The sequence below is a fragment of the Bos javanicus genome, chromosome 19 (assembly GCF_032452875.1).
Source record: "Bos javanicus breed banteng chromosome 19, ARS-OSU_banteng_1.0, whole genome shotgun sequence".
NCBI classification, from domain to species: Eukaryota; Metazoa; Chordata; class Mammalia; order Artiodactyla; family Bovidae; genus Bos; species Bos javanicus.
Genome location: NC_083886.1, coordinates 21,711,010 through 21,996,317, shown reverse-complemented (window position 1 = coordinate 21,996,317; position 285,308 = coordinate 21,711,010). Strand labels below are relative to the sequence as shown.

Here is a 285,308-nt window from a genome sequence, read left to right as displayed (position 1 = left end):
ATACACATATAAAAGGCAGGAGGAGAACGGGATGACAGAGGATGAGATGGTTGGATGGCATCACCGACTCGATGGACATGAGTTTGAGCAAGTTCTGGGAGTTTGTGATAAACAGGGAAGCTTGGCGTGCTGCAGTCTGTGGGGTTGCAAAGAGTCAGACATGACTGAGCGAATGAAGTGAACTGATATACATATTCCAATGCCATATCTGGAGCTCAGAGAGGTTAGGTAAATTGCTCAAAATGACCCAGCTAGTAAGTGACAGAGCAGATTTTTTTTAACATATTTATATATTTCCTGGGACAGGGCTTAGAACCCACTTCTTTCTGGCTCCAAAGCCCGTACTCTTTATAATGCATTATGCTGCTTCAGTAGAAGAGGAGAAACTAAAGAAACTGCCAAGAGATAAACCTGATACATGCACTTCTAGTGCATTTGATTTTCTTTTGTTTGTATGGATTACAATTGCCTGGTTAAATAGCAGACATTCAGCAAAATACTCCATCAAATTCAAAGATGCTACAGAGAATAGAGAACTGGGAGGGGAAAGAAGCGGAGGAGAAGAAACGAGGACCAGGAAGGGGAAATGTTTGGGAAATGTAATGAGGAGCAGGAGGTTGTTCTCAGAGGCCTTCCACCAAAACCCAAAGAACAGAGCAAAACTGACACTCCTTTTTTTTTTTTTCTTTCTTCATTCACCATTTATTTTCTCTTCTCCTATAAAAGGATTAGCAGGATGGGCTCAGTGGGAGAGGAGGCTCCTGTGGGATCCTGTTACCAGCCATCTGTGTTCCGTTCTTTACTTTTGAACAAGACGGCTCCAAAACTCTGAACCGGAGAGGGAGTTGGAGCTGCATACAGATCAGCAGAGCTTTTGCTAACAGCTCTGACGCCTGCGGGATGACTCAACCCTCTGTGCCTGGCAGAGTCAGCTGTGGTCCCCTGGAGCCTCCTACTCTCGGGAGGAAATCAGAGATGTGGGGAAGTGGCTTGGGGAAAAGATCCAGACCCTTCATCTTGGGTAGGAATTCAGGCTGGAAGGACAGGTAGGAGCACCCTCATTTAAGAGTACCAGCTGATGCTGGGGGAAGGGGTAAAGGTGACCATGAGGAAAGCACCATGGTATGTACACGTTAGCCACTCTGCAAAAGGAATATACTGTCTGGAGGATAGCAGTCAGCAAAAGCCATATGGCTGTGTCACCAGGAATTCAGCCCCAACACAAATTGCATTCACTTCCTGGGTAAATTTTACTCAGGTATAGGCATCTCCTGCTGTTCCCTCGCTTTTGTAAAAAATGTTAATTGTCTTTTATTTTTATTATTTAAAAATATTTTTATCAGAATATAGTTGCTTTACAATGTTGTGTTATTTTCTGCTGTACAACTAAGTGAATCAGCTATCTGTATACATACATCCCCTCTTTTTGGATTTCCTTCCCATTTAGGTCACCACAGAGCACTGAATAAAGCTCCCTGTGCACTCCCTCACTTTCTGAGGAACCCAAAGACTCTTCCTGTTCTTCCACAACACCATTAATATTTAAGAACATTCTCATGCTGAACAGTGGCTACTGTCAGACCTCTCCTCTGGTTACTCACTCAGATCTCTGAGATACAGGCAATCGGGAGGAGGTTACTGGTATACCTGGCCAGCAAGTATCTGGATTTACCCTGAACCACTTACCCTGTTCCACTACCACCCCCAAACAACCCCAGGCTTCCTCAAAGAGCTTCCCTTTCAGTTGGCTCCTTACCACTCACCAATAAATAGCCCCTGAAGTTTGGCTTGTTGTCATGGTAACTCAAACACAATGATTGAAGCTGCCAATACAGGCATCAGTCCCCAAACTCAGACTCCTTTAAAAACAATAGCATAATGTGGAATCACCCCTCCATCCACCTCCACCACACCGAACACATACTTTCAATTGCTGATTTTATGGAGAGACTCAGTTCTTGGAACAGCTGAGAAACTGGCTGTTTTGCCCCAGATGAAAGGTTTCTAAATTCCAGGGACTTCTGTGGTGGTCCAGTGGTTAAGAATGCGAGGGCTGGATCCCTGGTCAGGGAGCTAAGATCCATATGCCTCCTAGGCAAGAGAAACAGAACATAAACAACAGAAACAATACTGTAACAAATTTGATAAAGACTTTTAAAATGGTTCACATCCAAAAAAAAATACAATTCTTTCCTTAGACACTAGCCGAGAAATCTGACCAATCTACAAAGTATCAACATCTCTAGGACTCCATGGAATTTAAAAAATACATCTGTATGTATCCTTTACTTATACTTCATTTTTTTTTTCTGTGCTGGTAGAAAGAATCCAGGTAGTTGGCATTTCAGGGCTAGAAGTGCTAGTTGGTTTCCCACAGAGGGGGAGGGGACTCCTGAAGTCCTCATAAAATACATATGAAAGTGCTTCATACCCTGTAGAAGAGTGTTCAAATATTCAGTTTGTTTCTCTTTCTTTTTTATTTTTTAAATTATGAAAGTACGATAACACATTGACAGGAGCCTTGAAAAATACAGAACAAAGTCACATATAGCTCTACTATATATTACAATTATTTTTTAAGTAGATAAATTAAGATTTTTAGTTGGAGTTTTAATGTCTAACTCTCAAAAATTAATAGAACAGATATACAGAAAAGTAGAAGCAGACCTGAAAAGCACCATGAACCACATCAACATAATTAAGATTTAGACAATTTTTACACAACAGTAGGATACAAATTATATATAAGTGCCCAGAGACTATAAACTAGGAGACACTGGAACATATCGAGGGACATAAAACAAGGTAAAAAAAATTTCTTGATCTAAAGATACTAAAAACATACAGGGTCTGTCCTCTTGTCACTGTAGAATTGTGTTAGAAATCCATATCCAGTGATATTTGAAAATAACCCACAAATTTTCAAGTGCAATGGGACATTTATCAAGAGAGGTCTTTGACTTAGCCATTGAAAGCCTCAATAAAGTTAGAAGACTGAAAAAACACAGAGGGTGATTACAGAGAAGAAAATATTTAAATGAGAAAAATAATATCAAGGATACTTTAACACACCCCTGTATTTGTAACAGAGTACAAATGAAAAGAGAATTTACCAGAACTTTTTGCACAGGGCTGAAGTTGCTCAATGCAACTAAATACAATGTAGAATCTTGAATAAATTATGGAAACAAATAACAGACACTAGCATAACATTTTGTGAAATTCAAATATTCATTTGAACTACTCTTCTCTGCCCACTCTTCCCCTTTAGTTCAAGGTCATATTGCATAGGACTCTAGTGCCAAATGTCCTGGTTTGAATTCCTTCTCTACCCTTTACTTTGTACTTTTGGCAAGGTTTCTCTGTGCTTCATTTTCCCCATCTGTAAAATGGGAAAGATAATAGTACCCTGCTTAGAGGGCTTTCATGAGGCTTGTGTGCATGTGTGCTAAGTTGCTTCAGTTGTGTCCAATTCTTTGTGACCCCATGGACTGCAGCCCACCAGGCTCCTCCGTCCATGGGATTTTCCAGGCAAGAGTACTGGAGTGGGGTGCCATTGCCTTCTCCGTCATGAGGCTTACATAAATTGAAACATGTAAAGAACTTTGATTAGACCCCAGTTTTATATAAAGGCTGATATCCACATGGTAGAAATAGAAAACCCAGTAATTCCAGGTAATGTGACAAGTACTTCTGTGAATGGAGAGAGAGAACAGAGACAGAGCCAGAAATTCAGCCTTGAAGGATGCCTGGGTTTTCCTAAACAGAAACAGCTTATCAATTAGGCACTCTGGGTCACTTCATTTAGCTCAACAAGGTTATTTGAAAGATAGAAGTCTAGAAAACCAGGAAAAGTAACAGCCCAGAAGAGCGAGAGAGAGCATCTTGGGTATTTTAATCCTGATGCTCAGTCATTAGCATGACTTAGCTGTTTTTCCTGGCCTCCTTTCCAACTGGTTCCTTGGTCTCTGCTTTGTATTATGCTCTCTTCCCTGTCATTTCTGTATTTCCACAGCTAGAGCCTGCCTTGACCCCTCATGACCCTGAGGGGTCTTTCTTTCTCTCTCTTTTATTTTTGGCCATGCCACGGGGCATAAGGGAGCCTAGTTCCCCAACTAGGGACTGAACTCATGCTCTCTGTATTGGAAGCGTGGATTCTCAGCCGCTGGACCACCAGGCAAGTCCCCTCTCATGACTTTTCTTTATATATGATTTTAGGTCTTGTTCCTGCTATTAATAGCCACATTCTCTCCTTTTTCTAATTCATTCTTAGAGAGTAAGAGAGAATCTGATTGACCTCGTCCTTTTTTGGTGTCAGATATGTTGTAAGTTGCTGGCAGGTTCTGGGTTGTCCACTGTTGCATCAGATGCCAACTCTGGTCCCGTCAGCTAAGGCACAAGTGCCTCCATGAACGGTGGCCACCTCGGGCTACGTCTTCAACAGCGGCTGTAGGTAGTGAAGTTTCCCTTCAAAAGGAAATATGGATGTAGCAGTCATGATGCTCTGTTTAGAACAGAAAGAAGACATAACATATACAAACAGCATGGAAAAAGAGAAGTGCAGTGTGTCTAGAGTCGACTCAACACATTTATTTACTGAGACATCGCTAAATGTCAGTCACTGTGCTGGGAGTGGATACAAATGCTGTGATAAATGGTATATAGGATGTTAAGGGAAGCCATTGCAGCGTCACCTGAACCAGACAGGAGAGTGTCAACAAAGCCTTCTTAGAGGAAGTAAACTTTACATCTGGACCAGAAAGAGGAATAGGAATAAAAAAGAGCATAGCGTATTCCAAGATCTGAAAGTAGCTTAATGAGGCTGCCAGAAATGAGAGGGAATAATAAGGGATAGGCTGGGACTACCTCATTCAGGACCTAACAATTGTAATGACCATTTAATGAACACAGAACTGAACACTATGCTAAACCTTTTATGTGTATGTATGGCTTGTTTAATTCTCCCACCAACCCTATCAGGTGGGAATAATTATTCCTTACATTTTTTTTTAAGATGAGGAAATCAAGACTCAGTGAGGTTTAGTAACTTTCTTATGATCACTTAACTAGCAAGTGCCCAAACTGCTAAATTATACTTACTCTATGGATTATTGTCTTTATTGCAAGAGCTGCGGGAAGCCATCAAAGGGTTTTAGGCAAATTTGTGTTTCAGAAAGATCACTCTGGTTGCAGAGTATACAGTGGATTACAGAGAACAAAGGGGGACATGGGAGACACTTTGGGTTCTTATTGCAGACCAGGTAAATGGCAGTAGTAAAGTGGACCAGGATGATAAAAATGCCACGGATGTATTCATTCATTCATTCCTCTGTCCAATACATATTTAATAAGCTCCTACTCTTAGTATGAGGATATAAAATTAAACAAGGATATAAAGTTAAACAAGGCAAATGAGGGTCTTGCCCTCATGGAGTTCATCTAAGGGATAGAATAGACGGGAGTTAGTGGAGTTGGCGGAGAAGGCAGTGGCACCCCACTCCAGTACTCTTGCCTGGAAAATCCCATGGAGGGAGGAGCCTGGTAGGCTGCAGTCCATGGGATCGCTGAGGGTAGGACACGACTGAGCGACTTCACTTTCACTTTTCACTTTCATGCATTGGAGAAGGAAATGGCAACCCACTCCAGTGTTCTTGCCTGGAGACTCCCAGGGACGGGGCAGCCTGGTGGGCCGCCGTCTATGGGGTCACACAGAGTCGGACACGACTGAAGCGACTTAGCAGCAGCAGCAGTGGAGTTGAATGTGAGAGTGAAGGAGAAGAGGGAGTCTGCGGTGGTTTACTGGCTTGTGCTTGGCTCCAAACCCTCACCCTTTCTACCTCATTACTCCCCCTAAGGTTGTGTATGTTCAGTGGGGAGCAGGGGGCCAACTGATAAGTAAGGTAGTTAGGAGGACCAAGGACAATTAGGAAACGGTTTTGTATACTTAAATGGCAACCCACTCCAGTGTTCTTGCCTGGAGAATCCCAGGGACTGGGGAGCCTGGTGGGCTGCCGTCTATGGGGTCGCACAGAGTCGGACACGACTGAAGCGACTCAGCAGCAGCAGCTCATCAGCTCAGACTTTACTCTGGAGACTTTAGGGAGCCAGTGAAAATGTGTAATCCGGGAAATGACTTGACCAGATACATATGTTAGCAAGATCAAGATTTATCCTTTCTGAAACTAAAATTCCTCCAGGGGTGTGGAGCCAGTTTAAGTCTTCTTTTCGTATTCTGCCCTCTAGTGGCAAGACGAAAATCAGCATGTTCCAGCTCTACAGGTTTACGAGGAGCCGCCAGCTTTGATTAGCCCTGAATGTCACAGCTCCGGTACCTCTGAGCACGTTGTGTTGCTCAGTCTTCAGCAGAGACTACGCATTTATTCCAGAATTCCTCCAGTTCCATAGACACAGCCCTGTCTCCTATTACAGAAAACGCTCTTCTGAGAACTCTTCCCCAGCCTGGTTCGCAGTTGCTCCTCACCCTACACTCTTCCTCTCCTCAATGCCCTTGCAATGCAGACCTGGCAGTAGGCAGCCCTAAGGAGGTCATAAAAGCTGGCACTGCTGCCCTCAAGTGGGAACCTAGGGAAGTGCATGTTGCATTTTCCCTGGAACCTCTCCCTCTCTGAAAGTTAAATCTTTAACAACTTGGTATCTTATTGAGCCTTCTTTTCTTTTTGCATCCGAGTTATAAACAGACAGTACCCCTTTCCACTCTCGGGCTCAGATTTAAGGAAGCAATGTGGAGGAGGAAAAAGCAGGACCTCCTCCCCATGAATTCAGCATTTTCACCATCACCATTACCAGCAGGGAAAACAGCTTTTCAAAGGTTTGAAAATAGAGAGTAAGGCAGATAGAGTATAGCCTCCTCAAAGACATCCCTTATCTTCCTCGAGAAAAATTATTCTTTTCTCAAAACTTAATCCGTGTCCTTTTGCCCCAGAATCTCCATGCTTCTAAAACGGAGCTCTGATTATAACAAAAGAGTCACATCCAAGTGTATGGATCTTGAAAGTAAATACTGGAATCACTTCTCAAAAATTTGGATTGATTTAAACACCCTCTGGCAACGTTCCTTTGGCCTCCTTGCCAATGCTAATGAACCTGGGCCGCAATCTCCTCCACTCCTTGACTCAGCACTTAGTGGCAAAGTGACCCTTCAAATCTCATCTCAGCGAAGACAGCTCCTCTCCCTGCTAAGAGGGTGATTTTTGTGAATTAAACAGGGATGCTGTTTTTTCTAATTTAGCAAATACGTGCCACCCACAGGCAATTTATTCCAGAATTTCTTTTAAAGCCAGAGGCTTTAAGATTTCTGACCGACAGATCCCTCCCCCATTCAAACCCTCTATTCACCCAGGAATTTGTGATGGAAATAGTCCTGCTGGCTAGAGTGGTGAGGCATACCAGTGCTGCTCAGAGCTGAGTGGCCGTTGCCATGGGGGCGAGAGTGTTTGTATAGAACTGTCTATACAAGGTGGTAGGCTTGAGGGCTGCTTAGGTTTGGAGGATTCTAGAACTGAGCCAGCACCCTCAGTTTACAGATGAGGAAATTGAGGCCCATAGAGTCAGTTCGATGATTCATTCAGGGTCCTAGGGCAAGTTAGAAATAGAGTTGTGCTCTTTGCAATACTTTTTTTTTTAAGTTTTTTTTTTTTTATGTGGACTGTTTTTTAAAATTCTTTACTGCATTTGTGGACTTCCCTCATAGCTCAGCTGGTAAAGAATCCGCCTGCAATGCAGGAGACCCCGGTTCAATTCCTGGGTCAAGAAGATCGGCTGGAGAAGAGATGACTATCACTCCAATATTCTTGGGCTTCCCTGGTGGCTCAGCTGGTAAAGAATCTGCCTGCAATGCGGGAGACCTGGGTTTGATCCCTGGGTTGGGAAGATCCCCTGGAGAAGGGAAAGGCTACCCACTCCAGTATTCTGGCCTGGAGAATTCCATGGACCATAGGGTTGCGAAGAGTTGGCAGGACTTTCACTTTCACTGCATTTGTTACAATATTGCTTCTGTTTTGTTTTGTTTGTTTTTTTACTGCAAGGCATGTGAGATCCCAGTTCCCCAACCAGGGATCAAACCTTCCCCATCCTCTTTGGGAGGTGAAGTCTGAACCACTGGACCATCAGGGAAGTCCTGACTCTTTGCAATATTACAACACCCTTTTCATGAGGACACTCATGCTGGTTGAGTAGGTGCTCCTCCGCCCAGTTCCACTACTGTCACTGTGCTATTCCAGCACCACCAATTTCAGATATAAGTGCAAGGAAATAAAGGAATGGCAATGATGAACGTGTAAATACCCTTGCATATGTCTGCATTGAATTACATATGCACACCTGTGGGTGACTGAGCTAACTAGGTATCTGTAGAGCTCTCTGATTCTTGGAATTCCTCAAACCTCAGTTTCCTCATGAGTGAAATTCAGAAAAGAAATAGTACCTATCTCAAAGGATTAAAAGAGATTAGGTATTTAAAGTACTTAAGCACAGTAGCTGGCATAGATTAAGTATTGGATATTAGATTGCTTCTATTATGTCTTTCTATAATGGAACATGTCAGGGATTGTCTTTAAGGCACTGGGTTAAATGCTTTAATTTTTTTCATTTAATTTTCACAATAACCCTTTGAAGTAGGTTGTTCCATTTTCTATGTAGCACTGATGAAAAAACTAGGCCTAGAGAGGTTGAGTAACTTGCAAACAGTCACAGGGCTAGGAAATGGCCGAGTAAGAATCAAAACCAGGTCTGTCTGACATTAATGCCCTCAATCTTAGTAATTAGATTATTCTACTGTCTTCCCTAGTGGCTCAGTCGGTAAGGAATCTGCCTGCAACGCAGGAGACCCAGGTTTGATCCCCGGGTCGGGAAGATCCCCTGGAGAAGGAAATGGCAACCCATTCCTGTATTCTTGCCTGGAGAATCCCTTGGACAGAGGAGCCTGCGGACTTCAGCCTACAGGGTTACAAAAGAGTTGGACTCCGCTTAGCGACTATACCACCACCACATCTCCTACACAAAAGCAGAAAATCAACTGGTCTATTCTAGTGTCTTTGACTTTGTTTCCTAGAACTCTAAATCTAGATACAGTAGATACATAATTACATGTGGAATGGGCTGCCTCATCCATATAAATACATTTTAATTAAACCCACTGAAACTGTAAGCAAAGAATTTGTTTTCACTCCCCTTTAATTACAGCTCTTTAAGAGACCCTACTTAGCCATTTTGTGTGAGACAATTTCTCCATGACTGAATGCCATTTTATTCAATATTCTAATGTTTTAAAAACTCCTAGTTTGTCCTGGTAAGACCTATGTAAAAAATACCAATCTAATTGAAATCGTGTCCCCAAATGCTTGAGATCCTACTTATGTAGTAGGCTGTCTATTCTTAAAGATCTCTTTGGGCGTAAGAGATAGAAATTAAACATCTTTCTTTAATAGATATTCTCCTATTCTTATTAAAAATATCAGTTTTAGGATCTTCCAGAGTGTAACTCAAATTTCTCTTGTGGTCACATCATTCAGTTTCTATCAGATCAATTCCAATCAGAGCTTAGTTGTTCTCGGCTGTTCCCTTTTCTTTCTCTCTCTTTTATCCCTCAGTGGTTTCGTCCATTCCTCTACCTTCAACTATTCCTGCTAGATGGAGAACTACCACATCAACCTTATTCATTCAATAAATATTAATTAACTTCTTGCTATGTGCTACAACCTGAATCTCACTGGTCCAGTCCAGTTGTTTGTGGAACATCTTCAACAGGATAATGTGAGGTATTTGACAACCATGTAAAAGTAGCTCTGGGTAAGAAAATGCCTTGACTTCTCTGGATTCCAATATTGGCATCACTTCTCCCACCCTTCTTATCTTTACATTAGCTGTCCATGCTGACTCTACAAATCTTCTTATCTCAGTTCCACTTGGAGCTCTGCTAAAAATAACTAATATATATCAACCCGAAGTCAATAAGACCTACATCATCACCTTTTCCACCAAACCACTCTGTGCTCTTAATTTCCTTCAGGATTTCATCTGATAGAGGCATTAGTCCTCCAAAAGTTTCTCGAGGCCTCCTGATTGCTCTGACACAAACCACTCCCCTTTAGTATAGTAACTAATTTTTAAAAGATATTTATTTTATTTATTTATTTGGCTCCGCTGGGTCTTAGCTGCAGCATTCAGGATCTTTGTTCTTCATTACAGCATGCTGGATCTTTGGTTGTGGCATGTGGGATCTAGTTCCCTGACCAGGGATTGAACCTGGGCCCTTGCCTTGGGAGTGTTGAAGTCTTAGCCACTGGACCACCAGGGAAGTCCCTTTAGTAACTAATGTTAAAACACAAATCCAGTCATATTATTCCCCTGCTTAAAACTAGTCTACAAATTCCCATGCGCTAAGAGTATAATTCAGATTCCTTACTAGGGCCTAGAAGAAACTCTGATCTGGCCTCTACCCACCTATCTCCTCTCACTTCTTGCCACTCTCTCCTACTGTGCTCCAGCCACACTGGCCTTCTTTCAATTCCTGGAACAGGCAAAACTTTCTCTGGGCCTAGGCTTTAGCAAAAAGCTCTCTTCTGTCTGCTCTTGTCATGGTCTGTTTCTCAGCCTTTGAGTCTTGGTCCAAGGCTCTTACCACCCTGGTCCAAACTGGCCTTCATCCCTAACCATTCCTTTTCATGATATCATTTATTTCTTCATAACATTATTTCAAATGTTACATATTTTTAGAATACACCTATTTGTTGTCTGCCTCCCCTTCTAGATTGGAGGCTCCATGAGGGCAGGGGTCAAGTCCACTTACTTCTTCAATGCATATGCTGCACTTAGCATATTGCCTGGCACATAGTAAGTGCTCATAAATGATGGCTACTATCTTTATTTATAAAATTAAAAGACACTTGCTCCTTCGAATAAAAGCTATGATAAACCTAAACAGCATATTAAAAACCAGAGATATCACTTGGCCAACAAAGGTCTGTATAGTCAAGCTATGGTTTTTCTAGTAGTCATGTACAGATGTGAGAGTTGAACCATGAAGAAGGCTGAGTGACGAAGAATTGTTGTTTTTGAACTGTGGTGTTGGAGATGATTCTTGAGAATCCCTTGGACAGCAAGAGCAAACCACTCAATCCTAAAGGAAACCAACCCTGAATATTCGTTGGAAGGACTGAAGCTGAAGCTCCAATACTTTGGCCACCCAATGGAAGAGCCAACTCATTGGAAAAGACCTTGATGCTGGGAAAGATTGAGAGCAGGAAGAGAGGGGGTGACAGAGGATGAGATGGTTGGATGGCATCACTGACTCAATGGACATGAATTTGAGCAAACTCTGGGAGATTGTGAAGGGCAGGGAAGCCTGGTGCACTGCAGTCCATGGGGTTGCAAAGAATCAGACACAACTGAGCAACTGAACAACAGCAATCTTTATTCTTAGTGAACTCCCTTTCCCATTCTGTAAAATGACCATTTCAAAGCTTTCCCACTCTCTTTGAACTATGTCTTCTAACCTTTTGAAACAAAGTCCTTGAAAGTGAAGTCATTCAGTCGTGTCCGACTCTTTGTGACCCCATGGACTGTAGCCTACCAGGCTCCTCCCTCCATGGGATTCTCCAGGCAAGAATACTGGAGTGCGTTGCCATTTCCTTCTCCAGGGGATCTTCCCAACCCAGGGATCGAACCCGGGTCTCCCGAATTCCAGGCAGAAGCTTTAACCGCTGAGCCACTAAATAGAAATTGCTGTCCTATTCTCATTTTCTGTGATTTCTTTAAATGTCCTACGTTTGAGTGACACTGGACCACTCAACATTCTATCACATTCCAGCCCATTGCTCACATTGCCTCTCTGCCAGAAATACCCTCTCAACCCACTCACATCCCTTGTTATCATCTTGTCCTTAAAACCCAATGCAAATGGCATATTCCTTCTCCAGTTTTTCCTAATAACCTACAATTAACTGCTCCCTTTAAAGTATTCTCAAAATGTTTCACAATATGTTTACATGAAAGTTTCTGCTTTTTATCTGTGTTATCTCTGTGGGTCTCCTACCCTGGAAGGCGAATTCTTCAGGGAGGAAGTATTTGTTTTCTTCTTTTTTGAGCACAACTCTTGATGCATAGTATGCAGTCAATATATAGTAATCAAATTAATAAATCCAGGGACATCCCTGGCTGTCCAGTGGTTAAGAATCTGTACTTTCACTGCACACATCTAAGTTCGATCCCTAATCAGGGAACTAAGATTCCATACGCAGCGTGGCCAAAAAATAAATGAATAAATAAATCTATAACAGAACATCTTTACAAGAAATTCAAAGCTTGTCCCCAAAACTAGTAAGAGACCTGATAGGTATGTTAATCAAGCCTCAAATATGTCTTTTCTTCAGAAGCCACAGAAATCCTTAAAGAAATCTCTCTTTGGATTTTCTTCCTATATGGATAAACAAAAAATCCAGAAATAAAGTGAAAATTGGGTGAAATCAGAGTTCCTTGGGCTGACCACTAGGGCTTTATGAAATTCGGTACTCATTACTTGGGAAAAATGTGAATTCTGCCTCTTTCTAACTGTCCTTAATAAAGAATATGCCTCTCCCCTAATATTCTGACTTAATTTGTCTAGCATATAGACATTAAAATTTTTTGAAAGCTCCCTAGATGATCAAGGGCTTCCCAGTAGTTCAGAGGTAAAGTATCCACTTGCCAATGCGGGAGATGCAGGTTCAATCCCTGGTCAGGAAGATCTGCTGGAGAAGGGAATGGTTACCCACTGCAATATTCTTGTCTGGAGAATGCCATGGACAGAGGAGCCTGGTGGGCTACCATCCATGGGGTCACAGAGAGTCAAACACGACTTAGCAACTGAACACACGCACACATTAGGTGTGCAGCCAGGATGCAGAACCAATTCCTAGAATGGTGTTATGGCTTAATGTATGTCCCCCTCAAAATTCACGTGTTGAAGCCCTAACCTCGAAAGTGATAATATTTGAAAGTGTGATCTTTGGGAAATAATTACGTTAGATAAAGTTGTGAGGGTACAGCCCACATGGTGGGATTAGTGTCTTTGTAAGAAGAGAAAGGGACCTGAGTTTTCCCCTTAACATCTATGTAAGGATACAGTAAGAAGGGTGTTATCTGCAAGCCAGGAAGAGAGCCCTCACCAAGAACCTAACCATGCTGACCTTGGACTTCCCACCCCCCAGAACTATGAGAAATCAGTATCTGTTGTTTAAGCCACCCAGTATACATACTTATAACAGCCCAACCTGGCTAAGACAATTGATAATTCACTGGTCTTTCATATAGATATAGTCCTGAGCAGTGATTCAACAAATAATTATTATCATACAAAGCACTTTGGAACACTGGCACTTAGAAAATGCTCAATAAATGTTCGCTATTTGTATCAGAATCGTCATCACCATCATCAAGTAGGTAACCAGTAGGGTTTTTACAGAAATACTTCCTTTAACTTTCAATAATGAGTGAAAGGTAGAGTATTTTTCTGATAAAGAGATTACGACTTAGGAGATTTAAGTGGTTTGAACAAGGTTTCAGAGTCAGGACTGAAATTATGTCTTTAATTACACAAGATTAATGGCTGGAGAAACACCTTCTTGTTTAGATTTCCTCAGAATAACAATTCCCAAGACTGATATCACTATTTATACTTCCTCTGTTTTCTTGGCCATCATCCACTTTTGTTTTCCAGATTAAGTCCTCCAAGAAAGGTTTAAATAATACTCAGTATGAGCTAAAACCCAACACAAGTGGACACAATTTTTGAAACCTAACAGTTTCACTTTGGAACATTTAACTTTATTTACAATTCAGGGGCTCCAGCTCTTAGGCTATCCTCCAGGCTTGAAGAGATCAGATTGCTAAAGATGGCCTTTTTCTAGAGGTTCATTTCTTATTTAGTAGCCATGCCCTTGTCCCTTGTTGATTTCTACAATTGTTCATTTCCTAAAAGCTCAGAGGATAATGCCCGGAAACGAGCCCAGAGAGGTAAAAGGTGAAGAGAAGTGATGTTGTTACATTATCCCAATATCCCTAGGAACTCAGGTCAATCCAGGACAATTTTGTGCCCTGATTATTTCACTGAATCCAAAACTGGATATGGTTTTCAACAGTCTGACTTCCTTGAGGTGAGAGAAAAACCCAGAGACGGGCCAGATTCCTACCAGGAAGCCCCATATTTTACTTGGCTAATACTCTTTGCTAAAGAACCAAATCAAAGTCATCTGTTTTGTGACAGCATGATCACAGTTTCCTCTGTGGTCCCCGCTGGAACTACTGATACCTTTATAGCACTTATCATTGTATTAGGATTAATTACCTATCACTTCTCTTTATCTTGCTATGAACAAATAGAAGGATCTTATTTATTTCTTTTATCTAACAATAGCAATTACACAGTAGCGGATACATTGGAGATACTCAGTAAATGATATAGTCAAACAAACTGATGCACGAATAGATAATAGGCTTTGGGGGTCTCATTTATGCCTGAGGTGATGTCACAATTGCAGACGATGTACTTTTTGCATTATTTGGGCCTGTATCTGTGCCTCATGAGAGTTGATTAACTAGATGATAAATTTTATTTTGCTATATTCATCTTGGTATCTTCTACAGTATCAGTTCTCAGGAACTATATATTGATTGTTCTGCTCAGAAATTGAATAGAATTCATATGTTTTAATGGGACAAAGTCCATCTGTAAACTTAAACATTTATTGGATTCTTGCTATATGCAAAATATGATAGGAGATAGGATGTATAGAAGTTTGGGCCAGGATTAGTCTCATAGAGGATGCAAATTTGGAACTAGATTTTTTAAAATTGCAGGAAATTCCCTGGTGGTCAAATGGTTAGGGTTCCATGCTCCCACTGCAGGCAGCCTTGGTTTGATCCCCAGTTGGGGAACTAAAATCCTGAGAGCTGTGCTATACAGCCAAAGAATAAATAAATAAATAAAATAAACTGTAAATTTGAGATCATAAAATACCAGGGCCTTTTAGGTTATAGGAAGACTATCAAAAGCAGAGAGACAAAAATGAATATGGTCTATTTGAGAGGCATTAACTTTGTAGTCATGGGTTCTCACCAAAGAAGATATGTAAATGGCTGAAAAGTGCAAAGATATTCAATATTATTAGTCACTAAGGAAATGCCAATTAAAATCACAATGAGATACCACTTCACATCCACTGCTGCTGCTGCTGCTGCTAAGTCTCTTCAGTCATGTCCGACTCTGTGCGACCCCATAGACGGCAGCCCACCAGGCTCCCCCATCCCTGGGATTCTCCAGGCAAGAACACTGGAGTGGGTTGCCATTTCCTTCTCCAATTCATAAAAGTGAAAAGGGAAAGTGAAGTCGCTCAGTCGTGTCCAACTCTTAGCGACCCCATGGACTGCAGCCTTACCTGCATGAATGCACCCCATGGCTCCTGCGTCCATGGGATTTTCCAGGCAAGAGTACTGGAGTGGGGTGCCATTTCCTTCTCCAATGCATAAAAGTGAAAAGTGAAAGTGAAGTCGCTCAGTCGTGTCCGACTCTTAGTGACCCCATGGACTGCAGCCTTAGCTGCATGAATGCACCCCATGGCTCCTGCGTCCATGGGATTTTCCAGGCAAGAGTACTGGAGTAGGTGCCATTGCCTTCTCCGTCACATCCACTAGGATGGTGATAATCAAAAAGACTGACAATGTCAAGTGTTGATGAGGATGTGGAGAAATTGGAACCTTCGTATGTCATTGGTGGGAATATAAAATGAATATAAAGTGGTCACTTTGGAAAATAGTTTGAGTTTCCTAAAATGTTCAATGTAAACTTAGTCTATGAGTCAGAAATTTCATTCTGAAGAACCACCCATATATATGTCCACTCAGAAATTTGTACATGAATGTTCATAACAGCATTATTCATAGTAGGCCCAAAATGGAAATCACCTAAATGTACATCAGCTGGTGAATGGATACAAAACAAAACATGGTTTATCCATCTGACAGATACTGTTCAGCAATAAGAAGGAATGAAATGGGACTTCCCTGGTGATGCAGTGACTAAGATTCATGCTCCCAGTGCCAGGGGCTGGGGTTCGATCACTGGTCAGAGAACGAGATCCCATAGGCTGCAACTAAGACCCAGCGCAGCCAAATAGATAAGCAGAAGGAATGCATTACCGATAAACTATCCAGCATGGATGAACTTCAAAAACATCATGCTAAGTGAAAAAAACCAGACACAAAAGAGTCCACTTAAATGCAATGTAGGAGTCCACCTATATGAATTCCGTAAAACGTAACTTTATAGAGAGAAAGCTGATAAGTAATTTTCTGGAGCTAGGAGTGGGAGCAGGAATTGACTGCAAATGACCTCAAAGGAACTTTTGGGGGTGAGGGAAATATACCAAAACTAGATTGTGGTGATGGTCATAATTACAAATAAACTAAAAATCATTGAATTGCACATTTACAATAGGTTAGTTTTATAATATATAAATTATACCTCAATAGAGCTGTGAAAAGAAAAAGGTTTAAATCAAATCCTAGCTAGCTATGAGGCTTGGATAAGTTATTTTACTCCTTGCACCTGTATTTTTTAATCTGTAAAATAGGAATGATAAAAATAGTACTGTAGCTACCCAATGAAGACTAAGGTCATTCAGTAAAGCACATAGCACACAGTAATTATTCAGTGAATATCAGTGTTTGTTATTATTAGTGTTATCAGAAGATGGTGAGGAACTCCACTTGATAGGATGAGCACATGGCCCATAGAGGGCGCATGAGTACTGGGGTGCAGTAAGTCAGGCAGGACTAGTTGATGGAGAAGATGATCAGATCAGATCAGTTGCTCAGTCATGTCCGACTCTTTGAGACCCCATGAATCGCAGCACGCCAGGCCTCCCTGTCCATCACCAACTCCCGGAGTTCACTCAGACTCACGTCCATCGAGTCAGTGATGCCATCCAGCCATCTCATCCTCTGTTGTCCCCTTCTCCTCCTGCCCCCAATCCCTCCCAGCATCAGAGTCTTTTCCAATGAGTCAGCTCTTTGCATGAGGTGGCCAAAGTACTACAGTTTCAGCTTTAGCATCATTCCTTCCAAAGAAATCCCAGGGCTGATATCCTTCAGAATGGACTGGTTGAATCTCCTTGCAGTCCAAGGGACTCTCAAGAGTCTTCTCCAACACCACAGTTCAAAAGCATCAATTCTTCAGCGCTCAGCCCTCTTCGCAGTCCAACTCTCACATTCATACATGACCACAGGAAAAACCATAGCCTTGACTAGACAGACCTTTGTTGGCAAAGTAATGTCTCTGCTTTTGAATATGCTATCTAGGTTGGTCATAGCTTTCCTTCCAAGGAGTAAGTGCCTTTTAATTTCATGGCTGCAATCACCATCTGCAGTGATTTTGGAGTCCAGAAAAATAAAGTCTGACACTGTTTCCCCATCTATTTCCCATGAAGTGATGGGACCAGATGCCATGATCTTAGTTTTCTGAATGTTGAGCTTTAAGCCAACTTTTTCACTCTCCACTTTCACTTTCATCAAGAGGCTTTTGAGTTCCTCTTCACTTTCTGCCATAAGGGTGGTGTCATCTGCATATCTGAGGTTATTGATATTTCTCCTGGCAATCTTGATTCCAGCTTGTGCTTCTTCCAGTCCAGCGTTTCTCATGATGTACTCTGCATATAAGTAAAATAAACAGGGTGACAATATACAGCCTTGACGTACTCCTTTTCCTATTTGGAACCAGTCTGTTGTTCCACGTCCAGTTCTAACTGTTGCTTCCTGACCTGCATACAAATTTCTCAAGAGGCAGATCAGGTGGTCTGGTATGCCCATCTCTTTCAGAATTTTCCACAGTTGATTGTGATCCACACAGTCAAAGGCTTTGGCATAGTCAATAAAACAGAAATAGATGTTTTTCTGGAACTCTCTTGCTTTTTCCATGATCCAGCAGATGTTGGCAATTTGATCTCTGGTTCATCTGCCTTTTCTAAAACCAGCTTGAACATCTGGAAGTTCATGGTTCACATATTGCTGAAGCCTGGCTTGGAGAATTTTGAGCATTACTTTACTAGCGTGTGAGATGAGTGCAATTGTGCGGTAGTTTGAGCATTCTTTGGCATTGCCTTTCTTTGGGATTGGAATGAAAACTGCCCTTTTCCAGTCCTGTGGCCACTGCTGAGTTTTCCAAATTTGCTGGCATATTGAGTGCAGCACTTTCACAGCATCATCTTTCAGGATTTGAAATAGCTCAACTGGAATTCCATCACCTCCACTAGCTTTGTTCGTAGTGATGCTTTCTAAGGCCCACTTGAGTTCACATTCCAGGATGTCTGGCTCTAGGTGAGTGATCACACCATCGTGATTATCTGGGTCATGAAGCTCTTCTTTGTACCGTTCTTCTGTGTATTCTTGCCATCTCTTCTTAATATCTTCTGCTTCTGTTAGGTCCATACCATTTCTGTCCTTTATCGAGCCCATCTTTGCATGAAATGTTCCTTTGGTATCTCTGATTTTCTTGAAGAGATCTCTAGTCTTTCCCATTCTGTTGTTTTTCTCTATTTCTTTGCATTGAACGCTGAAGAAGGCTTTCTTATCTCTTCTTGCTATTCTTTGGAACTCTGCATTCAGATGCTTATATCTTTCCTTTTCTCCTTTGCTTTTCACTTCTCTTCTTTTCACAGCTATTTGTAAGGCCTCCCCAGACAGCCATTTTGTTTTTTGCATTTCTTTTCCATGGGGATGGTCTTGATCCCTGTCTCCTGTACAACGTCACGAACCTCATTCCATAGTTCATCAGGCACTCTATCAGATCTAGGCCCTTAAATCTATTTCTCACTTCCACTGTATAATCATAAGGGATTTGATTTAGGTCATGCCTGAATGGTCTAGTGGTTTTCCCTACTTTCTTCAATTTAAGTCTGAATTTGGCAGTAAGGAGTTCATGGTCTGAGCCACAGTCAGCTCCTGGTCTTGTTTTTGCTGACTTTATAGAGCTTCTCCATCTTTGGCTGCAAAGAATATAATCAATCTGATTTTGGTGTTGACCATCTGGTGATGTCCGTGTATAGAGTCTTCTCTTGTGTTGTTGGAAGAGGGTGTTGAGACGATGATATTGGTACTTATTTTCAAAAGGTGCTCTATGCCTGTGTCTCCACTGGGGCCTTGCAAATATGTTCATCAGTACCATCTTTCTAGATTCCATATATATGCATTAACGTATGATACTTATTTTTCTCTTTCTGGCTTACTTCAGCCTGTATAGTAAGCTCTAGGTTCATCCACCCAATTAGAACTGACTCAAATGTTTTCCTTTTTATGGCTTAGTAATATTCCATTGTATGTATATACCAGTTTCTTTATCCAACCGGGGCTCCATAACAACAAGGGGGAGGGGATGTATATATACCTATGATTGATTCATGTTGATGTATGGCAGAAACTAACACAATATTGTAAAGCAATTATTCTTCAACTAAGAATAAATATATATATGTATAAATGTATGTATTTTTAAAAGGTGCATGGAGATATTGAGACAAGAGATACCAAGCTGAGAAGGAGAGAGATTAACTGTGGAGATAAAACAAAGAGGCAAGTAGTAATGATAAATGACAAGATCCTACTTCATAGTACAGGGAACTATATTCCATATCCTGGGATAAACCATAATGGAAAAGGATATAAAAAATATACAAATATAAAAAAAGAATGTCTATATATGTATAACTGAGTCACTTTGCTGTATAGCAGAGACTGGCGCAACATTGTAAAACAACTATGCATCAATAAAAAATGAATACAACTTTAAAAAGAGACAAGTGGTAATCAAAACACAGAAGGAAACTTCAGATAGGCAAATGAAGAGAAAAAAAAAGATAGGAAGTGATCACTACTGATTGAATAGAGCTATATAGAGAACCTTTACTAAATTAGACTTGCATAGAGGTGAAAAATTTAGTTTTATTTACTTGTGTTGTCACTCACGCATTCATTCAACAAAATGTACAAATCAGAGATAACAAGTTTTTACCAAACAGAGTGGTCATGAATTAAACTGGTTATTTCTTGTAAAGCACAGTTCAAAAAGGTGCTTTGTATACCATACTAGGAAATGGAACTGGATTTGCGCTTCAAGAGCTGTTTTCAACCCTTTAATATTAAGACTGAGTGGATAACTGGCAGCTTAGAACTGTTGTACTCCAAGTGCTTATCAGAAATATATTCTAGAATTCACTGCAACTCCATACTTTTCGAAAGCTTAACTGAGAAAAATCATCTTTGTGGAGAATATGCAATCAGTTCATCTATCCCTTTTTCTTTTTTTAAAGATTTATTCAGTTACTTTTATTTTTGGCTGCGCTAGGTCTTCCTTGCTGCGTGTGTGGGCTTTCTCTAGATGTGGAGAGCCAGGGCTACTCTGCGGTGCGTGGGCTTCACCACGTACCAGCTTTAGCATGTGGGATCTTCCCAGACCAGGGATGGAACTCCATCCCCTGCACTGGCAGGCAGATTCTTAACCACTAGACCACCAGAGAAACCCATTCATTCCTTTTTAAATGTCTGAGCTTCTTAATCACTTTGAGGTCTTGGAGCTCTTCGTAGTTTAATAAAAGTAGAGCAGCAGTTCTCAAACCAAAAATTTTTTTTAATTAATGAGCTTTAATTTATGTGCATGTGTAGGCTATATCTACCAATAATTACTGTATTAGAAATTAAAATGAAGAAATAATTATTTAATTTTTAAAATAGTGGTAAACTTATTGGTACATGTTAAGATAAATAATGTATCTTTGTGACAAGTAATTATATTTTCCAAAAAATGTAATAAAAGTGTTAATGTTTTACATTTCTACAATTATCATTAATGTTTTCTTTAGCTAGATTTCCGTCTACATACACAGTGACTGTTACAATACATTGTTTTAGGTGTAGTATATGAAGAATATTGGATCATGGGACACAGAAACAAATAAAAAGAATATTGGACCTCACACTGCTGTGTAGATGGAAAAAGGAGATGTCCTTTAATAGCCTTCTCAGGTAATTGTGGTTATTCTTTGATATTACATGGAAACTAAACACGTAATAATTTTTTAAAGCTTAGCTGCAGTGTAGAATTCGAAACCATATCAATGAACCTTTTATTCTCTGTTTCATTAAAATCTATTGGTCTTGCTTGCTCTTTGAATGGATCTTTTTTGAGTTTTATTATTTTGAATTTTTTAATCAATATTTTTAATTGAAGTATAGTTGATTTACAATGTCATGTTAATTTCTGCTGTACAGCAAAGTGATTCAGTTATACACACACACACATATATAATATTCTCTTTTTTAAATATTCTTTTCCATTATGGTTTAGCATAGGATTTAAAAATTTTTTTGGCCTTGCCATGCAGCATGCAGGGTCTTAGTTCCCTAACCAGGGATCGAACCCATGCCCCATGCAGTTGAAGTATAGAGTCCTAACCACTGGACCTGGAGAAGGCAATGGCAACCCACTCCAGTTCTCTTGCCTGGAAAATTCCATGGATGGAGGAGCCTGGTGGGCTGCAATCCATGGGGTTGCTAAGAGTCAGACACGACTGAGCGACTTCACTTTTACTTTTCACTTTCATGCATTGGAGAAGGAAATGGCAACCCGCTCCAGTGTTCTTGCTTGGAGAATCCTAGGGACAGGGGAGCCTGGTGGGCTGCAGTCCATGGGGTCGAGAAGAGTTGGACACGACTGAGCGACTTCACTTTCACTTTTCACTTTTATGCACTGGAGAAGGAAATGGCAACCTACTCCAGTGTTCTTGCCTGGAGAATCCCAGGGACAGGGGAGCCCTGTCTATGGGGTCACACAGAGTCGGACACAACTGAAGCAACTTAGCAGCAGCAGCAGCAACCACTGGACCACCATGGAATTCTGCTACCATAGGATATTGAATATAGTTCTCTGTGTTATACAGTAGACCTTGTTTTTTTATTTGAATGGATCTTTTACCTATGCACGATTAAATATGCATTGGTCATTTGAAAATATTGGTTCATTAAGTTAAGAAGATCTTCCAAATGTTGACATCCTTTATTGTACCATCTTTTTAAAGACACATGTATCATCATCAGAAAAATCTTTCAAGTATTGGGAAGCTGTTGAGCTCATGGTGATAAAAACAAGTGGCCCAAAATTCTAATTTTTGTTTGAAAACTCAAATTTTATCAATGGCAGGAAACCCTATCAATTGGTTTTCTCTACACACAAGGTCATTTTGCTCATTTTTGAGAAAATTTGAGCCCAATACACAAGTCTAAATAGCCATAGTTTGTCTGTTACTCAGTCTTCCGAGTAAAAATGCTAGTCAATGAGAAAAGCAGCTAACTTGGATCACAACTCAAAGAATTACATAAATGTCTTTCCTCAAAACAGCCATCGACCCTTCTTACACATGCAACACAAAAGGCTTCATGCACACTTTCACACTTTCCATTTTGTCCTACAAAATAAAGAGACATGTACCGAGGGGTCAAGATTTCATAAAATTGATAATTTTCCCTGCTTCATCATTTATTCTTAAGTAAAACTGCAATTTGTTTTTCTTAGTTGGGCATGTGGGATCTAGTTCCCTGAGCAGGGACTGAACCTGGGTTTCCTGCACTGGGAGCTCAGAGTCTTAGCTACTGGACCACCAGAGAAGTCCCTAAAACTTCACTTTAAAAGAAAATTTAAGTGGATGGCAGTAAAGAGTACAGTGAGTACTAGTGTGGTTGGTCCTACCCACCTCAATTTGTTCTAAGGCACCTGCAGCTTTTCTTACCACTACTCTGGCACCCTTAGTGCAAAGGTCAACACAGTGAGAAAGGCAAATAATGTCTTCGTTTTGTTATGCATATAAGCCATTCCCTCCACCTTCAGGGTCCCCAGATGATACTTTGAATTTTGCTACACTAGAGCCTTACTACGGAGAAGGCAATGACACCCCACTCCAGTACTCTTGCCTGGAAAATCCCATGGACGGAGGGGCCTGGTGGGCTGCAGTCCATGGGGTCCCTAGGAGTGGGACACGACTGAGCGACTTCACTTTCACTTTTCACTTTCATGCATTGGAGAAGGCAATGACACCCCACTCCAGTGTTCTTGCCTGGAGAATCCCAGGGACGGAGGGGCCTGGTGGGCTGCAGTCCATGGGGTTGCTAGGAGTCGGACACGACTGAGCGACTTCACTTTCACTTTTCACTTTCATGCATTGGAGAAGGCAATGACACCCCACTCCAGTACTCTTGCCTGGAAAATCCCATGGATGGAGGGGCCTGGTGGGCTGCTGTCTATGGGGTTGCACAGAGTCGGACACAACTGAAGCGACTTAGCAGCAGCAGTAGCAGAGCCTTACTAACCAAAGTTATGTTCAGAAGATCAGCTGCAGTGGAAGCTTGTGAGAAATGCAGAATCTAACACCACATTGCAAACCAACTAAACATCAATAAAATAAATTAAAAAAAAAATGCAGACTCTTAGGCCTAATCTCAGATATACTGAATCAGTACCTGCATTTTAACAAAATCGTTAAGTGTTTTGTATTCATAGCAGCTTTTAGAATACAGCTATGCCTGGGCTCCTCAAGACCAATTAAAATTCAAGGTAGCTGAAGTTCCCAGCATTAGTTTTAAACCTGCTTAGGTGACTTTAATGTTCAGTTAAACTTAAGAACTCCTGCTCTAGACTTTTCCCCAGGAAAGTACATTTACTCATGGATATATTTTTTTCTTTTAAGACTTTAACTTTTTTTTAATCTTTATTGAATTTGTTATGATATTGTTTCTGTTATGTTTTTGGTTTTTTGGCCACAAGGCATGTGGGATCTTAGCTCCCCAAGCAGGGATCGAACCAGGCACTCCCTGCATTGGAAGGCAAAGTCTTAACCACTAGACCACGAGGGGAGTCCCAAACCTTTACCTTTTAAGATCAGTTTTAGGCTCTAGCAAAACAGAGAGTAAGTTATAAAGATTTCCCAGACATGTATAGCCTTCCCCATTATCAATATCCCCACTATAGTGGTGGGTTTGTTGCAATCAATGAATCTACATTGACATGTCATAATCCTTCAAAATGATACAATGTTTTTGCACGCAATTTCAAAGACTTTAAATACCCTAATGATGTCCCTGATGGCTTAGCAGGTAAAGATTTCACCTGCAATACAGGAGACGTGGGTTTCCATCCTTGGGTGGGGAAGATCCCTTGAGGGAGGTCATGGCCACCCACTCCAGTATTCTTGCCTGGAAAATCCCATGGACAGAGGAGCCTGGTGGGTTACAGTCCATGGAGCCGCAAAGAGTTGGACACGACTGAAGCGACACCCCACACAAATGCTGTCCATGAATCTTAGATTAAGAACTTTCACACTGCTACTGCTAAATCGCTTCAGTCATGTCCAACTCTGTGCGACCCCACAGATGGCAGCCCACCAGGCTCCCCCGTCCCTGGGATTCTCCAGGCAAGAACACTGGAGTGGGTTGCCATTTCCTTCTCCAGTGCATGAAAGTGAAATGTGAAAGTGAAGACGCTCAGTTGTGTCCAACTCTTAGCAACCCCATGGACTGCAGTGCACCAGGCTCTTCCGTCCATGGGATTTTCCAGGCAAGAGTACTTTCACACTAGATCCCTTAAATAAAAGAAGCATAAGTTGAATAAGACCAGGAGAGAGTTGCTTATCTTCTGCACATTGTCATCATCTTTTGCCTTTACTGAACTATGTGTGCATGCTAAGTTGCTTCAATTGTGTCCAACTCTTTGCAACCCCATGGACTACAGCTGGCCAAAACTCCCCTTTCCATGGAACTCTCCAGGCAAGAATACTGGAGTGGGTTGTTATGCCCTCCACTCAATTGAAGCTGCCTCTCTTAGGTCTCCTGCATTGGTAGGTAGGTTCTTTACCACTAGCGCCGCCTGGGAAGTCCTTACTGAACTGTATGGAATGGAAAAAGTCGCTGACTCATGTCCCCATGGACTATACAGTTCAAGGAATTCTTTTAGGCCAGAATACTGGAGTGGGTAGCCTTTCCCTTCTCCAGGGGATCCTTTCCAACCCAGGGATCAAACTCAGGTCTCCCACATTGCAGGCAGATTCTTTACCAGCTGAGCCACAAGGGAAGCCCAAGAATACTGGAGTGGGTAGCCTATCCCGTCTCTGACCCAAGAATGGAACAGGGGTCTCCTGCATTGCAAGTGGATTCTTTACCAACTGAGCTATCAGGGAAGCCCTACTGAACTGTACTTGGCTGTAATGTTCTCAGCTTTTATTATAGGCACTATAAGAAACAGCCCTTCAAAATTCATCTCCATGTTTACTATAAGGAGGATGCTGTTGGAGGTGACATTATTCACAAGATTAGCGATCAGAGAAAACACAGCGGAAATTTATGTCAGGTTTTATCTCCAGGAAGGACGATGATTTTCCTGAGTAGCTGGATTGTTTTTGCCTATGAACACTGCAAACATTGTTGCAATTGATCACATTCTCATCTCTTTTTCTGGGTTGCCAGGGAGTTAAAATCAAAATTTTTTGCTCTTATTAGCAAGTGTACACAAAACTTCATGGCATGTACTTATTGATATTTGGCTCCATTTTACTTTCCTACCCTTATATTCCCTGTGCTTTGTCTTTCTTATATGGAATATATTTTGTCTTGTTACTTCTTTTCACAAGTTTCTAAGCCACCTTAAGATTTGTTTTTTTGTTGTTGCTGTCTTACGTTCTTTTTGTTTTTTTGCCTCACTGTGAAGCTTGTGGGATCTTAGTTCCCCAACTAAGAGTTGAACCCAGGGTCACAGCAGTGAAACACTGAGTCCTAACCACTGGACCACCAGGGAAGTCCAGGGTCGTCTTGTTTACAAGATGGCAAACTGTAGATTAATGAATGAATGAGTTCAAAAAAATCAGGCAATTCTGTAAAAGCTCATCCTCAAATCTTCATAAAAGACAGAACTAGCCATTTTCCTTAGATGGGCTTTTAGGTAAGAAACTCTAAATATAGTATTTGGTAGTCATGAAGTCGATATTTATTAAGCATCTGTCATCTGTCAGGCTCTAAGGTAGGTCATCAGCAGTGAAGGAGTCCACTTTTTTAATAGAAATGTTACATATGAAGAAAGGGAGCAAATAGGTCCTCCAAGTGAGACTTGACAAAGGTTATTGATGTTATAATAATTAGTGGTATTAAATCTAATTTTTTTACCTATTATATTCTCTTAAAATTGAAGGTAAAAAACCCAGAAGCCATTTGAGGTAAATATTCCATAGATCTTCTTTGTGCTCAGTTGTGTCTGACTTTTTGTGACCCTATTGAGCATGGCCCGCCAGGCTCCTCTGTCCATGGATTCTCCTGGCAAGAATACTGGAGTTGCCATGTCCTCCTCCAAGGGATCTTCCTGACAGAGGAATTACATCTCCTGTATTGGCAGGTGGATTCTTTACCACTAATGCCACCTGTGAAGCCCTAGATCTTCTTTAACCAAGAGTTATTTTGGAAAAATGTTTAAAAATTAAGCTAAGTTACAGCATTTCTGCCCAGTTTCTTGGTTGTGCCCTCATTCCTTCTCTTGGGAATCTGTGTCTAGCATCTTTTAAAAACCCATTTCAAAATTAAAGTTAAGGGGAGGGCTTCCATGGTGGTCCAGTGGTTAACAATCTACCTGTCAATGCAGGAGACATGGGATCAGTCCCTGGTCTGGAAGATCCCATGTGCCACAGAACAACTAAGCCCCAGTACCACAACTATTGATCAAGATAGAGTCCAAGAGCAGCAGCTACTGAGCCAGTACACAGCAACTACTGAAGCCTGTGCCCCACAGCAAGAGAAGCCACGACCATGAGAAGCCTGCACACCACAGCAAAGAGTAGTCTCGCCACAACTCGAGAAAGCCCACACACAGCAATGAAGACCCAGCCAAAAATAAACAAACAAATCTTTAAAAATTTATTTTTAAAAAGTTAAGGGGAAAGGAAAAAAAGAACCAAAAAAAGAATTAAAAAAAATTATTGATGGCTTTAAAAGTTTTATATTCTTTGACCCAGTAGTTCCACTTCTGAAAACTATCCTAAGAAAATAAATTAACAGAGGAATAAAAAAGTATGTGTGTGAACATGCATTATCTTTTCTTTTTCATGCATTATCTTGATAACAGTAAAAGTAAGCTTTTAAACAAAGGTGTTAGATGAGCAATAGTAATCGCTACTCCTTAGAAAGGTGTGATGATTAAATGAGATAGTACATGAAACTTACTCAGCGTAGTGCAAGGCACAAAGTAAATGCTTAATAAAATGTGGCTGGCATAAGCAGTCGGCTAGCATTTGACAAGGAACCAAAAATGCTCCATGAAGAAAGGCTCGTGCTCAGTTGCTTCAGTTGTGTCCGACCCTGAGACCCTATGGACTGCAGCCCACCAGGCTCCTCTGTCCATGGGATTCTCCATGAAAATATACTGGAGTGGATGCCCATGCCCTCCTCCAGGGGATCTCGCAGACCCAGGAACTGAACTCATGTCTGTCTGCGTCTCCTGCATTGCAGGCAGCTTCTTTACCCACTGAGTCATCTGGGAAGCCCGAGGAAAGGCTTAGTCACTTCAAGAAACAGTGTTGAGGAAACTGAGCACGCACATGCAGAAGAATTAAATTGGACCCCTATCTCACATCAGTCACAAAAATTAATTTGAAATGGAATAAGGACTCAAATGTAAAACCTGAAACCCTAAAATTCCTAGAAGAAAGCAAAGGGGAAAAGCTCCTTGATGGTGGTTTGGCAATCATTTTTTTTTTTTGGATATTATATCAAAAGCACAAGCAACAAAAGGGAAAATAAACAAGTGACACTATATTTATAGAAACTACGTCAAACTTGCACACAGCAGATGAAACAATCAACAAAATGAAGAGGCAGCTTACAGAATGGGAGAAAATATTTGCAAACCATACGTCAGATAAAGGGTTAATCTTTAAAATACATTAGAGAAGGAAATGGCAACCCACTGCAGTATTCTTGCCTGGAAAATCCCATGAACAGAGGAGCCTGGTGAGCTATAGTCCATGGGATCCCAAAGAGTCTGACACAACAATTGAGCACACACACACATACACACACTTAAAATCCACAAGGAACACAAAACTCAAATAATTCAATTTAAAAATGGGCAGAACCAGCAATCCCGCTTCTGGGTGTTTATCCAGAGGAAACAAAATCTCTGTCTTGTATCTGCACCCCTGTGTTCACTGCAGCCTTGTTTACAACAACCAAGACATGGAAACAACCTAAATATCCTCCGATGGAAGAATGAATAAAGAAGGTGTGAAATGCTGCTTTAGGAAGGCAGGAGAACCATACCAAACCTCTACTTCCCCTTCTCTCAAGTGGGTCTCTATCACTTCAACCCCCAACTTTCATATATTCATTATCTTAGAAGCAGAGTCAACAATACTTGCAGATGGATTTCTTGGGAGATCGACGGTCAGAGAAAGAAAAGAATCAAGAATGACTCAGGCTTTTTGTAATTGAGTGAATGGTAGTGTCATTTATGGGGAAAGGAAAGTTAAGGGAAGACTAGGTTGGGAAGAAAATCAAGATTGATAGAGAAGAAAAGAGGATTCGGGATCACACCTCAAGAAGTAACATTTTGCCTGTTATCTGTTGTGGTTTTAAAATATACCCTCAGAATCTTTGCTACTCCTCTCTTCAAGTGATTGAGCTTAATCCCATTCTCCTTGAGTGTGGGCTGGACTTAGTGAGTTGCTTCTAAGGAATAGACTATTGTAGAAGTGATGGTGTTTGACTTCAGAGATAGGTCATAAAAGGCATCACAGCTTTCTCCTTGTTCTCGGCTCACTCACTCTGGAGGAAGTAGCTGCTTTGTTGTGAAGTGGTATCCCCAACAGCCCCATGGCAAAGTTCACTTGTCTGGGAACTGAGACCCTTTTCTATCAGCTATATGAATGAACCCCTCTTGGAAGCAAATCCTGCCGGCTTCAGAGGACCACAGGCCTCACTGACCTTTGATCTCAATTTCATGAGAGATTCTGAGCCAGCTAAGCAACTCACTTCCACATTCCTCACTCCTAGAAACTGTGAAATAATAAGTCACAGCTAAACTTTGGGATAAATTTGTTGTATAACAAAAGATAATTGGAAAAAAAAAACTTTTCCTACATTTTTCTTTATTTTTATAGCACTTTAAGGCATGGGTCCCCAACCTCCAGGATCTAATGCCTGATGATCTGAGGTGGAGCTGAGGAAATAATAATAGAAATAAAGTACACAATAAATGTAATGCATTTGGATCATCACGTAACCACCCCAGATCCCTGGAAAAATTGTCTTCCGTGAAACTGGTCTCTGGTGCCAAAAAGATTGGGGACCATTGCCTAGGGTATTATTTATAGTTTAGGATATTATTTATACCCATTTTACTTAAGAGAATACTGAGGTTCGGAAACATTAAATGATTTTCCTGGAAGACTCTCGGTAAATTTTGGAACAGATGGCAATTTATGGAACTAGAATTTGAACTCAGTCTAACAACAAACCCTCATGTTTTCTGTGTGTGTGCAGTATTTACGTGTGTTTCCTGTTGTTTTTCCTTCACCCTCAGTTCCTTCCTTCTACATTTTCTTCTTTGTGCATTTTCAACTCTCCCTCTGTGAATAATCCCAAATCTTCATATTTCATTTCTTTCCTGAACTCTAGTCTTATGTTTTAATTTTCCTGAGATCTTAACTTGTTCCAAACTAGAAACACTGGCTCCTCAACCAGCACCTCCAAGTCTGTCCCTGCAAAAAGTTCATCCTTCCGACTTTCCTTTTTCTGATCAATGACAACAGGATTCTAGTATTCTTACTCAAAACTCCAACATCATTGCTTCTTCTTTAGCCTAAAAAAAAATTTTATTGATGGTATATGCCTATTGCTGAAAATGTGGACAAGCAATACATTTTTAAAAATTTAAAATTATGTGTAAACAACAGTATGATAACCATAAAAAGCAAACTTTTGAAATGTCATGAAATTAAGCATTACATCCCAACAGTGGAAGGAAAGTGAAAGTCACTCAGTCATGTCCAGCTCTTTATATGTACAGTCCATGGAATTCTCCAGGCCAGAATACTGGAGAGGGTAGCCTTACTCTTCTCCAGGGCATCTTCCCAACTCAAGGATCGAACCCAGGTCTCCTGCCTTGTAGGCGGATTCTTTATCAGCTCAGCCACCAGGAAAGCCACCAGTGATACAGTGGAATATCATGCAACAATTAAAAAATTTTTTAAAGTAGGCAAAATTAAAATTCTATGTTACAGATAAAAGTAAGCTTTTTAAACTATCTGTGACATTTGTAGGGAAATCCTCTTTTCCAGAGATGTAAGCAGAAAAATAAAATAAATATGTATAGTCTCCTCATGTCCACAGACTTGCTTCTCTTTTGTTCTTTAGCTTGGACAATGGCAGTACCATCTACCTGGATGGTTGCTGAAATCAGAAATTTGAGTTATCTTCAAGTACTGACCATCTCTCACTGCTGCAGTCAATACGCAACTTCTTCCAAAGCTCTTTGTTTTCTTCCATAACTCAACAGATTCACTGTGCCTTTTACCTTGTGGTTTAATCACTAAGTTGTGTCCAACTCTTTGCAACTCCGTGGACTGTAGCCCACCAGGCTCCTCCGTCCATGGGATTTCCCAGGCAAGAATCCTGGAGTGGTTTGCCATTTCCTTCTCCAGGGGATCTTCCTGACCTATGGATCAAACCCAGACATCCTGCATTGGCAGGTAGATTCTTTATCACCAAGCTACCAGGAAAGCCCACCTCTTTACCTAGGCAACCACAATATCATTGCAGATCTCCAGGATTTAAGAATCTTCCTCTTCCAACCCATCTTCCATGTTGCCATCACAGTTATCAACCATGGACCTGAATAATAGCAGGTAATTTTCTGCTGTTTGCTTCTAAGATCTACAGAAGAAAGTTAAACTATGTAACAGATTCTGAAAATGTCATGCCTTTACTTACACATGGTATAACATTTTTTTTTTAATATTCTCTGCCTGGAAAATTCCATTTCATCTTTTAACACAGCTCAAATGTCACTTCCTCTCTGGCTCTGCCAGCATTACTCTATTCTATGCTTCCAAAAGCACTTTGCATATACCTCTTTAATGACACATCATGTCATACTACCCAGCTTAACAATGCTTATTTAAGGCTTTTCTACATCTCACTTTTTTAACCTCTTCTTTTTCATTTCTGTTTTGCTTCTTCATTTCCAGTTTTCGCATAAAGGAAGCACAGTACTATATGGGAAGCCAGCAATCCATTTCATATGAATTTTAATGAATATTTTAATGTACTACTTAAATGAAATTAAAATATGCTTGCTCCTTGGAAGAAAAGCTATGACAAACTCAGAGAGTGTATTGAAAAGCAGAAACATCACTTTGCCAGCAAAAATCCATAAGGTCAAAGATTATGGTTTTTCCAGTAGTTATGTACAGATATGAGAGTTGGACCATAAAGAAGGCTGAGCGCTGAAGAACTGATGCTCTCAAACTGTGGTGCTGGAGAAGACTCTTAAGAGTCACTTGGACAGCAAGAGATCAAACCAGTTAATCCTAAAGGAAATCAACCCTGAATACTCATTGGAAGGACTGATGCTGAAACTGAAGCTCCGATAGAGCTGATTTGAAGAGCTGACTCACTGAAAGAGACCCTGATGCTGGGAAAGATTGAGGGCAGGAGGAGAAGGGGGCAATAGAGGATGAGATGGTTGGATGGCATCATCGACTCAATGGATGTAAGTCTGAGTAAACTTCAGGAGATAGTGAAGGACAGAGAAGCCTGGAGTGCTACGGTTCATGGTGTCACAAGAGTCAGGCATGACTGAGCGATTGAACAACAATAACAATATTCCACTATATATGTATATACCACATCTTTATCCATTCCTCTGTTGATGGACATTTAGGTTGCTTCCATGCCCTGGCTATCGTAAATAGTGCTGCAATGAACATTGTGGTGCATCATTTTTTGAATGATATTTTTCTCTGTGAATTTGTCTAGTAGTGGAATTGCTAAGTCATGTGGTAGTTCTACTTTTACTTTTTAAAGGAATGTCCAAGCTGTTCTCCATAGTGGCTGTATCAATTTACATTCCCACGAACAGTGCAAGAGTGTTCCCTTTTCTCCACACCTTCTCTAGCATTTATCATTTGTAGATTTTTTGATGATGGCCATTCTGACTGGTGTGAAGTGATACCTCATTGTAGTTTTGGTTTGCATTTCTCTAATAATTAGTGACGTTGAGCACCTTTTAATGTTTTTGTTAGCCATTTGCACATCTTCTCTGGAGAAGTGTCTATTTAGGTCTTCTGTCTATTTTTTGATTGGATTGTTTGTTTTTTTGATATTGAGCTGTATGAGTTGTTTGTATATTTTGCAGGTGAATCCCTTGTCAGTTGCTTCATTTGCAAATATTTTCTCCCATTCTGAGGCTTGTCCTTTCGTCTTGTTCATGGTTTCCTTTGTTGTGCAAAAGTTTTTAAGTTTAACAGGTTCCATTTGTATATATTTGTTTTTATTTTCATTACTCTAGGAGGTGGATCAAAAAACAGCTTGCTGTGATTTATTTGTATCTCAGCTTTAGTGAACTTGTCCCACCCATGTCCCCTGGAAGAGAGGGTAACATGAAGCAAACTAGACCAATCAGATCGCCTCTCCCAAGAATTTGGAATTGTAAAGCTGAGAGACGGAGGCAACTAGTAGGTGGTGGGTACTTGAATGAAAAAGTACCGTTGAGGCTAGGCCACAGATCAAGACCAAGTGAGGACCAAAATACGGTGGATGCACTGAAACTCATCTGCAGAGAGAATGGAGACAGTAGGCCAAGCAGTACTATGAGAGGTGAAGTGAGGAGCCCAGTTTACCATGCCATAGGTCGTCCTGTTCTGAACTGGTAGTGTCTAATTTTAAGTGATAGAATTTGTCTTATACTTGTTTGATATCACGAATCTGTTCACTATCTTCTACTATCTTCATTACCACTGTTATTACCACAGACTAAAGCCTCCTCGTCTTTTTTTTTTTTCAACTAAATTTCTGGACAGCATCTCTATCTTTTGAACACTTCCTATTTTTATTTATTTTTAAAATTTATTTATGTTTGTCTGCACTTTCTTGCTTTGCTCATGAATTTCACTAGTTGCACAGAGCACAGGCTTCTCACTGTAGTGGTTTCTCTTATTGCAGAGCATGGGGTCTGTGCATACTGGCTTAGCAGCTGTGGGACACGGGCCTAATTACTCTGAATTATGTGGGATCTTCCCAGACCAGGGATTGAACCCATGTCCCCCGCATTGGCAGGTGGATTCTTAGCCACTGCTCCACTACAGAAATCCAAGCCTCATCTTTCACCTGGATTGTTCCAATAGTCTGCTCATTGGTCTCCTTGCCTCAACTCTTGCCCAACCCGTTCGCCATGTTACAGTCAGAGCAAGCTTTAGATACAAATTAGAATGTGCTGCCTCTCAGCTTAAAACCCTTAATGACCTCTAGTACTTTAAAATGAAAACTAAGCTTCCTTATATGACTTCAGGCAACTATGACTGGTCCCTTGCTTCTCTCTCTAATCACATCATATATCACTCCTCTCCAAACTCATTATTTTCATATCTATAGTCTATTTGTGTTTGTATGGGCTGTAGTCTACTTCCCTACCTGGAATATACTTCACTAGTTTTAAAGGTCTATTTATGTCTTGTCTTTCAGGTTTCAATTCATGTCACAAGCTCTAAGAGGTACTACTTTAATGCAGTGGTTCTTAACTGGGGGTGATTTTGTCCCCCAGACATTTGGCAACGTTGAGAGGCTTTTTTTTTGGTTTTTGCTATTTTATTTTAAAAAATTTTTAGACTGTGCCATGAGGCATACAGGATCTTAATTACCCAACCAGGAATAGCAACTCACTCTCCCAGCCCCTGCCCCTCAGTGGAAACGAGGAGTCTTACCAGTGGACCACCAGGAAAGTCCTGAGATATTTTTATCATAACCGGAAGGGTTGTTACTGGCATCTAGTGGACAGAGGCCAGAAATGCTATTAAACATCCTACTGTGCACAGGACAGCCCCTTGCAAACGAGAATTATCCATTCCAAAACGACAATAGTGCAGAAGTTGAGAAACCCTACAAATAACACTTTGTATAGCACCCTTTTTAAAGTGACTCTCTTTCATTGCCCTGTTTATTTCCTTCACAGTACTCATCCCAATCTGAATTTACATTTCTGTTTGCTTATTCTCTCCATGTCCCATTAAAACATAAGCTTCAAGTCGAGATCCTTATTTGCCTGTTAAATGCTGATTGAATGAATGAATGAATTTTATGCACCTGTAGCTACTCAGTGTATTTCCCCACTATTTAAAGTTTCAATTTACAGATCAGATCAGTCCCTCGGTCGTGTCCGACTCTTTGCGACCCCATGAATCCCAGCAAGCCAGGCCTCCCTGTCCATTACCAACTCCCGGAGTTCACTGAGACTCACGTCCATCGAGTAAGTGATGCCATCCAGCCATCTCATCCTCTGTCGTCCCCTTCTCCTCTTGACCCCAATCCCTCCCAGCATCAGAGTCTTTTCCAATGAGTCAACCCTTCACATGAGGTGGCCAAAGTACTAGAGTTTCAGCTTTAGCATCATTCCTTCCAAAGAACACCCAGGGTTGATCTCCTTCAGAATGGACTGGTTGGGTCTCCTTGCAGTCCAAGGGACTCTCAAGAGTCTTCTCCAACACCACAGTTCAAAAGCATCCATTCTTCGGCTCTCAGCCTTCTTCACAGTCCAACTCTCACATCCATACATGACCACAGGAAAAACTATAGCGTTGACTAGACGAACCTTTGTTGGCAAAGTAATGTCTCTGCTTTTGAATATGCTATCTAGGTTGGTCATAACTTTCCTTCCAAGGAGTAAGCGTCTTTTAATTTCATGGTTGCGGTCACCATCTGCAGTGATTTTGGAGCCCAGAAAAATAAAGTCTGACACTGTTTCCCCTGTTTCCCCATCTATTTCCCATGAAGTGATGGGACTGGATGCCATGATCTTTGTTTTCTGAATGTTGAGCTTTAAGCCAACTTTTTCACTCTCCTCTTTGACTTTCATCAAGAGGCTTTTGAGTTCCTCTTCACTTTCTGCCGTAAGGGTGGTGTCATCTGCATATCTGAGGTTATTGATATTTCTCCTGGCAATCTTGATTCCAGCTTGTGCTTTTTCCAGTCCAGGGTTTCTCATGATGTACTCTGCATAGAAGTTAAATAAGCAGGGTGACAATATACAGCCTTGACGTACTCCTTTTCCTATTTGGAACCAGTCTGTTGTTCCACGTCCAGTTCTAACTGTTGCTTCCTGACCTGCATACAGATTTCTCAAGAGGCAGGTCAGGTGGTCTGGTATGCCCATCTCTTTCAGAATTTTCCACAGTTTCTTGTGATCCACACAGTCAAAGGCTTTGGCATAGTCAATAAAGCAGAAATAGATGTTTTTCTGGAACTCTCTTGCTTTTTCTATGATCCAGCGGATGTTGGTAATTTGATCTCTGGTTCCTCTGCCTTTTCTAAAACCAGCTTGAACATCTGGAAGTTCACGGTTCACGTATTGCTGAAGCCTGGCTTGCAGAATTTTGAGCATTACTTTACTAGCGTGTGAGATGAGTGCAACTGTGCAGTAGTTTGAGCATTCTTTGGCATTGCTTTTCTTTGGGATTGGAATGAAAATTGACCTTTTCCAGTCCTGTGGCCACTGCTGAGTTTTCCAAATTTGCTGGCATATTGAGTGCAGCACTTTCACAGCATCATCTTTCAGGATTTGGGATAGCTCAACTGGAATTCCATCACCTCCACTAGCTTTGTTCGTAGTGATGCTTTCTAAGGCCCACTTGACTTCACATTCCAGGATGTCTGGCTCTAGGTGAGTGATCACACCATCGTGATTATCTGGGTCGTGAAGATCTTTTTTGTACAGTTCTTCTGTGTATTCTTGCCATCTCTTCTTAATATCTTCTGCTTCTGTTAGGTCCATACCATTTCTGTCCTCTATCGAGCCCATCTTTGCATGAAATGTTCCTTTGGTATCTCTGATTTTCTTGAAGAGATCTCTAGTCTTTCTCATTCTGTTGTTTTCCTCTATTTCTTTGCATTGATCGCTGAGGAAGGCTTTCTTATCTCTTCTTGCTATTCTTTGGAACTCTGCATTCAGATGTTTATATCTTTCCTTTTCTCCTTTGCTTTTCGCTTCTCTTCTTTTCACAGCTATTTATAAGGCCTCCCCAGACGGCCATTTTGCTTTTCTGCATTTCTTTTCCATGGGGATGGTCTTGATCCCTGTCTCCTGTACAATGTCACGAACCTCATTCCATAGTTCATCAGGCACTCTATCTATCAGATCTAGGCCCTTAAATCTATTTCTCACTTCCACTGTATAATCATAAGGGATTTGATTTAGGTCATACTTGAATGGTCTAGTGGTTTTCCCTACTTTCTTCAATTTAAGTCTGAATTTGGCAATAAGGAGTTCATGGTCTGAGCCACAGTCAGCTCCTGGTCTTGTTTTTGCTGACTGCAAAACAAGCCAAAACATCTTTGGCTGCAAAGAATATAATCAATCTGATTTTGGTGTTGACCATCTGGTGATGTCCATGTATAGAGTCTTCTCTTGTGTTGTTGGAAGAGGGTGTTTGTTATGACCAGTGCATTTTCTTGGCAAAACTCTATTAGTCTTTGCCCTGCTTCCAAGGCCAAATTTGCCTGTTACTCCAGGTGTTTCTTGACTTCCTACTTTTGCATTCCAGTCCCCTATAATGAAAAGGACGTCTTTTTTGGGTATTAGTTCTAAAAGGTCTTGTAGGTCTTCATAGAACCGTTCAACTTCAGCTTCTTCAGTGTTATTGGTTGGGGCATAGACTTGGATTACTGTAATATTGAATGGTTTGCCTTGGAAATGAACAGAGATCATTCTGTCATTTTTGAGATTGCATCCAAGTACTGCATTTCGGACTCTTTTGTTGACCATAATGGCTACTCCATTTCTTCTGAGGGATTCCTGCCCGCAGTAGTAGATATAATGGTCATCTGAGTTAAATTCACCCATTCCAGTCCATTTCAGTTCGCTGATTCCTAGAATGTCTACATTCACTCTTGCCATCTCTTGTTTGACCACTTCCAATTTGCCTTGATTCATGGACCTGATGTTCCAGGTTCCTATGCAATATTGCTCTTTACAGCATCGGACCTTGCTTCTATCACCAGTCACATCCACAGCTGGGTATTCTTTTTGCTTTGGCTCCATCCCTTCATTCTTTCTGGAGTTATTTCAATTTACAAATTAATCTAATTCATTTCCAAAAGCAGCTACTTTCATTCATTACTTCAACCATTATTTTTTGAATATCAGTTCAATGTGCCAAGCAATGAGCTAGGTGAAAGTGAAAGTCACTCAGTCATGTCCAACTCTTTACCATCCCATGGACTATACAGTCCATGGAATTCTCCAGGCCAGAATACTGGAGTGGGTAGCCATTCCCTTCTCCAGGGGATCTTCACAACCCAGGGATCGAACCCAGATGTTCTGTACTAGAGGCAGATTCTTTACCAGCTGAGCCACAAGGGAAGCCCAAGAATAGTGGAGTGGGTAACCTATCCCTTCTCCAGCAGATCTTCCGACCCAGGGTCTCCTGCTTTGCAGGCGGATTCTTTACCAACTGAGCTATTAGGGAAGCCCATGAGCTAGGTATTGGGTATATAATAGGGAACAAGACATGGCCCTTGGTCTTAAAAAGCTTATAAGTCAAGAGTCTGTAGGGGAAAGATACCTGTAAGTAAAAAGGCCATTTATAGTTTGGGATGCTATAGGGAATCAAGGAGAATATACGTTCTCTGCTCTCAAGGGGCTTAATCTCTTCTGGGGGAAGGGAAGGTGGATAAAAGATGCATACGAACAACCACATATACCAGGAAAGAACACAAATAAGAAAAGCAAGAAATGTACTTGCAGTGGAAATCAGGGAAAGCTTTGTGGAAGAGGTGTTATTTGATTTGAGACATATAGGAAGAGAGATGGGATAAAACAGGAGGAGGAAATGGAGAAAGGGGGAGAGGGCATTCCAGGCAGAGATGGCAAGAGCCAAGGCACAGAAGTGTGTGTGCCAGGAACAAGTAGACGTGTTTGGCTAAAGCACAGGAGACCAGTGAGAGCTCAGGCTGCAGGAAGACTGGGTCCAAAGTGGGTCAGTTGAATATGAATACAAATGACCCAAATCTTGCCCATGTTTCCCATAATTTAGGGCAGCATTCCCCCCATGCACGCTGGGAAAGGGAAGCTTACAGAAATCTGGTGACTCCCAAGTCACCAGTAGACCTTTACTGTTTTGATCATCAGTTTTCGGGGGAAGTTCCTGCCTTACCATACTTCCATGACGACACTCATGGAGGGACAGAGTTTCTGTATAATAGACACTTCCTGTCTCAATGTATGAGCAAACAAGGTGTTACTGGATTTTACTGGGGAGGGGGTGATAAAAAGTCTCAAAAAGAAATACTTTTCCTTTTCATTCCAAGGTATAATAGGAAGGAGTGTCCACTTACAAAGGGAGGATAAGGGAAGCAGGAGGGGAACCAAAGAATGGAAAGAATAGGTCAGTTTGTTTGAGAAACAAGCTATGCTGAAGTATTTATTTGCAAAATTCCAGTTGCCATAGCAATTGGATGCTGCTCTTTCCTCTGTTCCTCCCTCTCTCTATCGTTTGCATGGCCTTTAAAGAAGTCGTTTTCGAGGCACATGTAGTCCTCGCCGTTTATCTTAAAGAAGAGTTTGGAACATTTCTTTCCACCTGCTTTTCCTTTTCTCTTCTTTTGAAGTCCAAATCCAGCCACTCATCCCAGAAGAGCCAGATGGTGCTAGCCATTTCAGGAGCAGGATCTTAGGATCAGAGAAGCAAAACAAAGGCAGATCCAAGTGGAAATGCCCAGATGATTCTTTCTGTAGCATCTCAGCATATCCATAAGTGATAAGTACAAGCATTAGGTAAGATGAAGAATGGTTTTTTTTAAAAAAAACAAAAACCCGAAAGAACTTGCAGGTTACAGACACTGTAGTCCAAATTCTCTAAAACCCAAGGTCAGAACTACCCTCCTAGGGAGGGAACAATAATGATGATGAGTATCATACTGTCTTATCCTACTGGATCCTTACGACAACCTATGAGCCAACCCTACGCGTGCTTTCTTTGTGCCGGAAACTCTTCAGATCCTGCGTTGTCTAAGCTCTCACTGCAACTTTTGTTGCAGATAATTATCCTTATTTCCAAATTGAAAAAAGATTTAACAATTATTGAACACATAGTTGACCCTTGAACAACACATGTTTGAACTATGTAGGTTGACTTACACATGGATTTTTTTGAGTAAATACTACAGTACTACATGATATGATTTGCAGTTGACTGAATCCCCAGATGTGGAACTGTGGCTAGGGAGCAGCAACTGTAAGTTAAACATGGATTTTTCCACTACGTGAAGGGTCAGTGCTCCTAATGCCTGTGTTGTTCAGTGGTCATCTTACTATGTGCCAAGGCACTGTGCTAAATCTAGACAGCATATTAAAAAGCAGAGACATCACTTTGCCAACAAAGGTTTATATAGTCAAAGCTATGGTTTTTCCAGTAGTCATGTACAGATATGAGAGTGGACCATAAAGAAGGCTGAGCACCGAAGAATTGATGCTTTCTAATTATGGTGCTGGAGAAGACTCTTGAGATGGTGCTGGAGAAGACTCTTGAGAGTCTCCTGGACAGCGAGGAGATCAAACCAGTCACTCCTAAATAAAATCAACCCTGAATATTCATTGGAAGGACTGATGCTGAAGCTGAAGCTCCAATACTTTGGCCACCTTATATGAAGAGCTGACTCATGGGAAAAGACTCTGATACTGGGAAGACTGAGGGCGGGAGAAGGGGGAGGATGAGATGGTTGGATGGTATCACTGATTTAATGGACATGAGTTTGAGCAAGCTCCAGAAGTTGGTGAAGGACAGGGAGGCCTAGTGTGCTGCAGTCCATGGGGTCACAAAGAGTCGGACATGACTGAGTGGCTGAACAACTGTGCTAAGCACTCGACATTCATTTTCCCAAGACAAACTTCGGAAGTGGGTCTCTATTTTACTGAGGATAAAGAAGGTTAAATAGCTTGCCCAAGTCTACATATCAAAGAAGAAAAAGAAATTTTCAGAGCTTGGATTTCTTATTCCAAAAAGCTCATGAGTTTGAACACTCCAAAAATAGAAATCAAAGTTCAGAGGGTTTAAGAGACTTGCCCAGTTTTACACAGCCAGCAAATCACAGACTGGTATCTGAATCCAGGTTTGTCTGATTCCAGAATTAAAATGCTTACATTTTGCAGGAAGAAAAATAACGGAAAAATAATTTAGTTCTCTGATTTGAAGCTAATTCTGAAAGTATAGCAATCTAACTGGGTTTTATTTCATTGTACTCTTTGAATATAGTTCCTGTAGGAGTTAGTTTGTAAATCATTAGCCAGACTCTTTGGTATTTGACTACTAAACTGTAAACTTACAGGACAAATAGTTTCTATCCTAAAAATGTTTATTGCCTAATTAAGGGAACCAGACATTTAAAAAGAAGAGGAAAAAAGGGGAGGGAGGCAGGCAGATAGAAAATGAGGAAGGAAGTGAGGGGATAAAAATAATAAGAACATGAAATGAGACAGATGGAGTATTTACTTTTCAAAAATTTATTTATTTATCTTTGTTGTTGCACACTGGTTTTCTCTAGTTGCAATGAGTGGGGGCGACTCTCTAGTTGCAGTACTCAGACTTCTCTTTGCAGCATCTTCTCTTGTTGAGGAACATGGGCTCGAGGTGTCTGGGCTTCAGTAGCTGCAGCACATGGGCTTAGTTGTTCTGCCACGTGAGAAATCTTCCTGGACCCATGTCCTCTGCATTGGCAGGTGGATTATTAAACACTGGACCACCCGGGAAATCCTGGAGCATTTAACTTCATCTTTAACTTCTGTAGTTAGCAAAGAAGGATTTTTACCGCCTACATTTTGTAGGTGAGACCAGGATGGATTTTACTAATAATCGGTGAATGCTCAAACTCAATGCTTTTTAAACTTTAGTGTATGGATGAATCATTTGGAGGGTCCTGCTAAATGCAGATTCTGATTCAGTACATCTAGGGTGGGGACTGAGATTCTGTATTTCCTATGGGATCACAGAAGATGTTGATGCAGCTAGTTATGGGTCTTACTTTGAGTATAAAGGCTGTAGCTTAAGCGATGTGATTTATTTCAACTCAAAAATTTTGAACATAAATATTTTAGAAGGAAAAATGCTAATTCACATTAAATTCTAAGCACTGATATTTATCTTATTATTTAAATATTGTAATGAAGGTCTGCTTCCTCCAAAATATAATCTCCACTGGCCTGACCCAGCATCCAACATTTCTTACTCTGATAGAGTTCTCCTTTGGGCTAGAGTACTCACTCTTAAAAGGTAAACAGGACTAGCTTGCTTTCTTGATTGCCGTCCTGTCCTCCTGAATTACTCTTCTCCTGAATAATTCAATTAAAATGTCAGGACGTCCCTGGTGGTCCAGTGGTTAAGACTCTGTGCTTCTGATGCAGGGGGTATGGCTTCGATCCCTGGTTGGGGAACTAACATCCCACATGCCACACAGTCAAAAGAATAAATTTTTTTTTAAAGCCATTATGTGGGGGCCAAGCAAGGTAGATGTCCACAGGAAAGGAGGATGAAGGGCAGTGTTAACCAGGTGCAGGCTGTTGAAAGAAGAAGGGTGAAGAGAATGTTTGCCTGGAAAGTGGGCATCATGATTTGGACAGTTAGTCGCTTTGCGGAATATTGGGGGGATTGATTCAATGAGTAAATACCGAAGATATTTTGCAATGGGAATTACAAATATGGAAGTGGAGAAAACTAGAATGCCCTCTAATGTTATATTAGAGTTGAACTTATCAGTGCGAACACATGGTTTAATATTAATAGAGACATAAAAACAAATATAAATAAACATATGCATACATAAAAATATGTATAAGAGATATATATGTATATACATAAGGGATACTAATACTGCTAACTATGCTATTTGTAATTTCACCTGTTTTACAAAATTGCTGTTTCTTATATTACCAAATGTGTGACTGTAAAATAATATATAGTTCCATATGATAGAAGAAGCAACAAGAGGAAATATTTTCCTGGACTGTAAGAGGCTAGCAAGACAGGTGGTCCAGGGAATTCTGGATACTGTTTCATGGCCTAGTTCAATAACAGCACATTTTGTGGCATATCAGCAAAATTTTTGCCAGAACTGGGAATGAGCATTCTTAGCACCGTAGACTGAAATGGTCATGAAATGCCCCCCTCAAACCATGGTCAAATTTATAACCATGAAGGGGCCCTGCCAACTGGAAACTGGCACTTGCTATCTATCTCTATAAAGATTAAATCATGGTTACTGCAGCTGCTGACCTTCAACACCCCATGAGAGGAGTACAGCATCGAAATCAGGAACAGGCCTTCAGATATTTTCAGGAGAAGATTTGATGAGTCCCAGTTCTTGCATCTTCTCATACCTAGAGAAGCAGTTACATCGTTAACAGTGACATCAGCTTTGGCTATTAAGGAGGATATTACAATTAAAAGTCAAAATAGAGTAGATACGGTTCAGACATACAAGGAAATGACTACGTGACACTATGGGTATAATTTCAGACTAGTCCTTGTATTGCTAAGAACTTGAGTTTTCTGAACTGTGTCAGACTTAGATGTCACTGCTGCTGCTGCTAAATCGCTTCAGTCGTGTCCGACTCTGTGCGACCCCATAGACAGCAATCCACCAGGCTCCGCTGTCCCTGGGATTCTCCAGGCAAGAACACTGGAGTGGGTTGCCATTTCCTTCTCCCATGCATGGAAGTGAAAAGTGAAAGTGAAGTCACTCAGTTGTGTCTGACTCTTAGCGACCCCATGGACTGCAGCCCACCAGATTCCTCCGTCCATGGGATTTTCCAGTCAAGAGTACTGGAGTGGGGTGCCATTGCCTTCTCTGGATATTCTCAAAACAATGTCTGCTAGAAGCTAGTAACTGCAGCCTTACTTTTTATAAAACTAGGCAATTGGCTACCTGGCTACAAGTCTCCCCAAAATGCCAGGTCCAGACTGGATCTCAGGCCTATTCTTCTGAAAAGAAATGAAATTTATTTTGTCCATTAAAATTCTAGTTGTCACTTTTCTAATTACTTCTAACTGGGTCTGTTCCTTGGTGGCTCAGACAGTAAAGAATTCACCTGCAGTGCAGGAGACCCAGGTTTGATCCCTGAGTTGGGAAAATCCCCTGGAGAAGGGAATGGATATCCACTCCAGTGTCCTTGCCTGGAGACTCCCATGGACAGAGGAGCCTGGCAGGTTACAGTCCACGGGGTCGCAAAGAGTTGGACACAACTGAACGACTAAGCAAAAGCCCATGAGCACAATAAGGGATATGTGTGTGTGTATGTATATATAAAAGGGATATATATATGTATAACTAATAAATGTAGAAAGAATACTGGAATTAGATAATCACCATTTGGCAACCTGTAGTGATAGTTAATTCAGCCAAGAAATATGGTGGATACTAAAGTTAATGGGAGAAAATTTGATGAGGAACAAGAAATTTCAAATCAGATCAGTCGCTCAGTAGTGTCTGACTCTTTGCGACCCCGTGAATCACAGCACGCCAGGCCTCCCTGTCCATCACCAACTCCCGGAGTTCACTCAGACTCACGTCAATCGAGTCAGTGATGCCATCCAGCCATCTCATCCTCTGTCGTCCCCTTCTCCTCTTGCCCCCAATCCCTCCCAGCATCAGAGTCTTTTCCAATGAGTCAACCCTTCACATGAGGTGGCCAAAGTACTGGAGTTTCAGCTTCAGCATCATTCCTTCCAAAGAAGTCCCAGGGCTGATCTCCTTCAGAATGGACTGGTTGAATCTCCTTGCAGTCCAAGGGACTCTCAGGAGTCTTCTCCAACACCACAGTTCAAAAGCATCAGTTCTTCGGCGCTCAGCCTTCTTCACAGTCTAACTCTCACATCCATATATGACCACAGGAAAAACCATAGCCTTGACTAGATGAACCTTTGTTGGCAAAGTAATGTCTCTGCTTTTGAATACGCTATCTAGGTTGGTCATAACTTTCCTTCCAAGGAGTAAGCGTCTTTTAATTTCATGGTTGCGGTCACCATCTGCAGTGATTTTGGAGCCCAGAAAAATAAAGTCTGACACTGTTTCCACTGTTTCCCCATCTATTTCCCATGAAGTGATGGGACCGGATGCCATGATCTTCATTTTCTGAATGTTGAGCTTTAAGCCAACTTTTTCACTCTCCACTTTCACTTTCATCAAGAGGCTTTTTGAGTTCCTCTTCACTTTCCGCCATAAGGGTGGTGTCATATGCATATCTGAGGTTATTGATATTTCTCCTGGCAATCTTGATTCCAGCTTGTGCTTCTTCCAGTCCAGCGTTTCTCATGATGTACTCTGCATAGAAGTTAAATAAGCAGGGTGACAATATACAGCCTTGATGTACTCCTTTTCCTGTTTGGAACCAGTCTGTTGTTCCATGTCCAGTTCTAACTGTTGCTTCCTGACCTGCATACAAATTTCTCAAGAGGCAGATCAGGTGGTCTGGTATTCCCATCTCTTTCAGAATTTTCCACTGTTTCTTGTGATCCACACAGTCAAAGGCTTTGGCATAGTCAATAAAGCAGAAATAGATGTTTTTCTGGAACTCTCTTGCTTTATCCATGATCCAGCGGATGTTGGCAATTGTCTCAAAATATCCCCTTACAAAACACTTAATTACAAAGTGAAAGAGAGTAACTTTGGACTGGAGAGTCCTGGAAAATATCACATTAACCAAGTGATGAAAGTTACCATCAGCAACTCAACGGGACAAACTGAAATTGTGTACCACCTGACAGGATGCAATGAAAAAAACACCGTGCCACTTTTGTCATAATTCCGCCAAAAATGCGTTACCTGAATCTAATCATAGGAAACGTGAGACTAACCCAGATTGAGGGATATTCTATAAAATAATTGGTATGTAATCTTCAAAAGTGTAAAGTACTGAAAGTCAAGGAAAGATTGAGGAAATACTATTCTAGATTGAAGGTCACAACTGAACAACATATGATCTTGGATCCTGTATTTACAAAGAACATTATTGGGACAATGGCTGAAAATGGAATAGATTCTGAGTATTAGGTGGTGATCATGGGTCAGTTTTGATGGTTGTGTTGTGGTCATGTAGGAAAATGCTCATGTTTGTAGGAACTATACTCTGAAGTATTTCTGGATAATGGGGCATCATGTGGGCAACTTTTACCCAAATGGATTGGGATTGGAGGAGGACTTATCTGCATTATTCTTGCCCTCCCCAAAAGTAAACCTATAATGTTGAATAAGTTTCATTAAAAGCTCCATTATCAATGACATCCATCGTGTATGTGCTGTGCTAAGTCACTTAAGTCGTGTCCAGTTCTTTGAAACCCCATGGACTGTAGCTTGCCAGGCTCCTCTGTCCAGGATATTAATATTAGCCTGTGAGCAAGATGACATCAAATAACAGCTATTTAGAAGTGAGGTAGACCCCATTTGTTGCCTACCCAAATGTAGTTCCCTTTTTCCATTCTTTCTTGCTAAGAGAACCCCAGTTTTATTAAGATATGGATATATAGGTCCTTCATCTCTCTAGGATGTGAATATTTATTGACCTAAGGGAATCATAACTTTAGGCTTGGACAGGTAATGAAATTCTAGCTAGTGATACATGAAAACCGGTCTTCTGGGTGCTTTGGGGGAAAGGGGTATGTTTAAGGGAAGATTCTTCGTAGGAGTGTCATATTATTAACAAGGAAAAACCATTAAGTTTCTAGAAACATCATGTTAAGCTTCATGTGTGAACTAAATAATTGATCAGTCCACTATCTTCTTTCATGAGCTCAAATTCCACCCAAATTTGTGGAAATAGGGTACATGTTAGTCTGTTTAGGCAGAGGGATATTTCTCTTAGGGGAACTAGATCTGCCTTAGAAAATCAGTGGGCTAAAAATTTCTCTTGGCAGACTTTCTCAATTAGGCTGCTTTTGATTACAGGAAACAGAAAACTCCAGCTCAGATTATTTAAATAAGGAAAATGTATTATCTCACATAGTAGGCAAGAGATAGGGTAGTTACTAGGCTGGTTAATTTAGCAGCAAATAACATTATCAAGGATGGAGGATTTCTGTATTTTTTTTTCCCCTACTTTTCTGCTCTTCAGTGTATTGGTATTTGTCCTCAGGCTTATCTCCTCATGGTTGGTTGTAAGACGGCTGCCACGCTTCCAGGGTACCACATGTAGACACAATCACATCAAGTGGTCTATTCAGTGCCACATTTTGCACTTTCTGTTGGTGATTTCCCTACTTAATATGTCCCCCAAGCATATTGCTGAAGTGCCGTCTACTGTTCCTAGGTGCAAGAGGGCTGTCATGAAGGAGAGATGGACAAAATAAACATTAGATACAGGCATGAGTTATAAGGTTGTTGGCCACGAGTTCAATGTTAAGGAATCAAAAATATATAATAAATATGGTGTCTTTAAACAGAGACACACATAAACTAAGATTAAGTATTGATCCATTGATGAAAATATTATGACTAGAGGTTTGAATGAAACTAACGCTCTGTTTCCATTAGGAGCGATGGTTTGATAGCCATTAATTCAGTGTTTGTGGCCACTTCATAGAATATATCGATAACTACCAAAAAGAATGAGAATTGACACACATGACTCTCATAGGGTTGTTACAGTAGGGCATAACTGAAAACTATGGCATGAAACTGTTCAGCACTATGCCCAGCAGATTTGGGGTGGGGGTGAGACTCTGGATGCATTATTGTCAGTTTGATTGTGACACTTGTCTAAGTACCACACAGTTTAAAGCAGGAGTATAGAGTGAAATGCTCAAAATCCTCCAAGCCAGGCTTCAGCAATATGTGAACCGTGAACTTCCTGATGTTCAAGCTGGTTTTAGAAAAGGCAGAGAAACCAGAGATCAAATTGCCAACATCTGCTGGATCATGGAAAAAGCAAGAGAGTTCCAGAAAAACATCTATTTCTGCTTTATTGACTATGCCAAAGCCTTTGACTGTGTGGATCACAAGAAACTGTGGAAAATTCTGAAAGAGATGGGAATACCAGACCACCTGATCTGCCTCTTGAGAAATTTGTATGCAGGTCAGGAAGCAACAGTTAGAACTGGACATGGAACAACAGACTGGTTCCAAATAGGAAAAGGAGTACATCAAGGCTGTATATTGTCACCCTGCTTATTTAACTTCTATGCAGAGTACATCATGAGAAACGCTGGACTGGAAGAAGCACAAGCTGGAATCAAGATTGCCGGGAGAAATATCAATAACCTCAGATATGCATATGACACCACCCTTATGGCAGAAAGTGAAGAGGAACTCAAAAGCCTCTTGATGAAGGTGAAAGTGGAGAGTGAAAAAGTTGGCTTAAAGCTCAACATTCAGAAAACGAAGATCATGGCATCCGGTCCCATCACTTCATGGGAAATAGATGGGGAAACAGTGGAAACAGTATCAGACTTTATTTTTCTGGACTCCAAAATCACTGCAGATGGTGACTGTAGCCATGAAATTAAAAGACGCTTACTCCTTGGAAGGAAAGTTATGACCAACCTAGATAGCATATTCAAAAGCAGAGACATTACTTTGCCAACAAAGGTTCATCTAGTCAAGGCTATGGTTTTTCCTGTGGTCATGTATGGATGTGAGAGTTGGACTGTGAAGAAGGCTGAGCGCCGAAGAACTGATGCTTTTGAACTGTGGTGTTGGAGAAGACTCTTGAGAGTCCCTTGGACTGCAAGGAGATCCAACCAGTCCATTCTGAAGGAGATCAGCCCTGGGATTTCTTTGGAAGGAATGATGCTAAAGCTGAAACTGTAGTACTTTGGCCACCTCATGCGAAGAGTTGACTCATTGGAAAAGACTCTGATGCTGGGAGGGAGAAGGGGACGACAGAGGATGAGATGGCTGGATGGCATCACCGACTTGATGGACATGACTCTGAGTGAACTCCGGGAGTTGGTGATGGACAGGGAGGCCTGATGTACTGCGATTCATGGGGTCACAAAGAGTCGGACACGACTGAGTGACTGATCTGATCCGATCTGATAGAGTGAAAGACTTGAAGATGTAGAAACTTCACAATAAAACTCTAGGCTAAGTCACTGGATTCCCCTTGAGAAAGTTTCAAGTAGACCACCTTCTTGCAAATAACAGTTTACTTTCACAAAAATAGATGACCTATCTCATGATCGTAATTAGTCTTCTGGAATTGAATGACAATTGCAAACGAGTGAATATAGTTCTCTTTTCACTTTCGTAAACAGGTGGGTAGCTTCTACTCTTTTTCCTCAGGATGTGCACTTGTAACATCATAAAAATGGCAAGTATTTTATGGATTAAATACAATAAATTTCAAAGAGGTTCAAGCAGGAAATCCATTAATTCTCATTTCGAAGATGCTGAAACAAGGTCCAGACGTAAGGGGCTAAGTGATAGACCCGAGTGAGACCTGAGCTGCTGCCACCCGCGCATGGTCTCATTGCATTGTACTCTGTTCTCACTGGAATGGGGAAAAGTGCAGCCTAGACATGCTTTTCCATAAGAGACTGCACTGATCTCGCAATTACTCCTAAGGCTTCAAGCTTTTTTCTACCTTATGGCATTTGCATATGCCACTTTCCCTTCCTAGAATACTCTACTCTTTCCCTAACTCTTGCTCATCTTCTGACTGAAATGTCACTTATCTGAGAGGTCAGGTCTGACGACTCTCTTCACCTACCCTGAAACATCTCCTCCCTCAACTCCCTTTTTTTTTAAAAAAAAAAAAAGATTGATTTATTTATTTGCCTGTGGTGTCCGACTCTTTGCAACCCTATGAACTTCTCTGTCCATGGGATTCTCTAGGCAAGAATACAGAAGTGGGCTGCCATGCCTCCTCCAGGGGATCTTCCCGACCCAGGGATCAAACCTGCATCTATTATGTCTCCTGCATTAGCAGGGAGATTCTTTACTACTGACACCAACTGGGAAGCCCTAGTCTCTCTCAATTTGCAGACTGATGTTTGGAACAGATACATGCACCAGAACTGATTCAGTTTGTAGGGTTTCAGGCTTAGAAGTTCTTACTGAAATAAAGTTTGATTTCATATTATTTTGGAGTCACTCCAGGCATTCACCATTCAATGTGAATAATTCAATATTATTCTGGAGTAACTCCAAGGCATTCACCATTTAGAGGAAAAGACATTTGTTTTGTTTTGCTAAAACTGAACCCAAGCTATATGAAAGACACTTCTGTATTTATAGATAATTTTGTGCCTTTTAGGTGTTTAAGAATGGATATTGCTTTTGGACAGTTATATTTTTCTATTTACATTGATATCCAACAGACTTTTTACTATGTATTTTAATTTTAATTAATCTTTTTTATGATTGTAAAGCAAGCATATTCTTTGTAGACATTTTGGAAAATGCAAAAAAGCATGGAGGAGAAACAAATATAAAGACATTTTTTAAAAATTTCACTTTCACTACCTAGAGATAACCATAGTTTTTTTTCTAATTGAAGTATATTTGATTTACAAAGTTGTTGATTTTAGAGATAACCATTGTTAACAATTTGATATAGTTCTTTGTGGCCCTATTTCTATGTGTATGTGTGCATAGGCACACAGCTATATTGTATGTTATACATGACACACACATATATATATATATAACATGCATATTTGCAAACATAGATATAACATGCATATTTGCAAACATGTTATGTATGTTTCATATATGTGTACTTACATATATGTATAATTTATGTGTATATATATTATATATAAATAATACACACAAATATATAATAGTTATTAAGTGGTTATGTCAGATATCTTGATTTCCTTTTATACAGTTTTCCTCTTGTAACCCTTTCAATAGTTTTATGAGAAGATACTATTATTCTTACTTTATAGATGGGTAAATTGAGGCTGAGAGTATTAATTTGTTTGACTAAGGTCATTAGTCAATAAATGGTGAATTTGAGACACACATCTAGATCCAATTCTAAAGTCTATCACCTCAACCATTATGCTGTATGAATGCCTGTACTTTTCCATGTCTTAAATCAAATCGGAATTGCTATAGAAATAATTTTGATTTTATTTTTTGACCTTTTATTATATTTTGTATATAACATTTCATTATCTTCTACTAACCTAATTTTAATGGCTTTATGATACTCCATAAGATTATTGAAATAATAGCTGAATGAATGAAAATATCATTTATTACATGCTACTTTGGTAAAGAATGGATTGGGTAGATGCTCTGGTGTTTCAGATTCTTTCTGTCATCTTATTTTCTTAATTTGTTTCATATTCTGCAATGATTTTTTTGTTTCTCTTGTCTCTCACTATATGGACTATGTATGCTTTGCTTTCGAAATTCTGTGTCATGCTTTGGAAGTCACACATCCTGTTTTTATTCTCAAAATGCTTACCTCTAGATTAAAGAAAAACACCTTATTTTCAATATCACAATGAAATAATATCTCTTTATTTCTCTTGATAAAGATGGTGTGTTTAGCGCAATTTTTTACCACATTTTTATTTCCCTTCATTTTTTTACCTTCCACTCCCTTCCACTCCTCCAGGCTTGGTTTTTTTCATGTAATTTGGCATTTTTGACTAAGCATCTGAATGCAGAGTTCCAAAGAATAGCAAGGAGAGATAAGAAAGCCTTCCTCAGGGATCAATGCAAAGAAATAGAGGAAAACAACAGAATGGGAAAGACTAGAGATCTCTTCAAGAAAATCAGAGATACCAAAGGAACATTTCATGCAAAGATGGGCTCGATAGAGGACAGAAATGGTATGGACCTAACAGAAGCAGAAGATATTAAGAAAAGATGGCAAGAATATGCAGAAGAACTGTACAAAAAGATCTTCACCACCCAGATAATCACAATGGTGTGATCACTCACCCAGAGCCAGACATCCTGGAATGTGAAGTCAAGTGGGCCTTAGAAAGCATCACTACGAACAAAGCTAGTGGAGGTGATGGAATTCCAGTTGAGCTATCCCAAATCCTGAAAGATGATGCTGTGAAAGTGCTGCACTCAATATGCCAGCAAATTTGGAAAACTCAGCAGTGGCCACAGGACTGGAAAAGGTCAATTTTCATTCCAATCCCAAAGAAAAGCAATGCCAAAGAATGCTCAAACTACTGCACAGTTGCACTCATCTCACATGCTAGTAAAGTAATGCTCAAAATTCTGCAAGCCAGGCTTCAGCAGTACGTGAACCGTGAACTTCCAGATGTTCAAGCTGGTTTTAGAAAAGGCAGAGAAACCAGAGATCAAATTGCCAACATCCACTGGATCATGGAAAAAGCAAGAGAGTTCCAGAAAAACATCTATTTCTGCTTTATTGACTATGCCAAAGCCTTTGAACTGTGTGGATCACAATAAACTGTGGAAAATTCTGAAAGAGATGGGAATACCAGACCACCTGACCTGCCTCTTGAGAAACCTATATGCAGGTCAGGGAGCAATAGTTAGAACTGGACATGGAGCAACAGACTGGTTCCAAATAGGAAAAGGAGTATGTCAAGGCTGTATATTGTCACCCTGCTTATTTAACTTCTATGCAGAGTACATCATGAGAAACGGTGGGCTGGAAGAAGCACAAGCTGGAATCAAGATTGCCGGGAGAAATATCAATAACCTCAGATATGTATATGACACCACCCTTATGGCAGAAAGTGAAGAGGAACTCAAAAGCCTCTTGATGAAGGTGAAAGTGGAGAGTGAAAAAGTTGGCTTAAAGCTCAACATTCAGAAAATGAAGATCATGGCATCCGGTCCCATCACTTCATGGGAAACAGATGGGGAAACAGTGGAAACAGTGTCAGACTTTTTCTGGGCTCCAAAATCACTGCAGATGGTGACTGCAGCCATGAAATTAAAAGACGCTTACTCCTTGGAAGGAAAGTTATGACCAACCTAGATAGCATATTCAAAAGCAGAGACATTACTTTGTCAACAAAGGTCCGTCTAGTCAAGGCTATGGCTTTTTCAGTAGTCAGGTATGGATGAGAGAGTTGGACTGTGAAGAAAGCTGAGAGCCGAAGAATGGATGCTTTTGAACTGTGGTGTTGGAGAAGACTCTTGAGAGTCCCTTGGACTGCAAGGAGATCCAACCAGTCCATTCTGAAGGAGATCAGCCCTGGATGTTCTTTGGAAGGAATGATGCTAAAGCTGAAACTCCAGTACTTTGGCCACCTTATGTGAAGAGTTGACTCATTGGCAAAGGCTCTGATGCTGGGAGGGACTGGGGCCAGGAGGAGAAGGGGATGACAGAGGATGAGATGGCTGGATGGCATCACCAACTCGATGGACATGAGTTTGAGTGAACTCCCGGAGTTGGTGATGGACAGGGAGGCCTGGCATGTTGCAATTCATGGGGTTGCAAAGAGTCAGACATGACTGAGTGACTGAACTGAACTGAACTGAACTGATCCCTCTTGGAAAAAGAAATTTCTTTCCTACATTATGTACTTTCTCTTTTGAGAGTTATTTTAGATATTTAAATAAAGTTCTTTTATGCAGAAGTTTTTATGCTCTGACTCTCTCTTCCTCCTTATTCTTTTTTTTTTTTTTTTTTGGCTGCACCACATGGAATATGAGATCTTAGTTCCCTGACCCAGGATGGAAGCCACAACCCCTGCATTGGAAACACGGAGTCTTAACCACTGGACTGCCAGGAAAGTCCCTCTTCTTCCTTATTCTGACTTCTCATTCAGTAGTACATGTTTGAGAAGTTTTTTCTTTCAGAGCAGTTAACTGGGTAGTGTCATTTTTGAGCACTTTGTATCTTAGTACATATTCCCAGATGACTCAGTGGTAAAGAATCCTCCTGCAAGTGCAGGAGACATCAGAGACACAGGTTTGATCCCTGAGTCAGGAAGATCCCCTGGAGGAGGAAATGGCAACCCGCTCTGGTATTTTTGCTGGGAAAAATCCCAGGGACAGAGGAGCCTGGCGGGCTACAGTCCACGGGATAGGAAAGAGTTGGCATGACTGAGCGCGCGCGTGCACGCACACACACACACACACACACACACACATTTATTTAAGAGGCCTTCACAACTTTATAACAACTTTGCTGAGTGTAGAATTCTAAAATTATAAACATTTACCTTCAGAATTCTGTTGGATGTGCTTTATTGATTTGAGTCTTAGAGTGCACAATTCTGAGGCCAGTTTGAATTTAGTACCTTTGGAGATAATCTGCTCCCTCCCAAATTCCCTCCTCCTTCCCCAGCCTGAATTCTTGAAGGCTTTTTTCTTTACCCCAGAAATATTTTAAAATGTCACCTGGCTGGTCTAGGTGTTGATTTTATTACATTCATTTTCCCAGCAGGTTTAAGTCTTAGGAAAATTACTTAATTATTACTTCTGTTCCTATTCTGTTTCCTCCTTCTGAGACTTCTAATGTATTCAGTCAATTTACTCAAGAACTATTCTATGCTAGACACTAATTTGGGTACTGGGATATATCACCAGGGAACATAAATGCTTACATTTTTGTTGTTTTGAACTCCACCTTTGTTCTGATTTTTCAGGGAGACCTCATCCTTTGAGCTGAAGCATATTTTCGTAGTCCTATGGGTTTTTTCCATTTGCTCATCTTAACATGGAGAGGTCTATATGCGTCCAGCTTTGGTTAATATTTAAGTAGGAATTGCTGAGGGTTCTGTCAGAGACTGAAGCAGATCTGAGTATATGCACTGCCTTGCTCTCCATTTGCTTTCATCTAGCCTTCAACCTTGAGTAAGGGGTTGTTCATGGAATTCTATTGGGGTGATAATATATTTTACAGAAGTGGAATATTGAACTGACCATTCCTCCTAATTGAGCCCTTCTATATTCTAACTAGAAGACAGTCCTCCAAGTTTCTGGCATACGGAAGGTTTTCCCTCTATTTTTATTCCTTTGATCTTTTCTATGTGAATTTAGAATGAGGCAATTTAGAAGTCTGTCCTCACAAAGACATTTTTATTTAAAAACCACAAAGTAATATTTTTTCCTCTGTGTTAAGAGGGTTAGAAAAAAATGTTCAAGACTGATAATTATATGTAGTTTTGAATTTTTTCATAAAGGGTCTTAAACCCCTTGGGAAACTACATGGTCTAGAGAGGTCGGGGGAATGGAGTCTGACTGTGGTATGTAATTTCACTGTGGCTTTGAATAAACTATCTGAACTCCAGGTTCTCTAATCTCAGATCTTCTTACATCATAGCATGACAGGGAAAAGTACCAGAAAAAAATAAATGTGGAAGCTCTTTGAACTCTTCAAAGATAGAAACTAAGGAAATCTGAGGACTTTTTGTTGTTTGAATGCTATTATAGCTTTGAGCACTTTCAAGCTAGCCTGAAGAGTATCTGCTGGGGGCATAACAAATGAGGTCTGGTTGCTGGGAAGCCCAGGCATGCAAAGCAGTTCTGAAGTACAGCTGCACTGCTTTGCACGCTGTCATGTCATGTAAGATCCAAGAGGGTGTTAAATGTGGACCCATTTTTCCGTTAGGTCAAATAACTATGCCTGGTTAATGTGAAATTAGTTTGTTTCTCCTCTTCACGGAAATGAAGGCTTCTGGGTGGGTGAATCATGCCTTAATAAACAACTTTTGTACTTCTGGCCAGCACAGGCAGCAGATGTTGTCTATCTTTGTGAGATGACTTGGAAGAGCACAAAAAGAAACATCTGTATGGTGGTTTCTGAAGCTTAAAGAAAATATCTTACTGCCTCCGGGCTAAACTTTTCAGGTTCTACCCCTTCCTACTATGAATCCTTTCTGTATTTTATGACTCAATTTCTTTATGAAACTCCTGTAAGATTCAGTATTAAATTTCCCTAATCGTGGGAAAAAATATTGTCTATATTAAGGTCCATGACACTGCAGCTGTTTTGGCACTATGGAGATAAATGGCTATGTCATTAGTGTCAGACAAGTGACTTTTTTTTTTTATTTTAATAATGGACATGAAATGGAGGAATAAGAATTTTTCCCTCCTAAGCAACGTTGTGCGAATGCATCATACTTGTAACACATAGACCAAGACAGAATGAGGTACCTTAATTTAGTCAGCAACTGATTAATCACCTGCTGTGTGCCAGACACTACACTAGGGGCTAGATATACCTTAGTGAACAAGACACTGTTCCTGCCCGCACGTTGCCTCAAATCTAGTAGAGAAGACCAATCAAAATATATTAATTGGGATAAAGTGCTATGAAGAAACTACATAGGATACAATAAATGCAAATAAGAGTAGGAGAGGAGATGAGCAATTATAAACCAAAGAATTGGACAACTTATAAGAAATGGACACGTTTCTAGAAACATACAGGCCACCAAAACTGAATCATGAAGAAATAGATATTTGAACAGACCAATCACTAGAAGTGAAATAGAATCTGTAATTTTAAAACTCCTTGCAAAAACAAAAGGCTATGACCAGATGGTTTCACTAGGGAATTCTATCGAATAACTTTAACTGATCCTTCTCAAACTCTTCCAAAAGGCTGATGAGGAGGGAGCACCACTAAAGACTCCACACAAAAACTACTAGAATGTATAAACGAATTCAGCCAGGTAGCAGGACACAAGATTATACAGAAATTGGCTGCATTTCTTTTTTTTAATTTATTTATTTTTTAATGGAAGGATAATTGCTTTACAGAATTTGGTTGTTTTCTGTCAAACTTCAACATGAATCAGCCATAGGTATACATGTATCCCCTCCCTTTTGAACCTCCCTCCCATCTCCTTCCCCATCCCACCCGTCTAGGTTGATACAGAGCCCCTGTTTGAGTTTCCTGAGCCATACAGCAAATTCCTGTGGGCTATCTATTTTACATATAGTAAGTTTCCATGTCACTCTCTCCGTACATCTCACCCTCTCTTCCCTTCTCCCCAAGTCCATAAGTCTATTCTCTGTGTCTGTTCTCCACTGCTATCCTGTAAATAAATTCTTCAGTACCATTTTTCTAGATTCTGTATATATGTGTTAGAATATGATATTTATCTTCCTCTTTCTGACTTACTTCACTCTGTATAATAGGCTCTAGGTTCATCCACCTCATTAGAACCGACTCAAATGCATTCCTTCTTATAGCTGAGTAACATTCCATTGTGTATATGTACCACAGCCTCTTTATCCATTCATCTGTCGATGGACATCTAGGTTGCTTCCATGTTTTAGGTATTGTAAATAGTGCTGCAATGAACAGTGGGATACATGTATCTTTTTCAATTTTTGTTTCCTCAGGGTATATGTCTAGGAGTGGGATTTCTGGGTCATATGGTGGGTGGTTTTATTCCTAATGGCACCCCACTCCAGTACTCTTGCCTGGAAAATCCCATGGACAGAGGAGCCTGGTAGGCGGCAGTCCATGGGGTCGAACAGAGTCGGACACGACTGAGCGACTTCACTTTCACGCATTGGAGAAGGAAATGGCAACTCACTCCAGTGTTCTTGCCTGGAGAATCCCAGGGACGGGGAAGCCTGGTGGGCTGCTGTCTATGGGGTCGCACAGAGTTGGACTGAAGTGACTTAGCAGCAGCAGCATACTATCTTCCATAGTGGCTGTATTAATTTACATTCCCTTTTCTCCACACCCTCTCCAGCATTTATTGTTTGTAGACTTTTTGATGATGGCCATTCTGAAAGGTGTGAGGCAATATCTCATTGTAGTTTTGATTTTCATGTTTCTAATAATGAGTGATGTTAAGCATCTGTTGATGTGTTTGTTAGCCATCTGTATGTCTTTGGAGAAATGTCTGTTTAGGTCTTTTTCTCACTTTTTGATTGAGTTGTTTGTTTTCCTGGTATTGAGTTGTAAGAGCTGCTTGTATATTTTGGAAATTAGTCCTTTGTCAGTTGTTTCATTTGCTATTATTTTCTCCCATTCTGAGGATTGTCTTTTCACCTTGCTTATAGTTTCCTTTGCCGTGCAAAAGCTTTTAAGTTTATTCAGGTCCCACTTGTTTACTTTTGTTTTTATTTCCATTACTGTTGGAGGTGGGTCATAGAGGATCTTGCTTTGATTTATGTCATTGAGTGTTCTGCCTATGTTCCTCTAAGAGTTTTATAGTTTCTGGTCTTACATTTAGATCTTTAATCCATTTTGAGTTTATCTTTGTGTATGGTGTTAGGAAGGCTGCATTTCTTTATACTCACAATGAAATATCAGAAAGGAAAAGTACAAAAATAATCTCTTTTAAAATTGCATCCAAAAAAAAAAAAAACCTTACCAATAAACCTGACCAAGAAGATGAAATACTTATATGCTCAGAACCACAAAACATTGATAAAGAAAATTAAAGATGATTCAAACAAGTGGAAAGATATCCTATGCTCTTGGATTGGAAGAATTAATATGTTAAAATGGACATACTACCCAAAGCAATCTACAGATTTAATTCAATCCCTATCAAATTACCCATGACATTTTTCACAGAACTAGAACAAATAATCCTAGAATTTATATAAAAGCATCAGTTCAGTCGCTCAGTTGTGTCCAACTCTTTGCGACCCCGTGAACTGTAAAGATCCACAATTGCCAAAGTTATCCTGAGGAAAAAGAATGAAGCTGGAGGCATAACCCACCCAGACTTCAGACAATACTACAAAGCTACAGAAATCAAAACAGGGTGGTATTGTGCTTGCTTTGGCAGCACATATACTAAAATTGGAATAATACAGAGAAGATTAGCATGGTCCCTATGCAAGGATAACAAAAAACCAAAACAAAACAGTGTGGTATTGGCACAAAAACAGACATATGGATCAATGGAACAGAATAGAGAGCCCAGAAATAAACCCACATGCCTACAGTCAATTAATCTTCAACAAAGAAGGCAAGAATATACATAGAAAAATGACAGTCTCTTCAGCTAGTAATGTTGGGAAAGCTGGATAGTCACATGTAAAACAATGAAATTGAACACTCCCTCACACCATATGTAAAAATAAACTCAAAATTGCTTAAAGACTTAAATATAAGACATGGTATCATGAAACTCCTAGAAGAGAAGAACATAGACAAAATATTCAGACATATACCAATATTTTCTTAGGTCAGTCTCCTAAGGCAATAGAAATAAAAGCAAAAATAAACAAATGGTACCTAATTAAACTTACAAGCTTTTGCACAGAAAAGGAAACAATAAACAAAATGAAAAGACAACCTATGGACTGAGAGAAAATATTTGCAAATTATGTGACCAACAAGGTTTAATTTCCAAAATACACAAACAGTTCATACAACTAAAAAAAAAAAAAGATGGACATTTCTCTAAAGAAGACACACAGATTGTAAACATGAAAAGATGTTCAACATTGTTAATTATTAGAGAAATGTAAATCAAAACTTCAAAGAGGTACCACCTCACATCAGTCAAAACGGCCATCATTAAGACGTCCACCAAGAAATGCTGGAGATATGATCCTGCAGTCCTACTCTTGGGTATATATCTGGAGAAAACTCTAATTCGAAAAGGTACATGCAACCCAATGTTCATAGCTGCACTTAGTCGAGACACGGAAGCAACCTAAATGACTACAGACAGATGAATGGATAAAGATATGGGATGATCCCCTGGAGAAGGGCATGGCAACCCACTCCAGTATTCTTGCCTGGAGAATCCCATGGACAGAGGAGCCTGGCAGGCTACAGTCCATGGGGTCGCAAAGAGCTGGACACAACTGAAGTGACTTAGCATGCAGGCACATGTGATAAATTTGAAATGCCTGTGATGTTTCTAAGATAGAACAGTAGGCAGCTGAGAGTCTGGAGCACAGAGGAGAGGATTAGGGACATATTTTAGAAATAACACTGTAGGGATAAGATTTTAGGCTTGGAGATGGGTAAGCTCTCCTAGGAAGAAAGAGTAAAGGGAGAAGAAAGGAGAGCTAGAGATTGAGCCTGGAGAATTAGCCAGGTGTAGAGCTATGCCACTAAAAGAAATGTTGAGGGCAGTTAAGAGGAGCATGTGGTTTGGAGAGGCTTCCCCAGTGGCTCAGCAGTAAAGGATCAGCCTGCAATGCAGGAGCCATAGGAGATGCAGGTTTGATCGCTGGGTCGGGAAGATCCCCTGGAGGAGGACATGGCAACCCACTCCAATATTCTTGCCTGGAGAATCTCATGGACAGAGGAGCCTGGCAGACTACAGTCCATAGGGTCACAAAGAGTCGGACATGACTGAAGCGACTTAGCACTCACATATGCGTGGTTTGGAAAGGAAACTGATGATTTATATTTGGAACTTGCTAAGTTTGAGGTGCACACTACAGTCTTGTTATTTCTAGTGTCATGCCTGGGCAAAATGCTTAGGTCCCCTTCAGAATGTGAATGCCATATTTATATTTTACTTTGTGATTTGGTCTTATGATATCTCTGTGAATTTTCAAAATAAAACATTACTAATCATGTTCATGATGGAGTTTGGAGCAGTAGAAACAATTCTGCTAAGATCCATGACACTGCAGCTGTTTCTGAATTATAGAGATAAATAATTTTCTATGTCGCCAGTCCTAAACAATAAGTGGCTATTTCATTTTGAGTAATGGACAGGAGATGAAGAAAGAAGAGTTGTCCAACATTGAGCCAATGTGCTTTATGGGAAGTACACGAGCTGGGAATGCAATGAAAATACACATATATTGAACATTTACCATGTGCCAGGTTCTGTGCTGGGTTTTGGGGATAACTCAGAGAACAAGACATAAAAGTCTTAGATTTTACAAATAAGTAAGGAAGATGGGAAAAATTAACCTGCAAATAAAATAGCCACAATGGGTGGCAAGTGCTGTGAAAGAAACAAACAAATACAGGAAATACATGGGAAAGGTGGTATGGCACTTTGAGTCTAGAAAGTGTCTTTAGAGAAATTTTCCTTGGGTAAATTTACTTAAGTCAACATTTACTTTAGTCGATTTCTGACAGATGAGGAGTCATATCAAGATGTGGGGACATGGTTTGCTATTGATAAATCACCAAATTGTTTTTTTGCAGAATTTGCCCCTGAAAAGTTAAAGCAAGCTGAAGAGCTCATACTACAATATGGGCAGTATGGGTACACTGAGGTGGGGGAAGCTGTTGGAAATGGTCTGCCCCCACAGGTAGTATTTTATCACTGACATTGTTTAAAATTGTGTGCACAGGGTGATAACAAAAAGTAGACTGATATTTAGTCAATTTTACTATTATTTAAAAATTTTTTTACAGACAACAGCCCCACCATGGGCTGAATGATGGCCCTCAAAAAGCTGTGTCTATATTCCAATTACTAGAAACTGTGAATATTACCTTACATAGTAAAAGAGTAAAAATTACCTTATATAAAAAGATTTTGAGAACATGTATCAGATTATCCTTTCATAAGTTGAATGCAGATATTAGATCTAAAAATTAAGCTACCCAGTTCTTAAAATAAATAGATACATGCTTTAATAGAGTTATCACTGTAGAATTCAATGCCATGTTGGGAGAAATGCTTTTTTTTTATTTGGCTGCACTGGGTCTTAGCTGCAGCATGTGGGATCTAGTTCCCCAATCAGGGATTGAACCTGTGTTCCCTGCATTGGGAGCACAGAGTCTTAACCACTGGACCACCAGGAAGTCCCCAAGGAGAAATGTTTCTTACATACAAGTTTGCTTACAGCCAAGTTACTTAACCCAAGTTAACTTGCCTGGCCATGTAGGCATTTTTCTTCGTTTGTTTGTTTTTAATATTTATTTAGCTGTGCCATGTCTTCGTTGCGGCATGCGGGATCTTTAATTAGGGCATGTGAATTCATAGTTGTGGCATTGTGGGATCTAGTTCCCTGGTCAGGGACTGAACACTGACCCCCTGCATTAGGAGCATGGAGTCATAGCCGCTGGACCACCAGGGAAGCCCCCATGTAGGTGTTTTATATTGTCATTCCTATTGGAGAAGGAGGCCTCCTGATAGCTCAGGTGGGCCCTCTCAAGGCAGGACTACAGTCCTGGGCCTGGCCACAAATTTAGGTTTAGATATTAATACTTATCAGCATTAGGAAGACTGAATCACACTTACCAAACTCACAAGGCCAGCAGGTGACAAAATTCAAGTGTTTAAAAATATTTACTAATTTAATAAATGATGAGGAACTTCTGTGTGTTATTCAGTGTACTGTCTCTGCTTACAAATAAGTGACATATAAGGTGAGATTACATTTGGAATTACAGCTAGGTGATGACATCAGAGCAAGCAGAGGAAGTTTAATGAATGGTTTTATACCTGCGGTAGGCAGGCTCTGAGATGGCCTTCAATGATCTCTTTAATGAAAGTACAGTATTCACGCCCTCCTGTGATCTCCTCCCCTTGTGTGTAGGTGTGCACTCACTTCTACTAAATAGAATGCAGCAGAAGGGATGTCACATCTGAGATTAGGTTACAAAAAGACTACGGCTTCATCTTGAGAGCTCCCTCTTGTTCTATTGCTCACTCTGAGGAGAGACAATTGCTATGTTGTGGGCTGCCCTATAGAGAGGCCTCTGGCTAACGACCAGTGAGGAACTGAGGTCTTCGGCCAATATCTCACAAGGAACTGAATCCTACCATCAACCACATGAGTGACCTTGGAAGCAGATGCTCCCAGCAATCTCATGAGACCTTGAGCCAGAGGCACCCAACTAAGTAGCACCCAAATTCCTGACCCTCAGAAGCTGTGAGATAATAAATGTTTGCTGTTTTAAGGCACTAAGGTTTGGGGTAAGTTGTAACCCAGCAATAAATAACATAACACCAAACATATAACTTTTGAAGTACTAATTTAAAAATACTAAAAGACAATAAGAAGGGAAATAAAACTAACAACTACAATAGTAGTTTTCATGGATATACTATTTTAATAGTTTCTTCGGCAGTCTAATCACACTGACTAGATTCCCTATTAGTGGTTAATTTCATCCAGTTTATGTTGAGTCTTACTAGTTTTATTCTCAGGGAGTGACATTTTATCCAACTTCTGGATGCATCTAACTATGGACTCCAAAAAACTAAGTATACACACTGATAACTAAATATGTATTGATTCATTCATACTGAATTTATTTTGTCTACTGGAGACTAGAAAAGAATCCAAAATGGCATATGAAATAATTCCCTGGTCTTTTTTTAAAGTTAATGTTCACAGGGCAGACAGATGTTTAATTCATTTAAAAAAAAATACTCTTTTTTAACAAAAGGAATAAATGTTCAAAGTCCAACTTTTTGAAAAAAAAAAAACAGAAGCAAAGAAGAAGAAAGTGAAAGTTAACTTTGAACCTGCTACTCAGAAAGGACTGTTACTGATTGCACTATTGATTTTAGTTGACAACAGTTGCCTATTCTATTTTTTTAAACATCACAAATAAGACTTTTTGTCACCATTAAATATCTGAATTTTGAACAGATTCTTGAACTAATGGCTCCTATCTATCATCTCATTCAACTTTAGCATTCAACTCATCCACAAACTACCTTTATTATGAAGCTCCATCAGTTCACCCAATTCAAATGTTTGCTTCTTAGGATTTTTACTTTTCTAACAAGTAATCATAGAGAGGATAAAATGATTGGCAAGGCTTTTTCTATATCTTTCTCAATGCTATCTGGAATCAATTTATTGACAACTTTTTTCAAGTTATTTGTCTGCACTTCTCAGGTCATGATTCCAACCATCTTCTTCCGGATTTGGTGAACTTGTTGGTGCTTCCTTAACACAAGAGGGCTTCCAAATCTGACTATTGTGGTTTTTAGTAAAACCACAACAGAATAGATGAAGCAAATAACCATTGGTAGTCTTGATATCAACATGAGATTCAATCATGGCCTGCCACTTTTGGAACATTTTGGAACACAGTTTATCATGGCTACGATCCATACCATGGAAGCTGATTGGCAGTTTTTGCCCTAAACGGTCTCAGCACTTAGCTTGGATTTTCTACATGAAACTCCATTATTCTGCAGATTAGCAAAGCTCACTTTTAAAACATGACCCTGAGGCCGTCAGATGCAATTTTGATTCCTTGAGTTCTCCTGACTGTTTATTCAGTATTTCATATATTGAACATAGCTGCTACTTTCACATCATACCAATTTTTCCTAGAGAATGGATTAATCACTTTCGTCTTGGCAACCTTTTTGCCACTTTTCAGAAGGCACTTGTTTTTGCCCCCTGCCATGGTGCTCTCCAAGAGCCAAAAGACCTATTTGTTTATTCTTTTAAAGATTGGGAAAACATTCTATTCTTGGTTAACTTGCTAATTGATTTTTCTAAAACTGTTTCCTTAATGAAATATATCTGAAAGTTTAACTTTATATATCTAATATTTAATAACTTAGTATAAGTAATATTAATATTTAGTACCACAAGCAGAGACATTACTTTGCCAACAAAGGTCTGTCTAGTCAAGGCTATGGTTTTTCCTGTGGTCATGTATGGATGTGAGAGTTGGACTGTGAAGAAGGCTGAGCGCTGAAGAATGGATGCTTTTGAACTGTGGTGTTGGAGAAGACTCTTGAGAGTCCCTTGGACTGCAAGGAGATCCAACCAGTCCATTCTGAAGGAGATCAGCCCTGGGACTTCTTTGGAGGGAATGATGCTAAAGCTGAAACTCCAGTACTTTGGCCACCTCATGCGAAGAGCTGACTCATTGGAAAAGACTCTGATGCTGGGAGGGATTGGGGGCAGGAGGAGAAGGGGACGACAGAGGATGAGATGGCTGGATGGCATCACTGACTCGATGGATGTGAGTTTGAGTCAACTCCGGGAGTTTGTGATGGACAGGGAGGCCTGGTGTGCTGTGATTGATGGGGTCGCAAAGAGTCGGACACGACTGAGCTACTGAACTGAACTGAACTAACATTATAAACACTTTATTCAACAAATTTATTTACATTATCTAATTTGACTTTCATTATAACTTGTGAGGTAGGCATTAATATTACTTTCATTTTCAGAAAAGTAAACTAAGGCTTAGAGAGGAAAAATAATTTGCTCACACAGGATCACAAAGCTAAGCAGTTTCCATTCTAGATTCCATTCTAGTTCTGTCTGGCTACAAAATTTACACTCATACCTTTCTGCTATAGTTTCTCCCTCAAACTTTCCCCCTTATTTTTCATTAAAAAAAAAAGTCATTTTAAAAAACTTTCATATTTAGAAAAGTCGTCATATCCCAGTTATTAAAAGACTAACCTAATTTACCCATACCTCTGTTCAACTCCTTTGAAAATTTTTTGAAGTTAGTGTCTCAAGGCAAATATATTGAGATCTAAAGGAAATATACATGAATAAAATTCTTTCCCTGCTGAAATAAAACAGTGGATGTTACCAGTGATTTGCCTTGTTTGAAATTGGAACTATCATCAGAGAACCAATTTCCATTTATATAAAACTACATAATTCTGTTTCTGATTACAATTTCTGTAAAGTTATAATCAATTGTTACAGTTGGAAAAACTAGATTTTTATCAGCTACATTTCTTGCTGCTGAATAGTCCATTATAATGAAATAAAGGGGTAATCTGGAAATAAAGAGCAGTGATAATGATTATGAAATGTTAAGAGTGGGACGAACTTGGAGGTCACTTTGCCCATTCTCCAAATTTTGAGAATTCAGAGGTTCGAAGATTCAAATATCTCTGTATCTCTTAAGTGGTCATAGTAGACAAAGGTTAAGAATAAAGGTATGTGAAAAATGGCTTTCATCTGACAATTAAGACAGTGTCGTAAACATATTTACCCAAGTTCCAAACCTCTATCAATAAGAGAAATGAATTAAAAAAAAAAAAACCCAAATAACAAAAAGCATAAGACCAGGTACATAAAAAGTACCTAATATATATTTGCGAATGAACAAATGAATAAAAAGGTTTTATTGCTTTCAAGTTCCCTCAGTCCTTGAATTCACATTTTACATGCAATCATAATGTATACATATAGTTTATTATCTTGATTTTTGCCCTTGAGTTATAGCATTTTTCCACGTTGTTATAAAACATGACTATAACCTTTTAAAGTACCTATTGAAGTTATACCACCACTGAGTCAGATTCCCAAATGATTGTTAAAAATCACTATTAACAGGGGTGAATCCAGGTTTTGGGGAGGGCCCTTATTAAGGAAAAAATACAAAATGATATTACTTTAAAAAATTTTTACAAAGTAAAATACGTAGCTCTTTCAAGAGATCATTTCTAGGGCCCCTCCAGGGCCTTGGAGGCCCCTGCCTCTGTTGATAACCAGATACTACCTTCATGGGGGTTATGATATAGCTTGAATGTTTTTCAGAGGTTACTACAATTTTAGAAATGTATACCACACTTGATAGTGTTAAAAATTCTTTCTATCCATCTGACCTGGAATCTGCTTCAGGCTCCAACATAAACTTGGTAGCTTTTAAATTATAAGCAAGTCTCTTTTAACTTCTTCAGGTCTCGTATGCCCCATCTGTAGAAATGGGCTTAATATCTACCTCAAGGAATTGCACATGAAAACAAAGGTAAAATAGTTCAGTTCCTGACACATCATAAATGCTCCATAGGTGTTATGAACACGGTGATAGTTAAAACATTAGCCTACCTTATATAGGAACCGCCTGTTTCTCCATTACAACTTCCTACACTGACTGTGGGTAAAATACGGCGTAAAATGAATTTTAGATTGTGTAGATTCCATTTTTTATTATTTTAATTACTTTTTTGGCCTCAGCATGCAGCATGTGGGATCTCAGTTCCCTGACCAGGAATCAAATAAGGGAAGTCCCTTATTTTAATTTTTAAAAATAATGTTATTATGAAAAGTAGTGACTATATAACAGCACATTTGGAAAATAGAAGAAAAAAAAAATAGCACCCAAAATTTCTTCAGACTTATACTACATTTCCTTAATGTGTTTTTTTTTCCCTTGATGCAGATTTTATTTAAAATATAAAAATATACTTGAAGTAAGGAGATCAGTCCTGGGTGTTCATTGGAAGGACTGATGTTGAAGCTGAAACTCAAATACTTTGGCTGACTCAACTGAAAAGACCCTGATGCTGGGAAAGATTGAGGGCAGGAGGAGAAGGGGACGACAGAGGATGAGATGGTTGGATGGCATCACCGACTCAATGGACATACTGCTGCTAAGTCACTTCAGTCGTGTCCGAATGGACATGAGGTTGGGTGAACTCCGGGAGTTGGTGATGGACTGGGAGGCCTGGCGTGCTGTGGTTCATGGGGTCGCAAAGAGTTGGACACGACTGAGCAACTGAACTGAACTGAAGTAGACCCAACTATTCTCTTTTCAAGGAAGTTTGGTATTATGGGATTATATTTTTCAAATACATGGCAAATCTTAAAATATGTTTTACATAAAACTATTTTAGAAAAATCAGCAGGAAGAAAAGTTACATTCTACTGTTGTTGTTCCATACTTAATTCCTATGAGCTGTGCAGTGTGGCCAAAGTAAACAAATAAGTAAACAAAGATTCATGTTTTTATAAGGTTATGATCTTACTGTACATAGAATTTAGTACTCTGCATTTTTTTCTTACATTATATCACAAGTCTTTCTCCATACTATTGCATACTACTACAGCAACATTCATAGTAACTAGAGCATATGAGAGCAAGGCTTAGTTTCCTAAACTTCATATAAATGTGTGTGAAGACACCAAGGCAGGCCAAAGATGTGAAAAGCTAGAAGCTCAGAAAGAGTGCTCTTGGTTTGCCTGCAACTATAATGCAGAAAATGTATTAAGAGAAATTATGACTCAAGGATTCTTGATTTTCAACCAAATGTCCAAATCAGCAAAAGAATATAAAGCCCTGTCAACATAATCCTAAATTCCATAAACACTTTTATTTCTTTAATAGATGGGAAAGTGGTACAATACTATTCAACAGCAAGGACTTATTTGTCACGACGTTATTAGGATTTTAGCTCTCAAAATTGGGTAAATATATACCCCTTTTACCCAAAGGGGTCTTTCTTTAAAATTTAGCAAGGCAACACAATCCTCACTATAAAGATCAAGTCAAGATCTGGACATGGTTGTCTGAATTCAGTGACATTTGCTCTTGGAAAAAGAGTTTTATCTTTTAATTATTCTTTTGTGCTGATATTCATTAATTGCAAAGTACAACTTTTTTCTTTTAAGCTTCTTTGTTCCTTTAACATGATCCTGCTGTAGGAATTCAAGCCACATCTAAAAAATTGTTAAGATATACGGTGAGGAAGCGATCCACATGTTCATTGCTGAATGAATGGAAAAACAAAATGTGGCATATGCATACAATGGAATATTATTCAGTGTTAAAAAGGAAGGAAATTCTGATACACACCACAACATAGATGAACCTTGAAGACATTATGTTATGTGAAATAAGCCAAACAAAAGGACAAATACTGTATGATTCCACTTATACAAAGTATCATAGAAAAAGAAAATAAAATAATTGTTATCAGGGCACGGGGCAGGGGAGGAATGGGGAGTTATTGTTTAATGTGTATAGGGTTTCAGTTTCTGATGATGAAAAGTTCTGGAAATGGACAGTGGTGATGGATGCATAAAATGTGAGCGTCCTTAGCAACACTGGGCTGCATAGTGAAAAATGAGTAAAATGGTAAATCTTGTGTATTTTATGGTAAATTTTAAAAAATGCCCCCAATATAACACAGACTGAGAAAAAATGTATAATGTAACATTCATGGGCTTCCCTGGTGACTCAGACGGTAAAGAATTTGCCTGTAATGCAGGAGACCCTGGGTCAGGAAGATACCCTGGAGAAGGGAATTTAGCTACCAATTCTCATATTCTTGTCTGGAGAATTCCATGGACAGAGGAGCCTGGTGGGCTAGAGTCCATGGGGTATGGACTGCAAACAGTCCAACATGACTGAGGGACTCACACCGATGCATACATATTCAGTAAGAAATAATTATACAGCAAATATATCTGTAATCACTATCTAGGTCAAGAAATAAAGACTATCAGAGTGCACCCTCCTGCCCCCATCACAACCCTTTCCTCCTTCCTGAGTAACCACTCTCTTGACTAAACATTTACTTTTAAAAATCAGGCTGTAATGTGATAACACCGGATAAGTTAAACCAATGTTTCACAACGCAATAGAGTATTTCTTTACATTCCAATATTTTCCATATATGCAAAACATTTTTTAAAACTTAACTTCTAAAGTACTCTTTTCCTCTCTCTTGAAACTTCGCATCCTAAAACCTTTCTTGAATTCACCGTTGACCTCACCTGCAGAGTTAAAAAAAAACAACAACCAAACAACTGCTTCTGTGTAGATTTCTAGATTTTCATTCCTCCCGCTCTCCCTTGCCTCCAACTACAAAGAAACAATGATTTAAACCCTTTGTGCCCTTTTAGAAAATTACACAGATACCCCATTGTGGAATCCTATAATCCCTTCGTGGAAAGGAAGAGATTAGCATATGAATACAAAGCAAAATGAATCCAGAATACAAAATGATCTACTGGATTGTGAAGCTCTTGTATTCTTAAAAATGTATTTATTTCTTCTTTTTGATTTGCCCCTTTAGTGGTCTCAGGGTTAAGGGAATTGAGCTTCCCCTCTGGTTACCCGGAAAAGGATTTAGGAAAAAAAAAAAAAAAAAGAAAGCCAATAGATTCTAAGAGCTGCAAAACCAACAGATGCCTCCCAGAGCCAGCGGAATCGCCAGTGGAATCTGCTACCCTCGACATGAGCTAGCTTGCTGGCGAGGAGTGTAGAAAGTGCTGTTCGCAGACTGCGCGGTGAAGGAGAGAAAGCGACACAAGAGAGAGCCATAGTGCTGACGTTGAAGGCCCGGCCCTGTGAGGTTGCATAGGGTAAGTGGCGTTGGCCAGGAGGCTGTGGCGAAGGGGGAAGGAAAGAGGATTTGGGCTAGGGGCGGGGCCAGAGGCGCAGCGTGGCTCCTGATTGCTGGGATGCAGCTGCCAATCTCGCAGAATCGCTCTGTTAACCAGTGCGCTGGCGAGACGCGCTCAGATATACTGAGTGAGCCCTGAGAAGCAGTCTCAGATCCTGACGGTGCAGCAGCCCGCAGCCTCAGCCAGAGAGTCCCAGCCGCTTTCAATGGAGGAGAAGCCCGGCCAGCCACAGTCTCAGCACCATCACAGCCACCACCATCCGCACCATCACCCCCAGCAGCAGCAGCAGCAGCAGCAGCCGCACCACCATCACCATTATTATTTCTACAACCACAGCCACAACCACCATCACCACCACCATCACCAGCAGCCTCACCAATACCTGCAGCATGGAGCCGAGGGCAGCCCCAAGGCCCAGCCAAAGCCGCTGAAACATGAGCAGAAACACGCCCTCCAGCAGCACCAGGAAACGCCGAAGAAGAAAACAGGTCCGGGAGGGAGGACGAGTGGGGGAAGGGGGATGGGGTGGGGGGTGCGGGAGATGGGGGTGGGGCTGGATCGGAAAAGCGCGGAAGGGGTCGGGGTGTGTGCGCTTGTGTGCCGGTGTCCTGCGGGTGTGGGGAAGCCCCCTCTCATTCTCCGAAAGCTCGGGCTGGGCCTCAAGGTTTGCAGCGCCCTCTTCTCCTCAGCATGGGAGAGGCCCAACCAGGCCAGTGTGACCTTCCCGGCCCCCGCCCGGGCTGGAGGGAAACCCGGAGGGTCGGCCCTGGAAGTCTAGCCTTTATATTCCTCTCTCGTTTACCTTCCTGCGGCCCACGAGGGACCCTAATTTGGGGGCCCTGAGTTGGGGGCGAACCCAGCCCCCCGAAATGCTTCGGGGTGTAACTCAGGAAGGCCTAGCGAATTCCGACTCGGGTGGCGTCGCGAGACCCTTTTGCAGGCGGCGGGGAGCGGGTAGCGGGGCAGAGTTGAGGAAGTGTCCTCCCTCACCCGCCGCCCCAAGCCCACCTGTGGCCTTGGGGTTCCCCGTCTGGGGGGGCGGTTGGGACCCCTCATCTCTCGGGTCATTTCCACCCCTAGACGCTCGTTTCGGGCACCGGACCTCTCAGTTTGTCCCTGCGGCTCACTCCGAGGCCGGCGCCCCGGGCCCGCTCCCCCCAGAGCCGGCGCGGCTGGAATGTTCTCTCCTCCTCGCGGGGCCGCTTCCTGTCCGCCATGTTGGAAGCCGATTCCTGTCACCGACTCCGGCCCGCTGAAGAGCGGAGGGGGAAGGGTGTCGAGGGGCGCCCGGCGCGGCTGAGCCGGGTGCCTCGGGATCCCCCCGCGTCACCGCGCCCCCGACACTGCGGGGGCGCCGCGCCCCCGGCCCGCGGCCGCCCCTCCCCCCCCGTCGCCGGCCGGGTTGTGTAACCCGGCGGCGGCCGCGCGGCCCCGGGCGGGTCCCTGGGGTGAGGGGCGGGGGCGGTTGGGGTGGGGGAGGGAAGCGGCCACGAGGGGAGCGGCCTGCGCCGGGCCCCGCGCGCCGGCGGCCGCGTTTCCCGCTCCCGGGTGCGGCGGGAGGCGCGGGCGGTCGGGGCGGGGAGCCGGCCTCAAAGCTGACGCGAGGGAGGAGGAGGCCGCGGGCGGCGGCCGCGGGCGCTCCTCTGGGCAGGGGGGCCGGGGGGGGATACATTTTGGGTAGAGGCGGTGCCTGAAGGCCGGGTGGGGTACCCAGCGGGAACCAGGCTCCCCGGTCACGAGTTTCTCTGCCACAGGAACCTCGTCTCCTGCCAGGTTCGCTCACGACTCCGCCTCTCAGGCTTTCACTTGGGTCGTTTTCTTCTAGCAGCTCATTTTTACAAAAAAATGCTTGTTTTATCTTCTTCCAACAACACCCCCCCCCCCCAACATTTACTTTCTGGGCTTGGGCAGTGGTTTTGAGGAATGAGATTAGAAGAGTGAGTGATTGAATGGAAGAGAGGGCGAGGTTTTTTTGACCCCTTTTTCTTGCCCTTAGGGGTGAACCGAGGTGGCTCATCCACGAGGTTTGTGCACTACCATCTTGCCTGGGATGAGACTTTTTTCATGTTAATAAGGAAAGATGTTTTCCCATTTTAAAACCGATAGGAATCCCCAAACTCTTCTCTTTAACAAATATTAAATTGAAGGCAAAAGTCATTTTAGAAAACATTTAAGAAGAAATGAACTTTAAAAGTTTATAACCATGCAGATTTTTAACAATAGTTGTTCTCTTTATAAGTTGAAATTGTAAGAAAATATTAAACCCAGGGTGTCAGATTTGATATAAGCACTTACTGAGAGCTGGAGAAAAACTATTTCTCTTCTATTACAGACTTAATAGTACTTGAAGACTGAAATTGAGGGATCAGATTTTCCATTTTGGAGGGTGATAGGGACTGATGATGTGCAGTAGAAATGAACATTAAATTTGTTGAGTGTTTAACCTAAGGGTTTGGAACAGTTTAAGAGCTGTTAGAAACTACATCCTATATTTTTTTAAAAGGTTAAATCTTTTTCAGCTTCAGGTGGAAAAAAATTTTTATTATGCTTACTTGAACTATAAGGCAGTATTACAGTTCAGATTGGAAAATTCAGCTTTGTCTGTCAGGTATTAGTATACTCCCCGCAGGACTTCTCTCCACTTACGGAAGCATCCCCTGAGCTGTTCAAGGTGACATCTTTCAAATTAGTTTGTCTTATCCTGAAAGGGGATAAATAGGGGAAACTGGGTTTAGCAGTTGAGAGAATGTGAACAGTGTGGGGGGAGCAACTTTTCTTGTGTGTCCTGGCCACATTACTGTTGCTTCAACATGCATAGGTCTAATTAAGAAAGCTTGTGAGGATTTTTGAAATGTGTCTGTAGCGTGTTGAGGGGGGCTTTGATGACCCATTACTCACAAATCTATAAAGAGGAACAGTTTTTCTTTATCCAGAAGAGGGCGCAAGAGAGGGAGAAATGCAAATATATTCGGTAATTTCAGATACTAATCTGGATTTTTCAGGACTCGAGTTTTGCTGAGTCCTTTTGAAGTAGGGTTAGATGCTTTGGCATGGCAACCCTAAATAATAAAAGCGCTAGGAGGCCTTTCATTTTTCTCAGTAATTCTATGTTTACATTTTTTAATACCTAAATTAAAAAAAAAAGTCAGACATTTTGCATACCAACAAGGTTACCATGGGAATTTTTTTTTGTTTTGGTGGGAAATTTTTAATATAGTTAAATGAGAAATTTTTTTTTTTTATTAAAACTTAGAGGTAAAAGTATAGTGGCTTCTTGGTGATTTCTGATATCAGCAACTAAATAGTAAAAATTATTCTAGTTAATTTTAAAGTCTTGGCTTTGGTCCAACTTGATTTGCACTTTGGATTATTAATTTATTTACTTTTGTGTTTAAGACTGCTTATCTTGGAGATGTGAAAAGCTATGACTAATTGGCCCAAGAGTACAAGCCTTTGTTTTAGCCTGTTAGTACGTTAATGGTGTATGTAGTTCTGGTTAGTCTAGAGTGGTACACCAGTAAACTTATATCTGTTAAAGTGTTGAGAGTTTGTTGAAATTTCTGATTTTCTGGGGAAAAACAAACCTTTTAGAAAACATCCTAAGCAGCTCTCTCTCCTGTCTCATAGTTAGAATTTTTTCACCAAAAGTTTGATTTGATTGGTTATCATGGCTTCCCATGAGCTGAGAAGCCTGGTAGGCTGAAGTCCATAGGGTCACAAGAGTCAGACACGACTGACTGACTTCACTTTCACTTTTACTTTCATACATTGGAGAAGGAAATGGCAACCCACTCCAGTGTTCTTGCCTGGAGAATCCCAGGGACGGCGGAGCCTGGTCTATGGGGCTATGGGGTCACACAGAATCATGGCTTTTTCAGCCAGACGAAAAGTAAAATATAACTCTAGAGGAAGTTAAGAACTTTTTACAAATATATTGTCTCATGGAACAGGTTCTGTGCCACTCTTGCTCAAGAACGGTTATGCCTTAAGTATGTTTTCCTGAGTTAATTTCTGAAAGTTCATATAATTTGCTCATTTCACTGATGCAGAGTAAGTGACTTAAAATTATAGTAAACCCTGTTGTGAATCTTCTCAGTGTGTTCTGTTTCACATCAATTTTTTTTTAAAACAATGGTTCTCAAGCTTTTTTAAAAAAAAATCTTAATATTCTTTATCCTCTGAAAATATATGAAGAGCTAGTCGTATGGGCTATGTTTATTGCTGTTACCATATTGGATATTAAAACAAAATTTGAAAACAAAAATATACAAGCTCATGTGCGTTTTAGCCTTTTAGGGGCTACAGGCCCAAGAGAATGAATGAAAATGACAAATTATTTAGTATTTCTATTGGAATACTAATACCAAATACTATTGGATTCCCCCCATCCCCCTGTAAAGCTGATTTAAATGAATGAGTGTGTGTGTCTGTGAGTCTTATCCTTAGCTTTTATCTTGTATTTGTTTCTAATGACTTGACCTCACGGTGCTGTAGGGAATGTTTCATAGTAAGGTACTTAACTAGTGTCACTATTTTACTAGTAAGGAAATGAGAAAAGTTGTTGACCCAATTGAATTATCTGTAATAATAAACTGATTATGGTGATTGAAGTTCTTAAATTAAACTTGAATACCTTAACACTTTTTAAAATTAGATACCTTTTATTTGTTAGTATTTTCTTAATTATTTGGTTAGGCAGTATGGTATAATGAAATGAAAAATGTAGTAAGAGTTGGCACATAGGCATTCTGGTTTCATACAATAATAGTATGATAGAATGTATGGGATGTGTCAAGTTTAACATCATTTTCGAAAAAGTTCACAAGTGTTAGATTTTTTGTTTGACAGAAGGCAATTAGGAACTTCTTATGGTGACCACCCAGAGAAGCCAATGGCACCCCCACTCCAATACTCTTGACTGGAAAATCCCATGGACGGAGGAGCCTGGTAGGCTGCAGTTCATGGGGTCGCGAAGAGTCAGACATGACTGAGCGACTTCACTTTCACTTTTCACTTTCATGCATTGGAGAAGGAAATGGTAACGGACTCCAGTGTTGGCCTGGAGAATCCCAGGGACGGGGGAGCCTGGTGGGCTGCCGTCTGTGGGGTCACACAGAGTCGGACAGGACTTAAGCGACTTAGCAGCAGCAGCAGCATGGTGACCACCATCCATTTATGATTTCATAGAAGTGCAGTCTTTAGTTTTCCTTAATACTTAGATTTACTGTATCCATTTAACTTGATTTTGCCCGAAGGGTAGCTCTGTTCTTAATGGTAATGGAAATTTTATAACAGCCTTGTGAGAATGATGAGAAGGTTGATGCTGTTAGAGAAAAGATATTATGCTTAAGAAGTTATGTTCTTTCTGACCTTGGACTCTGGTTTGATCCTAGGTCAGTTCTGTCTCTTAGTAAACTTGCTAATCTGTAAATGGGGCTAACAAGTGTTTTCTCATAGAGTTATTAAATAGTAAGATAAAGCTGAAGCTCAGCATAGAGTCTAGCACATTGTGAATATTAAATAGTCCTTAAATGTTAGGTACTACTGTAGTTTACATATTCTAATTTTTTTTTTTTAACTTTTTTCCCCCTAGGCTACGGTGAACTAAATGGTAATGCTGGAGAAAGAGAAATATCTTTAAAGAGCCTGGGTTCTGAGGAAGCTACCAACCCTATTTCCAGGGTCCTCAATGGCAACCAACAAGTTGTAGACACTAATCTGAAGCAGACTGTAAAGTCCAGCACCTTTGGGAAAGCAGGAATTAAAACCAGGAATTTTATTCAGAAAAACAGTATGGACAAAAAGAATGGGAAGTCTTATGAAAATAAATCTGGAGAGAACCAATCTATAGACAAGACTGATACTGTAGCAATTCCAAATGGTGTTGTAACAAATAATTCTGGCTATATTACTAATGGTTATATGGGCAAAGGAGCAGATAATGATGGTAGTGGATCTGAGAGCGGATATACCACTCCTAAAAAAAGGAAAGCTAGGCGCAATAGTGCCAAGGGTTGTGAAAACCTTAATTTAGTGCAGGACAAAATAATGCAACAAGAGACCAATGTCCCAACCTTAAAACAGGGACTTGAAACTTTCAAGCCTGACTACAGTGAACAAAAGGGAAATCGAGTAGATGGTTCAAAGCCTATTTGGAAATATGAAACTGGGCCTGGAGGAACAAGTCGAGGAAAACCTGCTGTGGGTGATATGCTGCGGAAAAGCTCTGATATTAAGCCTGGTGTGAGCAGCAAAAAGTTTGATGATCGGCCCAAAGGAAAGCATACTTCTGCTGTTGCCTCCAAAGAGGACTCGTGGACCCTGTTTAAGCCACCCCCAGTTTTTCCAGTGGACAATAGCAGTGCTAAAATCGTTCCTAAAATAAGTTATGCAAGCAAAGTTAAGGAAAACCTCAACAAAACTGTACAGAACTCTTCTGTGTCACCATCTTCATCTTCATCTTCCTCATCATCTACTGGGGAAACTCAGACCCAAGCTTCAAGTCGATTATCCCAGGTCCCTATGTCAGCGCTGAAATCTGTTACTTCGGCCAGCTTTTCTAATGGGCCAGTTTTAGCAGGGACTGATGCAAGTGTGTATTCTCCAGGGGGTCAGCCACTGCTAACTACTGCTGCTAATACTCTAACACCCATCTCTTCTGGGACTGATTCAGTTCTCCAGGACATGAGTCTGACTTCAGCAGCTGTTGAACAAATTAAGTCCAGCCTTTTTATCTACCCTTCAAATATGCAAACTGTGCTGTTGAGCACAGCTCAAGTGGATCTACCCTCTCAGACAGATCAGCAAAACCTGGGGGATATCTTCCAGAATCAGTGGGGTTTATCATTTATCAATGAACCCAGTGCTGGCCCTGAAACTGTTACTGGGAAGTCATCAGATCATAAAGTGATGGAGGTGACATTTCAAGGGGAATATCCTGCCACTTTGGTTTCACAGGGTGCTGAAATAATCCCCTCAGGAACTGAGCATCCTGTGTTTCCCAAGGCATATGAGCTGGAAAAACGGACTAGTCCTCAAGTTCTGGGTAGCATTCTAAAATCTGGGACTACTAATGAGAGTGGAGCCTTATCCTTGGAACCCAGTCATATAGGTGACCTGCAAAAAGCAGACACCAGTAGTCAAGGTGCTTTAGTGTTTCTCTCAAAGGACTATGAGGTAGAAAATCAAAATCCTCTGGCGTCTCCTACGAACACTTTGTTAGGCTCCGCCAAAGAACAGAGATACCAGAGAGGCCTAGAAAGGAATGATAGCTGGGGTTCTTTTGACCTGAGGGCTGCTATTGTATATCACACTAAAGGTAACTTGTTTGTTTCCTATATGAAATTTCTTACTGGTCGTTTATTAATACATATTTATTGGCTGTTATACTAAGGGTGAATTTTGGAAGCTACTATGAGATTCTTTAAGGATTGCAGAGCTTAGTTGAGAATAACATTATGGATAAGCAGCTGGTATCAAACAATTCAGGGTCTTGGAAATAGTATGGCTGAAGTTTAGAAGGAATATTCACTTTTGCAACTTAAAAACATTTCTTTTTATATAAACAAGTTATAATCGAGCTCTTGCCTTTTGTTCAGGGAATAAAGGGGTGGGGGTGCTAAAGGGATGATGTTTTATTTTCTCTTAAACACTCATAAGAGTTCTATTTAATTTTTTTCTTTGAATAGCTGTGTCTCCTTTGCTTTTTATATCATGTGCTTATTAGTGAGCTCAATTAATAGTTCTAATTTGCCTAAAATGAATAGGAACAGTGTTTTGGAGAAGTCTAAAAAGTTAAGAGTATCAGCTAATTTGTTTTCTTATAAGAAGGAGTAATGGGTGCTAAAGGTAACTAGAAATAAACTACCGTTACAGGGACAGTTAGCATTATAGCGACCAGGTTTTTGGGAGTCTGTTTTTCATAGCCCCAAAGCCCATGTTAAAAATGAACCAGATGTCTTTCAAGCTCCATGTTAATAACTTCTTTAGAATATGGTTTATTTGTGCCTTAAAGGAAAATTTGTTTTATGGTGTAAGTAATTTAAATCCTTAAAACAATGTTTTCTTGTTTGTTTTTGCAGTATTCATGTAGCAGTTTTTAAAAAAATTATTTTTGAATTGAAGTGTAGTTGAATTAGTGTATTATTGCTCTACAGCAAAGTGACTCAGTTTTACATATCTTTTTCATATTTTCTTGTATGGTATATCACAGGATATTGAGTATAGTTCCCTGTGCTATATAGTAGGACCTTGTTTTATTATTCCATATATATGCCATATCCCATACTCCCAACAGTGGTTTTTGTTCTGTGAATGATGTTTACAAATGATGTTACAAGCACCTCTTTGCTTTGGAGAAGAGTGGTTTTCAGTTTTCCTTCTCTGTCTTCCACACCTCCCCTGAAAGAAATCCTTACCCCCTGCATGCATGTGTACACCCAATATATACTGCACAGCCCCATTTTGAACAGTAGCTCATTTAGGCAATGATTTGCAATTGTAAGGAAGAGGTAGCATACCTGATGGTGGTGATGAGGCAATTCATATTTTCCTTAGAAGAATCACTGCTTTGTAGATGAATAACAAAGCTATTTATGTGACTTCTAAGCAAATTATCTAGTCTCCATACCTTTCTATCTGCAGACTGTAAAACATTTAGTAAACAGATACCCATTTAAATTTTTCTTCCTTTAAAAAATGGGAATAAATAGAATTGCCTATGGGACTTTAGGAGTAGAAATCCTGGCAGATAAAATTATCTGTCTTCACTTTTCTCCAGCACTGCTCTTTGGAAGTAAATAAAAGTTAACTAAGAGCTGGATATTTTTAGGAAAGTTTAGGGGAAAAAGAAATACTTAGTTTCTTAAGACATTGGTTAATTATAAGTTAAATTCTGCCAGGGTATTTGTAATATTTTCTGTGCCATCTGCCCTCCAGAGACCACTATATTTGGAAAATCTTTGCCAAACTGTTTTACAGCTGTGGTGGTTGTGTGAACCTGAGAGGTTCTCCCACAACCTGGAAGAATTCTGGGGCAAGTTGTTCCATTAGGTGCTTGGTTGGTGATGTCTGATTTTTATTATGGAAAAAATGCAGACCTTTTTAAATGAGAGTATTAATTCTTGTTTATTCTTAGGTGTTACGTGTATGTATTTGTCCTACAGATGGGCTAAACAGATATGAAATCACTGATACTTAGATAAACTAGATAATCATACGTGGATGCAGTTATATTTAGTTTTGGTGATGTTACTGAAAGATTTGCTTTAGTAAAGTGCATCAGTTTGAGTTTTATAGTTGGACATTATTGAGAAGAAATTGGTATTGTTTTTTCCTACCTAAAACAAACAATATTCGGTTCAGTGAGGTCACAAAGTGGCAGATTCTTTGAATTTCTGGCAAATGTGGATTGATCCATCACGTCACTAATTTTTCTTTTATTTGAATTTTGTTTTGTGTCACAACCTTTGAAAGATATGAAGATCTTTTTAAATTAAAGCAAGTTTTCTGAAACTCTAAAAAGAGGTAATCAGTGGGACTTACTGGAATATCCTTTGCAAGAGCCCTTGACCTTTAAGAGAGTCCTTTAGTATGGTCTTTTCAAGTGTTCAAAAGTAATCTGTAAGTAAAGTTGATTGAAGTTCATCTTTGTTTAGTCACTAAGTGGTGTCTGACTCTTTTGCAACCCCATGGGCTATAGCCCAACAGGCTCCTGTGTGCATGGAATTTCCTAGGCATGAATACTGGAGTGGGTTGCCATTTCCTACTCCAGGGGATCTTCCATTGTGTGTCCTCAGTCACTTTAATCATGGCTGACTCTTTGTGACCCCATGGACTGTAGCCCACCAGGCTCCTCTGTCCATGGTATTCTCTAGGCAAGAACACTGGAGTGGGTTGCCATTCCCTTCTCTAGGGGATCTTGCCGCCCCAGGGATCGAACCCATGTCTCTTAACATCTCCTGCATTGGCAGGCAGGTTCTTTACCACTACCGCCAACTGGGAAGCCTCTTGATCATTGAGCCACCAGGGAAGCACTGGATGAAGTTAGGAGTCAACATTTTATTCATTGATACTTTTGAGTATGTTATAGAGTGATGGCTTTTAATGAACATACCCAAGACATATAACCATTGCCACCTTCAAAGTAGTTACTCAGAAATGCTGATTTGTTGTCAGAGGCTTAAAATTTTTAGATTTCTAACTTTCTGAGGTGATGTCATTGACTTTGAAATAGTCTAAACTTATTTGAAGCCGTGTCTTCAGAAGTAACATTGATTTGAGTTGTGTTTGGTTATAGTGTTAAACTAGTTAATTTACTTTGCCTGGCTAATATTGCACTAAATGATGTCAGGCATTCAAACTGCTGACATTTTGGAGTATTCATTAAATACTTTGATATGGTAAATTTTATCCAGCACATAGAGCTGTAAGGGAGATAAATTTTAATTTTTGATGGTTGGGATAAGTCAAAGTGAAAGTTATCTAGTATAAAATATTCCTGAGGCAATTATAGGCTACTGCAAGAAATTGAAAAAATTTCCCTATTACCTCCACAAGTGGCAGGTTATTGGAATAAGTGGTTTGATCCAGTAGATGTGAGTTGAACCCTGAATTTTTAAAAAAGATTTTAACTTACTGAGTGACACTAATTGCAGACTAGGATTGGAACTCTAAGTCTATAGGGAGGTTTCCTCAGCTTAATCCTTTGTGTGTGTGTGTGTGTGTGTGTGTGTGTGTGAGTTTTCCATACTACTGAAGAGTTGTACAATAAATTGTGTTTTCCTTTCCCTTGTATTGTACCTTCATAGGCAGAGTACTTTGCTTAGTTATGAAAGACTTGCATTTTCAGGGTGAATCTTTTCCTTAAAATAACTTCAGTACAGGAGAAAATAACACACACGTTTTAAGGCACAGATTTTAAATGTTTTAAGAAAAGTACAAATAGATTTTAGTGAAGGGAGAGAGAATTTCTAATGGAGTAAAGGTAGGAAGAGTAAGTGCAGGGTATGTTTTCCTGGAGGCAGTGGCATTTAAGCTGGATTTTGATGGATGAGGGAAGACATTTTACTTAATGAAAATGCAGAGAACAGAAACATAAAGAACAGAAAAGTTGGGAAATGAGAGTGATGTGAATCTTGGAAGGTATCCACTTTGGATGTGGTGAGAGGATATATATAAAAGAGAAGAAAGGTAAATTACTGTCAAATCATGGAGGTTTTTAATTCCCATTGGAGGGCAGGGGGAGCCTCTGAGTATTGAAGATAAGACTGGTAGTATGTAACTTAAACTGACAAAAGACAGGGGTATTAATGCTGCTATTCCTGACTCCTATGTGCTTGGGCAAATCATTTATCATTTTTAAGCCTGGGTTTCATAATATTATAAAGTAAGTATATCAGCCTTTGTCTACTCAACTGCTGTAAAAACTGAGTTGCTCTTAAGCAGTTGACTTGTAGGTCTGTGTTCAGGTATATTAATGTGGCACCAATTTGTAGGGTAGATTAGAAGGCATTTTTCTGGTGACTAGAAGTAAAAGATCAGTCAGATTACTGGGATAGTCCAGGCAGAGAAATAACAAAGATTTTCCTCTTGTATTTTCAGTCTTGTGACTGTATTACTTAACCAGAAATAAAACAGACATTTCAAAAAGCTTTTAGATTTGGTAAGGGCAAGAGAGAACTGATAAATATTCCTTCATCTATAGGATATGGGAGACAGGATATTGAGGAATCAAGTTACGGTTAATTGATCCATAAAACTGATGGGAACTGTTCATACAGTTTAGACATTTGTTCATGAATAGATCTGAATGTTAAATTTTCTCTTGTTAACGCAGTGCTTGATAAGCATTTTCAGTGTTTTTTATTGCATTTGCCCCATAATTGTGCCATCAAAGCTATCTTCCTAACAATCTTATAAACAGGTACCTGCAGATTTAATTTGGGTTTCAGTCCAAATTGAACATCCTAGGTTTGGGAAGACTCCTTTTTTTCTTTCTGTAATATGAGACATATAGGAATATATATGACAAGTAATTCTTAACATTATGTAAGATCCTTTTTATCAGTGACTTTCCATTTTAACAACCATACTGGGTACTTGATTTCTCATTAATTCTGCTTTATGAGTACACTAGTTACTTTGCTGCTAATCTGGAAGGTAACTTTGAAGGAATTTAATAGAAGATAAAATTTAACTCCTACATTTTGTTAGCCTAAATCCTGAGGGAAAGGGAAGTAATTACCCATGCTATAGTAGCAGAAATTGTCTGTTACTGTCATAGCAACAGTTTCATTCTAAGCAACTTAAATTTTATATTTTACCATTAAAAGTAATAGAATAAGTGCTCCAAGTTCCTACTGTATTTAGAGGTGGTCCTGACAGTCATGCTGTCTGTTGGTGTAGCTCCAAGTTGGGAATATAGGATTGAAATTGATCTACTGAAGAGTTAATTTACCATTTACTGAAAAGGTGATGATTTACAACTACCTTAATCAACTTGAAAATGTACTATATTTCTTTCTGGGTACAGTCAAAATGAAAAAAGGTTAGGGAGAAATTTCTGACAACCAAAAGAATAGGCAGGTAGGTGCAGTGAGTGGTTGAGGAGAAGTTAAAATAACAAAACACAGTGTTGGGATAGCCAGAAATCAATCAAAAGGATGAATAAATCTGAACTAGGAAGAGAAGCAGAATTTAAATTTATGTCACCACCCCTGCAGGATTTTATAGAATTTGATCTAAAATATCTTAAGGGGTGGAAGCCATGATTACTGATAAATTGATCTAGGGGTTCACAGTTGTGGGAGTCAGCTTGTTTTGCCTTATATATGATTTGATTCTTTTTGGAGGGTGCCATTATGTACTTAAAATGTTAGTGTTTTTAAATGTGTTCTATTAACTGGGGCAATAGTATCTTTCAGTTTTAAAGAGGAAAAAGTTAAGCTTCTATTTAGTTTTAACCCTCTTAGTTAACCTCAGTCTTTGAAGGATTTTAGAATTAAAATATGAATCGATATGAAATTGCTTTTTGTAGGTCAAAAGAGATTGAATAATAGTTTCAAATGGGTCTACCTGAAACATGTTCTATATTATTACTTCCTTGACTGATTTATGAGTAGTATTCTGTTCAAATCAATGTTTTATTTATTGTGTCAAGTACTGTGTGAAGCACTGGTGAGAAGTAGATGAAAACAGTGTTCATGTTATTAAAAAACTCAGTGTAATGGGAAAGAAATACATCACTAATGTGACTGCTCTGTAGAAAAATGCATTTGAAATACAGAGAAAGCACTAAGGTTCAGTAGGTGGGGTCAGGGGACACAGGTAGTTAGAATTCAAAGAAGTGAATGTTGGCTTATTGTAGAAGGAGAGTCAGAATATTTTAGGTGAAAACAGCATATGTTTGAAGTTTGCCAGTCACTCAGTTTCAGGAAAGGTGAATGGTACATGTTAAAAATCTTTAATTTATCAAGTTGTTAATGTACCTATTCTAGAAATAAATTTTATATCAGACACACGGAACTAATCTCCATGTTAGCAAATGGGAATCCAATGAAATGTTTTGAGCAATGCGATCAATTTCAGATTTATATTTTTAAAGAGAATTATAACCATGGCTTAGAAGATAGAAACTGAGACTCAATTAATGGTCTCTAGATAAAAGACAACTTCAGAACGCTGTATAAGATACCACTGCTTGAACCAGGGCAATGGCACTGGGCAAGAGAAAGGGGAATGGGTAACTTCTGCCTGCCAGTGCAGGAGGCATGGTTGGATCCCTGGGCTGGGAAGATCCCCTGGAGAAGGAAATGGCAACCCACTGCAGTATTCTTGCCTGGGAAATCCCATGGACCAAGGACCCTGGTGGGCTGCAGTTTTGGGGTCGCAGAGAGTCAACATGACTTAGTGACTAAGCACGCACACATATGCATATATTGTGGGATGTGGTGGTTGATAAATTTAGATAAGAGTTGCAGTTGTGAATACTCCCTCCCTACATTCTCTAACTCTGTCTATTCTTCTTACTTTTGTATGTTTGATACAACATTCCTGATCTTCTTGGTATTATCATTCTCTTTTTCTCAAATGTTGATGTTCCTTCAGTCCCTTTTCAGGCTTGCAAACTCTTCTGGGTAACTAATCCTGTTTCTGTGAATTAGTTAAGACTTCTTTAGCTGCTTTTATGCTGAGTTCAGACCACATGTATTCAATTCAATGTCACTCCAGTGCTGTGTTTATAAAACTGAATTCATTTTTTCCCCCACAACTGCCCTTTCTTGGCTTCCCCTTTAGTGAATTAACATACAACCCTTGTCATTTAGGTTCATATGGATCTTCTCTAACGTCTTCATTCTTTTCCATCTCTAATACCACTGCCCTAATTTCTTAACTTTTGCAGTAACATTTTGGGCTTTTTCTATTGTCATTTCATCCATTCCTAGCATGTACTATAATAACTTCATTTCTTCAGTGACTTTCCTTCACCTATGTGACTAAATAATAAGCTTTCTTTCATGAATGCTTTGTGCTCTTTCCCACAAATACCAAAATGGCATTTTTGTCTGAATCTTTCTTTGTGGCAACTTTTAGTTCTGTTCCGTGAATGGTGGTGTTCTTTGTCTAAATCTTTTCGCCTTATTGACTTACTAAATTACTTGTGACTGCTGAAGCCTGAGTCAGTGAACTTGTTTTATAAAAGATCAGATAGTAGATATCTTAGTCTTTGCGAGCCATAGAGTCTCTGTTGTCACTTGGTTCTGCTTTGTACAAAAGAGCACTGGGTGAGGCTCTATACCAGTAACATTTTATTTGCAAATACAGGTGGTATGTAGAACCCAGTGGGCTGACTGCTGTAAGTTGGCACACGTTGTTTAATACCATCAAGCTTTGTTTGCGTTGATGCTTCTCCCTAGAAAAGTTACCTACCTACTTTACTGAGCTCACAAGAGTATTTCTTTCTGTTTTTGCATCTGTATCCTTATCCTCTAAGTAACACTTTTTAATCAACTTGGAGTTAAGAACTTTTATTTAATTGGATGTTTACTCCAGGAAGCCTTGTGATACGGACTATGTAGAAGTTGTCTGCTTTAGGAAATTGAATGTTAAATTTGCTTCATTTGAGCGGCATTACTTGAGGAAATTTAATTTGATGTAAAAATTCAATTGTATTTGAATTTTTAAAATTTTGATACAGTAAAATCTCAAATTTTTATGGTAATGGTCTAAATGACAGAATTTTGGCAAAATTGACTACTAAGTTTGGCCCTGTGGCCATTTCTCAATAACTGTTTGGATAATTGGATGCTGTGATGCCTGTTGTAAAAGAACCAGGATTAAAGACTTGGGTATTTGTGTGTGTGTGTGTGTGTGTGTGTGTGTGTGTGTGTGTATGTAGAAGAGGGTAGTATTAGTAGTAAAAAGATTAATTACTATGTTGTGATTCTGTATAGTTCTATAGCCTTCTTTATACTGTTCAGCTTCTCTTGTGATAGTTAAAAAACAAGGTTATACAGAGAAACTCATTTTATATTTAACATCTGAATCCTAACTTGTAACCTGAAAGAGGGCAAAATGTCATTCACTTCTTTGTCATGTGCTCTGTATCACTAGCTTCCGGTTAGTCTTTTTAGAGTGGTTTAAACATGGCATAGAATCATACAAACAGTATTTGATTTATTTCCTCTTTTACATCTTAACTTGGAGTTTCATAGAAACATTAAAATTTTAATCAAGGAAATCAAGTTGCTACCAGTTAAGAAGTAATATTAAATAGCGGGAAAGGGAATTGCATTCATTTCTTAGTACAACACTTCAGATAATGCTGATTTCCTGACTGGAAGCTAGGCTGGCCCATGACTAATTTTTTAGCTAGATCAGACCATCTCTTTTCCCTCCTCATGGTCAGAGTCACTTATTCCAGAGCCCATATTTGAGGGCAATAAAATTTTCTTGCCAGAAATAATTAAAAATGTACAGCATTAGAGTAGAATGTAAAGCTGAATGTCCTAGTTGAAGTTAAGGAAATGTCTTCAGTCTGAAGTGTTTGCAAATAGTTATTGTTGTTTTTATTCAAAACATGTATATTTACTCTGCTTTTAAAGTAGCGTGGCTGCTACTGTGACCCTTGAATGTAGTACCCTCCCCATCCCCTGAATAAAGAATAGGGCAGGGGTAGGTTGAAGATTTCTTTGGTGGGGAAGAGAAAGGAAAATGTTATATAGTACAGCTGGGCTGTAACACTGGAAAGTTCTCTTGTTCCTTTCTTCTCTCAACATACAACTAAATATAGATTTATCTTTGCAGGAAGCAAATTTTGAATAATGAGCATCAAGGAACCTGTAAATACAGAACACCTCAGGAATTTTTGTTGCAAATGTGGTATTATTGTACTTTAGAAGGGAAAATGTGGTTGGGTTAATGTTCTTGTAATGATGTTAACCAGGAAAAGGCTTATCTTTGGACTTCTTAAAATTAGCTCTTCTGAGATCCAGAAATTTGTAGATAACAGCTTTAATGACTCTTGCAGCTCCTCCTAATTGTTTGAAACTAATAGCGTTAGAAATTGTATTCATGTGATAACTGAGTGCCATGACTAGAAATCCTTTCCTGATATATCTTTTCTTTCCCCCCAGATTAGATTGGTTGCAATTCTCTCTCCTTAGACCTCCTAGGAGATGGGAATTTTCCTGCCAATCTTTTTCCCCGCCCCCATCCATACACATCAAACAAAAAGTAATAATTTTAGATCTGTACACATTCTTTAGCCCCAGGGAGCCATTATGTTGTACATTAACTATAATTCATGTTTAAAAAAATCCATGTTCAGCTATATCTGATCTTTACGAGCTCCAATTTCATTTTTCTTTAACTATGGTTGATTGCTGATAAGTTACAGAATACAAAAAAATTATAGAATACAGACCATCCAGTTATACAGAATAAAAGCCACTTTTTTTGTCTTTTCAGAATGGTAGTTATCTGGCCATGGAAGAGCATTTATTCTTAGTGTTAGTTACAGGTCATTCCTATTACTCGGTACAGTCCTTTGGTTCTTTCGCTGTAATAGTCATCTACTCCTCAAGACTTAAATATCCCTTCTGTGAAGCTTTCTCTATGCTTTGAGGTAGTTTTCCTTGTCCTCTGTCTATACTGTCACTATAGTTTCTTCATATACATACTTATTCTAAGATACTAAAGTAGGCATGTTATAAATAATCACATTTGAGTTGAGCAGATAAGGGTTGAATGCTATTAATAAATAGGCATGCATTGGCATTTTGACCTTTGGGCTTAAATATGAATAGGTTGGGTTCGGAGGAGAGAACTACTTAAATATAGCAAAGAGTTAAGTAAAATTTTAATAAGGCATTTTAAGATCTAGTTTGATTAAATTTGATAATGCTTCCTTCAAAAGTGCCAGGCACCTTGTTGAAGGATGTTGGGTTGTTTTTAATAACAGTGAGTTTTGTTTTGTTTTTCATCATTTACCTATAGCATGCATCTGCAAATGTTTGCTGTTTGTGCAGATACAATTTAATCTTGGTGGTTTGATTTCAGGTAATAATTTACTTTCTGTAATCAACGTTTCAGACCATCTCAATGACACTCTAAACAATTAAAGGAAAATATGAGTGTTTTGTCTGGGTTTCTTAGAACTGTGTTATTTCAACCCTACCTCCAGCCCAGCAATAGTCAGTCTAGGTTTCTTAGCTTTAAAGTGAAAAGCTCAGCTTTAAACTTTCCTCTGCAAAATTTAGTATTTAAAAATAATTCTTTTTTTTTCTTCTTTGCAGAAATGGAATCTGTTTGGAATTTGCAGAAGCAAGGTAAGAATGGTTAGGTTACCTGAAATGTTAGTACTAATCACTAGTTACAATACATTATTTTTGGGTGGGAATAATATGAATAGTGGCCCACCAAATAACTAGACTTTGTATTTTAAAGTTGTTTAATAATAACTACAACCAAAGGATAATAGCTGCCATACCAGGACTGCTAAAGACAGGGTAATACTGTAAGTGAAAAGAATGTATGTGAGTGTAGTTTTTACCTGCTGTGTAAAGAATGTGAATATTTTTCCTCCCTGAATATAAAGATAAGAAGACCAAAAATATTTTTTAATCTAGAAAACCAACATAAATGTTTCCACTTACGGTCAATCTTTATCTGTGTTGGAGTTCTCAAAAAACTGAAATTGGTTGTCCTAATTACTGAGTGCCTTCTGTCCAAATATAATAAAATATATTTGCTGTGGGATACCTGAAATAGAAGTGAGTTTTAGTTTAGAGAGTTAGTCACTGAAACTGATAGGTTAATATTGATAGGTTTTGGCTTTCAGAGCTCTGTAACTAAATTGGATCCCACTTTCCATATACTTTGCTGGGTAAAATAAGTGAATTGCAGACAGATGTGAAAGTCCTAGATTTTCAGAACTTGAGAGACATGAGAAATTCGATTTTCTTATTACAAATTAGAAAACTGAGGCACAGAGAGGTTACTATGTAAGCTATGTAAACTAGAGTGTAAACTAAAGTGTCCAGACTACAAAGTAAGTTTCCCTGATTTTCCAACATTGCTCTTTCTTATTCTTAGTCCAGATATTTTTTGTCTAACACAGCTGTGGCCTGAAAATAACTAACAAGTTCTTATTTTGTGTTGCTCTCTGTGTGCCTTTTTATTTAAACACGTAGTCTATAAAATATACTCTGCAAAAGTAAACCTACCTGTTTTTCACTTTAAAATGGTTATTAACTATTAAGAATGAATATTATCTTCATAGCAAGTTGCTAGTGGATGTCCCTTGGAGTTCTAGAAAGGATATTGTTTCTGGACAAAATTAGATTGATTCTTAGCCTGAGGTGAGCTTGAGTTTTTTGATACTGTTTTCAGGCCTTTATACTTTTCTGTTAGATAGCAAGTTTTATTGGTTTCCTATTTTTTTACTAAAGCATGTGTATGATTAAAAGTTCTTAGGATAGATAGATGTGGTATGCAATGCAATCTTTGCTCTCCAGAAGAGGGGGGCATACAGACAAATAATGGAAATTTAAAATAACGCTGGAATGTTTGGCCAAACACATTCTGACTGTTTTATACTCGAGCCCAGGATATCCACAGGTTTTTGCTGTTGCTGAGAATAAAGTCTGGAGGTACTGTGGGAAATTAGAAGGAAGAAATAAGTCATAATTAAAACTGAAGTGATAGTTCTGCCAGACTTGTTAACCTGAAGTTTTTGGTGTTAGGTGTTAACTTGAACAGTTCTTTACTAGATAATCCTCACTGCTTAAAATAAATTTTGACTTCATTTTGCCAGGAACAAAAGAAAATAAATCTGAGTTTTTATTTAAAGTATTGGATTATTGACGACTTAAATTTTGTCTGCTTTTTTCAAATGTGCTGCTTTTATAGTCAGTAGAAGCACATTGTCCTGGTTAACTGAACTCAACCCTCTAATATATGGTCTTCCTCACTGGCAAGAGGACCTTGTTCCTGGGAATCCATTGAAATGGGTTGAGGAAAAGTGGGTCACATGTGTGTTAATACAAAGAGGAAATGGTCTTTAAATTGTGTTTTCATAAAAGAGGGCAGTTTACATGATGGTTATTGGGATTTATTTTTTGAACATGGGAATTTCAGACTTTGTTTTTATTTATGTGTTTATGTTTTAACCTTCCCTCCAGATCCCAAAAGGATAATCACTTACAATGAAGCCATGGATAGTCCAGATCAATGAAGGACCAGACTGCCTATTTGTAACCTTTCTGCAGCATTAGAGCCACCGTTCATGGGGGACACAAGGCTTTTATGCTCCTAGATCTTCAACGCAGCAGAGGAACCATAAGTAGAATCACAGGATAATATATACAAATATATATATATATACATTATATATATATAGTTATTTAAAAAAAGGCAACTGAAAGTAATTAGACTTCTTAAGGAAACAAATTTATTTCAAGAGACTACACATGGTTATTTAATCTCCGGTACTGAATAGTTTTGTTTTGTTTTGTTTTTAGTTTTTGTTTTTAAGTGTGAATGCAAGTGATTAATGAATATGGACTTATTAACAAGCGTGGTTCTAAAGTTCCTGCTGTCATCACCTTGGGCAACAAATGACCCACTGGAAAGGCAAATCCACTTTAAAAGATCTCTGTATCTTGTTCTGTGACTAAAGTGATACACTAATCACGGGGAACCCAGAATGATTCAACATTTTCCCCCACTCCTCCCTTGATCTTTTGGTTATACTTTGAACCCTGCGAGAATGCTGGATAAAATGCCTTGAAGTTTGCAGGGGTCTTTTTTTTTTTTTTTTAGTGAATATGATTTGCATGTCTTGCCAGGAATAAGCAGCCTCTGTGGGGTGTTGGGAAATATTTTCTTTGTTTTCTTTTATTTTTTGTGGGGTGGGGGGATAGGGGAGGGCATTGAAGTTCTACAGTTCTGAAGTAGTTGGTGGTACATAGTTTCACTTGGCTTTGGTTACCTATTGGACTTTAATAAGTAAAAACTTTATGAGTGTCATTTAAACAAAAGTTACAGAACAAACAATTGGCTTTAGATATTTAATCTGGAAAAATCCTCCTGTGCCCATGTTCTAACGTAACTGTGTAAGTGGGAGCAAAAATGTATTCTGCTTTTCAACTGTAGGTGCTCCAGACTTGCTCTCTGTCACTAACACTAAATGTGCTATTTTTCTTGTTTTTCATCAAACATCTGAAGAGAAACTTCTGTACCTTTCTGTAAATTCTTTTTAATTTCTCAGAAATCTAAAAGGGGAAGAAAAAAGTCCATGAAAACTAAAACTTCATGTTTTTAGCCAGTGAGGAGGTAATAAACCCTGCCTATAGAAGGTGTGTTTTCATGCAAACTATACTTCTGAGCTTATTAGCTTCTAATTATATCTTAATAAATATATTTTATTACTAGAGCAAATGGGTTTTTTTTAAGGAAAATAATGTGAAATTCTGGAAATTTTCTTTTGGGCAGAGAAGAGCATCAGCCCTGTCTTATCACATTACCATCCTGTTGCACTGCAGCTTGTATATAGCATGCTAAAATAAATTTTTTTGTGTGTGCAGAAACTAAGGGTCCAATATAAGGTTGGGTGATGTCAGTGGCATAAAAACAAGTTCTCTGGCCTGACATAGCATCGCGTCTCACACACACACAAACACAGAAATTAGTATATCCATGTATGTCAAATACAGGTTAAAATAGCAGGGTATTTATACAGAGAGATGTAGTCTTCTAATAAAAGTAGACTGGATCCCCAGGGTTATTTGGGGAGGAAGTAGCTACTTTTTGCTCAGCCCTTTTGCTTAAGAAATGTCCAGTTTTGAGCGACTGTAGTATGGATGAGTTTTCATGTTTTGTTTGATTATTTGAGGCTTTTAACAAGTAGTTTGTGAAAGAAGCTGTTGGACTCAGCATAGAGTAGAGAAAATATCTTTATAGTCTGGATTTCTGCCCTGCTTAGATTTTAAAAGTATAAGCATGGATTGCCAATTCCACTTGATGTAAACAAAACTTTTATACATAATATATATATATATAAGATAACTTATTGTATCAGTCCAGGTTCAGAAACTTGTGGTAGGCCAGTTCCAGATAGTTTCATTTCACCTGTAAACTGTATCACTTTTACGGATATTGTAATTTTCAAATGTATAATATGTTTACAGATGTGCCCTGCATTTAGTCTGCCTTGTTCTATTTTGATTTTTGTTGAGTCTCCTGCCTGCTTGCCAAAAGCTAGGATGCTTCAGGCCCATGTACAATTGAAAGCAGAGGCATCCTTGAGCTTTAAAGCATTGAACAAACTGGAAAATGCATCATACCACATAACTGAAGTGAAAGAAGTCTGTGTTTTGTGTTTTTTTTTTTTTTTAATAAAAATTTTCAAAAGGTTAAAAAAAAAGATACAAGGTTGATTAAAGAAAAAAAAAAAAAGGCTCCAGTTTGTTTTACAGGTTTTAAAGTTCTGCTGTGTGTTCAATTGCCTTGTGTAACCACTTGTCGCCTTAGGGCCAGATTCTCTCCCTCTCTTCTCGTCCTCATTCCCCGCCGCCCCCCACCCCTTTTTTTAGAACATCCATTTTGCTTGCCTGGTATTTGAAAGCTCTTCTGTCTCACAACTCACAAGAAACTTTCTGGGTTTGTGATATACAGAGGTTGAACGAATATATATTTTGAAAGGAATTAGAAAAACAGCCCTCATCTGAATTTTTAATTTAGAAGCAATGTTTATCTTCAAAATATCTTTGACAAGCTGTTGTTGCTTTCCTACTTCCCTTCCGTATCCCTCAGGCCTCTCTGTTTAGAGAAGCCAAAAAGAGAATGTCTCCCTTGTCTGTTTGTCCAAAGGTTTTTGAGTCTCCCTTCTAAATGAAACAACGCAACATTTCACTTTGATTTCCCCCACTGAAATTTCCTTCACTATATGGTTAGAGGTATAGAGTTAGGGATGTCTCTTACCTTCTGGAACCCTAGTGCCCCATCATATTAACTGTCAGTATTTTGGGGGCATTGGGTTAATGGACTTACTTGCCTAGGTACAAGCAGGACTTTGGGACATATCTCCTTTGTGCTGTTTGGTAACACTTAACTCTACTTGTCGCAATCTTTCTTCTTAGGTCCTCACACAATTCCTTACAGAGCACTTATTAAAAAAAAAATCTTAAAGAGTTGATCTGTTTCCTGATTATTTTATGTAAGCTTCTAAACTTCAGCTGTGATTAATTTAGCACATTTAAATAACGTTGATGTGTTATTGTTCGGTATAAAGAATTTTTCTTCAACTCAGAGTATTAGTACTGTAGCATAAACCAAATACAGTCTAGAGGGGATTTTTAACATCCCTCCATTATAAAAGACTGAAAAGGTGTGTGTCTGTGTGTTTGTTGAGTGCTTGTGTGTGTGTGAGAGAAGGAAATATTAAAAATTAGTAAGTGAATGTGTGTAAGACATTATATTAGTATTCAGAGAATGAACTTGTATTTATTTTGTGCCATTTGTTTTCATTACACAGAATAAAGTCAGGTGGTTTTAATCCTTAAAAGGGTAGTATTTGAAAAATGGCACTAAGAATGAAATCATGACCTATTTTTTTAATAGCTATGAAGATACTAATTATGGGTGAAGATTTCTTTTTAAATCTGCCTTGATTGTAGGTGTCTGCGTCACATACCACTCTCGTAGATGTCTTGAATAATTCCCCTTCCCCTCAAAAGACAGGGTGTATTTATCTTTCTCTTCGTTCACCCCACTTTAATGAACTGAAGTTAATTCCATAGCCTTTACTCTGACTTTAGTAATGAGCTTTCACATACAGTGTATTTACAGCATCTATAGTTAGCACTTCCTCCTCTACTTTCTAGGAGGGGATAGACAATAACTAGGAATTTGTTAATGCCAGTTTGTTTTTTCTTGAAATAAATGGCTGGAGAGTTTTAGAATTTTGCTGTTTTCCTTAATCATCTGCTTTCCTAATCACAGAATCTTGGCAAAAACTTTATAAAGGAAAAAAAAGTGCTGCATTGTTTTTTCAAATAACAGTTTCTAGGGGAAATACGGCAAACCTCAATTATGATTGTTGTCCACAAGACAAAATGTGTTTCTTCACAAAACATTACATAGCAGCAGTAGTTTCGTGCTTGGTTGTTAGGCTTGTTGCTAACCCAACTGAAGGCATCTAATGGTTTATTTTATGCTGTAAACTTTTTAAAATACAAAAAAGCCATTTAGTGTGAAATTTGTGATGTACCAAATGGCCACAGTCAAGGAAATTGGGAAGAGAACATTGTTTGATTTTAAACTCCTCTAAGGAGGAAGTCATCGTTTCAAGACTTTCTTCCTCAAGTTCTAGAAATAGATTAAAAGTCCACAGTTTCCAAGGATTATGAGTATAGTTCTATCGCTGGGCCATATTCTCAAATAACACATGATCCCTCTTGTATACCTGTGCTAACTGTGTACAACAGACTATAGTGGAACAAATACATGTTATGATCAGGTTCGTTAATGCTGCACCAGTTGTAGATTCTGATCAGGCAGTGTCTTTCAGTAGTCCTACCCATAATTTTACTGTTGAATTTTTAAAAGAAAGGGTAGAATTTGCTCATCTTCCCCCCCACCCAAAGTGTTAACTTGTTTAAAGGGAGGGGCCAGAGGATAAGACTAGGAGAAAAGCTGCTTTATGTTTGCAGAGACGCATTAGGTTATTAGTTCTTAATAAAGATGTTACTTTCATTAACTAATTGACAGAGCACCAGGATTCTTTTATAGTGAGAAAGTTGGGCTTCTGCTTCTAATTATCTTAAAATGTTTTTTTAAAAAATATACATCAATCTGTTCAGATGTGTGAGAACAAGGACCACCATGGGTTGGTTTAAAGAAGGATGAGTCAGTCATTGGCTTCATTCAAAAGCAAAATTCACATCACTCAAAGTTAACTGGGTTTTAATTAAATTCCACACCATTCTGCTACTCAAGAAGGAGCTTACAAATAGAAGTTTTAAATTGTCTGCACAACAAAAACACCCAGTGAAGTATGAATGGTATGTTGCTTTTGCATTACTGGGAGAGTCAAATAGCAATTCCGGGCTAGAAATGTATGAAACAGCCGTCCCTCACAAATGGGATTGCTGATTCGTACTTCCCTATCAAGTTTTATGTCCAGAGCTCTAAAGCCATTTTATAATACCGCAGTATCCCTTTTCTACAGCCTTATTAAAATAGCTGCAAACATTTATTTTCCAATCCAGTTTCACTTTGATTGCACATTGAAATTTTATTCTAAAGACCAACAAACCAACTTGAGGTAAATTATAGCTTTCCATATGTCCTCTCCTCAGGTGCTAAACTAGGCTCCAAAAATGGATACTGCTTTAGTAATGTCTGCTTTATCCTTAAATATTACTTTTGCTAGGTGTAAAGATTTGGTGTTAACAAAAGTGGTTTTAATATGTAAATATGAATGAATGCCTTTAGTTTGCCCCTGTTTGTCTTATTAATCTGTTTCATTTATCCTCCATGGAGGAAAATCCTTTCATGATACTGAATACATTTCATTAGGTATTGTTGCATTTTAGGATGAAAATACAACTATTTTCTGTCTTGGAATAATCCTGCTGCTGCTATGAGAAACTGAAAAATCAAGAATGTGATGCACTTTTTACGTGACTATATACCATACCTTTATAGGTTGCTTTGATTACCTTTCCTGTAGCACAGCCACTAGCAAAAGTGATTGGATTTTAAAATTCCCTTTGGGAGATCCGTACAAAAAGTTTTTTATGGTATTGCCCTGTGAAGGATATTAACTTAGGAAAATACAAATTCTGTTAGTATTACACATTTTGGCCTTAAAATGTCTTCTACTACTGAAAATCTTTTAATTTTGCTTCTAGTATTCCCTCTGCCTCAAAAAGAGAAGTTGGGAAGAATGGCTTAAAGGAAATAGTAGTACTGGTTTGTTGCTGATATTTTAGAAAGAAATCAATTGTCTACTATATATACTGGGGAGTTTGTTTGTATACAAAGGAGAAGTAACATTGGCCTAAGCCAATCTGATTTAGTTTAGTCAAATCAATCAAAACCAACTATTCTGCTTCTCTAGGTATTTTTACTTAGCAAAGATAAACTTACGCTACTTGACATGAGGAAAAGTCATTTCTCAAGCACATACTTGAAGGAGATTGAACCCAATTATGATGGAGGAAAAACACCAAATGGGGTGGAGGAATATGAGAAAGATACGTGGTCCAAAGCTATCTGATTATATTTTGATGTTGCCAATATTGCAAAGCCAAAATTTTAATTTGCTTATTTAATATATTTGTTGGCCAGAGATCTATTTTTATATCAATGTGCCTTGCATGTATATTTTAAAAAAACAATAAAATTGGAAAGGCCATGTTACAATGCCTGAGATAGTTGATGGTTCTTAACCACCTCACTAATTTTTATGCAGTATGAGATGTTCATTCTATTGCCCAACTGGTGCTCTCTGTTTCAAGTTATAGATCTTGTCACAAACTGGAACTGTTTTATAAACTGGTGATTTAAGTTACTGTTTTGGTTGTTTCTTTTTTCGTTTTGTTCTTAGTCTGTTAGTGGCTGTTCTGTAGTGGGAAATAGTAAAAAGATTCTTCCCTTCCCTCCCCGCTCAGCACCTTCTTCAAGTAATGTGATGACACCACTTGTGTGCTTTGAAAAAAGTTTCAGCTTGCTGTTTCCTTTAGTGTTATAAAGTGTTATAAAAAGCATTGTTTGCAAAATCTAGGGAGATGAGTCCACTTTAATTTGGAATTCTTTGTGAGCTATGATCCAAGTTATTGGCTCTTCCCAACTTAAAAATTTTTTATTGTTAAAGCACCTTGCTTAGAAAATTTTAAATATTTATGTCTGCAACAATTGTCTCAAAATAATGAACTGTGCAATTCTTGTCATTAAAAAAAAGAAAAGATCTGAACTCTCCCTACTGTGGCTTGTTAGTTTCTCTGTATTTTCTGCCAGTGTAAATGTGAAAAGCTTTGCTTGCATTACGTTTTAGAAATGCATTTTGCACACTCGAATTTTGCTGAAGCTCCATGAAAAGGTTAGATCTAAGTAGATGAATAAAGCTATGCACATGTTTTGAAAGTTTAATTTGTGTGTCATTACCAAAAGTGACCTATCCTTATTACTTTGCTGCTCTTAGCTTTACCATCTGTAGAAACATGGCTCAAAGTTAGAGTTCTGGGCTAGTTCATCATTGGAACTAGAAGAGAGAAAAATTGGCACCTATTTTAATAACATAGTTTTAAAATGAGAGCTTGACTCGTGTCTGCTAAAGGGCTTTTTTTTTTTTTTGAAACGGCAGTTTTATCAGCTTTACAAACTGTTGAATACTCCAATGAAATTTTGGTTTATTTGATCAAATAGAAATGAAAAGTGGTTGAAACTGAAATGAAGGAAGGACCCTTACCACATGGAGTTTTGTGACAATTTTATGTCTTAAACCTGGTTTAAAGGTAGGATGAGCTTTTTACCTTTGCTTTAGCATAAATTTTGGTTTACTGAATGATTGACTTGAGATTTAGAATCATTCAGTTGTTTAAAGATCAAAGCACAAGTTAAAGATAATGTGTATCTCTTTAAAACTGCCCAAGCTGATTAGAACACGTTTAGAAATTGAGCTGATTTGATTTCATTGCTGCAGTCTGCATGTACTAAATAGCTTTACTTCACATGTTGTGTACTTAAAGGATTGTGTAGATGTACTGGCCAGGTTTTGTCAAATCATCTTTTAAAAGATTGTTTTGTATTTTCTTCCGGACCTTCGTAGAAGAGGCTAATATGTTTAAGTAGAGATAATACTAATGATATTTTCCCCTTGCTCCTAGATATAAAAGAAATATTTCCGTTTTATGTTTTTCCTATGTATAGAAGAGGATTACCTTCTCTATCATCAAGTGTGCTCTTAATGTATGTTGTTGACTGAAAACACAGCAAGCCCGCCCTTCTGTGTCTTCCCTGGAAGTGACAGTTAAAAATGAAGTCTACTAGTCAGAATGCAAAAGGTGGCCCATAATGCATGGCCTTAAAAGGCATGAATGCAGGAGTATAGCATCATCTTTGATGGTTATGGCTACTCCTCAGCATCTGTCAGGAGTTCACATGTTCAGTCTTGGAAAGTATTGGAGGAGCGAAGTAATTTCTGTGTCTTGTGTGCGTTAGCACTTAGGAGCTGTTACCTCTTAATCTGGGGGAAGGGACAATTAGTGGGCTATAATTATGTGAGAGGATTTTTCCCTTCTGTCTCCCAATTTAAAAAATGTCCTTTCAGTGTTTGTTTTGCCCAGTCAAAAAGATAGGCCTTTTCTAGATATAAGAGCAGTGGCCAGAGATTTCCTCTTTTGCTAAATGCTTAGGTATTTGCCATAGCTGTTTTGATGTCATGGATTCTGAGGAAGTGTCAGTTACGTGATGATCTTCCTTTATTGATGTCTTACTTCATGTTCAGTGTTTCAAAAATATAAATTACAAGCACTCTACATCCATACCCAGATTGACTTATTTTATCAGAAAAAAAAAAAAAACGAGAAATTTGTAGATCAAATTAAGAGACAATAAGTGTACATTGTTGAATAAAAAATTTTAAAGTTTCCAAGGTGTTTGTGTTATCATCTTTTGTGTGCTTTAATTCAAAAAAATGTACTGAGCACTATGGTAAGATTGTGACATTGGTAATATTTTTTAAATGGGTCAAATGTACAAATAATTTAAGGCTTAAATATAGCATAGTCATAAGTTCCTAATCAGGTTATTAAGGTGCTTAGAATTTGCATATGTATGGAAAAATCACCTCTGTGAGAACAGCTATGCTGTGTTTTGTCATGACACTGAGCCTTATGTTCTTACAGTTGAAATAAGCTGAAATTGAGCTAAACAGTGTGACAATTTGAGAAGCTTCCTAAGTTTGTTTAGCAGTGATCTGTCACAGGTGAAAAAATAGCAGTGCTAACATCAGTGTTAGAATGGGAGTAAGGAGAAAAAGAGAAAAGATGCAAAAACAATTACCAAAAGTGTGTCTGTCACTATATAGACTGATAGATTTGGGTTATATGCTGTAATGTTTTTTGAAATAGAGGATCATCGTCCTTGGTGTGGTAATGACTTACTTGCAAGGACACCAAAGGGAACTTGGGGTTTTATGGAAGCTTGTCTTTAAAGATTCTTAGCCATGTAAATGTGATTTCTGTAAAGCATTCAGTCTACAAAGTTGTTGGGTTTTTTTTTTTTAATGACATTTATTGTGGATTTCAGCAGCTAACATTTGGAAGCAATATCAGCAGAACATATATTTTATTCTAGATTGTTTAGGAAGGTCTCATGCTTGAGGAATTCTTACTTGGAGCTTTTAATCCACTACTGTTGGATACGGCGAATGGATTGAATCTGGGAAGTCTGGGCATGAGAACCCCACTCTCTCCAGTGTTTGTAGTCTCCTCCATGATGGTCACATTCCAAGATATACTGATAGCCACGGTACCCAGGATACTGGTAGCAAACCCAGCTGGAAAACCCAGAGGATATCAAGTTATTAAAACTAGTTAGAGACCTGGTAAACATCCCCCAAACCTGAGCCTCTGGTTTCCCTAACACAATAGTATGGAATGCTTTTAGGCTTAAAAATTAATAGCAATCCTAAATATTATCAGGCAGCATGTATGAACAGGTGCCTACAACCAGCTGAAAGTTGTGGAAAAGAGGTATGAGAGTAGTCAACGTAAGTCCTTCGGTAGTGGAATGTTTGGGGGAGAAAAAACTGAGGTTAATGATAGTGGTACCAAAAACTTGAGATTCAGAGTTCTAATAGCTAGAATGTGACGGTCATACCAATGGGACATCAATGTGTGAATTCAGATAATACATGACCATTGATACATTAATATTCATAAGGTTTACAACTGCAAGAGTTTGAAATGTGCTCCAACCCTGTTTTTTGCACTTACGCTCCACATTGTATCTTCATGGAGCCAACTTCGTTGTTGGGCCAACCCATGGCTTGCAAGGAGGGGTAGTCATCACAGATTTCCCATTGGCGTCCAATGAAATTTTCTTTCTCAAAAATTGTAATCTTAGACTCCTTATGATTCTGTAATACAGAAGTTTTTTTTCAGTTTAGCACCAGTGTTGAGGCTTGTCATAATTCTTTACCACATTTGTCAAACTCAAAATGCCCCTGGTTTACAGAAGAAAGTGCATGTAAAAATACTTCATGCAATACAGAGATTTTAAAAACTACCCGTAATCCTGTATAATCCAGTTTAATACTATGACATTAAAAATGTACAAAAAAAAAAAAAAGTACAAATAACTGGTATCGTTTGGAACCACAAGAGACCAGTGAAAGAGAATATGACAGCAGGAAAAAAATAGTTGAGACAGCCGACCAAGGATTAATACTAATGTGGAAAAGGTTCTACAAGTTGAGAGAAAAAGTAAGTCTGTGTGTGTGTTGGGGGTGGGGTGGGTACACGCACACAGCATTGGAAAAAACGTGTCTGGTAGGGGACATGAGGACTACACACAGCATTGAGAAGGCAGAGACTGACCTTTATGAAGTTCAGAAACAGGCAAAATTAGCCCTAGTGATAGTGGAAAGGAGCAGTTGGAGAGGGACACCAGGTAATTTTATGAGACAATGGAATTGTATATCTGATCAGGGTATTAGGTGGGTATGGATATTTTTCAAAACTCATATAAGAATATACAGTTAGAATTTGTGTATTTTACTATGTGTAAAGTATACATTTGAGGGGGGCGGAAATCGGGAGTTAAAATGAAAACACGTCCAGATAGGGAAATACTTTTTAGTTCTAGAGCTGTTTAGCATCTCCACTGCTTGGATTTTGGTAGGACTTTAAGATGAGATCGTTAACTAAAATCATGAGAAAAATCACATGATACAGATGAGTATTTGAAAAGGTTTCAGCCCAGCCTTATTCCCAATATAGGGATCATTTTTCAGCACACCCCTGAAGAACACCCTGCTTGTGCTTGAGTTCTCCACAGAGGAGAAGCGTCCCATTCTGATGCATAATTGAGTAATGCTTAGTGTATGACTTCCCTGGTGGCTCAGACCGTAAAGCGTCTGCCTACAATGCGGGAGACCCGGGTTCAATCCCTGGGTTGGGAACATCTGGAGAAAGAAATGGCAACCCACTCCAGTATTCTTGCCTGGAAAATCCCATGGATGGAGCAGCCTGGTAGACTACAGTCCATGGGGTCGCAAAGAGTCACACACGACTGAGCGACTTCACTTTAGTGTTAGAAACAAAGTTACGAATCAAAGATAAGAGGTACTGGAAGTCTTGCCTATTTCTTCAGTCATCCCACATACTAAAGGGTTACTTCACCTTTTCCCTGTTTCTAGGTAAAATAGTATATAGATTGAAATTTAACTGTTCAAGGATTTACTACATGCCAAGTGCTCTAATTATCCTACTGCACTTTTGAAGATCTGAATATCTGCTTCCTGCCACCTCTAAGAAGGCCCTTGGTTGTTTAGTCGCTAAGTTGTATCCAGCTCTTTGTGACTCCATGGACTGTAGCCCACCAGGCTCCTCTGTCCATGGGATTTTCCCAGGCAGGAACCCTGGAATGGGCTGCCATTTCCTTCTCCAGAGGATCTTCCCAACACAGGGCCTGCGTTGACAGGCGAATTCTTTACTGACTGAGCCCCCAGGGAAGCCCAGGAAGGCCCACCCTTTTGGCTTAATGAAAATATCTAGGAGAGAAAAAAATGAAATGGCAGACTTGTGTTTTTCTCTTTATACTTTTATCTTCTTCCTACCACATTTCAGCATGACCAACTGATGGGAAATAAGTCAGTCCATATGCACCCTCTCTTATCCATCCCCCACACGCACAGAAATGAAAATCTCAAGGACTCACAGCTGAACAGATGGGGCGGAAGGACATGAGGCGCTCAATGTGATAGGCATTACTCCCGCTCCAGGCATCCCAGCGAGGGTACTCTCCTCTCTCCAGGACAAACTGTTGCCCACAGAAGCTGGTATGCTCATAACCAACCCAGCTGCCAAAGACAAGTAATGGTGTTTGTTCATGGTGTCCAGAGCTTACATGGCCGCAGGGAGAAAGCATCTTTGTTTTAGATGGTAACAGTGGGTGAAATAGCCAGTTCCGACAGAGCCATACAAAGTCATACATTTATCACAAGAGGTGGGGAATGAGCTGGCAGCTGCACTGTGTGGGTTTGTAAATATATTTGTTTTGGGATTGTCTACTGAAGAGGTCTACTTCACTGGCTTGAGTAATGAGTACTGGCAATGTCATTCTGAAATTATATTTCCTTTCTCCTCAAGGTGCTATATTCTCTACTTAGAGCTCCAGGTTCAAGATCTAGTGACTAGGGCATTCAGTTCAGTTCAGTCACTCGGTCGTGTCCGTCTCTTTGTGACCCCAGACTATGGCATTGGCTCCAGCCAAACCTATTGGCTTCTTTCTAAGGAAGCAAAGAGATGAATAAGCAGCATATGGATGACTTAAATCTCTTGTTTCCTTATCACTTCATGGGTTCTTTCTCCTGCAGACCTCTATATGCCTGATTTATTTATTTTGCCTTATTTATTAAAACAGCTCAAATTGACCTTTTTCAACCAGGTCTTAGTTACTGATGACACCTTAAAGTATTTCACTTTGAGGGTTGAAGAGCTCTAAGTTGGGGGTGAGCAACTTGTAGAAGCCTATCTACATACACAGCCAGTTCTGCCTAGACCTAGCCTTTGTGTTTTCAGGCGCAGTGAAATGTTTTCAGATGATCAAGGACTCAACTAACCTGCCAAGAGCAGGAAAACAAAGCAAGAGAGGGTCTTCCTTGCCAAGGAAACTAATCACCACCAAGAAACTCCTGAAAGACTAGCTAGAAACTAATATGACTCTCTGGAGTTGAGTTCCTTTGTATATAGAGAAATTAGCTCACAGTGTCTGCTCTGGGACATGTAGAAAGGGAGTTAGCTGTGAAGAGGCTGTAGCTTGATAGTTTCATCTCTATTTTATGTAGGCAAGAAAAACTCAAGGGGCCTGTGGCTTGTTTTGAGAGAACCCCAGGCAGAAGCCTATGGGCTCCAGAAGCACGGAACTGGTAATGTTCACTCCCTCACTCCATGATGTGTATTTCTTTAATCTCCCCCAGATCCAATTCCAAGCCATGAAGAATCTCGTGTTCCTTCTAGCTTTGAGTTACTGAATTGCACATGTAAAATTTTTTTTGAGATTACTTAGGTATGGATGCTTCTCTCCCAGAAATGATTAGAGTCTGGGGGAAGATCTTTCTTCTCTGATCTCCATCTTTATGGTTCCATGTATGAAGGGATCAGAAATAGGAGGCCTGAGATTCTGCTGAGGTTGATACTCACGCGCCACATTCCACCTTGAGAGACCGGACGTTGTCAAAATTGCGCTCAGAGACATTTGGGCAGGAGCTGGTGAATTCCATTCTCTTGCCCTGGAAGTTCTCCTGGTCATAGATGGTAATCTGAAATGGGATTAAATGGGAGAATAGAGCTAGAATGTGGTCCATCAGGAAGAACAGAGGCCCAGGCCAACATCTTAACCCATGTCTGACCCAGTGTTTTTCATCACTAGCTGTAGCCCAGGAGGCCTGATGAGGTCTCTTCCAGTGTAGACAGGGTAAGAAGGGGTTTGAAGTAATATCACTGGTTGGAAGTGTTCACAGGCCCATAGGGATGAGGTGTGGGGCCAGGTTTCTAATAGTAATCGTCTGCTGGGCATGATAGCTGGCCCTGTGGACATAACCAAGGATTTGTGGACTCATTCCAACATGCTTTCTGCATAAGTGTGGCCCAAAAGCCAGGATTCTGGAAGCTCCAAGGGCTCCCTCTGAATTAACTTTTAGCTTATTCAGCCATACCTGCTATAGAAACCTAATGTGTAAAGCGAGAGTTGTGATAAACCCCTATCATACCCTGAACTAGAAATTGACTCTTGAACCTGGCTAGAGGACAGCTCCCAAAACTGTGAACCAGACTTAGAGTTGATCCACTGAGGAGGTTAAGGGTACTGAGGGAAACAGTGGCTGAGGATCAGCCACTTCAAGCAGTGGTTACAGTCAGCCTCAAGTTGGGGTCAGAAGGAGACCATGATCCAATCATTGATTTGGGATCCGATGGCAAGTCTCTCCTCATTTCTGGGCCCTCAGTTTCTCCACATCATAATCCACTTGGGCTGCTCTATTTTAAGATAACTTTAGCAGGAGGAGAGTTGACCTAGAAAACTAGATAACATCTCCCACCCAACAAGGGTTTCCAGGATCATCCTTCTGTCCAAATGGGAGCATCCTGAGAGAGCCTTCCTGAGACAGCATCTAGACTTTGGCTGGACCCTTCCTTTACAAACTGATGTTTTACTGGCTGGTCACTGTCCCATGGAAAAGCATAGCTCTGGGTCCTACTCTGAGGTTGTATCACACCCCCTGCCCTGATGGATTCCTCAATTTTTCCACGTGATGGAGACGGGCTTACCTTCCATGGCCCCACAGACCCCGGCATGGGGTTAGTTTGAGCCATCTTGGTGGTTGGAAGGGATTCTGGAAGACAGAACACACACCAGTGTCATGGCCTCTGGGGTGAGGGATGAGGGGCACGAGTGAAAGTAAAAGAGGCTTGAAGTCCAATAAACAGACTTTGGTGCAGACTCTGCCTCTCACTAGCTGAGCCTCAGTCGTTTTGCATCAGTAAAACTTCAATGTGCAGAGGTATTATAAGGATGAGAAGCAATGATGCAAATAAAGCACTGCACAGATACTAGGACCACTTAATAAACATGGCTCTCACTCACTTGCCTGCCCCCAGGCACCCGCTATAGCCTTGCCTCATTCTCACATACCCCAATATAAACCCTTTGGCAACCACCTGGTCCAGACCCCTCATATCACCAAGGCGTGGTCTCACTCTTATCTGGCTCTGCCTAGCCCTCAAACTGGCCAGCTGTCCACGGCCATGCTCCCATCCCCTCCCTGCCTCTCTGTCTTCTAGACCTACCCAGCCTCGATCTTGCTTCCCGAGACTTTGCTGCTTTCCCCAGCCTATGGCAACTTGCTTTCTTTCCTCCTTCCCAGCACTCATCACAGCACTGATCCGTGTTCCTATTGAATATGTCCTGGGTGAACATCTCAGGAGCAGGGACTGGGTCTCCAGAGTGATTGATGGAGGACCACACTGAACCCATGTTGGGATGGTGAGGGTTGGAGGAGTGGGACAGGTGGCATTGAAAGACTTATTGAAGGAAAGTGAGGAAGAAAAGAGGATGATAATAATAGCTAACACTTAACCATGGCTCAGGGTTTCCCTGGTGGCTCAGATGGTAAAGAATCCATGTGCCATGCAGGAGACTTGGGTTTGGTCTCTGGGTCGGGAAGATCCCCTGGAGAAGGGAATGGTTACCACTCCAGTATTCTTGCCTGGAAAATTCCATGGCCAGAGGAGCCCGGTGGGCTATAGTCCTTGGGGTCCCAAAGAGTTGGACACGACTGAGCAACTAACACACACACAACCATGGCTCACTCTGTGCCAGGTCTTATTCTTTATGTGTTACCTGCCTGAATACATTTAATCTTCACAATGAACCTATGAGTAAGCCCTGTCATTATCCCCATTTTACAGATGAGGATATTGAGGCTCATAGAGGCAAGGTAGACAGAAAAGATGATAGGAAGAGTAAAGGAAGGAAGGACAGTGAGGAGGGGACAAGGAGAGAGGGAAGAAAGGCAGACACATATGCATCAATTTTCTTAATTCAAAACAGCCATTCATGGCTTTTCCCTCTGACTGGTATTGGCCCAGAGACGAATACATGTAAACTCTGTGATGTATCTTTCCATTCTGAACCTCTGAACAAGCATTTTCTACCTCTGCCCCCTCCCCAATTTCCCTCTGTGCCTTAGAAGCCTGTCATTTCTGGGGCTCCCAAGTCCCCTCCCGGCCATGGTGGCTAGGGCAGTGGTTATGGTCATGTAAGTGACTCCTTTGGGGTGGCAAGAGAAGTCTGCTTCCCCCCAGAGTTCCCCAATCTTCTCCAGCCATCCTGAGAGGCTCTGACCACAAGGCAGGAAGATGGGGCCCCAGTCCTGGGCAGGGGGAGGAAAGGAAAGGCCAGAGCACCCCTTGGGGCCTTACTCACCCAGCTCCTGCTGCACAGTCTGGGTCTCCATCTGGTGCCGCTTCCTCGGTGGCTCCCGCTTTTTATAGCCCCGCGGCCAGCGGCCTCTGGCCCTGTCAGCACTCTGCTTTCCCTTGGCTTTTGTTCCCCCTGATCCCGGAGCTTTGGTGGCTCAGCCTGCTGGGCGGGCATCCCCCAGGGCTTTGTTTAAACCTGGGATACAGAAATCCAGGGAGGCCCCGCTGCTATGGGCCAGGCTGTCAGTGCGGGCCCTGCTGCTGTGGACTTGCTCTCAGAGCAGATGGGATGTGAGGACAGGTCTGCATGAGTTCTTGTCCTCCGCTCTTCTCCAGGTTCCTCTCGCCACCCCAGGACCTTCCTAAGACCTCGTGTCATATCAACACATCAAAATGCACCTCCCTTCCCATATGGGGTATACATTTGTTGTCGATGTTTAAAAATTAAGGATTATGACGATTCTGAACTCTATTTTTTAACAAGTGGTTCACACACACACACAAAAAAAGAAAATAGCTCACTGTGTGCTCAGAAATCTTTATTATGTCATATTTATATGTATTGGGTTGAAAAAAATTTTTGAGTTTTTCCATAAGATGGTACAGAAAAACCCAGATGAAGCTTTTGCCCAACCCAATATAACTATGTAAGAGTTGAATTCAATTATGTAGTCACCTAGTAGACATGAAGTTCCCTATAGCTGTGCTATATTAATATTTATTCATTTTAATTTTGCAATTTTCTTTTTAAAATTTGGAGCCAAAAAGTATTTTTTTTTTTTTGGTGTTTGTTTTAATATTGATATACTGGTTTCGGCCCTTAGCAGTCACTCAAACCCAAGATGCACTAACAGGTAAAATGATTGCTCCCTGGAAGTTCAGGGCTCCTGGTGAGAGTAGTGTGGGGTAATTGGAGGGCCTGCCCAGAAGGAGGGGAGGGTGTCTTGTTCAGGCCTCGTAGCTGCTGTGAGGAGCAGGAAGATGCAGTGGGTGAGGAGAGCTCTGAGCCTGGTGGATGTGAGTTCCAATCCTAAACCCCCTGGGTGGGTGACCAGGCAAGTCATTCAGCCTTCTTTCAACACCGCCCCCCTCCCTCCAAAAAAAGGAGACTATCTGCCTGACACATTGTAGGCTTATTATTACGTATCACCCTACTCTCTTTCTGGTGATGGATACTATAAAAAATCTCAGCAGCTTGCAAAGAGGAAGGAACTCTTCCTAGTAAAGTTCTCTTAATCCCTCTGTGAATCTCTCCAGCCTGTGACTTGGGTTTGTCTGACCCCTCTTTTCTCAGAACCAAAAATCCATTTGCAGATTTAACAGAACATTCCCAGTGGACAGGTCTGACGCTAACACAATGTGCCACCCTAGGATGTTTCTGCTGCGTGACTAACTGGTGGCATCTGGATCAGTGGCTGGCAAAGGACAGAGTGGCCTTGAGTATCGTAGCAGGTACTGGCTGGCTGGTGGCTGTGCAAGGGCTCAAGGCACCAGCTGTTCATGGCTGGAGGTTCTTCCTCAACTTCCCTTTGCTTCCTCCTCAGAGTTGAGGATCATAGGGAAACACTTACTTGTTCATTCATTCATTCATTCTTTTTTTCTTTCCTTAACCCCTGGACTGGCTTAGGTACCCCCATCAAGTGCTCTCATGGCACCCTGTACTTACTGATTATTGCATGGGTTTCAATAATCAATTATTCAAGAACTCAACAGGGGCTTGAATTGTGTGGGATTATTGCACGCTTGGAAACTGCTGTAGAAACCAGAAATACTGGGCTGCAAGGACAGAAACGAGACACAACTTGGGGCTTGGATATAGGATAAAACCTTTCATAGTATACTTTTCTGTATTTTTCAAGTTTTGAACAATGTGGACATATTTTCTATAGAAACAAGGCTATTTTTGAAAACAAAGAAACTGATTGCTTAATTATCTGCTTCTTCCTCTACACACCATCCTTTATGAGGGTAAGAGCTCTGTCTTGTTCACTGTTGCATCTTCAGCCTTGAACAAAAGTCTTGGCTCAATAAATATGTTCTGAATGAATGAATGAATGAATGACATCCAATGACAGGGTTATGTGACTCTGCAGGCAGAGATGAAACTGACATACAGTCCTTACCAGTTCTAGCCACAACTGACATGCTTGTGTTGTCCTTGTGCTTCATATACTCTCTGCATCTCCATTTGGGAGCTTTACACCCTATTGAAGTGTTAGAACCATAAAGAAAGACGATGCTGTGAAAGTGCTGCACTCAATATGCCAGCAAATTTGGAAAACACAGCAGTGGCCACAGAACTGGAAAAGGTCAGTTTTCATTCCAATCCCAAAGAAAGGCAATGCCAAAGAATGTTCAAACTACTGCACAATTGCACTCATCTTACATGCTAGTAAAGTAATGCTTAAAATTCTCCAAGACAGGCTTCAGCAATACGTGAACCGTGAACTTCCAGATGTTCAAGCTGGTTTTAGAAAAGGCAGAGGAACCAGAGATCAAATTGCCAACATTCGCTGGATCATGGAAAAAGCAAGAGAGTTCCAGAAAAACATATATTTCTGCTTTATTGACTATGCCAAAGCCTTTGAACTGTGTGGATCACAATAAACTGTGGAAAATTCTGAAAGAGATGGGAATACCAGACCACCTGACCTGCCTCTTGAGAAACCTATATGCAGGTCAGGAAGCAACAGTTAGAACTGGACATAGAACAATAGACTGGTTCCAAATAGGAAAAGGAGTACATCAAGGCTGTATAGTGTCACCCTGCTTATTTAACTTATAAGCAGAGTACATCATGAGAAATGCTGGGCTGGAGGAAGCACAAGCTGGAATCAAGATTGCCAGGAAAAATATCAATAACCTCAGATATGCAGATGACACCACCCTTATGGCAGAAAGTGAAGAAGAGCCTCTTGATGAAAGTGAAAGAGGAGAGTGAAAAAGTTAGCTTAAAGTTCAACATTTCAGAAAACTAAGATCATGGCATCCAGTCCCATCACTTCATGGCAAATAGATGGGGAAACAGTGGAAACAGTATCAGACTTTATTTTTTTGGCTCCAAAATTACTGCAGATGGTGATTGCAGTCATGAAATTAAAAGACACTTACTCCTTGGAAGGAAAGTTATGACCAACCTAGATAGCATATTCAAAAGCAGAGACATTACTTTGCCAACAAAGGTCCATCTAGTCAAGGCTATGGTTTTTCCAGTGGTCATGTATGGATGTGAGAGTTAGACTATAAAGAAAGCTGAGTGCAGAAGAATTGATGCTTTTAAACTGTGGTGTTGGAGAAGATTCTTGAGAGTCCCTTAGACTGCAAGGAGATCCAACCAGTCCATCCTAAAGATCAGTCGTTGGTGTTCATTGGAAGGACTGGTGTTGAAGCTGAAACTCCAATACTTTGGCCACCTGATGCGAAGAGCTGATTCGTTTGAAAAGACCCTGATGCTGGGAAAGATTGAGGGCAGGAGGAGAAAGGGACGACAGAGGATGAGATGGCTGGATGGCATCACCGACTTGATGGATGTGGGTTTGGGTGGACTCCGGGAGTTGGTGATGGACAGGGAGGCCTGGCGTGCTGCAGTTCATGGGGTCTCAAAGAATCAGACACGACTGAGCAAATGAACTGAACTGAACACCCTATTGAAGTGTTAGAACCATGAAGACTGATGGAATCAATTTTTTTTAGCCAGTTTTTAATTTTTGAAGAAAAATGGAGCATTTACGTTTGATTGAAAAGTCCAAATACATGAACAAAAATATTGTGAGGGGGATGATGAGGGTCACTGTGCAAACAATTTACAAATATCCATCCAATTTTCCTAGAGTTATAAGTATCCCCAGCCTGTCCTCTATCCGTTTTCCTCAATTATCCTAAGTTCAAGGAAGCCAGAGAAGGATCACCCACCTCCAGGGCTACCACCATACTTTGCAAATAACATCTGAATATGGTTTTTAACCAAGTTCTATAGGATACCCCCTCTGACATTGTCTGAAGCTGCTGCTTCCCTAGCCCTCTGATGGTTATGGCCTCCAAGCTCCTATTACCTCCGCCATCTCCTTCCAGGAAAGTCAGGGCAGAGCCACTCCAAGAGTGGGAATGAAGGGAGCAAACCAGCTTGTATCCCTTTCTCCTAAACTGAGCTTGGGTCTCTCCTCTTCATCTTTAATAACAATAACTGCAACTTATGAAGCATTTACTGTGAACCAGACACTGCCTCCTTTATCCTCACGACAACCCCATGAAGTAGGTCATTATGATACCCATTTTACTGATGAGTTAATTGAGGTTCTGAGGAGCCAAGTTCTGGGCCAGGGAACTCAACAGGGTCTTGAATGTATGTCTATCTGCTCCAAAAGCTGTAGTCTTTCCTCTGGGCAACCCTGCCTCTCTGACATTAAGTCAGATTATAATACCTACCTGACCCATTGCTGTCAGATGAAGGGAAATGAAGGCATTTAGGGCAGTGATGGGACCCAGTGCCATCAATAAATGGTAACTATATTATTGATTGTTCCAAATCAGATAGAATCTTGTGCCAGATACTCACAGAGATTAGTGGGAGCAAGCAGCAAAGATTTTAGAGATATTTATCAGGTAAAAAATATTTCCTTTGGGGAATTTCTGGACAGCCAGTGGGGCTGGTTGGGACTCTGTGATTTTACTGCCGTGGCCTGGGTCCCTGGTTGGGGAGCTAAGATCCTGCAAACTGCGAGGCATGGCCCAAAAACAAAGTTTTTTTCTTTGAATTTGGAAAAGACCACGTTTGTTCATTTTTTTCCCCAGTATTTTTCTCTATTTCATCTTAACAGCACCTGGTGGCTCAGACAGTAAAGAATCTCCCTGTAATTAATGCTGGAGACCTGGGTTCGATCCCGGGGTTGGGAAGATCCCCTGGAGAAGGGAATGGCGATCCACTCCAGTATTCTTGCCTGAGAATTCCATGGACAAAGGAGCCTGTTGGACTACAGTCCATGAGGTCATAAAGAGATGGACACAAGTGAGCGACTAACATTTTCACTTTTCTGTCATATGTTCTGTACACTGTTGATCTATGGCGGACATGGATTGTGAAATCTGTTCTAAGTCCACACACTCATTGCATGAACAGGTGGGGTAACTGTCTGCCCAGGGGGATGGGCTTTAAGATTTGGAGGTGATAAAAGACATTAAGGGACTTCCCAGGTGGCACAGTGGTAAAGAGTCTGCCGGCCAACGTAGGAGACGCAAGAGATGTGGGTTCGATCCCTGGGTTGGGAAGATGCCCTGGAGGAGGAATTGGCAACCCTCTCCGGTATTCTTGCCCGGAGATCCCATGGACAGAAGAGCCTGGCGGGCTACAGTGCAAAGGGTCTCAAAGAGGCAGACACGACTTAGCGACTGAACACACATACACACCAGACATTAAGGAGAATGAGACCACCCCCAAATGTAATGTGGTTGATTTGAACCTTGAATTTCTCGACACTAGGGCTATGTGCCAGGCATGATAGAGGCTCAGTAGAACTTTATGAATGGCTTGGATCCCCTGGCCTTGCCTCTGGGCCCAGGGAGCCTCACAGGATGAGGCCCAGGGCGGGAGGGGTGAGGTCATGGGGCCAGGGTGGCCCCTGGACTCAGCACTTTCTGGCAAGAGCATAATGGGGCTGACCAGGCGGCTGAGCAGCACTTCTGTTGTTTGGGAATAAGCAGGCTGAGTACAAAGCAAAGGGCCCAGTCAGCGTTCAGCCAGCACCTACCTCCCCCATGAGGGGCTGCTCCTGGGGGATCTTTTTTGCCCTAGTCCTTGCTACACCTTTCAACAAGTAGGAGAGCCAGGACCTGGCTGGGCCTGAGAAGGCTTGAATACTGGGAGAGAATTTGGGAGGCATCTCAAGCCTCCAGATCTTTCTGAGCTCTCTCTGCATTCATCCATCCCTCTGCTTCCAGGCAAAAATGGATGCTTGCCTGCCTGCCTGCCTGCGAGGGACTGCTGCTGTCCTAAGGGGTCAGGCTCCTAGCCTGCTTCTTCTGTGTTTAACTAGCTGGAGGACATCTCAATTCCACTCAATCTTACTGAATTTCTCAGTTGTTGTGCAGTTGCTAAGTCGTTTCCGACTCTTTTGCAACCTCATGACTGCAGCACACCAGGCTTCTGTCTTCCACTTTCTCCCGGAGTTTGCTCAAATCTTCTGTCGGCCCTTTGTCCTTTTGCCTTCAATCTTTCCAGCATCAGGGTCTATCCAATGAGTCAGCTCTTTGCATCAGGTGGCCAAAGTATTGGAGTTTCAGCTTCAGCATCAGTCCTTCCAATGAATATTCAGGATTGATTTCCTTTAGGATTGACTGGTTTGATCTCTTTGCAGCCCAAGGGATTCTCAAGAGTCTTCTCCAGCACAATTCAAAAGCATCAGTTCTTCAGTGCTCAGCCTTCTTTATGGTCCAGCTCTCACATCTGTACATGACTATTGGAAAAACTTTCTCAGTACTGAAGCTTAAAGTAATTTCCTCTCAACTGGAACCCTGTGAAGCTATTAGAAAAATAGGCACCAATAACAAGAGAAAAACAGGTATCCTATTGCAAGGCACTCAGCCCACTCAAACACAACCAAGTAGCTCAATTCTCTCTCTCTCTTAGTTCCCCAACCAGGGATTGAACCCGTGGCCCCTGCAGTGGAAGCATGGTGTCTCAACCACTAGACCTCTAGGGAAGTCTGTTTCATTTAGAGCAGCCAGGTTTAGCAAATAAAGATATAGGACACCCAGGTAAATTTGAATTCCAGATAAATGATTACTATTTCGAAGTATAAATAGGTCCCAAACATTTTTTGTGTTGTTTTTGTTGTCTATATTTTGGCCTCACCACCCAGCATGTGGAATCTTAGTTCCCTGACCAGGGATCGAACCCACACCCTCTGTGTTCAGTGCAGAGTCTTAACCACTGGGCCACTAGGGAAGCCCCACAACATCTTTTATGCTAAAACATTCAGTTCAGTTCAGTCGTGTCCAACTCTTGTGACCCCATGAACCACAGCACGCCAGGCCTCCCTGTCCATCACCAACTCCTGGAGTCCACCCAAAACCATGTCCATTGAGTCGGTGATGCCATCCAGCCATCTCATCCTCTGTCATCCCCTTCTCCTCCTGCCCTCAATCTTTCCCAGCATCAGGGTCTTTTCAAATGAGTCAGCTCTTTACATCAGGTGGCCAAAGTATTGGAATTTCAGTTTCAACATCAGTCCTTCCAATGAACACCCAGGACTGATCTCCTTTAGGATGGACTGGTTGGATCTCCTTGCAGTCCAAGGGACTCTTACCTGTTGTTTATCTGAAATGGGCTTCCCTGGTGACTCAGCTGGTAAAGAATCCGTCTGCAATGTGGGAAACCTGGGTTCGATCCCTGAGTTGGGAAGATCTCCTGGAGAAGGGAATGGCTACCCACTCCAGTATTCTGGCCTGGAGAATTCCATGGACTATTCCAGGGGGTCACTAAGAGTAGGACACAGCTGAGTGACTCACTTTCACTATACTTATGTGAAATTCAAACTGAACAGGATGTCCTGCATTTTATTTGCCAACACCAGTCTCCTTCCACCTCTATCTGGAGCCCCCTGTGATACTCCTCAGCCAATCCGCTTCTCTTTTTTCCTTTGGAGAAGACAGTGTGAAAAAAAAGTCACCATTCTCATGATCATTTTCCTGGCATACCCTGTCCCACCAACCGTCCTACAACCATCCTTTGATAAAATGGAGAATGGGAGGAAATCTGGATGTTTTCAAGTATTTTCCCAAATGTTATTTAATCCTCCCAAGTAACCCTGAGAGATATGTTTGTGTGTTAGTTGTTCAGTCGTGTTCGACTCTTTCTGACTCCATGGACTGTAGCCCACCAGGCTCCTCTGTCCATGAAATTCTCCTGGCAAGAATACTGGAGTGGGTTGCCATTTCCTCCTCCAGGGGATATTCCCAACCTAGGGATTGAACCCATGTCTGCTGTGTCTCCCATCTGAGCCACCAGGGAAGCCTGAGAGATCTGCTTTAATTAACCTCATTTTACAGTAGAAACCTGAGACTCAGAAATCCTATGTTACTTACCCAAGGTCACAATGCTGGGAAGTGGCAGAACCAGATCTCAAACTCAATTCTCTTTGGTTCCAAAATCTATATTCTTTAGCATGCTGTTTACAGGAATCCCTCGCCCTTCATTTGTTTAAACAGGTATGACTCATGGTGAGTAGCCATAAAAGCAAATTTATTTCATTTCCTCTGCGTCGTTATGTTTTTCCATTGTGGCTAATTTCTTTCCTTGCCTTGGATATAAACCTGGGCAGTCCGATGACTTTTTGTGGCCATTTTTAGGTAATTAAAAAGTAGGATGGTACTTTGAAAAATAAAAGACAGTCTCAATTTAAAACGAGAATGTTCAATCCATCATCAAAATGTCAATCTCCATTTGAAGGTAAGTCTCCTCCCTGCTACCTCAGATAGGACCTGGATTAGGCAGAAAGCCTGCACCCAGGTGAAGGGCACTCTTTTTTCTCTTTCCTGCTTACTCACTGACTTCTGATCCTTCAAAGATTGGAGGGAATAGGAGAGAAAGGAGAGCAGGACATTCCTTACTCAATGGTTCTGTGATAAGATGGCTTCACACTCTATGCCCAGCAACTCTTACAGCTGCCTGTCTCGTGGGCACTTCCTGGTTCTTGGGAGAGTCCCACCTATAGTAACCTTGACCCAGGTCTGTGCCTCTCCGCTCTGGCTATTCCTTTTACAGCCCCAAGGCACCTGATGGTTCACCTCTACTTTTACTCTGTGGAGGACCCCTCCATCCTTGGAATTCTGCTGGACTAAATCTGCTCCAGCCCCGTTCCAGTTCCTTCTGAGGCATGACCCACCTCAGAAACCCAGACCTACATGGGAAACACTCATACGTGCTTTGCCTCAGCAAATTTCGGAATGCAGGCTGATTGTTGCTTAGGCTCCTCACTTTGCTTCATTCCTCAGCAATTGCCCAGCCCAACTTCTGACCTTTAGATTTCTCACTACAGGGACACATAACCAGTTTTCTAAGTGGAGCCCTTGGAGCCTTCACCTGAAGCTCTTTCACTCCTGCCCTGAAGGTTGGTGGGGTTCCCAGCACAATGTCCCAGAAAAACTCTCTCCACAGTCGGTCTCACATTTCTCCAACTTGATAACCTCAGCATCAGAAGGAAAGGTTAAGAGCCGTCAAATCAGTTCTCAAACACCTCCTTTGAAATTTTATGCAACATAGTGTTCTGCTGCATAACTCGTTTTGATTTCTAATACCTACCACTTTAATGCCCATGTTCACATCCTGTGACGTGCTGTGTTACTTCACTGCTCTCCACACTGCTCACCCACCTGGGCTCCCTTTACTCCCAGCAGGAGACCTTACATCCTGTTTCGTCAGACATGGATTTCCTCAACTTCCTGCCCCTGGAACCTACCATACCTGCAACACTATTTCCACATCTACCTCTTCACCTCCTGTCCCAGATGTTTACCACTTCCTGTCCTGGGTAACATACCATTCTGTCCTCTTAGGAACTTTGTTTAACTCATTAGCCCTCTCTTGAGGACTTCCCTGGTGATTCAATAGCTAAGACTGCACGTTCCCAATGCTGGGGGCCTGGGTTCCATCCCTGGTCAGGGAACTAGATCCTGCATGCCACAGCTAAGACCTGATGCTGCCAAAATACATACATAAGTAAATATTAAAAACATTGTAAATATTGAAATAAATATTTAAAATACTCTCTCATCTAGTATTTAAAAAGATAATTTCTACATTTTATTATAAAAGTATATGTGGCTTAAGTCATATATTTTTAAAATATGCACAATAGATAGTTTTTACAAACTATGTGTGATAGTATTTACAAACTAACTATAGATATTTTACAAACTATTTCAGCAGCCCTGCTTCTCATAAGTTACCATTTTCAACTCTTTTAGCTTTTCCTTCGGTATTCCTTGATTTTAGACATTACATGCTGATTTCTTTTTTTTTTTAACATGCTGATTTCTTATTTGGCAGATGGAATTTTAGCTCTCTTGCCCTTCCCACCCTTCTGTAGATCTATTACAAATTTTGCTTAAATCCATAATCATTGTATCAGCTTCTACGACTTTGTAAATATTATTTACTACTGGTCCAAGTAATGCATGATAATGTCCTCTTTCTTGAACCATGTTTTGCTTTCCCTGGAGTTAAACATTTCCTAGTTTTGTCGTGTGTTCAATTTTTCTGCGTCTTCATGAAAAGTGAGAATGAAAGTGTTAATCACTGACTCTCTGCAACCCCATAGACTGTAGCCCGCCAGGCTCCTCTGTCCATGGAATTCTTCAGGCAAGAATACTGGAGTGGGTTGCCATTCCCTTCTCCAAGGCATCTTCCCGGCCCAGGGATCAAACCCTGGTCTCCTGCATCACAGGCAGATTCTTTACCATCTGAGCCATCAGGAAAGACCCCTTAATACAATATTCATGAATTTTATTAATATGTTATTATTTATTATAAATATTATTTACTTATAATATTTATTAATCATTATTTTATATTTTATTAATATGTTATTGTTAGTATTTTAAATTATTTTATTAACAATTTTATTAGTAAAATTATTTAATAATTGTATTTCTATTGTATTAAGAGCCTTTCATGAATATTCATGAAATGCCTCTTAACACAATCTGCTATATAGGCAACCCATCAGCATCTATCGGCTCCATTTTTCTCCTTGGAGACTTCCATCTGGATGCCTCTGTTTTCTTGCTCCAGACCAAAGAAGTTTCCGTCTATGCTGCTGCATAGGTATTGTCCAGAGACCTCTCTTGGCTGACATCCTAGAAACTCCCTTGGCAGTGCTCCAGGGTTGAATCTGTATCCTCATTCATAATTTACCTTTTTATGTTAGTAAAACATATTCTGCAATAGTGTCCTAAGAAGTGGCAAATGGACATCATTTTTTTAAGGTCAAAATATCTAAAAATGTATTTTGGTGTGGTCACATTTGATTGATGGTTTGCTGGGTATAGAGTTGCTAGTACCTACGAACTGGGAAGGCAGCTCCCCATTGCCTTGTGTGTGCAATGTTGCTGTTGAGACATATATCACTTTGATTCTTGATCCTTTGTATAAGAGTTTTTTTCTTTCTAAAAGCTTATTTTAAAGGAAAAATTCCCAGTGACCTGAATTTCCTGAGGCTGTGCTTTTGTAAAAATCTTTCTTTATTTCTCTGGGCATTTAGTAGCCTCTTTCAAAAGTATGTCCTTCAATTCTCTGAAATGTTCTTATATTGTTTCTTTGATCATTTTCTCACCTCTGTTTAATATGTTTCTTTCTCTGCAACTTTTATTGTTGGAATGTTGGACCTCCTGAACTGATACTCTAGTTTTTTATATTCCTATCTTACTTTTACACCTCTTTGTCTTTCTGTTCTGACATTTGAGAGATTTCCTTGATTAAAAAAATATATATTTATTTTTGACTGCTGGGTCTTTGTTGCTGTGTGTAGGCTTTCTAGTTGCAGTGAGCAGGGGTGCTCTCCGGTTGTGGTGCGCTTCTCTTGTGGAGCAGGGGCTCTAGCTGCACAGGCTTCAGTAGTTCCGGCACTGTGGGCTCAACAGTCGAATGAGTGGGCTCCAGAGCGTGAACTCAGTAGCACGGGCTTTGTTGTCCCTCAGCAGGTGGCTCTTCCTAGACCAGGGATCAAAACGGTGTCCCCTGCATTTGCAAGGCCAATTCTAAACCACTGAACCACCAGGGAAGCCTGAGATTTCCTTGATTTTAGCTTTTAATTCTGTATTAGTGTCCTGTTGCTACTATCGCGAATTACTACCACAAACACAGTGACTTCCATTTCTGGAGGCAGGACTATATTCTTTCTGGAGGCTCTTGGGGAGGATCTGTTTCTTTGCCTTTTCCAGCTTCTAGAGGCTGGCTGCCTGCATTTCTTGGCCAATGGCCCCTTCCTTCAACTTCAAAGCCAATAGCATAGCATCTTTGAATCTGTCTCTGACTCTGGTCTTCCCGACTGCATCTGTCAGAAGGACCTTGTAATTATGAAGCCAGATGAAGAAGTGAACTGAAGTGAAGTCGCTCAGTCGTGTCTGACTCTTTGTGACCCCACGGACTGTAGTCTACCAGGTTCCATGATTCATGGGATTTTCCAGGCAAGAGTACTGGAGTGGGGTGCCATTTCCTTCTCCAGGAAATCTTCCCGACTGAGGGATTGAACCCCGGTCTCCCACATGGTAGGCATTGTAGGCAGACACTTTACTGTCTGAGCCACCAGGGAAGATCCCATTAAGCCATGTAACCCACCATAATCTCTCCCATCTCAAACTCCTTAATCATATCTGCAAAGGCCCTTTGTCAGGTATGATCATCTTCATAAGCTGTGTAGATATCTTTGGAGGGCTGTTATTCTGTCTGCCACAAACTTTTTGCTAAATTTGTTATTTTAACGATCCCATTTTTAATGTCCAAGAGTCCAGTTTTGTTTCCTCTGATTGTTTCATTTTTAAAGCATCCTGTTCTTATTCCAGAGACACAGCATTTTCTTTTATCTCTCTGAGGGTGTGTTTGCTTCTTTGAAGTTTTCTTCCTCTCCCTACATAATCTTCACTCGCTTCAGATTCCTTTACTTCTGTTTATTATTATTATTATTTTATGTTGGAGACATTTCCCAAATGTGTCATGATCTGTAGATTCCATCCTTATGAAAGAAAAAGCAGACTGAGTAAAACTTATTGGAAATTCTGGATGGCTGGGTAAGTAAGTGTTAGTCGCTCAGTCGTGCCCGACTCTTTGCGACCCCGTGGACTGCAGCCCACCAGGCTCCTCTGTCCATGAGATTTTCCAGGCAAGGATACTGGAGTGGGTTGCCATTTCCTTCTCCAGGGTATCTTCCCAACCTAGGGATCAAACCCGGGCCTTCTGCACTGCAGGTAAATTCTTTACCAACTGAGCTACAAGGGGATGGCTGGACAGAGACTGTCAACTGTAGATTTCATTATATGGCAAAGGGTGGTCAGTCAGCTTTTTTTTGTTGTTGTTGGCGATTGTTAAAAACCAGTGATGTTTTGCTTGGGTTGGCTTCCCTTTCTGGATGTCATACTGCACTCTTTGGGTCATTGTGCACAGCCCGAACACAGGGACTGGTGAGTTACACTCCACCTCCTTAAAGGGCCCTTGTTCACTTTTTGTTTTGTTTATTTGTTTTTAAATATTTGTTTATTTGGCCGAAACAAGTCTGAGCTGTGGCACGTGGGATCTTTAGCTGTGGCATGTGAACTCTAAGTCGCAGCATGTGGGCTATAGTTCCCTGGCCAGGGATTGAACCCAGGCCCCCTGCATTGGGAGCACAGAGTCTTAGCCACTGGACCACCAGGGAAGCCCTTGATTTTTGTTTTAAAGATCTGCTTGGAAGTTACATATGTCTCTAGTTTCATCAGGGAGGGAGTTTGTGTTTCTGTTTTTTGGTTTCTGTGTCATGTTCCTGTAGTTTTTAATCTCTCTCCAACTGACTTTTTCCTCAGCCTGTAAACATGCATAAGCCTCCCTCATTTCAAAAACAAAACCCCAATCTACCCCCTCCCCCAGCCTCTGCTTCCCCTTCTGGTCATCACCCACTCCCTCTGCCTTTATAACCACAGGCCTTAAAAGATTTAGTAACTATTTCAACTTCCTCACCTCCCTCTCAGGCTTCAAAAACAGCAGTCTTATTTCTGTCCTTGCCTTTCTTCCAAGACTGTTCTGCCCCAGAAGACCAGTGATTTCCATATTGCCACACCCAACTGACCCTTTTTTTTTCTCTATGATATTTGGCCCATTGAACATGTCCTTCTTCACAAACACTCTCTTCCTTTGACCTCCGTCCAAGTGACCTCTCTGCTGCTCCTCTTCAATCTTCTTCATCTGTTCCTTTTCCTCTTCCTGCTCCTTCCATGTCAGTTTTCCTGAGTCTGTTCTTGGCCTCCTTTCTCTTCTCATTCTAGACTCTCCTTAGATAATCTTATCTACTCCCAAGACCTCAACAACCACTTACTTTATGCTGATAACTCTCAAAGGTAAATTTCAAATTCAGACATCTCTCTTTGTATTCATTTCCTAGGGCTACTATACAAATATCCACAAACTTGGCTTAAAGCAACAGAAATTTATTTTCTGACAGTTCCTTTGGCTACACATTTTACTCATGGTGTCAGCATGGTCAGTTCCTTCTGGAGGTTCTTAGGCAGAAACTGTCCCCATGCCGCTCTCGTAGCTCCTGGCAAGTGAAGTCATTCAGTCGTGTCTAACTCTTATGGACTGTAGCCCACCACGCTTCTCCATCCATGGGATTTTCCAGGTAAGAGTACTGGAGTGGGTTGCCATTTCCTTCTCCAGGGGATCTTCCCAACCCAGGGATCAAACCCCGGTCTCCTGCATTGTAAGCAAGACACTTTACTGTCTGAGCCACCAGGGAAGTCCTTTCGTAGCTCCTGGAATTGCTGGCAATTCTTAGCCTTCCTCGGCTTGTGGGTTTATCACTCTGGTCTCTGCCTTTATCTTCACATGCTGTTCTCCCCAGGTGGTTCTCTGTGTCTTCGCATTTCTGATTTCTGATAAGGACACCGTCATTGGATTTAGGGCCCACTCTAATCCAGTAAAAAATCTGCCTGCAATTCAGGAGACCTGGGTTCAATCCCTGGGTTGGAAAGATCCCCTGGAGAAGGGAATGGCAGCCCACTCCAGTATTCTTGCCTGGAGAATTCTGTGGATAGAGGAGTCTGGCAGGCTATAGTCCATGGGGTCACAAAGAGTTGTACATGACTGAATGACTTTCACTTCACTAATCCAGTATGATCTCATCTAAGTTTGCCTAATTTCATCTGCAATGACCCTACTCCCATATAAGGTCCTGTTCTGAGGTTCCAGATGGACATGAAATTTTGGGGAGACACTATTCACCATTCAAGTCCAGTTTTGTGTATTCAGCTTCCTCCTGGACACGTCTAGTTAGAAAGCTTCAAACAGACTCCTCTGTTTGAAACCCAACATAGCCAAACTGCTCAGATGATTTCCACTGTCACTCCTGCTCCCCAACTTGGTCTTCCTCTGACTTTCGCTGCCTCAGAGATGATGTCACCATTAAGTTATCCAAGCTAGAAATCAGGATCGATCTTGACTCCTCTCTGTTTCTAACCATCCCATCTAAACTTTGGCTGAATATTGCTAATTCTACCTCCTTAATAGTTTTAGACGTCTCCACTTCTCCATCCCCATTGTATCAGTTATTATAAGTTTGGCTGTAAGTAATAGAAAACCTAACGCAAACTGGCTTAGATAATAAGAAAATTATTTAGTTCGTTTCACAGACAATAATGCAGTAAGGTAAGCTTCAGGCTTGATTGACCCAGTGATGTTGCAATAACCTGGGTTTTTTCCATCTTTGTTTTACTGACTTCAGTGTTGGCTTCATTGTAAGCCTGATTGCTTTCACGAATTGGATGTTTTCCAGTAGCATTCGGGGCTGTGTGTTTCATTGTTCACATCCATCAGAAGAGAGAGAGTGGCTTCCTGTGACTTTCTAAAGTAAGAAAGAACTTTCCCAGCCGCCTTCAACCTCTAAACCTCATGCCTTACAGCCAGAATTAACGAGGTTAACATTTGGACATATTTACTTCAGATCTTTTTAAAAAAATAAACCTTACAGATAAAAGCAAAGATTCCTTTGTACTCACCCCCTGCCCCGTCTTTTTCCCTTCAATCCTTTCTCAGAACCAACCACTATTCTGAAGTTAGTATGGATGTTTCCCATCTATGTTTGTATATTTCTAGCACAGAGTCGGACACGACTGAAGCGACTTAGCAGCAGCAGCAGCAGCAGTACATACTTATAAGGATATATGTGTATAATTTTTGTTTTGCAAAAATAAGTATATATAAAAATATTTGTGTATAATTTTCTACGTTTTGCAAAACTAAATACATAATGTACGTGTAAATTATATACATATAAATATAAATTACACATATAAATTCTGCAAATCCTTTTCTTTCTTCAACATTATATTTTTGGAATCTGTCCATGCTGATACATTCACTCACTTTATGGACTATATAATATTCCACAGTGTGAATTTGTTGTTCAGTTGCTCAGTTGTGTCACACTGTTTGTGACCCCATGGACTGCAGCATGTCAGGCTTCCATGTCCTTCACGGTCCCCTGGAGTTTGCTCAAACTCATGTCCATTGAGTCGGTGATGCCATCCAACCATCTCATCCTCTGTTGTCCCTTTCTCCTCATGCCCTCATTCTTCCCAAGCATCTGGGTCTTTACTGCAATTTACAGTCTTACTTTGTGTCTTTTTTAAAAAATTGTGATTTTCTGTGCTTTTCTCCCTTCACTCCTGCCTTATGACTCTGTCAATGACCTTTTTTTTCCTCCACTGGCTTGAAAAGTGTACAGTCTCTTTCTTTTATTTTAGCAATTACATAGTCTTAAATGTGTCCAGTTTCTCTATGCTTCTGAACAAGATAAAGATCTTAATTCTGAACTTTCTATTCCTATATTGTATGTTATTGTTTGGTCCTTTATTTTATTCACTTTTTAAAAACACTTACTTAGATTTACCAATTAAAAACAAACAAACAAAAAAAGATTTACCAATTAATATTTTATCATTCCTTCTTGCATTTCAGTCCTTTCTTCTGGATTTGTCTTCCTTGTTACCATAGTAATTCTTCAATAGTTCTTTCAGTAAATTTATTAAAATAATAAACTCTCTTAATCTTTATAAGTCTGAAAACAAATTATTTCACCCTTACTTTATATGTAAGTATAAAATTTTGATTGACAGTTATTTCCCCTGAGCAGTTTGATAATATTATGTCATTGTCTTCTGGAAACTTCAGCAATGATGGGAAATCCACTGTCCTTCTGATTAGTGTTCCTATGTAGGTAATCTGTTATCTTTTATCTTTAGTAGCCTTTAAGATATTCTGTTTATCTTTCAGTTCAGTTCAGTTCAGTCGCTCAGTCGTGTCCGACTCTTTGCAACCCCACGAATTGCAGCACGCCAGGCCTCCCTGTCCATCACCAACTCCCGGAGTTCACTCAAACTCACATTCATGCATGTTGATGTATGGCAAAACCAATACGATATTGTAAAGTAAAATAAATAAATAAATAAATAAAATAATAATGAAAAAAACAAACTCACGTTCATCGAGTCGGTGATGACATCCACCCATCTCATCCTCTGTCGTCCCCTTTTCCTCCTGCCCCCAATCCCTCCCAGCATCAGAGTCTTTTCCAATGAGTCAACTCTTCGCATGAGATGGCCAAAGTACTGGAATTTCTTTAATGCTCTGCAATTCCATTGGAGGTGCTGGATATGGACTTTAAAAAAAATTACATTTTGTGCTTCTTCAATTGGCAAACTCACCTCTCCTTCAGTTCTGAAAACTTCCCATTGTTACCTGTTAGTGTGCTTCCTCTCTTTTCTGCTACCTTTATCTTCCTCTCTCTGAACTCCTGTCTGGAACTTCTCATCCTATAGTAGTATAGTGTGTTAGTTGCTAAGTCGTGTCCAATTCTTTTGCAACCCTGTGGACCATAGTCCACCAGGCTCCTCTGTGTATGGGATTCTCCAAGCAAGACTGGAGAGAGTACCCATTCCCTTCTCTGAGGATCTTCCAGATCCAGGGACTGAGACCTGGGTCTCCTGCATTGCAGGCAGATTCTTGACCGTCTGAGCGACCAGGGAAGCCCTCTCATCCTATATACCATGTATACTTCCTCTTTCTTATTTTCTGTCTCCTTATCTCTCTGTACCACATCCTGAACAACTTCCTCATCTTTGTCTTCCATTCATTAATTCAGTCTATAGCAGGATCTAGTTAATTGTCCAACTCTCTACTAGATTCTGTTTAAAAAACCGAAATGTCTACATGTTTTTTATTTCTAGAGTTTCTATTTGGTCATTTTTGTTTGTTTGTTTTGTTTTTAGAGAAGATGTGGTTTTGAAAAATACTATTTATTTGGCTGTGCCAGGTCTTATTTACATCACATGTGATCTTTGATCATCACTGTGGCATGTGACATCATTAGGTGCAGCGTGCGAACTCTTAGTTGTGACATTTGGGACCTAGTTTCCTGACCAGGGATTGAACCTGGGCCCCCTGCATTGGGAGTGAAGAGTCTTAGCCACTGGACCATCAGAGAAGTCCCTCTATTTGGTCTTTTTCAAACTCACCTTTCCCCCCACAATATCTCACTTATGATATGGATTTTACTTCTCCCTTCATGTATTTGAACATTTTGCTGCTGCTGCTGCCTAGGTCACTTCAGTCGTGTCCGACTCTGTGCAACCCCAGAGATGGCAGCCCACCAGGCTCCCCCGTCCCTGGGATTCTCCAAGCAAGAATACTGGAGTGGGTTGCCATTTCCTTCTCCAATGCATGAAAGTGAGAAGTGAAAGTGAAGTCGCTCAGTCGTTTCTGACTCTTAGTGACCCCATGGTCTGCAGCCTACCAGGCTCCTCCATCCATGGGATTTTCCAGGCAAGAGTACTGGAGTGGGTTGCCATTGCCTTCTCCGTTGAACATTTTAGACTTGTTTATTTTAAATCAGCTTTCATGTTTCATGAATGGAAGCATTTTTTCAGATTATGCTTTTACCTGTAAATCTAGGGGTATAAATTTTCTCATTTATTGGATCTGCCATCTCTCCATCATGACATTTTCTTCAGTATTTATTTGCTTCTTGAGGGGTCAGCATTTTGCTCATTCTCAGGGTTTTGGAGGATTCCTGTAGGGGTTGTTTTGTCTTTCTCTGTGCTATTATTATATGGGTTTCACCACTTCTGTTTCCTAATTTCTTGGAATGGAGTTCTCAAACAGGCAATCTAGCATGGGCCCAGGTGCTAGCTCTGTGCTTGGCTCGGTGTTAGAGTCTGATTTTTCCACCTAGAGACTCCAGGCAGATACTGAGCCCTCTTGCTGTGTTCCATAGCACAATGATGTAGTTTTTCTAGAAACTGTTTTATTTGAAATGACATATATAATGAATTACATGACTCAAAGTTATTATGTTATTATGAATCAAAGTCAAAATTATCAAGCTTACACACTCTGTCCCAGGCAGAGTCTGTTTGCTTCCATAGGCCAGGTCCTGAACCACTGGACCATGTAGCACAGACCTCCTTACTCACGTAGACACACAAAAGCGCCAGGCATGTGTGTAATTGGCCAAATGCTCTATGGCCTAGTCTTCGGGTGTCGCCTCTTGCTGTCTCTTTCTCGCCCCACATCCCTTTCGCTGTTTTACTCTCTGGAAAAAAAAAAGAAACTGTTTTATCCACAAGAAAGGCTTTTTCTTCTTGGCTTTGAGCAGGAAACCTGCCTCCAGCTCAAGGAGCCTAGGCCACATCTCCCATCCTTAGAGGAGCATTGAATTCCTGATTCTGATACCCTATAGGACTCTGGGCTCTTGTAATGAGTGCTATCTGAGTATATTCTGTGACTGGTCATGAGGGACCTATCAAGAGATTTTTAGGTAAACTTTTTATTGAAATCTAATATACTTATGGGGCCTCCAAGATGGCTCAGTGATGAAGAATCTGCCTGCCAATGCAGGAGATGGAAGAGAAGCAGATTCAATCCCTGGGTCAGGAAGATCCCCTGGAGTAGGAAATGGCAGCCCACTCCAGTTCTTGCCTGGGAAATTCCATAGACAGAGGAGCAACTGAGCACACATGCAACGTACTTACAGAAGAGTGCACAATATATGACAAGTTTTTATAAAGAGCACACAATTGTTTGATTGCCACACACATCAAGATATAGAACTAATTGCCACTTTGCAGAAGCCTCCTCATACCTTCTCCAAGCACAAGAGTACTCTACTCTGAAAGGTAACTACTGTTCCAATCCGTACAGCATTAGATTCATTTTGACCGCTTTGTACTTCTTAAAATTTATTTATTGTGCCAAGTGGCTTGCAGGATCTTGATTTCCTGACCAGGGATCAAACTTGTGTCCCCTGCAATGGAAGCACTGGACTGCCAGGGAATGCCCCATTTTGTACTTATATACATGGAGCTGTAAGGTACATGGTCTTCAGTGTCTGGCTTCTTTGGCTTCTTTCTCTCAACATCAAACAATCTCATATTTGTGAGATTCTCCCATGTCATTATGTTCATTCCTAGTTTGCTCCTTTTCATTGCTGTATGGTAGTATTCTATGAAAATACCAGTTTTTAAATCCATTCTACTGTTGATAGATATTTGAGTAGCTCCCACTCTGGGACTGATATAAATAATATTGCTATGAACTGGGCTTCCCTGTTGGCTCAGCAGTAAAGAGTCTGCCTGCCAGTGCAGGAGACACGGATTCAATCCCTGGGTTGGGAAGATCCCCTGGAGAAGGAATTGGCAACCCACTCCAGTATTCTTGTCTGGGAAACCCCATGGACAGAGGAGCCTAACAGGCTACAGTCCATGGGGTCGCAAAAGAGTCGGACACAACTTAGCAAATGAACAGCAACAACATTGCTATGAACATACTTATATATGTTTTTGGTTAAGATCTATAAGCATTTATTTGGAGCATATACCTAGGGGTGAATTGCTGGGTCATACACACACTCAGTTTTAGCAGACATTGTCAAACAAGTTTCCAGTGTTGTACTAATTTACACTCCCACTAAGGGTGTGGAGTAGTTTGCATGTCTGTGGAACTAGAATTGGAGAAGGAAATGGCAACCCACTCCAGCATTCTTGCCTGGAGAATCCCAGGGACAGAGGAGCCTGGTGCGCTGCCATCTATTGGGTCGCACAGAGTTGGACACAACTGAATTGACTTAGCAGCAGCAGGAACTAGAATAGATCTTTTCCCTCAATTGCACAGAACTGAGAATTATTAATAGTTCTTTTAGCTCCTTTTCATGGAGAATAAATCAAGAATGATATGAGAATCCCTGGTTTATCTCTTTTATATTCCATAATATGTGTGCTTCCTCAGTCACTCAGTGGTGTCCAACTCTTTGTGACCCGTGGACTGTAGCCTGCCAGGCTCCTCTGTCCATGGGATTCTCTAGGCAAGAATACTGGAGTGGGTTGCCATTTCCTCCTCCAGGGGTTGCCATTTCTTCCTCCTTCCAGGGGATGCCATTTCCTCCTTGCATCTCCTGCATTGCAGATGGATTCTTAACTACTGAGCCACCTGGGAAGTCCATAGTCCATGATATATAACTACAAAGTATATCAAAAGTACTAAGTTTTTCAAGCTTCTACCATGTGCCAGGCACTCTTCTAAGAGGCCGTTTTCCTCCCCATTACAACCCTGTGAGGTGGTAATTATTATTGCTTCATGTTCCAGGCGAGGGAGCTGCAACTCAGGAAGATTAAAGAACTGTCCCAGGACTCCAGAGCCTGAAGCAGCAGTTGCAGCAGCCTAACTCCGAAGCCTGGCCTCCTCACACCGCATGGCAAATACACACCTGCATCTTCCGCCAGAGTGTGGGCTCAGCTTTTCTCAGAAACCTCTTTTACACCTCCCTAAAAATCTAAAATGGGCTTCCCAGGTGGTACTAGTGGTAAAGAACCTGCCTGCCAACGGAGGAGACACAGGAGACGTGGGTTAGATCCCTGGGTCGGGAAGATCCCCTGGAGGAGGACGTGGCAACCCACTCCAGTATTCTTGCCTGGAGAATCCCATGGACAGAGGAGCTTGGTGGGCTACAGTCCATGGGATTGCACACAGTCAGACATGACTGAAGCAACTTAGCCCACGTGGACACGCAAAAATCTAAAATACAGAGCCATGTGTTATCAGATATGACTACCTGGAATCAGTTCAGTTCAGTCGCTCAGTTGTGTCCAGCTCTTTTGTGACCCCATTGACTACATGACTACCTGCAACAGGTGACATTTGCCCAACTGCAGCTTGAAATCCATGCCTCTGTATTGGTGGGTGAAAACAAGTAAGCGGCCACCTTGAAGAACGCTGCTCTCAGAAGTCTTGCTTCTGTCGCGCGCATCATGAGTTATGCTGGCTCAGTGCTGGCACACAGTGGCACCTTAGGAACATTCACTGAACAGAATTGTAGAAAAATTCTCATTTGTGATATTGACCAGGAGCCCTCTCGGCTGCAGTTCCTGGCTTCTAATATCTGACCACCAGGGGGCACAATATCTGTCGCTGGTGCACCCTCTTTGTCCTGAAGCCATTTCCCTGCGGAAAAGAGGTGTCTGTAGGAAAACTGAATTTTGAAAAAAGATACAAGAGAATTGGGTCTTTCCAGGTGTGGTCCAAGTACCACCAAATCATAATCACCTACTGTGTGTAGCTAAAATGCAAGCTCCATCTTGTTCACATGAGACCTAGAAAATCAGACTTTCCAGGGGTAGAACCTAGGAATTGTAGCTTAAGCAAGGTCATCAGGTGATTTTTTTTTTTCATGCACGTGGCTCTGTATTCAGACTACCCGTGTTCAAATATTGACTTTTTCACATGTTAACTGGTGGCTTTGAGCAAGTCAATTAACCTGAGACTCTATATTATCATCAAAGAAGATCTTAAAAACAGACTTAACTCTTAAGAGATGCTATAAGTAATAAATGAGACAATCCATGTGGAGAGCTCAGCATGGTGCTGGGCAGTATGTTAGCACTTATAAAGCTCAAGATATCATCATTATTGATTGATCTTAGGAAGGAGTGCGATGAAGGGGCAAGAGGACAGTGGATGAGACCCAAAGAAGTCTGGGATATCTACTTCCAGTGTAGGCTCTGCCGCTCTCACCAGCTGTGTGTTCTTGGGCAGGTCACTTGACTTCCCTGGGGCTCAGTTTCTGTACAAATAAAATGAGAGAGTGGGACTAATTGGCCTGGGAGATAGCTTCCAGTGCTGATGCTTCGTGAACTCTTCACAGGGTTTGAGGATTCTCATAAACACACACACACACACACACACCACCTCTACAGCCCCTGTGTGGCTCCTATGTGGGTCCTATCAGCCCTTGTGTGATTGTATCACATCAGATTACATTGCTAATTCTCTTCTCTGCTTTTTGTGAGAAGAGCAGGGCCCATGTCTTCATTCCAGGGACTCAGAGCCTGGCACATTGCCTGCCACATAACTGCTATGCAATAAATATCATGTATATTGAGAAAGTAGAAATACACAGTGTGACACAAATGTGAAGAATTAGGATAACTGTTGTTCTTGATGGTCTTAAGAAAACACCTGTTGGGGTAGAGAAGAGGGTGAGGCCAAGAATGGCTGAAGGAGCCTGGAGGCTAAGGTGGGATTCGGGTGTGACTATTGGGTAGACAGAGAACTGGGAGCAGGGACTGGAAAAAAGGGAAAGCAGGTGGGACTCAGGGAGTTACAGTGGTTTATCTACCAGCCTCCTTCTGAAGGTGACTTTCTTTTTGTTGTGGTCCACCTGGTGTTTGTGAGGAGCAGGAATAGGGTCAGTGCCTAGTGTGATAACCTTCAAGTCGTAGACCTTCAAATATAGAAGTGCTGTACAGAAGTGCTGGAAGGAAGAGAGAAGTCAGAGGTGATCCTCTCATTTTTACAACAAAGCAGAAAAATATGTGCCAGGAAGAAAGAACCCCTTGCTTAAGACAACACATCGCAGGTTGTAGTGGAGACGGGCACGTGGGTCTGCCAACTTCCATCCCAGGGCTCTGCCCTGGACCCGGCTTCCTCCAACACTTTTAATGAACAATGAATGGACACAAGTGGGAACGTTTCAGAATGTGTGTGCATGTCTTTACTGGTCTTTGCGTCTGTCCAGCTGTGTGTCTAGCTGCCTCCTGCATCACTTCCCCTGGGTGGCCCCCAGGCATTAAAAATGCAGATAGCCCAAACTCACAACCTTCTTCCCAAGTCTTCTACTTCCCTTTTCTGTTTTCTCTCTCAACAAATGATGCCACTGTTTATTATTCTGTTACTCAGATTAGAAACCTGGGTACCACTCTTTTTTTCAGCTGCACTGTGCAACTTGTCAGATCTCATTTCCGCAACCAGGAATTGAACCCGGGCCCTCAGCAGTTAAAGCCTGGAATTTTAACCACTAGGTAGTTAGAATTCCTGTGGGTACACGCTTGACTCCTGCTTCTCCCTCACCCATCATCACCAAGGCCTGGCAGTCCCACCTCCTGCTCTCTTCATTTCATCCCCCTGAAGCTGCTGGGGACTTTTTCAGGAACCCTGCAGAGTCCTAACCAGTGTCACTTCTCTTCACTTCATCTCCAGATCCCAACAGTTTGAAGCATCAGTTGCTGTCTGGTTGTAAAATATGAACCTGTGAAAATATTTATTGAGGTTCTGTGCTAGGTGATAAGTGAATGATGCTGAACAAGACAGGGATGGTCCATGAGATAAGCAGAGCAAGGATGATATGGACAAGTAAATGGGTAATTACAATGGATCATGGTAAGCATTATGATGAGGGAAGTATGGAGTGAGATAAGAGCTTTGGGGAGCGGCAGCTACTGAGCTTGGTTTGTTGAATGAGTAAATGAGAGTAAATGAACAGTTCTAATCCTGTGAGATTTCACTATCTGCTCACCCTCCCCAACCCCCATGTCTTGTGGGCTGTATGTGCACTGCATTTTGTGAATATGTCTGGTTTAAACAAGATAGAAGTTTCTTTGTTCTCTGACTTCAAGTCCAGACTTAGTGGTCTAGGGCTGGTGTGCTTTTAGAATAAGGTTGAAAATTCTTTGACACTCCTCCCATTGAGAAGTATAGGTTTGTGACCCTTCTCCTCAATTCTGGGTGAGCTTGTGACTGCTTTAACCAATAGCATAAGCAGAAATGATGGCAAGTGGTTTCCAAGGCTCAGTTGTAAAAGGCCATGGAGTGTCTGTCTGGATCCTTGGAAGCCTTGCTCTTGGAGCCCTGAGCTGCCATGTAAGAAGTCCAGCTCTCTTGAGGTTATCACGCTGGTCACACATGGGTGCTCCAAAAGATTGTACCACAGGAACCTTTCCCTAAAAGCTGCCCCACCAAAATGCTGGACATGTGAGTGACACTGACTTGGACATTCCAAGCCAACTCGTGCACCAACTGAATACCAGCAGGTGACCTCAGTCAGTAGTACAAAACCACCTAGCTGAGTCTACCTGGAAGTTGCGTTGGCACTTTCTGTACATCCATAGAGCATAGTCATATGGCCACCCTCTCTGAAAAGAAGACTGGGAAATGAGATCTTTAGTCTGGGTAGATATTGCCTAGCTACTGATAAAAAATTCTATCACTACAGAAGAAAAGGAATCTCATATTAGGGGAAGATTAGCAATCTCTGTCACTCTGTGTATATGTGTAAGTGTGTGTGTGTGTGTGTGTGTGTGTGTGTACAAGCTGGACCTGGAATGTGAAGCTTTGGTTGAGGTTGACCCCTCACTTCCCAAGACCAGACTGCTCACACTTGCTTCATCTGACACCACTTTCTGGTACCCACATTCCAGATGGATGAAGAGATTCTGAATTAGGGCAGTGATTTCCCAGCATTCTGCAGAAGAGAGAGAAGACAGGCTGGTGGTGGGTGCAGCCTGGAATCCCAGCAATGCTTCTGAGCCAGGCCTGGGGACCCCAGTGCCAGGTGGGCCAAAGACCTACGGTCTGGTCTTTCAGTCCTTGGGAGTAACCTCCCTCCTAGCCAACTTCCTGCTTCTGCAGGTGAAACCAGTTCTCGTCAACATTCCATTACATCCTTGCCTGGGAAGCTGCCTGACTTGCTAGTATACAATATTTCTTGATGCTGGTGAGTGAGCAGCCTGAATGATACTGGCCAGCTAACTCCTGAGGCTTTATGGTGCATCTGGACAGTGTGGCCCAGTGGCTGCTGCACAATCTCTGGAGTCAGAAAACTGAGAGCCAGACTCCTCACCTACATGTAAGATCTAGGGGCACAGCTCTCTGAGGGTCAATTTCCTCTTGTGTAAAATGGGGATAATAAGAACTGTCTCATAGGATTTTTATGAGAATTCAATGGAATTATACAAATATGGCACTTATCATAGTGCACCTCAACATATATTAAGCCATTGTTATCATTAGTGTTATTCCCGCTACTGCTAGTACTAAGCCCTGCAAGGCTATATCTCTGCCTCTAAGGAAAAGAGAATTGGAAGAAGAATAGTATGTTTGTATAAGATTGTCGATGTAATTTTTTTTTGAGATCTTACACATTTCCCCCCTTACTGTTGATGTTTTTAACAGCTCACCCACCATTGCCCACCTTTCAAGGAGCTGGGTTATCTTGTGCTCGTTGCCTCAGAGGATGATGCCTCGGATATAAAGTTGCTTTTTGGCCTTGCTGGCTCAGACAGTAAAGAATCTGCCTGCAATGCAGGGGATGCAGGTTCCATGCCTGGGTTGGGAAGATCCCCTGGAGAAGGAAGTAACAACCCACTCCAATATTCTTGTCTGGGAAGTCCTATGGACAGAGGAGCCTGGCGGGCTACAGTCCATGGGGTCGCAAGAGTCAGACACGACTTAGTGACTAAACCACCACTACCACAAGACAGATATAAAGTTCACATCTATTTCCCACACTCTGCAGTAGAGGACTATGCTGTGCCAAGTACCATAACTTTTAAAATATATTTTGAAATAGTTATTTATTTGGCTGTACCAGGTCTTAGTTGTGGCATGTGAAGTCTTTTAGTTGCAGCATCTGGGATCTAGTTCCTTGGCTAGGGATCGAACCCACACCCCTGCATTGGCAGCATGGAGTCTTAGCCAGTGGAAAACAAGGGAAGTCCCTCTAGTACTTTATAGTTACAAAGGGAATCTGTGGAGTTGGAGTCACCTAGACCTCGGCTGAATTCCAGATGAGTGATCCCAGCTAAGTTACTTAACCTCTCTGGTCTTCTGTCCACCTTGCTACAGTGTACAGATACTAATATCAACCCCACAGGATTGCAGAGAGGATATGAAAGAGTCAAGGAATGTAAAGTTCCAGAGTCTGGCCCTGGGAAGCCATACAGTATTTGCTTTGCTTCTGTTACATAAATGAGGATCAGAGAGGTGGAGTGAATTGCCCCACGCCACACAGGAAGTGATAGAGCCTGATTTCAGAATCAGATGCTGGAGACATCAAGACAGTCAGACACACTGGGAAGTCTTTCTAAAGAAGAGGGCTTTCTCCCAGGGAAACACTTCTAAACTTCATCCCCAAACTTCCCCAGGCCCCTCTACCAAGCAGGGAGAAAGGATTTTCACTAGTAAGAACTTCTGCTTTGGGAATGGAACAGCCCCACCTTCTGACTCATTCCTGGTCTTGGCGGCCAAGCTCTCCTGGGGGCCAGGCGGTTTCCAAGCCAGGCCTCACCGATGCCTCGGCATGGGTAACTTGTCAGGGTGTCTGTACCTGGAAATTGCTTGGAGGGAACTTCCCAGATCTGGCAGGCCCTGGCCACAGCTTGGTCCTGAACAGTGGAGGATGGGGGTATACTTGTAGTTTCTGTTGTAATGAGTGTGTAGGATTCTAAACATGAAGAATGCCCATTGTGTGTCTCAGCTTTTTTTTTTTTTTTAAACAAGCTAAATCAAATACATATTTAATTAAGAAACTAATAATGCAATATTACCCAAACAAAATGTAAGCACATGTTCAGTTATCATGTTCCATATTTCAGAGAAGAGGCATTAAGGATTTATGCTATAAGTTTATTTACAAACATATCTAGGATGCTGAGTTCAAGGGATTGATCCTTTTAAGAGACTGCACCTCTTAATATGCTCCTCTTTCTATCTGTCTCATGGATTACTTTTTAAGCAGTTGGTGTCTTACTATAAAGAAAGGTGCAGCAAATCCAGACCCAAAGAACAAAGTCATCATAGCTAGTAATCTCCACTTGTTTTCTACTGAAAATGGTATATTCTTCCCTGGACCCTCCTCATAGTGGCTCCGACGAACCACTGAGGTTGTGAACCTCCGGATGCTCTGTCCCAGCATAGCGCTGTTGGACGCTCTACAAAAGATCCAGAGACCGGAGGCGGAAGAAATGGCGGCTGCAAACCTACCGCTCCTTGCCTCACGACCTTGCTCCTCTAACAGCAAGGATCCTTTTTTTTTTTTTTTAATCTTCCTTTTATTTATTTGTCTGAACTGGGTCTTAGTTGCAGTGCTTGGGCTTCTCTTGTTTCCATTCATGGGCTCTAGAGTGTGTGGGCTCAGTAGTTGTGGTGCTTGGGCTTAGTTGCCCTGTGGTATGTGGGATCTTTGTTCCCCCACAAGGGATTGAACCCATGTCCTCTGCACTGGAAATCAGACTCTTAACCACTGGACCACCAGGGAGGTCCTGTCTCAGTTTTGGCTCCACCATTTTCTGAGTTTCCCTCCTTCAGGGCCCCCACATCTTGCGGATAAAGAGCCCATGTTCTGCATGTTTCCAGTTCTGCAGCATCCCAGAGCAGGCAGCAGATTTATTTCAGCCTCCAGTTCCCAGCGACAACCACACCTTCTCAGGGAGGAAAGTGATGGGCCTGACTCTGGGGGTCTCCAGAATCCAGAGCGAACATAAAAAGTATTTAGAATAGACTGAAAGATTACCTTGCTGATGGGAAGGAGGAGAAGGAAGGCTCCAGAGCAGTCCTTGTCTATGGCTCAGGTTCAATGCCATTTTTTAAAAAACTGGGATCAGAGAGACGTCTAGGTATTTCTCCCGTACCCTGTGGGCTCTAGATCGTGTTTGTCTCTTGCTTGGGAGGCTGCGTCATAGGAAGAGCACGAGCTTTGGAGGCAGCGGACCTAGATTTAAATCCTGGCTCCGCTACTCAGTTTTCTCATCTGTGAAGTGGGGATAATCACGTCCATCTCAACTAGCTGTTGGGAAAACTTCAAACAGTGCACATATGAATAGCCTGGCATGAGGTAGGTGGTTTCTGCAAAGAAAGCGAATTCAGAGTAATTTTCTGTTAGCCAAGGGGCTCCGGTGTTGCCCACCTGGGATCATATGAAACAAGGAATTGGGAAGAAAATGAAAGAGCAAGTAACTACCTTCTTAACCAAGAAACTTTGGGGTAAGAATGACAAAGAGATGCCAACATGGGTGTGCTGGTAAATGTTTAATAACTGGCTCCTTGGAAAGATGTGTACAAACACATAGGTTATTAAAATGTTTTGTACGTATAAAGAACGTGTAGCACACAATTTAGAAATAACAAAATATACCACATTCTTGTCAATTCCATTTAGCCAATTCATTCCCACAAAATGCTTTCATTGATTTTTGAGAGCCGCTTGTATCAGTAATCAACCTTAAGTTATACATGATAAATAGGTGTTTTTGTTTTTAATTTTCTTGGTTGCAATGCATGGCATGTGGGATCTTAGTTCCCCAACCAGGAATCTAACCCACTCCCCTTTCATTGGAAGTGCTGAGTTTCAACCACTGAACCACCGGGGAAGTTCCAAATAGGTGTAGTTTTGACATGAATGTTGGTTGATATTTTTGTTTAAGACTTAAAATGAAAGTGCGACGATTATGATTTTTTTTTGTCTGAATTTGACTTGTTGGTTAACAACTGAGTAACTTCCTTGCTGAATTGCATAGCAGTTTTCAAATACTGGAAGGCTAGTTCCTCAAATTTTTGTGCTATTCACAATACAATGGCTATAGATGTGACGCACTAAGTTTACTCTACATTATTAATATTTCTCCACCAACACCTTAAGTCTAGGGAATTTCCTGGTGGTCCAGTGGTTAGAACTCAGTGATTTCCCTCTTGGGGATCCGGGGTTTGATCCCTAGTCCAAGATTAAGATCTGCAAGCCACATGGCACAGCCAAAAAAAAAAAAAAACAAAACCCAAAATAACAACTTAAGCCTAGACAATCAGCTACACAATGAACAAGCCCTGTTTTGCGGTGTTTGCCAATTTCCATGTTGTAACTACTCACACTGTGGCCAATTTCGTGCCTCTAACATGACAAAACTGAACACAGTGTTGGGAAGAGATGCAGTAGTACACCAATATAAAATATTTCCACCATACAGGAGTAATAGGTATACATAACCTCAAGAGCATAGATAATAATAAAATGGTAAAATAATAGTTATAGTAAAAGCTTGGAAGGACTGATGATGAAGCTGAAGCTCCGATACTCTGACCACCTGATGAGAAGAGCCAACTCCTTGGAAAAGACCCTGATACTGAGAAAGATTGAAGGCAGGAGGAGAAGGAGGTGACAGAGGATGAGATGGTTGGATGGCATCGCCAAGTCAATGGACATGAGTTTGAGCAAACTCTGGGAGATAGTGAAGGACAGGGAAGCCTGGCGTACTGCAGTCCAAAGGGTCGCAAAGAGCTGGACGTGACTGAGCGACTGAACAGCAATAGTAAAATAGTAAAAGTAGTAATTAGGAAGTTGAGTTTTATTTTCAATTTAATGTACTTAATTGTAAGTTTATATAATTTAATTTAAAAACTGATTTTATTGAATTATATTTGATTTGCAGTGCTGTGCCATGTAGATTTCTTAATATTTATTTATTTTTATTAATTTATTTGGCTGTGCCAGGTCTTAGTTGCTGCACGAGGGATCTTTAGTTGAGGCATGTGAATTTTTAGCTGTGGCACATAGGATCTATTTCCCTGACCAGGGATCAGCCCGGGCCTCCTGCATTGGGAGCAGGAAGTCTTAGCCATGGGCCACCAGGGAGGTCCCCTAATTTAATTTTTTTATATGAGTGTGCTCAACAGCTGACTCTAGAAATTTGACCATTGGCTCTTGTAAGCAGGCATAAACCAGCTCCGGCACAGAAAATCAGATGGGTCTTATAAGTGGGAGAAGCCGGGGGAGTGTGTCTGAGGGAAGTTGGACAGCACCTCCTACCTTAAGATTCCCTGGTAGCTCAGCTGGTAAAGAATCCGCCTGCAATACAGGAGACCCCAGTTCAATTCTTGGGTCAGGAAGAGCTGTTGGAGAAGAGATAGGTTACCCAATCCACACCAGTATTCTTGGGTTTCCCTGGTGGCTCAGCTGGTAAAGAAACCGCCTTCAATGTGGGAGACCTGGGTTTGATCCCTGTGTTGGAAAGAGCCCCTGAAGAAGGGAGAGGTTACCCACTCCAGTATTCTGGCCTGGAGAATTACATGGACTGTATAGTCCATGGGGTTGTGAAGAGTCGGACACGCCCTAGTGACTTTCACTTTCACTTTTTTTCCTACCCTAAGCCAAAAACCACTAGCCAGGTCCCGCCAGCCATTGTCTATGGTATGTAGTGTAGCTAGATCACCCCACGTTTCAAAAGAAGCCAGAAATGTGGATTTTTATGTGATTCTCTTGACTTTAAAAAGATTGGCAACAAATCAAGACATTTTTGAAAACACAGTGCTAGCCAGTCAAAACACATTTATGTGCAGAATTCAGCCCACGGGTTTCCATTTGTGACCTCAGCATTCACTTGCGCCTTTCAGGCTGACCTGTTGGGGACCCACTGAGCTGGGCTGGGGTGAGAGTGAGGTGAGGGAGGCAGTAGCCTCAGGCACAAAATTGAAGGAATGCCAAAAACTCACTAATTAAGATAAAAACATATTTTAAAAAATTTAAACGAACACACACACACAAAAAATTCTTGTTGAACACAATAATGTTCTCTATACAGACAGGATCAGTGACAGTATTGTGCCAGGCCACATTAGGGCCTGAGGCAAAAAGAAAAATCTGTACTACTGATCTGGAACTAGAGGAGCTTGAGAACATTTCCAAGCACTGCCACTCTCTGGCCCTGTATCCTAGAGTTTGAGGGAAGGGCAGGGATCCCCTAAGAAATGGCCTGGAAGTCTTCCCAGGCCTCAGTTCTTCTTACTAGCCTCTATGATCGTGGCTCCAAGGAAAGCCCAGAGAAGTCTGTCCAGCAGCCTCCTGCAACCCCGGAAGGTCTGAGTTCAGAGGAAGAACTGGACCCACCAGAGGTGAGACGGAAAACCTGGGGACTCACTGCTCCTAACTGCAGGGTCCTTGCTGTGTGACCTTGGCCAGTTGATTGGAGATTCAATTTTCTGTGATGTGGGGTTTTGCTCTGCTCCCTGACTTCTAGCCAGTCACAGCATCTTGTTTACCTCTCTTGCAGTTTTTCATTTTGGATCTTAGAATCTGCAGGTCAGCTCTATCATCCCCTGCTCCAAGCAAGAAAACAGTTTGCTTAGCCTAAACCAGTGGTTCTCAATTTTGTTACCCAGAGGCTATTTGGCAATGAAGATTTAAAATATATATATTTATTTATTTGTCGGTGTCAGGTCTTAGTTGCAGGATTCAAACTCTTAGTTGTGGCGTGCGGGATCTAGTTCCCTGACCAGGGATCAAACCCAGGCCCCTCACATTGGGAGTATGGAGTCTTAGCTACTGAATCACCAGGGAAATCCCAGTGGGAACACTTTTGATTGCCATGACTGGAGATGGCTGCTGCTACTGCTGCTGCTAAGTTGCGTCAGTCATGTCTGACTCCGTGCGACCCCGTAGACGGCAGCCCACCAGGCTCCCCCATCCCTGGGATTCTCCAGGCAAGAACACTGGAGTGGGTTGCCATTTCCTTCTCCAATGCATGGAAGTGAAGAGTGAAAGTGAAGTCGCTCAGTCGTGTCTGACTCCTCGAGACCCCTGGACTGCAGCCCACCAGGCTCCTCCGTCCATGGGATTCTCCAGGCAAGAGTACCGGAGTGGGTTGCCATTGCCTTCAACTGGAGATGAAGTCAGGTGCTATTGCATCTAGTAAATAGAAGCCAGAGATGCTGCTAAACCTCCTTCAATGCAGAGGACAGTCCCCTGTAAAGGAGAATTATCAGGTCCAAAATGTCAGTGTGCTAAGGTTGAAGCTGGGGTTGAGAAACCCGGGCTGGGCACAGATAGATCTCTGCCCCATTTTCAAAGTTCTCCTGAGAGATTGTGTTCTCATCCATTGCCTTAAAGCCCTGGTAACCAGAAACATCAACACTTGTTCACTCATGTTGAGAACTTGACGTTTTGAAAGTTAAGGAGAGGGACTTCCCTAATGGTCCAGAGGCTAAGACTCCACGTTCCCAATGCAGGGGGCCAGAGTTTGAACTCGATCACGCATGCTGCAATTAGAAGTTTACATGTCAAGCCTAGAAGATGTAGAGTGCTGCAACTAAGATCTGGCACAATCAAATAAATAAACAAAAATAAATAAATATTTTTTTAAAGAAAGAAAGTTAAGGGGGATAGAAATGTTCTAGGGACGGCTCCAGGATCCTGTTTAGGAGACAAGGGGAGGGAAGGCAATGAAGTCAGTGGTGAAGGCTGGAGTCCTATCTAGCCCCTGAGTTTGCACAATAAGCCAAGCTGCTGGTTTATTTAGAGTGTGCATTTGGGAGCCTGAAAGATGGGGTTGATGGTGATAACGGGTGTCAATGTTATGTTGCAGGAAGGAGGACCCCTTCCAGGGCCCGAAACTGGGCTCTTGTCTAACACTCAGAAATGAATTGTCCGAGGAGACACATGTGCTGACAAAGCAAGAGACTTTATTGGGAAAGGGCACCCGGGTGGAGAGCAGTAGGGTAAGGGAACTCAGGCAGACTGCCGTGTGGCTCGCAGTCTCGGGTTTTATGGTGATGGGATTAGTTTTGGGGTGGTCTTTGGCCAATCATTCTAATTCAGAGTCTTTCCTGGTGGCGCATGCATCACTCAGCCAAGATGGATGCTAACGAGAGGGATTCTGGGAAGTGGACGGACACGCGGTGTCTCCTTTTAACCTTTCCTGAACTCTTGCTGTTGGGGGTGGCTTATTAGTTCCCTATTCCTTATCAGGATCTCCTGTCATAAAACAACTCATGCAAGTGGTTACTATGGTGCCTGGCCAGGGTGGGCGGTTTCAATCAGTGTGCTTCCCCTAACAACTATGTTTAGTCGCTAAGTCAGGATGATTCTTTTGCAATTCCGTGGAGCCCGCCAGGCTCCTCTGTCCACGGGATTTCCCAGGAATGAATACTGGATTGGGTTGCAGTTTCCTTCTCCAGGGAAATCTTCCTGACCCAGGGATTGACCCTGCGTCTCCTGCATTGGCAGGCAGTTTCTTTACCACTGAGCCACCAGGGAAGCCAAGGGATGTCAATGCCCATCCCCCAAACTATTCTTGGAAATATTTTCAGTAATTCCCAGGATGAGAAGCTACAGACATGTAAAGTCAGATAAGATTTTTACAATGTGAGGCCTTAAAGAGGGTCCACCTGGCAAGAATGGGGGCTGTCAGACCTATCTCTTCCAGATCCTGCCATGGGGACTAAAGTTATTTGTGACCCTGGAACCTGGAGGAAAAACTATCTAAGTTGTGGATAGTCTGCTGTGGCCTCTTGGGAAAAACATGCCTGGTGCTATGTAAGTCTGAAAAAAAAAGTGCCCAGGACAGCTGGAAGGTTCAAAATCTCATCAGTCAGGAACATTTCTGCGGAAGCCCAGTTGTAGCATTTAAGCGTGCAGACTGTCTTGGTTAATTCGCGGTTGTGTTGGGGAGAAACTTGGAGAGTTGCTGCGTCCACCCTTTCCTCCTCAGTGTCCTTTTCTCTGCCAGTTTGTTCTTCTTGTCCTTGTCAGGCAGCAAGTGGCACGCCTGGGCGTCAGGCACAGATGGAACTGGAGCTCTTGCTGAGGGCCAGAAATAGTTATGCAAATATCTGGCTGCTGGGGCTTTATATTCTCCCCCTTCCCCTCCTCTTCCTTCCCCTTACTTCAATTCCTTCCTTAAAGCTTGAGATTTCAGGGATCCAGACTGGAGCTCCTGGGGTCTTCTCACTTCCTAGAGGCACAGCTCCTGGTGGGAGAGAGAATTCTCCCCTAGTGCCTGGAGGCTGCAGCCCAGGACCCCAACCTGAGGTCACACAGGCCTTTGGCCATCTACCTCACCCACCTGGTGCTGGGGGCCTTTACGGGGTTGGTCCTCCTGCTGGGGCAATCCCCTCTGTTTGGGGTGGATGTTCCATGCTTGTTTCATGGCTGTTCCTACCCCGCCCCCTCGTACTAAAAAAGATGATCCTCCTGAATTGGGGGTGAGAGTGGGCTGCTTCCTCCTGAACCTGGTGGAGCTGCAGTTCTTCCCCTGCCAGTGGAGTCTTTCCCCACCAGCACCTTCTTGTGGCCTGCATTGGGTGCGCCCACTTCTGGGCCGGCCTGCTCATCCTCCCCTGCTCCCTTCTAACAAGACAGCCCTGGGTTCCAGGAGCCCTCCTGCATGGAGGTGTAGCAGCTGGCAAAGTGCAGACCCCAGCATGGCATGCTTCAGGCTCACTGCCTGATAGTGAGAGGCAACCAGCTCAAGGGAGCAGCAGAGACCTGAGGTCTGACTGGGCAAAAAACCCTGCACTGGCCATCACTCTCCTGCCTGATCCTTGAGGTTGGGGAATGTGGCATGGGAGTGGGGAACCCTGCTTCCTCCCGAAAGCATTACCTCAACAGATATAAGATAGCAAAGTGATTAAGAGCAAGGTTTCTGGGTCCGGACTGCCTGCGTTCAAATCCCAGATCTGCCAGTACCAGCTGGATAGCTTTGGACAAGTTGCTTAACCTCTCTGTGCCTCAGTTCTTTCATCTGGAAAAAAAAAAAAAGATAGGGGGGATAAAAATGAACCCTGCCTTCTAAGAACACTGTGAAGATGAGTTTATAAATGTAAAGTACTTGCCAATAGTAGCTGATTGCAATAAACATTAGCCACTGTATTTTTTTTTTCTTTTAATATTTATTTATTTAGCTGTACCGGGTCTTAGTTGCAGCTTGCAGGATCTTTGATTTTCACTGTGGCATGTGAGATCTAGTTCCCTGACCAGGGATTGAACCCAGGCCCCCTGTTTTGGGAGCTCGGAGTGTTAGCCACTGGACCAGCAGGGCAGTCCCTATCCATTGTGTTAACCTTAGCTCTCTGGAGAGTTGCTTTTGCCTTGCTGTCTCATTCACCCAGAACTGTGAAATCAACTACTAATTCCTCCCTCACTTGCTCCTATGGCTATTGTTAGCTGAGTCCCCACACAGATCCTCCTTCCCAATCTCTCCTACGCTGTCCCCCTCCTTCCAGTCCCCCCATCACCTCCCTGGCTCAGACCTGCCTTCACTGCCATTGCTGAACCTGCCCAGCACCTTCCTGCCTGAACAGTCCCCTCCCTCCCTCCCAACCAGCACTTACCTCCTGGTCAGCACTCCAGCTGAATTAACCACCTGAAGCCCCTCAACCTGGCATCCAGCATCTTCTATGAGTCAGCCCCAACCTCACTCGCTATCCACTCTTTCCCATTCCAGCCACGCTAGGGGCCATGCCTGGACTTTCTTCCCACCCTTTGCTCCAGTCCCTCCTGGGGAGCTCTGCCCTGGTCAGCTTTAGGACCAAACTAACTGGGTTCCAGCTCTGCTTTGCCACTCACTGGCTGTGTGATCTAGGACAAGCAGCTAGGGGTTTGGGGGCTCTTTTCTGTATAAAAAGAGACTGACAGGGACTTCCCCGGTGGCCCAGTGGTTAAGGCTTCACCTTCCAGTGCAGGGGGTGTGGGTTCGATCCCTGGTCTGGGAGCTAAGATCCTACATGCGTCTTGGCCAAAAAAACAAAGCATAAAACAGAAACAATAGTGTAACAAATTCAATAAAGACTTTAAAAAGAGGTCCACATCAAAAAAAAAAAAAAATCTTAAAAGAAAGAGAGACTAATAATACCCACTTCACAGCGTTGTTGTGAGGATTAAACAAGATAATAAAGTAAATAAAGTGCCAGGTGCACAATGCTCCTTGGCAAGCAGTGCTCTTACCATCTAAATCCTACTATTATAGGCTCTGATCCTAGCCTCTGTCTGTGAAGCCTTCCTTGACTCCTCCTCTGCTCTGTTCCTCCTCTGAGCCTCCATGACGATTTCACTCAACAATTAATTACACACTGCTGTGACTCCCCTTGACCGTGGCCTTCAGTGGTTATTTCCATCCATCCTGCTGTGTGACTTTGCATGTATCTCTGATGTCTTTGCATCTCAGTCGCAGGAGGGGGAAAGGTGCTGTGCTTTGTGGAAAGAGGACACACAGTCCTGCTCTTAACAGTGCTTTGCAGGGAATAGTGGCTTGATGCATCTATCCTGATTTATCCTGATATTGTTAGGCCAGAATTGGGAGTGGCCAAACAGGGCTTCGTCTGAAGCATGTCAGAAAACCACAGGAGATGGTATTCCTCTGTCTCCTTCCACAACTTGGGGCAATTTTTAACAATCATTTAACAGCTATGAAAGTTCTTTCCAAGGTCTAATTAGAGTCCTGCTTGCTGCAGTGGAAGCTATTCTCCTTGGGCCTCAGGCAGTTGGTGTCTAGGTCCTGAGTATTGGTGAGCTACTGCTTTTTGTTGTTGTTCAGTCACTCAGTTGTGTCCGACTCTTTGTGAGCCCATGGACTGCAGCATGCCAGGCTTCCCTGTCCTTCACTATCTCTGGAGTTTGCTCGAACTCATGTCCATTGAGTTGATGATGCCATCCAACCATCTCGTCCTCTGTTGCCCCCTTCTCTTCCTGCCTTCAATCTTTCCCAGCATCAGGGTCTTTTCCAATGAGTCTGTTCTTTGCATCAGGTGGCCAAAGTATTGGAGCTTCAGCTTCAGCATCAGTCCTTCCAGTGAATATTCAGGGTTGATTTCCTTTTGGATTTACTGATTTGATCTCCTTGCTAACCAAGGGATTCTCAAGAGTCTTCTCCAGCACCAAAATTCAAAAGCATCAATTCTTCGGCATTCAGCCTTCTTCATGGTCCAACTCTCATATCCGCACGTGACTGCTGGAAAACCGTAGCTTTGGCTAGGTGGACCTTTGTCGGCAAAGTGAGATCTCTGATTTTTGGACCGCCATGAACAACCATGAAAGGCAAAAAGTGCCTTTGGGTTATGTTAATAAGCTTGGACACTATTCCTTAGGCCATGGGTTAGCAAAGTGTAGTCCTTGGGCCAAATTTGGCCCACACCTTTTTGTTTTTTGTGGCTGCACTGGGTCTTCACTGCTGCACTCAGGTTTTCTCTAGTTGTGGCAAGCAGGGGCTGCTCTTTAGCTGCGGTGCACAGGCTTCTCATTGCAGTGGCTTCTCTTGTCGCAGAGCAGGGGCTCTAGGGCACGCAGACTTCAGTAGCTGCGCCTCACAGGCTCTAAAGTTCGGGCTCAGTAGGTACAAGGACTTAGTTGTCCACAGCATGTGGAATTTTCCCAGACCAGGGATCGAACCAATGTCCCCTGCATTAGCAGAAGGATTCTTAACCATTGGACCAACAGGGAAGTCCCCACCATCTGTTTTTATAAATAAACTGTTTTTGGGACACAGATATGATCATTGGTTTCTATATTGTCTACGGCTGCTTTTGTGCTGCATAGAAATGACTAGTTGAGACATGTGAAAAGCCTAAAATATTTACTATCAGACACTTTACCAAAAAGTTGGCTGATCCCTGTACTAAGCCATCAGAAGCCTTTGAAGAATTCCAAGCCGGGGAGTGACATGATCGAGTCGGTATTTTAGGAACATCACTGGAAGATGTGTCAGAGGGGATGAGGAGGGAGCAGGTGGCTGCGAAGAGATTGTTGCAATTGTCTGGTCAAGAACTGATGAGGCCTGAACTGAGGTAGTGTGATGGGGATGGATAAACGATGCAGGCTGGAGAGATAGTTAATGAGAAGAACCAATAGGACATGAGCTCTGAGAAGGAGGGGATGGAGGGAGAAGGAGGAGGCAGGGGGAGTGGATTTCTGGCTTTACTGACTGAGGGTTAGAGTCATCAACCAAAAGGAAGAAGTCAGCGAGGAAGGCTTGCACACTTGGCTTTGGATACAGTTTACTTGAGGTATTTGCAAGAGATGGGGAAAGTGCCAAGCCCTCTAGTGTGATGTCTGCCATGGAAATTTGTGAGTTATCCATGGCTTGGGAGGTATTTGGGGGTCCTGGGAATGAACAAGATCTCCTAAGGAGGGGGTGCAAGATCCAAAGAACAGAACACAAGGAAGAAATCCTAGGAAGCACCAACACTGAAAGACAAACAGAAGTGTGTCCAGCAAAGAGATTCAGAAGAAGAGATTCTACGGGCCAAGTTGAGAAGAAAAGTCAGGTCAAATAGGCAGCAGTGAGCAAGCCTGAGAGGCAGTCCCTAGATTAGCAATTGGTAGGTCATGGTTTGGGTGACTAACTTGTCCCATTTTGCATGGAACTTTCTGTTTTGACACTGAAAAATCCCATATCTCCAGGGAACCCTCAGTGTTGGCATTAACAGTTTGTTGCTCTACTACTGACATCACCAAGAATGATGTCAAGAAAAGTTTAGCTTGCAAAGTACCCCACCAGGACTTCCTTGGTGGTTCAGTGGTTAAGACGCCACGCTCCCAATGTAGGTGGTCTGGGTTCGATCCCTGGTCAGGGAACTAGATTCCACATGTTGAAACAAAAAGGTCCCGCATGCTACAATGAAGATCGACAATCCCACAGGCTGCAGCTAACACCTGGTGCAGCCAAATAAATACATTAAAAAAACATTTTTTAAAAGTAACTAACTTCCGGAGACAGTATTTTCCCATTGAGCTGATAAACCTATATCCTAGTTGGATCCTCTTTGAGTCACTGCTAGCATGATGAAAACATGAAGCCCTCTCTTGGTACAGCACTTGACCATTACACAACTTTATTCCATCCTTACAACAACCCTGCGAGGTAGGAGTTCACAGCCCTAATTTTATTGGAATGGAAGCTCAGCGGTTAAGCTCTCATGGCAAAATAGGCTTAATTTCAAGCCTCATAACTCCAGAAGCCCATGTCCTGGCTGCCTCCACAGCTCTGCTTGTAGATGTCTATAATCTAAAACACTGGGCTGGCGGCTGGTGGGACTGTGGATCCCCTGCTTGTTGCAGAGTCAGGCAAAGGCCATGAAATTCTTGGGAGCATGGATTGAACCCTATAACTATGTGCAGATCAATACAGAAGGAGTAAGGCTGCAGGTTCAAACAAAAGTAGACATATAAACTGAGGCCATCAAAGTTGTGTAAGAGGACCCATATTCTATGCAATAGCTGGGTTCTTTTTTTTTTTTTTTTAATTGCACTTGAGTGGCTTGTAGGGTCTTAGTTCAACCACCAGGGTTTGAACCTAGGCCCCAGTAGTGAAAGCTCCAAGTCCTAACCATTGGACTGCCCAGGGAACTCCCAATAGCTAGGCTCTTTTAAATATTGTTTTATTGTAGTAAAATATGCATAACATAGGGCTTTTCTGATAGCTTAGTTGGTAAAGAATCCACTTGCAATGCGGAAGACCTGGGTTCAATCCCTGGTCTTGGGATGATTGGTCAGGGTTGGGACGATCCCCTGGAAAAGGGAAAGGCTACCCACTCCAGTATTCTAGCCTGGAGGATTCCATGGACTGTATAGTCCATGGGGTCACAAAGAGTCGGACTCGACTGAGTGACTTTCACTCACTCATAATGCATAACATAACATTTACCATTTTTACCATTAAATGTATAATTCAGCATCATTAGTTACTTTCATAATGTTGTACAATCATCACCGCTATTCATTTCCATTAGTTTTTCATCATCCCCAACAGAAACTCTGTACCCATTAAACAAGGACTCCCCATTTCCTCCTCCCCTAGACTCTGGTAGCCTCTACTCTACTTTCTGCCTCTATGAATTTGCATATTCTAGGTACCTCGTGTGAGTGGACTCATATAGCATTTGTACTTCTGTATACGGCTTCTTTTGTTTAGCATAATGTCCTTAAGGCTCAATCATGTTGCAGCCTGTGTCAGAATTTTTCCTTCTTTTTTATGGCTGAGTGATATTTCATTGTATAAATGCCACGTTTTGTTCACCCATACGTCTGTTGAGGGATGGGCTCTTTTCATATTCTTATACTTCTAATAAAGTTAATCATATATTTCTAATGTTTTTAAGTGTCATTTGAGAGACAAGGATACTATATGCTTCCTAAAAAAAGAAGACCATGCCACCTATGAAGTATTTGTCCCTTCAAAATAAAACTCAAATCTGCTCAAGCCTCTAGATTTGCCAATATACAGGAAATACAGAGGCCTGAGTATCATATTAAACTACCCTATGGGGATGCCATCAACAAAATCCAGACAGGAAAATCTGTAGGATAAATGACCTAGTTTCTTCTACAGATAAGTTGCAAGGGGAAAAAAATATAGAGATAGGAGAGATAAAAAAGATATAAGAGATACTTAACAGTCTTGTCCTGCGAATATTCTCGCTCCTCTAATTTTGTAATAATTTGGGCAGGCTAAACATGTGCTACACTGAGACCATGTTTGTGTCTCCAGACCTAGATCTTTCCTTAGTTCTGGTTTTATAAATGCCGGTAGTAAATTAAGCCTGACTTATACAATGCATCTTATGTGGGAAATGTCTGTGACTCCAGGTATCTGACCAAACGTGAGAAATTACTGTATAACTAGTATAATAATGGGCTTTCCAGGTGGCTTAGTAGTAAAGAATCCGCCTGCCAATGCAGGAGACAAAGGAGATGTGGGTTTGATCCTTGGGTTGGAAGATCCCCTGGAGGAGGAAAGGGCAATCCATTTCCGTATTCTTGCTGAAATAATCCCATGGACAGAAAAGCCTGGTTGCAAAGAGTCAGACACGACTGAGCAACTGAGCACACATGCAGCGTAACATTTGAAGATAACCATTGCTAATTTGATGATTACCTGTTGCCGTTAAAAGAATTGGGCTTCCCTGATGGTTCAGACAGTAAAGAATCTGCCTGCAATGTCGGAGATCTGGGTTCAATCCCTGGGTTGGGAAGATCCCCTGGAGGAGGGCATGGAAACCCACTCCAGTATTCTTGCCTGGAGAATCCCATGGTAAGAGGAGCCTGGCAGGCTACAGCCCATGGGGTAGCAAAGAGTCAGACACGACTGAGAGCAACTAACACTTTCACTTCTTCACTTTCATTAAGTGAATTATATTTTTTTTAAAAAGTCAATTAACTGCAACATGTGAATCTTGATTCAATCAAACAAGTAGTTTTTTAAAAAAAATGTTATGGAGATAATTGGAAATTTGAACACTGATTTTCTGATGATATCAGCGAATTATTGTTAAAAAATTTTAAGTTTGACAATAGTATGTGGTTTTGTTTTTTAAAAAAGTCCCTATCTTTTAGACACATACACTAAAATGTTTTCAGATGAAGTGATATGATATTTGTTTTATATAATTTGGAATTTGTTTTAAGGTTATGGGAGGGAGTAGAGTTGAAATAAGATTTCCATGAGTTCATAACTATTGAAACTTTGTGATGGATAATCAGGGGTTTGTTGTCTTATTTTGTTTGCTTTCGTCTGTGTTTGGACTTCCTCAAAATAAAACTTTTTTTCCTTTTCTCTACACAGGCTCTTTGTTGCAGTGCACAGGCTTAGTTGTCCCAGGGAATGTGGGATCTTAGGTCCCCAACAGGGACTGAACCCACATCCCCTGCATTGGAAGGTGGATTCTTAACCACTGGAGCACCAGGGAAGTCCTCCCAAATAAAACTTTTTAATGTCATTTCAGAGATACACTCCTTTATTTTGGGCTGACCTTCGGCAGGTGCTCTCTTCCTAGGATTTAGCTTCAAGTTCCCTAAAGAGCATTCTCCACCCACATTCCAAGTGTCTGTACAAAAGAATAAAGGATCTTATGCTAATAAATGCATTTTAAGGAACAGTATTCAATATGTGTTCTTGTCATCTGAACGTCACTTGTTATCAGGCAGCTATGCAATTCTGTGGGCTTGAAAAAAATGGCTTGCCTAGGAATTTCCTGGTGGTCCAGGGGTTAAAACTTCACCTTCAGTGCAGAGGGTGCAGGTTCGATCCCTGGCTGGGGATCTAAGACCCCACATGTCTCACGGCCAAAAAGCCAAAACATAAAACAGAAGCAATATTGTAACAAATTCAGTAAAGACTTAAAAAAAATTGTCCACATTAAATATATATATATATATGTATATAGTTTTTAAAATGACTTTCCTACCTGCAATCCTTTCTGGAGGGTCATGTTGTGGTAGCTTACTATGTGACAAGTATCATCTACATGCTCTACATTTGCCATTTCTCCTAAGCCTCACAGTACCTCTATGACTTACACATTATTATCAGCCTCCATTTTACAGATGGGGAGAGTCAGAGAGATTAACAAGGGCTGACATCTGTTAACCATTTACGATCTGTCAAGTACTGGGCTAATTGCTCTAAATGAATTTGCTTGTTTTATCCTTACATGCTTATGAGGTAGGCACTATTATTATCCCCATTTTATAGATGAGGCAATTGAGGCTTAGAGAGGCAAAGGAACTCGCTAACAGCTGCTAGACCAAGTGTTCCACTCTGCCCTGAACACAGCCCAGTCGCGTGATTCAGAGCAAGCATTCCGGGCTCTGCTACTTATTAGCTGTGTAGACTTGGGTAAATTATTTCATCTTCTTCAGCCTGGTTTCTAATGTGCAAGATGGGGATAAAAACATCACCTCCCTGGTGGGATGGTGGGGTAGGGTGTTGGGGGGGCGTGATGCGAGGGAGGCTTAAGAGGAAGGGAATATATGTATACATACAGCTGATTCATTGTTGTACAGCAGAAACTAACACAACACTGTAAGGCAATTATCAGCTCAGTTCAGCTCAGTCACTCAGTCGTGTCCGACTCTTTGCGACCCCATGAATCGCGGCACGCCAGGCCTCCCTGTCCATCACCAACTCCCGGAGTTCACTCAGACTCACGTCCATCAAGTCGGTGATGCCATCCAGCATCTCATCCTCTGTCGTCCCCTTCTCCTCCTGCCCCCAATCCCTCCCAGCATCAGAGTCTTTTCCAATGAGTCAGCTCTTCGCATGAGGTGGCCAAAGTACTGGAGTTTCAGCTTTAGCAATTATACTAAATATAAATATAAAGCAATTATACTCCAATGAAAAAAATAATTTTAAAAAATATAAAAAAGAACATCACCTCTGTAATAGGGTGAGACTGAGCACTAAATGAGACAATTCTGGCCAAAGGGTTAGCATGATGGTGACCTACCGTGAGGGTTCAATTGTTGTAATCAATTTTTATTATCACCAGGCTTCTTGCTCAGGGCGCTTTTCCACTCAAGTCAGATTGCTTTGGGAGCTTAGGAATTTTCTGGAAAAACCAGCCTTTCTGTGGTCATCTGAGCTATTTTAAGTGGACACTGCTGTGCCGTTTTTCTATGAGGGGTGGAGGGGACTCCACTTTTACTTAGAACCAGTACAGGGATTATTCTGACCTATGAGACGTGAAAGATTAAAAACAAGTGAGCTTGAGGCAAAATCGTTGTGGGTGTTGCCCTGGTGTTTCGTTCTTGCCAGGTCTCTGAAATCAGTTCCTGGTCCAGGCTGGAGGAGCTCTTAGGAACATCGTGTAATACTCCAAGTGCCCTGATGTGGACATATATAAACAAAGCAGGTGTTAATATCTCTGTTTATTCACTGCCATGATATAGGGAAAAAACATGGGCTCTGAGCCTTGGGGACCTCAATCCGAATCCCGACGCTGCCACTGGCAGGCTGTTTGCTTAGCTGAGAGTTGGGAAGGTTATGACAATAAAGCTAAAAGTTACAGAATGCTTCCTATATGCTGGGCCCTTTTTACTCATTAACTCACTGGATTATTTTAAAAGTTGGTAAACTTTATTTTTTAAAGCCATTTTATTTTTTAGGCTGTGCCACACAGCACGTAGGATCTTAGTTCCCCTACCAGGGATCGAACCTATGTTCCCTGCAGTGGAAGTGTGATGTCCTAGCCACTAGACTGCCAGGGAATTCCCTTTAAAGCAATAGCAGAACTGAGCTCAAAGTACAGTGTTCCCATAATACCCTCTTCACCTCCCCACACACAGCCTCCCCACTGTCAACACCCTGCACCAGCGTGGGACAGTTGTCACACCTGATAAACATACACAGCACATCATCATCGCTTAGCCTATAGTCTACATTAGGGGTCACTCTTGGTGCTTACATTCTGTTGGTTTGGATAAAAGTATCAGGACATGCATCCATCATTGTAGTATCAAATAGAGTAGTTTCGCTGCCCTAAAAATCCTATGTGCCCTTCCTGTTCATCCCTCCCTTATCACAACCCTGACAACACCTGATCTTTTTATTGTCTCCACAGTTTTACCACAGAGTTGGAATCATATAGCCTTGTCACATTGATTTCTCTTGCTTAATAATATGCATGCTCCACCATGTCTTTTCATGGCTTAATAGTTTATTTCTGAATAAGAATACATTGTCTGGATAAAATAAAATGTCTGTTTAACCATTCAGCTACTGAAGGATATCTCAGTTGCTTGTTAAGTGTTGGCAATTATATATAAAGCTGTTGTAAACATCCATGTGCAGATGTCTGTGTGGATATGTTCTCAACTCCGTTAGGTAAAGAACATGGACAATTGCTGCGTCATATGGATAGAGTGTGTTTAGCTTTATAAGAAACTGCCAAACTGTCTCCCAAAGAAGCTGTGCCATTTTGCATTCCCATCAGCAATGAATGAGAGTTCCTGTTGCCCCTCACCCCCTCTAGCATTGGGCATTGTCTGTGTTCCAGTCATTGGCCTTTCTAACAGATGTGTAATGGTATCTTGTTGTTTTAATTTGCGATTCTCTATGACATGTGTCGGAGAAGGCAATGGCACCCCACTCCAGTACTCTTGCCTGGAAAATCCATGGACCGAGGAGCCTGGTAGGCTGCAGTCCATGGGGTCTCGAAGAGTCAGACACGACTGAGCGACTTCCCTTTCACTTTTCTCTTTCATGCATGGGAGAAGGAAATGGCAACCCACTCCAGTGTTCTTGCCTGGAGAATCCCAGGGATGGGGGAGCCTCGTGGGCTGCCGTCTATGGGGTCGCACAGAGTCGGACACGACTGAAACAACTTAGCAGCAGCAGCAGCATGACACGTGTACCTTGGACAGCAAGGAGACCAAACCAGACAATCCTAAAGGAAATCAACCCTGAGTATTCATTGGAAGGACTGATGCTGAAGCTGAAGCTCCCAGCACTTTGGCCACCTGACGAGAAGAGCCGACTCATTGGAAAAGTGCTTGAAGCTGCGAAAGACTGAGGGCAGGTGGAGAAGGGGGTGGCAGAGGATAAGGTAGTTAGATTCCATCACCGACTCAACAGACATGAGTTTGAGCAAACTCCCAGAGATAGTGAAGGACAGGGAAGCCTATCGTGCTGCAGTCCATGGGGTCGCAAAGAATCGGACATGACTTAGCGACTGAACAACAAGATGACATGTGATGAAGAACATCTTTTCAAATGCTTATTTGCCATCTGTATATCTCCTTTGGTGAAGTGTATATTCAGGTTTTGGGTCCATTTTTAAATCGGATCATTTGTTTTCTTATTGAATTTTAAGAGTTCTTTGTATATTTTGGATAACAGTTCTTTATCAGATGTTTTTTGCAAGTATTTTCTCCCAGTCTTTGGTTTGTCTTCTCATTCTCTTGACATTGTCTTTTACAAAGCAGAAGTTTTTAATTTTAATTTTAATGAAGTCTAGCTTCTTATTCTTTCTTTCTTCTTCTCATTGTTTCATAAATTGTGCCTCTGATACTGTATATGAAAAATCATCACCATATTCAAAATCAGCTAGGTTTCCTCCTGTGTTAACTTTCTACAGCTTTGTGGATATGTTTAGGTCTATGACTCATTTTAATTTTTGTGAAGGGTGTAAGGTATGTGTCTAGACTCTTGTTTTTTTTTGCCTGTGGAGGATGTCCAGTTGTTTTAGCACCATTTGTTGAGAAGACTAAATTCATTTGATTTTCAAACTAAACTTTGAGGTGGGCATTTTTAGCCCATATTTTTCAGATTAAAAAACTGAGGCACAGAGAGGTTTTGTAAGTCACTCAGAGTAATACAGGCAGACATGACAGAGCTGAGATTTGATCCCAGGCAACCTGACTCTTGAGTCCATGCGTTCAATCCCTATCTATAAAAATAATGTCTCCTTAATAGGTTTGTAGTGAGGAAGAGAGATAGTGTTTAGCACATGGTACGTGCTCAGAAAGCAATTGTGATAGTCATTGCGCTCCCTAGCTTCCCAGGTTTCATTGAAGCGTCATGTCCTCAGAGCAGCTTTCTTTCATTCCTTCAGCCAAATGAGCCATCCATCACAGCATCATCTCATCATCCAAGGGATGACAGTGTGGTGAATCCTGTGGGCATGCTAAGTCGCTTTAGTCATGTCTGACTCTTTGCCACCCATGGACGGAGCCTGCCAGTCTCCTCTGTCCTTGGGATTCTCCAGGCAAGAATACTGAAGTGGGTTGCCACGCCCTCCTCCATGGGATCTTTCTGACCCAGGGATCGAACCCGCGTCCCCTGCATTGGCAGGCAGGTTCTTTACCACTAGGGCCATCTGGGAAGCCCGTGGTGAATCCTACTGAGGTCAAAGTTCACCCCTCGCCCTCACCATGTGAGTTCCCTAGAGAGAGGGTCCAAATCTGATATCTCTCTGTTCCTCAGAGTGCCTGGTGCTGCCCTTGGCACTTGGCAGGGTCTCAGCCAAAGTGTGTTGAATTAAGTTTGGATTGCGTGCTATTCCTTTATTCAAGATGCACATTCTGGGTGTGGTCTATTCCTCAGGATCGCCCAGCTAATCCTCAGCTCTTAGCTCCTGAATCCCCTCGCTTGAACCTTCCCTGGTGTGTCAGGTTGAGCCACCTCTGCCTGGAGAAGTTCCAGGTTGGGCTGTTTATGGAGGCAGCTGCCCTTGTCTGCTACACCCTTCTTCCTGCACCACCCGGCTCAGTTTCTTCCACATTCTGGGTACCTCCCTTCAGTATGGACACCGCCTGTAGAAGCACCCACCTCTCTCTCTCAGCTCAAGACGTAAGCCCTTTCTTGGAAACCTGTTCTCTAAATGCCTCTGGCCTCTTTGGGAGAGTCTAACACTCCTTCTCAATGGGTAGAGCAGCTCACCTGATATTGACAGGACATGAGGACCCAGGGGCAGACCTCATTCCTAAGAGCTTCTGAAGCTGTTAATTTTGGTATTGTTCGGCTCCTTTAGGGAGTGCGAGCCACTTATGGCTATCACCGGTGGGTCTTGTTTCACCCCATAGACAGCTCCACCTGAAGCATGCCTCTCTCAAACCAGCCCACCAGGAATCTGGGGGGTACATCCTGCCAGTACCCCCTTGGCAGCCCCTGCTTTGGACTGGGCCGTACGGCATCCTCCAGCATCATCCTGCGTCTGCCTCTGCAGAGCTGCTCTGGGGAGATGTGACCCGCAAGACTCACCTGGACAGCACTGCCCCGGGAAGGCACCCTCTTGGACACAGCCAGCATAGTCCACTGGCGCCCGCCTAGGACAGGGCCTGTTTTATACACTCAGCGTGACCCCAGTGCCCGCCCTGGGCGCGCCCAGCAGCCTCGGTTGCCCGGTGCAGAGAACCTCCAGGCAGGGCCTCTGGGACCCTCACAGAGGTCTCCAGGGCAGTGCCCGGTGCCGCCTGGCCCGCTCTGGAGGCGCGCCCAGGCGCTGCCAGGAAGGCCGACTGTTTATCCCCGGAGCCGCCAGCAGGGAGCTCCCTTTCGGTTCGGCTCGCGCGGCCGCGGGGGGCGGCGCTGCGCTGCGCCGCGCTGCGCTCCTGCCCGGACCGGGCCGGGGCCGCTGGATGCCGCGTCTCCGCTCCTGCTCCCTGCCGGGCGGGCTCCAGTGGCCGGTGAGTGCGGGGCGGCGGGGGCGACCGCTCGGTGACCGGCCGGGCCCGGGGTGGGGGTGGAGGGGCGGCGGGGCGGGCTCGGGCCGGGAAGGCGGGCGGGCGGCGGGGCCCGCCGGCTCCTCCTCCTCCTCCTCTCCTGTCCCCTGGAAGCGGCGGCCCGGACTCCCGGCTCTGGTCCCTGGCCGCGCCGCGAAGCTCGGCGCCGGGGACGCGGGGCCGATCCGGAGCGGGGCGGGAGGGCGAGCTCCCGCCCCTTTGCCTGCTCGAGCGGCGCTGGGAGGCCGGACAGGGTGGCCTTCAGTTTGGGAGGGTTCGGGGCTGGGGGGAGCCCAGGTGGCCCCGAGCTGCAGGGTGCAGGCTGCAGCCTGGGGGTGTAAGGAGAATTCTTGAGGCCAGTCCCAGGCACCCTCCTCGACAAACCGATGGACCGAGGTTCGGAGGAAGAGCCCTTTATCCCTCCCAGCGGCCTTCAACCCTTTCACTGCCAGGCCGACACCGGGCTCCTCTCAAAGGAGCAGCTGCCAGACAGCTGGCAAAACAATGGAGACCCTGCTTGCCTGGGCCCCCTCTCCTTGGGACAGAAGATGAAGTCGGGGGTGGGGTGGGGGCGGTGAACCGTAGGCTGCGGGGATTAGGGCGTGCAGGCTGCCCCCTGCAACCGGCAGCTCACTTCGCTTCTCCCTGCCAAGGGGTGGGGTACGTGTGGGAAGGTCGGCCCGCCTGCCCCAGGCCTCTGGGAGAGACTGACCCGACGCCCCGCCCTGCGAACCTGTCATGCCAGTTGCTTCACCAATGGGAAGGGGAGGTGGTAAGGTTCGCGATCGCGCCCCCCCCCCCCCCCCCGCCCCGCCGCCCCAACCCCGCACGCCGCACCGCCCTGCTGGGGGTGCTGCTGGTACCCAGCCTGGTAAAGAGTGGGTGCTGTTCCTGGCTGAGATAAGGCCTGCAGGGACACACTGCATATTGGGGCTTTGTTGGGGGTGGGGTGGACTGGGGGCCGGGGGTGTCACCCTGTTGCAAGGCACATGTGTCCTGCTGATTAGTTGGAGAGGCTGCCAGTAGGGAGGGGGAGGATGGGGAAGGCTGCCAGCTGGGTTTTGAAGCGGTGCTCCTTTTGCCTGGTCACTTGGCCAATGGGGCATGTGTTTGGCAGTGTCCTCGTGGTTTGTGTTTGTGCACGGAGGCCTGGGAGGATGCTTCCTAGGAGGAGCTCTCCTGCCTAAGGTCTTCCTGCCTTCAGATGGTTCCCCCCAAATTATGGAATCGCATTTGCTCCGCTCTTCACTATGGCAATGATTTATATGGATTCATTTTGTCTTTTGGAGTGCCTGGTATGCTGGTGGCTGAGGAGGCCTAGTAAAACCCCCATATAAAGAGTTAAATGAGCTGAGTGTGTATGCACTGCAGTCAGGCTGGTCAGGACGAAAAGTCGTCCAGGTGATTAAGAGCAAGATCACCTTAGCAAGACATTGAATCTAGATGGTCAAGCTGCCTTTCCAGGTGCTTGCCAGGTCTGGAGCCCTTTTCTTGGGCAGGTTGGTATCCTGTTGTCACGGCAATGGGCTCTGCCTTGCCTCCTGTTCTCCACCCTCTTAGCTCAGAAGTTGCTTTCTATTTGGGGATATTGAAAGTTACTCTCCTGAAGTCTCTGGCTTCCGGACAGACCTCACTGGCTCTTTGTCAGTGGCCTGCCACCTCCCCAGCTTCCCCTTTGTCCTTTTGTGATGAAGACTTTCCAGGAAATATCCTCCTGGTTGCTGGACATGACTGGTTGGTTATATATAGCCTCGGGTGGAGGTGTGCTTGTCCATTTGGGGTTAGGAACATTGAAGCTGGGGCTCAATTCCAAGAAGATGGTGGGGAAAACTATTGTGTTGGGGGGTTTAGGGGAATGAGAAGGGTCACAGGTGAGAGTGCAGGGTGGGTGAGGGAGGAGGGGAATGTTGATGGTCACTTCCTGTGGGAGCTTTGAGCTTTGAACAATCGATGACCTGGCGCCTGGCAGCTCTGAATATCTGGTTTGTTTATAGTCTCTTGGCCTGGCTCAGGTGCCAGGGTATGTGACCGAGGGCTTCCTCTCATGCTCCAGGCTGTCCTCAGAAGCCTTCAAGTGTATATGCCCTTCCTGAATCCTGCCTGCTCCCTTAACCTCACTGCCTGGCAGTTGGGGCAGCCAGCCTGTTGCCTGGAGCCCCCTTCATTGGATGAGTTTGTGGCTGCTCATTGAGGGGTGCGTGTGTCTTCAGAAAGCTGAATCTGAAAACTCCAGTGTCCCCCCAGAGGCAGACATCTGAAGGTGGACTGGGAGGGGCAGAACTGGGGCTTGTGTGAAAGGGAGAATCCAACCTGCTTGGGTGGAGCAGAGAGTTGTTGAAACTCAGGAAGCCTTGATCCAGGCTTGCTGTGTCACAGGTCTCCAGGGCAGCAGGGCTGTGCTGACTCTTTCTCAACCAGAGGTCAGTCCCCTGCCAGACCTCCCTCACCTGGAGTGGACACCACAGACTGGAGCCAGAGCATCCGAGTGAGCAGGGTCCCGTGGGTGGCCCTGGGGCCCAGGCCTTGTCCTAGGCCTCTCCTGGATGTGGCGGGTAAAGCCGAGGGGCTCTGGCCCCATGTAGTTTAAACATTTGAGGGGACCGGAGGGCCCAGCCCACACTGCGCTATGATTAACAGGCTTCCCCCGGACTTGGGTTGGGGGCTTGATGGAGCTTTTAAGTTCTGCTTTGCATCAGGCCCTGGGGTTCTTTATGGCCTGCTCACTGCACCTCCCCGCCCACCCCCTTCACCATTTTTTGAGGCAGCCTAAATTAGAGGGTGAGGTGGTGCAGTGGTGGGAGCTGGATTGGGAAGGGTGGGGAGCAGACCTGAAAACCCCACCCCCCACCCCCACTTTCCTGTCTTTTCCCTTGAGGTAGGAATTGTGTGGCTTGTAAATTATACACATTCCCTTGACATTTCAAATAGTTTACAGTCAGGCAGCAGTTTAAATTGTGGACTGACGATTTTATAGGGCCCAGGGCCCTTTCTCTCAGCCAAGTACTTTAGAGTCACTCTCAAGGAATTGTTTTTGTTATTCTCTAGTATTCAGAGATGTCGGATAATTGGGCTGTTGGTCATGCAGCCAGTCAGCAGGAGAGCGGGATTCGAACCTGCCGTGTGTGGTTGAACGGAATACCTCTTCGGCAAAGGCCATGTCTGAAGTCTCAGGCCCCTGGAGATTTTGGAGTTGGACTAGCTGAGGTCTAGAGAGAGGACGGGACTGGTTCAAGGTCACCCCGGAGGTGGGGTGTGGGGATGTCAGCTGAGGTTAGTGCCCTGCGGGCTGCGGCAGGCCCCGCGTGGGGCCGAGGAGGCGCACCTGGAAGAGCCGCGGGGGACCTGGCGGGGCTGCTGGCGTAGCTCCTGCACTTGTTTCTCCCGGGACCTGCGGGATGGTTGCGTTCCAGGGGAGACCGTATCGCTGCGGAGGCGCCGCGGGGCCGCGGCTGCCCCGGACCGGGCCGCCTGGAGGTGCCAGGGCCGAGGTTCCCCGCGCGGTGGCGGGCTGGGCGGGGAGCGGGCGGGCGGGCGGGCCGGCTGATGTCATGTGAGAAGCGTGCAGACGGACTGAGCGAGCACACCTGGAGCCAGATAAGCTCCGTGTGACCCGGCCGTGAGTCACGGGGCGCAGCGGGGCTCAGCAGCACCGCCGGGAAGAGGCTCCGCGGCGGCGACAGGCGTCACCCTGCGCTGTCCTGGGGCCCGGCTAGGTGCCAGGGGAGCCCCCCACCCCGGGCCACTCCTGCGATTGCTCGGTGCGGGCGGGTGAGCCGGGTTAGCTACCCATCAAGGCCTCGGGGCCTTAGGAAACTGCCGCTCGGGGAGGTCAGAGGCCGAGCGAGAGAGGCCGGCTCTCTCGGGAAAGTATTTCCTTTGTATTTATTTATGAGTGCCGTGCTGGGGGGGTGAGAATGGGGGGACTGATCGTTTTAAGTATCCACCCGCAGCAGCCAAGTCTGGGCGCCCTGTCTTGGGATTTTAACGTTATAGTTTCCATTTCCTGGGGTTTCTGCTTTGCCAGCTGCAGGGTGACCCATTTAAATCTGTCCCCGACTTAAAGCCACAAGACAGCAATGAGATCTATTTTAACCAAGTCCCTCAAGTCACTTTTTTCAAAGCATGAGAAAGCAAGCTTTGAACTTGCCCTTGCAAACCCCTTTACAGTGGTAACGCTAAATGGATTGCTTACTACTTTGTCAAACTTTCCTTTTTTCTCTTTTGAACTTTAAAATCACAAAAGTAACATGCTAAAAAAAGGTTCCATCTGTAGCAAGTCTACAAGTGTTACCCCTCTTTGCCACTACTCCACAGAGAAAATCACGGATATATTTGTGTAATGGATCTTTCCAGGCTATTTTTTTTAAAAGCTTGTCATGAATATTTTATATATTATGTATTTATAGTTGAATACATATATTTTATATAAATAGAATTTTATATAAATTTTCTTTCTGTGGGAAATAAAGGGCATGAAGAAGGAAATTTATACATAATCCACTATCTAAAGGCCCTAGGCGTAAGTGAACACATGCAGGTGTGCACACACGTACCCGTACCAGCTAAATATTCTCACCATCAATAATTAAAACAATATAGACAAAACACAGAAGTCTCCTTTGGTTTTCCCAAAATCTTTGTCTCTTTCCCAGAGTATACATTTTTCTATCCATGTGGAAATACTATACATAATACACATGTGTATATATGCACACATATACATAGCTTAAAAGTTCTTAGTAAAAATTATATACTATCTGGCAGCTTTCTTTTTTTCATTAAACAAGAGAGTATAGAATCTTTCCAGGTCAGTATACACAAATCTACATCATTCTTTTAAATAACTGTCTAGTTCTATAATTATAGCTATTACCCTAGTGATGGATATTTAGAGCGACAGAATTTTGCTATTACAAACAATTCTGCAAAGATTAACCCCATTTATTGTGTGAATATATCTATAATGTCCTATAAATGGAATTGCCCTGTCAAAGAATATATATCTTTAAATATTTTCATAGATACTACAAACCTGCCCTTCTTATATCAATTTATATTCTCATCAACATGTATGAGACACCCTGCTTCTCATCCTCTGATTGATGTTATTAATCTTGGTACTTTTTACTAAATTGCTAAGTGAACACAATATATCTCTGTTTTACTTCATACATCTGTGATTATTATTGAGGCTGAATACCTGTTCACGTTTGTTGGCCATTTATATTTCTGCAACTATGAATTGCTTGTCCTTATCTTGGCAGTAGTTTTATGGGGCCTCTGGACTTGAGCCAGTGTGATCCAGCTTGGCCCTGTTCTCACTGGATTGCTTTCACTTCTTTAGGCTTTACTTTCCATACACAAAGGTCCTGTCCAGCATTAAGATTGCTTGTCTAGGGATTTCCCTGGCATTTTGGCGGTTAAGACTCTGAGCTTCCAATGTAGGGGGCACAGGTTGGATTCCTGGTGGGAGAACTATGATCCTGTGTGTCTCACATCACAGTAAAAAAAAAAAGATTCTATGTCTAGACTTACTTTGTCATACTGGTGTTGATAGTCATTTGTGTACTTCATCACCCTCTCTACCATCCCATTTAGATGGCAAGACTGTGCCCTGCTACTATTGGGTACCACTTTTGAGGGCTTAGTCTGGGCTAGGCATTTTATGAAAGGTATATATATATATATATATATATATATATATTTCATTTAATTCCCATGGCTTAAATGGCAGGTACTATTATCTCCATTAAAAAAAAATGACTTAAGTCATTACCTTAAGTGACTTGCCCAAAATTGCCTCAATATTAACTCAAATTTGTTCTCAGCTTTATTTCCTGATACCCGAAGCCTAAATTCTTTCATGAATTTTATTTATCTTTATACTCCCTGTATTTGGTAAGGTGCTTGATAAATATATATATTTTTCCAACATTTTATCACAAAGCTCTGCAAACATTTTTAAAAGTTAGAGTTTTACAGTACCTTCTAGATTCTACAGTGAACACTTTGTGTGTGTGTGTGCTTAGTCATGTGTGACTCTTTGCAACCCCATGGACTGTAGCCCACCAGGCTCCTCTGTTCATGGGATTCTCCAGGCAAGAATACTGGAATGGGTTGCCATGCCTCCTCCAGGGGATCTTCCTGACCCAGGGAGTGAACCCGAGTTTCCTTTGTCTCCTGCATTGGCAGGTAGATTCTTCACCACCAAGCCACCTGGGAAGCCACAGTGAACACTTTACTCTCCTGTTTACCACATCTTTATCCCTTGATACAACCCTAAGCCATCTTAACTTTATTTACTTTTTTTTTTTTTTTTTGCCACACTGCGTGGCTTGTGGGATCTTAGTTCTCTGACCAGGAATTGAACCTGGGTCATTGCAGTAAAAGTGCTGAGTCCTAGCTACTGGATCACCAGGGAATTCCTCCATCTTACATTTTTTTTTTTTTTTAAAGGGAGGCCCTGGCTCCGATGAGGCCTAGTAGGCCTCTCGCAAGGCCTCCTCCCCTTCCAATCCCATCTTACATTTTTGATGCATCTCAAAGTACATAACAGACACTAAATATACCTTCCCCCAAAACGTTAGCATACATATCATAAACTAGAGTTCAGTATTTGTTTATAATTCTTTTTGTCTTTTGAGTATTTCATCCAATGAAATGCACCAATCTTTCTTGATAACTGTTACATCTGTTAGTTCAATTCAGTCACTCAGTCATGTCCAACTCTTTGCAACCCCATGAACTGCAGCACGCCAGGCCTCCCTGTCCATCACCAGCTCCCGGAGTTCACCCAAACCCATGTCCATTGAGTCGGTGATGCCATCCAACCATCTCATCCTCTGTCGTCCCTTCTCCTCCTGCCCTCAATCTTTCCCAGCATCAGGGTCTTTTCAAATGAGTCAGCTCTTCGCATTAGGTGGCCAAAGTATTGAGTTTCAGCTTCAACATCAGTCCTACCAATGAACACCAAGGACTGATCTCCTTTAGGATGGACTGGTTGGATCTCCTTGCAGCCCCAGGGACTCTCAAGAATCTTCTCCAACACCACAGTTCAAAAGCATCAATTCTTCGGCGCTCAGCTTTCTTCACAGTCCAACTCTCACATCCACACATGACTACTGGAAAAACCATAGCCTTGACTAGACAGACCTTTGTTGACAAAGTAATGTCTCTGCTTTTCAATATGATGTCTAGGTTGGTCGTAACTTTCCTAAGCCTAGTCCTTATCAAGATATGTAACATGGGGGGATGAGGCCTGGCCTCAGGCTCCAGCTTGTGACCAGAGAGGGCTCCGGTCGCCCGCCTTGGGGCTCTCTCCCAAAAAAAAAAAAAAAAAAAAAGATATGTAACATGAACATCACCCCCAAAAGTCCCCTTATGCCCTTTCTCAGGCAATTCCCACTCCCAACCCACCCTTGCTTCCCAGAGGTAACCACTGTTCTGATTTTTTTTCCCCATAGGTTACTTTGACTATACCAGAAGTTCATATAAATAGTACCAAATAGTAGTTCAAGGCTTCTTTTATAGTCACTTAAGAGATGGAGAATCCCAGGGACAGGGAAGCCTGGTGGGCTGCCGTTCTATGGGGTTGCACAGGGTCGGACACAACTGTACTGGCTTAGCAGCAGCAGCAGCAAGAGATGTTTTTGAGGTTCATCCTTGTTGTGTGTATCAGTAGTTGTTTCCTTTTTATTGCTGAGTAGTGTTCTTGCTTGGAGAATCCCAGGGACAGGGAGCCTGGTGGGCTGCCGTCTATGGGGTTGCACAGAGTCGGACACGACTGAAGCGACTTAGCAGCAGCAGCAGTGTTCCATCATGTGACCATGTACATTGAATTGATGCATATTTGTTTTTTAAGTTTTATTTCTGTATTTATTTTTGACTGTGTTGGTCTTTGTTGGTGCACTTGGGCTTTCCCCAGTTGTGGCGAGCAGGGACGACTCTCTAGTTGCGGTGCCCAGGCTTCTTATTGAGTTCTCTTGTTGTGGAGCACGGACTTTAGGGTGCAGGGCTTCAGTAGTTGTGGCTCTTGGGCTCAGTAGTTGTGGCTCTTGGGCTTCAGTAGTTGTGGCTCTTGGGCTCTGGAGCACAGGCTTAGTTGTTCCATGGCATGTGGGATCTTCCCAGATCAAAGATCAAACTGGTGTCTCCTCTACTGCCAGGTGGATTCTTTACCACCGGACCACCAGGGAAGCCCGATACGTGCATATTTGAATTGAATGGTCCTTGTCTTCAAAATGCTTTATGTCTTAATGTGATAAAGCAGCTGAGTTGATTGAGTCAATGGTATTCTGCTTAGATTTGGGGGATAGTAGGGTCGACATGGGGAACTTTCCAGATGGTGTGGTGGTAAAGAACCTTCCTGCCAATGCAGGAGATGTGGGTTTGATCCCTAGGCTGGGAAGACTCCCTGAGGAGGAAATGGCAACCCATTCCAGTATTCTTGCCTGAGAAATCTCATGGACAGAGGAGCCTGGCAGGCTGCAGTCCATGGGGTCACAAAGAGGCAGACATGGCTGAGTGACTGAGCGTGCGTGCGCGCACGCACACACACACACACACACACACAGGGTCAAGATGATTCAGGTACATATCCTAATTTGCATACATACCTTTCCTCCACTTAAAATTAGGAAAGACCTCCTGGAGTAGGGTGATGGGTGAAAGGCAGAGAAGTGGATCAAAAAAAGTTATCATCACTGGAGGGAGTGAGAGATGAAGGGGAGGTAGGTAGAAACTGCAGCCTGAAAGGAGTCCGGAGGTAATGATATCATTGCTACCAGAGACTTTGAACTTGAGGACAGGAGATGTGGCAAAGTCCAAGGTCTACAGGAAGTTGACAGAACCCAGGTCTCTGGCAAACTAGGCTCTGAGACATAAGAAACAGCTGCAGCTGTATTGCAGGTCTGACCCTGGAGGGGGACGCTGCCAGTAGCTCTAAACGTGGGGCACAAGAGAGAACCCAGGCCACAGCCAGGCCTGGCAATTGGTGGGACAACAGTGAGGAGGGGGGATCTTGTGAGCTGTGCAGATAACAGTGGCAGGACAGAGGGTGATGAGGAAAGGGCTGAAATGGATCTAGTTTCCAGAGGCCCCAAGGATTGGGATGAGAGAGGGGTGACTTTGGCAGAAAGTTAATAAATAACCTGTGTCCACAGGAGACTTAGATATTTGGAATTTTAGAGCTAGAAGAGACCTAGATCATGTCGTCCAACCTTGAGCAAAGTGACAGGTTCAAGGTCCCCCAGTGATTTGTTGGCAGATCCAGGCCTAGATACCAGATCTTCTAACATTTCCTGCCAGCACCATCCCCGTGCTGCTGCTGTGACCGTCTGCGGCTTCTGCGGGCTGCAATGACAGTGAGGGACAAGCTTTTGCCGAGACAGCCCAAAGATTCTAGAATTCTGGGGCTGTTTTCCGTTGATACCGCTCAGATACCTAGCCCCCAGCAAAGAGCCAGGATTGGGTAAGGACTGCAGAGTGAGAACTGGAGACTCTAAAAGGTGTGTTGGTGGGACAGCATTGGAGGCAGTTGGGTTCTCTGTGGTTGAACTGGGGCTAAGATACTGGTTTGTTCCCTCCAAGTCCCCAGGGTGGGTTTCTTTCCCCATTTCCCCCCCAGGTCCCTCTGGAACCATCTTCTAAGCTAGCCTTTTAAGAGCATGCAGGTAGTGATGGATGAGAGGTAAGATGGGCAGTAATCAGCCAGAGATCCTTCAACCTAATATATGGTAGGTCTGTCCACACCCCCATCAGCATTCAGGAGGAGAGAGAAAGACTCCCTATGTTGAAATAGAGGCCTGAAGAGACAATACCTGATCCAGGCACTCTGCCACCCTGTATCAGTCCAGGTGCAGCTGCTGGCCAGGGCTGTTCCTAGATTTGTACTTCTTGGGCCCTTAGATTGATTTCCTGGCTTCCCACCCCCAGGTACTATGCATGGAGCAGTAAGAACGAAACAATTCAAAGGGAACTTTGTTTTATCAGGTAGAAACTGAGGTCAGAGGGGGAGAAGGGTACCTGCTAGGTCCACAGAGAGCTGATGGCCAGATTTCCCACCTCTTTGCATATGCTCTACAACAGAAGAATTCTCTAGGCTTGTGCTGCCCAATCTGATAGCCACAAATCAGATTGTCAAATACAGTAAGTCCCTTACTTAAGAACCTTCACGTTGCAAACTTTGAAAGATACAAATGTGCGTGCAGGCCCCTATATGCCAGCTGTTGGTTGCATTGAACTACTATACTTTTCCAGGCGCAGTACTGTAAGAGTAAACATGTTTTCTTTATTTTTTGTGTTTTTTTATCTACATATCATTTATGTGGAAAGTATTATAAACCTATTACAGTACAGTACTATACAGCCGATTGTGTTGGTTGGGTACCTAGGCTGTGTTGGGCCTGTGAACAAACTGGACTTACAAACATGCTCTTGAAACAGAATTTGTTCATATGTAGGGGACTTACTGTACTTGAAATGTGGTTTGTCTGAATCGAGACATGCTCTAAATGCTAAACACACACTGGATTTTGAAGACTTAATATGGAAAAGAGAATGTAAAATATCTCAATATTTTTATATAAATAACATGTTGAGATGACAATATTTTGGATATATTTACATTAAATAAACGGTATTGTTAATTTTACCCATTTCCTTTTACCTTTTTTTTTTTTAATGTGGCTGCTAGAAAATTTACAACTCCATATATGATTTGAATTATATTTCTTGTGGACAGTGCTGCTCTAGAAAAGATACAATGATCTCTCAGGAGCCACATGGGTCAGGGCGCTGGGTGGAGCAGAAACAATCAACCAGCACCCCAGGGCCCTTGGGCATTCCTGGCCCTTGAAGCCTTCCTAGGCACTGTACCTGGGTTGGGAATCCTCAGTAGAATGGGGAGCCTGGAAGACCCTCTTGGTTGTGAGGATGGGGTGCACTGAGAGGAAGGGCCTCTCCAGGGCTTGGCCAGAGCTCACTGCTGCAAAGAGTAAGCTTGCAGGTCTTGGGTCTAGAACTCAGAACAGGAAGCTTTCACAGAGAGAGAAAAAATTACATTTAATTTCTAATTAGGCGGTATGGCCTACTTCTTGTTCCCTGCTGGTTAGAACTAGGAAACCTCTCTCAACTCCACCCCCACCAGGTTTTTCTCTGGTCCTGTCCCCAGTTGAGTGTGCTTGGGGATGGGAGGAGGTTGGTCTCATAAACACTAGAGCTCTGGAGCTAGGTTTTTCTCTCTGGCTGCCACAACTTACTTCCCAAGGCTATATTTAGGTGTCGGTCTGGGGAAAAGGATGTGAGTTTTTCAGGATCCTGTTTATCCAGCAGACCCCACCCCACCCCCACCTTGCAGCTGTCTGTCTTCTGTTCAGTCTGGAACTTCCCCCTTACTTCCCTCCCTGCTTCACTGTGGGCGCCCAGGCCCTAGAAAGAAAACAACATTTGCCATTGAATCCTGCAGTTGCCACCTACTAGCTGTGTGACAACTAACATATACTTAATTTTCGGAGCCCCGTTTTCTCATTTGCAAAGTAGAGATAATGATACCTACCTTGCAGGGATGCTGTGAGGTTCAAATGAGATAGTGTAAAGGGCCTGGCATTATGCCTGGTGAGTGGCAGTCATTAAATAAGTGTTGGTTCTTTGAGATCTGTCCAGCGGTGGCTCAGGCTGCTGCTTCAGGGGTAGCAGGTTTAGGAACGAGCCCAGGAGCATGTGATGTCTGGTGCCTTAATGGACAGTGGCTGTGGAAGGTCACTTGCCTTGTTCCTTTGTGTTTGAATCTTAAGTTAGGTCCCAGGTTGGCTTGATGGCATCCTTTTTTTAAAAAAATACTTTTATTTACTGACTTATTTTTGGCTATGCTGGGTCTTCATTGCTGCATGGGCTTTTATCTACTTGGGGCGAGTCGGGGCTTACTCTCTAGTTGTGGTGCTCAGGCTTCTCATTGTGGTGGCTTCTCTTGTCGGGGATCCGGGCTCTAGGGTGTGCCCGCTCTAGGGCCCCCGGGCTTTGTAGCTGTGGCACATGGGCTCAGCAGTTGCAGCTGCCAGGGTCTACAGTACAGGCTCAGTAGTTGTGGCGCATGGGCTAAGTTGCTCCACGTGGCATGTGGGATCTTCCTGGACCAGGGATTGAACCTGTGTCTCCTACATTGGCAGGCGGATTCTTTACCACTGAGCCACCAGGGAAGCCCCAACAGCATCCTCTTAACTAGGAGGTTAGAGCTCCCAGATGCCATGCTGTGTACACCTAAGCGTGGGTCCATCAGGGATTACAGGAAATGATAAGATTTTGAAGTCTGGGCTTTTACAAACTTGTATCGTTGCCTTATTTGTAAAATGGGAGTAATGATAGACCTATCCATGGCATCACCAACTCAATGGATATGAGTTGGAGCAAACTCAGAGATAGTGAAGGACATGGAAGCCTGGTGTGCTGCAGTCCATGAGGGTCGCAAAGAGTTGGATACGACCTAGCGACTGAACAACAATAACAAGAACACCCATAGCAGTGTTATGAGGGTCACCTCGAGACAGTATTGGGTGAGACAGAGCCCCTGGCACGTAGCTGGCACTCGGTGAGGGGCAGTTGTGCTCATTGGTTGGCCATGTCTGGGCTCTGCTGGAATAACCTCTCTCTGTTTCTGTCTGCAGCGGCAAGGGCGGGGCACAAGGGCCCTGTACTAAGCACCTGTAATCCTCTGGGGGTGCCACCCCTGGAAACAGCGCCCCCACCATGTTTAACCTCATGAAGAAAGACAAGGACAAAGATGGCGGGCGGAAGGAGAAGAAGGAAAAGAAGGAGAAGAAGGAGCGGATGTCGGCGGCGGAGCTGCGGAGCCTGGAAGAGATGAGCCTGCGTCGCGGCTTCTTCAACCTGAACCGCTCCTCCAAGCGCGACTCCAGGACGCGCCTGGAGATCTCCAACCCCATCCCCATCAAGGTGGCCAGCGGCTCGGACCTGCACCTGACGGACATCGACTCAGACAGCAACAGGGGCAGCGTCGTCCTGGACTCGGGCCACCTGAGCACAGCCAGCTCCAGCGATGACCTCAAGGGCGAGGAAGGCGGCGGGCGGGGTTCAGTGCTGCAGCGGGCGGCCAAGTTCGGCTCCCTGGCCAAGCAGAACTCGCAAATGATCGCCAAGCGCTTCTCCTTCTCCCAGCGTAGCCGGGACGAGAGCACGTCGGAAACCTCCACCCCCTCAGAGCACTCTGCCGCCCCATCTCCGCAGGTGGAGGTGAGGACCCTGGAGGGACAACTGACGCAGCATCCCGGCCTGAGTATCCCTCGATCAGGACCTCGGTCCCGAGCCCCGGAGCTGGTGACCAAGAGGTTTCCGGCTGACCTGCGTTTGCCCCCGGTGCTGCCCCCACCACCCCCTGCCCTCCGGGAACTAGAACTGCTGCGAAGGCCCACCGGGGACTTCGGCTTCTCCCTGCGGCGCACCACCATGCTGGATCGGGGGCCTGAAGGCCAGGTCTACCGGCGGGTGGTTCATTTTGCGGAGCCCGGCGCGGGCACCAAGGACCTGGCCCTGGGGCTGGTGCCCGGTGACCGTCTGGTGGAGATCAATGGACTCAAGGTGGAGAACAAGTCCAGGGATGAGATTGTGGAGATGATCCGGCAGTCTGGGGACAGCGTGCGGCTCAAGGTGCAGCCTATCCCAGAGCTCAGCGAGCTCAGCCAGAGCTGGCTGCGGAGCGTGGAGGGACTCCGCAGGGAGCCAGCCCATGTGAGTGTTTGCCTGGGCAGCCGGGGGTGAGCGGGGACTGGGTATGCTGGCCTCTCTGGTGTTTGTACCTGGGAGTTTGGTTGGGGTACCCAATAGCTATCATTAGAGCCTAGCAAGTGCGAGGGGTGATGCGATCCACTCCTTGGGCTCTGGGACAACTTATCTGGCCTGTGGGGAGAAGTGACCCCAGCAGATGTGATACACTGCAATACAGAATGTGTGATACCTGCGTGGGCTTGTATGTCCTGAGCCCTAAATTGAGGCACTGAGAAAGCTAACATGTGCCACTTCCAGCTATGAGAGACACTCTGGACTACTACTAGTCCAGACTGGTATGTAAACTAAAATATAGGATTTCCATTTTTTATGTATTGGAGGTGAAAAAAAGATAAATTATTTTAAATCAGGTCTCACATGGGACATCTGTAATGTGTGGCTGCTTTAGTATAGCTCTTGGGGAGATGACTGCAGGCCTCCTTTTACCCCTGAGCAACTGAGGAGCTGAACACCAGGTAAGGTTGCAGAGATAAGCAGGGGCCAGATCATGGAGGACCTTGTAAATAATGGTAGGAGTTTAGATTTTAGTCCAGTGAAATGGTACCATTGTAGGATTTTCAGCAGGGGAGTGACTGGATCTGATTTATAAAGATCACTTGGGCTCCAACAGTCTTTATTATCTCCTGGAAGAAGAAAAGCACAGCCCTGGAAAGGTAACAGGGATCTAGCCTACAGAGATAGTATGACCTGACTGTCCCTGAGATCTCAACTCATATCAAGCCCACAGAAAACAGCCATGGAAGGGGTGACATAGGAGCAGAAGACACTGAGATTAGATGTGTGAGCAGGTCTCTAGGGGAATGGATATCTCTAACCCCAGGGGACTTTTGATAGGGTGGCTACATATCAGTTTGGAATGTTCTGCCTAGAGACAATCCATGAGGGATAAGTTGGCTCTAGCCCTCCCTTTCTCCTGCCTGTGGGTTTTAGGATTGTCTGGATCTGGTCCCTGCAGCCTGACCACTGCATAGCCTGGCCGGGACCTTTCAGCACTAAGTGACCGGCCAGATGTGTCAAAGTCAAAAGTGGGAGGAAATGCTAAGGAAGCAGGCAGAGTCCCCATCCTAGCTTTCTCCCAGGGAGGGGAAGTGGACACTCGGTTGGCTGTTCAGTCTGGCAGCATCTTGGGCCTGGAGGGCCTGGGAGCAGCAGGGTTAGGCTCTGGCAGGAAGCACTGGAGTCAGGTCTCCGACCTTCCTCTACCCTGGGGCTGGTGGGGTCAGGATGCTCTGCTAGTCAGGAAAGGGTTGTGAGGGGGAGGGAGCCTGTCATGGAATCCAGGGTAGGACTGGGACTCATTTATTCCAGAAACACCCATCAAGCACCTACTGTGTGTTAGCCATCAGACTAGACTGAACTCAGGGAACCACGGCCTAGAGGGAGTAGGCTTTATTTCAGAGCCAGAGATGATACCATGATCATACCACGGGTCTCTCTGCTTTCTACCAGGGTAATATTGCTTTTAAGAGATGGAATTTTCTTCCTCTTTAAGAATGAATCCCCTCTGGGAGATTGTTGCCAGCTCCCTGCTGAACCACAGCACAGGCCTCTGAGGGGCCCTGGGCCTGGCATCCCAGATGCTGTTCAGTTTTGTCCTTAGAGCACACGGATCATCCTGGCATCTCACATTTCCCAGCCACTCTCCCTTCCCAGCTAGCTGCTGCTGCCTCCTCCCTGGGGAATTGGATGGCTCAGCTGTCGAGGCCCTGGTGGATCCTGCAGTACAGCAGGTACCCCTGAAAGGCCGGGTTGCTCTCGCCCCTGTGGGGCAAACCCAGCTGATGCCCAGAGGACGTCTCCCTCCACCTGGGGGATCAGGCATGGGAGGCAGTAGAAAGCCCCATCGTCAGGAGTCTCCTAGAGCCCTCTGACAGGTTCAGAGTAGCCTCTGCATCTTTTCCTACCTGGGTAGGTGGTGGGGACTCGGGCCACAGCAGAGAAAAGCAGAGCGAGCCCGGCATTCCAGTGTCCTGGGACGGCCCCCCCGGGGCTGGTGGAGGAGTGTTGCACCCTCTTCTGGGACTCTCGTCCTTTATCTCCTCCTCTTCCTCCCACTCCTACTCCTGCTTCTTTTCTTGGCAGCGATTCTAATCCCAGTTCCATGCCAAGAAAAGAGTCTTCCCGCCTCCTCCAGGCTCCTGGGCGGGGAACCCTGACAACTCCAGCCCCACAGGGACAGCTCCTGGCGGTCACCCTGCCCATCAGGCCATCCATCAACTGTGTCCACACGTCGCCTGTCCCCAGGGAGCTCTGAGGGAGCTGGCTAGACATCTGTTCCCTCTCTGCACACAGATGGGGGCCATGGGGCCTTTTCTCCGCAACCTCTTCAGAGGACCCCAGGGAGACACAGCCCCGTGGGTTTCCTTCTCACATGGTGTGTGTCCAGAATGCTCGGTTCACACCTCCTTCGTGTGTCCCTGTGGCTGCTCAACAGGGTTCCACTGGGAGCAGGGGTGAGCTCCGGCAGGACTTGGGACCTCATAGGAATCACTTAGCTGGCCCGGGAGAAGCAGCTCTTGTGTCTTTTCTTCCACTCACCTGCCTATGAAACAAACATTTGTTGAGCGCTTCCTGTGTGCTCGGTCCTGGGGTCCAGCACTGAATAGCACATAACCCCAGCCCCAAGGAGCTCACAGTCTGGTGGGAGAGGTGCTCAAGCAGCAGACAAAGACGGTGCCATTTGAGAAGCTCAATGACAGAGGCCAGGACATGGTCCTGGGGAGCACAGAAGAGGGACTTCTAGCACAGCCTTGGGAAGGAATGAGAGAGAACCAATATCTGGGAGGGAGATGAGTGTAGGGGAGACAAGAGGAGGAAGAGGAAGGAGGTAAGACACATGCCGAGGTCTAGAGACTGGAGAGAATGACACATCTGGGGAATAAGACTGGGGGATTGTGTGGGGACAGTATTGAGAGGAGCAGCAGGAGAGGCGAGCAGGAAGCAGGTCATTGAGGCCCTTGTGAGTCATCTAGGGAATGCGAACTTTAACCTAAAGGCAATGAAGCGATTTAATTAGGGAGTGATGGGAACAGGTTTTTGAAAAACCTCTCTGGCTGCTTATGGAGAATGCTTTCAGCTCGAGCAAGGATAGCTGTGGGGAGACTAGTGAGGGAGCTGTAGTATCTCAGTTAAAATGGACGGAGGCCTGAATTCTGGTAGAAGCAGTGCAGATGGAGAGACATATCCGACAGGAGCAACTGAAGTAGGCTCTGTTGTCTTTTTTTATTTGTTTTTATTTTAAAAATTTTTTAAAATTATAGTCGATATACAATGTTGTGTTAGTTTTTGGTGTTCAGCAAAGTGATTCAGTTATGCGTGTGTGTGTGTATATATATATATATTTTTTTTTTCAGATTCTTTCCCACTATAGTTCATTACAAGATATTGAATATCGTTCCTTGTGCTATACAGTAGGACCTTGTTGCTTATCTATTTTATTGGTATTTGTATTTGTTAATCCCAAGCTCCTAATGCATCTGTTCCACCTCCCGCTTTCTCCTTTGGTAATCATAAGTTTGTTTTCTATGTCTGTGAGTCTGTTTCTCTTCTGTAAATAAGTTTATTTATATCAAATTTTTAGACTCCACATTTAAGTGATGTCCTAGGATATTTGTCTTTCTCTGACTTACTTCCCTTAGTATGATAATATCTCTGTTTATTCCTGTTGCTGCAAATGGCATTATTTCATTCTTTTTTTTATAGCTGAGTAGTATTCCATTATGTGTGTGTATGTATGTGTGTATAAATATATATATATATATATCACATTTTCTTTATCAGTTCATCTGTCCATGGACATTTAGGTTGCTTCCTTGTCTTGGCCATTGTAAATAGTGCTCTTATGAACTTAGGGGTGCCCTGTAGTCTTGTTGATTGGCTGGTGTGGGAGAAGGAAGAGAGGAGGGGTGAAGTGTGATGCCAGAGTTAGGGGAAGAGGCTAAGTCCTTTCTTCAGCTCCTCAGGGAAAATGTTTTAGGATGTCTGTTTGGGGATCAGTTACTAAAGTTTTCTAAAGGCAAAGAGATCCTTGAGTCGGTGAAATTGGAGGAGGTTTTGGTAATGATGAGGATCTTAAAACCCTAGTTGGTTCAGAATTCCTTCCTCCAGGTCCATGAGTCTGTGTGGGCAAGTCAATACTCTATAAGAAGGGGGAAAAGCCTGTTATGGACTAGGACCTGAGAGAGGGGAGAGCCGACCTTTTCTGTTCATATTCTCATTGGGCCTTCACTGGGGACAAATATGGTGTCTGAGAAATGGAGGGTGTTTCTACTGAGCTCAGAAAAGCCCACCTGGCTAAACCCTGCCCAATGCATTTGTCCCCCTGCCACCAAGAGCCAGAGGAGCTGGCCTGCATGGGAGCCATACCTAGAAAGCACTGCTCCCCTGAGCTTTCGAGGATGTGGTAGGAGGGGAGAGGTTGGTGCTTTAAGGAAGGTGTATCACTTATCACTCCCTCCCATCCAAGGCTGGTTTCCTGAACCCTCTCAAGCTGTCGGGCATTTGCCTGAGATCTGTAGTCCAGTCTCTTCTGTTGGAACTTAGGGTTTGTACTCAAAGGCTGTAGGGATGTAAGTTTCCTAAAGAGGTCATCGTGTCCATCTAAAACCACCTCCAGACTCAGGAGAATCTGGAAGATAGCATTTATAATGTAAACAGCATGGACTTTGTAGCCAGAAAGACCTGTGTTTGCGTTTTCCTAAAGTTACCAAGCTTTTGTGAGCTTTAGTTTACTTACTCCTTTAAGCTTTTTTTAAAAAAAAATTTGCTTGGCTGTGCTAGGTCTTAGTTGCAGCATGCAGGATCTGGACCCCTGATCAGTTGCAGCATGTGGGATCTGATTCCCTGACCAGGGATGGAACCTGGGCCCCCTGCATTGGAAGGTGGACTCTTAACCATCCGACTGCCAGGGAAGTCCCTCCCTTAAACATTTAATGAATCTGCTTAGGGACTAGCACTATACCAGGCTTAGGGAGATTAAATAAATAAAATGCAATCTTTCCTTGAGGAAGCATGAAGTGAAGTGAAGTGAAGTCGCTCAGTTGTGTCTGCATAGACCTAAGTAAAGAAATGCAACCAGGTACTATAACTGCTATCACAGGTCTGAACAGCTATGCAGTGGGGTGAGGAGGAGGAAATGGCCAGTCCTGCCACAGGAGAAGGGGTGGCAATTAGGAGAGGCCTCCCAGGCAAAGTGAGCCATGACCACTCTAATGCTAATGCTAAGTCACTTCAGTCGTGTTCGACTCTGTGCGACCCCATAGACGGCAGCTTACCAGGCTCCCCCGTCCCTGTGATTCTCCAGGTAAGAACACTGCAGTGGGTTGCCATTTCCTTCTCCAATGCAGGAAAGTGAAAAGTAAAAGTAAAGTCGCTTAGTCGTGTCCGACTTTTAGCGACCCCGTGGACTGCAGCCTACCAGGCTCTTCCATCCATGGGATTTTCCAGGCAAGAGTACTGGAGTGGGGTGCCATTGCCTTAACAGGCTCTATTCTTTCCTCCCAGAATTTGAGAAGACTCAAACTCAGAGAAGTATTCACGCCCAACTAACTACAGTTTTCTCTGAGAAGGAGAATAAGACTGGTGCTAAAGGGAAACTTGTTTTTTATTCTGCACACCACGCTCTGTGGGCCTTTATTGAAGATAAACATGTTTGTGTATCAGATGATGTCGCTTATTAGACTTTAGCAGTAGTAAACGCTCAGGGAGATTAGTTCCCTTCCCTCTGCCCAGTCTCTAATACCATCCATGGGAGGCAGTTTTACAGCCTCTGTGTTAATGAGGGGCTTCCCTAGTAGCTCAGCGTCTAAAGAATCTGCCTGCAATGCAGGAGACCCCAGTTCAATTCCTGGGTTGGGAAGTTCCCCTGGAGAAGGGATAGGCTACCCATTCCAGTATTCATGGGCTTCCCTGGTGGCTCAGACGGTAAGGAATCTGCCTGCAGTGTGAGAGACCTGGGTTGGATCCCTGGGTTGGGAAGATGCCCTGGAGGAGGGCATGGCAACCCACTCCAGTATTCTTGCCTGGAGAATTCTCCCCATGGACAAAGGAGCCTGGTGGGCTACAGTCCATCGGGTCTCAAAGAGTCGGACAGGACTGAGCCCACACACACATGCTACCTGTGTTAATCAGTCCATTCTAGTGCTCTTCCATTCTTGCCCCTGGTAAGGTTTTCTTTCCAATAGGACTCCTAACACTTTTGTCCAAACTCTTTCTCTGAAGCTCTGTTCTTAAAGACAGCCCACTGGTGGGAGAGGTGGGACACTGGGGTGCTCTCTTGCTTTTAACAGCATTTTAGAGCCAGGCTTTTCTGACCTGCAGGCGTGTTCCCCAATGGCCTTGCAGGGGACTGGCCAGGCAGGGTTGTCTGCATTTGGGAGAAGGCTATAATGGAGGCCCTGGGAAGAAACGGTGTGAGCCGCCTCTTCCTGGTCCCCAGGACCCCTGGGTACTGTCACGAGTGGGGCCCAAAAGGTTCCAAGGGGAGACTTGAAACTGCTGCTTCCTGGTCTGCTAGGCTGGCTTCTGGGCAACAGGCTTTCTCAGGGGATTCTGCTGGTGGTGGGGTGGTGGGGTACTGCCTGAGTTCAGTGTTCTAGAATGCCCTGTTCCTACTGCTACTCCAGGACATTGTCACTTCATTTTATGCCAAAGTTTCTGGAATCAGAGTCTCACCATGGGAGAGCCTGGTTTGGGGGCTCAGGGTGGAACCCAAACTATGTCCTTTTGGATATATGAAAGGCAGGTGGGTAGGTTCAAGGATGTATGACCTGGTGAGCGAAAGGTCTTTTGGGGAGCATTTTGGGGGGTTGTCCTGGATTAGTGGGGCACCTGGGACCAGCAGAATAGTGTGGTGAACTAGGTCACTTCCATTCTGCTAGGTCTCCCTTCTGTCTTCAGAGGTCCAGTCTGCCTTTTCCCCAGGGAGATGCTAGACGAACGACAGCCCCAGAGTGCCCTGGCCACCCAGCCCGTGGGTGGTGGGCACAGTGCCCAGGCCGCATTGGCCTGGGTGTGGGTACATGTCATGGTCACTGGTTGTTTTCGCAGGCACAGCTTGGAGCCCTGATGCAGGGGCAGGGCCTTGATGGAGGTAGGCTGTTCCAGCCCCTTCCGGCACTGGCCAGCACCCCTCCGGCCCACCCTGATCCCCCAGACCACCTTGGCCTCCTCTCCCTTCTGATCTCTTTTATTTATATTGAAATGGTTCTGGAAAATACCAGATATGCAAACACCCAGACAGGGGGAGGTGGGTGAGGAGTGGGGTGAAGGAGGGGGTGTGTGTGTGTGTGGCGGGTGGGAACACAAGTATTTTAAAAATGCTGCAAATCTCTACAGCATTTCCCAGAAACCACAAGCACGCGTTCTGCCTGCCAGCAGGGCTCCCGCTGCCCCCCTACCCTGAGCTGCTGGATTCTCCTCACTGGAGCCTGGGGTGGGGAGCAGCGTTGTGGGGGTGGGGATTGGTGACCCGTTGGTGTGGGGGCTCCCCTGCTGCCTGGGCAGGTTGCCTGGTGCCTCCTTTGTCCGTCTGGGCAGCGGGTATGAATGTGCCCCAGGCCTCCGCAGCACCCTGGGCACCCACCACGCCAGACAGGCACTGCCAAGGAGTGGAGTCATCATGGTCCCCCACCCTTTGCTGTGCCGTTTGGGGGGCCCCCAGCCAACCCTCGAGTCCCATGTGGTGTTTGGCAGCAGCTTCTGTTCTGTTAAATACAGGGGACAGTGTTAGCAAAGCTTATTTTTTCAGTCATTGGCTCTAGTTGGGTTGGGAAACTATTTCCTTAGACCTGGGTCACTGCTCTGGCTCCCTTCACCTCCTGCCATATGTTCCTCAGAATCAGGGCATGGCGTTCTGCCGCGGCCTGGTTCACCCAGCCACTCTGCACAAACTCTGTGGCAGGAAAGAATGTCAGGGGTCCACCTGGCCTTCTGTGTGGCACCCAGTACAGTGTGTAGCTCACACAGGCTCCCTAGATGGTATTTAATTGATCTGGTAAAGATTTAGTCCGAATAGAAATGCTTTGAGGGAAGGGCAGGAAAAATAGTAGCGAGATTGAAGATCATGGTTAGCATTCACTCCGCTTCTGTTAGAGGCTGTTCTAGATGTCTTCCACATATGAACTCAGTACATTTTCCCAGCAACCCTTTGAAGTAGGTACTATAATGATCTCTGTTTTGCAGATGAGGAAACTGGATTACAGAGAGGTTCAGGTTAGGTAAGTTGCCTACGGTTTCATGGCTACTAAGTCCCTGGTCAGGATTTCAACTCAGGGTACACCTCCTGGCCCTTCACTCTGCATAGGAGAGCTGTGTATCCACATGTGTATGTATGTGTTAGTCGCTCAGTCACGTCTGACTCTCTGTGACCTTATGGACTGTATGCAGCCTGCCACGCTCCTCTGTCCATGGAATTCTCCAGGCAAGAATACTGGAGTGGGTAGCCATTCCAATATTTTTCTGGGGATCTTCCCAACCCAGGGGATCTTCTCCAGGGGATCTTCCCAACCCAGGGATGAAACCCCAGGTCTCCTGCATTGCAGGCAGATTCTTTACTGTCTGAGCCACCAGGGAAGCCCTGTGTATCCATATATCCATGTATACATCCATACATCTACATAAGGTAGAGGAAGGCAGTCTCTGGGTATCCTTATACATCCACTGCCCAGCCCAGGCCTGGGCCTTCTGATTCCTGCTCCCAGGTCCCTAGAAGCCTCTTCTCCAGAAGGAAAGGGGGCGCCAGGGGGATGACTGGCCACTCATGCTGTGTGGATGCTACAGAAGGATGTGACCGTTGCTCTCAGCCTCTCTGGAGAATCCACCTGAGGAAGCGAGCCCAAGGGGCAGCAGGCAGGATTCAATCATTTTTTTTTTTTTCTGATGTGGACCATTTTAAAAGTCTTCATTGAGTTTGCTACAATATTGCTTCTGTCTTATGTTTTGGTTTGTGGGCACTGACGTGTGTGGGATCTTAGCTTCCCGACCAGGGGTCGAACCCATGCCCCCTGCATTGGAAGGTGAAGTCTTAACCACCGGACCACTGGGGAAGTCCTGGGATTTAACCTTGTGGGAGCTGGGAGAGGTACTGGAAAGGTGCCTGAGGGAAGCCATGGGAAGAGAAGTGTCTTGGCAGCCTTCAGGTTTGGAACCCTGGAGTGGGGGAGGGGTGTTCATTTGCCCCTTATACATCTTCCCCTGCTAGATTCTGGAAGCCAGGCACATTGCCCCCTCACCTTTTTGGCTCTCACTGACATGCTGGTACTGACCTCTGTAGCCCTTAGGGTAGCAAGATCCCAGAATGTCGCCTCTGACCAGGAGCAGGTCCTCTTATTTTATACAGGAGTGAGCGTGTCATTTTCTAGTGTGCCCCGTGGGACAAAGGCAAGGACTGCGGCCTGGCACAGCGCCTGGCAGGTGGCAGGCGTGCAACTCAGCGTTCCCGCTGGCTTCTGCCATCCAGTGCCTGCTGTTTCTTTTGTCTGTAATGCTTTTTCCCGTCCACCCCCGTATATTTATACATACACGGGGGCCCGGTTTGACCATCATTTCCCCAGGGAAACCTTCCCTGGTCCTCTCTCAGACCACGTCAGGTCTACAGCCCCCTTCTTCTCCTTCATCAGGATTGTAATGAATTTGTTCTCTTCTCATGTCTGCCCTGCTGGAGCACTTGAGAGGGGTGGATATTTTGTTGAAGGAAAGAAGGTGTAAGAACGAGTAAGAAACTGGTTCCCTTGTTCAGCTCAGTCTGTGTTTCCTAGAACCCTCCCCGCTGGCCGTCCTCCGTGACTCAGCTGCAGTGTGTTACGACTCTTGGTTCTGTGCTCAGATGCTCAGCGTCCCTCAGAGGAGTGGAGGCGAGATGGGACTAGGCAGCCAGGAGCTGGAGCCTGGGAAGGGGCTCTGGGAGGAGGGCCGCTGGGACAGCCTGCCCAAGGAGGCACCGAGCGCGGGTGAGAAGCAGATTCGGGGTCACCTGGGTCACACAGTGTCCAGCCCAGGGGACCTGGGAGGAATGTGCCTGTCTTAGTGGCTGCAGGTCTCTGAGTGGGTGGAGCGTGGCCCGGCCAGGGCACAGGGCGCCCTCTTCCCTTCTGCTTTCCCTGGGCTGCCTGAGTGCTGGAATGTTGGCAGGCTGGGAATGTTCACAGCAAGGATTTTTCCCAGTCAGGGTGACAGATTCCAGCTGGAGCCTGGGGACAGCTCCCCCGTGGGCAGGGGCTACCGGAGAGATGGGTGGGGCGGGGGCAGAGGTGGGACACCCCCAACTCCTCTGCTCTTGGGGCCGGGACTCGGTTCCCATCCTCTCTGGGAGATGCAAGGGGGACCCAGCGAGGGGGCAGCCGGGCTCCTGGAAAAGCGGTGGGAGGCCTTGGGGACCAGAGACCTTGCTCAGCAAGGCAAGAACATGGCTGGTCTTATCCTCCAAGCCCTCACTTCCTCCAGTCGGTGCATGCATCAGGAAGGGTGCCGCCTGGAATTCCGTCCTCAGGTGGGGCTGCATCTGCTCAGACCTGGTTCTCTGGCCTCTAGGGACCAGCAGCCTTGGCGCGAGGTAGCACTGCTGAGTTTGTCATCTGCATCTTTCCGCCACCTCGCAGAGGCCCCACAGCCACCTCCAGGGCCCGATTCTTTCTTAGTGACCTTTCCAGCCCCTATGCCCTCTGATCTCAGTTCTGCTGGCTCCTCCCTCCCACTCCCATTTCTGCAAGGAGCTGACTCACTTCCTTCCTTCCCCACCAGCTTCTCTCACTGCCAAGTGCTAGGGCAAGCGTGTACCCACAGGGAGGGGGGTCTCTCACAGGGCACTTCCTGGGCTCCCTTCTCTGTCAGCAGGACTATGAGGCTGCCCCTGGCTCTGGGCAGAGCAGGGCTGGAAGCAAGGTGGACCGGGGATGGGTGGACCTGGCTCCAGGCTATAGGGAAGACTGGGTACCAGTGCCCAGAGCCTGGGACAGTCAGGGTGGGACATCAGGAAACCTTGAGGAGCACCTGAGCCCCGTTACCCTGGTGGGGGGTGGTTCTGGGGAGAAGAAAGGCTGATGACATCATCCCTGGGATCAAGAAGCCTGTGCTTTCTCTAGAATAGAAGACATCTGCGAAAAGATAGATCTCAGCCCGGAGTGGCGCGGGCCGGAGGCCAAGCAGTGACAGCACTCGTCAGGCAGCACGAGACGGTCATGGCTCTCTGTGACACCCGGTTTCACGCCCAGCCCCATCCCATCAAAAGTGTCTGGAGAGTCCCGAGGAGCCTTCCAGGGACAAGGCGATGGGAGGGGTCTGATACAATGCCCTCGTTAGTTCCTCCTGTGGGTGACAGCGTCCTCCCCTCCCCGCCCCCAGCTCCCTCCTCTGTGTGCTGGTTTGGTTGTGGAGCTGCCTGCAGAGGCACCAGCTTTGGGGCAGTGAGAGATTTCCTCTCCGGGTGGGCTGGCATCTTCTCTCCCCCCTGGAGCCTGTGTGCCTGGCACCACGGGCACGGGGGACCCAGCCTGCACTGGGCCTGCCGCAGCCTTGCTTCCTCCTCTGCAGGCGGCCTAGGTTACCTAAAGGACACGGGCACAGGGTGAGGTCAAGTCCCCACTCACTTGGAGGTGCGTCAAGATCAATAGAGGCGAGAGGCAGACTGGGCGCCCCGCCTGAAGAGCCTGGGGGGCGGGGGTGGCTGTGGGCTGTCTTCCTGGAATCCAGTGGCCAGCAAACATCCTTATTCCCCTTCGTGCTTGGCCTTGCCTGACGGAGCCCCCGTTTTCTCTGGCAGTCTCCGGTGAGCCTGATTCTGGCTTCATTATTTCTGGACAGTGACAGGAGGTTCTTACCGAGGTGAGGTTGGGGGTGGCAGGCAGGAATGAGGCTAGGTTTGGAGAAGGTGAGGGGCACCAGCCTGAACACCTAGCTTGGGAAAATGCCCTCACCTTGCATCGTGGGAGGTGAACCACGCTGCCCAGGCCCATGGATGCCTGCCCGCATGCCTCTCAGGCAGGCATCTGTGTGCCTGGGCAGGGCGGTTCCCCTCCCTGCACCCATCATTACTTGGCCCTGACTTGGGGAGAAGAATCAGGTTCTGTGATGGGACACCTGGCTTGGAAATGGCTTGTACACACACACACACACACACACACACACACAGCGGAATTTAGTCTGGGTTGTCCTTTTTACCCAGACCCTTCCAAAGCATTTTTGCCATGAGTCCTTCTAACCAGCCGTCACCTTCTCTGTGCAGAGGAAGGCTGGCCTCAAACCAGAGGACTTGGTTTCTGGGGCAGAAGAAGGCACAGTTTTCCTGATTTTTTAATCAGGGCCCTAGGTTCCCCACCCAACCTCTGTGTCTTCCTTAGACCACTGGTTTTGAGGTCTCTCTCTGTGCCTCTGAAGGAGGAGCCCCTGCTATAAAGAGTCTCCCCTCCTCCCTCCCCATCCCTTCTCTTCAGAATCCCCAAACTGCAGCTCTTACTGTTCTGTAGGAACAGATGCTTGGCAGATCTGAAGTTGGTTGGGAGGGCTGGTTTTGGCTGCAAGAACTGCTTTCAGCTTATTTGGGGGAGGGCAGCGTGGGCAGAAGGGCCCACAAATCGAGAGTTGTATGTGATTGTGTGTGTTGTTAACACATTGGTACCGGGCACATCATGGATTCTGGAGCCGACTGCCTGGCTTTGAATCCTGGCCCTGATGTTTACTAGGCACATGTGCCCAATCATGTCTGACTCTTCATGACCTCATGAATCGTAGCCCAGGCTCCTCTGTCCATGGGATTTCCCAGGCAAGAGTAGTAGAGTGGGCTGCCATTTCCCCCTCCAGGGAATCTTCCCAACCCAGGGATTGAACCTGCATCTCCTGCATTGCAGCCGGATTCTTTACTGTTGAGCCACCAGGGAAGCCTCACTGGGTGACCCTGGGCAAATTAATTTCTCTGTGCCTCATTTCCCTCATCTGTAAAATAAGAATAATAGTACTCTCCTCATAAGGCTGTTTTGAGGATGAATGAATCAATACAAGTCACTCAGAACAGTGTCACGTCATTATCTGTCTCTGACAGGCTGAGAAGCTCTTGATACCTGGGAGCTTGATGGGCCATCTGCCCACAGGAATGCCACAGCCTGTTAACAGCTCAGCTCGGCTCATGGCAGGTGCAGGGAGGGGTTTACTCTTCTCCTCAGGATGATGCTTTTGCCCCTGCGGCCTTCCAGGTCGTGGGTGTTCAGTTGCTCAGTCATGTCCAACTCCTTGTAATCCTGTGGACCGCAGCATGCCAGCCTTCCCTGTCCTTTACCATCTCCCAGAGCTTGCTCAAACTCATGTCCATTGAGTGGGTGGGGCCATCCAACCATCTCATCCTCTGTCATCTCTTTCTCCTCCTGCTGTCAGTCTTTCCCAGCATCAGGGTCTTTTCCAAAGAGTCAGCTCTTCCAGGCAGAGATGGGGAAATAAGGTCCAGGTGGGACCCCACACTTACTTGGGGCCACAGAGTAGCCTGAGAGTGGGATTGCCTTGCCCTGAGCATCCACTGTCGTCTGCAGTTTGCTGCCAGCTTTCGAAGCTCTGCTCCTATTCCTGTGACTTCCTCCAGTCAAATTCTTGGCTGATACCAGTACCTTTCAAAGGCCAGGCTTCTTTCTACCTATTTGTTTTCCAATTGAACAAACAAACTCTACTTTTTTGTGGTCTCTTTACAAATCAATGTATTTCTTTACACCTGCCTTGCCTCTGACAGCCCATGTGGATTAGGGCTAACAGGAATTGAGGCATATGAGACTTCTCAGGTGGTCCAGTGGTGAAGGCTATGTGCTTCCTTCGCCACTGGACAAGGGGGCCTGGGTTCAATTCCTTGTCAGGGAAGTAGATCCCGCATGCCACAGCTAAAGATCCTGCATGCCACAGTGTAGCAATGAAGATATCATGTGCCCCAACTAAGACCTGGCACAGCCAAATAAATACATATTAAAAAAAAAAAAAGAGTATTGTGGCACAGAACAGAGAGGCAGCCCTGACCCACCAGTTCCTGGGTCTGCTCTCTGCTCCTTCCTTCACACACAGGAGTTTGCCCACGCACTCGCACCTTGAATTTTCTAGCTACTGTTGCAAAACTTTTCAAGTGAAGTGCCCATGATAGAATGTGGTAGCAGTCGGATCCGTGCCTTGCTGTCTTGTTCCTCCCGAGGGAGCTTGTTGGAGCCTCTCTAGCATGGTGAGCGTGCCCCAGAGTCCTCCTCCCGCCCCTCCTCTTTAGCTTTATCCAGATGACATTGCAGGGAAGTGTCCAGCCATGGTCCCCACTACTCCAGGGCAGACCTCCTGGCTTTCTGCTCAGTACAAGACTTTATTGCCTTATTTGCCCTCAAGAGTTCAGGGTTCTGCTGGCAATTCTCCTTCTGGGAGCACTAACATCAGATGAGTCCAGCAGCCGGTGATGTGGGGAAGCCCTCAGGCCACTGCATTCCAGATGTCTTACCCATGCATGGTCCAGAGACTCTGCAGAAACAAGGAATGATTGTGTGGCACTGAGGGGCTTTCTCCCAGGCCTGGGATGCCTTGGGGTGGGGGCTGGCTTCCACTCAGCCTTGCCTTTTCAGCCCCTTGGCATCTGGCTTCTGCTCCCAGGCTGGGGGTTCAATTGCAGCTACCATCCCTTCCCCCACTTCTCTCTGAAGCCTGGAGGTCAAAGCAAAGCACATGGGGACAGGAGTCTAAGCTGAATCTGGGTCAGGGGTGGGAGAGAACAGCAGGGGGTCAGGGACAATGCCTGAAGGAGTCTTTGTCAGAGACGACAAAGACTTTGTCAAGGACAAGCTGAACAGGGATCCTCTGGACCAGACCTTCCCAGTAGAGAGTTCTGCAGAGTGATAACTGTTCTGTCGTCTTTGCTTTCCAGCTTGGTAGCTGTTAGCCACACGTAGTTATTACCTACTTGAAATGTGGCCAGTCTGACTAAGAACTGAATTTAAAACTTTATTTGATTTTTAATTTAATCAGAAGCATTCCTTTGTTTCAGTTTAAATAGCCACACTTAACTAATGACTACCATGTTGAATAGGGCAGCTCTAGATAGCTCATTCAGGAAGAGATGGTGGAGTGGTCTGGAAGCTTGTCTCCTCTTGCAGCCCCCCCGGTGAGTCTGGGTAGGGGGCATGTTTTCCCTTCCTCCCAGGAAGGAAGGCTTGTCCTCTTGGGCAATTTCTACACTTCACCAGCTCAGGAATCCTGATGCCCCAGGGCCAACAGGTCCTGGCTGTGTGCCACCACAACTGTGGTAGTGCTTCCCCAGCTCACCAAGCATGTTTTCTGCCCAGCCTGGTAACACACAGGCACTCACATGCCCCAGTGGATTTGGCCAGGGCTCTTAACGTGGAGGTGTGGGTTGGTAGGAAAAGTAGAAGCTTCTGCATCTTCCTTCCTGCTTCTATGGAGTTTGGATCTGTGCTTTATTTTGACTTCAAAGGATTCTAGAAACAGGTCCAACAGAGGTCCCCAAAGGTGAACACACAGATCCTCAAACATTTATTGAATGTCCAGTGTTTGGAAGACACTGAGATTTAGCTGAAAGAACGGCTCTAACTTTGAGAATAAATAGCACAGGCTTCCAGCTCACACCCCAGGAGACCTCACTGATATTTTATTTAAACTGGTGTGTCTGACCCTTAAACTGGGTTTCCTTTTTTTCCTCCTATGGACATAGAGAAGAGTTGTCGATTATGTGAAAAAGAGAAGAACAGTTCTTCATTATGCCTATCGGCTCCTATCTCTCAGAGCGGGCAGGGATGGGAATATTGTGTCATTCATTTACTAGTGCCCCAAGTCTTGGTGGAATTTGGGGCAGGAGAGTGAAGGATGTTGGGAAATCATCCTCAAGGCTGGCCCTTGGCTTTGGACCTTGTGGGAGCTTGGCAAGCAGAGCCAGTTTGGAAATCCCCAAGGGCCATGAGGAAATCCCCAGCAGCTGAGAGTCCTCAGGGAGCAGCAGGCCAAATGGAGCCACCAGTCAGGTGGTCCCTGCCGGCAGCCAGGACCTGACTTCGAGGAAATGGACTCCTGGTCTTGTCAGAGAGGACAAGCCCAGACTTCCCTGCCTGGGCTCTGTGCCCATGAGATGGTATGGGGTCCACAGGCTCTGAACAAACCTTTGGGTTTGCAGAGACAGGGACTTGGGGAGCCCTAAGCCTTAGTGGGATTCCCTGGTGGCTCAGACGGTAAAGAGTCTGCCAGTGTTGCAGGAGACCCAAGTTCGATCCCTGGGTCGGGAAGATCCCGTGGAGAAGGAAATGGCCACTCACTCAGTATTCTTGCCTGGAAAAAATCCCATGGACAGAGGAGCCTGGGGGCTACAGTCCACGGGGTCGCAAAGAGTTGGGACACAACTGAGCGACTTCACAAGCCTCAGTGACCACCTCTGGGGCAAGCCCACTGACCCTTCTGGATTGCTTGTCCCAGAACTGTCCCCACCACACAGGCTCAAGGCGTCCCTGGAGTCTTTTCTTTATTCATGAAGTCATCCATTCATCTGTTTTATTCCATCAGTAAGCGTTTGAATGCCTACTATACATGAGGACTGTTTTGGGCTGTGGGAATGGAGCAGTAATGAGCACAAAGTCTGCGCGGAGCTCGTCCTTCTCGAAGTACCCATGGGGTGAACGGAGAGGCCATCTTGACACTTCAGCCTCCTCTCCAGGGGGCGCCTCTTGGGGGCGGGGCCGGGAAGGCGACCCCGAGGAGGTGATATCCCACTGCCTGGGCCCTGGCGGACCCTTGAGAAGGAGGCGGCCGCCCTCTGCCGGGCTTTAGTAGCAACACAGGGCGGATGCACCGCGGGATTCCAGGCGCATGTGCCGACCTGGCCCCGCCCTCCCGATCCCGCCCTTGCGCTGGCGGCGAGCGGGCGGGGCCGGGAAGTGTAGGCCTCAAGGGTTGGGGGCGGGGCCGAGGCTGACTGGCCCCCTAGCCACCTCCTAGGCAGGATTATCTGCCCAGCCCTGGGTGTGCACCCTGGGTCTCAGCAGGTTTCCTCTAGTCCTCCTCCGCTCCCAGCAGGTTTCCTCTAGCCCTCCTCCCCATCCCTAGGCTTCTTCAAGGAGGTCTGTTGATTATTGGTTATTGATGCCCAACAATTTAAAAAAAATTGATGCCCACTTGTTATTGATGCCCAACAATTAAAAAAAAAACACCTTTAGTATCTCAAAGGGTACCAGTCACTACTAACACCCTTACACTGTTGTTTCATGGGCGAGAAGACGTTTGTTACACACACACACAGGTAATAAAGGATAATCCTTCCCAGCAGAGGAAAGTCACAAGTACTGAGGAACCTTTGAACTGATCACCCTGGAGAATGCATTTGTCTGATGGTGACGTTTCCTACCACAGGAAGCATAAATGCTCCAGCCCCTCCCCAGCCATCAGAGCTGAGTGCTGGAAACAGAACTTGTCCCAGCTTCCCTAAATAAAGAGTTCTATTGCATGCTTCTCTCATAGCTCAGTTGGTAAAGAATCTGCCTGCAATACAGGAGACCCTGGTTCAATTCCTGGGTCAGGAAGATCCCCTGAGAAGGGATAGGCTACCCACTCCAGTATTCTTGGGCTTCCCTGGTGGCTCAGCTGATCAAGAATCCACCTGCAATGCGGTCAACCGGGGTTCAATCCCTGGGTTGGGAAGATCCTCTGGAGAAGGGAAAGGCTACCCACTCCAGTATTCTGGCCTAGAAGAGAATTCCATGGACTGTATAGTCCACGGGGTCACAAAGAGACACGACTGAGCGACTTTCACTTTCACATTGCATGCTAGATCGCTTCAGTTGTGTCTGACTCTTTGAGACCCTATGGACTGTAGCCCACGAGGCTCCGCTGTCCATGGGATTGTCCAGGCAAGAATACTGGAGTGGGTTGCCATACCCTCCTCCAGGGGATCTTTCTGACCCAGGGATCAAACCCACCTCTCTTACATCTCTTGCATTGGCAGGTGGGTTCTTTACCGCTAGTGCCAGGGGGGCAGGCCAAGAGTCCTATTAGTGACATTTTATATATTGCAAATTAGTAATAGTACAATGGATACTACACAGTTAGATTCCATTTCTGGAGACAGTGCTTATAGCCTTTTTCTTTTTTGGAGTTCTGATTAAAGGGGAATAACAAAGACAAATGGGGTCAGAGCAGTATTCTTTCATTAATGTGTTAACTAGAACCTCAGTCTCAATGTTTTACAAACGATCTCCCTGTAAACCAGCCTCAAGAAATCCAGTCTAGTGGTTAGGGGATGAAACAAACAAAAACCCAAAAAACCCAAAACAGGCATTGTGCTTCCCCACAGTGTTCACCTTGAGGTATTACATGTCAAAACTAGTTTCACAAGTAAACCACTTACTCCTCAGAACCTCCTGCCTAGCCTGCCCCAGCTCTGCTCAGCCACTTTGTCTGGCCCAGTGCCCAAAACAGAGCCAAGGACCATTGACTCATCCAATGCCACCAATGTGGGAGAGCAGGGTAGTTGAAACTGTTCAGTTCAGTTCAGTCGCTCAGTTGTGTCCGACTCTTTGTGACCCCCATGAATTGCAGCACGCCAGGCCTCCCTGTCCATCACCATCTCTGGAGTTCACTCAAACTTAAGTTCATCGAGTCGGTGATGACATCCAGCCATCTCATCCTCTGTCGTCCCCTTCTCCTCCTGCCCCCAATCCCTCCCAGCATCAGAGTCTTTTCCAATGAGTCAACTCTTCGCATGAGGTGGCCAAAGTACTGGAGTTTCAGCTTTAGCATCATTCCTTCCAAAGAACACCTAGGACTGATCTCCTTTAGAATGGACTGGTTGGATCTCCTTGCAGTCCAAGAGACTCTCAAGGGTCTTCTCCAACACCACAGTTCAAAAGCATCAATTCTTCGGCGCTCAGCCCTCTTCACAGCCCAACTCTCACATCCATACATGACCACTGGAAAAACCATAGCCTTGACTAGATGGACCTTTGTTGGCAAAGTAATGTCTCTGCTTTTGAATATGCTATCTAGATTGGTCATAACTTTCCTTCCAAGGAGTAAGCATCTTTTAGTTTCATGGCTGCAATCACCATCTGCAGTGATTTTGGAGCCCCCCAAAATAAAGTCTGACACTGTTTCCACTGTTTCCCCATCTATTTCCCATGAAGTGATGGGACCGGATGCCAGGATCTTCGTTTTCTCTATCTAAATATTCCTTTGGTCCTCATTCTTTTCTCCACAGCTAATTGCACATACAGGCTTCCCTGGTGGCTCAGCGGTAAGGAATCTGCCTGCCAATGCAAGAGATGCAGGTTCCATCTCCGGTCTGGGAAGATCCCCTGGAGAAGGAAATGGCAACCCACTCCAGTATTCTTGCCTGGGAAATCCTACGGACAGAGGAGCCTGGCGGGCTATAGTCCATAAGGTTGCAAAAGAGTTAGAAACGACTTAGCAACTAAACAAGTTGCACAAGTACCTTTCAGATCAGTTGGTTAAATCCAGTGGGTATTTACTGAACACCTACTATGTGCCTAGTTCTACAGGGTGGGATGGTCTCTAAAGGAAGTAGGAAATGTTCTTGTTCTCCAGGGAGAGAAGAAGGCTTAAACATATCACACAAATGTATTACCATCAAAACATCAGTTTGGTCATGGCATACATTCACTCATTAAAATTCAATAAATTCAAATACAGCTCACTACCCACCCTTCCACCACACACACACAACCAGTGCGAAAGTAGAGCTTTCCTGTGAAACCTTTTGGAAGATGAAATGGTGCAAAGTGAAGAAGCAATTACCTTGGGGCACATTTTGCTAATGGATGCATTACAAAATCATGAAGCACAGATACAGATTCAGTTCAAATCTATGGTGATTTGATGCCGAGAGGCTGAGTGTGGTTCCTGGGGAAGGAGCTTGGCGGGGTTGCCCGGGGTGTGTGCTGCCTCTAAAACGCTTGCTGCAAAACAAACGCTGGACGCAGTGTTTGCTTTTATAGCATTTTTTTTTCCGTAAAAGCGAACCACCTCTTCAGATTTCTTTTGCTTGTCGGAAGCAGGTACTAATGTAGGTCTTCTGTAAAGCTAAGTAGCATAAAGCAAACTTTCAAAAAGCAGAGGATACCTGTATGTGGTTGTGTAGGAAACTGTATTACTTGTAGTCTGAAACTGTAACCATTGTATTTTGTCTACTTCACTGTGTACATTATGCTTTCAGGTATAAGGATGGTATATACAAAAGCACGTGTACTGTATTTTGTGAGCAAGTTAAGGGATTTTTAAGAGTAATTTTGACTATATTCTATTTTTGTCTTACATGTTGACTTTAGGGAATCTAACCCCCCATGGTGTGTGACTCCCATGTATGTGACAGAGCACTGTGCTGAGTATATTCAAGAATCACCATGCATGAGCGGTGATATTAATATTTATGTATAGACAGTGAACGCTGTAGTTTTTAGTAATAATTTAATCACTATCGACCATTTGGCAGACCTAATGCTAGGTGCTTTCCACGTACTATTTTTTTAAATTCTCACAGCAACCCAAAAAGATAAGTATACTATAAGACAAAAAATTGGAAAGTTTAAGAAGTAACTTCCCCTTAGGTCAGACTGCAAAAAAAAAAAAAAAAGAGGCTGAGCTGAGATTCGGTCTTTGCACTACCACAGCACTCAGGCCTTGGGTTTTTAGGAACGGCTTCATGAAGGAGGTGGGACTCGAGATGGACTTGGAGAAGTGGGGAGGGTTGGGAAGGTGGAGAAGCTTTCAGAAGTAGAGGCTCTGAGGCTGATGAGGGCCTGCGGTCTTGTCTGAGTGAGTGAGAGCCTGGCGTGCTGGGGAGATGGCGAGGGTGAGAGAAAGGTGAAGAGAAGTCCCGAGGAGGAGCCAGATTGTGGCCGTCCTTGGAGGCACTTGAGGCACCCAGCGTGGTCTGGCTAGCTGTGGGAGTGGCCGCATGGCCCCCCAGAGCTGTAGGGCAGGTGTAAGGACCAGGCCCCGTAACAGCACTGAGCGTTGGGCCGCAGAGGGACCAGCCGTGGTTATGTGTGAATCTGAGCGGGTTGCCAGGACCCCAGCTTCCCTCTCTGAATGAAGAGGTCTTCCTTCTCACGAAGAGAAGTGAAACTGCTCCGAGAAGGTCCCTGTCAGTAACACCAAAAATCTCAGAGACAGAGTAGACAGGACCTAGTCATGAGCGGAACCTCAGAGTGGATGGGCCTGTGGTTACCAGAAGTTGGAACAAGACTGTGCAGATAAAGTGACCCTCAGTCACCCAGAAGCTTCCAGGACATTGCTGACTGGGAGGGGCGCCCCGAAGGTTCTCATGCAGCCAAAATAGAGAACACCCAGTCTATGTGTGAAAACCCAGGCCCTTCACTCCCAGCAGAGGCTGTGGGCTCGCCGACATCCCACTGGTTCTGCTCTGGCCTCTTCTGTCAGGCTTGGTTATCGGGTTTTACAGCCTTTGGCAGAAACAGCTTGTCAGAAGGAGGTGAGACTGCTGGAGATAGGCACGTTGACAGGCAGAGTGACAGCAGGGGTAGGGGACAAATGGACTGAACGAACAGCAGATACACAGACACAGAGGGCATCGGAAGCCACAAGGGTGGAGCGAGGCTTCACGTTGGCTGCGGTGCCGAGATGGGCCTGGAGAGTGCCTCAGAGAGTGGTTCGGGGCATCGATGAGGCAGAAGCCAGGCTGTAAGTCAGGAGCTCAGAGTTTAAGGTGTTTGAGATGAGTTCTGTGCCTCAGACAGTAAAGAATCTGCCTCCAATGCAGGAGACCCGGCTACCATCCCTGGAGAAGGGAAGATCCCCTGGAGAAAGGAATGACAACCCACTCCAGTATTCTTGCCTGGAGAATCCCATGGACAGAGGAGACGGGTGGGCTACAGTCCATAGGGCCACAGAGTTGGACACGACTGAGAGACTAACACTTTCCCTTTCAGAGTATTTTAACTGAAGAAATTTAGAAAGTCTATAAAAAGTCTGTTATTTTTATGATTTTAAGTAGTCACAGAATTGAGAAAACTACTTAAAATAGAAAATATTTTGTCCCTTAAAGGGGGTAGACTTCAGTTACCTGGAAATTTTGCTTGTGATGTCCCTTTTCTCCCCCTAATGATCACAGATAATAACTGTTAAAACTTATTGAAAACGTATGGGCTTTGCAAGTCCCACTTCATTTAATCCCTGCAATAACCCTATGTGTAGGCACTGTTTTTCTCCCCATTTTACAGGTGAAGAAATGGAAGCACAGAGTTAAGTTGTGTAGTTTACTACATGGAGGAGCCAAGATTAAACCAGGCAGTCTGACTCTGGAGGTCTCACTGACTTAAGCACAGTACACTGTGAATAATTCCTTTAAAGCAGTGATCCTCAGAATCATCTGGAGGGCTGGTAAAATCATAGATGCTGGGTCCCCTATCCAGAGTTTCTGATTCAGTAGGTCTGGGGTGCAACTGTAAAATTTACATTTCTAAAAAGTTCCTAGGTGATGTTGATCCTGCCAGGCTGGGGACCACATTTTGAAAACCAAAGCCATTTCACCAACTGAGGTTTCACCCATCTCATACTAACAGTATCAGTGCAGCCTAATCCTTGTTTCGCAGATGACAGAAATTTAAGTCATCTGCTCATGGTCCCACAGCTAAATCATTCAGTCCTTCATTCACCGACTCTCTCATTGATTTAACAAAGAAGTACCTCTGCCTTAGGCCTTATGTTCACCCTCCAATCAAGCAACTCTCATCTGTGGCTGCATGTAGGAATCACCTGGGGAGCTTTTAAAAATCCCAGTGTCCGGGCTGCCCTCCTAGACCAATCAGATCAGAAACTGGGAGGAAGTGGTGGGATCCAGGCGTCGGTATCTTTAAAGTCCCACAGGGGTTATCAGTGTGCTGCTGAGGTTGGCATCATTGTATCAAGAAAGCCCTGGAGATGCAGAGACCTGTGACACGTGGTACATGGCCCTGAGGGGCCAGATCATCTTCCTAGGAAGACACACCATTCCCTAGGAAGCAGTTATTGCTGTTTAGTCGCTCAGTCTTGTCCGACTCTGCGACCCCATGGACTGTAGCCCGCCAGGCTCCTCTGTCCATGGGATTTCCCAGGCAAGAATACTGGAGTAAGTTGCCATTTCCTTCTCCAAGGGATCAAACCCGGATCTCCTGCATTGGCAGGTAGGTTCTTTACCACTGAGCCGCCTGGGAAGCCCCCTCCCTAGAAAGCAGGGCTTGAGCACTAAGGCGCTTCAGTTGTGTCCAGGTCTCTTTGACCCTATGGACTGTAGTCTGCCAGCTTCCACCGTCCATGGAATTCTCCAGCCAAGAATACTGGAATAGGTTGCCCTGCCTCCTCCAGGGGATCTTCCGACCCAGGGATCGAACTCGCGTCTCTTAGGTCTCCTGTATTAGCAGGAGGGTTCTTTACCACTAGCACCGCCTGGGGAGCCCAGTCCTGATGGCTGGTACAGTGAGTGGCAGGTAGGAGGTGGAACTGGGCTTTGGTCTTCTTGGGCAGTGCTTAGCAGCCTTTTCACTGGGCTCACTGGAGCGGCCAGGATGACAGGCCTGGGGTCTCCAGACCCCCTGCTGGGCCCTGGTTAGGTGACAGTTCTGCTCAGGCTTCTTAGCACCCTCACCCTCACCCCACCGTTGCTCTTCCTGGAGAGGAAGAGGGAGGTGACAACTGTTTCCTTTATTCTGCAGAGCTGACAGTGTCTGAGACAGCTTCAGAAGAGCTGTCTCTTGGCTCCTTCCCACCTGCTCCCAGCCCCCACTTCGGCCTCATGGGTGTCCCCAGCCCTGGTCTGGGCACCCTGGGGTACTAACTCCACAGGCTTCTCTCCATGTGGAGCACTGGCCTCTCACTGCAGCCCTTGCTCACCACCCAGACACCCACAATTTCCTCTGCCTGCAGGCCCACCCACCCCGCCCCACCAGCCCCACCCTCCTCAGTCGCTGGCAGCGTGGGGGAGAGGGACGTCTACACAGAGCGTGCAGTCGATTCCATGCACGTCCCCGGTGTATTTATAACAGGGAGGCGGCCACAGTGGGCCTCAGACTGATCGTGTGGGTTTCTGCTCCTGCTGGACTTCACGGGGTGGCCGTGCGGCTGCTGTTTGGGCACAGCGTGCAGCGGGCCCTGTGTGTGTCTGTTGCTGTTGTTGTATCGGAGGTGACGTTAGTGGTTGTCTTGGCCTCTGCCGCAGTCATTAGATGGCTGGGGTGAGCCTATGATTGCATGTTCTCAAGAACACCGTGCTGTGATCGAGTGTTCATGTGTGCTGGTGTGTGTGTGTGTACGTATGCTCATCTTGATCCTGGCCTGTGGGGCTGGGGGGCTGCAGGTCTCAAATTCCTCTGCTATTTTTAGGGGCCATATCAGCTCAGCTGTCGGGAGCCTGGGTGTGTGTCAGCCGGAAAGTCTCCCCCTCCCTGTCCCTTGCCCCTAGCCCTCCAACACCTCCAGCCCCCCACCTCCACCCCACGTCCTTCCCCTGAGAGCCTCCTCCTCCTCCTCCAGGCACGCTGTATCCCCCCTCTGCCTCCTAGCATACCTGGTTCCCGCAGTCCTCCCGGCCAGGCCACTCAATCTCTCACTCTCTCCGACTGGCTCTGGCCAGGGTTGGGCAGCTCCGGCCGGGAGGGGCCTGGGGAGAGGGAGGGGAACAGGGGCGGGGCCGCTGCCAGTGCTATTTTGAGCTGCTAACGGGAGCAGCATCGGAGAGGAGACTCCTTGCTCTGGGCTGCTCTGGGCCAGGCCATGCGGGTGAGTGTCCCTGTGACCCCCCACCCCGGAAACGCCCCAGACTCCTCACGCTATTTCCTCATTTAGGAAAGGAGGGGCCTTTTTGTCGTTTCCCTCGATGTGGCTGAAGTAGGTGGGGAGGGAGGGGTCAGGCTCCTCTCTTGGCCTCTTGGTGGGGAGGAAATCCTTCATCCTCGCAGTCTCTGCCTCTCTGAGGCAAGGGGCAGGGACTCCTGGGTCTGACTCATGACTTCGGGAGTTTGGGAGGGGGCACCATCCTCTAAACCTCAGGGTCCGGGACAGTATCAGTCACCCCACCTGCCGGGACACGCCTTCCCCACAAACCGTGAGTGCCCCAGGCCTTCATTCCTGACAATGCTATTTCCTCCCGAAGCCCAGAACCCTAGCATCTCCCAGGCCTTTGGAAGTCCTGTCCCTGGTTTGCGTTGCCAGCAGAGCCCTCCACCTACCCCCCACCCCTCTTTCCTCCTGGTGAACAACAGAGAGGGGCTTGAGAGGGCTGGTCTGGGGACTTGTCAGGGCTCCCCACTCAGAGCACCCGAGGGTGGGCTCAGCGTCGCCTCCTCCATTTCTGTGAATCGGACACTCGAACGGGGCACAGATGGCATCTTGGGGATGCCCTGACTCTCTACAGGTCTCTTTTTTAGCAGAGATTACTTCAGAAGAGTAAGTTCCTTAAAAAAGCAAGTGAGGAGAGACAGAGCTGCCCTCAGTGTGTTCTGCTCCCCCCACGCCGCTCCTCCTGGCCACCAAGGATAAGGTTTTCAGTTGTGTCAGCAGTTGGCCAAGTCTAGGAGCTGGCCTGGCGGGGGTGGATCAGGAGCCTGAGATGTGCCCGAGAGCATTTGTGTCCCCCTGTGCCCAGAGCCTGCCCCGCCCCAGCCTCAAAACTGGCACCAGCTCCGAGGTGTGTGGGCGGGCTGGGGGTGGAGCCTGAGAGACTTCACACCCTGGGAGTGGGTGCTTCCTGCTTAACACCCCACCCCACCCCACCCCTGCCCACCTTGGGCATCCAGGTCTCTGGCACCAGGTCACAGATTTGGGGCCATGCACGATGATGGCCAGGCAGTTGGCAAAGTGCCCTGCAGGTGGGCAGTGAGGATCCCCAGAGAAGGGGGGCCCCCCAGCAGGTCTGGCCGTTGGAAGAGGAAGCCTGGGCCTTCTGCAACTGCAGTGCTGACAGGAAGCCATCCCAGTGCACCTGCTTCCTCCAGGCTGGCCCGGCCGGCAGAGGCCTCTCACTTGGCGGCTTTCTGTTCCGCCCTGGGCCAGAGGAGGGCTCTCGCTGGAGGCTGGACCGAAGGGGCCAGGCTGTCCCTGCCAAACTCTTCTCCCTTTTCTCCTCTGGCAGCCTGGCCTTGAAGGCATTCCTGGCAGAGCCACCCCCATTCCTCCCAGGCGGCTCAGTATAAAGCTTATTGCAGTCACGGGCAGGTGGAGGGGTAAGGCTATCTCTGGAAAACCCCTGCTTTCTACCCAAACTGTTGCTCTGGCAGGAGGTGTCATGGGAGGTCAGTGACGCAGGTGAACCAAGGAAGGGAGGGGGCAGGGCTACCTTCTGTCCCCTAACATGAGCCTCCGAGGTTCCTGCTGGAGGACAGACCTGGGTGTGCGTCCCAGTCGGCTACTTGCTCCCATGAGACTTTTGTTGTTGTTCAGTCGTGAAGTCGTGTCTGACTCTGTGAACCCATGAGACCTTGGACAAGTCAGTCCTGAGCTTCCTTTTGCTCATCTGTAAAGTAGGAATCAAACTAGTACCTGCTTCAGAGGGATGTTGTGAGGATTAATTGAGATAATGCATGTCAAGGGTTCAGCACAGTGCCTGACACTTAGTACATGCTCAATAAAGGCTAACTGTTCTTACCGGTATTTCTTCCTCACACCACCACCCTCCTCTCCCATCCTTAGATAAGTTGGTGCTAGGTTAGGACTAGCAGGAAGAGGGTCACCTGGGAGATACCCTCTGCATTCAAATGGTAGAGGGGAGAGCTGCCAGGCTCCTTGGTCACAAGTGGCGGATCTTCTCTTCCTTTAGGCACTCACTCTTGGGGTGTCCACTGTCCTTGGGGGCTCACAGTGGGTGGATGTCTTGCATGGACATTTGGGCCTCAATGCATTTGCCCAGGCTGAGCACTCCATGCCTGGAGGGTGCCTGGTGGGTGGGATGATTCTCCTAGGGGCGTTTGTGCACCCGTCCCCTCCTGCAAGGGACCCGGAGGATGATAAGTAAAGAGCGGATGGTCCTGCTCGTGATGCAGAGGGTGAGACCCAGCCTGCCCCAGCCCCCCAACCCAACCCCAGCCTTGGAAGCCTTCAGGGCAGAGAGTAGATGGGTCTCTCCACACATTTCTTAGATTTCTCCTCCTTGAGAACAAGTGTTTTTGGCTGTTATCTCTTCCGCTTTTTCTTTTTTATGGACTGTTTTGCCATCTTTATAATAGAAATAAATAGTAAGTAACAAATACATAACACAATAAATACCAAGTGTTTCTATTGCGTCTAATTTGCACAATTTACAAGATTGTTATGATCACTGTTTGCTTACTATTTAGGTTCTAGTGTTTTTGATTGATGTTATTTTAGGAGGAGTTTTCCATATGGCTACATTGTCCACATATTTGTTAGTTTAAATGGCAACATAACAATGGATTGTACTAATTTAGCACAGTTTACCTGATCCCCTCCCACTCTAGGGAGTTAATTATTTCCAATTTAGGGCTATTATAGATGGTGCATCTTTGCATAGGTTTGTGTGTGTGTGTGTGGCAGGGAGTGGTTTCTCCTAAGTCAGCTTATACATTCCCTAAGGTGGGATGGCTACTGTTGGCTCTGCAAAGAGCTACTAAGCAATTTCAGAGTGTCCTGCTCTCCCCTCATCCCCATGGCAATTGGGTTTACTATCTACTTATTGTTGCTAAATTTAGAGATTATACCTCCCTTGTTTTTCCCCACATCCCTGGGAATCGGGATGGACAAGCTTTATTCTCAATAATTTACAGCCAACGGAAGAGACCAGATGGGAATAAGAGGTTTGTACAGAGGACCCCCATTGCAGGACCGTCAGGCAGCAAACATCTATTAAGTGCCCACAGTATGATGAGTAAAAACAGAGTCCTTCCCATGAGGAAATCACAGTCTGGAGAGTGATCTAGGCAGCACAAGCGGCTCCCAAGATCCATCCTGGCTGTGAATCACAATGCTCCCACCTGCCAGCTGGGGGGCCTTCAGCGCGGGACTTGCCTTCTCCATTTCCTTACCCAGAAAGTGCGTTGTTGCTAGGATTAGGTGAGGAGGGAGTGTGAAGCACCTACCCCTGTGCTGAGTACCACAGTGAGGATTTGGTGAGCCTTGGTTTCTCTCCCCTTCCCGGAAGAGAAGAGGCCAGGAGTGCCAGAGAGGCAGGAGGTGGCCAGAGCCTTAGAGAGTGGCAGGGTTATGGTCCCTTTGCAAGTCCAGAAACTCAGTTTGGACACGTTGAATGCTGGTAAGCTCCGCCCTTTCAATCTCTGCTTTGGCTGGACCCAGGCCTCCCGGAGCTCGATGCTGACACAGATCTTAACCAGAGTTGGCCACTAAGGATGACTCAGCCCCCCAGCCCTGCCTGACACAGCAGAAAAGATGGGCCTCCAAGGGAGCCGCACAGGCTTGCAGCCGGAGCCACTGGGGTTGAAACCCCAGCCCCACCACTTACCAGCTTTGTGACTTCATCTCTGAGTCGTCTTCCTCGTCAGTAAAACAGGAATAATAATGGTTCTCCTATCCTAAGGCTATAAGATTTATATACAAAAATACACATAAAACACCTTTACAGGGCCCTTCTCATTGTAGGTGTTCCAGGTTCAGTAATGAATGTTGTTGGAAATGTCTGAACTCACCAGAGAGAGGACAGGTCAGAGAAGAGAGGCTGTTGCTCCCAGGTACCCTCGCTCCACAGAACCATCAGGTCTCAGTTCTGCTAGGGTAGCAGAGAGAGATGCAGGTGATGTAGCAGAGATGTTGCCACCATCTTTGGGACTGCATTCCTTACCTGTTCTCTGTGGGACAAAGACAGGTATTTCTTAATTCTAATTTTAGTTAAAATCTAGTGATAAGGAAGAGAGGAAAAGATCCAGGCACTTGAGCACAGAAGCCACAGAAAGAATTTCCTCCAGGGAAAAGCCTACATCTGTGGTCGGAAGGATGCTCCTGAGGAGCAGCTGACGTGGAGGCAGCCCGGTGTCCTCAGAGCCTGAGGCTGACAGGCTCCTCTCTGGACACACGGGAGAGCTGGAGCAGGGCATCAGAGGATGAGTCAGTGAATTAAACAAGCCAACTTACAGTCTAGAATATAACCTGACAATAGGGTAGAAGCTTCCATGGTGGCTCAGTGGTCAAGAATCTGCCTGCCAATGCAGGAGATGAGGGTTTGATCCCTGGGTCGGGAAGATCCCCTGGAGAGGGAAATGGCAACCCACGCCAGTATTCTTGTCTGGAGAATCCCATGGACAGAGGAGCCTGGTAGGCTACAGCCCATGGGGTCGCAGAGGAATTGGACACAACTTAGCCACTAAACAGCAACAAATAGGATAGAAACATAAACAAAGCAAGTTAAAAATAATTCACTGAAAACAAAATATTCTCTCCTTTTTTTTTTGCTATGAATTCATGATAAGTAAGAATAAGAGTGATGGGCTTCCCTGGTGGCTCAGTGGTAAAGAATCTGCCTGCAGTGTAGGAGATGCAGGTTCAACCCTGGGTTGGGAAGATCCCCCGGAGAAGGAAGTGGCAACCCACTCCAGTATTCTTGCCTGGGAAGTCCCATGGACAGAGGAGCCTGGCGGGCTACAATCCATGGGGTCGAAAAGAGTCAAACATGACTTAGTGACTCAACAACAACAATAAGAATGAACCAGTTTAAACCCCGCTGACTTGAACAGATTCTTGAGATGACACCTCTCCCTGGGCTGAGGCAGATTCCACCTGTTGAGTTTCGAGAGGACCCACTCTGGTTTCTAACCCCCGGACGGGGCAGCTGTGTTGTTGTTCCCCAGGCTCCTACCCTTGGCAGGTGCTGGTGAGTTGCAGGTAAAAGGCAAAGCCACAGGAGTCCTAGTCCTTCCCTAACCCCCTCCTGGTTCCCAGGCCTGCAGGGTCACTGAATTAAGAGCTTGCATGAAAATCCCATAGACCGAGGAGCCTGGTGGGTTATAATCCACGAGTTATAATCGCAAAGAGCTCGACACGACTGAGCATGCACGCATGTGCCTGTCCGCACCCCGACTCCTAGGGTACCGGACCTAGAAAAGACTTTAGCCACTGTCTGGACCAGCCCATCCCCTGATTCCACAGAGAGGCCAGAGAGGTGAAGCAGCTTATTCAAGGACACACAGCTGCCCAGGGCAGGAAGGTCAAGGGCCTGTACCTCATTTTGTCTTCTCTTTCCTCTAATCTTTTATTCCTTACTCCTTCTCTGACCTTTTGAGCTTCATAATCCTCCCCCCTCCACTCCATCCTTCCTTTCCCCTGTGGCCCACAGTCTTTGTCCCGGCAGGTCCTGGTCTTTAGGAAGACTCCGAGCCCCTGAGAGAGCCTGCCCCCGTTTCTTCTCTGACCCAGGGTGTGGGCTGCTTTCGGCACCATGGCCTTTTCATCAAGGTTTGCCTTCTGGGAGCAAAAGGAAAGTTATACTTCAAAATCTTTGTGCTTTTTTCCCTCTGTGCTTGGCATGGCGTGTGCAGGCAGGAGACTGGCTGGTGCGAGAGGGAGCTTTGGGACCTGGCGATGGACTGGGGCATGTGTATTAGGGGGTTGGGTAGAAGGACCAGGGCGGGCAGTGAACTCCCTCTTCTTGCCTGGATGGGCTCCTCTGCTGGGTCATGCTCCTCCCCTGAGCTCCACCTCTGGTAAGCTGAGCTGCCTTTTGTCCCATGGGTGCCCCTCCAAGTTAACCCCTCAAGTCCTCTGCACGCCACTGCTTCTCTGACTCACCCCTGTGCACTTGAGCTGCTGTGAAGGGGCCACTGGGATGGCTTTGGCTCTGAGGCCTCAGAACTGGGTCTCCCCAAGTCTGGGGTCTGTGATGGGGAGGGTGAGAAGGAGCCAGGAGTGGGGAGCCGGGCCAGTTGACTGCCTGGGGCCAGAGGGTGATTCAGGCTGCAGACCTGCGCGTGCCTTTGTGCTGTGCACAGTCCCCAGCTGGGCAATGACCTCCAGCAGACAGAACCCTCCGGTGGGGGAGGGGCGGTGAGTCAGCCTCAGGCTAAATCCAGACCTGAGCTCAGAGCTGGGTCTGGTGTCACAGCCATCTCAGGGGGCTGCCATGCCTCACCCCTTGGGAAAGACCCTTGGGGCCCCAAGCTTGAGCCACCCAGAAGGAGGACAGACTTGGAGCTGGCGAAGGACACGGAGTGGACTTGGAGTCTGGGCCATCGCTGGGCCCGAGCTAACAGCACTGCGTGCCGTAATGAGTGTGTCTGGGTGGTGTGTGAACACTCGCTGACCCTCTAACCTGTGTGCCCCGGAATTAATGCATGGTGTGATGGGGGATGGGTGGCATGGGCCTTTGCGGGGGGCGTCAGGTGCAGACCTAGACTCTCCTTCCTTTCCTCTCCACCAGCCCCTCTCTGCCTGTTCTCTGCTCCAGTCCCAAATTTCTAAAGTCGTGGAGTCCCTTCTGATGAATAATGGGCCTTTTTCCCCTGTCCGTGGCAGTGTGAACTAACTTTGAAGCTTGAGCCCACTGAAAATAGCTCTATGGGCTATTAGCTTTAAAACTGCAGCAGCCATCAGGCTGGTCAGTGCCCCCAGGCATTGCTAATTAGAGCTCAAAATCAGCCATGGACCCTGGTTACACAAGGATAGTCCCCGCGGGTGGATAATTAAAATGATTCTGGATGCGTTTCTAAGGATCTTTTCCTTTAGGAATCAAGGACTCCTTCCCATGCTCCTGTCCCTGGTGACAGACCTGTCTTTTTCCTCTAGTCCTAAGTGACTGGGGGAAAAAGAGAAATGAAAACCATTGGGACTGCCTGAGCTTTTGAAGGGAGGGATGCTAGTGAGCGGGAGAGGAGAAGCCTCACCCAGACCGGAGGCCTAGCCCTCTGGGTCTGTTCTGAGCCAGGCTCTGAGCTGAAAGAACCATCAGAGCGGCCATACTGTCTGTTCTTTTCCCAGATACGTTATGGTCACTGCCGTCTGCCCCTGACTCTGTTCCTCCTCTCTAACTCAGGCCAGCCAGCTCCCAGGCCGGGCACAGACCCCAGAGCCCGGGCATCTTTCCTCCTTTCCCCTCCTCCACCCCCCCAACCTTGGGGTTGCCTCCCTCAACTGCATGGTTGGCAGAGTTCTGTGGGTCTGAGGTTGGGAAGATATCTGGTCTCCTGAATTCCTGCCTCTGCCCGACTTCCTGTCTCCAGCCAGGGCTCGGCTGGCTGGTGGGGAAGGCATGCAGACTCTGTGCTGAGGAAATCGTACCGACCTGGAGGCCAGCCTGATTGGGCTGCCTATTCACCCCACACTGAGCTCTGTAGGCCGCATACACAGGGGTCCTTCCCCCGCCTCAGTCCTGGGGTCAGGGGGCTCTTGTTCAGACCACCTCCTGTTTGAGCTGGGAATGGCTCTTGTAGTTCGGCCTGAGTTGAACTCGCTGGATGCTTCCTATAAGCAAGGCCATGATGTCACTCTCATGGGTGGACCTCTGTAGGCAGCCCATGTGGGCCACATGGCCGGTCACTGACGGTAAAGGATCCATGGCTTTAACCCCCCACAGCGATGCTTCATCCTTGAAGTTGTCCCTGGACAATCTTGACCCCAGGGTAGGATAACTGTTGCCCGGGTCCAGAGCCCCAGGACTCCCAAGCACTCAGGAGCTCTGCCTCTCGGAGGGAGCCACAGCTTGGATGTTTACTTCCTGTGCTTTCACTGCCGGGTCTCCCCACCCTGACCTCTGACCTGCCAGTGACTTCTGTCTGCTCCCTCAGGTTAAAGAGGAGGACAAAGCTCTCCCGAAGCCTGGCCCTCCCGCCAAAGAGGAAGGGGCTGTAAGTGGTTCTCCCAGACGCATGTGTGTGTGTGTGAGAGAGAGAAAGGAAGTGAGTGAGTGAGTGAGTTGTGTGTCCAGGCGGGCTGTGTCTGGGAGGCAGTTCCATGGAGCCGGCAGGCCTGCTAGCATGCCCCTTCTTGTGTGGGGTGGCTGGAGGGAAGGCCACTAAAGTGATGGGAAGAACAGCAAATGTGATGCCAGCCTGGGGTGTGTGAAGGAGATGGCAGTGCCAGGCATGTTGGGGACCTCTCCCTAACCCCCCTCTCCTTCATTCCTTCCTATGGTCCTGGTTTCCTGAACTCTCTGGGGCTGGAGAGGCATGGGTAGGATCGCTCTTAGGTGGGCGAGCGTCACATGAGAGCTCAGCTGTTGGGACTCCGGGTCCTGCTCTGATGGCACAAGACAAGATGGGGAGGGATCTCACTGCAGCTGCTGCCATCTCTTCCCAAGACCCCGTCAGCTGCTCGGTGCAGGCAACCAGAGGCAGGCGCCAGCCACCCGGTGCCGTAACCCCCACCAGTCATTCTGCCTTGGGACAGAGGCAGAATAAAGGGACAGTGACCCTGAATAAAGCTGGACGCTTTTAAGGCAAGAGGGGAGAGAGTTCTACAGCAGCCAGGTCCAGAGATGTGCAGTTAGGCGAGGGCTGCTGTTGGCCCAGCGGGCAGGAGGGCCAAGGGCTCTGGGACTGCTGGGTCACAGAACAGATCCGAACTTCGTTACCCCAGAAGGTGCCTGCCCTCCCCCACCCCGCTTCCTTGGGTGGAGATTTGATTAGCCAGGTGTTAACGGCTTCTACCTGATCTGTTAGCAGTCCTGCCAGGCCAGGGTGATTTCAAAGGGATACGTTTGAGATCTATGAGGGAGGGGCCTTAGAGTATGCCAGCTCTGGAGGGAGAATTAGATGTAAAGAGCTTAAAAGACTGCCTGGCACATAATAAGCTCCGGATGATGTTAGCAGTTACTAGCATCATCACTGTGATCATTAGCTTCAGTTAAAGGGTGTGGGAGGAAAGCCAGAAGGGAGTGGAGCGTGGGACCCAGCAGTGGGGGTCACGTCAGCTCTAGGGGCTCTACATGCCACTGAACACTCTCAACCCAAGAGCTTGAGGAGGAGGCCCCTTTAAGGCCTCCCTTCCCCACCCCTGCAGCCTGGCCACCCCTGCTGCTGAGGCTTGGGCTGAGGTCACTTGGTCTCAGTCCACACATGGCAGCCAGAGGTCTGTCCACTTCTCTGAGCGCCTTCCTGCATATCAGCAGAGTGGCTGCCAGCCCCTCTCAGAGTCTGGTACCCAGGAACACCCTAGAACCAAGGTCACTGTTTGGGAGAACGAGGACTCAAGCACATCTCATGAATGGCAGAGGCTTACCAGCAAGGGGCCCCCAGGTTGACCTGGCTTCCCCAGGCAGGGTGGCCATCTTTGCAGGGGACTGCCCTGCCATACTAGCCAGCCTGGTTTGCCATGCCCAGTGGCAATCCCTGGAGACCACAGACTGTCTCCACCAGGCAGAATGTCACAGCATCTCTGGGGAACTCCTGGGTGCCCAGAAGTGGGCTGAGCCAGGGCCCCAGCTCTGAGCAGAGCTGAGATGTGGTTGCTTGAGTGCTTAACCCTTTGAGTGTCGCAGCTGCCCCCTCTTCCTCCTATTATTCCGCACACACACTCTGGGAGTCAGGAGGTCTCCAGTCCTTGAGAGGTTTGCACAAGGAAAACGGCGGGGAGAGTGGCAGAAAGCAGGCTGAGGTGGAAGCTTCCTGGGCCAGCACTGGTTTTCCGCAGCCCTGGAGAGCTCGGGTGAGGAGTGGATGGTGGCCACAGACCAGAGGAGTCGGGAGGAAAAAGGCTTGGCATGTTTGAGGGCTGAGAATTCCTTCCTGGCTGTGGTTTTCATTGGGATGGGCAGGCTCTGGCGCTGACTGCTGAGAAAGCCGGGTCATAGGAGGACCACAGAGGCAGGAAGGCCCAGAGTTAGGCGCAGGATTTAATGGTAGGAATGGGTGTTTGGCCTCACTGTGCTGCATCTCTGCTGTGTTTGGTCTGTGAGGGATTGGGCTTCCCTGGATCCGAGCTTGATTGCTGTCCTGATGTAAGCCCGTATTGCTGGGGTGCCTCCTGGGCCTTTGGATATCCTGTGCTGGCCTCTCAAAGCTCAGCCTAGAGATGGACAGCAGGTGACCTGCCTGTGCTCTGTGGGAGAGAGAAGCCAAACTCTTCGATGCAATTGTTCTATCTGGAGGATAGAACGGGGGCTTCCTGGGGCGGCCTCTTGGAGCTTTGTGTTGTCTGTTGAATGAATGGAAGTTCTCCGTGACCAGGCGTGAGGGCACGCCTCTTACTTCCTCTGGGTAGGGTGGGCAGGGACACAGGGCCTGCTGCTAATGTCTCCCTATATTTGTGTGACCGTAGCCAGAGGGCAGCTCAAAGGGCAGCAGTGGCCCATCTAAGAGTCCTCAGCCTTCCACCAGCCCTGTGCCCTCCGAGCCTCCCCAGAGAGCCAAGAGCCCCACTTCTACTCCAGCCATGAACGGCCCGGCGGCTACCTCAGCGGATGGCCCCAGCGAGGAGGCCCAGGGCCTGTCCCGGAAGAGGGTGGCGAACGCAGTGAGGAAGGTGGTGAGCAGGGTGCTGCCTGGTGAGGAGCCTGGGAGCGCCAAGGAGCCTCCGGGCAGAGGGGTCCGATCCCCTGAGCACCCGGCTCGAGGCAAGAAGGCAGAAAAGGCAGCCCCTGGCCCCAAGCCGCCACCCCCACCTGCCCCCCCTCCTCCGCCTAAGCCCGAAGCAAAGAAGGAGGCAGCCAAGGACGAGCTCTCCGTGGGCCTGCGGAGCCTGATGTCCCGGGGCCGGGGCAAGGACCACAAGCCGCGGGGCAGGCAGTCTCCTGGGAAGGCAGAGAAGCCCTCCTCCAGCCAGGAGCCAGGCTCCTCAGGGAAACCAGGCTCCCCGGCCCCGCCGGAAGAGCTGGCAGACCCAGGCTCCGCTGGCCCGAACCTCAAGTCGAACCTCACTGGATCGCAGCCGAACAAGTCAGCAGTCCCTGATGCTCAGCAGGAGGTACCCAAGTGTGTCACTAACCGCCCGGTCCCCTCGCTGTCCTCGACGGAGGGCTGGCGGTCAGCTTCCCCAGGCTCTTTTGCACAAGCCCTGCATGACCGCAAAGAAGCTGGGCCCGGGCCACGTGCAGATGGCAGGGCTGCATGGCTTTCCTTTACTGAACGCCAGAACCCAGGGGCCCTGTTGACCGCATGGAGCTGCTCTTTTCTCACTCTTCGTGGGAGGTGGGGCCTGGCCCTGAGCCGTGTACCATGTCAGCGGGAGGCGCCACATCCCAAGCTGCCCATCAGAATCTTAGCAGATCGTTGCAAGGGTAGAAAGAATTTCTGAGGTCAGGTGGCCTGTGCTCACACCTTGCCCCCAGCCCCTCACGCCTGCGGGCCCTCAGCATCTCGAAGCCTTCCGCTGTCGCATGGGGTTCATATCGGTCTACCGTCTTTCCTCTGAAGCCCTTGGGGCCACAAGTATTTTGGAAATGAGTGATTTTTGTATTTGGGAGTGTCTTATGATGTACATAATGAGCAGCAAGCCATGACCAAGCACATTATTTCCACGAGAAAACGATGCCCCGGCTCAGTGGTAAAGGACCCACCTGCCAGGGCAGGAGACGCAGGTTCGATCCCTTAGTCGGGAAGATCCCCTGGAGAAGGAAATGGCAACCCACTCCAGTATTGTGGCCTGGGAAATCCCATGGACAGAGGAGCCTGGCGGGACACAGCCCACAGGGGTCGCAGAGAGTCAGCCACGACTGAGTGACTGAGCACATGGTGACGCTGATAACAGGGTTTGTTAATGCCATCCCTGCCGTCACGGTTTCTTCAGGCCTGGACAACTGTCCCCTGCTGTCCCCTCTGGCAGCAGGACTCTTGAGGAACTCTAGGCCCGAGTGGCAAAGGAGCACAGTGGGCCCCCCTTTGGATCTGGGGTTCCCATCTGTCCACAGAGTGTCCTCTGGGTGGGACAGGAAGCTGAGAGGCACAGGGGATTCATCCAGCCCCTTTCCCTGGAAGGTGATGCCTGCTTGGCTGGTCCTTGGGTTGGGGGGCATTTCTCTTCAAGCTTTGCCATTTTGTGAGCCCTTCTGGGGCCTCATGGGGTTGCGCAGGGGAGTGGGGTACGTGCCAAGTTTCACTACTGCTTCTCTCTGCTCCTTCTGGCTGGAAGGGGACAGTCGGGGATGTGGGGGCAGGGGACTTCCTAAAGGCCTGTCCTGTCCCCCAGGCCCTAGAGGCCTACCTCTCTGACTGCTACCCGATAGGATTCCTAAGGTCCCAGACCCGTCTTGCTCCCCATTCCATTCTTCCTGGGCTTTGAAGAACTGAGAGGGGAGCAGCCGCAGCTCCCCCATCCCTCCTGGCCCACTCTGTCTCAGGGAAGTGACGACCTGGCACACAGGAGTTGGCAGGGGCATTTTGGCTGGATGGGCTGGTCGTGAGTTGAACCGCTAGCCCGTAAGGAGAACCTCCAAGGAGCCAGAGAGGGTCATGTGCCTGGTCCTGGGCCGGCTTCCCTCCCTCTGGCTCTCTGGGTCGAGTTGGGGCTGAGATGGGCCTTGACCTGGAGTTCAGCCATGTGTTTCCTGGGCCTGGGGCAGGGGCCAGAGAGGATGCATGGGAGAATGGGCCATCTAGGAGCTGAAAGGGTTAAGGTGGTGGAAAGAATTAACCCTGGAGCTCCCAGGCACCTTTTTTTATTCTCCTGCGTGCGTGCTAAGTTGCTTCAGTCGTGTCCAACTCTTTGTGACCCCATGGACTGCCGCCCACCAGGCTCTTCTGTCCATGGGATTCTCCAGGCAAGAATACTGGAGTGGGTTGCCACACCCTCCTCCAAAGAATCTTCCCAACCCAGGGATTGAACCTCTGTCTCCTACGACTCCTGCATTGCAGGCAGATTCTTTACCTCTGAGATAGCGGGGAAGCCCTTTTATTGTCATTTGATAGCTTAAAAGCTTAAAGTGGTGCCTTGCTTGCCTCACTGACCATATTCCACTTACCCATGGGGGTCCCAGTGGCTTCCTGAGCTAGAAGCTTGGTGTGCTGTGCCTCTAATGTTCCCGGGGGCCAGGACTAATGGTGGTTTGACCTTTAGGCTGGAGCTGCCCCTGAGGTCTGGCTGACCCCCGCAGAGGAGGCCCACCGGCGGCTCGAGAGGATCTTCACAGCTCCAGTAATGCCGCCTCTCACCTGTGGTTCCCAGTCCCTTGTCTCTTAGCAGGGGCTGCCGGCCAGGCTGTGTGTGTCCGTGTGTGTAGGAGCACCGACCATGGAAGGCGGGCTCCCTGGTGGCCTGGAGGCCTTCATGTGGGCTTCCCACGTGAAGAAATGAGAGAAGGGCAGGGCGGGGGGTCTGAGCACAGTGAGGCCTGTTCCTCCAGGGAACCCATGGGAGGGGCCCCTCTTGGCTGGAGATCCAGCCCGCTCCTCTGGCCCCAGTCTCTTGCCCCAGAGGGCCTGTCTCGGTGCCAGGACCTAGTGGGTGTGAGGCAGGGAGCAGTCACTCTCCTTTTTTGATCAAGCCCTGATTCTCCAGACCCAAGTGGGGCTCTGAACTCCTTGCCCATTTCTCACAGGCAAGGTCCAAGGCCGGGAGGCCTCCCCTTCGTTTCTAAAAAGGCCTTGGAGTAACCAGACCGAGATGGGGAGGCGAAGGCTGGCCACAGGCTCTGGCCACAATCTGTGGTCCTTGGGCAGCTGGCAGGTGCACCTGGATAGATGCAGCCTCTGCGTGCTGTGGGGTGGGAGTGGGGTGGGTGCTATGGGACTTTGAAGAAGGGATCCTAGACATAGAGCTGCTGGTGGTCTTGTTTGATGAGCTACGCAGAGGTGACAGCTCTCAAAGACCATCCTTGGCTTGGGGAGTGGCACCCTCGGGTGGGTGTTTGGAGGCCAGGGACAGCCCATGTTGGGGTCTGGTGGCTACAGGGGATCTAGGCTGGGCAGTTCCCGGGAGATCAGGCCACAGGCTCCCAGGGTCTCGGGCCCTGTGGGTGGTGAGGTGGCCTGGCCTAGCAACACAGAAGAGGAGGCTGTTGCAGAGTAGACTAGATGGCCTAGGAGAGACTATGGCCAGAGGCAGGGACGCTGCCACCTGTCACAGGGAACGACTTATCAGAGCATCTGCACTAAGGAGTCTGATGGTGACAAGTGTTTCTTCACCACCCAGGGCTTCTCCTTACCTGGTCTGGCCTCTCCTTACCTGGGTGCAATGCGCCTGCCCCAGCCAGCCCCCTTACCTCCTGGGGATGCGTCCCTCTTTCCCCCTACTTGGCCTGGGGTGCTTGCTGAAGGGGACACGCGGACAGCCTGCTTGTCTTCACCCCTCTCCTCTCTCTCTCTTTCTCCTTTGCCTGCCGCTGGTAGCTGGACCCTGAGGCCGCCTCTCCTGCCCACAGCCAGGTAGGGCACTCCTGCCCCACTCAGGAGCCCTCCGGTGACCACCCGCCACCCCCGGCCTGTACCTGGGCTGGCGTCTGTGCTCGGGCTTCGTGCTGGAGTGTAAGGCCTCTTTCCCCTTCTGGCTCCCAGCTGGTATCTGGGGGGATCCCCGGGGGAGGCGATGCCGGGAGCTGGACACGGGGCCGCCACTCTGTGTCCAGCCCTGGAGGAGCCTCTAGGCCTCTGTGGCGCGAGGTTCTCAGCCACTGAAGCCCGAGGGCCTGGCGAGAGTGTTGGCTCCTAGCTGTTTCTGTTTCTGCGGTCTCTGGGTGTGTGTCTTCGCTCAGTCGTGTCCAACTCTGTGTGACCCTGTGGACTGTAGCCCTCCAGGCTCCTCTGTCCATGGGATTCTCCAGGCAAGAATACTGGAGTGGGTTGCCATACCTTCCTCTGGGGGAATCTTCCCAACCCAGGGATCGAACCCCAGTCTCCTGTGGCTCCAGCTCCGGGTAGAGAAAGCTGAAAAGACTGAATCTCTACCCAGCGCCCCACCACCACTTCTGCCCCCTCCCCAACTCTGGAGCCTGAAAAAGTGCCTCCTCTGTCTCCCCCTGCTGGCCAGTGTGGGAACCTCTCTTCGGATTAGCTTTAAAGGACTTAGTTGAGTTAGAGGCCCTTATCCTTTGATGTCATCAGTCACCAAACATCTGTCCCCTACAACGTGCCCATTCAATACAAAGGTTTCACCTGTCTCATGATTTCTTTTTAAATAATTTTGTTTTATAAAGCCATTTTTTTTTTCAAATATAAATATCTAGCCTTTTTAAAAAGATGTCTTATTAAAACGCTGGCAGCCCCATGATGGTGATCCTCCTGTTTGAGGGGTAATTTCACCTGTCCACGATGTGCAGAGTCTAGAGACCACTGTGTTAGCCAGCCTTCTGACTCTAGAGCCCAGGAGAGCTGAAGCAAGGGAGAGGGAGTGATCTGAAGCTGGAATCCACCCTGGGAGTAGGACACAGATCTTTTTCTTTCAGCTCCAAGAAATGTAATAGAGAACATACTTATTGTTATTATTTGTTCTTGTCCTTTATGATCCCTCACCCAGAGGATCAGTATCACAGAGCAGTGTCTGTACGTTGGCCTTAGGCCTCATGAGGATGGGGGACTCTAAGAGACTAATTATACCTCCGAGCTGGGGACCCCCAGAGAGCTGGGAGGTAGGGCTAGTTTGAGGACTGCTCATGCCCTGGGGAGGGTGACCATCTCCCCACGAGGCCACTGGATGAATCCTGCTGCCCTTTCGCCCACAAGACAAAAGGACCCTGATGGGCCGTGGGGGCTGAGCCCCTCTCCCGTTTGCCCAGCTCCCCCAGGCACCATTTCTGCTCAGCTCAGGTTGTCTTAGGGGGTGCCAGGTTTGGCAGCCCCACACCCTGACAGTGCCCGTGAATGCTTCTTTCTGACTGGTGACCACCTGGGCCTCCAGGGGCTCCCCGCCCCTTTATACCCATGTCCATGCCCATTCGTGTGGCATGCATGTTTCTTCCTGCATCTGACAGAGCAGTGCTGCCCCCGCCCCTGCCTCATGTCCCTGGCCACGCTGCTTCATGCCCTTCTGTGGCCTCAGCACGTCCATATGGGTCTGGGCCCATTCCGGGGAGGCGTGGAGGGGGCACAGTAGGCTGGCATGTGCATCTGAACACAGCCCCTGCCAGGACAGCATCCTCTGGAGGGAAGGCCAGGGACGAGGCTAGGAATCCAGACCTTCCCATCAGCTTGCACTGAGTCCCCGGGAGACATTCTCAGATTTGAGGACATGCCTTTTCCCTGCTTGGTGAAGGAGGGACTGTCAGGTGGATGATGGAGAAGCTGGGCCTGTGAGGTCACAGCAGCTGCAGCCCAGGGTGAGGGCTCAGGGCGCAGAACACTGATGGTCCAGGCTTCGCAGAGAGGGGACAGGTGATTTGCTCTCCTGGGATCTGCTATCTCCTGGGCACATCCAACACGTGTCCCTGTCTTTCTTCTTGACATCTCTGATGTCTCTCATCCCACTTGCCCAGTGGCTCATCTGGAAGCCCCTCCCGTCACGCATCTCCCCTCCTGCTGTCCCTGCCTGCTTTCCAGAACAGGCTCCAACTCTCTGTCCTTCCCCTCCCTCCGACAGGTGAAGACAGAAGAGCAGATTGCAGCCGAGGAGGCCTGGTATGAAACAGAGAAGGTGTGGCTTGTCCATAAGGATGGCTTCTCGCTGGGTGAGTCTGGGGAGGCCCAGGGGCCAGGTGCCTGGGCCTCTCTGGTTTCAGGACTGGGCAGCTGTTGGGCCTCTGGGTCTGGCCAGGGCTGGATGGTGCACAGGGAGAAGGCAGGGCCGTGAAGGCCCCAGAGAGGACTGCCATGGCTTCCCAGGCCCATGTCTGTCTGTCTGTCTGTCCCTGCTTTGCAGCCACTCAGCTCAAATCCAAGGAGCTCAGCCTGCCCGAGGGGAAGGTGCGCGTGAAGCTCGACCATGATGGGGCCGTCCTGGACGTGGATGAGGATGACGTGGAGAAGGTTCGCGGGAGGCTGGTGGAGGGCACCAGAGGCGGGCCGCGTCGGGCTGGGCAGGCTGTCTGCTGGCGCGGCCAACCAGATCTGCTGCTTCTTCGGTGCCCACCTGTCTGTCCCATCCCGCAGGCCAATGCTCCCTCCTGTGACCGTCTGGAGGATCTGGCCTCGTTGGTGTACCTCAACGAGTCTAGCGTCTTGCACACGCTGCGCCAGCGCTACGGTGCCAGCCTGCTGCACACGTATGCTGGCCCCAGCCTGCTGGTCCTCAGTCCCCGAGGGGCCCCGGCCGTGTACTCGGAGAAGGTGCGGCCCCACAGACCCACCACCCTCTACCTCCCCACCTTGCCTGCCTTCCCCAGCTCTGCCCCTTCCACTTGGCATACCACGGGGCTCCTGTCCACACTCACAGTGACCTTGGGGACAGGAGTCATTTCAAGGGATGGGGACAGAAGCCTCACCCCCCACCTCACACAGAGGCCAGGACTTGACTGGTATCTGCATTTCCATGCATGACCTTAGCCTCCAAACCTTCTGGCTCCTCTGGAGTGAAAAGCCCAGAAAGGTGTGGGTCTTGGGGGTGAAGGCTGTCCACATGGGGCCAGCTAAGAACGCCCATCCCTTTTTTCCATTCCTCTCACACCCAAGGTGATGCACATGTTCAAAGGGTGTCGGCGGGAGGACATGGCCCCCCACATCTACACAGTAGCCCAGACCGCTTACAGGGCGATGCTTATGAGCCGTCAGGACCAGTCCATCATCCTCCTGGGCAGCAGTGGCAGTGGCAAGACCACTAGCTGCCAGCATCTGGTGCAATATTTGGCCACCATCGCAGGCACCAGTGGGAACAAGGTGTTCTCTGGTGAGGCAGAGGCAACCAGGGAAACAGAATGGACTGGAGGGGGCGGTGCTGGAGAGGGGCGGGGCCGGAGGGAGAGGGGGCGGGGCGGGACTGGAGAGGGGGCGGAGCTGGAGGGGCGGGACTGGGAGGGGGTGGGGCGGGGGAGGGGCGGGGCCGGAGGGAGAGGGGCGGGGCGGGACTGGAGAGGGGGCAGGGGCTGGAGACGGGGTGGGGATGGAGGCTCTGCCAAGATACCAGCTCTTTTCCTCCCGGGCCTTTCTGTGTCCTCAAATCCCCTCTGTCCCCAGCAGTTCTGGTGTGAGTAACTGAGCCTTTGGGTACTAGGGGAGTAGCCACGGGCTGGGCCTCCCATTCTGCCTGGGCCTCTGGAGCCCGTGGCTGGGGGCGAGCAGCACCTGGTCCTCCTGACAGCCCCGGGGTTTGTTTTCTGCAGTGGACAAGTGGCAGGCTCTGTCCACCCTCCTGGAAGCCTTTGGGAATAGCCCCACCGTCATGAACGGCAACGCCACCCGCTTCTCCCAGATCCTCTCCCTGGACTTTGACCAGGCTGGCCAGGTGGCCTCCGCCTCTATTCAGGTGAGGGACATGCAGGATAGTAAGAGACTGGCTGCCCGATTTCATGCCTAGAAACCAGACTGTCTCCTGCGCCTCGTTTTCCTGAGATTCTGCCCCAACGAAATGGACCCCAGCCCCAGCAGGGCTGTCCTGCTTTGCCCTCCACATTCTGCCCACCCGCCGTGCCTCCTGCCCTGGGTGGGGCATGGCTTGGCTTCCTGCCTATCCGGGGGTGGCCCACACCTTAGTTGCTCAGGGCCTTCTCTCAGCCTGACTGACCCATGCAAGACTAGCCTGTCAGTAAAGTAAGGCCCCCTCTCTGAGGCTGGTTCCCTTCCATGCTTGTGAAATAGCTCACCCCGAGTGCCTGGTTCCCCTGGAGGCTGGGTTGGGTGGCAGGGCCTGTGATCTTCCCCAGCTCTGGGGTCTGCCCCCACGCTTGCCTGTGAGGTGATCTGGCCTCTGGTTGAGCTCCTGGAGAATAAGATGCAGCTGCTCATTGCCACGGGCCTGGTTGGGGAAGCCTGACCTGGGCCTGCCCTCTGGCCCACACACTCTCTATGCTGTGCCGCAGACCATGCTTCTGGAAAAGCTGCGTGTGGCCCGACGTCCAGCCGGTGAGGCCACGTTCAACGTCTTCTACTACCTGCTGGCCTGTGGGGATGGCACCCTCAGGTGAGTGGGACAGAGGGCACTGGGAGGATGCTCTAGGCTCCCACCCACTGACAGCTTCTGGGCTTTGCCCCCTGATTGCATCCCATGCCGGTTGTTTATTTCACGGCCGCTATGTGTTAGGCTATGAGCTAGGCCCTGGAGGTGATGAGCTGAATGAGCCATAGGCCTTGCCCGGCAGGAGCTCCCTGGCCTTGGACCCTGGGGGCCTGGCTATAGGTGAGGGGCACTATTGACCCTTCAGCATTCCCAGGGCTTGGCTAGGATCTCTGCTCCCTGTGACACCAGATCTAGAGAGGAAAGCACCCCAAGTTGCAGGTGGTCAGGGACTTGCCTGCAGTCCCATGGCTAGTGTGGGGCTAAGCTGGTGTTGGAGCCCACATACGGGCCAGAGACTGAGCCTTTTTTCCATTGCCCTCCATGCTGGCCCCCTTGCCTCGATGTTGGCTTCTCTGCCAGGCTCTTCCCTTTAGACCTTGGGCTTGCTGTCTGTGTTCACTGAAAAAAGGATAAATGATAAGGCTGAGCAAGCAGCTCAGGGTGCTAGCCTTGCATCCGGGCCAGTTAGGAAAGGTGCCTGATGGAAGGGCATGGTGGAGAGACGGAACTGAGTCTGGAGGCAGAGTCTCTGCCTCCACCCTGGTGGGGAGATGGACTCGGTGTGGGGACCCAGCCCTGCGCTAACGCCTCGTGTGTACCCCTAGGACAGAGCTCCACTTGAATCACTTGGCAGAGAACAATGTTTTTGGGATTGTGCCGCTGGCCAAGGTGAGTGGCCTGTGTGTGTGTGTGTGTGTGTGGCGGGGAGGTTGGCAGCCCGGGGCCTCAGAGTAGGAGAAGCTTCGGGTGGCCTGGAGTGCCCCAGGGGAATAGCAGGAACCTGGCTCCAGGTGGGTGGCAGTACCCCAGCCTGGGCTGCCCTGAGGGCCTGGCAGCATGGGGATGGCTGAAGGGACACCCCGTCTGAGATCTGCTGCCCATGTGCCCGTCTGACCCTGCAGCCTGAAGAGAAGCAGAAGGCAGCTCAGCAGTTCAGTAAGCTCCAGACGGCCATGAAGGTGCTGGGCGTCTCCCCGGACGAACAGAAAGCCTGCTGGCTCATCCTGGCTGCCATCTACCACCTGGGGGCTGCAGGCGCCACCAAAGGTAACCCACCGTGGAGCCCAGCAGGCTGGCTGGTCACCCGGGAAAGCTGGTGGGCGCCCGGCCCGCCCCCAGTTCGTCTTCACCCCGCACACACTTGCCTATTATCAGACACCTCTCTCTGGCTTGTCCCTTTTCCCAGTCCCCCTCATCAGAGCAGAAGCCTCTAAACACCCAGAGGAGCGTCTCTGCCAGTGACGGCCAGAGGCGACAGTGGCCGGAAGGGCTGTGAACAGCAGGGGGCTGGGGGGAAAGACTAGGGCACGAACTCAGAGTAGCCCGCCTCCCCCAGAATAACTCTCCTTCTGTTCCCTTCCTGACAGAGGCCCCCGAGGAGCAAGCGGGTAACTGACGTTGACCCCGACCAGGGGTGTAGGGGCCACCGTGCCCTGTCTTGGTGCTTGCCCTGGGCTCTCTCTGGGGGCTGGGCTTTTTCTATCAGAGCAGAGGGCACTGGCCTGGGAGAAGCCCCAGGTTTGAGGGTGGAAAGGGTGCCTGTGGGCAGCGGGGCTTCTCAGAGGCCCAGGAATAGCTTCTTCTACGTGCTTTGAGTACAGATCCTGGAACCTCTCAGGATGCCCTCCGTGGGGCATAGGTGGGGAAGGGTGTGTTGCTTCCTGGGGCTTCCCAAGGCCAGTTTCCCCTCAATCTTCCCTAATCTTCACTGGTTTGGTATTTAAGAGCCTCTTCCTCTTGCATGTCAGGGTGGAGACCACTAGGGGGCAGCAGGCGCTGTGGTTCTTAAGGGCCTCTTCCTCTTGCATGTCAGGGTGGCGGCCACTAGGGGGCAGCAGGCGCCGTGGTATCGAATGGGCTGCAGCTTCAGCATTAGTGCTTGGGGTCTCACGAATGGCTGGGAGCTTGGTGTGGCTTGGCCTGCCTTCCTCCGAGATGAAATGGATGGGCCGGCGCTCTGAGCGCCTCTTCGCCTCTTTCTCCTCCAGTATAGAGAAGGGCTGCTGCTTCTGAACGGCACCTGGGGCGCTGGCTTCATCTTCCTCTGGGATATGAAGGGCCCCAGGCTGTCAGCAGGAGTGAGGAAGCGCTGGTGGGTGGGAGGCGGGGTGGGAACAGGAAAGAGCAGGCATCATAAGGTAGGTACCTTATGATCCCAGCAGGTGGCATCCCTGCCAAAGAGGAAGCGGGCTCAGAGTTAAAGCTGCTCCGCACTTGTGGATGGGCGGGTGGATGGGCGTATGGTTGTGTGTTGAGGACGTTCTTTCCCTCTGAGGAGGTGACAGCCCAGGTTTCCTGTAGCCCTACTCAGTGCTGACTGCATGTGGAGAGCTCTGAGTGCGTCAGCACATGGACCTTGTTGAGCAGCGTCTGTTAGCTATTCAGAGCTTCCAGGATTTGCTAGAGGGGTGTGTGTGTGTGTGTGTGTGTGCACGCGCACATGTGTGTATGTGTGGTAGAAAGTATTTTGGGGTCTCTTTCTGTGTGTGTCGGTGTGATTATATCCATACAAATACTATGAGGCTGTGAATGTGTGCGTATGTGTGTGTGTGTGTGTGTGTGTGTGTGTGTGTGTTTGTGTTTCTGAGTTTCTGAATGGGGGTTGTGTTCTCTGGCTCTTCTTCACAAACCCCCACCCCCTACAGGCCCTACCCTGGGCCTGGCAGGCTCAGCTGATGACTGTTTGCTAACACGCTGTTTTTCTTTGCATGCTGCATGCTGGTCCTTTGCCTTACAGAAGCTGCCGAAGGTAAAACCTTGTTTCTTGTTAGCGTTCCCTAATTGCGGCGATTAGACGCGTGTTGGCTGAGGCGCGTCGTCCCAGCCCCCTGCAGCTCTTTCTTGCCTCCCCACTGTTGGGCCACAGTGGACATTTGAGATCTCCCCTGGTGGATGGCTGGGGCGAAGGGGAAGGGCCCTAGTGTGTCCATGGAATGGGGGGGGGGGGCGCCAGTACTCTTCTGATACACGTCCCCTGCCCCCCCCACCACCAGGCACAGGCTGGTCTTGTGCTTTTCACAGGTGGGCCGGCTTGTCCTCTGTCCTTCCCCACCACTGGCACCTGGAGCCAAGCCCTCTAAAGGGGCTTTCCCAGCTGTTGGGGCGCCCTCTGGTGGCCGCAGCGTGGAGTTACCTCCTCTTTTTGGATCTGGTCATTCTCTCCAAGGGGCTTCCCTGGCGGCTCAGACAGTAAAGAATCTGCCTGCAATGCAGGAGGCTGGGGTTCAATCCCTAGGTGGGGAAAATCCCCCTGAAGGAAATGGCAACCCACTCCAGTTTTCTTGCTTGGAGACTTCTACGGGCAGAGGAGCCTGGAGGGGAGGGAGTCCATGGGGTCACAAAGAGTCGGAAACGCCACCCCTAAGAGACACAGGCAGCACTGGCAGCTGGTGGTTGTCCCTGTTATGCCTGGAGCCCTTGCTGATGTCATCAGGGCTCAGTTTTTTCCTTCTGGAGGGTGCCTGTTCCCTATCGCTGCGGGCGCGAGGGAGCCGAAGGGTACAGTGGTCATCAAGCAGCCTGAGGAAGGAGACCCAAGATGCTAGATTCTTTTTTCTACTTCATAGCTGGGCGCAGGCAGTTTGCTCGCCATGAGTGGGCCCAGAAGGCTGCGTACCTGCTGGGCTGCAGCCTGGAAGAGCTCTCCTCAGCCATCTTCAAGCACCACCACCAGGCTGGCACCCTGCAGCGCTCCACGTCCTTCCGCCAGGGCCCTGAGGAGAGCAGCCTGGGTGACGGCACAGGTACTCGAGTCCCGTGTGGTCAGGGGCCGCTTCCAGGGTGCACTGCCATCTCCGGGTGGGCAGACTGTTGGGCGAACAGATGCTCCGTGCTGCCTGGGCCTGGGTGGGGATGGGTAGGGAGCATGCCCAGGTATGGAGTCCCAGGGAGCAGGAGATAGAGCTGACCCTCTTGCCCACAGGCCCCAAACTGAGTGCGCTGGAATGCTTGGAGGGCATGGCATCCGGCCTCTACAGTGAGCTCTTCACGCTTCTTGTCTCCCTGGTGAACAGGTGGGTGCCAGGCACTCTTGGCTTCCTGGCCTGACAGAAGTAGGGTTGATGCCTATTGCCTGTGGGGTCGCTGAGGCAGAGCCAGCCTCCACCAGCAGCTGAGTTCTCCCCTCGGGTCCTGGGCTCCTGGGCAGGGATGGGGATCAGGCTTAGGGCAGGGTAGGCTGCCTGGCCACCGGGCACCACCCTGGGGGGCTCTGACCCAGCTCTCCCCGGGCAGGGCCCTCAAGTCCAGCCAGCACTCGCTCTGCTCTGTGATGATCGTGGACACCCCAGGCTTCCAGAACCCTGAGCAGGGTGGGTCGGCCCGCGGGGCCTCCTTTGAGGAGCTGTGCCACAACTATGCCCAGGACCGGCTGCAGAGGCTCTTCCATGAGCGGACCTTCGTTCAGGAGTTGGAAAGATACAAGGAGGTAGTACCTAGCCCCTGCCGCCTAGCCCCCCAGGCTCACCTGGCCCTGGCACACTCGGGAGTCGGGGGGCATCTGTGGATGCAGTGGATTCCCTGCCGGCTGCTCCCTGCCCAGTTCTTTACTCTCTGACGTTTCTGTCCCCTGTGCTGTCTGGAGCAGGAGGCATTTCCTGCCAAGGGCGCATCCTTTCTTTTGTGGAGTTTGCTTTCCAAAAAGCCAAAGATGCTTGCAGGGCCCCTCCCTGGGGGCCCCTCTTTGCCCACCTTCAAGGCCACCTGCCTTGGCCCCATGAACCATCTCCGGGCAGTTCCTGCCTCCACGCGTGTCTGGCCTGACCTTCCCTGTCTCCTGATGTGTTAGGGTGATGACTAATTAAAAGGGTATCCCAGATGGGATCTGATAATCCTACCTCACGTGGAGCTGAGTTAAATGAGCTGGGAGGTGTTGGGGGGGTGATATTTATCTTGGATGAGAGAAGATTCAGGAGGAAAATGACCGTTGTTCTTTAAGTGTTTCAAGGATGAGTATGTGAAATCGAGAGTGGGCTAACTCCAGGTGGCCAGATCAGCGGGTGTGAGTAACAGGAATGTGTACGAGACTTTATCTCACTGTGAAGGAGGTGAGGAGAAGGTTAACTGTCCAGAGACACAGTGCGGGGCCTTGAGAGGTGGTGAGCGTCCATCAGTTGGGCTGCTGGAGTGTCCCTCATGCTCTGATGGGATGTTGGACTTGCTGACCCCAGTGTCCCCTGCCTGGCCTGCTCATAGGGCCGCACATGGCTCCGTGCTCACTATCACCCCACCTTCCTTCCTAGGAGAACATCGAGCTGGCATTTGACGACTTGGAGCCGGCCACGGATGACTCTGTGGCCGCCGTGGACCAGGCCTCCCATCAGTCCCTGGTAGGAATTCCAGGGAGGGCCTGGGCTGGCCTTTTATCTCCCTTCCTGTTCTTCTCCCTCGGTAGAGCCCTTCCCTTATGAACTACTGCCTGCCAGTCAGAGGGGACACTGTGGGGGGGTGGGGGGCGTGCAGCAGTCAGGCCCAGATACCAAGCACTTTGCAGTTGTGTGCCCTGCCCTCAGCTGTCAGCCGGTCTGGCCAAGGAGGGGACACTGTGACCTTCGGCCCTGGTGCCATAGAGAGCTTCGCCCCTGGGTGTCTGAGCTCAGGCCCTGTCCCAGCTGTGCTTCAAGTGTGTCTGCCAGGAGCCCTCGTACCACTTCCTTGCGGGTGAGGGCCTGGCTAGACCCAGAGGACACAGTCATCCCCTCCCCTTGTCCCCAAGTACAGGAACAAGCAGGGCAAGGAGGTGGCATTCTGGCCGAATATGGATACAGTATGCAGATATAAAACCAAGGGGCTGTGTGGGTGTGAGCCCTCACCCCTCATTCTGGGGATGGGCCTTGTCACCCGCTGGGCAAGTGTCTTGGGCACCTTGCTGCCTGGGGGACTGGCTGGCCTGATGGGCACTTAGAGTTCGGCAGTCTTCAGTTAGGGAAGCTTCATAAGGTGCTTGATTGAAGAACCGGCAATTTTGCCAGGTTGCTGATCTCCCTCCTCTGCTTGGATCCCACCTCCTTTCCCCCTCTCTCTGTGGGAAGGCTCTGGCCCAGGGGTGGTGCCTCGAGAGAATGAGTATCCATCCCCCTGGGACAAGTGCTTAACGTGCCCAAGTGCCCCCACCTCCCAGGGGAAGTTGGCTTTTCTTCCTGATACCTGGGCCCCCACCAAGGCCTCCCTCGAGAGTCTTTGCCCTTCCCAGGAGGTGGGCCAGTTGGCCCCGGGGACTTACGTGTAGCAGTGGGTCAGGTGGTGTGTTTGGATAGCGCTTGGCTGTCTCTTCCTTCCTCTGACCTCCCTCGCCTGATGGGCCTTGGCATCAGCAGCTGCACCTCCGGGCAAAGGAGCCCCTGGGCACCCCGCCCGCCACTCGCCCCTCCAGTGGTTGCCTGCTCATTCCTGCCACGCAGCTCCAGCTACTCTGTTGCCCACCGGTCCGTAGCCACCTTCTGCTTCCTCCTAGTCCGCACAGACCCCCTTGGGCAGCTGGGGTCAAAGAGGGCACTTCTCTTACTTCTCTTGTCCCCAGTCCCTAGAGGCCAGCCAGAGTCCTTCCTGCCCAAGGAAGACCTGGGAACTGCATAGAAAAGGCACCCTCACACCTAGTTATTTGGTCTGTATGGGGAATTAGAAACAGAATTCAGTATTTCCACATTCTCTTGGAAAACTGGGGAATTTACCAACACTCTCAGGCCCAGGTTCTTCCAGGATGGCAGGTGGCTGCTGCTAAGTGCCGGCTGGTAGATGCGGACACCTGTCCCCGGTCACCCCAGCTCTGCCCATTTTAGCTGCTACATGCGTTAAGTCAACTGTCTTAGGCTTTCGGCACTCAAGTTTATAACCTTGCAGTGACCCCACCCTCAGAGCTCCAGGCCCTCTCTGCGTTCTCCCCTCCTGGGGGGACCAGGGGTCACCCCACAGCCGTCTCTTACCTCTTACTGACAGCCTTCTTTGGGCCAACCTCTGTACAGACCTGCTCTTTAAATGTGCCTGGAAGGTGATACCCAGAGAGTGCAGGCAACATGGGGCTCGCTCAAGCCCCCCTGACCTCCCAGGGCTGAAGGTGGAGGAGAACCTCTGGACGTGGGCCTGGCGTTCATAAGAAGCCTTCAGTCTTTCGGGACTTTGGACACAGGTCCTAGGAATCATGTCGTGCTGTGGGCTTCTCTCTCTGGCCCTTCTTTCTGCTTGCTGCCCACCTGCTCCACAGGGTGGCAGCCGTGAGTGGCAGGAGCTGGAATGTATGTGTGTGTATCCATGTAGCATGTTTAGAGTGTGTGGTTGGGAACCAGTGGTCCTGGCCGCCACCCCCATCCCCCCCACCACAGCTCCGTGTGACCCTGTGGGATTTCTTTCCATCTCCCCAGGTCCGCTCGCTGGCCCGCACAGACGAGGCGAGGGGCCTGCTGTGGTTGCTGGAAGAGGAGGCTCTGGTGCCAGGGGCCACGGAGGACACCCTCCTGGAGCGCCTCTTTTCCTACTATGGCCCGCAGGAAGGCGACAAAAAAGGTGGGTACCCCTGGAGGGCAGCTCCCCGCTTCCTCTCCTGAGAACCTGGTTATGTATATATGAGTCCAACTGGCCTTGCCTGGGGTGGGGCTCACTGAGTCCGTGGGCTTTGTGGTAGGGGGGGCCTGGGCACTGATGATCTGAACCTTGCTTCCTCCCCACCCCCAAACCAGGCCAAAGCCCCCTCCTGCGCAGCAGCAAATCGCACCATTTCCTCCTGGGCCACAGCCACGGCACCAACTGGGTGGAATACAACACGGCCGGCTGGCTGAGCTATACCAAGCAGAACCCAGCCGCCCAGAATGCCCCCCGGCTCCTACAGGACTCCCAGAAGTAAGAGTGCCGCTCGCTCTCCCCACCCCGGTTTTCTCTTCTTGCTGTTTGAGGGTTTCCTCTGCAGTGTCTCTGTCGGGTGAGGGAGGGGAGGGTCTCCCCCGCCAGGGTCCCCCACACACACCCAGATAACCTGGACCCCTGGCCACGGTCATGTTGGGGTGGTGGGGCGTCCTAAGAGCTGTGCGAAGGGGCAGCCGGCCTCAAAAGGCTCCATGAATGAGACGTTTCCCCTCCCTGGCCTCCCCTCCCCCGGCAGAAAAATTATCAGCAACCTGTTTCTGGGCCGGGCGGGCGGCGCCACGGTGCTCTCAGGCTCCATCGCAGGCCTGGAGGGCGGCTCGCAGCTGGCGCTGCGCCGGGCCACCAGCATGCGGAAGACCTTCACCACTGGGATGGCGGCGGTCAAGAAGAAGTCCCTGTGTATCCAGATTAAGCTGCAGGTGGTGAGTGTGCCCGCGGGGGCGCCGGGGCACTTCCGGAACGCTGGCAGGTGGCCAGGGGCCTCCTGGGCTCACTGAGGTCACCCGCGCCCGCTCAGCACCCCCCTGGCCTCGGTCGCGGCTTGCGGGGGTCGGGTGGGGGGCACGGTCCTTCCTCAATGTAGCCGCCTGTGAGTGGTCTCCGGGGCTTGGTAGGGGCAGGATTGGCTAGGCTCAGCAGTGTCCTGGCCGGGGGAGGGGAGGGGGGCCACCTGCCATCCTGCCCAGAGTGGAGATGCTGGTACCCCGGTCCCCGCCTCCTGGCTCGGGCTGTCAGCGCCCACTGAGGACCGATCCTTCCGCTTCGGCAGGACGCCCTCATTGACACCGTGAAGAAGTCCAAACTGCATTTCGTCCACTGCTTCCTGCCGGTGGCCGAGGGCTGGGCCGGGGAGCCCCGCTCCGCCGCCTCCCGCAGAGTTAGCAGCAGCAGCGAGCTGGACCTGCCCCCGGGAGAGCACTGCGAGGCCGGCGGCCTCCTGCCGCTGGACGTGCCACTGCTGCGGGCCCAGCTCCGGGGCTCCCGCCTGCTCGACGCCATGCGCATGTACCGCCAAGGTGGGGCCCTTCATCCCAGAGCCGCCCCTGACCCTCCCCACCGCGCTAACAGGCCCCCCGACCCCGGGGTCTGGAGGGGAGCTTCTCCCCTCCTGTCTCCCACCGGCCCTGGACCTCGCTCTTCTCTGTCACCGCCTCCCCTGGGGTCTCTCCCTGCATCTCTCCAGCTGGGTCTGTTCCTTTCGCTCTTTCTCTCCATCCTGCTGATCTTCCTTCTCTTCCACAGTCCAGCCCTCTTCATCCCGGCCCAACTGCACCCCACATGCCCTGTCCCCACAGCTCTCTCCTTCCCCTCCCCTGGTCTGGCTAGGCCAGCTCTGCCCACAGCTGACCCAGTGTCCTACTGGTACAGCTGCCTGTAAGAAGGGGCCAGCCCCGCAGTGAGAAATGAGGTGCTAACTCTTTCTGAAGAACTTGAAATTTCCAACAAAGGTCAGATAGACCCTTTCTATGGACCAATCTAGAAGAGGGGGCCAGAGAGGATGATAATAATAGTGGTTAACATCCTTAGCGCTTTTATAGTATACCAGATGCTATTCTAAAGCTACCACACAGATTAACTCATTTAATCGTCACAACAACCTCATGAGATGTAGGTACTAGTACCATCCCCAGATGAGGTGGCTGAGGCTCAGAGAGGGTAAGTAGCTTCCCCAAAGTCACACAGCTCGTTAGTGGCAGAGCAGATCTGACCTAAGCAGACCAGCTTCCCCATAGCGTTTCGTTTGCCTGAGATGTTATGAGTTGCCAGGTTTCTGCCCTCATCTCCCTTAGCTGGAGGATCAGGCAGGCTCCCACCCACCAACAACCAGGTCCCCATGAGGTACCCCCAGGGGCACCGTCACTTTTCCTTAGCAGCCAGAGCCAGGAAACAGGCTCCCTGCCCTGCTGAAAATAAATCATCGATCTGTCCCCACGTCTTGATATGGAGTTGGTGTTTATTATTTCAAAACCAGATTGTTACCGCTCTGAACCAAAATCAATGTGCTTTACTCAAACAAGCAGGTCGATGCAGCCAGCGGCGGCAGGCCCCCCTCCCCTCCCCCAGCTCCCAGCCCCCATCGATAGCACTGATGATTAATTAAGATGCCAGGCGTCCGGACCTGCTATCCTGGCCCATCAATTTAATTGCAATTCAGATACAATCAATAGCTCACTTTGTCTTGGCCCCTCGGCGGCCCCCGCCTCCTGTTTCAATTATCAGGCACATGCATCAGCCCTTCTCCCAGTTGGAGGGTTTCCCAGAGCAGCTCTGGCTGCCGTGGCAGAGCGAGCCCCCGGCGGGTTGCTGGGAGCCCCGGTTTGGAATCCAGGGCTGCCCTCGGCTGCTCCTTGGGAGCTTGAGCAAGCCTGTCCCTCCACCTCACGGGCCTCAGTTTCCACGTCTGGAGGATGAGGTCTTTCTGGCTCTAAGGCTTCTTTTTTGGTTTGAGATTCTGTAGGAGTAGGTCTCTTGGTCTTCTGCTATGGGCTCTGGTGTTCTCGGGGTGACTTGGGGTAACCTCTCACTGGCCTCCATGCTGACCTTGCTCCAGCCTCAAGCCCAGGTGGTAGAGGATCTCTGTTAGAGGTGACACTCTTTAGGGAAAAGGAATCTACAAGGCTTTTTGGTCACCAGGCCTAGGGCCCACAGTCAGGATAGGGACAGGAGGGGTGCCCTTTCTGATACCTGCCACAGGGAACCGAGGAAAGGAAAGGAGCATTTTACTGAACATTCAACAAGTGAGCCAAGCTTGTTTCTCCATGTTTTCTCCTGTAAGCACTGTGACTGCGGGATAAGTGGGAGGGCTCCCCATTTAAAGATGAGGAAACGGAGGCTCAAAGAGGTTGAGTGACTCATCCAAAGTCATGTGATATGAGGAGCCAGGGCAGGATTCCAGCCCCAAGCACTTGCACTTTTCCTCTCTGCTACTCCCTGATGCCCTCGTTTTTATGAAGTCCTCGAGACATCATTCTCTGGGAACAGACGAGGCTGATGGGCCTGGGCTCCTCTCTCCCTAGGTTACCCTGACCACATGGTGTTTTCCGAGTTCCGCCGCCGCTTTGACGTCCTGGCCCCACACCTGACCAAGAAACACGGGCGCAACTACATCGTGGTGGACGAAAGGCGGGTAGGTCTGGGCCCCCACGGCCCCACCAGGCCCTCCTCCCCCTGCTCAGACCCCTCTGAGCCAGCTGCCCTCCCTTGCCTAGAGAGAGCTGGGCTGGCCCTTGCTCAAGTGGCTGGTTTGGGCCGCCTAGGGCCGGGATGGGCACTTAGCAGTGGGCTTGGTGGTGGAGGGAAGGCAGCCTGGGCCATGGACTGCAGAAATCACAGAAGAGCCACCTGCTCTCAGGGCCCAAGGTGAGGGTGTCTGCTATCTGCTGAGCCAGACAGTCCCCCAAGAGCCTCCCAGGGGCAGGTTAGAACTAGTGTTTTGGATGCCCCACCGGTAGCGCCTGGGCTCCTCAGCCTTGAGCTCTACGTCAGGAACCGGTCCCTCCAGCAGGAAGCTGCCCAGGGCTGAGGCAGGCATCCCTCCCAGGAGAAGGGTTGCCGTGGCAGCGCCTCCCTGGTGCGGGGTGAGCCTCGGGCTCCCGGGGCAGGCCCTTGTCAGCCAGGTCAGTGACTTCCTGCCACACAAAAGGATGTCTTCCTGCCATTCTTGGCTGTCACTCTGATCCCCAGAGGCAGCTCCTCAGAGAGGCAAAGGGCTCCTTGAGCAGAGGAACCCTCCTGCCCTGTGCCTTGGCCTCAGGCACAGCCTGACTCGGAAGGCATCTCAGGCCTTAGGATGGCTTTCCTACAAGGGAGCCTGCTATGCCAGATGGGGCAGGACCCCCCCACCTCCCACTGCCCCCCTGAGTCACAGACCCACACTGATGGAGCCTCAGAGACCCTCTCTCCACCCGTCCATCCAGGACCTGCCAGTGTCCAGGGTGACCTTGGCGTGGATGTCGATGACCCGAGTCACGCCCCCTTGTCTCTGACCCTTGACCTCCATTCCCAACTCCGCCCAGGATACACCCAGTGCTTCATCATCTCTGGAAGCGCTCCACTTCTGAAATCTCTGACCACAGCCTCCTGTGTGTGCGGCTCATCCCCTTGCTTCCTCTCAGGACACCCGCTCTGTGACTCCATCAAGACTTCTCATTTCTGGACCCCACTCCATTTTCTCTGCTCTGTCCATTCCTTTCTGACTTCCCTTCCTCTTCCTCTCCGTCTGGATGCTGTGGTCCAGTTGGTTTTCATCACCCTCAGCTTCTCAGTCTCCCATAGCACCTGCCCTGCCCAACCCCCTCCCTGAAGGGCCACCTTTGGGCATTAAGCCCTCCTTGGATTGGAGCTCCCAAACAGCTGTGGGGGAAAATGACGCAACCGTGGGGACCGAAATTCCTATAGGTCCATGATCTCCAGTTTTCCCCGCGCTCCATCCTTACCTGGCTTCTGTTCCGAGCTCCTCTGCTATCCCATTCTCCATCTTTCCCCTCAAATCCTCCCCTGCTGCATCTTCCCAGCACTTGACCTTGCCTCTGAACCCTAATAACAATCGGAGTTCCAACCTCCGCTGGCCCCTGCGCTCTCCTCTCCAGGTGTCCCCTCCTCCCCGGCCCTCCTGTCTGGGTGTGGGAGGGGCACCTCTCATCCGGTCCCTTCCTCCTGTGCTTCAGAACCCATTCCCTCTGGTCTCTCTGGAAAGCTGCTCCATCAGCATGAAGTCTTCTCTGTCTCCTGTCCCTTGAGCCTCTCCTTCTCCGCCGGCTCTTTTCTCTCAGTTGAGAAGTAGTCCACAGATGTTATGTTCAGAAGGGAACTTCCATCAACCCTCCCTGGTGCCCTGGGCCATCAACATTTACTTCCCTCCTGCCGTTCATCCTTCCGCCCGCCACCCCCCGTGGCCCAGTTCCCAGCCCGAGGACACCTGGGACTGGCTTGTCCTCCCAAGCCCTCCGTGTTGCCAGAGCTCACGGGCACTTTTCAGTGCTTCTTGCCAACATGTGACCATCGACAGCCCTGTTCTTTTTGAAGCATTTTCTGCTCAGTTTCTTCTCTGCCGCTCCTGGTTTTGCCCTTGTGTCCCTCTTCTCTCTTTCTCGGTCCCTCTGAGCTTCCCTTCATCCATGTGCCCCTGAAGTAAAGGTCCTTCTCTTCTTTAAGACTCTGTCCTTGACCATATCTGTTTTCTATACAACACCCTCTTCCTAGGCAACCTCATTCACACTCGTCACTTCAATTACCGCATATATATTGATGACTCCCAGATCAATACCTCTAACCCAGGCTTCTCTCCCTTTCCAGACATGCATTTCTGTCTAGCTGCTTTCTAGCTCTTCTACCTGGATGCCTTACAGCACCCCAAACTCAGCATGTTCAAACCAAACTTATCATGTGCTTGGGCTCAGTCACAAAGTTGTGTCTGACTCTCTGCGACCCCATGGGCTGTAGCCTGCCAGGCTCCTCTGTCTCTAGAATTCTCCAGGCAAGTGGGTTGCCATTCCCTTCTCCAGGGGATCTTCTCAACCCAAGGATCGAACCAACCAGGGGTTGGTTCAATCGATCAACCCAGGGGTCTCCTGCATTACAGGCAGATTCTTTACCACTGAGCCACCAGGGAGGGCCCTAGAGATGGAGAATTGAATTAATTATTTACTATGCGAGTCAAAAACCTCCGTATGTCCCTAGCTTCCTCTCTCTCATCTACCTCTCCCCCACATTGAGCAAGGCTCCGTCTTTTTTTTTTTTCTTTTGGCCACACCCTGTGGCATGTGAAATCTTAGTTCCTGGACCCAGGATTGAATCCTGCCTTGGAAGTGTGGCATCTTAACCACTGGACCACCAGGGAGGTCTCTAAGCTCCATCTTCTTAACGTCTCTTGCATCTCCCCCTCCTCTTCTCCCTTTGGATCGGGCTCTAGTCTTCTCTCCTATGGATTCCTGCCTGAGGGGTCCATGCATCCTCCACTCATGGGCCGGTGGGATTTCTGTAAAGAGCAAACCTGACCACGCCCCTCCCAGGGAGAGAACCTTCAGGGGCTCAGAGCGCATAGGCTTACATCCTTTAGCCCCTGCCCACCTCTCCACCTGCCCCTTAACTGCTGCCCACCCCTCTCCAGTTATTCTGAACCACCTGGAGTTTCCTCAGCGCTTCCCATTGTCTTATGCTTCCAGGCCTTCATGCCTGCTTGTCCCTCTGCCTGAAATGCCCTCGCCCCTACTTTGTCTGGTTAATCCTTACTTGTAGCTAAAGACAGCGCAAGCAACACCTCCTCCGGGTGCCTTCCACGGCCCCCTTCTCTGGCTTAGATGCCTCCTCCTCTGTGCATTTCACCAGTTTTCGTGTCTGGCTCCCCCACAAGATAGCTTTGTTCCTCTTGCAGTCATCTTTATATCCCCAGAATCCAACACAGAGCCTGGTGCTGCAGAAGCCACCGAAAGTGCCTGTTGACTACATTGTGGACTGAACGGAGGAAGAGAAGGGCTGAGTGACTGGGTGAAGCCCCCCGTGGAGGCGGGGAGTCTCCTGGGGGCTTCCTGACAGAGGCGTCTCCTTGCAGGCGGTGGAGGAGCTGCTAGAGTCCTTGGACCTGGAGAAGAGCAGCTGCTGCATGGGCCTGAGCCGGGTGAGTTGACCCTGCAGGAAGGCAGCCGGGCCCACACTCTGGTCACCCTTGTCCGGATGGTTGTTCCTCCCCTCCTGCCCTCCCCACTCAGTCCAACTTCTGGAGTCTCCTGGGGCCCCTGCTGGGTCTTGTCCCCCAGCCCCCTCACCCCAGCTGCTCTGGGGCTGCACTTCCTCTCAAATGGGCTTCCCTGGTGGCTGAGATGATGATGAATACGCCTGTAATGCAGGAGACCCAGGGTTGATCCCTGGTTTGGGAAGATCCCCTGGAGAAGGGAATGGCAACTCACGCCAGTATTCTTGCCTGGAGAATCCCATGGACAGAGGAGCCTGGGGGGCTACAGGCCATGGGGTTGCAAAGAGCCAGACACAACTGACTGACTGACACTATTGCTACAACTACTTCTTTTCAAGCTGCCCCCTTCAGGGCTGGGGGCCAGGAAGTTAGATGCTCCAGCTGCAGCAAACTTGACTCTGCTTCCCTCTCAAATATTGGCTTGCTCAGGGCCAGGAACACCTCTGTGATGTCAGGAGGGAGTGGGTCGGAAAGTGGTCCTGAGTGGGGCCTGAGTCCTGGTGTGGGGAATGGGGAAGACTGAGAGCTGGGAGAGGCGGAAAGAGCGTCTTCATTGCTGAGCTGTCCAGGGTCTCAAAGAGGAAGCAGGGCTCTGTGAGGCTGTGCCGCTGCTGCCTGCCCACAGGCCGGGTTCCTCACCTGATTGGAATGTACATAAAAGGCAGGCGTGCCCGGCCCTGAGTGCCAGCCTGCCGCATCACTCCACCCCAGAGGGCCAGCCGGGCGTCCCTCCCTCGGGGCTGGGAGCCTGCGTGTCCCCCTACTGAGACTGGGAGGCTGACAGGCAGCATCCACGGACGTGCTCCAAGGGCCGAGGTGGGCAGAGAGCCGTGGGGAGTCCCGGGGAGGGTTCTGGACTGTCCATCTGTCCGCAGAGAGGGAGGGAACTCGTGGGGAGAGTGAGGTAGCAGGGGATGCTTGCAGAAAGGGCTCGTGCTCCGCTCCTCAGCTCTGTTCTCCCTGCTCTGTGTTCTGAGTCATGATTTTGATTCCTACTGCCCCCTCCCTCCCTCCCTCTTTCCCTGGGAATCCCTTTCCTGTCCTCCTGTCTTTGGGTCTGCTGTCCCTGGTTTTTCCTTTTTCTTTGGGCCCCGGCAGTCCCTGCTGGTCTGTGTTCCTTGGTTTCGGGCTCTGCTATTTTCTGCTGCTTTCCTGGTTCTCTCTGCCTCCTGTGGTCCCGCCCTCTTCCGTGTCGTCTCTCGGGTTTTGGTCTCTGCTGTGTCTGGCTCCTTCCTCTCCTCCTCCCCACTTCTAAGTTCTTCTTCCCTGGGAAGCCTGAAGTCAGATTTTTTTCACCACAGCCTCTTTGGTCTTTCTCTGGGTGGGGTCCCATCCAGGGACTGGCAGGCTGAGCTACTGGCTAGCCTTGGGGGGATGGCACCGTCTCCAAGGCATGTCTTGGGTAGAAGAGGGCCTGTCCAGGCTGGTCCTCTTCCCAGCTGCTGTGTCTGTCTCTCGGCATCGTCCCAGGCACCTGCTAAAGCCGGTGAGCCCCGGAGCCCACTCACCCTCAGAGCAGAATTAGGGGCAAAGTCAGATGTTTGCTGACATCTGGTTTGAAAGAGAAATTTCTGGGTTTCTAGGCTGCGGTTGGGCTTCCCTAGTGGTTCAGTGGTGAAGGATTCCCCTGTGGTCCAGGAGCCACAGGAGATACAGGTTTGATCCCTGGGTCAGGAAGATCTCCTGGAGGAGGGCATGGCAACCCACTCCAGTGTTCTTGCCTAGAGAATCCCATGGACAGAGGAGCCTGGTGGGCTACAGTCCATGGGGTCGCAAAGAGCTGGACACGACTGAGCGACTTAGCACGCACGCACACAGGCTGTGGTGGTAAGCGAGGATTCCTGTGTGTTTGTCACATTGTTCCAGAGGAAAAGCGGTCTCCATCTCATCCCACAGGTGGCTGGGAGTAGAGCTCAGGCAAGGAAGTTTGGGGGTTTAAGAGCCTCCCTGACTTTGTTTGTAAAATATGTATGGATGGGTATGTCTGGGGGAGGAGATGGCCCTGAGATTTCACCTAATACCCCAAAAGACTCAATGGCACAGACAGCTGTTAAGAGAGGCTCACTACTCTCGACTCTGCACCACCCTTTCTCCAGAGTCTCCGTGTATTTCTGGGCCATTCTCCATCCCCCTCCCTGGCATCTCGCTGCTTCTGCCTAGTCAGACAGCTGCGTGCTGACCACTAGCACGTTGGCCCCCTCCCTCCAGGGACCTGGGTCTTCCCCACGCGCTGTGGAATCTCAGGCTTCTGCACTGTGGGACACGGAGGCTCAGAGAGGGCTGAGACCCACGGGAGATGCCCGGTGCTCAGCCTTATGTGTTGTGGAGGACTGAGCTGGCTTTCTCCCAGGCCAGCCCCACGGTACTCGGTTCCTGCCAGGAGACAAAACGTTCCCAGGAGAAAGTGCGGCCGTCTCCCCACTCCTTCCTTGGAGGGAAGCCTGGGGACGCCATACCTATTGGTGCTGTTTCCTATGGAGTTCATGTCTTCTCTGTACCCCTCCAAAGTGAATATTCTGTCTTCTGGGCTTGGTGGTGGTGGTCTATACTTCCACGGCCTTTGCCCTCTCTGAGGATACCAGAGTCCTGTTTTTTTTCACCTGACCATTTCCCCCTCTTCTTCTCTTAGCACAGAGAATTTTACCCAGGCCCAGCTCAGGGCAGAGAAGACTGAGAGGAAAGGCCAGGTGTGGGGGCGCCCAGCTGGTTCCTCTCACATCTGCCCTCCTACCCCCAAACCTGTATGACAGGTCCCTTGCCTGGGCCAACCCCCGCCCACCCCACCGGTTTTTTCACGAGGTGAAACCTGGGTGTGGGGGTGGGTGTTGGCACATGAAAGAGGAGACGGTCTGGAATGAAACTGAGTGGGGAGGGTGCGGAGAAGGGGCCCCCTCCCCACCCTCTCCCTTCTCTGCACGCCGCTGCCTGGTATTTCCTTCCTTCACACACGTGCCATCCCCTGATCCCAGGCGGCTGGAATCTGTGGTTGGGCCTGTGGTGGCCGTGGTGGCCGTGGGCACAGGGGCGTGGGTGGCCCTGGGGACAAAGCCACCAGAGGTGTTGCGGGGCGTCCACAGCACATCCTTCTTGTCCCAGATGACTTCCTTCTGGCCTCCGTCTCCCTTGTCTCTTTCCCACAGTACTCCCTCCCAAGCCTCCCCAGCCGCCAGCCCTCCTCCCCCTTAGACACCAGGGTTTTAGGCTCTCCCCAGGCCAAGGGCCACGCCCTGGGCCTGCTGGTTTTCTGTGCCAGCTGCTCGTTCCTCTACCGGGCTGCCCCCTGCCTCTCTCCTTCCCCACCTTCATCTGGCCCATGTCTCCACAGGTGTTCTTCCGGGCAGGCACATTGGCACGGTTGGAGGAGCAGCGAGATGAACAAACCAGCAGGAACCTAACCCTGTTCCAAGCGGCCTGCAGGGGCTACCTGGCCCGGCAACACTTCAAGAAGAAGAAGGTGCTGCTCCAGGGACAGCCTGGTCCCTTTACCCAGCCTATCCGGGCAGAGCTGAGCTCCAAGGGTCGGGGTGGGACTGGGAGGGACATTCCCATGGGGCAGGAGGCCGGGCGTGGGGCTGTGAGTTATCTTTGTCTGGGGGACAAGAGGCAGGACCTCCCAGGGGCACCCTGGGCCAGGGCAGGGGATGGGCAGCACCCCCCTGCCAGCCAGAGTGCTCGTGTGCCTGGTGATGAGACCGTGTGGCCTGGTCCGAGGCTGAGTGGTGAGGAGCAGGGCCCAGGCAAAGGTGGGCTAGGGATCGCAGGCTGCTCCATGAAGATTAAGGAGCTGTGTCAGCGACTCCTTTTCTTATTAGCAAGTCCATAAAACAGCCAGCACCGCCGCCTCTTGTGTTTCAGCAAGATTAGGTTTTATAGCACATCTAGGCCGGCGTGCTGGAAATAATCAGGCAGCAAATAAAGCAGACGAAATTATTCCTAATGATGGCAGATCGGTTAGTGCCCAGTGCGGTGCTCCAGGGGCCGCACTCTCTGCCGCCCACTCTCTGAGGATTGGAGGGAGGCTGGGGGCAAGGGGTGGCTCAGGGAGTGTTTGACTTGAGGTGGGTCCAGTGGCCAGAGGGGCAGCCCCAGAGGCTGGGGCTGGTGGCCGGGACCATCCTGGCTGGACTCGGGTCTGACAGCCTGCTGAGCACCACCCCCACCCCAACTTAGATCCAGGACCTGGCCATTCGCTGCGTGCAGAAGAACATCAAGAAGAACAAAGGGGTGAAGGACTGGCCCTGGTGGAAGCTCTTCACCACCGTGAGACCCCTCATCGAGGTCCAGCTGTCAGAAGAGCAGATCCGGAACAAAGACGTACGGAACAGCCCGGGGAGGGGAGGGCTGAACTTCATCCACGTGGGCCAGAGTTTTGCCAACTTGTCTTGGGCTCCCCAGTGCTCCTTTTTGCAGTCCACAGAGCTGGTGTCCTTGAACCATGCCCAGCAAACAGAAGGCATCCTTCTAGGGTGCTGGCTGAGCCCCCGGGTATCCTCTTAGGATAAAACCTCAGGCGTCCACCGCCCATGGGGAAGGGTCTAGGGAAGGAGCCCCAGGCAGGCGGTGGCTTCCAGTTCCCTCATGTCACGGCTTGAGCTTCACCAGCTTGGTTCACCCCAGGGGTACAGATCCTGCCCCACCATCTCCCAGGGGCTCTGCCTTACTTTGCCCTCCTTCCTGCGCCCTAGGAGGAGATCCAGCAGCTGAAGAGCAAGCTCGAGAAAGTGGAGAAGGAGCGGAACGAGCTGCGACTCAGCAGTGACCGGCTGGAGACCCGGGTCAGTGAGTGATTCCCAGCACCAGCCAGACCGACCCCCCTCTGCAGGGTGCCCGGCCCAGGAGGCCCCCCCGCCACCCCCTCACAACTGTTCCAGCTGAGTGAGGCAGTCAACGGGTGGTGACTCCCTCCCCCATCAGATCTCAGAGCTGACATCGGAGCTGACGGATGAACGTAACACAGGAGAGTCCGCCTCCCAGCTGCTGGACGCAGAGACCGCGGAGAGGCTCCGGGCTGAGAAGGAGATGAAGGAGCTGCAGGTGAGGGCAGAGCTGAGCTAGTGGCTGCCACACGTGCTAGTGCCCGTCTGGTCCCCCTAAGACACATGGCATCCTTGCCACCAGCCCAGCACCCCTGTCTGCCCTGGTAAGCTTGTGACCATGGTCTGTGTGGTTCAGGGGCACGGGCGGTACTGAGTGAGGGGGTGGGGCAGCACGGCACATAACCACCTCTCTGCAGACCCAGTACGATGCACTGAAGAAGAAGATGGAGGTGATGGAGATGGAGGTGATGGAGGCCCGTCTCATCCGGGCAGCTGAGATCAACGGGGAAGTGGCTGATGGTGACACAGGTGGGTCAGAGGCCGGAGGACTTGGCCATGGCCTGAGTGGCAAGTTCTGAAGCCCCCGCTAGGCAACCACACCCCTCGTCTCCTGTCTGTAGAGCTGTTATAAGGCTACGTGAAATAAATTGATGAGAAAGTAGAGGTCCCAATAAGTGCAGGGGATTTTCATGGAAGGAGGTAACAATGGCAACCCACTCCAGTATTCTTGCCTGGAGAATCCCATGGACAGAGGAGCCTGGCAGGCCACAGTCAATGGGGTGGCATGAGTCAGATATGACTTAGCAACTAAACCACCGCAGCAACCATGATAATGACAATGTTTGAGGACCATGGTCTGGTGGTCCTTGGGAGAAAACAGCACATGGGGCCGCATCACTCTCTCTAGGCTTCTCCCGGCTAGTGGCTCCTTCTGCCTTGGAAGGAAGTCACTGATCCAGGGACCTTTCTGAGTCCCTCTGGCTGACTCCACCTGCTCCCCAAGCCTTCATCCCCCTCCACCCCTTCTCGGGGACTCTCAGCATCTCATTCATCCACTGTCTGCCCCCACCCCACAGGCGGCGAGTGGCGTCTGAAGTATGAGCGAGCCATGCGGGAGGTGGACTTCACCAAGAAACGGCTCCAGCAGGAGTTTGAGGACAAGCTGGAGGTGGAGCAGCAGAGCAAGAGGCAGCTGGAGAGGCGGGTGAGGCTGGTGCCGGAGAGGTGTGGGGAGGGCTGGGCGCCACATGTTGGCGTGGGGAATGGCCAGTGAGCCAGGCAGGCCCTGGGAGCACAGGGAAGGGTTGGCGCTGGATGTGAGGGACACCCAAGGGCAGACTACTGTCAGAGTGTCTTAGATTCCCTGGACGAGACTGACTTCATCCTTGGTCCCCAGACCACCCTCTCCTTCACCCACTGCCCTCTCCTCACCTCCTCCACCAGTACCTCCAGGCCTCTCGAGGGCCACTGACCCTGCACCCCCATCTCGCCCCCCTAGCTCGGGGACCTGCAGGCAGATAGTGATGAGAGCCAGCGGACGCTGCAGCAGCTCAAGAAGAAGTGCCAGCGGCTGACAGCTGAGCTGCAGGACACCAAGCTGCACCTGGAGGGCCAGCAGGTCCGCAACCACGAGCTGGAGAAGAAGCAGAGGAGGTGGGTGGGTCCCCTGGCCTGGATGCAGCGGGCCTCTTTGAGCAGTTCCCTGCCTCCCTCCAGGGAGGAGAGACGAGAGGGCCTGAATTTGGCCCTCTCATCTGCCTGGTCCCTCGCCCTGGAATAGGAGTCAGGGTCTGACTTCTGACCTCCAAGGCGCATGTAGACCACAGCGTTCCTGACGGCCTGCTCAGGGCTCTGCTCTCAGATGTTGCCTCCCTCACACCCCAGTGTGTGCTGTTACCCTGCCTGGGATCTAGAAGGATGAGCGTCAGCCAGGCCCCATGCAGGAACCACTCCATGGTGGTCCTGCCCCTTGCACCCCCCAACACCTGGCTCCCCATTCCTGTGCCCCCCCACCCCCGCCCCTGTTGCCTCAGCTACACAAACACAGACTCCTGGCTAATGTCATTAAACTACCTGCCACTTCCATCTCATTATGATAATGCCCCGAAGTGGCAAAGGTAGGGGGGACAGCCCTCGCAGGAGAAAAGCCAGTCTAAATTAATTTCCCAGGCCAGGATGGGAATGGGACACCTTTATTAGGAACAGGGAGGAACCCCCACATTCTGGGAACAGCAGGACGTTCCAGGGAATGGGGTGAGCACCCAGTTCCCCTCTGCAGAGGACGGGTTCTCAGAAGAGGCACCGGTTGCTTTTGTGAAGGGACAGCCCCATGGCCCTGGGGGTAAGGAGGGCAGGGCTGGGTCCCTCCAGGGACCCGGGGTTACCCTCGGCCTCCTGGGCTCATTGCCAAGTGAGGGGCACTAGGAAAGCCTTATATTCTTCTCCCCCAGCGCTCTGACTCTCTGCTCCCCTGGTTCTTATCTGTACCCCCACCCTCCCTTTTACCTAGAGGCAGGCACCCTTAGGGGCCCCCCTTGGAGCACCCCATGACAGTGCCAGCTCGACCTAGTTACTATCTTGCTGCACTCCCTGCTGGGTAACTTATTAAGTTTCAGCGGGCCTGGAGTTTTCTTACTTTTTTTTTTTTTTTTTCCTTAACGTGGGGTTGGGATGGGAGTGAGCTTGTCAGTTTTCTACAGGGACAGGAACCCGATTAGCTATTCCAGGAAGGTGTTAAGAGGAATTTCAGCAATTTGCTCCTTGTTTGGAGTCACTGGGCAGGAGATGGAAGGCTGGGAAGTGGAGGAACAAAGGAGGAACCCCCCACCCCGGCCATGGCCCGCGTTCCCCCTTGAAGCATGCTGCCAACTGGGCACAGGGGGATGGGGTCCCCAGCCCGGGGTGGGGTGTCCTGGGGTGATGGGGTGCTGCTGGGACAGGTAGGCCTGGGTAGAAGCTGGGGCCCAGAGGTGGCCCGTCTAGAGCTGTAGAAAGTGCGTGAGATGAGGCAGGACGTTCATTTCCACCCCTTCTGACACCCCTTCTGCCTTCACCCTGGTCCCTCTTCCTATCCTTTGATCTGTTGAAAGAGAAAAGGCTGAGACTTAATGCCAGAGGAGAGTCTGTCCACTTTTTCCCTGGAAGCAGTCTGTGGGTCCCTCTTAGGCCCCCTTGATGAAATGCTCCCCCACCCTTCAAGCCCAGACCAGGTTGCTCAGCAGGGCCCTGGTGGCCTGACCTGTAACCCCTCTGCGCTGGCCCCAAGCTCAGGCTGCATGAGTCCTCCCGTCTTGCACCCTGTCTGGGTCTGTGGCACCACTTCCTGGCAGCCTCCGGGTGCTGGGGGCTGTGACTCTTCCTTCATCTGATGGAGCCGCCATGGCCATGCTCCCTGGCAGGTTCGACAGCGAGCTCTCTCAAGCACATGAGGAGGCCCAGCGAGAGAAGCTGCAGCGGGAGAAACTGCAGCGGGAGAAGGACATGCTCCTCGCTGAGGCCTTCAGCCTGAAGCAGCAGATGGAGGTGCGTGGAGCTGCCTGCCGTCCATACCTCCCCCCGCCCCAGGCTCGGGCTCACCCAGGACCAGCCTCATCTTCTCTTTCCCTCCAGGAAAAAGACATGGACATTGCGGGGTTCACCCAGAAGGTTGTGTCACTGGAGGCCGAGCTCCAGGACATTTCCTCCCAAGAGTCCAAGGATGAAGCCTCTCTGGCCAAGGTCAAGAAACAGCTCCGAGACCTGGAGGCCAAGGTTAAGGATCAGGAGGAGGAGCTGGACGAGCAGGCGGGGACCATCCAGATGCTGGAGCAGGTGCTGAGGGCTGGGCCAAGGGAGGCAGCACTGTCCTCTCCATGTGGGGCAGAGGAGGACGAGATCCTAAATCCAATCGGTCATCCCTTCTCTTATTCACAAAGTACTGAGGGGGCACCTGATCTGTGCCAGCCACAGTGTGAAGATAATTAAGCTTTTTCACGGCACTTTCCATGAAAGCAGATCTTAATTGAGCTCCACTGGTGAGGGGCTCAGGAGGCAGGGTAGCTGGAAGGCCGTGAGCCCGTCCAGCCTGCCACTGAGCCACCGTGTCAGTTCAGGCAGCTAGAGCCCCGAGGCCAAGTGGAAAAGCGGCAGGATTGCCCCCGCGCCCAGCAGCCTTCCCTGGGCCTGTGCCAGGCCTCTAGTAAAGGAGTTCAGTTTCTCTGGAGAAGCCAGCTGCCACCAGAGCAAGGTGGGAGCACAGGGAACTGCTGGCAGAGACGTTCCTGCTCCCGAGCCCAGGAAGAGCGGCCGATCGGGACGTGGTGGGGAGGAGTCGGGGTGCTGCCAGAGAAGAAACCCAGCCCTTACTCCCATCCACCTGCAGGCCAAGCTGCGACTTGAGATGGAGATGGAGCGGATGAGGCAGACCCATTCCAAGGAGATGGAGAATCGGGATGAGGAGGTGGAGGAGGCCCGGCAGTCATGTCAGAAGAAGGTAAACCAGTTGGCTCTGACCCGTCCAGTAGAAACACTGGTTCCTCCATCACTGCTTTACAGTAATAAATTTTCCAGATGTAAACTATTATATATAGGATGGATAAACACTAAGGTCTTACCCTATAGCTCAGGGAGCTATATTCATTATCCTGTGATAAAGCATAATGGAGAAGAACACTTTTTAAAAAAGAATGTCTCTATGTACATAACGAAATCACTTTGCCGTGCAGCAGAGATTGGCACAACATTGCAGATTAACTATATTTCAATTAAAAAACAAATCTAAAGTAAGGGCTTTTCTGTTTTCTTTACCTCTGTTGTCATTCAGTCGCTCAGTCACGTCTGACTCTCTGCGACCCATGGACTGCAGCACGCCAGGCTTCCCCATCCTTCACTATATTCCACTGCTATTCAGGACTGGGAAGTTCTGCTTGGGATCCTGGTGTTGGCCAGGATGTGTGCTGCTCTGAGGGTCCGTAGAGAGGCCCAGGCCCTTGGGGAGCTAACACCCCCCTGCTTTCTGTGCCAAGCTGCAAGCACAAAGGCTCTGGAACAAGAGCTCCCACCTGGGCCTGCGCCGCTGCTCGTGGCCTGCTGTCCCTCCCCTCCCTCCAAGGCTGCTCTGAAACCCTGGGAACTTTGAGTTCAGGGTATGCCCCTCCAGGTCATCCATCTTCAGCCCCTACCCCACTATTCTCCCAGGGGTGCAGGGGGGTCCAGCAGGGAAGGGGCTGGCTGGCACCTGACTCTGAAGGGACCCATGGGCCCCTATTTGCAGTTAAAGCAAATGGAAGTACAGCTTGAGGAAGAGTACGAGGACAAGCAGAAGGTGCTGCGGGAGAAGCGGGAGCTGGAGGGCAAGCTGGCCACACTCAGTGACCAGGTGAGCAGAGACTGCTGGCTGCGGCGGGGAGAGCCGGGAGCAGGAAGGCGCTGGCTCTGTAGGGCCCTGCCAGGAGGGTGATCACTTGCAGGAGGGTGATCACCACCCAGGGCACACCGGGCTTTCTCACCTCGGCTGGTGTGATCCCAGCCCTGCCACTATCGTTGCTCATTAAGGCATCTCTGAGAGTGAGGGCAGGGCGAGGAGGGCGCTCGGGGAAGACAAGCGGAGGCCCTGTGGCGGAGCCCAGAGCCCCAGCCCTTGGTGTCCACCCAGGTGAACCAGCGGGACTTTGAGTCAGAGAAGCGGCTCCGGAAAGACCTGAAGCGCACCAAGGCCCTGCTGGCAGATGCCCAGATCATGCTGGATCACCTGAAGAACAACGCACCCAGCAAGAGGGAGATCGCCCAGCTGAAGAACCAGGTATCCGCAGACAGGACGTCATCAGTTCCCTCTCCCTCTTGCCCCTGCCAGTGGTTCTTGAATCCTTGGGAAGGACGGTGATAGGGAAGCGGGGAGAAGCTGGACTCCTGAGGGTCAGCGTGTGCTGTAGGCATGACAGTCAAGCCCAGAGTGATGTGGATGGCCCAACACCTGCCACCCTGTCGTGGGCAGAGAAGTCAGTGCACTCATAACGCATCACAGCCCTGGGGTCTGAAGTGAACAGAGGAGAAGGAGGAGAGTGCCAGGTTCCCTCTCCCCGGGGAGCCCCCTGCACAGCCCTCCTGTCCCTGGGGAGTGGCTGATGTCCCTCCCTGGGGCGGGGGTGGGGTTGGCTGTGTTCAGTTGGAGGAGTCAGAGTTCACGTGTGCAGCGGCCGTGAAAGCTCGGAAAGCGATGGAGGTGGAGATCGAAGACCTGCACTTGCAGATCGATGACATCGCCAAGGCCAAGACAGCGGTAAGGACGCGGGGTGTGCAGAGCCGGACTCGGGCGGCTGAGGGACAACGGAGCCATGACAGTGGCTCCTTTTACGCCAAACAAGGCTCCTTCCCCAGCCCAGGACTTTCTGCAGGGAGAGTAGGCCTCCACTCCTCTGCCTCTCCCCACTTAGAGGCCTGGGAGGGGGCGGCGAGACGGAGGAGGAAGCCAGCGAGGGCCCATCTCCCTGTTTAACCACCTGCCTGTGGGAGCTTGGCCACAGGCCCCAACACCATAAATAAAGCAGCTAATGTGGCTGAGGGATGTAAACAGGTACCTAGAGATTAGCAGAAGCACCGATAAGAGGACGGGATGACTCTGTTTCCCTCCCCTGCCCCCGGCCAGCCCCACTGACAAGCCCAAGCGGCGGCTAATTAGAGCGCTTATTTAATGCCTCCCTTTTAATTCCCCACCTCTCCCATGGCCCATCCATCGGCCGAGAGCTCATTACTGAGATGCGGCCGCTGGTATACCTCCTCGGGCAGGGAACGGGGCAGGGGAGGAGGCTGGGCTTGGCTCTGAGCTCCCTGGCCCCCCAGCTAGTCCCCCAGCTGCAGAGAGATGCCAGTCTCCTGGGCTTGATTTATCCCTGTGACATTTGTGCTCCTCAGCAGTTTTCAGGTGAGTAATTCAAATTCCTTAATTGTGTTAAAAAAGGCTGTTATAAAATTACCATTTTATTTAAATCCAAGTTAATAAATTTCTTGGCGGAGGCATCCCCAGCTCCCCGCAGCCCGGTAACAAGATGGATGGGGGCAGAGAAGGAGCCAACGTAGTCATTTTGGTTTGGAATTACTGGCTAATAGATTCATTCATTTCCTGAAGCTGCTGTTGGCTGTCTCTTCTCCTCCCTACAGGAGTGGACTGGCCGTGGGGACTGGATGGTCAGGAAGCAGGCAGTCCCGGGGGAGAACACCAGTGCAGGCCAGGAGAGCTTCACAGATTTGCGGGATCCTTCCCTGGGGCCTGGAGAGGGCAGAGGTTAAGGCCTAGCCGCTAGTGCTGGACGATGGGTCGTTTGGTTCTGGGTGGACCTTTTCTGCCTTCTCATTAGCTTCCAAAGAGCTGTGGGGAAGCAGCTGTCATTTAGCCCAGGGTCTGCCTGAGCTGGGCTTCCCAGGTGGCGCTATTTGTAAGGAACCTGCCTGCTAATCCTGGAGATATGAGAGACATGGGTTCCATCCATAGGTTGGGAAGATCCCCTGGAGGAGGGCATGGCAACCTGCTCCAGTATTCTTGCCTGGAGAATCCCTTGGACAGAGGAGCCTGGTGGACTATAGTCCATAGACTTGCAAAGAGTTGGACATGACTGAAGTGACTTAGCACACACACACACGCTGCCTAAGCTGCAAAGACAGTCCTTCCACTCAGCTCCCAGGCCCAGAGCAGGGCAGGACAGGCAGCTCCCTGAGCATCACTGGTCCTGGCACCCCCTCCAGCGGGTCGGCCTGGCCCCATCATTAGCTCCTCCCACGGGTGGTGGCCAAAGGAGGTTCAGTCTTCCCACCCAGAGCCATTAGTCACGCCAGGCCTGATGCTCTTGGTCTGTCTTTGCCTCTGTCCAGCTGGAGGAGCAGCTGAGCCGCCTTCAGCGTGAGAAAAATGAGATCCAGAACCAGCTGGAGGAGGATCAGGAGGACATGAACGAGCTGATGAAGAAGCACAAGGCGGCCGTGGCTCAGGTACCCTGCCCGGGAGTGCCCCACCACACCCTGCAGGGCACCGTCCCCTGGTCCTCCTCGTAGGTCCCTGTCACGGTGCCTGTGTGCCCTGGCCCTCCAAGTGGAGCAGAGCGCGCTGGAATTTGGTGCTCATGGGAAGTCCTGCTTCGGTACTCTTTCCTTTCCCAGGCCTCCCGGGACCTGGCTCAGATGAATGATCTCCAGGCTCAGCTGGAAGAAGCCAACAAAGAGAAGCAAGAGCTGCAGGAGAAGGTGGGGACCAGGATTTCCCTTGGTAAAGAGAGGGTGACAGGGTCCCTGTTCGTGGGGACCAGCTCCCAAGCTCACAGGTTCACACGCGCTTCTCTCTGCCATCAGTCAGCGTCAGTGAGTGCAAAGGCCTAGGCTTGGAGCCATGTCACCAGAGCAGACGTTTTTTGGCTTCAACTGCCTCATTTTGCATTTCTATTCCCTCTCTGGTCCTTAGTTCTCTCCTTTCTCTCCAAAGGGCAAAATGTTTGTCAGCACAGGGTCAGGTTGGGGGGTGCCCCTGTCTCAGGGACCCATCCTTCCAGCTCCCTGTCCAGCCTTCTGGTCACCATGGTGATCTTGCAGGGAAGGGGGTACAGAACCTGCCCCTCTTCCCTTTCCAGGCTCAGTTCTTTCTTCCTTTCCTGCCCCCACCCCCCAGCTACAAGCCCTCCAGAGCCAAGTGGAGTTCCTGGAGCAGTCCATGGTGGACAAGTCCCTGGTGAGCAGGCAGGAAGCTAAGATCCGGGAGCTGGAGACACGCCTGGAGTTTGAAAGGACCCAAGTAAAGCGGCTGGAGGTGGGCACACACTTCCCCTATCCCTTCTGCAGTGGGGAAGGGCCGAGCGGCCCTGGCTGGAGCCACGCATGCTCAGCAGGGCCGGGCAGGCCTGAGGCCGCACCCCCGAGGCCTCTGCCAAGCTTCCAGACCAGCTGACGGGCGGGTGCCTTCTCCCCCGCCCACCCGGCCTGCTCTCTGGGCACCGCGGAGCCTGCCTGCTTTACATTCTGTTTCCGTGCGTGCTTTCTGCCAAGGGACCACAGCAGCTTAGCTTTTCGTCTTCATATTTTCCTCCACCGTGCGCTCCCCCCGTCGGTCCCCTCTGCTCTCCAGCAGGGTCATAAATATGCAGCGGATGGCGCCACTTCTTCAAGGGCTGGAGTCTGTCCTCTCATCTCACCGCTTGCTCTTTCTCTTTCCCTTTCTTATTCCCCTTTTCCGTCAATTTTCCCCATGCCTGCTGTCTCTGCTTTTCTCCTTCCCTCTTCATTTTCCTCCATTTTTGCCCCATTTTTTCCCCTCTCCCTCAGAGTCTGTTTTCTCCCCAATCTCATTCCCTTCCTTCCTTCCCTGAGCTATTTCTTCCTTTCTCCCCATCCCCTTTGTCCTCTCCCTCTACTTTTCATTCTCTTCCCTCTAACCCTTCTCCTTTTTCTGTTCACCCCCGTCTTCTCTTTCCATCCCTCCTAACTATAATCTCCATCCTCCACATTTAATCCTTTCGGTTCCACTCTCTCGAAGCCCACATGCTCCAGCGCCTTTCTAACAGAGCAGGTAGGAAGAAAGAGGCCGGCAAAATGATCTCTCTGGGTTTACACCCCTCTCTCCCTATTTCCTTTCCTCCATCTCGAGCGTGCAGACATCATCTGAGCGCTGACTGACCTCCATGAGAAGTGTGTTCATGCTGTGGGTGCTGAGCATCCCTGCCTCTTTCCCCCTTACCCATGAGTCAGTGGAGCAGGAAAGAGGATGGGGATGGAACCAGGTGACCATGGGGCTGGCAGTGGGCATCGGAGGGCATTAGTACCCTTGACCTAGAGAAAATGTGGCTGAACCTCCTAAGACAAGGTCACAGTTCTCCAGAGAGCTAGAGAGAATTAGAGGAGGCTTAGTAATAGTCCGTGCTCTGCCTTGGTAATATTTTGGTCCACAGTGTGCACACAGAAAGGGTTAAGTAGGTTGCCTCAGGCCCCAAAGCTATTACAGGGCAGAAGAGGCCGGTGGGCTGGTGGCTGTGAACAGACTGCAGCATTTGCCTCCTTTTCTCAAGGGTCCCAGTCCCTTTCCTCAGCTCTGTCTCTCATTTTGCCTTCAGCTCAGACAGCAGTCCTGTGGTTTAGATGCGCAGAATGTTAAACACCTATGGCCCTTAGAGATGTAGCCTAGCACTCTTATCTTTTCAAGACATAGAGGCTAGGGGCCGAGAGCGGAGCCCAGGATTAGGCTCAGAGGCAGTCCAAGATTAGGACCAGAGGCAGGGTGCTTCCCTCACACTGCCCCCACCTCCAGGTTGTTCTCTGCTCGGCATCCTGTGGCCTGGGAGGGGGAACGTGTTCAAGTTTCTGGGGAAAGAGATTCATCGGGTTTAGAGGGATGGCTTTGTGTTTGGCATGTGATGACTGTTTAGTCTCCTCCCAATCCAGAATTCTCAGTAAAGTCATTTGCCTCTGAGCACAGGCTCTGGCTTTTAGGGTTCTGGGTTTAGGGTCTCTGGGGGAAGCCCTGCTGCCTGTGGAGGCCCCGCACATGGCGTCAGTATGGACTCGAGACAGAGCCCTCTTCCGACCTTGGTGATGGTGGTGATAATGACGTAGCACCTTTCGTCTTGCAGAGTGCTGTTACATCGCTTACCTTATTTGGGCCTTAAAAGACCCCTGGGGAATAGGTGTTATTCTCCCCCTTTTATAGAACGGCAAAGGGAGCCACCCACCCTGGGGCTTTAGTGCTTGCCCACCTGAGTCCGGAGCTCTGCCACACCCCACTCTCTGCCCCGCTGATGGATCTCTCTTCCCACTGCCCTGTCCAGAGCCTGGCCAGCCGGCTCAAGGACAACATGGAGAAGCTGACTGAGGAACGGGATCAGCGCGCGGCAGCTGAGAACCGGGAGAAGGAGCAAAACAAGAGGCTGCAGCGGCAGCTCCGGGACACCAAGGAGGAAATGGGCGAGCTTGCCAGGAAGGAAGCCGAGGCGAGCCGCAAGAAGCATGAACTGGTAATGCCCCCCACCCACGAGGCCGCAGGCCGGCAGCCCTCTGAGAGGCTGCTAAACACACACCTCCCCACCCTGGGCTTGTGGAGGTGGGCTGCAAAAAAACCATGGTTTAGAGAATTGGAGGGATGAGAATGTGCCAAGAGGACAGATAGTCCACCAAGCCTGAGGGCAGGCCAGGGGCTAAGGAGGGTGGCACCAGCTCTGCCTCAGGTGAGGCCCGGCCCCCACAGCCCAGCCACACCAGGGCAGAGAAAGTTCTGCAGGTTCTCTGCAGCACCCACAGAGCTGCTGCTGGCCTGGAAAGATGTGAAGCCAGCCTTTTCTGGGGCAGCTGGATAAGACGCCAGCCCTCCTATGGACTGGACTGCCCCCTCTCCCTTCTAGGAGATGGATCTGGAGAGTCTGGAAGCTGCTAACCAGAGCCTGCAGGCTGATCTGAAACTAGCGTTCAAGCGCATCGGGGACCTGCAAGCCGCCATTGAGGACGAGATGGAGAGCGACGAGAACGAGGACCTCATCAATAGGTGAGGGGCCTTTGGCAACTGTGGCCGGCTCGGAGGCCCTCTTGACCACCTCCAGACCAGGTAGAACAGCTGTGACCTGGGTCTCCCCACCACTGAGCTGCCTGCCCACCCTCCCCTCACTGCCAGACCCCAGCATGGACCCCCATCCGACGGCGGCTGAGGGCTGGACAGGTGGTGCCCACGTGAGAAGCCCTCCCCACGCCCTCTCCATTCCCCTTCCTGGGCCTCCCAGGACCTGGCTCTCCAGCTCTGCCTGTTCAAGATGAGTTATTCCCCCGTTTAGCTGCATTTCTGATGGCGCCTGCCCCACTCTGGGGACAGCAGAGATTTAAGGGCCGTGGTGTCTTGTTACAGTACCAGAGATTTTCTCTCATAAAACCCACCCGGGGAAAGGTTTAGGAGATTTGTGGTCTTAGGCTGAGGAGGCAGTCACGAGGCAGGCAGACCAGCGGTAGGGGTGAGTCTGGAGTAGGGGTAGGCTCTGGAGAAGCTCCTAAGGCTGCCCTGGGCAGACCCTCCTGCCCCGGGATTTGCCCCCATCCCGCGTGAAGGCTGGGACTCCATCCTGCTCCTGGGCTGTCCAGGAAGCCTGCTCCTTTGGGGCAGGGAAATGGTACCCTAGGCAACCTCCCTCTGAGCCTCCCTCTGAGCACAGCACTGTCCTACCTCCTGGTCTTAGCCAGCCAGAGCCTTGTCTTGCTGAAGAAGGAGGGGGTCCTCGGCTGAAGGGTCCACCCTGGTTTGCCCGTTGACTTTTCTGTGTTCTTTTGGCCCCCTTGCCCACCCTTTTCTTTCTGTTTCCAGTTTGCAGGACATGGTGACAAAGTATCAGAAAAGAAAGAATAAACCGTGAGGACTGGAGCGCACGCGCTCTCTGCCTCTCCTCGCGTGGTGTCTAACTGCCCCTAACCCCGGGCTCCCCGCTGTGCTGCATGTCGCATGTGGACACACAATGACCTCCACTCCTCTTCCAGCTAGTCTCTCACGCTAACCGGGCTGACTCTGTCCTGGGGGAGGCAGGGCAGCAGGCCAGGGCCTGCATCGGAGGCAGAGGGCAGGCCATGCGGGTGCTCCACCTGGGAGGCTTCTGGCCCCCACATCCTTGGTCAGCAGGATGGGGGCTCCATCAGAAAGTGGCTACCCTTGGTAGCCGCTTTCCGGCCTCTTCCTCTTGGGGGGGAAGATCTGGGTTGGATTTCTCCCCATCTGTGGGCTCCTTTGGAGCCTGACCTGCCTCAAAGAGGTGGGTGTGTTTCATTTTGAAAGGTCCGCCCCCCTACTTTTGGCAGACGGGGTAGAAGGAGAGAGGCATCTAACAGTTACTTGTTGGGAGAAAGCAAGCAACTGTGGATGATGGCGTGGCAGGCTCTGTGTGGCAGGGGGAGGGAACACAGCCAGCTGTGTTTACTGTACCCGCCGTGGGCTCCTCGGGCTCCTCGGGGCAGGAGGCCCCAGGCATTGGTGCCGGAGCTGTCAGTCAGGTGGGGGGAGCCCAGTAGCCCCACCCCCTTTCCGTTTCCTTCTTTCTGGGTGGGAGCCGGACAACAGGTGCAGATGCTTGCACCTTCAGGAGGATTAGATCGAAGTGATCCTCCGTCAGATTCAATAGGGCTGGTCTTTAGAGGTTGTTATTCCAGGGCGGCCTTGGGTTTCCACCCCTCCCCTCTCTCTTGCTGGCAGGCCTCTTCCTCTGGCCAGGATGGGCTGGCGGCAGCGCAAAGGACTCCGTGAGAGCTAATGATAAATGTAATAGTGTGTAACAGTGATAGAGGGCCGCTGGAGCCCGGTTGTCACACACAATTAATATCCCCCGCCGTTCTGTCTCCGTTTGTTTGTTCCCCCGCGATTCGGCTCCCAGTTAACTAATAGCACATGAGCCTGGACATAAATTGTATTTGACACGAGGTTTAATTCCGACCATTTAAAATTTCAACTGCCCCCTGAGCTGGCCTGGCCCTGAAGTTTGTTTACGGGCCTGATTATTTAAGGAAAAGAAGCCAAACATCCTCTATAGGCTTGAAACTGAAGAGAAGGCGAGGGCAGGCAGGCCAGCTTCTCAACTCATGCGCTGCTCTGAATGTAAGGAGGCAAATTCGTATTCTGGGCCCGTAACTGTGTGTCCCCTGTGTGTTCCAGCCCTGCCATCCTTGGGCTGTTGGAGCTTCGAGGCCTGATAAAATGCGCATTTCAGTTCACATTCTAAATTCCTGCACACATGCGCGTGCACACACACCAGTGTGCACTCATGCAGGCACACGGGGGTCTGCAGTCCTAGCCCGGTTCCTGCTGATGGTAGAGGGTGGTGTAGGGGTGGTGTGGGTCTTTCCCTCGGCAGCCCTGAGCCCGAGCTCCAAGTTATTGAGCGCGTGTGCTAAGGCGGGCGAAAAATAATGTTTCGATTTACTTAGAGATACAGTTGTTATTGCCATAACCTTAATGAAAGCAGTAAACAGCACAGTATTAAGGGAGATTTATACAGAAACGCTTTTAACATGTAGACATAGATTTTGCGATGCATACAGCACCTCCTTTCTAAAGGCAATCAATATGGTTATGAACGGTGGTGATAAATTACAGGCTCTGAAGCTGGAGAAGGAGGTTTTTTGCACGGGTGTATAAATCAGGAGGTATTGGCGTTCCATGGGGCCTGTGCACCACAGTAAATCTGCCGGGCTTAGATGGGCACAGGGCTTGCATTAACGGTTTCGGGGTTGTCTACTAAACTCCTGTTTACCCGGGGCATCAGCCAGCCTCGTCTTTGTTATAATTCTGTATTTGACTAAAGCCCATAAAATACGCCTCTTTATTCCCCTCCCCACAAGTCCTGCTGTCTCACAGTCCCCAGAACAGTGTCTGGTGGTGTGGTTTCTTCTCTGTGTGTGTGTGTGTGTGTGTGTACATGCCTGTGTGACTATTTATTCAAGAACATAATTCAGGAACGGGGCTGCTCCTGTTGACACAGATGAAAGGAAATTTATATCAAGGAGAAATCCTAGCGTATCCATAGCAGGGAACATGGTGAGCAGACATTTTGCAGAATTCTAGAAGCATTCTCACTCAGAAGCTGTCTTCAAGCCCTTGCTGCTTTGTGAAGAAATCTCCATGATTTCAGCATCAGAATTTGACTCCTGTGGGCTATCGAGAGGGCTCAGGTCAGCTTGGCCAGTAAAAGCCTTTGGGGAGCAAGAGCCACAGGCTACCTGAGGGAGGAAGAGGAGCTAGGAGAGACAGAGCCTTTGCCGGGGACTTCTGGGCGCCCCCCACCCCAATCTCCTGGTGCAGCTTGGATCTTGGAGCTGTGACCAGCCCCTTGGAAAATGCTGCTGCCCTGCCCTGTCCTTTCTCTGTTTCTGAAAGGCCAAGGGGAGCTTCAGGACGGATCTGGGGTACAGTCTGTAGTGCCCAGGTTGGCATTGCCATCAGCCCAGGAGACTCCAAGTTCAAGTTCACTTAAGTCATAATAAAGCCCTTCTCTTCTCCGTCCCATCACCACCAACCCTCCTTTTGCAGTGAAGTCATGGAAAGTGGGAGTAGCCGTAGCCACATGTGGGGGAACAGGCAGACAAGAACAGCAGAACAGGCCTCAGGGAGGAGGTGAAGGGCCCCTGACTCCGCTTTTGAACCAAGAGCCATTTAGCTATAATTGATGAATGGATGGTCTCCCTGTCATTCTCGGTCGGCTGAACAGCAGCTTGTCCCAGAAAGTGGGGTGGAGGTGCCTCCATGCTCCTCAGGGTCTTCTTGGTGGCTGTCACACAGTGTGGCCTGCTGGGCGGGGCAGGGTCTTTGTGAAAGGTGTGCTCTGGTCTAACCTCTCTTGTTCTCTCTGACTCACTGATGCGCATGCCGCCCTGCATCCCACCCCCCGCTGAGACAAACCTGCTGCCACTTAGTGCTCCCTCCTGGACCGTGGGTCATCACCTCTTCCCAGCCTTGCCTACCTTTCTGCTCCTTATCCCACAGCGAGGGGGACTCAGACGTGGACTCGGAGCTGGAGGACCGGGTCGACGGTGTCAAGTCATGGCTGTCTAAAAACAAAGGGCCTTCCAAGGCGGCTTCTGACGACGGCAGCTTGAAGAGTTCCAGGTAAGCACGTGGCCTTCGCTGAGAGCAAAGGCCACCTCATGCCCCAGGGATGGATGAGCAGTGCCTTGATCCCAAAGGGTGTGCCTCACGCCACCTGCGTCTCTTTCTTGCCTGGAGGGGCCTCGGCACAGAGGATATGCACAGGAGGCCAGGTTTCTTCTTAACTCAGGGTCTGCGTCACCATTATTTTGCCTAAGGAATATTTCCTTTACCAGGCTCAGGGCTTTGGTTTGGTGTAGGTTTAACTTCATCCCTACTCATTCATTCAACAAATGTTGATCGAACTGCCTGATGGTTTGTGTCCTTGGAATCAAGACTGAAATAGGGCACAGGGAGACTCTGGATCCCACAACCCTGGACAGGGCCAGCTTTAGACCTCTGAGGTCTTGGTAGGAATAGTAGCAGAAGAGGCCTCGGTTCCCCTTGACTCCCCATCACAGCTACAGACACACTTCATTCTCTGCCTGTTCTCTTCTTCCTCTGGTCTTTTCACTTGGCCTCTGCTATGCTTTCTGCTAACACCCATCTACTGCAGAAACTGGCTCCCCTGTTGTCCAGGCCAGTCACGGTCTTCTGATGGCACAGGCAGCTAACCCAGAAATGTGGGACTCCGATTCCCATTCCTCACCTTTTGGCCAGCATGGGTCCCCTGCTCTTACCCCTCCTGCCACCCCTTCTCTGCTGACTACCCCCTCCCAACTCAGAGCCATCCTGATCCCCCAGGACACACTGTTCCACCCCCTCCGAGAGACAGCTGGTGTGCTGGGTAGAAAGAGTAATTCCTCTCTTCCCACAAGGGCTTCCCAGGTGTCTCAGTGGTAAAGAATCCACCTTCCAATGCAGGAGACGCGAGTTCGATCCCTGGGTCAGGAAGATCCCCTGGAGAAGGAAATGGCAACCCACTCCAGTATTGTTACCTGGGAAATCCCATGGACAGAGGAGCCTGGCAGGCTACAGTCCAGGGGGGTGGCAGAGAGTCCGGGGACACGACTTAGCAACTAAGCCACAACCACAATTCCTTCTCTAATGCCCCTGAGGCCCCTTGCCAAGCCCAGACCCTCACCACAAACACCCAGCCAGCCCCCCTCTAATTGGTTTAATGTATTCGGCCAAACATTTTGTTATTGCAGAAAATGCTGCCTTCCCCGCCCCACTGCCGTTCACCGCAGCGTGGCACCAGGCTCCAGGTAGTTGACAATGAAATAAATTGAACTAAACGTTTTAGAGGGGGAAAAGTGATGAAATAGAACAATAGTCTAATTTACATGACATTCTCCGTGAAGCTATTTTCACTGACGCAAATTATTTTGCTTCATTTCCTCCGACGTGCTCAGCGCCACTTTGCCAGAGCTGCTGCGAGCTCTCCTTCTTCCTCCTCCTCCTCCTCCTCCCTCCCCCGGTGTCTTTATTCTCTGGGTTTAATGCCTCTCTCTCTCTCTCATTCTCTCTCTGCTGCCCCCGAATCTATCCATGCCAGAACCGCCCTCAGCACCGCGGGGAAGGAGGGCAAGGGGGTGGAGGAGAGGCCGGCCTCAGTGCTCAGCTCGCTGAGCTACCGAAAGCGGCTCACCCTGAAGGACTCCATCGGGGGCACCGGGGACGAGGATTCGCTCTTCACCACCCTGAGCGAGCGGCCGGCCTCCCCAGAGAGGCCCCCTCGGAAGGCCCGCGGGGGCCCCAAGGAGGAGCCGGGCTCGGCCAGAAAGTCCGAGGAGCCAGACGAGGGCGGCTCGGTCCTCTCCGGCGGCGTCGGGGGCCGCACGAGCCGGCTGGAGAAGCGCTGGGGCTCAGACTTGGACCGGGCCTCGGCCGTCTCAGCGCCGGTCAGCCGGGCCTCCTCGGCCACCCGGCGCGGCTCCGGCGGCGAGGACGGGGTGCGCTCCTCCTTGAGCTTCTCGCTGTCGGGCTCCCCCAGTTCCCGTCGCAGCACCTCCCGGCTCGACAGCCTATCGGTGACCCTCAGCCCTTCCTTAGGCCGGGCCTCACTCCTCGGCCGGGAGAGCCCCGATTCCCGCCTGTCCCTGGGCCGGAGCTGCCTGGACGACTGGGACGATGGAGCCAGCGTGGCCTTGAGCGAGGCACACTCGCAGTACAGCCACCCGTCGTCTCTGGCCCGCAGTCTGTCGGTGCCACCCCGGCCTCGCGCCTCCGCCTCCTCCACCCCGGAGGAGCCTCTGGGCTCCAGCGTCCGCCCGGTCAGCCGCCGCTCCTACCTGGACCCAGACCTGGAGGCCGCCATCAACGAGGTCCTGAGCTACAAACCCACCCCGTTCCACCGGAGCAGCCTGGAGCCGGACTCTGAGGAGGATGACCGGAAGAGCATCCAGAGCACCCGCAGCGCCCAGCTGGACCCTCCAGAGCGAGCCACCAGCATTCGCCGCTCCGCCTCGGCCGCAGACGTGTCTCGGTCCCGCGGCAGCCGGAAGAGCCGGAGCAAGAGGAGGAGTAGCTCCAGCTCCAGCTCTAGCTCCAGCTCCGAAGATTCCTCGGAGCACAGGCAGCGGAAGAAGGGGCGCTCTCGGAAGAGCAAGAAGAAGGCCAAATCGAGACGGAAGAGAACGGAGTCCTCCTCCTCCTCCTCCACCTCCTCCTCCTCCTCGTCCAGCGGCTCTACCATCTCGGGCCACAGCCGCTCGAGCGTGAAGAAGGGCCCGGCTGCGGAGGATGAGGAGGCCGGGCAGGGGCGCCGGCAGTCCCGGAAGGAGGAGAAGAAGCGCAAGAAGGAGGTGGACAGCCTGATGATGCGGTACCTGTACAGGCCCGAGAGCGACTAGTGCAGTAGGTGGCACCCGGCACGGAGTGCAGAGCATGGCGTGTGCCACTCGGTGTGAACTAACGTGCTCCCGGCCCACTCGCCGCCACTCGGGCCCCTCCTGCGTTCCTCTCCAGCAAGCCTGGCCTCGCAGAGCCTCCTGGCTCCCCCAGAGAGCAGAGGCTGGCTGAGCTAGTCAGTCGTTCTGAGCCCAACGAGGAACTCGCTGGTGACGTCAAGTCACAACTCCCACTTAGCAAGCCCTTACCCTGGTCCAGGGACCACCCCCCTAAGATACTTGCCGTATTTTATTCACTTAATCCTCACACTAACCCCAAAACAAAGATCCGATCACGAGCCCATTTTCTAGGAAAAGAAGGTGAGGTTCAGGCGGGTTAAGTCGTTTGCCAAGGTTACTGAGCTGGAAAGTGATGTTGCCAGGATCTGAATGAAATCTCTTCAGCTCACCTTTAACCACTCCTCTGTATGACCCAAGGCAGATCACATGAGCGTAATATTTACTGTATGGGCCTAGCAGCATACATGCAGAGCTTTTGCCCATAGCTCTGAAAGGCTGGGCCCGGGAAAGGGCTGGAACTGACCCCCCGATGTGAGTTGATGCATCAGTGGCCATCAGCAATTAAGGGGCCTTTTGCTCAGCTCTCCCTCTGCCCTGCAATGTCATCTTCCCCTCTGGCATGGATCTTGAGGCTCAGAGTGCAAGGCTTACAGCACCCACAGCACCACACCCTGCAGCAGACCTGGAGATACCTGACTCTCTCCCCACCCCTCCCACCTGAAGCCCACACATGGGCGTCACCTCATCTTAGCTCATCTTGTAAAGTTTTAATGAATAGAAATTAGCAGCTGTTGAGTGACAGCCCCCTCCTGGCTCTCCTGCCTCTCCCAGCCTTCTCCCTGTGGGAAGGAAGATCAAGCTGTTAGACCCTTTATGCCCACACCCCCACCTCCGAAAAAAGGCAAAGACTGACTCACTGGAATACCATTGTTGCCACTCTCCCTGGTGGGTGGTGACATTTGGATCACCCTGCTTATATGAAGCTGTTTTTGGCATGGTACCCTCCCAGGGCAAGCTTGCTGCTTCCCAGGAGGTATGACTCTAGAGCATAGCCCCCCTGGGGCACGGGCAGTGTTTCCTTGATGCATGAACTAACACACACGTGTTGCATGGTTGTGGGCCTCTTATGCAGTGGAGCTGCTGAGCAAGCACACGGACTTGGGCTGATTTCTACCAAAAGGGACCAGTTTCGTTTTAAGGAATGGAGCCTGTGAAAGTGAATGTTACTTGCAGCTGCTTGGAGATGGTGATGGGATGGGTTTGGGGAGACAGCATGGGGGAGGTGGAACCTGAACCCAGACCAGGCTCATGGCCAACTCAGATTCTGTGGGCCCTGAGTTGCTCCAGAACCAAGCCCTTGGACTTAGACCTGCTCTGTGGCTTCCCGCATGTGCCAGATGGTTGCAGGATGCTCTGGGAGGAGCAGGAAGCATCTCAGTTGTTCTAGGGAGCTGCTGTCAGCACCGCAGTGAGAAAAGGCAAGGATCATGATATTGTGACCATCGCAGCTTTCCACTCAACCACCCTGCTAAATGCCCTACTGCCCCAGGGCAGGAAGTCAGCTGATGGGCTGTGAGGGGAGGTTTGGGAAGCAGAGCGGGCCAGGCCCTTCTGAGCACTGCACTAATACCTGAAGAGGGAGACACGGGCCTAGCCAGGACATCCCACACTGCCCAGCAGCTGGTGGACTGCAGACCCCAGTGACTCAGTCCGTCATCACCGTTGACCCAGCAAGAACAAAAACACATACAACCTGTTTCTTCCTTCAGCCACCAGCACAGCCCTTTTTGTCCACCAGGAACACAGGAGTAGTCCTGAAACCCTACACACCACCACCTCCAACAAGGGTTGGATTCACTGCGGGGAGAGTTGGCACCAAGCCAGAAGCTAACCAACCAATACAGAGCTGGCAAGAGAAGGGCTGGGGGAGAGAGGACCTAGTTGGACTCAGGGGGAACTGGCTTTGGGCAAATAAACTGTGAAGAGTTGGGGCAGGGGCTGAGTGGCTTAGCTTCCCACCGGGCGATGGGGACCTTCGAGAATTCTGAACAGGAAAGCATCCCAGCAAAGGGTGGGGGAGGGGACTGCCACCCTGGGCTCGCCCAGCAGGAATTAGCTTGTGCACCAAATCATCTGTGACAGCATGGAGCAGGAAACACTGGCTTGTGGGAAGGAAAGCGTTTGAAACCATTTGGTTAAAATGTTCAAATTGCAGCCCTGACTCTGCCCTGGGGAAGGGGGCTAGCTACCTGCTGTTGGTCACAGCTGTGGCTGCAGAAGCCACAAAGGAAACTGGCTAAGGAGCATCCAAGGTGGGAGCAGGGGAGAGAGGGGCCTGGCATGTACCCCTCCCGGCTGCCTCTGCCACTGCGCCCAGCATCTGGATGGAATGGTGTTGAAACCCAGCTGTCATTCATCCAGGTGTCTGCCTGGCAGGCACAGGAATGTGGAAGTGGGGGCTGCAGCTCCAGTCTGAGGACACATGTGAGGAAGGAAAGGAGCACCCCACTTTCGTCTGGGTCCCAGCCCTGGCATCTACCTCACCCCTTCCTTTGCCCTTAAAATAACCCTGCTGTCTTTCCACAAAGCCAGTTCCTTCCTTTGCCCAACAGCAGACCTTAGCCTTGAGTTCCCAGAAGTTCTGTCTAAAAAAAAAAAAAAAAGAAAAGAAAGAAAATAAAACCAGGCTCCCACTAATTCAGAATTCAAACAATCCAAAAGCTAAAACGACCCCAATTTTTCCCATGTTGCACAGTCCTCGTTGAGCTTTATAATTTTGTCCCTGAGACACCCCAGAGTCCTTAAGTGCCTGTGGCCCATCCAAGTAAGACTCATTTATGTTCAGTCTAGTTTGTATTAAATGTGTTTTGTGCTATTCTGATTCCTTTAAAAATGGTAATTCATTCATGAGACATACGATAACTATTAACCAGGCTGCCCCATTCCTGAACCATTTTGCATAATTGAACATGTATTCTATCAGGCTCTTCCTGCTCCCCAGGGGCAGAGAGAGAGAGAGAGAGACCGACCTATACACACCCCCGGGCTCTCACCCAGGCCAGTGGGGAGAACGCAGGTTTCTTCTTGTTTTCTCCTCAGGTCACCGGTCTGGTGACAAGGTGGAGTCCTCAAGAGGCTCTGAGGCCTAAGGTCCCAGGTTCAGATTTACATACTGGCTGTGTGACCTTGGGCAAGCTGCTTGTCTCTTTGAACCAGCTTCCTCATGACGTTTTACGTGGTAAAGAATAAGTACATCCAGCCTGTCTGGGACAGTGTCTCACATACAGGAAATACCCAGCCATCAAATCCTTTCCTCACCACCGTTAGAAAAGCTGAGAATGTGGTTCTTTCTTGGAGAACGCTCTTTCCTCCTGTTTTGGTTTAGAGATACAAGATCTCAGACAGGTTTAGTAAACAAGGGCCTTCCTCAGATCAGAATGGGAGGCATTGAAATCACAGGATTCCTGTTTATCCTAGCAGAAGCTCTCTAGGATCTGGAAGCAGGGGCCCACTGAGGCAGGGCACTGGTAGGGGTGGAGCCATCTTGGGCTGCATTTTCTCCAGCAGTGCTGAAATTACAGTTCAGAAGCGAAGGTGGGAGGGGCAGGGGAAGGGTGCTCTAAGGCTTTGGAAAAGATAAAAAAGAGAAGGTGACTAGAAGTGGAAGAGAGATCCCATCCATGCTGGACACCATGAGTCTGCTCCATCCAGGGAGAAATGCTTCATACCTTGGTCGGGGAGGGAGTGCAAGGCTCCCAGTGGCCTGATGAAGACTATGGGGTTGGATTGTGGTATCAAGACAGGGATGACTTTGCCACCCTCAAACAGAGGTCTTGCCAGCTCCTACATCCTCAGTCTCCATTCCTTGTGAGTAGATGGTGTCATGGTCAAAGATAGAAATTCTCACCATCCTCAGAAAAATCTGATTAGGAGGCAGGGTTGTGATCTGGGAGTATTCAATGGGGAAAGCCTCTCCTTAGAAGGAATCTTTTGGGGAGTAACCTTTACTAAGACAGGTTGTAGTCCTGTAATCACCAGATCTCCAGTCTCCAAGTCAATGCAATCCATACACTGCCTGTAGCAGAATCTTCCAGAGAGGGAGTTGAAAATGCAGAATTCCTGGGTTTCACCCAAGAGCTAGCAAATGAGAACTTCTTGGGGAAAGAACACGGGATCCGCAGCCAATTCTTATGCACGTTCAAGTTCGAGACCCACCGCTCTTCAGCATTGCTTTCTTCAGAGTTGTAGAAAGTTCTCAGAATCAAAGAGATGTCCTTCCTCCTACTACTCTGAGTATCTTCTGGGGAAACCAGGGAATCTCACTTCTATTTCTCAATTTGTGGCTTTGGGGAATGCTGTGACAAGGTTGGGGGTGGGGCTTCCTTTGGACCAAAGGCCTTGGTGCTGAAGGTAAAAGCGCCCCTCCTCTTATCTCGTTTCTCTCTCCCTGCAGCCCCACCAGCTACTGGAAGTCCCTTGCCCCTGACCGTTCAGACGATGAGCACGACCTTCTCGACGGCACCTCCAGGCCCCGATACTCCCACAACTATCTGAGTGACAGTGACACAGAGGCCAAGCAGACAGAGACCAACGCATAGCCCAGGGGAGTGGTGTGGACCCCTCCCACCCACTGCCTCCTGCTGCCACGGGCGCCTGTCTCGTGGGGCACGGGTCTCCCCCATCCGACTGCGGATCTGCACGGGAAACCCCTGACCCTCTTCGGTCTGGGGGCTTCCCAGGCTGTGGGTATCTGACATCTCCACGTGGAAGAGTGGAGGGAAGAGCAATTCTGAAAAGAGAACTTTCTGCTCCTGCCTTGGGCCACCGTGGGTGGCAGGTGGCTTGGCACCACACGGAGCCAGCAGGTTGACCTCCATGTCAGCGCCCCGCTCAGGGACGGTGGACAGATTGCCTACTGGGACATTCTCGGGTTGCTGGGTCCGTGGGGTGGAGTCTGGGGCAGGAAACAGCAATTCCTTCCCCCTTGGCTTGGGGCGAGGGCTTTCTCTTCTCAGTGCCTGCTGTCTATTTACTTTTTTTAATTTAAATACCCAACCTCTCCATCGCAGCTGTATCCCTGAGAGTGGGAGGGGGGCTGCCGCGGCAGCTGGCCCGCCTCCCCACACCGGGAACGACTAGAGGAATCCCAGCTTCATCTTTACTCTTCAGAGAGCAGGCCTTTCTCTGTGCAGCTGGAGAGACTGGTGAGCAGAGCTGGGTCCAGCTTCTTAAGAGTCTGAGTGGGGAGGGACTCTCAGGTGCTTCTGGGTTCAAGCTGAGCAAGCCTACACAGACAGGGGTGTGGACGTACCAGCAGGAACTTCCAGCCCCCACCCCCCTTCGTCTCATCCGTGTGTTATGTGCAATGACCTATTTAAGAGTAAACCCGCTCCACCTACGCCAATTCGGGGCTTATCCAAGCACTGCCTCCCTCCCCCTCAGTCCAGGTTGCCTGGATCACAAGCTCAACTGGAGAGGGAAGGCCTTGGGTGGAGGGCTTGTGACTGAAAAAAACTGAAGATGGAGGCTTTGGTCAGTACTAAGGTGTGTTAGACACAAGTCCTCACCCTGAGACCTGAGCCTGAGTCATTTTTCTTCTTCTAATCGCCCTGCCCACACACACTTATCCCAGACATGACAACCTGGGGACTGACAGTCCCAGCTCCCCCACACACACAAAGATCATCCCACCAGCACCTCCAGACTTGGGGGCCCAAGGGCAGTGCCTGGCGCCGCTCCCATCTGTCCTCCTCTCCTGCAACTGGTGTGTACTCATTGGGCTGTGCTCTCCTCCCCATTTACCTGATGTATGGAAATAAACGTCCTTTTTCTCCTGGCACTGCCAGTTTTCCTTCCTGTTCCTTCAGGCTCAGTAAAGTCTAGGGTCAGCACATGGGAGCAGAGCAAGGCTGCTGCTGAGGACCGGGGGGAGTCACCCTGGCCTCTGACTCGCTGCCATGTCAGACCAGTGCCACTCAGAGAGCTTTGGCAGGTCATCTGGAGCAGGCAGAGGCAGTGGGTGAGAGAACCGGTCAAGAAAGACATAAACCTCCCTTCTGTTTTAAAAGCCCAAGGATTGTAATTCAGGTTGGCAGAGCCGTCCAGGTCTTGTCCTACCCTGGCCTCCACTTGGGAATGTTGAGGTTACTCTGATTGTTAAATCTTGCCAATTACAGAAATCCTGTCTTCCTTTTTAAGGATGCAAACGTTTATTAGATCTTTTTAAAACTTTTTTATTTTTGGCTGTGCTGGGTCTTTGTTGCTATGCTCGGGCTTTCTCTAGTTGTGGCGAGTGGCGGCTAGCTCCTTTCCAGTCGGTGTGCTCAGGCTTCTCATTGCAGTGGCTTCTGTTGTTTCAGAGCATGGGTTCTAGAGCACACAGGCTTAGTTCCCCCACAGCATGTGGAATCATTCCAGACCAGGGATCGAACTGTGTCCCCTGCATTGGCAGGCAGATTCTAACCACTGGACTACCAGGGAGGTTCCAAAGATGACTTTCTGATCAATACTTGGCAGAACTCTCTCTGACCTCCAATCCCATGGGCCATCGGGCAACTTGAATAGGCTGGGTGTGCTGGCTTCTCCACCCTGCTCAATCCCTGCCTGCATGTCCCAATCCACACTTGGTCTCTTCCTGACAGCTGAAAGACAGCTCATGCAAAAGGACAAGAAACAAATGACCCTCCTCCTTCTCTACCTCTTGTAATATGACCAGTTATAATCCCTGCATGCATATTTACAGCTGGTCAATCAGGCTCTCCTGGTTTGGACAAGTAGGCAAGAAAGGATATCAGACAGGCCTACTGCTGATGTCAGGCATCTAGAAATGGGCAAGAAAGGGAAAGAGGGGGGGAAAAGTCATCCCCAAAATGAATGGGAATGAAGTGTGATGTGGCTCTATCTTGAATGAAAGAAACTGCCCTGAAGGTTGAATACAGAAGGCAGTAGAAGTGAAGTTACTGGGTTGTCTTTTTAACTGCTGACTCTTCATGTTCAGTTCTGTCATTCACATCTTTTACTCCTGTGTTCAGCTAGCTTGGTGCATTTTTTCTTCCAAGGAACTAGTGTGACAAAAGTCGCTGCTACCTACAGGCAAGATCCCAACTCTGCTCACCTACGCTGACTCGGGCCTCTGATTAATTATTGAGAGAAAGTCCCAGCATCAACCTCTGATAGCCTGGCCTGGGGCAGAGGGATCTGTTCAAGTCAAAAAAATATGTATTATTCATCTGCTCATTCATTCAACAGTCAAATATTTCATCACTGCCTGGCTGTCATCTGGACACTGTTCTAAATGCTGGGGCGGGATGAGGTCCTGCCTGCATGAAGTGGATATTCTAGTAGAGGAGTTAGACACGGAAAATATGTACCACACCTCCTAATATGTACAAGCTTTGGGTGAGTACGATAAAGCAACTGCCCACAATGCGGGAGACCTGGGTTCAATCCCTGAGTCAGGAATATCTCCTGGAGAAGGAAATGGCAGCCCACTTCAGTACTCTTGCCTGGAAAATCCTATGGATGGAGGAGCCTGGTAGACTACAATCCATGGGATTACAAAGAGTCAGACAAGAGTGAGCAACTTCACTTTCCTTTTCCTTTTGGGTGAGTAGAAAGGAGTAAAACATAGTGTTTGTCCTCCAGGGACTCATGGATTAGGGCTAGGGCAGACCCCTTTGGAAATAATTACATGAGACAGAAAAGGACAAAGAAGTTGTTTTGGGCATGTTATAAGAGAGAGGAGGGTCTGTCACTGAGAGAGGAGGGTCAGGAACTGGGAAGGCTTCTAAAAGGAGCTGGTATTTTGAGCTGGTACTTGAATAAAGGATTGCACTTCCCAAGTGGCACGAGTGGTAAAGAACCTGCCCACCAATGCAGGGGTTGTAAAAGATGCAGGTTCGATCCCTGGGTCAGGAAGATCCCCTGGAGGAGGGCACAGCACCCCACTCCAGTATTCTTGCCTGGAGAATCCCATGGACACAGGAGCCTGGCAGGCTACAGTCCATAGAGTCGCAAGGAGTTGGACACAACTAAAGCAACTTGGCTCACACGCACTCACGCACTTCTACAGATAGATATTGCTGTACAGGTGTGCTAGGAAGAAAGAACTTAAGCAAAGGCCCTGAGGCAGGGAATGCTAGGTGGTGATGGGGAACTCCACAGGGTGTCCAGGGAAGCTGGACATCACCTCACATGACCAACACTTTGAGATGCAGCAAAGCATCTTGGCCAGTGTGCTGGGCTCCAGACTAGGAAGGGGGCAATTCCCTCCACACCAAACTCCCTAGGGGAGCCCCAGGAGCTGCAAGGCCATCAAAGCCCATCTTCATTCGGGATATGCCTTCTAAGCTCTCTAAGCTCCTGCCCCAACCTGTACACTCATGGTCGCCTTGGTCCCTAAGATGTAAGTGATTCTCACAAAACAGACAGCAAATCTGTCCCTGTGCCAGGCTCAAAGCCGCCTCGCTACATCCTCCTCTGTAATCTCAGACCACCGGGACCGCTCTGACTCCTGGATAAGAGGCATGGGGGCGCCCAAAGCCCTTTGAGGCTCCCCATGGTGCCCAGTCTGTGTGCAGAGAAAACAGCAGCACGTGGTGATTCCCCAACCACCTCCTTTTGTCCTGTGTCCTCTTGGCAGACCTCCCCGTTGTCCTTCCCCCAGGCCCCGCCCCCATGCCTGGTGGCACAGACACTTAGCGATTTGCTCCTTAATTGTCCCCCAGCTAGGCTGCGCAGATGCTGCTCTTTAATCTCTCTTGATAAATGAATCGCGCCGCTCCTTTAATCATATGTTCATATCCAAGCCAATTTGAATCAATTTGGCAGGGAGTATGTTGCAAGAGATGCCATGACTGCTGCTTCCTACCCCCGTGCCCACCCCCCCAGGGCCCTGGAGCCTACGCATCTGCTGTCCTCCCCCTCAGCAAAGAGCCCAAGAGGCTCATCGGGGGAAGGACCTCCTACCTGAGTGATGGGGACTTTTCAAAGTCAATCATTCCTCCTGTCCTCTAAGCAGGCCCACATGGGACAGGAGGAAGATGGATTCCCAAAGGCCTCAGAAGTGGGAGAGACGGGACGAGTCCACAGCCTTCCCTGGTCACTGAACAAAGCACCCCATTATCACCCCTGGGAGAAAGTGCTGCCTTAAATCTAACCTTTATGCTTTCCGTTCCCCTTTCATTTCCTCTGAGCTGGTTCTCAGGGAAGTTGTAACATTTCATCACCTCTTATATAGCAACCTATTCCAGACCAGCCTATGATAATTTGTCCTTGCCTGCTCCTGCCACTGGCTGCCACCCCAATGCCTTTCATCTTTCCCCAGGAAGTCTTTTCTACATCCTCCGGGCTGGTGGGCAGTCCAGGACATGCTTGGTAATATACCAAGTTCTGCTGCATTTGGGGTTACTGCTCTTCTTCACCTACAGAGTGGTGTTCACAGACCTTCATGAAAACAAAACCAGGGCTAAACTGAACGCTTCTGCCGCCAGCACTGAGACCTTGGAGAAAGGCCTTGACCTCTTGAACCTCAGTTTCTCCATCTGTAAAACACGGTGGAATTACTGGCAAGAAACTTTTGGCTCCTAGGTTCGTACAGAACCCCTCAATGCTGCCAAACAGAACCTCACTCCCACCTCTTCATCACCTGCAATGAGGGGCCAGAGGAACCAACGGGTGGCACTAGTGGGGACTCCAGACCCGCGGGCTGGGGGACAGATGTCTTCGCCCAGCGCGAGGGCTGTCTGGGCTTGGTTCTGTCCAGCAGCCCAGATGTGCCTCCGCGTCCTCTTCATTTCTTTTCCTTTCTAATGGCGGGTTCTGCGCGTCCAGACCAACCAGCGCCCTCCAGTTCACGGTGAACCTGGGCATATTAGCATATTCATATTTGCACCCTCGCTTCAGGAGCTTGAGACCTCTGGCTCCGCCCCGGTCTGGAGGTTCCCCCGCCCCCTTTCCGGAAGCCACGCCCTTTAAAGGGTCAATGCCCTTGAAGGGTTCCAGAAACCTTAAGGACCAGGTTCCCCCGTTCAGCAACACGACAGTACTGTTTTCCGCCCTTTTAAGGGCTCCTGGAAATCCTTGGCGTTAACTGAGGCTGATGTAGCCCAGCTTCACCTGTCAGGAGTGTTGCTGAGGATGAGGAGGGCTCAACCAATATAACCATGGTGAGCACTAACTATGCCCCCAGTGGTTAAGCACTTCATAATCGCACTTAACCTTTGTCACAGCTCCGTAAAGTGTCCTTCGCCTGAGGAAACAGGATCAGGGAGGGTGACGTCTGTCCTAGCAGAGACCTCAGCTTGGCTCCAGCAACTGCCCAGGCATCCCCGAGCTACTCTGGCCTTGTCAGAGGATAAAGGGAGAAGCGAGAAAACCAAGAATTGCTGTCACGATCCTCCTCTCAAGTAGCTGTGTGCCTGGTATTCACCAAGGCCTGCCCTTAGGAAGGAAGCACTTTCTGACAATTTGGGGAGGTGAGGGAGGGAGTAGGGTTGGGAAAATGTCAACCTCACATTTGTGTTGCTCCTTACAATTCTCAGAGCATCCCCCATGTGTGATCACATTTGTGCTTCAAGAACATGGTGCCAACGATGTTCCACATGGCCTGGAATGCATATTTGAATCTCTAGGCACCTCAATCTAATTTCATTCATTACAGTACAATGGAACAATCCATACCATTCTCTGGGATTCCATCTGGGAGGAGTGATTTTCAGAGCAATAGCCATTTTGGAGTTAACAAGGATGCTAGGTTTATTTAGAAGGGATTTTACAGAGAAATCGAGTCTTCTGTAGCATAAGCTCCAGTGATGGGTCATATACATGAGGGAGATTCCAAAAAGGATGTGTGCTTCGCAATTGAAGTCAGTGACATAAATCTCCCAGAGGAATACTTAAATGTGCATATAGAATTTGCTTTAGATATCAAAAGCCAGCTATGACAGCTTTAAGGGAAAAAAACGCAAAAAAGATATTAAGTTTTGACACTACCCAGGCAAATTATATTTGAGATGGTTTAAGAGTCAAAGAGTTTCCACATTTTAATAAATTTTTATATGTTTTGTGCCACATCTATATGATCTGACTAGATTAGAAAAAGAAGCAAATGGATTTGGGGAAGAGAGGACACTAGGGAATTTGAAAGTGGAGAATTAAAAAAAAAAAAAAAATCCTGGTATGGGAATACAGCCAGTAGCTTTAGAAATATTACCTCTTTGAAAGACAGGTCAACAACTGATAACCAGGCAAATATAAAACTGTATGTGATGAAATAAGCCTCTTGACTCATATTTAATCCTGGGGACTGGCATCAGCTGCAGGTTGGCATCCTTGCTTAAGGGCTGCTTCTGGCCCCCACTGTCCTCTGGAGAGCAAGGGGGATTGACCCTAGTGAATGGCAGTGCCCTGGAAGGTTGTGCACTAGAAGCACGGGGCCATGACCTGCCTTTGCATGTCCGGCAGCTCATCTGTGGAGGCTGGTCCTTCCAGTGGACCATATACTGAGCCACTGGGCAGGATTTAATAGCAGAAAAGGAGCTCCTGCTCCCTCAAACTGGCAAAATAAGCCTAGAAAACCAACTCAGTAGTGAGGCACTCTGAAGCTCTGTGAATGGTTTCCTAAGGGAACATGTCCACATGACAAAAGTACATGTGAAAACACAGATAAATATTAGATGAGACTTCTGAAAACTAGAAATAGCTTTATATGGGCACGTGGGATTCTAGATGAAGTCTCTGTGCTTGAAATAAAAGTTTTCATACAATTTCTCTTTTAAGTCAGTACAGATGTGTATGTGTCAGAAACCAAAGAAGGCCCCCAATTAGTCATATTAGTGTGACTCTAAGAGGAGTGTCTTTCCCAGCACTGCATAGATAGAAATAGTAGCTGTGGAGGGTAAACCATGTGGCAAAGCTGCTTAGAAACCGCTTAGCTCCCTTGCTCAGGGAAAGCCATTCTTAAAGCAGCAGGCATCTCTTGGCATGGCTGCGAGTGGAAGCTGGAAGAGGAACAGATTGGAGGGTGGAACTTGAACAGGGTATTTAGGGAAGAGGCGCAGCGAGGGAGGGGTGAGAAGAGCCTCCAGACATAGCCTCCCATGCTGCCTGAAGCCCTGCAGGTGACAGGTTTAGACAAGTAGACACGTGTTGATGCAGGGACCAGCGATGGAGTGGGGTGAGGAGAAGCCGAGAATCGAAAAGGTCATTTAGGATATTTGTGTCACAGTTACATATTAAAAAAAAAATCTGTAAGGGTGGACATGACTCAATGGCCAGACTGTGCCTGGTTAATGGATTCCTGCTTCTCATACCTGACTCCATCGAAGAAGGTTTAGCCCCTTAAGGAAAAAGTATTTTCGCTATTTCGGAGTCAAGTGACCGGTGAGTTCTCTGAGAAAAACGAGAAGGTATTGGTTTTAGAAGGGGAGGACTGGGGGGTTCAGACCTCGCAGAAGGTCTGGGATAAGTCTCCTGGGGCTCGGAGGTGATCATCTCCCTCCCTGCCCCCACTCCTTGCTCCCCAGTAAAAATCAGCTACAAATCTCAGCTTGTTGGGAACAGATGGCCTTGGCTGACGAATAAGCCACCGCAGGCTGCTCCACCTGTTCTCGGGCTGGAATAATCAGCTCGAGACAAACATCGGCGCTGAAATAACTCATGGCAGCGGGTGATGCGCAGGCACAGATTCCAAAAATCTCTTAAATAGACCCCCTCCAACTCTCTCCCTTCCCCAGCCCCTAGAGGCCATCAGGGGAAGGTAATGGAGCGGAGAAGAGAGATAGAGCCCCAAGCTGAGAGCGATGGTGGAGCTGGTGGTTCCGCCGGTGTACGTGGGGGCGGGGCGAGGGCGGGGCGGGGGCGAGAACGGGGCGGGGCAGGGGCGGGGCGAGGGCAGAGCGGGGACAGGGCGAGGGCAGGGCAGGGCAGGGCAGGGCAGGGGCGGGGCAGGGGCCAGGGAAATACCTTGCTCCAAGCCAAGGTAAGTTATTTCCCAAGAGCATATGGAGAACGTGGGAATGGTTGGTCCCTGTCAGGGACAAGTGTGAGGAGAGCCAACCTGTCGGGGAAAGTAGAAAACTGAGAATCTGGGATTCTTGTGAGTGTGTTCGTTGAAGAAGTGATATGCAAATGAGATCAAGCTACCCACGAATCTCTCAGCAGCTCAGACAGCTCCGCCGGCAGCCGCTTGGGGGTGGCTGCCCAGGGGCCCGTACTTCTGCGCACTGGTGTTCAGCCTCCCCTGTGTTCAGCCTTCCCTCACGTCCTTGATGAAGTCTGCTGGGCTAATGTCGCCTGACAGAGGCAGATGAGCCCGTCGGGAGAGTGACAGCGCTGGGAAGCAATGGTGACGGCTGGTATGAGGCGGGGAGGGCGGCGGGGTTGCTGGCTGAAACTGGGGTCTAGCTCCTGTGGAGTCAGTCAAGAGAGGGCAAGGATTGAGAGAAAAGAGCTGGGTTGATGGCTTGCTCTGGGTGCCTCAGGCACCCTTTGATCCAGCCTCCTGGCCTGATGCTCAGAGTGTAGAGGGGCTCCGAGTCTCCAGAGGTTGTGCTGGCCTGGGGAAAAAGCCAGAGATCTTGGACACCCCAGTGCATCTCTAACTGCCAGATATGGTTCCCCTCAAGTGGTCCCTGTGACTCTGCCTGAAGAATAGGGCTATGGAGAACACAACTCTTACCTGTCATTTAGGGTCCCACACACATGGTCTCCTTTAAAGCTGGTCATGCCACTGAGGTGGCCCCCATCCTGCTGAGTGCCTGACTCTGGTTCTCACCTTGCTGTATGTTAGAAATGCTCATGGAACTGTTTTTGTTTTGTATATGAAGAGTAAAAAACATAGTATAATGAGCTTTATCTATCAAACGGCTTCAACAGTCATCAACAAGCAATGAATCTTGCTTCATCTAAACCCTTGGATTATTTTAAAGCAGGCCCCAGATATATCATACATTTCCCTCGTGGCTCAGATGGTAAAGAATCTGCTTGCAATGCAGGCGTCTCAGGTTCAATCCCTGGGTTGGGAAGATCCCCTGGAGAAGGAAATGGCTACCCACTCCAGTATTCTTGCCTGGAGAATTCCATGGACAGAGGAACCTGGAGGGCTACAGGCCATGAGATAGAAAAGAATCAGACATTACTGAGTGACTAACACTTTCACTTTCCAGATATATCACTTTGTGACTGAGCTCGTGCACACACACACACACACACACACCCATGGAAGATATTTGTTTAGTGTCTCTCCCTTAGAGAAAAAGAAAATGACTCCTTAAAATGTAACCACAATACTCTTATCACACCATTAAAAAGTTATCAGTAATTCCTTAGTACCAAATATCCAATCAATATTTACATTTTCCTGATTCTACATTTTACTAATTATATTAGTTTTATATATTATTTATATGTATAATTTATATATAATTATATGTATATATAAATAAAGTTGTTGCTCAGTCACTCAGTTGTGTCTATCTGCGACCACATGAACTGCAGTACACCAGCCTTCCCTGTCCTTCACTATCTCCCAGAGTTTGCTCAAACTCATGTCCATTGAATCAGTGATGCCATCCAACCATCTCCTCCTCTGTCACCCCCTTCTCCTCCTGCCCTCAGTCTTTCCCATCACTAGGGTCTTTTTCAGTGACTCAGTTCTAAGCATCAGGTGGTGAAATTATCGAAGTTTCAGCTTCAGTATCAGTCCTTCCAATGAATATTCAGGGTTGATTTCCTTTAGGATTGACTTGTTTGATCTCCTTGCTGTCCAAGGGACTCTCAAGAATCTTCTCTAGCACCACAATTCGAAAGCATCAATTCTTCAACACTCAGCTTTCTTTATGGTCCAAATCTCACATTCATACGTGACTACTAGAAAAATCAGGATTCAAACAACATTGAGGAGCTTTTTAAGAACTAGACCTGTGCCCAGAGCCTTTTCTCTCGGGGATTCTGATTTAATTGGCCTTGGGTGGGGCCCAAACATCATATTTTTTAAAGCTCTCTTGATGGTTTTAATGTGCAGCCAGGAAACCCCTTACCAGTTTCCTGCCAATTCCTTCTCATCCAGGCTATTAAATGCTTCTCCCACCTCCAGCCAATAGACCAGAGCAGTTGGCATTCACATGCCTAACCTGGAGGTGTGTCTTTTCTAGGCTCCTCTTTCCAGGTGGGCTCCAACTCTCAACGGACACGAGAATTCCTTTTCTCTACTGATTCACGTACCATGTAGACCTGTTCCTACCACTTTCTCTCCTAATATGCCTGGTGTCTGTTCTTGCCTTGCAAGCATAGCAGATTTTTGTGTGTGTGTGAAAATAGCAAAATTCCTGCCTCAGGAAAAAGTGAGAACTTCCCTGGGGGCAGTTCTCATTTGGCTGCTCAAGTGGCTCCTTGCTGCATTGGAGCTGAGAGAGAAGCCTGCTGGGGGCTTGGCAGCAGATGTAAGGGAAACTGGGGACTGAGTAGGACTTGAACCCAGCACTTTTGGGGGAGTCTAAGAAACCTTTCTGTCCTGAAGATGTTGGCCCCAGGAGCATTTTAGAGAATTATGCCCACGTCCCTATTCGTAGAGTCTGCCTGCCTCTGCTCACCCACCCTGCCCCTCCACTCTGCACCGCCTTTCAGATTTCTTCCTCCCTCCTGTGTCCCCCTGCTCCATGCCTCACTGACTGTTGGTGAAACAAACCTAGTCTAAAATAATGAGCAATCAACTACCCTGATGCTTGGGGCAGGCTGGGCAGGGGCAGGGGGGAAGGGGTAGGGAGCTGAATCATTTATAAAGCCTAATAAAGATGCAGATGAACACGCTGACTTGGAGCCCCAGAGCTGGGCTTATTCATTATTCAAAGTTATGTAAATGCCACTGGGTCCTGCATGTTAGAATCCTGCCCCTTGTCCCCGCTGCTTCTTCCTGCCTGACAGAACCAGCCCGCCTTCTGCCTCCCCTTTCCCCTCAGGAGCTTACATTCATTTGCCCTGCCCAGAATCCCATTTCAGACTCTACCTGCTTTCTAGCCACAAGTCTTCCTGAGGCTTGTTGGGAGGTCCTGGCCTTCAGGCAAGATTGTGTGTGTGCTCAGTCACTCAGTCGTGTCTGACTCTTTGCAACTCCATGGACAATAGCCTGTCAGGCGTTTCTGTCCATGGAATTTTCCAGGCAAGAATACTGGAGTGTGTTGCCATTTCTTGCTCCAGGGGATCTTCCCAACCCAGGGATCGAACCCATGTCTCCTAAGTCTCCTGCGTTGGCAGATGGGTTCTTCATCACTGAGCCCCCTGGGAAGCCCATCAAGTCAGACTGCTGCTGCTGCTGCTGCTAAGTCGCTTCAGTCATGTCCGACTGTGTGCGACCCCAGAGACAGCAGCCCACCAGGCTCCCCTGTCCCTGGGATTCTCCAGGCAAGAACACTGGACTGGGTTGCCATTTCCTTCTCCAATGCATGAAAGTGAAAAATGAAAGTGAACTCGCTCAGTCGTGTCCGACTCTAGCGACTCCATGGACTGCAGCCTACCAGGCTCCTCCGTCCATGGGATTTTCTAGGCAAAAATATTGGAGTGGGGTGCCATTGCCTTCTCCACAGGTAAGACTATACAGGCCCAAATAGATGGACTTCTTATTTATAAAGATTTCCAAGGAAAGAACACCCTAAGAGTGCTTATATACATGTTTTAATATCTCACAAATCTGTTTACTTAGTGATTGGGTGGATTTCCTGAGGTCTAACCTAAATCCCTCTTGCTGCAAGGAAGAGGAAGCCCATCATTGAAATAGAATATCCAATAGCCAAATTCTCTTCACTCACTCTTTTAGAAAAAAAGAAATTATTTAACTGCGCCGGGTCTTAGTTGGTACGCATGGGATCTTCAATCTTTGTTGTGGTATGCAAACTTAGTTTCAGCCTGTTGGATCTAGTTCTCTGACCAGGGATTGAACCTGGGCCCCCTGCATTGTGAGAACAGAGTCTTAACCACTGGACCACCAGGGAAGTCTTTTAATCACTCTTTTGAGAAGTAAAATGCAAGCATCAAGTCACTCCAGCCTATTGTCCCTGCATTAACTCATCCTTGTTGCCTCCTCTTACCTTTCTATTTTTGTTTGTTGTTTAGTTGAGGCGTCCTGCACAGGGTGCTACTGGAGGTTGGGTGATGCCGTGTCTTGTATTCAAGTGGCTTCTTTTGTGTGAGTTCTCAGTATTTGATACTCCCTAGGGTTAGTTCTCCGGAGAAGGCAATGGCACCCCACTCCAGTACTCTTGCCTGGAAAATCCCATGGACAGAGGAGCCTGGTAGGCTGCAGTCCATAGGGTCGCTAGGAGTCGGACACGACTGAGCGACTTCACTTTCACTTTTCACTTTCATGCATTGGAGAAGGAAATGGCAACCCACTCCAGTGTTCTTACCAGGAGAATCCCAGGGATGGGGAAGCCTGGTGGGCTGCCATCTCTGGGGTCGCACAGAGTCGGACACGACTGAAGCGGCTTAGCAGCAGCAGCAGCAGGGTTAGTTCTCTGGTAGTCTAGGGTCTTGGAGGCAATGCTCCCACTCCAAAGGCTCAGGGCTTGATCTCGAGTTTTGCGTGGTTCTATATATTTTTCACTGTTGAGGCACTCCTGTCCACTCTCAGCTGGTCTTCTGCATGCACTTCTGTGTCTGAAGGTGTATTCCTGATGTATCCATGGCAAGAGAGGCACTCCGTGTCCACCTACTCCTCCGCCATCTTGTTCTCCTGCTTACCTTTCTAAACAGGTGACCCTCATTCCGAATTAGAACCACACTCCTTAAGACCTAAACCTGTCGTGGTTTAAAACCCAACCAAACTCCGATTAGGTTTTCACTTGTATCAACTACACCACATACCTTCTCTTTTCCACATTGGCACTACTAATTTGTGCCACACAGTTGCCTAGGTCTCAGGACTCAGATTACTTTCCCCTGACTCTCCTCTGTTCCAGTCTTTCCTTTTTCCCCCATCACCTCCTCATTTTTCAGATGGTGAGGCTGAGAGATGAAGAATTGGGTCAGAGTCGCAATGGCATCGATTGCCTGTGCTTTCCCTTCTTTTCTGGACTGCCTCTCCTCCCTCCCCACCCCCAATCTATTTTTAGCCTGCCTCTGTTTGCCTTAGTCTGGTTGGCAACCATGCCGGCCTCTTTCTCTTTGCTGCCCTTATCTCTCCCCTGCAGCTCATGTGGACCCCAGTTGCCCTTCCAGAGGTCTCTTCCTGCCTGCCCAATTTATTTTGATTTTCTCCCATCTTGAAGATAGGCAGGGTTTCTGCCTGAAAGTGGATGCCTGGCCACGCTCAAGCAGAAGGGAGGCAGGGAGATAATGCTGGCAGGTCTGCTTGGCAAATCCTTCAGTGTTACTAAAACCCTCAAGTTGGTCCTCTGAGCCCATTTGCAAAGGCTAGTCCTCTACTCCATAGCCATAGACTCTGTTCCCTGCACCCTCTCCTCCCCTCTGTGACCCCAGCCCACCTGCCATGAGAGATGCTCAGTTCCTCCCACTTGGGCTGTGTGCACATCCCTGCAGGTCCTCGCCTGCCTCCCTGGCCTGCGTGTTACCAGCCTCCTCTTATCCAATTCCTGCTTCTCTCCACTCTGCCCTGACCTCACCCCTCCCACACATACCCGCATGCCCCTGCCCCCGCCCCTGCCTGCACTCTGTTTCTAGGACACCCTGGCTCATTTGTAAAGGGCCTTCGCCAGCTCAGGCAGGGCTTGTCAGCGTCCCCCACTTGTCCTTTCTCAGCCTCCTCTAGACACTGGTCCCCTCCTTTTGCTGTCACCAGCAAGCTGAATAAGACTGGATATTTTGGAAGGGGAGCTGCAGCAGCTGGCTGGGGGAGGAAGGTGGCCCTGAGAGAAGCAGAGGCAGAGGGAGTGGAGGGCAGCCGTGGAACAAGAAGGAGAGAGCGAGCCCCAGAATCCTTTCTCCCCAACTTTGCTGGCTGGGGAGCTGGCAGGATCTTCCCCTGATCCCTGTCTGTACCTCATTTCTGTCTTAGTAATAACACAATACCTTGCTTTACAATTCACCATGTGCTCTTACAGACATCCTGGTATCTGCCTGGCGCACTGCCTCTCCTCCAAGTCTGCTCAATGAGTCTCACCCTGACCACCATCCAAAAGGGCAACCCTTCCCCCAGCATTCTCTGTCTTCCCCACTCTGCTCTGTTTTTCCCCCAACACACTTGTCACCATCTAATGTACAATACAATTTATTTATGTGTATTATTTACATGGGCTTCCCAGGAGGCTCAGTGGTAAAAGAATCCGCCTGCCAATGCCGGAGATGTAAGAGACGTGGGTTCGATCCCTGGGTGGGGAAGATCCCATGGAGAAGGAAATGGCAACCCACTCCCATATGCTTGCCTAGAACATTCAATGGACAGAAGGGCCTGGAGGGTGGAGTCCATGGAGTTGCAAAGAGTTGCACATGACTGAGCTCGAGCACAAGCATGAAAGCATCAGCTACATGTCTGCTCCTCACTGGGCTGTAAACACCACAAGAGTAAGATTGCCACAGATTGTTTTATTCATAGATACATCCACCATGCCTAGCACAGTGCCTAGCACAGAACAGAAGCTACAAATATTTGTGTGTTGAATGAATGACCTTATTGGATCCTCACACACTCCTTTAGAGTTGGTCAGTATTATTATCCCCTTTTTAAAAATTTTTATTTATTATCTTATTTTTGGTTGTGCTGGGTCTTCATTGCTGTGTGAACGAAGTTGTGGTGAGTGGGGGCTACTCTTTGTTGTGGTGCATGGAGTTCTCATGGCAGTGGTTTCTCTTGTTGCAGAGCACATGTTCTTGGCACACAGGCTTCAGTGGTTGCAGCGCGTGGGTTCTAGAGCATGGGCTTAGTTGCCTCCATGGCATGCGGAATCTTCCTGGACCAGGAATCAAACCCTTGCCCCTGCATTGGCAGGTAGATTCTTATCCACAGGACCCCCAGGGAAGTCCCCCACTTTTTAAAATTGTGGTAAAATATACATAACATACAATATACTATCTTAACCATTTTAAAAAAGTCTTTATTTGGCTGCATCAGGTCTTAGTTGCAGCATGCAGAATCTTTTAGTTGCCGCATGCAAACTCTTAGTTGCGGCAAGCAGTATCTAGTTCCCTAACCAAGGATCGAACCCAGGCCCCCTGCACTGGGGAGCTTGGAGTCTTAGCCACTGGACCACTAGGGAAGTCCCCCATCTTAACCATGTTAGTGTGCAGTTGAGTGGCATTTAAATGCGCTCACAGTCTTATACAAACATCACCATCATCCGTCTCCAGAACTTTTTCATCTTCCCAAACCGAAGCTCTGTGCCCATTAAACAATAACTCCTTATTCCTCTCTCTGCTGCTGCTGCTGCTACTAAGTCGCTTCCATAGACGGCAGCCCACTAGGCTTCTCTGTCCCTGGGATACTCCAGGCAAGAACATTGGAGTGGGTTGCCATTTCCTTCTCCAACGCATGAAAGTGAAAAGTGAAAGTGAAGTCGCTCAGTCGTGCCTGACTCTTAGCGAACCCATGGACTGCAGCCCACCAGGCTCCTTCATCCATGGGATTTTCCAGGCAAGAGTACTGGAGTGGGGTGCCATTGCCTTCTCCATTCCTCTCTCTAGCCCCTGGCAACCACCATTCCACCTTCTGTTTCTGTTAATTTGACTACTCTAAGTAGCTCACAAGTTTCCCAAGAGGTACTAGTGGTAAGGAACCCACCTGCCAATGCAGGAGACACGAGAGACTCGGGTTTGATCTCTGGATTAAGAAGATCCCCTAAAGGAGGGCATGGCAACCCACTCCAGTATTCTTGCATGAACAATCCCGTGGACAGTGGAGCCTGGTGGGCTATAGTCCATAGGGTCGCAGAGTCAGACATGACTGAAGCGACTGAGCACACAACACACACACACACACACACACACACACATAGCTCACACAAATGGAAACACACACTACTTGTCCTTTTATGTCTGGATGATTTTATTCAGCATTATGTCTTCAAGATTGATCCATGAGATGTAATATTCCCATTTTACAGATATGATTATCCTCCCCCGCCCCTTTACAGAGGCTGTGGCTCAGGGAACCAAATGAGAGCACCCAAAATGCAGAGTTGGAATGGTGTTTCATTCCAACTGGCTAGCTTTTATAATTCCCAGGACAAATCAGCATTAATCCATGTGCCTAGGCCTATGCGGCAATTGAAGACTAATTTCCTCTGTGTTGTTTTTCCTTTGAGAATATTTTTACTCTTTTTCTCATTTCCCACTCCTCCCCCCTCAGGGATTCCTCTGAACATTTCCAGCCCACCCAGTCCCAGTTTTTGTTTTTTTTTTTCTCCCCAGAGCTCATTAACTCCTATTCTTTTGGGTCCAAGGGGCCCCTGTCTGGAGATGTTCCTGCTTCGGTTTCATCTGAATGCGCTCAGCCTTGCTTGAGTCTCTGTTTACACCTCTCACCCCTCCACCCACCCTGGGGCAGTTATGAGCCTGTTTCCTTCCAAAGCAATTAGTGCAAGGAGGCCAGCCGACTCGGTGTTAATGCTGTTTCATTAAGTGGGAGCAATCCTAATGATAATAAAATGGCACATTTAACATTCAAACATTGAACAGGGTTTCTGAGCGAGTGTGTCTCTCTCTTCCTTTCTGGTAGAACAGCTCCATCTTCATAAAGACCTGACAATACACCTTAATGAGAGACTGGGGAGCCGAGCGTCTTTATGAGAGGAGAGAACCAGACAAAGAATCCAGAGAAAGAGGGTGTGGTGCGTTGAGGGGATAAAGACCCTAAGGAGTCCTGGGGTAATGGATTCTGTGGTGCTAATTCAGACAATTAAATTCTGTAAGAAATAAGGTCACATGGAATATAAAGCCCGCCACAGGCTTTCATGCAAGGCAGTCATTTACTTATCTGTTTGTTCAACACATTTTTTTTTTTCAACAAACATTTGCTGTGCACCCACGACGAGCCACATTTTGTGGGGGTTCGTGATAGAGGATGGCTCTAGTTTTATGAAAAGGAGCTCCAAGGGCATGAATGGTCTACAGACTATCTTGTTTACCCTCCCCTAGGCAACTTTCATCAGATCTATCCAAAATTCAACAAATGCCCCAGTGAAGAGAATTTTAATAGTTGTTTTGGTCTCCTGAGCCGGTCCTTATGCCCCTTCCTTACTGAGACATCCACCTCCAAGGTCCTTGGCACTCTGTGATTGTAGAATATCTGATTGAACTGAAGCAAAAAAGTGGTGTGTGATTGGGGAGTTGGCCAGAGAAAGAAGGTACGTTCAATCAGCCGGTGTTTATGGGGGACTGAAGAGAGTCACGAGGAAAGGATAGCCTCCCACAGCCTTTTTCTTCCTCTTACATGTCTTTCCCAGCTTTATTTCCAACTCCTGGGCACAGAAGGGGAGCTGCTGGCCAGGGGGTCAAAGGTGGGCTTTGCCCAGGCTGGGAAAGCGGCTGATTCGAAAAGGTGTCAAGTCATAGGATGGCGTTAATTTCATGCTTAATTCGTACAGGATCTTCCCCACGACGGGGGACAACTTGAACCCATGCCCTAGGGAAAGGAGAACAGGTGGTCAGGCATCCTCATAGACAGGGGCTGGGCTCCCTGGAAGTCCCCTACACAGTCCCCAGACAGGGTTAACCTTCCCACCGGTCGCACCCCAAAGGCAGAAGTTGCCTCCCACCATGAGCACCCCTTATTCTCTGATAGCCCCGTTCAGCCCCCTTATACACGCACAATCTGGACTTTGGCCCTCCTCTATCAGCTTAAAGCATGAAAAACACCATTCTGTCTTGCACCGAGGTCAGCTTTAAGGCACCCCATCTTCCCTCGCTCAGGCTCACCAGAGAATCCAGCACCAATGACAATGTTGTCGTACTTTGGGTGTTTATCAAGAACGAAGTGCCCATCGGGGGTGTTCTAGAAAGAAACAATCACACGTGTGTCCTTTGAGGATAGAGGGAGGAAGAAGAGCTGCAGGCTCAGAAGGGAGGAGACTCGGCTGGATTTCTTTCCAGAAAGAATGGGAACAGGACACAGGTGTGCTTTCTGCATGCCAGTGCCCTGGGGTACGCAGGTCTTGATCATTTGTCCATCTGTCTCTTCTCGTACAGAGCTATGAACACAGTAGGTGCTCAGTTAATGTGTGTAAACTAACTTCAGCCAAGACGCCTTGGGCCCTGGTGACATCTGTCTCTTCTCTTTGTCCCCAAGGCCTGCTCAACTAGAACATCTTGCCAAAAACTCTTTTAGAGTTCTTCTGGGAAACATAGTGAAGGACTGCCAGACGTAAGCCTAGTTTCCTAATGAAAAGGAATATGAATAACCTCTAATGGGCCCTCTCGGGTGGAGGCGAGACGACCCTCAGAAATAAGCTCATTTGTTTCAAGTCACATTCTATGTCAGGGGTCAGGCCGAGTCTGGCCCAAGCTGCGCAAGGCTGGTCTGCGCCATCGCCCTGCTCCCAGGGCCGCGGGAGGGCCTGGCCCGGCTGCCCACACACTTACCGTGTACATGCAATGCTCCATCACAGCAGGCTCGGGCTGCAGGTCAGGTAAGTGATCTCTGACAAAACCGCTCAGGATGTGGACATCTTGGATGTCTGAGAAAGCTGCTGGGCAGTCCCGCTCCTCGGGATCTGCATTGTTGCCGTGGTGATAGCAGACCTGGCTCCCAATCAGAGCGGTTTGAGCTGGGAGGCCCCGGCTTCCTGCACACTACCCCCAGCCCGGCAGGAGATGGGGGGGCCAGGTTGTACACAGGAGGCACCCCAGCCATCACCCCAGCCTTCCGCACTCCTGTCAGATGCTTTTTGTTGCCATACAAGGTTGCCTAGCCCTCCGATCCCCTGCTAACCCTCTGTTTGCAAAGGAAGGGCTCCTTTTGCTGGGCCCCAGGACAGCTGGGAGTCTCGTGCGGCACATACTGAATGGTGAAGTTGGTTCCTGCTGCTGCTCACTGGGGTCTGAGGGAGCTCATTGAGAGGGAAGTTAGGGTAGCCGCCCCAAATCTGCATGGGACCCTGTTAGCCTTCTCTGGGCCTCTCCCCTCACCTTCATCAGCCCTGGGTACTCTCTGGAGGGCAGCCCGTAGATGTGGTGAGGAGCCAGGCTGAGGCCCAGGCCCATGAAACATGGAAAGGCCTGGGACACACTGTAGCTTCCAGGAACCTTCTCTTGCCAGTAACACACGTTGATCCGCAGGGTCTTGGAGCAGGAAGAGAAAGTGGGAAATGAAAAGGAGAGCATTCTGGCGTCCTCCAGATGCCCTGCTCAACTCACCCATCTTTGTTGCACTCAGTTCTCGTGTCATTTACATGTGATATTATGTTGTGTGCGTGTGTGCTAAGTTGTTTCAGTCGTGTCCGACTCTGTGACCCCATGGACCATAGCCCCCCAGGATTCTCTGTCCATGGGATTCTCCAGGCAAGAATATTGGAGTGGGTTGCCATTTCCTTCCCTAGGGAATCTTTCCAACCCAGGGATCAAACCTGCATCTCCTGAGTCTTCTGCATTGGTAGGCTGATTCTTTACCACTGCACCACCTGGGAAGTCCCAAGGCCTTTATATATATCATTTAATTTAATTCTCCAACAGCCCTAGTCCCCATTTTACAGGCTATACAATTGAGGTTCAGTGAGGTGAATGAACTTGCCCAAAGTCATCCACTAACACATGGCAGGTGGCAGATTCAAGCTCAAGTCCCTCTAGGTCCAACTTTTCTTAAGCACAGCCTCCCAGGCTTCCAGGTCCCTTTACCTGGAGAGGTAGCTCAGCTCCCAAGGGACGGAGGAGCCGGTTGGTCCAAGGACCTGCCGTGATGATCAAGCTCTTGGCTTGGTAGCTCCTGGAGGTAGTTTTCACCATGACTGGTAGCCCTGGTTTTATCTCCACTACCTTCTCTCCATCATGCACTATGCCACCTAGCTGTCGAATTGCATCCTGAAAGGGCAGAACAGGGAAGGAAGAATCAGTTTTATATGTGGTTCACCCTGGTGGACAAAGAATCCTTCACTGAGGGCAGAAAAGAGAGGGCAGACTCTAGACCTCCTCACCCATATTGTCCAGGCCTAATAGGATATCTAAAATCGCCCTGCCCCCATAGTCAAGACTAGAAGCAGCAGGGCAAAGGCGCTCATCCGGCCGGAGGTCAGGGGATGGCTGATGGGGACCCAGGATGCCCAGAGCAGGAGCTGTGTGGCCCCTAACGATGCACCATGTCACCTGGAGGGCTCTGAGTGCCTTGTCGGCATAGAGAACTCCTCCGGACACCTCCAAGAGCCCCACTTCTCCCCTGGCCAACCGAATATTGGGGAAACGTTGCTTCAGTTCCTCAGATGAAAGACACTGGTGTTCCACTCCCTGCCTCGACAAAGTAGCCTGGATTATCTTTAATTCTGGATTCTCCTTCATTCCCAGCAGCAGTAGTCCAGTCTGCCTGTTAAAAAGAAAAAAAGAGCCCTACGTGAGAGTTTGTGCCTGGGCCCTTCCTTCTCTGTCATTCTTCAGCAAGGGTCCGGGGCCAGGCATCAGGGAAGTCCTGGCCTCACATTCAGAAAGCAGGCAGAGACATCTCTGTTCTGTTGTGAGAGTCCCAGTGTTGAGCTGGTGTCCAGCCCATCCCTCAGTCTGCCCTTGGCGATCACTATTGGTTTGCTTGTCCCTCCATCTTCCCTCCTCAGGATCCACCCTGCCCTTGAGGACAGAGATCCTAAATCCTCTTTTACTGTCACACCTAGAAGGTGGTAAAGGTTGAATGAATGTGATAAGATTTCTTCCCCTCCCTCCAGTTCCCTGACCCTACTCACTGTTTTGATCTCTGTTCTTCAGAGATCAAGGGGACAACAGAGGATGAGATGGTTGGATGGCATCACCAACTCAATGGACTTGAGTTTGAGCAAGCTCTGGGAGATGGTGAAGGACAGGGAAGCCTGGTGTGCTGCAGTCCATGGGGTCTCAAAGAGTTGGACACAATTGAGCAACTGAACAACAACGACTTTATCTCTTTTCCCTTCCCCAACCCCTTGCTGTTTCTTTTCACTGTCCCTTTTCCGTGGCGTATCATGGTTTATCCCTTCCTGTGTGTCTGTCTCCTGGTTCCTTCTCAGGCTGCTTGTTTTGTGGAAAGGGTCCTAAGTTGGGGGTTCTGGCTCTAGGTCCAGTCCTGGCATCCTCTCTGTGACCTTGCTCTGATTGCTCACTGAGCCAACCCCCAGATTCCTCCTCTGTAATGCATGGCTGTTGGACTGTCAGAGGTTTCACATCAGAGAGGGTGTAGAAGTGGCCTGGATCTTTTTTTTTTTTTGGCTTGTCATAATACCTGGGGGTTGCCACTCACATTTGGTGGGCAGGGGCCAGGGATATTAAACCTGGAAAGTTCAGGAAAATCCCACCCAAATGCCAATAGTGCCCTCATGCAGAAACCCCAGTAGACAGCCTCTTAGGGCTCCAGGCATTAATTCAGTGATTCGGTGATTGTGTTTCTCCCTGTACATCCCTGAATGCTTCTTACTCTGAGTGAAAGCTGTTTCTGTTTAATGCTTTCCACCTCTCTGTCACCAGAGATCAGAGCTGCCTTTTTGTGGAAACTGATAAAAACAATAGAAGGGTCACTTTGGCCCTTGGGACCACTCCTGTAGTCCCTCTCGGTTCCAGCAGCCACAGTGACAAGCATCAGCCTGACACATCCCCCAGGTACTGTATATAAAGCTCGTAATAGCCTATAATGGAGTCTCATGGATATTACATGCTTCCAAATCCCACATTATCTGGTTGGGGGGATTAAAGAGAAGATTGGAAGGGGGTAGGGACACAGCGGGCCCTGGGGCCGGTGTCAGTACACAGAGCCTCGCAGTGTGCCCAATCCATTTGCCATGGCCCCCGCCTACTCAGCATCCACCACTGATGAGAAAGCACTGAGCGCCTCTGCCTCTTCAAAGCTCGGCAGAGGGAAGATGCTGTAGAAATCCCCACCTGTCAGCAGACAGTCCTTTTCCTGTGGCCCCAGAAGGACTTCAGATTGGGTTTCAGGTAATGAAAACTCGCCTAGTAAACTCCTTGGTCAACAAGAAAAAGAAGCCACCCAAGCACACATTCTTGAGCCCTTTGTACCCCATGAAGCTGTGGCTGGCTACAATTCTGCTCAAGTCCTGGCTTCATTCTCACCTGAGCAGTCATAATATCAGATCCCTGACCCGGAAATTCCCGAGCAGCATATTTTAACCTCTGCCTGCAACGTACCAGCCTTGGTCTCTCGTATATTCTGAGATTTACTTTCCCTTCATTTTACCCTCCTTTTCTTCCTCCCTTCTTGCCTTCCTTTCTTTTTTCCTTCCTTCCTTCCTTGAAATAAGAACTCCTCTTACAGGAATGTACTGCATGGAGGAAATGAACTCATGCCAAGGCAACGGGCAAATCTGTCAAATTATGAAATACTGAGTGATGTTCTAATTCCCAAGCCGTTCTGTGGTGGCTGAAGCGGGAGCACCCCATCCCTAGGAGTAATCAGCGAGCTGATTCTGCCGGTGAATGTAATTGTGCCGATTGTAATCATTTTGCTCCAGCTCTCTGCCCCTGTGGCATTTATTTCTTAGCCCAGATATTGATCTAACAGTGGGAAATTTTCCGTCTGAATTTGTGGTGCCGGACCCTCCCCTAGTCCGAAGATGCGTTTGGGAAATTCTCATTTTCCGTGGATCACAGCTGAGCTATTTGGCCCGAGGGAAACCATGCACTGCTGGAGAAATGCCTTGGATTGGAGAGAGATTTTTTGACCATTATGAGCAAATCGGAAATAAATGTAAAACACTGCCTGGAAATGCAAAGGCCTGTCATTATGGGAGATAGGTGAGAGTCTCCTGTGGGAAATGTTTAGAGAATTGGAAATCAGTCAATCAAAACCGGGATTGGAGAACGGGCTTTTTCTCCCCCAGTATGAAGATAGATGACTTCCACGGGCAGATTGAAAATCATTTAAGTGCTTATTTTCTTAATGGCTTTTCCTAGATCCCAATAAACAGTCTGCTCATTCTGCATCAATTTCTCACCCCCATGCTCTGGACCTCCCTTTTCTCTTTTTCTGCTCAGACCCTGGCTACCAAGTTTGGGGAGGAAGAGGGTGAGAAGGGACAAAGATCTCACAGGCCCCCCGCCCCCCCCCAAAAAAAAGAAAGACCAGGAAATGAGTAGTCAGGGAGTAGTCAGGGCTGGTCTAGAAAGACAGCACCTTGAAGTGAGGCTGGGTGCCAGGGAACTCTGAAAACAGTTCAGCTCCGAAGTCACAGGACACCATCAACTGAGTGCTGAGAATTTGGTGCTAAACTGTGCCTTCCTCCCAACCCTAGCTGGATCCAGTGCTATGAAGAGATTCCTCCCAGCAGCCTGTTGACTTCTGTGTGTGTATGTGGGTGTGTGTGTTTGTTGCTCAATCATGTCCAACTCTTTGTGACTCCATGGACTGTGACCTGCCAGGATCTGCCCATGGAATTCTGCAGGGAAGAATACTGGAGTGGGTAGCCATTCCCTTCTCCAGGGGATCTTCCTGACCCAGGGATCAAACCTGAGTCTCCCGCATTGCAGGCAGATTCTTTACTGTTTGAGCCACTAGCGAAGCCCTTGACTTCTCTGTGGCCTTATTAAAGCCTTAGATGTGATAGAGGGAGTTGGTGATGAGGGATTTTTACCAGTTACTACAATAGGACAGGAGGCAGGATGGAGCTGGGAGGAATTGGGAGGGGCAGACAGCTCTCCGTGCATCTGCCATCTCCCATTCCAAGCTCCAGCTTCCCCCTCTCTGGGTGAGAAGTGCCAGGCAAGCCAGCTCTGAGAGTCACCTTGGGAAAGCGACTCCGATAGGACTTGGTAATGGCTGCTGTCTTTGTTGGTTTTCGAGGAGCTCCTGGTGTTTCATCTTCAGCTCAGTGGGCCGAGGTGGAATTGGTTAACAAAGACTGCTCCAGGGAGGGGATGTGGCTGACAAGCCAGACACTTCTCAGACACAGGAAGCAGCAGCTGCGGAGGGGGCCACCAGGTTCTACCAGCAGCTGTACTGCCTACGGCTGTGATCTTGTCTGATATTGTCAGCTAAGCAGGGGCAGCCGGGGTCAGGAGCTAGATAGTAGGACTCAAAGGGAGAAGGCGGGGGCAGGAAAGAGATGGGCCACAGAGCTGGGATTTGCTCTGGGTATCAGCATCCTGGCTGTACACATCACAAAAGACTCAGACCTTGTGATCTGACACATGTGTCATTGTCTGTTCCCGGAATATATGCAAATATCCAGAGCCCACCTATATTCAGTATGCCACTGTCACTGGAAGTGGCAGAGCAGAATGAAAAGAATTGGACAACCACCTTAACTCTCAATTCTTGAAGGCTTTTTTAAAAAAATCATCATCAAATATCAAATATCAAAATCATCATCAAATATTAAGTAAATATATTTGTATCTATCAGTTCAATTATGATATTGTGCTGGTTCTTCCAGAAGAACTTAGGAGAATAAGAACCACACGGCTGATGAATCATTTAGAAAATCAGAATTAGGAACAAAAGCTCAAGGAATTGGAATGGGAAGTATCTGTTCTGTGGCTCCGAGTAAAAGAACTAAATAAACTTGTGTGCCTGAGTAAATTAGGTTGGCCATAAGGAAAGAATTGTTAATAATAACAACACAATAATAAAACCTAGCACTATACAGAACTTTAAAGATTTTTCAAAGAACATTCACTTCACTCTTCATTTTCTGTAAGTGGGGCTTCGAAGCATAGGGAGAGTCTTTTTTGGGGGGAAAGCAGAGAGAAAGTCTTTTAAGATGGGCTAGGATATGTCCTGGGCCTCACACATGGCTCACTGGTACAGAATATGCCTGCCAATGCAGGAGACCCAGGTTCGATCCCTGGGTCAGAAGATCCCCTGGAGAAGGAAATGGCAACCTACTTCAATACTCTTGCCTGGGAAATCCCATGGACAGAGGAGCCTGATGGGCTACAGTCCATGGGGTCAGAAAGAGTCAGACACGACTGAGGCATGAGCACATGTACACACATATAGCAACCTTTGACCTGGGATAATTTAGGCATAAACTTGTATGGAGGCAAGAGATGGACAAGGTAACCAGTCTGTGGTATTTCCTAAATCAATCAATTCAGTCGCTCAGTCATGTCTGACTCTTTGTGACCCCATGGACTGCAGCACAACAGGCTTCCTTTCAACTCCCTGAGCTTCCTCAAACTCTTATCCTTTGAGTTGGTGATGCCATCCAACAGCCTCATCCTCTGTCATCCCCTAAATCAGGAGCCAGCAAGATATGACCCAGGGGCTATATCAGGTCTGCCACCTGTTTTTGCCTATTCCACAGCCGAGATGGTTTTCATGTTTTTAAATGGTTGATGAAAAGCAAAAGAATATTTCATGAGATGAAAATTATGTAAAGTTTCAGTATCCATAAATAAAGTTTTATTGGAACCCAGCCATGGTCATTTGTTTTCATATTATGGTGGCTCAGATGGTAGAGAATCAGCCTGAAGTGCAGGAGACCCAGGTTCAATCCTGGATCAGGAAGATCCCCTGGAGAAGGGAATGGCAACCCACTCAGGTATTCTTGCCTGGAGAATTCCATGGACAGAGGAGCCTGGCAGACTATGTGGGGTCACAAAGAGTCGGACAGCTCTTACCGACTTTCACTGTAACTTTATTCGTGGCTGTTTTCACAATGGCAGAGTTGAGTAACTGGCAGAATTGAATCGCTGCAAAAGAGACCATATGGCCGGCAATGCCTGCAAAACTTACTATATGGCCATTCACAGAAAGTTTGCCAAACTGTGCTCTAGACTAAACATTGAGTAATTCTATGAACTGCACTACTGGTTAAGATCTTGACTGGTCAGTAGCAACCCTCTCATAAGTTTGTGGGGAGAATTAAATGAGTTAACATGGATCAAGTACTTTTAGAACAGCCTTAGTTTCCTTTTTATTTTTTTCTGGCTGAACAGCATATAAGATCTTCCCTGACGAGGGATCAAACCTGTGTCCCCTGCATTGGGAACACACAGAGTCTTAGCCATTGGACCCCCAGGGAAGTCCCAGCTTCTTATCATAAGCACTAAAACATGCAGTGATGATGATGATGATGGTGATTTGTCAGGTACCATTCTAAACCCTTTACATACTTATCCTCACAACAGACCTAGGAAATAGATATTATTACCTCTATTTTGCTGATGAGAACACTGAGTCTCACAGGGGTTAGACAGCTTGCTCCAAACCACACAGTTAAATATGTCAGAGTGAGCTGATATCTAGAGCCAGGCCTGCCTTATTCCAAAGCCCTTCCAAATTCCTGCCTTCCTGCCAAAGAGGATTGTGAGATCATGAGTCTCCTATCCAAGGGTCCCTTTCCCTCTCTCCAGTAGCCTTCCCCTTGATGTCCATGCTTCCTGCATCCCATCTGCCTCCTCCTGCATGTCTTCCCCTCCTTGCTCAATGGAGATAGATCGCAGCTGACCCAGAATAACTGGAAGGAAATGCCATATATTCAAAGGTGCTAGGCATAGTGCCAAGTATTTCATAAGAGTCTCGTTTAATCCTCACAAAGCCCTAGAAGAGAAAATGAGGTGAAGAGAGGTACAGAAACTTTTCCAAGGTCACACAGCTGGTCAGAGGTAGAGCACAAAGTCAAATTCAAGCCTGTCTGACTCCAGAGTTGTCTCCCCTCTGAAAGATTCCACTTTCCAAACATCTCTCAGTTGCCTCCTTGTCTTCTGGGATGAAGTGTGCCCTCCAAGACCTCGGCAGGTCTTTCAGCACAAGATACTCAGCAGTATTCACAGATGGCTGACAGAGAGGGGGGTCCCTTTGCCAGGCCACCCCTCAGCAAGACATGCTCCTTTATTTGGGTGCTGGGTGCATTAGCTGCCTCTGGAATCAATCTGTAATTAGCTGCCCTAGCTGTATTTGCATAATGGATTTCACTTTGTTCTTAAGTTAATGGTGTTTTTGCAACAGAACAGTAACCTCTTGGTTCCTGGCCATTAAAATAACTGCCACCCTGTAGGGTAGAGCAGTGGTTCTGTAGGAAGTTCAGTTAAGAGCCATAGAGAAGGTGGGAGGATGATACGACGGGTGGTAAAACTTCTCTTTGCCTCCTGGGTTGTCGCCTTCTTCCCCATGAGTATTTGAAAGGTCGTGGTTGGGGGACGGATCTTAAGGGTCAGAAAAGACATGGGAGCAACAGGCTCCCATGGAAATAGCTGTAGGCTCCCTCCAAGGCAAGCAGTGCAGCCTGAGGAGCATCGCCATTTGTTCCCATGGGAGGAGGTATGCAGAGAAAAATGAAATGGATTTATATGGTTTGTTCTAGGGGTGAGGACCCAGTATGAAAAGTTGTGATACTAGTAGGAACATAAAGAATCAAGCAGAGGGACTTCCTCTGCTTAGTGCAATGGTTGAGAATCCACCTTGCAATCCCGGAGTCATGAGTTCGATCCCTGGTTGAGGAACTAAGATCCTACATGCCAGGGAGCAACTAAATCCATGCACCAAAACTACTGAGCCTGCGTGCCTCAACTAGAGAGTCCACGTGCCGCAAAGAACAACACAAGATCCCGTATGATGCAACTAAGACCCAACACAGCTGAATAAATAATTATTTTTTTTAATTAAAAATAATCAAGCAGAATTCTCCTCCTCTATTTCAATCCCTGCCCCGACAGGGTTTCTGTCAGCTCCACGGAAATGTAGATACACACTCTAGCTCTGGGCACCTACCCACTGTCTTTCCAACAGCTTTCCCCAAACAACCTCTGCAAGCCTTGGACACATGGTCTGAACCCAGCCCTGGAACTCAGAGCCTGGCTGGAGCCAGCTGGACCCATGGGGGGATCATGATGACAGCAAGCAGAATGCCTCCATGTGTCTAATACCTCCGAGACCTTGTGTGTCCCTTGTTGCACATCAAAAGTGTTCTTGGCACCACCCCCTCTCATGGTAAAAGCACCCCCAGGTGCCAAGCCCCAGGATTCAAGAAATTCTCCCCCACCAACCCAACCTGTATAATTGGGTTCCCGCCTCATGCTCCAGCTGGGCCCACATGGAATAGCACTCAGCCATCATCTGGGTGTAGAAATCTTCTGGGTATGCCCTTCGGATGATCCGGCTCTGCCCATGGGAGCTTCCTCGGGAGTGTGGGAGAAAGAACTGGAGAGGGAGAACAAGAGACAGCTGCAGCTGACACCCCTCCCCTTTAGGAGCCAGCTCATCCTGTGCTGTCAACAAGGAGCGCTTATCCTTCAAATATTTCCATACAGTCTCCCTTTATGGCCAAGTACTGACTTGGCTTCAGAAGAGAAGTTCTTCAGTAGTTCTAACTCATGCCTCCTTTTTGCTAACATCATTCGCATCCCAAAGTCCCTCTGTGAGTTAGTCTTCAGTCATCCTGTTGGAACCTCCATTTAGACTCTTGGAGAAGCAGAATTAGAAAGATGCTTTGAGATCTTTCTAGTCTAGGCTCCTCATTTTATGGACAAGGAAACTGATGCTGACTCTTTCTCTGTAGTTCAGATTGCTCAGGACAAGGGATCTATCTTGGGATTTAACAAGAGACGGAGTGTTTCCTGCGAGGTTGGACCAGGAATCCCTCAGGCTTTGAGAAAACTGATCGAGAAATGAAGAAGGTTTCCAACCAATCTAGCTCATTACCAAGAAGAGAAACCAAAAGCATCCTGGATAGATGCAGGTAGAATGGGAAGGTGGAAAGCTTGGGAAGGTGGGCTGGGTGGACCTGCCCTGGGAAGGACCCTGTGGATACACAGGGCCTACCTACATGTGCAGTGGCCAGTAGATTGCACTTCATGGGGTCACTTTTTTATAAGGAAAAAAAACAAACCTAAGTCTCATTTCCTGTGTATCAAACAAGGAGACTGCTATTATCCAGAGGTGACAGAAGAAAACAGAAGCCTCTGCTGGGTTGCAGGGTAAGGGGCCAGAAATATGCCAAGACAAACCCTGCCTCCTAGGCGGACTAATCAGCCTTTGCCTCCAGGCAGAATTACCTCTACTTAAGGTTACCCAAAGCAGAACTGATTACTTTTCTGGGCCAGAGCAGCCATTTTGGCACAGAGGATCCTGGGTAGATAGAAGGTAGAGCATGGGGCCTGGGACGCTTCTTGGTCAAGGACAGGATCTGGGAGGCAGCAAAAGGAGGAAATGTGCCTAGAAACCCAAAGCAGGTCTTAGGGAGGGTGGAACTGTCTTTGCATTGTCATGAAACACACCAGACTGCTAAGCTTCACACTGCACAGAATTTGTGATGACCAGGCCCTTTGATTTGTGATGATCAGGTCCTCCACCCCACTGTCTGCTGGCTCCAGAAAACCCTCTGGGGGTTGGGGGAGAGGAGAAAGGGACCGTCCCTGAGGTCAGGAGTGCAGAGGGGACCCGGTACCTGCTCCAGCAGGAGGACTTTCTTGCTGTGTTTGGCCAGGTGGTACGCCGTGAAGCAGCCCTGGATGCCTGCCCCGATCACAATGGCGTCATAGAGCTCCCTCTGAGCAGCCATCCTGCCCGCTGAATTAGCCCTACAGCCTCAGAGACCACAGAGACCTCAGAGACCAGAGAGGGCCGGCAGAGGCAGGCTCCAGACTCAAGGAGGAGGAGTAAAGCAAAGTCCACTCTGGTCAGCATTCCCACAGTCCCCTGGGCCCTGGCCTTCGCCCCACTCCTCCCAACCCCCAAAGCCTGGCACCGGGCTCGGTCCCCGCCTCCCCTGCAAAGCAGAGCCGGGGAGTCTGATTTGTGAGGTTTAGCCCGGCTCAGCTGCCAGCCTCACCCCTTGCATCCCTCTAGCTTTCTATTCTTGGCTCAATTATTGTCATGCAAATGGACTCCTTCCTATGCCACCTTCCTGTCTCATTACGATCTTTGTCTCAGGACTCCGGCCCTGGAATTTCAATGCCTCCCAGACCCAGCCGGGCACTGGGACTGCTGCCTCCCCCTGCTGTCTTCCCACTCTCCAGCCTGATTTCCTTTGGAGACTCTAGAGGGCCCGGCTGAGAACTTGGCACGATGCCCAGGGTAAGACCCACCTCCCTGGTGGATGGTGAGGTCAGGGGGTAGGCTCAGGGGCCAATTGGGAGGGCAGGTTTGTGATTATGAAATTATTCTCAGCGTGTCTGACTTGTGTCTTTTAAAAAGGAGAAGGGGAAATGATCCTGAACAAATGGAAAGGACAGAGTAAAAGGAAGAGCTTTCTCTGGAGACACAGAAGGGGACCAGGCACTAGCCTAGGACGTGAGGGGCCCTGGAGTGAGGGCTCCCTCTGTGCCAGGCAGTATGCTAAATGCATTTGGGACATAGCCAGGCTGTGTAGGGCCTAATTCTTATACAATTCGGTGGGACTCTTGAAGAAAAGGAAAGGAAAAATTGTGAATACAAAATTAGTTGCTAAGACTTGGAAAAGATCGTGCAATTAAGGAGCCCCGTGGTTGAAGTTTCATTAGCTTCACGGTGAATCAGCCTCTGCATGCATTATCTAGTTTAATCCTCACAGCCCTAGATGTAAATATTGATATTTTTATCCCCACTTTTGGCACATTAAAGATGGCCCCCACTTCTTGGTCACGCTTCCCATCACAGGCTCTGTAACAGCTTGACCCGTAGGATATAGAGGAAGTGACCTGGGGACACTTTCTGGCCCAGGCCTTAAACGCAGCTTTTTGGATCCTCCATGTTAGTCCAACCATCCTGTTGGAGAGACCACGTGGAGAGGCCCTGAGACTACATGGAGAGACAGACATAAGAGTGAAGCAATCTTGGGACTTCCTGATGGCCTAGTGATTAAGAATCCCCTTGCCAATGCAGGGGACACTGGTTTGATCCTTGGTCCAGGAAGATCCCACATGCCACAGAGCAACTAAGCCTGTAAGACACAGCTACTAAGCCCACGCTCTAGAGCCCGTGCTTCGCAATAAGAGAAGCCACTGCAGTGAGCAGCTCGTGTACCACAACTAGAGAAAGCCCAAGTGCAGCAATGAAGACCCAGTGCAGCCAAAAACAAATAAATAAATAGTTTCTTTAGAAAATAGTGAAGCAATCTTGGACCTTCCAGCCCACCCTAGCCACCAGCTAAATACCATTGAGTGACCCAATTAATGCCACGTG

The 285,308-nt window shown here is 47.1% G+C and overlaps 5 protein-coding genes, 2 long non-coding RNA genes, 4 other non-coding genes and 1 pseudogene across 17 annotated transcripts; 4 read left to right on the top strand and 8 right to left on the bottom strand.

The window, feature by feature from the left end:
• Positions 1–919: 919 nt before the first annotated feature.
• Positions 920–7,453, bottom strand: LOC133231575 (uncharacterized). The gene is made up of 3 exons (XR_009731165.1): positions 7,357–7,453; positions 4,298–4,504; positions 920–2,091 (listed from the first exon to the last, which is right to left on the bottom strand). It is a non-coding gene; the product is annotated as an uncharacterized LOC133231575 (long non-coding RNA).
• A 50,511-nt stretch (positions 7,454–57,964) lies between these two features.
• On the top strand, positions 57,965–58,071 carry LOC133233094 (U6 spliceosomal RNA). Its single transcript, XR_009731575.1, has one exon. It is a non-coding gene; the product is annotated as a U6 spliceosomal RNA (small nuclear RNA).
• A 4,486-nt stretch (positions 58,072–62,557) lies between these two features.
• LOC133231574 (small ribosomal subunit protein eS1-like) lies at positions 62,558–63,496 on the bottom strand (annotated as a pseudogene).
• Positions 63,497–69,309: 5,813 nt separating this feature from the next.
• On the top strand, positions 69,310–97,356 carry NUFIP2 (nuclear FMR1 interacting protein 2). The gene is made up of 4 exons (XM_061390584.1): positions 69,310–69,689; positions 74,795–76,519; positions 86,997–87,029; positions 88,884–97,356. Exons 1-4 carry the CDS (start codon positions 69,407–69,409, stop codon positions 88,934–88,936), a joined length of 2,094 nt encoding a protein of 697 aa, XP_061246568.1. The 5' UTR covers positions 69,310–69,406; the 3' UTR covers positions 88,937–97,356.
• On the bottom strand, positions 91,075–105,280 carry CRYBA1 (crystallin beta A1). The gene is made up of 6 exons (XM_061390585.1): positions 104,917–105,280; positions 103,260–103,324; positions 102,135–102,253; positions 100,651–100,792; positions 98,706–98,848; positions 91,075–98,266 (listed from the first exon to the last, which is right to left on the bottom strand). The coding sequence occupies exons 1-6, from the start codon at positions 104,945–104,947 to the stop codon at positions 98,119–98,121; spliced, it is 648 nt and encodes a 215-aa protein (XP_061246569.1). The 5' UTR covers positions 104,948–105,280; the 3' UTR covers positions 91,075–98,118.
• Positions 105,281–118,242: 12,962 nt separating this feature from the next.
• TRNAG-CCC (transfer RNA glycine (anticodon CCC)) lies at positions 118,243–118,315 on the bottom strand. Its single transcript has one exon. It is a non-coding gene; the product is annotated as a tRNA-Gly (tRNA).
• Positions 118,316–132,563: 14,248 nt separating this feature from the next.
• Positions 132,564–133,015, bottom strand: LOC133231887 (cytochrome c oxidase subunit 7C, mitochondrial). Its single transcript, XM_061390583.1, has one exon. It carries the CDS (start codon positions 132,887–132,889, stop codon positions 132,698–132,700), a length of 192 nt encoding a protein of 63 aa, XP_061246567.1. The 5' UTR covers positions 132,890–133,015; the 3' UTR covers positions 132,564–132,697.
• Positions 133,016–135,365: 2,350 nt separating this feature from the next.
• LOC133231888 (uncharacterized) lies at positions 135,366–153,492 on the bottom strand. The gene is made up of 4 exons (XR_009731263.1): positions 153,210–153,492; positions 140,340–140,480; positions 139,624–139,706; positions 135,366–139,540 (listed from the first exon to the last, which is right to left on the bottom strand). It is a non-coding gene; the product is annotated as an uncharacterized LOC133231888 (long non-coding RNA).
• On the top strand, positions 146,135–146,266 carry LOC133233113 (small nucleolar RNA SNORA72). Its single transcript, XR_009731591.1, has one exon. It is a non-coding gene; the product is annotated as a small nucleolar RNA SNORA72 (small nucleolar RNA).
• Positions 153,493–153,522: 30 nt separating the features above from the next.
• MYO18A (myosin XVIIIA) lies at positions 153,523–254,978 on the top strand. Of its 7 annotated transcripts, XM_061390577.1 has the most exons (43): positions 153,543–153,634; positions 166,330–167,410; positions 206,626–206,661; positions 208,808–208,895; positions 209,087–209,193; positions 209,317–209,493; positions 209,836–210,049; positions 210,483–210,625; positions 211,179–211,279; positions 211,981–212,044; positions 212,278–212,422; positions 214,942–215,118; positions 215,298–215,388; positions 215,609–215,801; positions 216,616–216,702; positions 218,731–218,872; positions 219,046–219,205; positions 219,465–219,651; positions 219,999–220,245; positions 222,247–222,356; positions 225,780–225,845; positions 229,246–229,374; positions 230,091–230,234; positions 230,606–230,695; positions 230,835–230,954; positions 231,154–231,265; positions 231,814–231,941; positions 232,236–232,390; positions 234,136–234,259; positions 234,347–234,547; positions 235,098–235,208; positions 235,989–236,093; positions 236,370–236,516; positions 236,880–236,993; positions 238,580–238,696; positions 238,865–238,948; positions 239,367–239,504; positions 241,513–241,698; positions 242,083–242,222; positions 243,027–243,071; positions 246,186–246,308; positions 247,439–247,495; positions 253,593–254,978. In XM_061390577.1, the coding sequence occupies exons 2-43, from the start codon at positions 166,412–166,414 to the stop codon at positions 253,735–253,737; spliced, it is 6,249 nt and encodes a 2,082-aa protein (XP_061246561.1). In that variant the 5' UTR covers positions 153,543–153,634; positions 166,330–166,411; the 3' UTR covers positions 253,738–254,978. The 7 variants fall into 7 exon arrangements, with proteins under 7 accessions (XP_061246564.1, XP_061246566.1, XP_061246561.1 ...); XM_061390578.1 differs by lacking the exon at positions 243,027–243,071; XM_061390579.1 differs by lacking the exon at positions 247,439–247,495.
• Positions 254,979–266,051: 11,073 nt separating this feature from the next.
• TRNAV-CAC (transfer RNA valine (anticodon CAC)) lies at positions 266,052–266,124 on the bottom strand. Its single transcript has one exon. It is a non-coding gene; the product is annotated as a tRNA-Val (tRNA).
• Positions 266,125–270,468: 4,344 nt separating this feature from the next.
• PIPOX (pipecolic acid and sarcosine oxidase) lies at positions 270,469–283,810 on the bottom strand. Its single transcript, XM_061390575.1, has 8 exons — positions 283,594–283,810; positions 282,199–282,347; positions 274,379–274,592; positions 273,914–274,096; positions 273,209–273,361; positions 272,663–272,821; positions 272,000–272,075; positions 270,469–271,706 (listed from the first exon to the last, which is right to left on the bottom strand). The coding sequence occupies exons 1-8, from the start codon at positions 283,705–283,707 to the stop codon at positions 271,576–271,578; spliced, it is 1,179 nt and encodes a 392-aa protein (XP_061246559.1). The 5' UTR covers positions 283,708–283,810; the 3' UTR covers positions 270,469–271,575.
• Between the last annotated feature and the right edge of the window lie 1,498 nt (positions 283,811–285,308).

Excerpts from the sequence above, each read along its gene's own strand:
- LOC133231887 (XM_061390583.1), bottom strand. The coding sequence starts at position 132,889 with ATGCTGGGACAGAGCATCCGGAGGTTCACAACCTCAGTGGTTCGTCGG.
- MYO18A (XM_061390576.1), top strand. The coding sequence starts at position 166,412 with ATGTTTAACCTCATGAAGAAAGACAAGGACAAAGATGGCGGGCGGAAG. Across the intron at positions 206,662-208,807 it reads CCTCTCCTGCCCACAGCCAG|GTGAAGACAGAAGAGCAGAT; the intron begins GTAGGGCACTCC and ends TCCCTCCGACAG. Across the intron at positions 235,209-235,988 it reads GGCAGTCATGTCAGAAGAAG|TTAAAGCAAATGGAAGTACA; the intron begins GTAAACCAGTTG and ends CCCTATTTGCAG.
- CRYBA1 (XM_061390585.1), bottom strand. The coding sequence starts at position 104,947 with ATGGAGACCCAGACTGTGCAGCAGGAGCTGG. Across the intron at positions 102,254-103,259 it reads GGTCTGTGGGGCCATGGAAG|ATTACCATCTATGACCAGGA; the intron begins GTAAGCCCGTCT and ends ATCCCATTTCAG. Across the intron at positions 98,849-100,650 it reads TCCGCCCCATCTGTTCAGCT|AATCATAAGGAGTCTAAGAT; the intron begins GTGAGTCCTTGA and ends TCTGTATTACAG.
- PIPOX (XM_061390575.1), bottom strand. The coding sequence starts at position 283,707 with ATGGCTGCTCAGAGGGAGCTCTATGACGCCATTGTGATCGGGGCAGGC. Across the intron at positions 274,593-282,198 it reads GCGGGAACCCAATTATACAG|GCAGACTGGACTACTGCTGC; the intron begins GTTGGGTTGGTG and ends TCTTTTTAACAG. Across the intron at positions 272,076-272,662 it reads TGGAGCATTGCATGTACACG|AACACCCCCGATGGGCACTT; the intron begins GTAAGTGTGTGG and ends GTTTCTTTCTAG.
- NUFIP2 (XM_061390584.1), top strand. The coding sequence starts at position 69,407 with ATGGAGGAGAAGCCCGGCCAGCCACAGTCTCAGCACCATCACAGCCAC. Across the intron at positions 76,520-86,996 it reads TATTGTATATCACACTAAAG|AAATGGAATCTGTTTGGAAT; the intron begins GTAACTTGTTTG and ends TCTTCTTTGCAG. Across the intron at positions 87,030-88,883 it reads TTGGAATTTGCAGAAGCAAG|ATCCCAAAAGGATAATCACT; the intron begins GTAAGAATGGTT and ends CCTTCCCTCCAG.